Raw genomic sequence first — 288,358 nt, 5'->3', positions numbered from 1 at the left:
TAGATAAATTGTAAGAGATAATTGATGTTGGTTTGCCTTCCCCCTACTCCGGTTTATATCCCCTCTTTTTTTTTAACCTTACTGTTTAATATTATCTTGGGGGGGGTGGGGAGAGGGATTTATTTATTTGTTCTCTACTTAACGATTTTCTCCCCCCATTGTTTTTTTTATTATTTTATATATAATATACATATATATAGGCCAGGGGATCTAGTTAATGTTGGTGGGGGGAGGTGGTTACCTTATTCTATTTTACCTACGTCTCTAGGAGTGGGGTTGTTTTCCCTTGTTATTTTGTATTATTATATTTAATTATTACTTGTTGAGGTTGTAATTTTATAGTTATATATGGTTATACATGCTATTAACATTACCAAATATATCCAGGTGTTGGTGTGGGTGGGATGGGGGGATGGGGGTAGGGTGCTCACTGTTAACTCTAGCTCTGTAGTATATTTGAATTTTCCTCATCCTATTGAGGAGCGCCTGGTTCAAGGGTGGGGCACTGGTTAGGAGAGGATACGATGGACCTTTGGAAAGGAAGTGAACAAGGGGGAAAATCTCCATTTAAATATGTTTTATATATTTTGTATTTAGAAATAGTTTTTTATTATAATATTGTGAGTGTATTAGAGAGCCTTTATTTTTGTGAATTTTATATGCTCTATGCTCAGAATGCTCTGGATAGAGTTTCCCCTCCTGAGGGGTCTCGGATTTGCCCGGACGATTATGGTTGATCAGTCGGTTAAGTGGTGCACCTGGAATGTCAAGGGGAGTGATTCGCCAGTCAAAAGGAAGAAAATATTATCAAATCTCAAGAAAGAAAGAGTTGATATAGCTCTCCTACAGGAGACACACTTGTTGGATAAAGAACACTTGAAATTACGACAAGGTGGATTTGATCAGGCCTTTTTTTCTTCTTTTAGCTCAAAAAGCAGGGGAGTTGTTATTCTTATTCAGAAGAATTTCCCTTTCAAAATTCTAAATCAGATAAAAGACAAATCTGGACAATATATTCTGATTAAAGCCCTTATAAATGGAGAGGAATATGGGATTTTAAATTTGTATTGCCCCCTGGCACATCCATTTAAATTTATAATGGAAGCCTTCTCAAAATTGATGGCTCTCAGTGCCCGTCTTACAATTATAGGGGGAGACTTTAATTGTATTATGGATCTGGAAATAGATAGGATTCCCAAGAGTACTGCAGGAGTATCTCCCAGATCTAGACAATTGGTGGATCTGAACAAAGAATTAGGATTAGTAGATGTATGGAGATGTCTTCATCCACAGGGCAGAGATTTTTCTTTTTACTCCAATCCACATAAATGTCATACCAGAATTGATATGTTTTTTGCCCCCACGATTTTTAAAAATTCCATACCATCCTGTAAAATAGGTAGTATAGCAATTTCCGATCATGCTGCTGTATATATGGAAATCAAGGCGAGGAACAATGAGACATCCCCTCGGCATTGGCGTATGGACCCTTTCCTGATGAAAGATAGTAAATTTGTAAGGCACTTCTCTCAAGAATTTAAACTTTTTTAGAAATTAATTTAGGTACGGCTAGCAACCCATCAATGATGTGGGAGACCATCAAAGCTTACGCGTGAGGTTTGATCATCTCATACTCAGCGATCCAGAAAAAATTAAAGGGAGAACAACAGCGTCTGCTCGAAGCTCGCTTAAAAGCGGCTGAAACAGCATACGCTGACAGACCTTCTAATGTCAAATTGCAAAGGATTACAGCCCTTAGGACAGCTCTAAACACCACACTTACCCAAACGGCTAAGAGGGAAATATTATTTGCAAAACAAAGGTTATATGAATTTGGCGATAAACCGGGTAGATACTTAACATTTCTTGCAAAGAAAAAAAGGCCCCTCAAACTATCATGTCTATCAAGGAAAGTACGGGTATTTTGACTCATGATCATAAAAGGATTAATGCAATCTTTCGAAAATTTTATTCTGATTTATATAAATCGCAGGATTGTGAAGACAGGACTAGGAGGATGCAATCATTTTTTAAAAATTTGACCTTTCCGGACCTAACTCCGGAACAGGTATCGGTCTTGAATGCTCCCCTAACAATCCAAGAAATACTTGACGCAATCAGGCAACCTCAGAGCGGTAAGGCACCTGGCCCAGATGGTTTTCAAGCTGAATTCTATAAAGAATTTATAGGAATATTGGCTGGTCCACTTATGGACATATATAACTACGCATACAGTCAGGGCTGTCTCCCGCCTTCGCTGAAAGAGGCAAATATCTCTCTTATCCTTAAAAAAGATTGCGTGTCATACAGACCAATATCCTTGTTAAATGTAGATTTTAAAATCCTCTCTAACGTTAGCATTGAGGCTAGAAAGGGTACTGCTACATATCATAAAGGAGGATCTGACGGGGTTTATTAAGGGCTGTAGATCATCCAATAATATTAGAAGGGTTTTGAATATGATTCAAGCCTGCCATCAGGGAAAGATACCAGGAGTAGAAGTCTCATTAGACGCGGAAAAGGCATCCGACAGGGTTGAATGGTCATATTTGTTTTATACATTGGAAAGGTTTGGCGTTGGAAATGTGTTTACCAAATGGGTCTCAACATTGTATAGTGATCCCAAAGCAGTTGTGGTTACCAATGGATTAGGTTCGGATAGCTTCAGTGTGGGTAGGGGCTGCCGTCAGGGATGTTCTCTCTCGCATTGTTAATTATGCTAATAATTGAGCCACTAGCAGAACCTATACTGGCTGATCCTAATATAACGGCCTCAAGGACTGGTACAGGTAAACATAAAATTACCCTTTAGGCAGATGATGTTCTTCTATTCCTCAGTAATCCTCTGATGTCCGTACCTCTCTTAATCCAAGTTATTAATACATTTAGTGCATTCTCAGGCTATAAAATTAATTTCTCAAAATCGGAGGCTATGCCAATGGGTGGCCTTGCTATGATACCCCACTTAGTGGATGGATCCCACTTTCCCTTTCGGTGGTCCCTGGAGGGTTTCTTATATTTAGGCATTTTTATTACTCCAGTATTTGGTCAGTTATACAAGGCTAACTTTGTGCATTTACTGGAAAGGATATGGCAGGACCTCCAGCGATGGGGAGACCTTCCAATTTCCTGGCTGGGTAGAATAGCACTAATTAAAATGAATGTCCTGCCCCGTCTCCTATACCCTATGAGAATGCTTCTGAGGATAGCACTACGTAGATTATATGGCTGGTTGGGTTCCTTTATCTGGAATCATAGACGGCCCCTCATTAAGTTGAAGAAGCTACAGCTTCCACAGGCAAGGGGAGGATTGGACTTCCCAGATTTTAGGAAATATCAGTTAAGTTCCCTATTAAGTTACATAGCTGATTGGGTCTTGTCTGACCTGCAATCAATCTGGCTGGACATCGAGGCTTCTCAAGTAAAATGCCCACTTATTAACCTTTTATTTTCAGACAAGAGGAAAATCATTACAGATCACTGTAAAAACCCGATAATACTCAACACAATTAAAGCTTGGAATTAATGCGGCAAAATGAGGGCAACTCACATAAACATCCCCCTATGCTCCGATAGTGGGAGCATGGGGATTTCAACCGGGGTTTACAGATGCCACTTTTAAATTCTGGAGATCCAGGGGTATCTCATGTCTAGGGGACCTATTTAAAGATGGGGTCCTGATGTCTTTTGAACCGCTGTGTCAGAAATTCGGATTACCTACTGGAAACCTCTTTCGATACTTCCAAATTTGAGATTATATACAGAAGAAGACTATGTTATTAGATAGTCTTTATAAATCAGATAGAGAATGTGGAGTGCTACGGCCAATGGGGGTATCTTCTGTCAGTACTATTTATCATTTACTACATGATGAAGTATAGGTAGATATGGACAAGCTGCTTAAAACATGGGATCAGGATTTGGGACTAGAAATCTCTATAGAAACATGGAATAACATTTGGGAAAACGCCAGAAGAATCACCATCTGCAACAGAACTCAGGCTATCCAGCTGAAGATACTTCATAGGGCCCATATAGCACCGGATCGATTGGCAAAATTTAAGGCAGGTACATCTCCAATGTGTCCCAAATGTAAAATAGAGGTGGGCACTCTTGTACATTGCCTATGGACCTGTCATAAGATCCGTAGATATTGGACTAAAGTAGCAAGTGCTCTGACAGAAATTTTAGGAATGGAAATTAAAGTGGACCCTTTTGGGCTTTTCAAACTTACCCTCCCTGGATATGCACAGGAAGAGATTATTTTCTATTCTCTCTTTCTGTGCAAGGAAAAATATTTTGGCAAACTGGGTAGCTGAGGGCCCCCCCGGACTTTCAAATTGGCACAGATTAATTATGGAATTTATTCCCCTTGACTTCCTTACAAATATGGTGCACCGAAAGACCGAAGTATTTCATAAAATATGCCAGCCCCTCTTGAATTATATAAATACAGATATTTTGGCTATCCTAACAAGGGCTTTTATTTAATTGAGGTTGCGAATCTAGCTGGTCCGGGGCCCTTGGAAGAGGAATCCCGCACAAATACGGGTTTTGTTACATTTGATGTTAACACATTCCAAGCATGTATCTCACGACCCAATTTCTGTGTTATCCATTGGTTTTTTTTCTCTTTCTCTTATTTGAATAATGTAAGAGACTTAATTATACACTCTAGTTAGTTGTAGGTTAGATTAGTAGTTAGTTGAGATTTTTTTTCCTCGGTGTTTTTCTTTTGTTAAATTTTGGTTATTATTTATTTAAGATTTAATTGTATATCAACTTTTGTACTTGAGATTTTTTTTATTTTTGTAAACTTGTAACAATTGTTAAATTTTCAATAAAAATATCTATTAAACATGTGCTCATGACCGAGTCTAAGTTGCCAGGTATTTTCTAAGTCACTGCAAAAATAAATTGGAGATAATCTCTTCTTGAAGACAATGATGACAATTCATTGGGAATTCCTCCAGTTATTGTTTTAGGTCAGATCCTTTATGAAAGTAAATACTGATGACAACTTTTCTCCAAAGAATCTCTCATCAGTGGCACAAAGGAACCTTTTGTTCCTTTATCCCTTGTGATATGTTGTGATGTCACTGGACTAGTACTCCAAAGGACCAGTCTGGAGACTTAGGTTCAATTAGTGGAATATAAATTCAATTAAATAAGCTCTTGAATTAAATGCTAATCAATAATGGTGACCATGAAATCATCACTGATTGCCACAAAAAAAACCCCATCTGGCCTGCTGGGAAAGAAATCAGCCATCCTGACCTGGTCTGGTCTGCTTGTGACACCAAACCACACCAGTGATTTGATTGCCCTCTGAAATGACCTAACAAGCCACACTGTTAAAGGGATGTTAGGGACAGGCAACAAATGCTGGTCTTGCCAGTCACACCCACAGGAGGAAAGCAAACAAAGAACACCATGTCCATGATATCCAATGTGAAACTCTTGATTTCCTCACTTGTTGTTAACCTATTCCTGCTCAAACCTAAGACTGATCTCGCCAACCTTCTCCTCAGCTTTTCAATTACAAAAGCACAGAAGGACTCTTCCTCACAATATTGTCACTGATTTTCAAACATGTCTCATTTATTCATGGACATGGTCTTCAATTTATTAGCCTGATCACAGCAGGACAACATTCACCAAATTAATGGTCTGTTTCAGTGACATGATCTCAAGATTGATGGAGATGCAAAATACAATTTGGCCCTTCTTTATGCAATAATCTAATCTTCAACACAGCATAAGGCTCCTCAAATCTCTGGTAAGTGATTTTTGTCCTATGTATTACACTACCTAGACATCCATAGAATATATTAATCACATGTTGTATGAAGAAGTACTCCCTAAGAGGAGTGTTGTAGAAGCTTGGCACTCCCTTCTGCAAATGGCAATTGATGTTCGATCGATTGTTGATTTTAATACTCAGTGACAGATTTTTATTAGCCAAACATATCAATGGACATAGAGTTAATTGGGTACATGAGATTAGTAATGGGTCAAACATGATTTTATTGAATAAAAACAAAATATTGCAGATGTTGGAAACCTGCAAAAAACAAGAAAACAGAATGCTGGAGAAACTCAACAAGTCTGACAGTATTTAGAGTCATAGAGATGCACAGCATGGAAACAGACCCTTTGGTCCAACCCGTCCATGCCGACCAGATATCCCAACCCAATCTAGTCCCACTTGCCAGCACCCGGTCCATATCCCTCCAAACCCTTTCTTTTCATATATCCATCCAAATGTTGCAATTGTACCAGTCTCCACCACTTCCTCTGGCAGCTTATTCCAAACACATACCACTCTCTGCATGAAAATGTTGCCCCTTAGGTCCCTTTTATATCTTTCGCTTCTCACCCTAAACCTATGCCCTCTAGTTCTGGACTCCCCCACCCCAGGAAAAAGACTTTGTCTATTTATCCCATCCACGCCCCTCGTAATTTTGTAACCCTGTATAAGGTCACCCCTCAGCCTCAGACGCTCCAGGGAAAACAACCCTAGCCTGTTCAACCTCTCCGCATAGCTCAAATCTTCCAACCCTGGGAACATCCTTGTAAATCTTTTCTGAACCTTTTCAAGTTTCACAACATCCTTCTGATAGGAAGGAGACCAGAATTGCATGCAATGTTCCAACAGTGGCCTAACCAATGACCTGTACAGCTGCAACATGATGTCCCAACTCCTATACTCAATACTCTGACCAATAAAAGAAAGCATACCAAACGCCTTCTTCACTATTCTATCTACCTGTGATTCTACTTTCAAGGAACTATGAACCTGCACTCTGAGGTCTCTTTGTTCAGCAATACTCCCTAGGACCTTACCATTAAGTGTATAAGTCCTGCTAAGATTTGCTTTCCCAAAATACGGCACCTCGCATTTATCTGAATTAAACTCCATCTGCCACTTCTCGGCCCATTAGCCTATCTGATCAAGATCCCGTTGAAATCAGATGTAACCTTCTTTGCTGTCCACTACACCTCCAATTTTGGTGTCATCTGAAAACTTACTAACTGTACCTCTTATGCTCTCATCCAAACCATTTATGTAAATGACAAAAAGTAGAGGACCCAGCACCGATCCTTGTGGCACTCCACTGGTCACAGGCCTCCAGTCTGAAAAACAATCCTCCACCACCACCCTCTGTCTTCTAACTTTGAGCCAATTCTGTATCCAAGTGGCTAGTTCTCCCTTTATTCCATGAGATCTAACCTTGCTAATCAGTCTCCCATGGGGAACCTTGTTGAACGCCTTACTGAAGTCCATATAGATCACATCTACTGCTCTGCCCTCATCAATCCTCTTTGTTACTTCTTCAGAAAACTCAATCAAGTTTGTGAGACATGATATCCCATGCACACAGCCATGTTGACTATCCCTAATCAGTTCTTGCCTTTCCAAATACATGTACATCCTGTCCCTCAGGATTCCCTCCAACAACTTGCCCAACACCAATGTCAGGCTCACTGGTCTATAGTTCCCTGGCTTGGCTTTACCACCCTTCTTGAACAGTGGCATCACGTTAGCCAACCTCCAGTCTTCCGGTACCTCACCTGTGACTATCGATGATACAAATATCTCAGCAAGAGATGAAGAAGGGCTGATGCCCGAAACGTCGATTCTCCTGTTCCTTGGATGCTGCCTGACCTGCTGCGCTTTTTCAGCAATACATTTTCAGCTCTGATCTACAGCATCTGCAGTCCTCACTTTCTCCTATCTCAGCAAGAGGCCCAGCAATCACTTCTCTAGCTTCTAGAGTTCTAGGGTACACCTGATCAGGTCCTGGGGATTTATTCACCTTTATGCATTTCAAGATGTCCAGCACTTCCTCCTCTGTAAAATGGACATTTTGCAAGGGGTCATCATCTATTCCCTATTTTGTATGTCTTCCATATCCTTTTCCACAGTAAATACTGATGCAAATACTTGTTTAGTATCTCCCCCATTTTTTGCGGTTCCACACAAAGGCCACCTTGCTGATCTTTGAGGGACCCTATTCTCTCCCTATTTACTCTTTTGTCCTTAATATATTTGTAAAAACCCTTTGGGTTCTCCTTAATTCTACTTGCCAAAGCTATTTCATGTCCCCTTTTTGCCCTCTTGATTTCCCTCTAAAGTGTACACTTACTGCCTTTATACTCTTCTAAGGATTCACTTGATCTATCCTGTCTAAACCTTACATATGCTTCCTTCTTTTTCTTAACCAAACCCTCAATTTCTTTAGTCACCCAGCATTCCCTATACCTACCAGCCTTTCCTTTCACCCGAACAGGAATATACTTTCTCTGAATTATTGTTATCTCATTTCTGAAGGCTTCCCATTTTCCAGCCGTCGCTTTACCTGCAAACGTCTGCCCCCAATCAACTTTTGAAAGTTCTTGCTTAATACTGTCAAAATTGGCCTTTCTCCAATTTAGAACTTCAACTTTTAGTTCTGGTCTATCCTTTTCAGTCACTATTTTAAATCTAACAGAATTGTAGAGAAAGAAGCAGAGTTAACTCTTCAAGTCCAATATAACTCTTCTGAAGAACTTCTTTAGATTTTTCAGACTCTTAATTTTTCAGATTTTATTGAATGAAGAACAGGCTCAAGGGTATTTGTCCTATCACCGATCCAATGTTTCTTTGTTGCTACATAATGTACATTTCAGCAGGGATTCTGTGTCCCTTTTACTTTAAATTAAACCAAGTTAGTAATGTATCAGATTTGAATTTTTTATATTATTTACTATTGTCTATAACTCTAAAATTACCTTATTCCAATTTTTTTCTCATCACTCAACCTTCTGACCCTTTCATATCAATCTTATGGTTTCAGATGCATGGATACTTGGTATGGTGGCTACTGATAACCCAGTTGTTCTGTAGCAAATCAACAAATATTGGGTGTGGACAGTGAGCCTGTCAGTTTTGGTGCAGTGTCTGTGTAGGTTGGCTTTAAGTTGAGTTTCAATTCACATGGCTTCGATTCACCTTTTTTAGTACATTTGTTGCAAACTTATCTGCTCACGGTTGAATTTCACTGCCAATGCTTTGCAAAGGAATTGCATTTACAATTTTATTTGATGAAATATTCTATTTTGAAATCTAAACTAGGTCTTCTCCCTTTCTCATAAAACAAGATCCTTAAAAATAAGATTCCTGCTGTATTTGTCCTGATCTTTAAAAAGATATGTAACAGAATCAGACACAAAGGCCAGCAAGGACTATTTCACCATTGCTCCATTTTTCATCCTTTTGACAAGTGACACAGCAAGTGTCTCACCAGCTGGTTGTCAATTAAAGGGATTATAACTTGTTAAACACCTTGTTGATGGCCCAACCCACCTGATAATATTCAGCTTCCTATCTTACCTAAAGCACCAAACAAGCTGAATGTCTGGAAAATGTGGCATGCAAACCAGAGTGGGTACGCGATGCCTTCAGTTCATTGTTTAGTCTCTCCATGTCGTATACAACTAAACAGCATCAGTTGGTCTCCATGGGCACCAGCTGCACTCAGCCCTCATCCATAAAAATTGCCATCTGACATTTGCCACCACACATGACCATCATGGGACTTTTCTGATACATCTGCGGGTCACTCTAGAGGCACAGACTTGCATTGCAGGGCACACCGGCAACGAGCTTTGGAAGGCTGTAGCAGTGAAAGGGACCCAGTTCATGAAATGGAGTGGGGTACGTCTCAGGGCTGGTTGCTTAACCTCCTCACGTAGGGCCTACCTGCATGGTTGGAGAAATCCTGCTCAATGGTGCTCAGTGGACATTTTACTGTACTATAGTGTGCCACATCAATCTCACATCTACACCTTGCGTCTGCAGCTTAAACACACTGCACATGCACTGAGCAAGCAGCCATTCCATCGTTTGTCCTCACTAATGACACTGGAGGCACTAATGGGCACCTGGCATAGTCAGTCAAGGACCTTGTCCCAAATCAGTCCGGGCATTCAGTTGGAAAAATCTCAGAGAGGGTTTTGGATTCTGTGCCTCTGAAGACTGGTGAGTGGTCACAGTTAGTCCTCAGGCTCCATAGTAGCCAGTCCAGCAGATAGAGCTAACACAGTAGGAGAGAAATAGAGCACCAGTCAGGGATCTTGCCTGACCTGCTGTGTTTTTCCAACACCATTCTAATCTAGATTCTGGTTTCCAGCATCTGCAGTCCTTGTTTTTACTTCAGAATCTTGGTGTTGTCTCATTTCCCCCCTCAGTTGAAGCAAACCTTTCAGAGACACAGAGTGGTTTTACCTCCTCATCTTTATTCCAGGCCCTGGAGAGAGAGAGAACAATCACAGAGACATGAGTTCATGGTCTTCTTTCGAACAACAGCTTCTTAATAAACTATATAGCCATTTTACAGGGAGGAGCATCCAGGTAAGACAACATACATATTAATTAGGGGACCGTTACAATCAACGAGTATTGTTAGCAGAGGCCAAGCCTTTTACTGTTCTACAATGGGTGTTCTTAACTTTGTTAACTGGACTTATACAATGGATACTTTTCACTTTGTTATTTGGCCTGGCATACTGAATCCTTCCAATATTGTTAAATGGCTCCACATGATGAATGTTTTTCCACTTTGTTAACCCATTACCCTTGCCTCCAGCACCCCATTGTTAACTGTAAGTTCTTATCTGATCTGAATCATGCTCAGCCGAACCTCTTGTTTCACAAAACTCAGAACTTAACTCTTTTCCTGCCTATTTTTATCCTGTACATATTCTCATTGGCACTTCCATCTGGGGTTGTCTGGTTAGGTCAGTCCAGGGAGTGGGCTACATTCAGCCCTTTAGGTCTATCCACAGAATCTAAGGGGGTTGGGGTGGGAGGGGGAGGTCAGAGGGGCCAATGTCACACCGAGGAAACTCCGCAAGTTATTCTTCAGGACTGGAGACTGCTGTGCAGGAGGGGAAGGTCGGATGGCAATTGTGAAGGGGACAATATTATCTTGGGGTATAAGTTAAAGCCTGGATAGGAATGGGATCAGGCAAGAGGGGTGTTGTCCTTGGTCATGGTTGCCATTGTCTTTAAATGATGGGCAGTGTATGACCACACCTGGCACAGTTACCCACATACCAGGGGCTGGGTAGGGGGGAAAGCTGGGCAGAAGCAGGGTCATGTAAATGGTCAGGTAAGGATCTGCGGAGGTGTGAAACTTAAGAGGTTTATGGGAAGAACAATGGAGAAGGCATTTTGGGAACATGTAAAAGCTGGTAGTTGGAAGCTACTGGCTGAGGAGTGCTCACTGTTGCCTTTCATTGTGCTGGAAATCCAAAGTGCTCAACAGGGGTGAAAATCACTGTCATCGCACTTGGAATGAGTGGGGCAAGTGACTTGATTTATAGGGAGAGAGTTGCATGATCCACTAATGTGAGGGCCATTAAGAAGGAAGGAATATTACACCCTGATCCAGGACTATACAGGATACTGACCCTTGACCATCTTCATGCATTGACTCCCTGTTTGTTTTACACCTCCCTGTCCAAAATAGTGCTGACTACCTCATTGACTTTTGGACCCATAAGCTGAGAAAGAATAGGGATGTTGCTGAATGAGCCAATAGTATCAGCAGCACCATTGCTTTCTATCCACCTTATTCCTTTTGCTTTCAGGCGGTGCAGCAGGTTCTCACCACAGACATTGAGTATTGAAACATCATGAAGGGCTATGAAGTTATGCATCATGGTGGAGTGACGACAATGGGGGATACACAGAGAAAGAGAGACAAATAACCAGATGCAAGGTGAAAGCAGGGATATTTATAAAAGAAGGGCACAATCATGAAGAGTGCATTGTCACCTGTCCCAAAATGCCGTCAATAGGTGTTTTTCTTCCTCCTTGCACTATGTCTTTGTGTACTCTCTGGTTCTGCAGCTGGAATATTGGGAGTCTGCTTAGCAGGGGAGCCTGTTGGGCTTGGAGGGTACTTGTATCTGGATGGGCCAGGCATGTTGAAGGTCTCATTGCCAGTTGCAAGTAGACCCTTCTCAATGTGATGTTTCAGTGATTGCAGAGGGGCAGGCGGAATGGAGAGCCCAGCTATCTCTGGAATGTCCTGAGAAGAAACTTCTGAGGATGCTGTGAGATTTCTCCTCTGACTGGGTGCCTCCTGACACAGCTCAGTCTCCTGATGGGGAAGGAGCAGCCAGAGTGTGCACCAGATTCCCTGTACCCTCTGTCACTATGCCTTTGGTTCTGACAATGGAACCTCTCCAGCAGACCCTGAGGCTGCTAGGCCTGGGTCTTCATGGCAATCAACATCTTATCCCTGGGGATGAACTAGATAATCACATGACTTGTTGCACTGCTGCAGCTTCTGGGCAATGAGGACCATTGCTTCCTATATCCCTGTCTGGGACTCCTGCTACTCCCTATGCATTGCATGTGGATGAACTCCCTGATTGCTCCTCTCCTGCTTGGTCCTGAGCAGGTATCTGGTCTCTGACATTCATCCAAGTGCCAGTGGTCCGGACAGTTTCTTCATCGGCCAGCTGTGGTACTGTCACAGTGAGGTGCTCACCAGATTGTGCTCCCACATTTCCTAAGCCTGACATTTACGGTATCCGAATCAGAGCTAGTGACAAATGCAGGGGGCAGCCTCGTTGATGCTTCTTCTGAGGCCTTGGTGCTGTTGTCCTTAGAGATTGAGGTGGCGACCTCTCCATGGTGAAGGTGGCAATGGTTCCTGCAAGAGACAGAGAAGGCCTGTGGTTAGATGTAGTTTGCAATGAATGAGACTGACAGCGGTGCAGTGGAATCAAGAGTAGTAGTTGGTTAGTGGAACATGGATGCTTATGACTTTAATTAGTATTTTAATTCAATTTCCATTTACAAATGACAAACTGACTCGAGAGATGAAACAGCAGACATAGTGGGAGAATTAAAAGGCAAATATATTTGGAAATATGGATAACTTACATCTTATAGTACTAATTAGGCATTACTCTCATGTATTAACCCCAGATGTGACAACATCATAATGGAAGTAAATGCAACTAGCAGGAAATGAACATCAAACGCAAACTTATGATTTTATAGGGATAAACTTTGGAGTACATGTTATGGGGTAGCTACCTTGTCCACTGCAATCCACATTGGAAAAGACCAAACATACTGTTTACAATTTCCCACAGAATGTCAAATCAGAAAATAGATCCAACAGACATTGAGGGAAAATGTGCCTCTCAAAATACCCCAGAAACTCCTGCATTGCTGCTCCACCATCTTCCCTGCTTGGTTCTCCTTCCACTCAACTTGGGCCAGATCCTCCCTCATGTCTTTGTAGCAACCTTTATTCATTTGTAATACTGTTCCATCTGATTCCAGCTTTCCCCTCTCAAACTGCAGGGTGAACTGGATCATATTATGGTCACTAGCTCTTTGAGATTCCCTCAATTTAGCTCCCTTATGAAGTCTGTTTCATTGCACATCATTAAATCCAGAGTTTCCTGTTCCTGATTGGGCTCTTCTGCAAGGTGCTGAAAAACAGATCTCATAGACATTCCATGGATTCCTTTTCTTGGGATTCACTACTTACGATTTTATAGGGATTATGATTTTATAGGGATAAATTTTGGAGTACATTCTATGGGGTGGCAACCTTGTCCACTGCAATCCACATTGGAAAAGACCAAACATACTGTTCACAATTTCCCACAGAATGTCAAATTAGAAAATAGGTCCAACAGACATTGTGGGAAAATGTACCTCTCAAAATACCCCAGAAACTCCTGCATTGCTGCTCCACTATTTTCCCTGCTAGGCTCCCCTTACACTCAATTCGGGCCAGCTCCTCCCTCATGTCTTCCATATATTCCTTTTCTTGGGATCCGCTATAAACCTGACTTTCCCCGTTCACCTGCATATTGATGTCCCCCATGATTATTGTGATAGTGCCTTTCTAATATGCCTTTTCTACCTCCTGATCTTTTCTCCCAACATCTTGACTAGACAGAGTCTTTCCCTGGGGTGGGGGAGTCCAGAACTAGAGGGCATATGTTTAGGGTGAGAGGGGAAAGATATAAAAGAGACCTAAGGGGCAACTTTTTCACACAGAGGGTAGTGCATGTATGGCATGAGTTGCCAGAGGAAGTGGTGGAGGCTGGTACATTTAAAAGGCATTTGGATAGGTATATGAATAGGAAGGTTTTAGAGGAACATGGGCCAAGTGCTGGCAAATGGATCTAGATTAATTTAGGATATCTGGTTGACATGGACCCGTTGGACCAAATGTCTGTTTCCGTGTTCTATGACTCTACTGCTAGGAGGCCCGTACATAATCCTCAGCAGAGTCTATTTTTCCTGTATGGTTCCTCAACTATACCCACACAGATTCTATGCCACTTCGAGACCACTTATTGCTGTGGATTTAGTTTAATTTCTTACTAACAAGGCGACCCTTCCTCCTTTGCCTCTCCCTTCAGATGATATAAATTCTTGATATTTAACTCCCAACTCTGAATCTCTTGCAGCCATGTCTCTGTGATACCCACAACATCATAGCTGCCAATTCCAATCTGCTCTGCAAGCTCATTTACCTTGTTTCATGTACTGCATTAATTTAAAATCAACACCCTCAACCCTGAATTGGCTGCCCCCCTTCTCATTGTCATCCCCTTATCTGCTGTGGCTGAAGTTGGATCCCAAAGCCTTTTTAATTTATCTTGTTCTGGAAACTTTTAAAAATCCTGCTGAGCCCTCCACCTTACATTAACTTTTTCCATGCCCTTCCCCCCACTCTGAATGGCACAGTGCTTTGATTGTTGACATGGGTTCCATATGCTGTATTTGAAAAGAATAATTGATTTGGATTTTGCATTGAGTGGACAATGCACTGTTCCTTATGCTGACTCCAATTAGACCTTTTGTGTGGTTTCGCCCAGTGATATGACACGGCAGTAAAACCTTTCTGTTAATTGAACCAAACCCCCAGAAAAGCTCACCTCGCCTCATTATCTGTTAAAATATGAGTGACAGAGAACTCCCAAATTCCACTATATAAAGAAAATAACATCAATTTATTTTTTAAATTAAAAAGTGAACATTAAACAACTATTCATAACTCTAAGCCCCTCTTTCTCTTAATTACTGATTATCTGCCTCAACTCTATAACAATATAACATTACAATAAAACACTTGTTCAATTACATCAACTTAACTTCAAAACCATACAGCAGCTGTTGTCTGCAGTATCTGTCTTCTTCCTGGTGAAGATTTCCCTGGGTCGTCATCTTTCTTTTCACTGTGAGTTTTCATGTGAAAAAGTACTTTTGATAAAGAGTGTTTCTTAATTTTTTGGATCTGTATTGATGGCAGTTGCTCTGTCGAATTTTCAAAATGCCTGCCTTTTTTTATATCCCCAACATTGGATCGTTTCATTGCTTCTATTTTGGCAAAACAATAAATTCAAACTCAACTGGGTTTTATCATCCTGGGGCATAATTTAAATTAGTTGGTTAAATTTGAATTGTTGTCAAAACAGCCACGAACTCAGGTATCTATTTCACAGTCAAATGTTACATATTTTCAATTTTCCAATATACACTGAGACTGCTATCTATTCATATACATAGGTCCCTGTAAGGTCTCAATGCAGAACAACATTCACTCTCTCTTAAAGGTACAATATATGCCTTCAACTTCATCACATCTTCCCTGTTAAGAAAAAAAATGAACCATCACAATAAAAAGATGGCTTCATTTTTTTTCTAATTCTTAATCCCATTACAATGAAATACATAGATATTTTAATGGCAAACAATATGAATGAGATATATTTATCCCAATCATTCAGGTAATCTCTAAACATAATCTGCAGGGTCTGATGCCACCTTTCCATAGCTTCCTGGGATTCAGGATGACATGCACTTAATTTAAAGTGCTATATCCCTAAGCTATCCATAACCTCTTTAAACAGCCTAGCAGAAAAATTAGACCCTTGGTCTGACTGAATCTCTCTGGGTAGCCCATACTATGTGAAGCAAGTTCTAACTCCTCTACTACCCTTTTTGCCTTAAGGCACCAGATTTCTGGAATTGCCTCCGGAAATCTGGTAGACACATCCATTATGGTTAACAAGTACTGGTTCCCACTTTTAGTTTTAGGAAGGGGACCTACACAATCAATCATAATTTGCGTGAAAGGTTCTTTGAGTGCGGAATTGGCAACAAAGGTGTTGGTTTTATTACTGCCTGTGGCTTACCTACCATTTGGCATGTATGACATATGGCAAAATTTAACCACATCCTTGTGCATTCCAGGCCAATCGAAGTGCTTTTATACCTTAGCCTGAATCTTCCTCACATCTAGGTGACTTCCTACTGGTAATTCATGTGCTTCCCATAACACTTCTGGTCTGTATGCTACTGGCAACATAATCTGGTGCACTTCCGAACATTTCTCCTCTGTGCTAACCTGTCATGGTCTCCATTTTCATCTTAGGATTCTATCTTTGAGATAATAACCCTCAGGAATACATTCTGATTCCTTTCCTGAGTATGCATCAATATATATATCTCTTATAATGTCGTCTTTCTGTTGTAAGTCCATTGGCCTTTCAGGACTGAACACTTCTGCCTGACCCTCTGCCTGATCAGGATTTTTCTGCACCATTGCTAACTGAACCTCAACTCCTTCATCTTTCTCTTTAGTTTTTGCTTCTTGCTGTGACTTATGATAGTGGGATCTTGTTACTACACAGTCTGTAAAAATTCCAGGGTATTTTTCTTTTAACTCTTCAGTTCCCTGGTCTTCCTTTGGCTTCTCTACAACTAGGGGTGTCACTCCCACCTTGGATCCTGCTAAATCGTTCCCAAGAACAAACTGCATTTCTAGAACTGACACTCTGTCAATCACCCCCACTGTTACTTCCCCAGTCTTGATTTGGCTCTCCAACCTGATCTTGCACAGGGGAATGCTAAAAACTTTCTATCTATCTATCCCACAAATTACCACTCTCTCGGGTAACATGTTAGAAAGAGTGCAAATACGGTCATCTCTTACTATTAGAGACTGGTTAGATCCTGTATCTCTCAAAATTATAACTTCTTTCCCTTCTCCCCTTGTTCTTCCTGAGTAAACTTTACCCTCAGAGGCAAAGTCTTTATACAGATCAGGTACTAACTCCATACCCAGCCCCTACCTAGGCTGTGCACACTCCTGCATCTCCTCGACGTTTCTTGGGGTTTCCTTTATGACTTTCACTAATGCCACTTGTTTAGCCGCCTTGACTACATCTTTTCCCACACAGTGCCTTTCTTCAACAACCAGCACCTTGACTTTACATGTCCCACCTGGCAGTGAAAACACTTTTTCCAATGCCTTTCTGAAACCACCGGCTCTGTAATTTTCTGTGTCCCACTCCTTTACAGTGAAAACACCGAAGGCCTTTTACCTCCTTTCCATCCTCTTGGGGCTTCTTTCTCTACCTGTGGCAAACTGTTACCAGTGTACTCTACTCTTTGTTTCGTAATGTAGGATCTCTCCTTCACCCAGTTTCTATCCCTCACAGGATGAAATTCTTGCTGGAAGCTAAATTTTGCCTTATGCACCAATGCATATTCATCTGCCATCTTTACCGGTCTTCTTGCGTCTTGAACTTTCTATTCATCCACATGAACTCATATCATCTCGGGAAGTGAGTTTTTAAACTCCTCCAGCAGAATTCTCTCTCTTAGGGCCTCATAAGTCTTATGTAGTTTCAGGCCCACACCAATCTATCTAAATTACTATGTTCAATTCTTTCAAACTCAACTTAAGTCTGACCTTATGTTTCTGAACTGCTGTCTACATTCTTCTAATACTGGTTCATAAGCATTCAAAATAGCCTGTTTGACATCTGTATAATCTCTTGACCCTTTATCTGACAGCACTGCAAATATCTCACCAGCTCTGCCTACCAGCTTAGTCTGAACTAGCATTACCCACAAGTTCTCTGACCACTCCATCTGCCCACCCAATTTTCAAATGAAATAAATAAGGCTTTGACATCTTTCTCATCAAAATGTGGCAATGTTTTAACATATTTTCATACATTTCTCTCTTCATTTCCATCCTGTTAACTTGACTTTCTTGACTAATACACAACTTTTGAAGTTCAAATTCTCTCTCTTTTTGCTCAGCTAAGAATGCTCTCTCTCCTTCTTTTTCCTCTCTCTCTCTTTCTTTATCTTCTAACTCCATCTGCCTCAATTGCAATTTAGGGTTTTCTAATTCTACTGCACTTATCTGTTTCTCTGGTACACCTCAGTGCTTGACTAACCCTATTATAATTTCAGCTTTCATTTTGTCCCGAGTTAAACCCAATTGTAACTTCCTCCATCTTTCTAAACTTTCTTGGCAAATTTGGGAAGCACCTTCAAACTCCAGAACCTTTTTAGTAATGTTAGGAGCCATTTCCCTCACTTTTAACTTAACCAACCACAAGTAACCAAAATTAAACAAACTATCTCACCTACATTTTCTTTAAAGATCTAGGACACTAATCAGCAAGTGTTTAAATCTGCTGGGAACTGTCATACCCCAATTCTGTGCAAATCTGTCCAAATCTCAGACTGGATCTGTCTAAACCTGTCCAAATCTCAGATCCAAGCCCCCAAACTGTTTCAACATGGTGGTGAACTATTCTGTTAATTCAACCAAACACCCAGAAAAACTCACCTCACCTCATGATCTGTTAAAATATGAGTGACAGAGAACTCCCAAATTCCAGTATTTAAAGAAAATAACATCAATTTATTTCTTAACTCTAAAAGTGAACATTAAACAATAATTCATAACTCTAAGCCCCCTTTTCTCTTAACTGCTGATTATCTGCCTCCAACTCTATAACAATATACTGTTCCAACAAAATACTTGATAAAATTACATTGACTTAATTTCAAAACCATACAGCTGCTGTCATCTTCAGTTCTGTCTTCTTCTGGCTGAAGATCTCCCTAGGTCATCTTCTTTCTTTTTGCTGCGAATATTTTTCATATGAAAAGGTACCTTTGATAGAGAGAGTTTCCTAATTTTTTTTGGATCTGTGTTTAATGCAGTTGCTCTGTCTGATTTTCAAAATACCTGTTTTTTTTATATATCCCTAACATTGGATCATCTCTTTGGTTTGATATTGGTAAAACAGTAAATTCAAATGCAATTGAGTTTTAGTATCCTGGGGCATAATTTAAACTGATTGTCAAACAAGCCACCAACTCGTGTATCTATTTCATAGCCAAATGTTACATATTTTCAATTTTCCAGTACACTCTGAGACTGCTATCTATTTACAGGTCCCTGTAAGCTTTCAGTGCAGAACAGCATTTACTCTCTCTTAAAAGTATAGTATACACCTTCAACTTCATCACACCAGCAACACAATCATGAAGAGTCTGTTATAGAGTGGCATCTTTGGGCCTTGGGCAACTGTCTGTGTGGAATCCCTTCTGGATTGGTGAGCTTCTCAATAAAATGATAACAGACTTCTATCTCAATGCCATCTACTTGCATTCACTTCCTTGATACCAGCAGTTTATCGACCTTGGTCTTAAATCTATTCAAAAATACATCTTTGTAGTAAGAGAATTCCAAAGGATCACATCCCTTTGAGTCCTAAATGGTCAAATTCTTATTCTGATGCGATAACAACTATTTCTAGTCGAATAAGGGCAAGTATATTCCTAACACTTACCCTGTTGAGTCTTCCAGCCTCGGGTTTGCACATTCTCCCTGTATCTCCATGGGTTTCCTCTCGGTCATCCAGTTTCCTCCCATCATCCAAAGATGTGCAAGTTACGTAATTTGGCCATGCTAAATTGCCTATAGTGTTCAAGGATGTGTGGGTTATGTGTATTAGTCAGGGGTAAATGTAGAGTAATAGGGTAGGGAAATGGGTCTGGGTGAGATACTCTTAGGAGGATTGGTGTGGACTTGTTGGGCCTAATGGCCTGCTTCCACAATAGGGATTCTATGATTCTATAGTATTGTAGGCATGCAACAATAGGATTCTTCAACCATGCAGGTTGCAGAATTCTTAATGAACTCATGGATTCAAAGCTAGGAAATGTGAATTAATTTGATGCAAACTTACATACAGAGGGTGAAGTATGGCGAGGGAAAGAATTATGGGATTAGTAGAAAAAGATCAAAGTAAAAATAAATATTTTAACATTTAAATCTCCAAAAATAACTAAAAAGCTAAGAAGACTCCGCATTTGTATTGTGTCACAGATGTTGCTTGATAATTAACATTTCTCGCATCATTAAAATCCCAAACATTTCAGAAGCATAGGAAACAAGAGAAAGTCTCAGCAATTTTGCATTTTTGAATTGGTGAACCTGCCAATAAAATTATAATAGACTTCCATCTCAATGCCATCTTCTTGCATTCACTTCCTTGATTCCCACAGTTTATCGATCTTGGTCTTGAATATATTCAAAAACAGATTTTTGTCGTAAGAAAATTCCAAAGGATCACAACCCTTTGAGTCCTAAATGGTCAAACTCTTACTCTAATGCCATGACATCTATTTCTCGTCAAGTAAGGGCAAGTATTTTCCTAACACTTACCCTGTTGTGTCTGTCAGAACTTTTCTGTGACATTTTATCGATTTAGCAAAGAAGAAAATTAGCAGTATTTACTAGGTTAGTGCCATATGTATGAAATCTCATTTGTTATGTCCAAAATATAAATGGATTATTTCTGTCTCTCTCTTCAAAGGGTAAATCTCATTAGTTTAATCTACGACAAACCTGGAGAATCTACACCCCAATCCTTTCTTTGCCCTCTTATGATGGATCAGAAGTGCTCAGATCTTATGGGCATATCAAACTTATAATTTTGTATGTGGTTTTTAAAATGAGGACCAATATTGTTAAAAGTTGCCTGAACCTTATAAATTCATTAACTGTCTGTTGGAGGCTTGTGTAGTGCCATGGAATGTTACACTGGTACAGAGTCAGTGAAACTTCAAAAGGAAAGACTAAAAAGTAACAGATATTGAAAGGCTGACAATCCTACACCCTTTCAGCCAGGAGTATCTTCTACAAACATGTTTGAGTTTTGCTGTTCTGGGGATACACAGAAAATGGGATTATTAGCTAGCTTCAAGTGGTCTGTCTGTGTTAGTGGCCTGATGTCCTAATGTGCACTCTGAAGCTCACAGTGTGAGAACAGTTCGTAAACACCTTTGCATTGCAGGAAAAGAAAGAGTTAGAGTCTGTGTGAGAGGAAAGAGAAAGATAAATGGGAAAGAGCAAGGAGTGAAGAGATTCTGGAAAAACAGGGGTTTGAACTAAGGCAGATTGAGCTAAGGGGTAGGAATCCAACTGTGTCCCTTGAAGACAGACAGGCTCTGGGTTAAGGGTGAAAGCAACACTGTTTGCTCAGATCCTAAGTTTGATAAAGAAGAGTTAGAAGTCTCATTTATCCCGTTCAAGCAGGTAACACAACAGTTAAAGTGGCCAGTCCAACAATGGTCCTTATTACTGCAAAATAAGCTTTCAGGGCAAGCTTTCCCTCTTTCCTGAGGAAAGTGCCATTGGTCATGAGGCTTCAAAAAAAGATTATTCTTAAGTGTCCAGTTAATGCTGGAGACACCATCAAAAATTCCGTATTCTCAGAAAATGGCCTGACCAGATGTACTTGGAATTTAGAAAGCTTTTGAGGAGTGAGTACATGCACTTTAAAACTGAAGCCTCTCATAAAGATTCCATGAAATAATTCTCCTAAGGGACTTTAAAAACTCCGTATCCTTCCAATAGGATAGGGTGCCTGGAGTAGCAGAGAGTGACTAGGTCCAGGCAGACGATTACATTGGCTGATGATTCTGAGCAGATCCACAACTCTTGCTACCTCCCCTTATCCCCCCAACCTCTGGAAAGGATAGACATGAGGAAACTGAGCACACATGGGAAAGAGGAATTGCTGGAACCTCTCAGGATTGAAATGGTGGTGGCAGAGATGAAAAATAAGGTCAAGATGAACGTGTCTATTTTAACTGCTGAAGGGTAGGTTCATCCATCCTCACCTGGAGGTGTAACAATCTGGGATCCCCAGCTGGAACCACAACAACTTGGGGAATCTTACCAGGGACTCTTATAACATCCTATCACGCTGCTTGCAAAGACACTTGTTATTATTTTCATTCCTGTCAATTATTTAACAGGTAAAAAGGTTGAGATATCAAAGTTCAATTGTTGTAGTATTGAGACTTCATTAATAAAAATACCTTTGTAAACCTTTTACAAAACTGACTGGTTTGTTCTATATTAAAGCACTCCTAAAACGATAAATGTTAGAACTTACTGAAACTAACTTTGTAAGAAATAGATATTGCCTTAATGTCCTACTTCCTTAGAAGATGTAAATCAGAGAAGAGAATTAGTACAGAAGGCAACAATCCTTCACTTCATTTTGTGAAAATTTACAACATTTTTGCATCAAACATGTTTCTATTTAACAAATTTAAATTTTGTGCTTGACAGCAGAGAACTAAATATCGAATGTATTAATAAGCAAGTGAAGTTTCTATAGTCCCACAGGGCCTTGAGAGCGAGTGAGATGGTGATTTAGACTAGATTAGATTCCCTACAATGTAGAAACAGGCCCTTCGGTCCAACAACTCCAAACCGACCCTCTGAAGAGTAACCCATCCAGACCCATTTCCCTCTGACTAATGCACCTAACACTTTGGGCGATTTAACATGGCCAGTTCAACTGACCTGCACATCTTTGGACTGTTGGAGGAAACTGGAGCACTCGGAAGAAACCCACACAGACATGGGGAGAATGTGCAAACTCCACATAGACCGAGCCTGGAATTGAGTTTAGCCTGAGGGTCACCACACCGCAGGTGAGTAAAGAGGTTGAGAAGGGAGGGCCTTCATGGTGTCGGCATTACTCTGCATTGCAAACCAGCTCTCCACCCAATGGAGCTATATCCCATTGTAAACAAAATAGTATTTCCAATTACAGGGAATCTCAATTCCATTGTTTAATGTTTAAACAAGTTTCGTACTTTCTATTGTTAAGCACTGTTTTGTCATGCTATCACGATTGTAAAGCATCAAACAGAATGCTAGAAATCTGGAATAAAACAGGAATGTTGGAGAACCTCTGCAGGTCCTAACGCATCCACAGAATGAGAAACAGAGTTAACATTGGAAATGTGAAGTTGTTCATTTTGAAATGGAGAACAATAGAACTGAGTATTACTTAAATGGTGAAAAACTGCAAGAGGTTTCAACACAAGAGGGCTTGAGAGGACCTGTGTATGAAATACAGAAAGCTAACAATCAGGTGCAGCAGGTAATCTGGAAGGCTAATGGAATGTTAGCTCTTACTTCAAGGGGATTAGAGTATAACAGTAGGAAAGTATTATTGCAGCTGTATAAGGGGCTGGTGAGGTACCATTTCATCGGAGGCAGTTCAGAAAAGGTTCACTAGGAAGATCCCTGGTAAAGAGGGATTGTCTTATGACTGAAGGCTAAACAGATTGCAACTCTACTCACTGGACTTTAGAAGAATGAGAGGTGATCTCATTAAAACATATTGGATGTTTAAGGCTTAAATAGATGGATCCTTTATCCGTAGGGAAATCAAGGATTATGGTGAAAGGACAGAAAAGTGGACATCAGGAATGTTGAATCAGTTATGATCCTACTAAATGGCACAGCAGGCACAAGGGGCCACACAGCCTGCTCCTGGCAGTCTTATGGTTTTGACCTTTCCCCAAAATAGCTGGGAATGCATTGCACTTATGATGATGGTGGATTGGCAATTGGGAGCAGCAAATAATGTATACGGAGACAGTACCCAGAGACAGGCAAGAAATTACTGATAAAGGTGGTAAAAACAAGGACTGCAAATGCTGGAAACCAGAGTCTAGATTAGTCTGGAAAAGCACAGCAGGTCAGGCAACATCCGAGGAGCAGGAAAATCGATGTTTCAAGAAGTGTTCACTTTCTGTAATTATTAATCTGAATGTTGTGTCCTGAAGGCTGTAAGGTACCCAGGCAGAAGATGAGCTCTTCCAGCTTGCGTTGAGGTCCTCTGAGCACTGCAGCAAACCTGTGATAGAAATGTTGGCCAGGGAATACGGTGGTGTGTTGAAATGGCAGGCAACTGGAAGCTTGGGGTTGCTTTTGTGGTATTTGGCAAAGCGATCTGTTATAGACCAGACTAAGCCCACTCAAAATATCTTCAGAAGATAACCCAACTTTTTCTTATTTTTAAAGGCAAGTGTAGGCTTGTGATCTGGATGCAATTCAATTGGTCAAACTACAAGGCTTGAAGCAAAACACTTTATTCTTACACTACAGTTAAAATACAAACAAAATAAAGAAGAATTGGAATAACTGAGCTCTGTTGGAAAACTGAACAGAATAATAGATTATTTAAGTACTAACAGCGATTTTTCCAATATATTAACATCCTATTAACACAGCCTTGGCAAAGGCAAGTTGTGTAGAATAGATTGTCTCACATGCAATACTCCAGTCCAGGAGGAAAGAATATTGAGAGAGAGACAGAGAGAGAGAGAGAGAGACTCCAACAATGACTGAAAGTTAAACTAAAATCCTGATTCTGTGGGAGCTTGACCCCACTCTTCCATGCTGTTTCTATTGTTCCAATGTCAAAAAAAGACCAAGGCCTCATAAGCTGTTTACTTTATTGGGACTGGAACAAACCATTGAGCACCTCTGTCTCAACCTCTATCTGAACAAAAACTAGGACCAAATACAGCTCTAAAAGCCATAGTATTGTCACAGGTCACTCAGTCTATGTTTTGTCTTTCCAGTTTACAGGGGATGACAATGTGAAGAGTAAATACAGTCAAGTAGATTGAATGAAGTGCAGGTAAATTACAACTTCACCTGGAAGGTGTGACTGGGACTTGGATAGTGGGGAGAAAGGACGTAAGTGGGCAAGTGTTGCACCATCTGTAATTATCATGCAACCTCCTGTTTGCTCATCAGGCCAACTTGGAACAGGAATAATAAATTGGTCTGCTCCACCAATCTCCACTAATTCTATCTGATCAAATGTAAAAACAAGAAGTCTTCCTTTACATTAGAATACACTGTAAAATATCCAAAATTGTACATTTTAGAATTCACCATATTTCTTTTCGGTGGGGGTGGGGGTGGGGGGTAGAGCGTTAATTGTTTTCATACTTATTGTTATTTCCCGGCAATTTTGCTCCTGCTGTCATAGAAAGAGTTGGTTGTGGTTGAAAGTACCTCCCTTCTGTCCTTCGACTGTAAAGGAAGGAAACAGTTACTCCCTCTTATTAAGAATTTTTTTTTTGTGATGACTAGACATATATTGGAGACCTCAACCAAAACACAATGTATTACAACCCCTTTCATAACCACACATTCCAATCTATTTTTTGTTCAATTCAAACAAAAAGCAAAAAAACCCTGCATTTATACAATGCTTTAAACATGGCTTACATTGCAAGTGTCATCACAGTTGTTCTGTGTTGGCAGATGTAGCAGCCAATTTATACACAGTTAGATCTCACAAGAAGTAAATGAGAAGACTAAACATTTGATCTGTTTTTGGTATTGCTGACTGAGGGAGTACACCTAATTCTCTGACTATTCTATGTACAGACTGAATATGATTGGTCGCAGTATACAGTTTTGTGTTAGTTCTCTCTTCACGTGAAACTATCTGATTGTTCATTTTCTACTCAAGTGCTTGTTATTTGGTCCCACTATAAAGTCATCATAGCCTGACAGTTAGATTGAGAGAGATATGACCAGTGGTGTTTTAAGCTGAGGGTCACCACACCTCAAGCAAGGGGAGAAGTTCAGAACAAGGAACCTTCATAGTAATCTCAGTATATGGGAGGAAATAAACTCCGATTATTGGAATCACTCTTCATTGCAAATCAGCTGTCAAGCCAAATTAATCCCCTGGGCCCACTATTGGCTATTGATGAATCTCACACCTTCATTGTCAATGTCACATTGCAGCAACATATCTATTAACTCTTGATGATAAAGATATTGTTTAGTCAATTAAGCATGTGTAAATATTCTGCTTTATTTCTACATATTCATTGATGGTAGCCATGATGTGGAGGAGCTGGTGTTGGACTGGGGTGGACATAGTTAAAAATCACACAACACCAGGTTACAGTTCAACAGGTTTATTTGGAAGCACTAGATTTTGGAGCGCTGCTCCTTCATCTGGGTGTTGTGTGATTTATAACTATATTTATTGAAGATTGTTCATCAAACATTAAAATATTTTAAATAGGTTAAAACTTCTCTCTTTTGTTCCTACTCCTGGTTTAAATTTAGTCTATGTTTTATCAATTTCTACATCAAATATGTTATTATTTCTTCCTTTTCTGATTTTCAAGATAATAAGGTATATATGGTAGTGGCAATTAGTCTGATCTTGACTATCTCGTTAAGCTAACCAAACACTTTCCCCACTTGTATCTATGTTTTTTCTGTGTTACTCTTTTATGAACTAGACTGAAATCTTCTGCCATGCACTTTATATTGTTAAGTGCTGGGAAGTATGTCCTGGCTTTTCTATGATTTTCAACATCTCTATTTTACTCACTGCTAACATTTTAATGTAATTTGCCACAACTGGTTCACACCAATTTTTTAACTTGCAAAAATTAAAGAGAAATTACTTTGAAGATGTCTACTTGAAGAAAGTGTACCTTTTTGAAAATGCTAAGTCCTGCAGTACCACACGAAACTCACACAATGGAGTATTTGAACATTGAACAATACTATAACATAGATGATACTGAATTAGTGGCCCATTATACAACTTGACCATTTTTTCTTTTTGTTGAAGTGAACAGAAGGGAAATGTAAATTGATTGCCTTGAAATTCTGAGGAAACAGTTAGAAGACACTTTGTGAAAAAAGAGAATATTGGGAAATTATGCAATACCCTTTATTGGAATGATGCACTAATATATTAAAATTATTTTATATTTCTTGGTGTGAACTTACAACTAATCCAAGCTACAATTAAATCATTTTAAGTAGACTATCAAATAGAAATATGCAAAATAGAGTTGCTTGTTTCAACCAGAGCAAAGAAACTACAATAAAATTGGGTTTTACCATGAATTCTTGAATTCAGAAACTTGTTTTCTTACTTACATTGGCAACACAGAAATACACCATTTTACATTCTCATAATGCACTTCACTGACCACTTAGAAATAATATGCAGGACACTTATGAAAAGTGAAATCTTCAATTAACATCCTGAAGAAGAGACACAAGGTGCAATGGAATAATGTTATGCCCTGCATTATCTGGAACACACTTGGTTAACTGACGTAAGCAGAATTATGAAGGGGTTCCTTGCAAGTACATTGAGTTCACAGACATTTACTGCACACTTGCTACATTCAGGGATCTATGGGCATCAATGTCCCTCTGATTTTCAATATGTTCCAGGGTCCTACCATTCATAGTGTATGCCATTGTCTGTTACCCTTCCCAATCTCATGCTTTTTCAATTTGAATTTCCATTTGTCACTGCTCTGCGCACCTGACCAGTCCGCATATATCCTCTTGCAGTTTACAACTATCTTCCTCACTATTTACCACCTTCTTCATTTCATGTCATCTGCGAACCTCTTCATAATACTGCCTACGTTTAAATCCAAATCATTAAGAACATAAGAACTAGAAGCAGAAGTCAGTAATTCAGCCCCTCAAGGCTACTTTGCTATTTAATACATTCATAGCTGATCTCATCTCAGCCTTAATTGCACTTTGTCTGCTTCCTGTAACCCTTTAATCCCATTATCAATTAAACATCAGTCTATTTCCTCCTTAAATTCATTCAGTGTCTATGCATCCACCACACTCTGAGGTAGCAAATTCCACTGATTCATGAGCCTTTAAAAGAAGTAGTTCCTCCTTATCTCGGTTTTAAATCTGCCGCCTCTTCGCCTATGACTCTCTTATTCTACATTGCCTCACAAGGGGAAACACCTCCTCTATATCTACTTTGTCAATTCTCTTTAGTATTTAATATATGTCATATAGATTTCTTTTCATCTTTCTAAACTCTAGTGAGTATAGTTCTAAACTGCTCAATCTCTCCACAGAAGACAAGACTTTCATCTCTGAAATTAATCTCATGAACCTTCTTTGAACTACCCTCCATTCAATTATAACCTTCCTCCAGTTTCCACCATAACAACAATGGCCCCAAGAACTGAGCCCTTCATCGAGGATGGAACCATGTTTTCCAGGTCCACATACATTTTACCTCTCTAGTCGTGAAGGGACCTTTCTCATCCCTTGTTCTTCTCTTGCTCTTTAAATGTTTTTTGAGTTTTTGTTTAATTTACAAATACTTCCTCATGCACTCTCTTAGCTTTCCTAACCTGGTTTTTAAGTGCCCCCACTCTCCACTTCTTATAGTCTTCTAGAGACTCTACCATATTGAGCCCTCAGTATCTGCCTAAGCTTCTCTTATTTTCTTAATCATAACCTTTATGTCCCTTCACATCCTGGGTTGTCTCATCTAGTCTTGGTCTTCACATGTTTGTCCTGTATTCTTGCCATTGTCTCCTTGGCTGACTCCCACTGATTTGACACAGTTGTTTCTGCAAGTAGCTACCCCCAGTCTCCTTCGGCCCAATCATGTCTTAACTTAGCAAAATTAACCCTTCTTCAGTTTAGAACTTTTACTCCTGCCCATCCTTATCCTGTCCATAGCTATCCTCAATCTAGTTGAGATTGAAGTTGCTTTATACTGCAACCTAAGTTTGAGGAAGTAAGCTAACAGTTCTCCTATGCTTATCTGTCCAATCTGAAACAGGAATTCCTGTAAAACGGTTACACTGACAAGGCTCACCATTCTATACCTTATAGACTGGCTGTCTGATATGATCTGCTGATTTTTGGGATGCGTGACCTACAAAACTGGCACTACACCAGGACTTAAATTCCTATGCCATATAATCAGCCTCTCGGATGTACCCTGAACAGTCACATGATCGAGACAGACTCGTACTCCTCACTGCCCAAGAGAAACACAAGAGGTTCAATTTCATGCTTGATGTCAATACCCCTCCACTGACTATAATTTCCAAATATTCGCCAGGTATAGATTTATGTGGAAATCTTGAAGCTGTCATTTGTCATTCATAAGTTATGCAGGGCCCTCTCCCCAGCCAGCAGTCATGAAATCAGCAAAGATTTCAATTTTCTCACTGCCATATGCCCTTTTAGAGGGGAAAGAATCTCTCTGAACAATATTCTATATTTTGTAATGAATTGATACCCCAAGTGGAGGATATAAAGACAATGATATGTCATTGTTGGGCTATCTTTAGTACGTTTCCACCAGAAAGATTATTGCAGAAGCTTAAAGGATCTTACAGGGAAAATGTGTTATTGGAGAAGGAAACAGCTGGAAGACAGTAAGCACTTAGTACTAGGTTGGTGACTGATGTTGAGCTAGTGAAAATCACTAAATGAAATGCCCAGGAATTGGTGCTGGATGCTCTTCCATTTCTGATCAACAAAAACATCCTGGATTCCAAACACAGGGGTTGATCCTCATGTGGAAAAGGCACCTGAGTATGGTTAGGGGTATGAAAAAAGGTGCCAAACACAGAAGATGGTAGACCTTGGGCAAATGTCCACTTTCAACAAGATTCCCTTATTTTCACTTTGCTTCTTCATTTTATCTTTCTCATGAGTAGGCCTGATGTATACTCAGTACAATGTAATGCTATCTTGACTCTTTAAAAAGATTCCATGCAATGATGGAATGAGGAGGAGTTCAGAGCGGTGTAGGAAAAGGTGAAAAGTTTAGAGCTGGAGTCACAAAGGGCAAATGTTGAGCTCTAATTTAATAAGGCATTGATTATTCTAATTCTGGATGCCATGGGGGCAGAAAAGAGGTGCTGTTCTTCAGCTTAGGCAAGAAAAGTCATGCTTCTTTGACCAAAGATCATCAAAAACTGTAGTGTTCCATACCTGATTCCAGTACAGTACAGGAAACAGTTCAATCACTCACTCTTGAGGGTCCTTGTGGCACAGTGGTAGTGTCGTGACCGAGAGACCTGGGTTGAAGATCAGCAGTGTGTAATAACATCTCAGCACAAGTTGATTTCGAAAAATTAGGTGAATAATTTAAAAAAAAAATCACACTCTTGAGGTTGAGTTCAGAACTAGGAGCACTGATGGGACAGAGACAAGATTGTTTTTCTTCCCCTCGTAGATGGCTGAGAGACTTAGGAACACTGCCTCAGGTGGTGGTGGAAACAAGGCCATTGAATATTTTTAAGGCAGTGGTTGATAGATTCTTGTTAGGCAAAGGAATCACAGGTTATCCTGGGTAGACGGGAATGTGAAACTTAAAATACGAATAGATCAGCCATGTTCACATTGAATGGTGGAGCAACAATGGGTTGGGAGAGAGGTTTGCCTACTTCTGCTATTTCATATGGTTATCTAAGCTAAGCAGGTGAGGAAAGTTGACCGCCCTTGTTGAGTCACCTACTGCTATCTTTTCCCTTTTCTTCCTTATGTGAATATGTCAGATGTAGCTCAATTAGTAACACTCTCACCTCTGAATCACAATGCTCGGGGTTCAAATTCCACTCCAAGCTGTGAGCACAAAACACCAATCTGACACCAAGTACTGAGTGTGCACTGCATTGTCAGAGGTGCTGCCTTTCAGATAAGATATTAAACTGAAGTCCCACCTCCTGCTTGGCTGGATGGGAAAAATCACGTGGCACTATTTTTCAGAATGAGGGGAATTATCCTGAGAGTCCTGGCCAATTTTTATCCCTCAATCAACATCACAAAAAACAGATTAACCTGCCAGACTTTGGTTGTGACACTTTGCTGAGCACATTTACAACCAAACAACAGTTATGACATTTCAAAAATGTTTCATTGGCTGCAAAGTACTTTGGGACATCCAGTGTTCACGAAACACACTATATACATGTAAATCTTTCTTTACTTTTATTGTTACACAATCCTGCACATCCAATTAAATTTTAGCAGCAGCCCTTATCGTGTTGTAATGCGTTCCTTCACACCTGCTTTCTTTACACCTACTGTTAATAATCCCAATTCTCAGATAATTTGATACCACTTGATGCAACTCAACACACACTTCCTTAAGTGGCACTGCCAATCCATTCTCAAATGCATACCAGTGCCACTTAGCTTCTGCATAAATCACTCTCTCCTAATACCCAGCCTCTGTCAGGTGCAGTCATGCCTTTCAATGCCTCAATAGCTTATTGTGTTCTATTGAGAAAAAGGAACAAAATGAAAGGGAGAGAGGGCAAAGACTGGATTTGGCTCAACAATTGACATCAGCACAGAAAGAAGTCACAGAGGTTATCAGGACAACAGCCTTTTCAAAGACAGTCAGACTCAAAATCTGCTGCTGAGAAATAACAACATTAAATATCTATGATGCAAAAAGATTAATCTCAAAAAGATTAATGATGAAATTGTATTGAAATAATTGCATCACTTGCACTATTGAAATTTTAGTTGACCAAATCAAGTCAGAAGCAGAGTCCATTTTTACTGCTCCCAAATCCTCCCCACCAATCTCACATTGCTAGTTTAAATGTTCTGACCTAGAGTCTTAAGATTAACTCCTCTGTCATGTAATTTACATTAAAAATAGTGGGACACTTATTACTTTTTTCAATTATATGACCCCACTAATTATATGTAACAATTTGCTGAATACTTTTTGTGCAGTATAATAGTTAAACATCTGTTTATGCAAAGGAATTGGTGTGGTCTTGGTCCCCACATGTGAAATCAATTCATGGCAATTAATTCCATAAATTAATGACTTCTGTGAAAACAAAATTTCACAGCAAACACTTAGATTAAAATCACAGTTGGGACATGATTGATTGCATGCCATATAATTCTTTTGTAAGGAAAATAATCATGCATTAGGAATGTCTTAGTCTTGTAACAGCCACATATAGGATCCACAAGCATCCTTTTCATAATCACAACCATGTTAAACAACAAAATTTCAACTGTTTCGTCATATCATAACATAGGTGCAGCCTCTGTAACTTTAGTTTTACTATTTTTACATCGGAAAATGCTGTCCTCTCCTTTGCAAATCCCAATGACTAGAATAATGTGAAATGGCTCACTCCCCCTTACAAGAAGTTAATCATCAGTAATTACTAAATTTACAGAAGAAAGACAAAAATAAAGATAAATGCCCCTTAGATTTTGCAAGTTCATTTTGAAATTTATTTCAATGTAGCACTTAAATGTTCCTCACTTACCCAAAGCTTCCAGTGAGCTAATGGTCATTATGATCACATTCCACGATTATCATGGCACAGCAACAATTTTGACATGGACAAGCAGAGAAAGGATTATACTTCATCCAAGAGCAAACTCACAAGAGTCTTTGCTCTCTTCACCTTCCCACAGGATAATGTCACAATTGGGTTATTATGTTCCAGTTATTTCAGGAATATTGAAATTTTGTGAATAAATTAGAATCCCTGCTGTGTGGAAATACACCCTTCAGCCCAACAAGTCCACACTGACTCTCTGAAGCATATCGCACCCAGAATGATTCCCCTACATTTATCCCGATTCATGCGCCTAACCTATACATCCCTGAACACAGTGGGCAATTTAGCACGTCCAATTCACCTAACCTGCACATCTTTGAAACATGGGAGGGAAACCAGAGCATCTGGAAGTAACCCACACAGATATGGGGAGAATGTGCAAACTCCATACAGACAGTTGCCCAAGGCTAGAACTGAATCCAGGTCCCTAGTGCTGTGAGGCAGCAGTGCTAACCACACTGTGCCACCCATATTTGAAAAAGAGCTCATTCTAACTGTAACAGGGCAAGAAGTGAAAAACATGGCTGTTGCAACCTGACAAGAGCATGGCCAGTTTCACATGGAATCCCGAAAGATATCCTGAGATGTGTGCAATCCTTTGTTTCCTTGATGACTCAGTGTGCGAGTATAAATTGGGCATTGATCAGAAGCACAGATGAGTGGATATGCTATCTCTGAAATGCCAATGTGCAATCTGGAACATGATTTAATAATTTGCATTGGCCACCCAATGACAGTGGCCAGTTTAATTTATCAACTCAGTGTGATTCAAAAGGGCAACCCAGAAAGAAAAAGAGAAATTCTATTTTGACAATAAAAAAAATTCAACTGTCTGAGAGAAATCTAACCAAAGGTTATGAAGCAACTCATTTAAGTTGCCAACTAAATATTTAAGTATCAAAATTTGTCCAGAATTAATGTACAAAAGATTTAAAAAGTCAAATTTTCAAAGTAATTAATTTTAGAATCATCTCATTAACAGTTTAAACATGTACTTTTCTTAAATTATTGTGTTGATAGCAATTTGACTTCCAAGATATTTTGAATTGGTTACCTTTGCATCTCCTACAAGTCCTTTGCCAAAAACATTTAAATTCTAATCAGCAATTTAGTAGCACAGTGCAAAATTATTCTAATGGGCTTAGTAGTGATCAGCATCTACAATTCTCCAAGCTGTGACTTGGCTGAGATATCAAGAAATGATCTGAATTTATGTAACCCTTTTCACAACCACTAGACAGCTCCAAGTACTTTTATAACAAATTAAGTGCTGCTGTAATGCAGAAACTTAGCAGTCAATTTTTGAACAGTAAAACCCCACAAACAGAAATGTGCCAGTCACCAGTTCTCTTGTATTTATTCATGGATAAACAATGGTTAGAAAAACCCATAGCTTCTCTGTTCTTTTGGAATCACTTACAAGACCCAAGGCAGCAGATTTATCTTTCCATCTGAAAGATGGAAACACAATTCTCTAAAATATTGTGCTACAGTGGTCAGCTTTGATTTTTGTCTGCAGGTCCTCGAGTGCGACCTGAGCCCAAAAACCTTATGATGCAGAGGCTATGCAGTGAACAACAGCAAGCTCTAAATCAGGGAAACACCAAAGGGTTGTTTGTAAAGATATATTGTCACACGTCACTCTGTGTGGTTTCTGGACGATGAATTTAGTAGCGAGAGATGAGTCAAGCCTAAAATCAAAATTGTGACTGCCTCAGTCATCCTACTTCTCATAATCAAATCTCACATCAAAATCCAGTGCATATAAGAGATTATGATTCACTTTAGCATTCTTTGATGATTGTGAATATTTTGTTCACACATTTAATTGTTCATGGTAGAAGAACACTTCCATGGAGGACTTAGAATGATAGATAGCACAAGGGAGAGAAATCAATACACTGCGGATGAGCAACAACCTTTATTTGTAACCTGCATAAGACCATAAGACACAGGAACAGTAACAGGCCTCTCAGTCCATCAAGACTGCTCTACCATTCAATGAGAACAGAGCTGATCTGATAAATCTAAACTCCACTTTCTGCATTTTCCTCATAACCCGTAATACCCTTACTGATTAAAAACCTGTGTATCTCAGCTTTGAATATACTTGAAGACCCAGCCTCGACAACCACAGTAAAGAATTCCACAGACACTCTATCCTCAGAGAAAAATAATTCTCCTCATCTTTGTCTTAAACGGGTAAATTCTCACACGAAAATTATGCCCTCTGGTTCTAGACTCTCCCGGAAGGGGAGACAACCTCTCTACACCTGCTCTGTCAAGTCTCCTAAGAATCTTATATATTTCAATAAGTTCCTCATATTCTAACTCCAATGAGCACAAGCCCAACCTATTCAATCTCTCCTAAGAAAACCCCTCCATACCTAGAATCAACCTGGGAAACCTTCTCTGGATTGTCTCCAAATCCACTACGTTTCCCTAGATAAAGGATGCAAAACTTCAGCGTATTCTGGCTGCGATCTGATTAGGGCCTGATATAATTTTATCAAGACCTCCCTAATTTTATGTTCCATTCCCTTTGAAATAAAGGCCAATAGTTCATTTGTCTTGCCTAATACCTGCTGCATTCGGTTACTAGCTTTTTGTGATTAGAAGAATAGGTGAATAGAACTCCCAAATCACTATATCAGCAGTCTTTCCCTATTTAAATAATATTCTTCTATTCTTCCTAGCAAAGTGCATATCTTCTCAATTTTTCACATTATATTCTAACTGCCAAGTTTTGCCTACTCCCTTCATCTATCTCAAACTTTACTTAAAGGACTCGACTGTATGATCCATCAAATAGTTCATTTTATCTAACTGCCATTTTTTTTCAGTGAGCAACTCATCAAAATGTATTTAACTGCTTGATTTTTATCTGATGGGGAAAACCTTAATTTCAATTCTGATTTTATCAATGTTGGCAGTTTTTTTTATTAAGGCAAAACTAGCAGAATCAGAAACAGACTGTTGCTATTGGTGGGGGTTACAAATAAATGATTTCCTTTATTTGATGTTTCAGCATGGTATCCAGAAAGCTCCTTGCCATTTTGAAAAAAACAAAAATGTTTACTCTCGAGCAGAGATTGATTGGATCATTGCAGCTCTACCAGTTTGCTTTAGTAGAACCATGCTAAAATTAATTGCACGACCCTGCACCCTTCCGCAGGTATCTGGTCTGCTTCACACGTTCACCCACTTTCCTCCTCAAAGTGCTATGTTGAGTAGCAAATTATTCTTTGTTCAAATGATGACATGTGTGAAGATTTTTCTCGTAACCACTCCCCACATTCTCTTAATGACAATTTAATATTGATAAAAATTCATCTGTCTTCCCAACAAAAGGGAACACATGACAAATTCACACAATTAAAGCCCTTAATTAAATTAAAAACATTATTGTATTTCCTGCTAATTATCTCTGTTTCAGAGTGAATAATCCAAGCAGGTCAAACAATATTTTCTCATGCTATTATCATCCTAGTGAAGCAATGCTTTTTGCATTCTGTGGCTTTAATCCTGTTTGTAAATGGAAGTCCCAAAACTGTCTGTACTACTTTAATTGGGCCTCTCCACTGCTTTTGCTCTTGCACTGTATGCCCTACTTAAATAACCAAAATAGCTTTTTTAATGAAAATAATTCCCAAGGTGTCTGTTCAGTTACATCCATTGCCATCTTGACATGTCTTGATTTTCTTGAATTCGATTCAGGACTTCTCATTTTGCATTAAACTTCATCAGTTTCCAGTGTGCTTGTTCTGCTAAGCTGTCCATACTTTTCTCCATTCTTTCTGGTAGTTCTTATCATTGCTTGCCAGAACCCCTTCATTTGTGCCATCAGCCAAACTCAATATTGCACTGTTTTCCCACATCCTAAAAATCTATGCGTCAGTCCAAAACATCAGTTTCTGTGGAACATGTCAATTGTTGGGGAAAACAAACCAATAGCTACACCCAGTAACACCCAGTTCCTTTTTTCCTAACCACATGAACGTAAGAGTCAATTAAGATAGCACTAGTTTTCCTTCAGGCAAAATTAATTATGTCCTTTTGAATTTGATAGCTCAGGATGGCACCGTGTGACTGCAATATTTGGGTCCCTGATAATAATAGTGTAACACAGGAACAGTGATAATGCAGAAGAATAACCACATAATTTCTTAACCTCTTGCATCCTGGTGACATTAGAACTTTCGAATTCCAGTGTATCACAATGACATAGCTGTGTTTGCCTTGCTTGGTTCTTGAATAGCTGAAATCTTTATTGCCTGGTATCAGAGTGCCCTATCTGCAAAAATCTGGATACATGGATAAACACAGTTCTTTCCCATTGGATAGAAATGAAAATACTTCACAGACTTGTTTTAAAAAAAAATCCATGCCCTCTAAACATTTAAATAAAACCCAGTAGGTATGGGAGGTCCAACAAATGATCTGAACATTTTATAAACCGCTTTTTACCATTTATTAATGTCAGTACAAAGTAGTGTAAGGCTCTCATCTCCAGGAAAAGTTTTATCCTACTTCACTTGGCAATCATTTATGCTGTATTCTGGTTTTAAATGCAAGTTTGGTACCTGTGGCAAACGACAGAGCAACTAAAACTTACGTTACAAATACACTTGAATGGGAAGAAGTAATATTTGATAGCTGTTTATTTGGTTCACATTTGTTCCCTTACAGGTACAAGGCTAGCATGATCAGACAATTTACGTATCATTAAGATTATTCAGTAATTCTTTTGTCTTGCCACATTTCCCTTAACCAATCATTTGTCTTGTCTTCCCGTTGAAAGAAATTATGCTGGACACAAATATTGGAACATTTACTGCATAGGAAAGCAATTCAAGTGGAATCCCTGATTTGATTGAATATTACACAAACATTATATGCATTTAGCAGAAAAGAATTCTTAGGTGTTAAAATACGAAGGGAATGAAGACAATAAAACAATGAAAACATTTATGAGAATGATAAAGACCACTTTTTTGGGATAAAACCAAAAAATGATTTTTTTCTAAGTCTTTAGTATAGTTTCATATCTGAGCTACTGAATTTGATGATCTAAAACTATCTTGCAAATGAAAAGCTAATCTTTTCAAAGTGATGATCCAACATATTTTCAGTCAAAATATAGAGTAGGTTTATGTGTGATATGAACAATGAGTAAGTATTAAAGTAACAAAAGGAATAAAAGAGTAAAATTCAATAACTGGCAAGATTTACAAGTTATTGTTACAGAAAACCCACTGTGGAGCCATTTTAATCTTAACTGTAACATATTTCAAAGTATTTGCTCACAGTTGTTCTTGGGATAGGAGCATCAATGACAGTGCCACCATTTACACCCCAGCCTAATTGTCCTTGAGAAGGTGTTTGGCTCATGTGCTGTTTTCAAGGAAGCCTCAGGTTTTTGATCCAGTGACTATGAAGGGTCAGAGATACAGTTCTAAGTCAGGATAATGTGTAGTAGAGGAGGGGAACTTGCAAACAATGGCATTCCTACATATTTGCTGCCCTTGATAGCTGTATGGATTTCAATTTTGCAAGGTGCTTTACTTGAGTTGAACAAACTTGAGTTCCTGCAGTGCATCTTGTAAATCATACACACTGCTGCTGATGCTTGAGAGAATGAATAAAGTGGTGAATGGGGTGCTGAGCAAGTAGCTTTTTGATTTGAATGTTATTGTGGTTTTTCAGTGTTGCTGAAGTTGCATTTATCTAGTTTGTCTTATTCTGAAATATTTCGCTATAACATTTTGGTAACTCAGAAACAAGGATGTTGGGATCACACACAAACAAGTGACAGAGGATGAAAAATCTGGCGAAGTACTTGACGCTTGGAACTCAGTTAAATGAAAGTTTGTGATTCAAAGCAAATCTTAAAAAAAATTTCACTTTTTCTTGTTTGATTTGGCTCTATGATGTATATGTTCTGACAAGCAGAAAACCACAAATATTCATCTTTAACATTCAACATTGAAACTAAAGAACCACACACTTAAGTCAAGCAGATTTTAAAAAAATATATAGAACAGTGATTCAAGTGGAATAAGCATGCATCTTTTAATTCCTTCTACTTCAATTTTCAAAACCAAAGATGACCTTACAAGGAAAAATGTGACACGGTCTTGTGACTACCCTGTTCACCACAATATGTTGGAACAACATTTCCAAAATTTGTAATAGAAATTGACCTAGTATGCAGAGGCCACAGTTCAGACATTCACCATGACTGGGTAGAGTTTCACCTTTACGACCTGGGCCGAGCATCACCTCATGGAGTATGGAGGGGAAATTCACATGGGGAGGACTGAACACCTGGTCCATTCATTTCATTAGATGCTAAAAATTGCACGGATCAATGGTTCCTCCTTGGCAACTTTTTTTTTGTCACTGTACATTTTAAAATGAAATAGTGCTTGACTTGGCTTTTAAAGTTAGACAACTTTTTTAGTTACATGATGACTTGATAGCATTAAACGATTTGTATTTCAACCCTGAACAAATTCACTTTTTGAAGAAAAGACACTGACCTGAAAAGGTAACTCTGTTTTTCTCTCCATACATGCTGATTATTGACATTATTTTCTGTTTTTATTTTGCTTTCTTTTTACCAATTAAAAATCATGGAATGACATTTATTCTTTCTGCTTTAAGATCTGCAACTTTCTTGATATATTTGTTCAGTGTGTGACAAAGAAAATATCCAATGACTTCAAGATTGATAATAGTTTTTTCTTTATAAATATCACTTTGTTTTAATAAACCTGTTCTGTTTCTTTTCAAATTTATCAAACATATTTCAGGAATACTTCAAAATTGATAAAAAGCAAGTTCTTTTTTTTAAACACAACCATTCTCTGCAAATTTATTTTCTACAACACAATTTTTGAATGTTTTAATAATGACTCATAACTATCTACATTGGGTTCACATAGGTGGTTCTTAGGATGTGAAATAAATTGGGTTTGTTTCCAATCCCTGATATTCAAATAAAACCTCAAGAAGATCTGACTACAGGACAGCTTAAAATAACTTAGTTTGAGTTACAGTGACAAGATGTAAAGATTTGTCTTGATGCAGCATAATATATTTCCTGTTCCCCAAAAGCCAAATTTAAATATATGGATTTACAGAAAATATAGAAACAGCCCACTTTGTCTAACTAATACATGGTGTCCTTCAAACTTTGCTTGAACCACCTCCCATTTTGCTTATCTTACTCTATCAGCATGACCCTGCATTTCCTCCTTCAAAGACAAATCAAGCTTTAGCTTCAATGTAGTTGCCTTTCCGCTTTCTGTGGTAAGGTGTTCCACATTCCCATCACTCTCGGTGTAAAGACATTTCTTCTCAATTTGCTTTTTGATTTCTTGCCGACAGTTGTCTTGATGGCTTCAACTTCCACTCTTCCATACGAGTGGAAATGCTCTTACTTCTGTGTCCATTTCATTAAAACCTTATGACCTTGACCAGGTCAACTCTCAGTTCTCCTCCTTCTGAGAGAAAAGAGACATTATGTAAAAGAAGGGGCTGTGCAATGATATTTGACAATATTGACTGTGAAAAGTGAATTGTAATTTTTATATAGTAGGAATCAATAGCAAGTACAGGTACAAAACTGAACATGAAACATATTTAAAAGAAATATTTTAACAAAGAAACACAATAATAGTGCAGCTGGTCTTTTATTTTCTTACAATTACTCTTGAAGGGAAAATCCCTTTGTTCAGTAGGCAATCAATCGCACTGATGTGAACCAGTAAATCTGCATTCATGTTCAAAGTACAACTTTACATATTTACTTATAATAAGAGATTGTTTACACAGGTTCAGGTTACCTGTGTTCTTGAAAGCAGATTGCATGGATCCTATCTATTTTTTAAAAAAAGCTTAAAATTGTCAAAGTCTTAGTATTAAGCCAATATCATCAAATGTACAGCATGATTCTACAATCAGTGAATTACTGAAGTCAGTCTGCAAAGGAATGCTGTATACAATGTCCTTTGGAACAAATGTTAATTTGCTTCCCTTCCAGTAAATTTTAACTGGGTTTGAATACTCAAAAAATCCTGAAGTAGTATTACAAGAAGTCTTTAAGAAGTTTTATATTTTTTCTTTTGAAAAGAATTCTCAGATGCACAGCCAGTTTATCATTTTGCATCCTGCTTTGATCACTTGCTGATCGTACAGTATGATGTCTGATTGGGAAATGCATTTGAATTACAACATTATAATTATATCAACACAATTTTCTGTGTAGAACTTAGCCTATTTGACCTGCTCCACAATTCTAGCTCATGACCAATCTGCTGCCTCAAACAATTGTCCTGTGCTGTCTCCATGTTCCTTGATATTATTAGCACCGAGAAATCCACCAATCTCTATCTTGAACGTGCTCAATGATTGAGGCTCCACAGTTATCTGGGGTATGAGTTCCACGATTCATCACTCTGTGAGTAAAGAAATTCCTTTGCATCTCATTGCAAAACAACTTGTCTCTTATTCTGACAGTCTGTCTATTGTTCTTAAACCCATCCTCTAGTCTACTCAATTTCTACTCATAGGCCAGTTCTACCTTGCGGAGACTTTGGTGAACCTCTGCTGCACTCGGTCTGTGGAAAGAATATCCTTCCTTAGATAAGGGGATCAAAACTAAACATAATTCTTCAGATACGGTCTCACCAAGGCTCCATACATTGCAATAAGGAGACTTGATTCCTCTTCCCAAATCCTCATGCATTAAGATAAATATATCAGTTTCTTTCTAAATGGTCGCTGCAGATTTCAGTGATTTACAAAGGAGCACACCTTTAGATATCAACATTCCCAATCTTTCAACACTTAAGAAATACTTTATCTCTGTTCCTCCTATCACACAGGCTAATGTCACACTTACACTACATTCAATCTGCCATGCAGGAAATGCACAGATAGACACAGGAAAAAATGGCAAGTTTGTCAGAGGCATTCTGTCAGTTGGATTAAAGGGTGGCAGGATCCGTCAAGATCATCAATATTACGCTGGCTCCACTTTACCTGTGACTGTATTTCGTTCATGGGCAGGTTGGTAACCGCTGCAGAGAGCCAAAAAAACCTACACAAAACGCTGCCTCTTGTCAGTTCAATACTGTCTTAGAGGATGTCCAAGTATCTCAGCGCAATGTTGCAACCTATGAGCACTCTGAAAGAGTGAAGGATGCTGGAAGGGTCAAAAAAGATTTCTCAGTCCTCTCAACCAGCTGGCTATCAGGAGATACTTCACTGCAGAACATTATGATAGCCTGACTGCAACCTGCAATCTTACCTTTGTACCATATGAAGTCAGTGCACTGTCTCACCAACTTCAGTCTATCCCCTAATAGTCTGTCAGATGCACAATGTTTAGAAACTTGGAAGTGGGATCATCTGAAGATATCAAGCATACAATCATATGGATAAAGAGACATTTATTTGACAACACAAAGTCAAAGTCTGCAAAAATAACAAGGTCCACCTGCCCTTTATCCTACGTTGGGGCTGCTTGCTATACAAACAACAGATGACCTAAAGATCACATTGTTTTGTTTTTCTGTATTGTTGATTTGGACTGAAATGGGAAAACTTTTGCTTCGATAACCAAGAATTGTGTAAGGGTTGCTTCACTTGTAAAAAGCAAGTAACCTGACACTCGTAAGTACTATTTAGACAGCCGCTTGTTCAAGCAACAATGGAAGCCTGCAGACCACCTGGAGCCGAAAAGTGTGTACAAATGAAATTTTGGTTGGCAACAGGTAGCTGATTGGTTTAATGGCCAGTTCTTGATGACAAAGTTCTTCTACTTGCCAATAACTATTTGATTGGCTCTGGAGGTGCCGAACAGTTTGGGGCGTGAAGATTTTGGCAGAAACTAGCAGGCCTGTGGAAGGAGAAGAACTGGTTTTGCTCTGCAGTAAAATGCAATTCAGGCTTCAAGATAGCCAGGATGTTTTTCTCACAGCAGCTGCTGTAAACTATGGTTTTTAACCAGTAAGCCAGAGACTAAGTATGAACCAACCACCCTGTTACTTCTACAAATAAATGACTCTATCTGGAGCATGAGAATCAAGGAGTGGCATATTCTTACTAAGAAAAAGAAGCATCTGAGTGAACTCTGTGAACTGGGATCATTGAACTGCCTTCTTTTCTTCTTTGGGTTTGGAAAGTCCTGTTTAAGTACCTTTGGTGAATTTCTGCAATGCATCTTGTAGTATGTACTGAGCGTCAGTGGTGGAGGGGGTGAATGTTGGTGGATGTAGTACTAATCAAATAGGCTGTTTTTTTAATTGGATGGTGTCAAGCTTCTTGAGTGTTATTGGAGCTGTACCCATCCAGGCAAATGGGGAACATTGCATCACACCTCCGACAATGGCAGGCTTCGGGAATCAGGAGGGGAGTTACTCGCCACAGCATTCTTAGCCACTGACCCACTTTTGTGGTGAATCCAGTCGCATTTCTGGTCAATGGTAACCCCAAGGTGACATTTGTGGGGGATTCAGTGATGATAATACTGTTGAGTGTCAAGGGGTAAAGGTATGATTGTCTCTTATTGGTGATAGTCATTGCCTGCCATTTGTGTGGCATGAATGTCATTTGCCACTTGTCAACCTAAGCCTGGGTTGTCCCAGATCTTGTTGCATTTGAACACAGTCTGCTTCAGTATCTGAGGAGTTGCGAATTGTGTTGAATATTGTGCAGTGATGGTTGACCATCCCTATTACTGACATGATTTAGTACAGAAGGTCATTGATGACGTTGCTCAAGATAGTTAGCCCTACCCTGAGAAACTCTTGCAGTGATGTCCTGAAGCTGAGATAACACTGATCTCCATCAACCACATCATCTTCATATGTGCCAGGTATGGCTCCAAACAGTAGAGCATTTACCCCACCCCTCCACACCCCACAATACCTATGGATTCCAGTTTTGCTAGGAAGCCTTGATGCCACACTTGGTTGAATACAGCCTTGATGTCAAGGCTGTCACTCTCGCTTCATCTCTGGAATACAGCTGTTTTGTCCATGTTTGAAACAAGGCTATAATGAGGTCAGGAGCTCAGTAGCCCTGGCTATGCAGGTTGGATTTGTCTCAGTTGTGTACAGTACATTCCTGGGCAATTTTCCACATTGTTGGATAGATACCAGTGTTGTAATTGTACTTGGACAGCTTGACTTGGGAGTAGCAAGCTCTGGAGCTTAACTCTTTAGTACAATTGCTGGAATGTTGTCAGCGCCCATTGCCTTTGCAGTATCCATTGCTTCCAACCGTTCCTTGGTATCATGTGGAGTGAATCAAAATGGCTGCAGACTGAGGATGCTGGGGATGCTGAGATGAATCATCCACTTGGTACTTCTGGCTGATGATTGCTGTCAATGCTTCAGCCTTATCTTATGCACTGAAGTGCGAGTCTTCTCCATCAGTGAGGATGGGGATATTTATGGAGCCTCCTCCTCCAGTAGTTTAACTATCCATCACCATTCACAACTGGATGTGGCAGAACTGCAGAGCATAGATCTGATCCACTGATTGTGGGATCACTTAGATCTAAGAGAAAGTGAGGACTGCAGATGTTGGAGATCAGAGTCGAAATGTGCGGAAAAGCACAGCAGGTCAGGCAGCATCCGAGGAGCAGGAGAAACAACATTTCAGGCATAAGCCTTTCATCAGGAATGTTGGATGGGGGTCAAGGGGGCTGAGAGATGAATAGGAAGGGGCAATGGGGCTGAGGGGAACGTAGCTTGTAAGACAATAGGTGGATGAAGGTGGGGGGTGAAGATGAGTCGTTCTTCTTCCAGGTATCGGGTGGCTCAAATTTGGCGGTGGAGGAGGCACCAGGACTTACATGTTAATGCCGAGAGGAAGTTGAAGCTGTCAGCCACAGGACTGTGGGTTGTTTCGTACGTGTGTCCTGCAGATGTTCTCAGACATGTTCTGCAAGTTGGCATCCTGTCTCCTCAATGTAGAGGAGACCACATTGAGACCAATGGACACAGTGGATGAGGTGTTTGGATGTGGAAGGGCTCTCTGTGAGTCAATCGCCAGAAATGGAGATGGAGAGGTGCAGGAAGAGGAGGGAGGTGTCCAAGATGGTCCAGGTGAACTTGAGGTCAGTATGGAAGGTATTCACGAAGTTGATGAACTGTTCAACCTCCTTGTGGGAGCATAAGGTGATGCTGATACAGTCATCAATGTAGCGGAGGAAAAGGTGGAGAATGGTGCTGGTGCAACTTTGGAAGATGGACTGTTCTACATAGCCGACATAGCTGGGGCCCACACGGGTGCCCTTTGGTCTGAAAGAAGTGGTAGGATTTGAAGAAGTTGTTGAGAGTGAGAATTAGTTCAGCCAATCAAATGAGTGTCAGTGGAGGAGTACTGGTTGGATCGGCAGGAGAGGAAGAAAAGAAGGACTTGGAGACCTTTGTCATGGCGGATGGATGTGTACAGGAACTGGATGTCCAAAGTGAAGATGAGGCATTGAGGATCAGGGAGCAGAAAGTCACGAAGGAGGTGGAGGGTGTGAGTCTTGTCCCAAATATATGTGGGGAGTTCCTGGACCAATGGGGACAGGACAGTGTCAAGGTATGAGGAGATAAGATCAGTGGATCACTTAGGTCTATCTATTACTTGCTACTTTTGCTGTTTGGCATACAAATAATCCTGTTTGGTGGCATCACCAGGCTGACACCTCATTATTAGATACACCTGGTGCTGTTCCTGGCCTGTCTTCCTACACTTTCTATTTTGGACCAGGGTTGATCCCCTGGCTTGATGGTAATGGTTATGTGGTGGGTATGATGGGCCACGAGGTTACAGATTGTTCATCCTCAGAAGATTGCTGTCAAACCCCTCCATTCAGGATAGCCCCCCTCCATTGGCTTCACATTTGAAGGGCACATCACGTCACGATGAAGAAGTACTCTCAATTTTGGCTAGAATGCAAGGCCATATTGGAGCAGTGGACATCAAAACCTCCTCTTCAGAAGATCTGTTGCACTATGGCCCTAATGCAAACGTGAGCAGTATTGTATCTTTATTCTGTATCAATTTGAGAGTTTTGTAAACGTTATCATGAGCCATTCTTGGAGAAGGTCATTCATGAAATTATTAATAGCTGATCATTTTCTGTCTGGGGCTGAGTGGATGTCTGGTTACTGATAGTCTTCACATTGACAGAAACCAGGGGCATTTTTTCCTCTACCGGCTCCTAAGACATGTTAGTGAACTGCTCAATCAATTGCTTTTGCGAGTGGAATCTAGATAGAATACTCAACAGAGTGGACACCTCTGAACTGCTGGATGGTGCAGGGGAGCATTGTATCAGTGCATTCTTGGAGGATTCAGTGGTTTAACCTTGTCAGAGGTGCAGATGGAACCGGGGGGTGTATGTGGTATCGACCAAAGGTGTGCTGGCTACCACTCGTGCCTGCACACAGCAGAGGGAATTTGCTGTCTGAGATGGATAAAAGCTTGCGCAGCTTAAAGGGTTCACAGCAAAAGCTAATGTCACAGCAGTGCAGCACATCACAAGAAAGCTTTTGGAGCGCGTTGGTCATGGAGGTCTCCATGTTTCCACATGAGTGATCATACTCTTATCTAGTATGATCTTGTATTTTTTTTTCATCATAAGCAGCGAGGTGCCTGAAGTTCACCACCCACTGACCTGCCTTGAGCCGCTGTTTAAACCAATATGAGAAAGGGGGTTTCTGGGGTGAGAATGGAGATTTATTCTGTTTGGGAGAGTTTTACGAGAAGACAGAGCAAACATTAAGGAGCATCAGCTTGATTTCTGATTCGAAGGATTAGGATTTTTTTTGCCTGGGGGAGAACAATTATAGCTTGGAAAACTTTTGTTTGTCAGGTGCAGATGTCCTCGTGGAAGTTAGAAGAATGCAATGATTTCTCCAAGAGAACATATTTTAGAACTGTTGGAAAATAGGTTGCCTCAGTAAGGGCTTTTAGTTTGAAAGTTCCAGACCAGTAGTGTTCAGTCAGAACCATGAAGGGGTTATTTGAAGCTGAGAAAGTCTAAATTCAGTTGTATAACTAATCAAGGAAGAGGCTACCAAACTCTCAAGAAACCAGGAATTGAATGACTTGGTTAAATTAAACCTACAGATGTGATAGAAAAGTGAACTCTCTCTGGTATTTGAGTACTGTAATGTGATGGCATTGGGAAAAATGGGATTGTATTCTTACTGCTAATTTCAAATTTTGCAAATGGTGTTACATTTAAATGACTTAATTTATTCTTTTGCAGAATCTTAGACTCCCTACAGTGCAGAAAGTAGCCATTTGGCCCATCAAGTCTGCATCAACCCTCCATCGAGCATCACATCCCATCCCCGTTACCTTTTATGGCTAACTCACCTAACCTGAATATTCCTGTACATTACAGAGCAATATTTTTTATTCATAGCCAATGCACCGAACCTGCACATCTTTGGACTGGGGGAGGAAACTGAAGCACCCAGTGGAAAACCACATAGATATGGGGGTTTGCTCCATTTGAGTAATAGACTTCTGTTTTATAGTTGATGCCAAATCATGCAACATTTTGTACTTGTGTTTCAGTGATAGACAACTTCATTAAATAAAAAACAAAGATGAGCAATCAATCCAGAATTCAATCTGGGATCTAACCGGTCCAGTAATAAAATCAGTTAGGATCATAACAGTAGAATGAATGCATTTTTGGATGAGGTGATAAGATGCCTGCAGTGAGTGATTGGGAAGCACAAAGGGGAAGAATAGGTTGTAGTTTGGGAGGATAAGGTGGGCGAGAGCTGCTGAATGGATATGATGCATTGTGAGAATTGTAGTCCATGTATGCGCAGCATCAGACTTAAAGAGAGTTGTGGCCCTGGGACAGTGTGAAGTTGGTGGCACTTCTATTGCAGAGCACAGAGGATCTTTAACATCCTTCCCATCCTCTCACCTGAAAAATGGGCCCCCTGCTTCACCCAGCACAGAGCACTGACCTGGATCGCAATTTGAGTCCTTGCTGGCTTCGTCTAGAGGCTGGCCCTCTTTTGGCAGTCTATGGGAGAAAAGACTGCTCTCCTCTCCACCACCCTGTCCACTAACACATCCAGGTCCCTGTTCACAAAGTTGGGAGCAAGTGACCCCTTTCCTCTGGATCCTCAGTAGTAACAGTTCATCACTACAGACTGAGGGACAGCCCAGGCCCACACTGGGTTTTAACTATAATGCTAGTGGCACAGATGTCATAAGGTCCCAGAAGCAGTGAGCTTTCCTGCATCTCCTGCTGCATAATTCCTGAGAAGTGTGTTCTAAACCCCCAGTTGGTTAATTAATGAGGTGAAGAGCAGACACTTGTGTGAGGGTGTTGTTCCAAGTAAAGGTGGACTGGGCACTATGAATCACACTTGAGAAAACTCTTCAATTGAAAACTGGAAAGTTTAAATTATTTAAAAAGAGACAGAGAAAGATGGGAAGGCAAGCAGTGAGGATGAAAATAAGAATCTCCAGGAAGATTACAGACAGGTTACAGGAGTGGCAAAAACCTATCAGATGTTTTGTACTGTGGGAGAATTTGAGCTGATGCATTGTATTGCATTTTGGTACAACAAACAAGGGTAGGGCTGATACAATTAATGGTAGGGCCTTGGGTAGTGTTGTAGAACACTAGTGTTGTAGGGGTTCAGGTACATAATTCTTTGCAGTATGCATCACATATAGACAGAGTGGTTAAGAGGCATTTGGCATGCTTGCCTTCATTGCAGAGACCTTTGAGTAGAGAAGTTGGGACATTATGTTGAGGTTATAACGGGCATTGATGAGGCCTGTTCTGGAATACTGTGTCCCATTCTGGTCACCCAGTTATAGGAAAGGCATTACAGAGGAACGTTGATTTACCCGGCATTCAGATTTCTGAATTTCGGATTATCAGAACAAGATCGCAAGATCTTGGTGCTTGGTTGAACTGTGTTATCCGGCATTCAATTATCCAAACAAAATACTCCCTGCTCATGTCGTTCAGATAATCGAGGTTCCTCCGTATTAAGCTTGAGAGGGTTCAGAAGAGATTTACCAGGATGTTGCTGCTTATGGAGGGTTTGAGTTATACAGAAAGGTTGGATTAGCTGGGATTATTTTCATGTGACTGTAGGAGGTTGAGAGGTGACTTGTAGAAGTTTATAAAATAATGAGAGGCATAGATAGAGTTAATGGTAGGTGTCTTTTCCCTAGGATGTGAGATTTCTAGCCGAGTGAGTACATTTTTCAGGTGAGAAGAGAGAAATTTAAAACAAGACATGATGGGCAATTTTCTTTTTTACACAGAGGTGGTTCGTGTATGGAATGAACTTCCTGAGGAAATGGTGGATATGGTGAATGTTTAAAAGACATTTGATTAAGGAGATGAATAGGAAAGGTTTGGAGGGATATGGGCCAGGAGCAGGCAGGTGGGACTAGTTTAGTTTGAGATGACGTTTAGCATGGACTGGTTGGACCAAAGCGTCTGTTTCTGTGCTATATGACTATGACAGGAAGATTAAAAGAGATGAATATTATTTAAATAGAAAAACATTGCAGAAAGCTACAGAACAGATGGATTTAGGAGTCTTCATGCGTGAATCACGAAAAAGAACATGCGTTAAAGTTATGAGGGGCATGGATAGGGTAAATAGGCAAAGTCTTTCCCTGGGATTGGGGAGTCCAGAACTAGAGGGCATAGGTTTAGGGTGAGGGGGAAATATATAAAAGAGATCTAAGGGGCAACTGTGTCACACAGAGGGTGGTACGTGTATGGAATGAGCTGCCAGAGGAAGTGGTGGAGGCTGGTACAATTGCAACATTTAAAAGGCATCTGGATGGGTATATGAATAGGAAGGGTTTGGAGGGATATGGGTCTGGTGCTGGCGGGTGGGACTAGATTGGGTTGGGATATCTGGTTGGCATGGATGGGGTGGACTGATGGGTCTGGTTGCATACTGTACTCTAGACTCTATAAGTTGTGGGTAATAAGGGAGACCAACAGAATGCTGGCCCTTCTGTCAAAGGGAATGGAGTATAAAAATAGGGAGGTTTTGCTAAACTATACAAAGCACCAGTAAGACCACAGCTGGAATACTGTGAACAGCTCTAGGCACCTTATCTAAGGAAACAGTCTACAGAAGGTTCATTAGGGTGATACTAGGTATGAGAGACTAGCTTTTGAGCAAAAATTGATCAGACTCTGTTTGTACTCAATGGAATTTTAGAGAATGAGAGAGGCAAGCTTATTTAAACATAAGATTATTAGGGGACTTGAGAGGGTGGATGTGGAAAGACTGTTTTCCCTTGTGGGAGAATCCAGGACCAGAGAGCATCATCTCAGAAAAAGCAGTTGCGTATTTAAGACTGAGACAGTGAGGAATTTCTTCTTCCAGAGGGAAGTGAAACTATGGAATTCTGTCCTGCAGAGGACTGTTGTGGCGGAGTCATTTAAGTACATTCAAAGCTGAGATAGACAAATTTTCCAAGCAGTAAAGGAATCAAGGGTAATCAGATCGGCCATGACATTATTGAATGGTGGAGTAGAATTAATGGATTGATTGGTTTATTTCTATATCATGATCTTATCAAACAGTCACATAAATGCAGGTATAAATGTTTAAAAGAAGACGGTACCAGGTCTTCTGGTATCAGAAGACGTACCAGAAGACGATCAAGAATGCACAGTTTAGAAAAGTTCTAAGAGTCCTTGAGTTGTTAGATTTTAACCTGAGATTCTAACTGTTAATGGATGTCTTGGATTCTTAGCAGTAGCAAAAAGATGCTTCTCTCATTTAGTTTATCCCTGGGTGCTGTTTTCTTTTGAGAGGCAAACAGGCATAGAGAGAAGGAAATTTTTACATTTCTGTTGTTACAAATCCATTTTTCTTCTGCGCTTTGACCAAAAGTTATTTACCTAAAATGTAGTTCACTTGTTTATTCACATGTTTGGCATCATTGTATTTTCAATATGGATAACCTGCAAGTGACTTTCATCTAATATGTAAAACTTCCAGAAAAGCATAAATCAAAAATAAGAGACAAGACTCTCAAGCACTGACTGAGATTCAATGTAATCTCATAAAATTAATTTTGACTTTGTTATCTCACATTTGCTTCTTCAGCGTGCCTCAACTTGGTTAGGTGACCAATAGAGCCATCTCAGTCAGTGCTTTTTTTCATTTCTTTCAAACCATTTTATTCCAATCAGATGTTGGAAGTTGAACAAAAAAAACTGTCCATATTTTAACATATCATAGAATACCTTTAAGGAACATAACTTTGAGAATTGGAACATTTCAATTCAAGTTACAAGGTAAATAAAGCTAAGGCAATTAGTATTCAAAATGTTGGGCCATGCTGACTTCAGACACCAGAACAAGAATGACATCATAAACAGAGGGAAACTCATTCTTGGCTTAAGAATGGTGCCAGTAATCTTGTTTTTAATTAATTTATAAGAAGAGGGCATCACTGGTTCGCCGACATTTATTGCCCATCCTTAATTGCCGAGAGGGCAGATTAAGAATCATCCACATTGCTGTTGGTCTGGAGTCACATGCACACAAAATCAGGTAAGGTCTTTCTTTCCCTAAACAGTGAACCAGATCGTTTTTTTCGGACAATTGACACTTGGTCATCATTAGACTCTTAATTCCAGGTTTTCATTGACTTCAAGTTCCACACTGGATTGCTAGGACATTACCTAAATCTCTGGATTAAGAGACTAGCGACAATATCACATACATCACCTCCCCAGCTCTGGGGGACACTGTCCTATCTTTGTTAGAAGTATAAGTTACTCATACGGCACCACGGAATTGAGGAAATTATGGAAGTAAAAAGTCATTAATTTCCACTTTTAACTGGAAGTATGCCCAGTGCATTACATTGCCAAAAGAAAAATAGTGATTCAGTATGCAGCTTGTTATTTAATTCTTTTGTTGCATTTATCTGTCTGTGTTTGTTAGCAGAAGCAAGCAGTTCACTTTAGGAACAGATCAAGGTAGTTGTAGCTTTGTTTTGTTGTAGACCATATCTTACTGGATTGTGAGAGCAAACAGGACATGATTGTCAGCTGAGCCTGCACTTTAAGCAGAGAAAAGGCATACTTTATTGCTCACTACCATGGAATACTCACGTGCTCAAGCTCAGTTTGGATTTCCTGTTAGGAGATTTACCATGTTTTAAGCTGGTGGAAAAAATATACAGCGGTATTGAAAGAGCCTTATGTAAAGAATCCCTATAGTGTGGAAGCAGGCAATTCAGCCCAAGTCCATACCAACTCTCCAATGAGCATCCCACCCATACTCATCCCCCTACCCAATGAATGCATTTCCCATGGCTAACCTAAACAATCCTAAACAGTATGGATAATTTAACATGACAAATCCACCTAAGCTGCACATCTTTGGACTCAGAGGAAACTCATGCAGACAAGGGGAGAACATGCAGACTCCACACAGACAGATGACCAAGGATGAAATTGAACCTAGGTCCCTGGTGCTGTGAGGCAGCAGTGCTAGCCACTGAGCCATCATGTTGCCTCATAGCAGAAAGCAGTCAACAAATTTTAGCTTCAAATAGTGGAAAAGCTGGTGGATATTTGCAAGAAACCAGTCTCGGGGATGAGGCACCATCAAATGTGTGGTCTGAAAAGAAAAGGTGGAGAGTCATATTGCCAAAAATCTAATGAAAAGACCCCTGTAGAATCTTACCTTAAATGATAGTTCTAATACTGAAGGAGATCAGAGAAAATCCTGAAGGCTTGTTCCATAACTTTGGATTGGTACCAGAAAAAAGAAACAAACTTTTAAGATTTCATGAGGCAAGGGATCTCCTTGGGGGAGGATGAAGGTGAAAGTTGAAAAATAGAATGGAGTTCCATAGTTGCAAACTAGGGTGCTAATTGTGCTTGCTACACTTTGTTTAATTCTTTTTGATAAATAATAAAGGTTGTTTTTGATGAAAAATGTGAAATCTTGTGGCTTAGCTCTGTCAGTTCATTGCTAGGCATTTGGATTTCTTCTGTCAATGTTGGTGGTCCTCAAAGGATTATAACAATGAGAGAACACAGGAACAGTTTGATAGCTGTGAAATTCAAAACATTGTTATGGAGTTATTGGCCTTACAGTTGCATATTTAAAACATAACTTTTCAGGTTACAACCATTATGCTATTGAAATACATGCTATGTCAGCATGAGCAGAACCCCTGTGAAACTTGACAAATGAAAGGAAACCACTGAGACTTTCCAGATAGACATAAGTGGGAATTTGATTAGTCTGAAGTCCGAAGATATTCTTCAATTAAGTCTAAGTTCTCCTTGAAGTCTGATAAAAAATGTTGCAGCTTCTCTTGTCCTGTATTTGATATCACCTCCCTCCTATTAAGGCTACCACAATCACCCCCAGTTCCTGTCATCCCACCTTTAATTGGATGTTGTTGGAGCTCAAGTTATCCCATCTTCGCCAGTTTTTCTCTGGCCTCTTCATGCCTGTTTTGAATGTGGCCTGAAGATGAAAATTGGAGAGCCCATCTGTTCTGTGTCAGAAACTTGCTCTGAGTTAAAATTCATGCATGGTGCAATATCTTATTGTATACAACAATGAAATTATGACAAATGATCTCTAGCCTAGATCTTATGATCATCAGACTTATTTTACTGTTTCACATTATTGGTTAAGTCACATTCAATAAAACTACAAGTGAAATACACAAATAAGGAAACACAGTTGAATTAAACAGCAAACTATTATGTTCAATGATCTCTGAGTTATTACTTGAACAACAATAACGCTTTCATATTGTACCTGTCAAGTAATAAAACTTTATTTATTCACTATATCGGGGCATTATCTTTTGTTTGCCCTGAGGAATCTCATGTAGTTGCATTTTGTGAAGAGTACAGATTTTAAACAATTACTGCCATCAGCAATTTCATTGGTCATCACAAAATAAACATGAAAACATATCTTCCCAAAAGGTTCAATGCCAGACAGGGACTCACCAAAATGAAAAAAATCCCAAACAACTATCAATTGGAAAGTAATAGCACCAAAGAGTGACAAATCGCCACAACCAAATGGTTTTTACCTGAGGGTTTTAAAGAAAATAGGCGAGAACATTGAAAGATTATACTGGAGTTCAATTCAGGAACTGTTCTCTTGAATTGGAAAAGTGGATTTCACTCCCTTACTTAAGGGATGTGACAGAGAGAAATCAAAGAATTAGAGAGCAGTTTGCCAAACATCTGTTGTAAGGAAATTACTGAAGTCTATAAATTGGAATAAGCTGACTACAAGTCCTTCAAAATTTCCATCTGATCAGAATGAGCCAGCACAGATTAGTTAAGGGCTGGTCATGCCTGACAAAACTGATTGAACTTTTTTGAAGAGGTGACTCTTGTAGTGGACACAGCAACAGCTGTGAATTTTCTAAGGACTTCCAGAAAGCTTTTCATATAGTTCCTCAAAGGCAGTTGCCATCTAAAGTTGAAATGCACAAAATTAAAGATAACTTATTGACTTGGTTAGCAAATAGGTCAAGTGGCAACAGACAAGTAGGGGTAATGAGCAAGTACTCCAGCAGAATGTTACAAGTTGGGTCTCGACTGTTCCTCATATGCATTAATCAGTGGGTAAGGGGATCGAAAACCACACATGGACATTCGCTAATAACTCCAAGATGGGTCTAATTTTAAGCAATGTCGATAAAAGCAGCAAGTTACAGAAATGTTAATATTGTGTGTAAATTGGCAAAACTGTAGCAAATGGATTTCAATGTTGGCAAATATAAGGTAATCCACTTTGGGGATAAAAGATATTGAACAAAGTAATTTCGAAAATGTAGAAAGATCCACAGAAATCTGGTTAGCCAGGCGGGGATCAGAGGTGTTATCCGGGTATAATGATCACTAAAATAACATGAACAATAAAATAAGCAAAAAAATTCAATTAAAACCTGGTCTTTGTATAAATAGAGAGCAAGAAGATACCGGCATAGACATCATGCTTCAGTAATGCAAAACCCTGTTTAGATCACAGCTTAAGTAATGCAAGAAGTTGTTGGCACAACACATGAAGAAGAATGTATCTGCTTTGGAAAAAGTGCAACATAGATTTACCATAATGATAACAGTACTAAAAAGGCTAACTTCTAATGAAGAGGTCCCCAAATTTTACTTGTTGTTTACCTGTTTCCAGATCTATCAAATGGCTGCATATCCCTACCACAGATAGCCCTTTAAATGCTGAAACATTGTACAAAATGTAATAACTGGAAAATACTTGTAAAATATCTTAGTCACATTACTCACTATTAATGTGAATGATAAAGTAGTTTGTTTGAGAATCTTGAAGATAGGCTCATAACTTTTAGAGTGACAGTGACAGAAACGATAAAATTCCACTTTTACACAATAAAGTTGCCACAGTATCAAAATCTTGACAGCCCTGCCTGACAAGACAGGGAATTGATCACAGTTGGACGAAAAACGCAGGTAACTGTGTTTTGCTGGTACTCAAACTTGAGTCCACCATCAGTTGATATGTCCAGGAAATCCTCCCATTCGTTTTATGAACATATCTTGTGGCTTGGGTGCTACAGAAGAATTTGCAAAGGTGTACAGGACCCAGCAGTTCACATTTAACAAGTTACAGGTTTGGGCTCTCCTACAAATTTTACTGAAATCTAACAAGACTGACTCATTAGTTTAATGTAAACTTGCTGTTACTAATTAAGGCACGATTCTAATTGTGGTCATTCATTCCTGTTTGATATTTTCCAGAAATATTTTTACATTATGCAAAATTCAAGGACATAGAGTACATGGAAGCAAACTGACCCACATCCTGGCTGAGATAAAAACCATCTTAACATGGTCTTCTATTTTGTTTTCCAACTACGATACAACAACTTATCCACTTATTAAGTGAACTTTTCCTCCAAATGCATTACTTTTAATGTATCTGACTGTATTTATATACCACATCTAAAAGCAGGATTGCTCAGAGATCCTTCCAATATTTTGTTTAAACACTTCATATTTTAAATACCCTTTTTGGTCAAGTTATGTGTTTTAGACTTAAATCAGGATTGTGCACACAACATAAATCATGAATATTACGAAGAGGCCAGGTTAGTCAACATGTGAATTTGGTGAAACTAAGTCCAGATTTTCAAAGTAAAATGATCGGTTTCACAGCTTAAAATAATCTAAATTTTTTCCAACAGAAAAAGTGTATAATAATCAAAACTAGCACATTTAAAAACAAGGATTAAGGACACTGAAAAGGAGAAAATCTTGGACAATGTCAAAGGTAAAGTTAGTTATAATAAGTATTGCTTTTAATTTTAAACACTCTTAAAGCATGTAACAGTTCACATATCAAAAAATTTAAACACAATCAAATGATACTAGCAAACACCAAATTTAACTGTCCACAGAGTTGTGAATACCAGTGAATGAGATTCTGCAGCTCTTAAATTTAATGCAAATTTTAACAGGTTATGGTAAAATGGGAGATAACAAGCAAGGGAGCAAACAAGACTACATACAAGTGAAGTGTCAGTGTCTGAAGATTCACCATTAGACAATCTGTCCTTTGTACCATCAGGGATATACGTATGGAGTTTGGGAACTGCTGACTTTCCACTCATTTTGACTGATCTAAAATAGCTCAAATGCCAAGTAGGTTTTAATTCTGGAGGGAAAGAATAAAAATAGTTATATTGGGTGAATGGAAACTTCCAAAAGAAAAATGAATTGAGATCAAGTTTGCCAACTTTTTTTTCCGTCTAAACTTTTGACACATTTCAAGTTATGGTTGCAATTGTTTTAAACTGCCATCTTTACATATCTAGCAAATATCTTGCTATTTTTGTTAGATCTTGCTATTTTTAATTCTGACATTTTCATATCCATCAATAATATGTTAAAGGAATTGCGAAAAGTGTCTGCTCCAGGTCAGTGCCATGTTTGGTTGTAATATCAATTTTCTTGTTATACATTCTCTCTAAAATACTTCAGAGCAATGCCTTTGGAAAGCTGCTAGTAGCACATACAAATATATTAGGTATCCTAGCAGCTCTGACACTGGACTTACAACTCAAATGGCATGAGTTATAATTTCATTATGACATTGTGACACTCTCAAGTAAATCTGATAAATTGTTGGCTAGTAACAGAAAAATAATAGTATCACTGGATTGTCATAAAAACCCAAATGGTTCAGACAGTTAGTTCCTGAAAAGATTAACTGACATCATATGATAAGTCTGCTCATCATGTTATGAATGAGATCAAACCTCCTCAAAATATGTTAGAGATAACCTATACCCTAACTTTTTCTTATTTAAAAGCAAGTTCCAGATGCAATTCAACTGGTCAAACTACAGGGCTGTAGGCAAAACATACTTCATTCTTACACTGCAGTTAAATACAGTCAAAACAAAAATGCAAAAAAAATGCCTTAACTGTAATTCTATCGAAATGGTTAACTCAATAAATATATTAAATACTACTGATTAGATGTTCCAATATAGCCATCTCCTATAAACACCATTGATAAAGACAAATAGAAAGGAAAATATGAAAACAGAAACCCAGCAGTAGTGAGAGAACATAAGCTTTTACAGGGAGAGTACTGTGACTTCTTCCAAAATGCAAACTTCAACAACTGAAAGCAAACCCTGCAAACTCTGGGTCTGTGTGAGCTCTACCCACTCATGTTTCTTTTGTCCACTTGGGAAAAAATACCAACGCTAGTTACACTGCTAGGCAAAGAGCAGGCAGCTCATCTCCAGGTTTACAAACTTGCCTTCAAGAGAAACAGAACAGAACATAAAGGCATATCTCATCACAATCATAAAAACTGTTAATAAGAAGAACAGATGAGCAGAATTCATGCATCCTCTAATTTCTGCATATGTTAATCAGAGTGTGTCTCGTGGTTCAGTGAGTGCTTTTAGTGTAAGCATCATGTAACTCACGTTGTTGTGTACTTAATCTTAATTTGAGCTTGTGTGACATGTAACAAGCCATGAAGTAATGTGCGACAAAACTATGATTTTAATAACAGAATGACTTCATCAGGAGTGTTTATGTAGGTATCTTTCCCCACGTGGCACTCATAATTGAGACTGATACCAGCAAGAAAGATTGGTGGCCATGAATCCACCCAAGGCATCCCAGGTTGTTCCAGACGTAACCAAAATTCACAAGAAATAGTAATGGCTACAACCCGTATTTTAAAATACGCTGGCAGCAATATCCTGAAAAATAACCTATTCTCCTACAAAAGCCATAGCTATTCAAGGTCAGCAAAGTGTGTATCTTTAAATATTCAGCAGCTTAAGATCACACAAAGCCATCAGTCTTATTGAATACAGCAACCCAAATGGATTGTAGAAGGAATAGAAGTACTAAGCTTGCTCCTAAAAACTTAAAACAATGAGAAATAGTTTTAAAAAATTGAAACTTTAACGTAGACCATGGGCAGTCGCACTAAAGCTTCAAGGGGAAAAATTCTGAATCATTGTCCCAAAGATGGAGCAGGAAATAGTAGACACTCGCAGTATGTCAAGCACCTTTGAGGTCGGGTGAAAATATTTACATTTGAGAAAAAAAACTTTTTGGAAAAGCCAACACAAGGCTTAAGTCACTAAGTTAGTGTAATGTTGTCAAAAACTTGAAAATTATTGAGAAAAATCGTGGACAAAGTATTGACCAAACATAACGCTTGTTAATAAAAATTATTAAAACTGCGGTCTAACTTGATTAATTAAAGTGAAAAAATTAAGAGTCAGAGGTCTGTTGGCAAAAAATTATTGTTTTGAAGGAAATAAATTGTTCAAGTGAAATAAATGCGTTGAGACATGAGATCAGCATGACATAAATTTTTCATTATAAAATGGTGTGAAACATTCAGAGAAGAAACCTAGGGAAGAATAAGTGAACAAATGTATTTATCCTGTAGGTCCAATAGCAAATCATATCTTAAGAAAAAAGAATGAGAAAGACTGAATCCTTTAGCAATATTGCAAGAGCATTCAACAATTAAGCCCAATTGTGTAATCGAAAGAGAAAGGATACAGCTTCCGGGAAAATCTGTTGACAACTTTATCAATGATATTTATTTATTTTTAGAATTTTGTGATCCTGTTGATTTACAACCACAACCAACTGATCTGGAATTTCTGAACCATCTATGTTACAAATGCAAGAGGATCTCACAATGAAAACAATGATCCAGACAGAGGTAGAAGCTGTAACAAAAAACAGGACAGGACAATGATGACAATGGAATGTCAACCCAGTTCTAGATGCTCACGAGATGTCATCAATTTTCTTTGGCAAAAAACATCAAATGTCACATGATAGACCAACTCAGAGTATTTTAAATCTATTGAATTCAGAAGTTTCTGTTCTAGATGTGGAGTTGAAAAAAAAAGAAGCAATGTTCGGTTTTATTTTGCGAATCAAACCTTTGAAAGAAAATGGGACATTTACAGACAATGTGCAAATGTCAAACCACATAACCAACGATGTTTCCTTGCACAAAGATGTTAATATCTTAAAGTGAAGATCTTTGGAAGAATATACATAGTACCAAGACATAACTTCATTAGTATACATTACCATATAACAACGACTCCTTTAGAAGTTTTAAGTCAGCCTTTTCAGGATGTAATAGGCGACTCATCTGAACCAGTTATGATCTACTTTCCCCGTAAGTTTTCCTGTCACTATAGGACCAATGTGATCCAGATGCAGCAGTGATTTCCAATGAGTTGGCATGCTGATTGACTGCAGGAACCTCCAAGCAGCTGCACAGCCATGTAGTTTAGTGGGAATATTGGCTCTGACACAGATCATACAGGTTAATGGCCATTCAACCAATTTCAAACCTGACAACACAGGAGGAGTACTATTGTATTAGCTGAGAAAAGTCCTTCATTGAGAATGAAACTCCAGTGTTCTGATAGAGAACTGTAGAGTGTCAGCCGAACATTATTCAAAATGAGCAGTTCAGTCATAATTCCTTCACAGCAATTAGAAACAGGCAGTAACCGCTGCAGTGAGAGTGTTACTCACACCCTCAGAACAAAAGGGAACAGAACATTGATTGTTCGTATTTCCTGGAAGCATCTCAGCATTTGCGAACCAATATCAAAATTATGCCACAGATAAAATTGCCAATGAAATGCAGTGTTCATGTCCAGTAGCTGCATGTTCAGAGACAATAACGAACTTGAAATGCAGTTTACATACAGTGCAAAGAAGATAGAAATGGAGAGGATTAAGGACTATAATGCTGTGTGGTTTTAAAAAAAGCTGTGGGACTGAAATGCTTTCTGGGCAGCAGCACAACATCGATGACAGCAAATCTGTTCAAGATTTCATCCGTTTATTTCCAAGATTGCTGATTTGCATTGTGCCAGTGCTATTACATGTCTGTGAGTGTTTCAAGTTTGTCAGTTCTGACTTCAATACTTTAATGATTATGCTTCTTTAGTGAGATACAGGGAAATGCAAAAGAAAGAAGCAGGAAACCATAAATGAGAAACATGAAAGTAGCAGAGGGAAGTGCAAAAAAGAAGCAAAAAAGGGAAACCAATGTGTAAAGGAAATAATGAACCAGAAATGGATAGAGAATAGACTGAAAAAAAATGTACAATTTTGTGAGGACAGATTAGAAAAGAAAAGGGAGATTCAAGAAGGAGTTGGTAAACACACGGACATAAGGAAAAGAGGAAAGAGCATACAGCAATATATGTAAAAACATAGATTCACAAATAAAAAGGGAGGCAACAGATATAAAGGAGAGAAGGACATCGAGTCACAGAAGATAAAGTGAGAGAACAGGAACAGAGAGGAGCAGGGGTGGAAGGAGTTTGAAATCAAAGGAAATGAGAAAAGAAGCAAAGAATGAAAAAAGCTGCATTTATCGATTGTTTTCTGCGATCTCAGAATCTCCTCAAGCAATTTACAGTTGATAGATTATTTTCAAGTGTAATTGTGGTTCCAATACAGAATAACAGGGATAAAAATGCTGGATAGAAGGAGGAGAATATAAAGCAATACATCAATCGAAGACTTTCATTTACCCATCTTATTTTGTTTCTAGGCATCATTTTTACATTAGCAAAGTCAATTCTCAATTTTTTATCTGTCATACCCTTTGTCAAATGTATGTTATCTCACAGGAGACAATTATCTATATAACATTTAACAAAAAGTTATTCTAGAACATCACTTTGTACAGAACTTCCCCCAAAATATTTGAGAAGTAAATTTCCATATCCACTACTTCTGTAACAGCCAGTATTGCTGCAGGTGAATTACTGTAAATTATCTTTTGGTTTTCTTAGTATTCCAGCTCAAAGGACAACTGTTTCATTTTTTTCTATATTGTTAAAGTAGCTGGACTTGAATATCCATCCTCCATGAACACCTTCCAACCTGCAACTTCTAACACCTGGAAGGATAAGACAGTAGAAGCATGGGACCACTACCTACAAATTCCCCTTCAAGTTACTCACCATCCTAACTTGAAATTACATTGCTACACCTTCAAGGTTGCAAACTTGAAATTCTTGAACTCTCTTCCAAACAATGCTATGGGTGTACACCCATGAGAAAATGATGGTAAGCTGTCTTTTTGACCACTATAGTCTTTCGGGTTTCTCATTGGGCAATTAAGGGATGGATACAAATGCCGGTCTAGCACATCCAATGAATAAATAAAAAATAAATTAACAAATCTATTCCACACATTGTCAAAGTGCAACCACTATCAAAAATCTAACAAATAAATTATTGCATAACAATCATATTTATTACCAGACTAAGAACTATCCAATTTCCTCAGATTGATCATTATTATTTTCAACATCTGAATTCTGTGGAACCCTCCTATTGGATATTTTATTGTGTACAGATGTTTTGAATGACATCTAAAGCATCTGTTAACTGTTGCAAAAGTTCATTAATTTATTATTGCTACTCCAATCCGGTTTGTCCGCTAGATCTGCGAAAAATGTCTTTGTATTTGATCCTTCTGTCTGTAGTGATGTCTGTCCACCATAACTGAATAATTTCAAAATGTGGAGTCTTCTATTTTATATGATACCACATAGTATCCTATTTGCAGTGTCAAATCTGCTGGAAATGACTACTTCTGAAGTTTTCTGTTTATATAAGCAGCAGACAATTAATGCAAATGATATTTTTGTTGGAGAACAGGAGTGTTTCCACATTCAACACCTTAGCATAATCCAATACTTTAAATGTGACTAAAATAGAAAGTGCTGGAAATACCCAGCCAGTCCATCAGTAATTATAGTGGGAAAAGAGTCATATTTGACTCAAAACCTCAACTTTAGTTCTCTCTCCATGGATGCTGCCATCCCTGCTTAGTATTTCTAGCACTTGTTTGTTTTAGCTCAGACTTTTGGCATCTATGTATTTAGCTTTTAGCTTGAATGTGAGCACTGAGTAAGGAAGTGCTAAGGTGAATGTTTGTAATGTTTTCTATAGTCTGTTCAAGTTTATGATATATTCCTCGATGAAATATATTGCTCGTCTTTCAAAACATATAATCCTTCTCAAATTTTATCCATGAAATTTGATAGATGATTTAAGCTTGCATCAGACTCCAATTTGGTGGGCATTCAGTTCACGATGTACCTGACATTTCATTTGGGGGTGACATGGCAAGACCTTCCCTTTTTTTCTCTTAGGTAAGGAGGTAACCCATGTCTGCATATCGACTACATTTACTTACAGATTATACTGTTCAGCTTCCGAGAACATCAGCGAACAATCGTACCTTCACAACTTACACCTCTTTCAGCCATTCTTTACTCGTAACTCAGATTGCAATAATCTGTCTGAAAAGAAATTTTTAGTTTCCGATCTTTAATTTGAGGCAACCATTCTCTGTGGCTATGTTCATTCATTCTCAAGTCAGAATATAAATTTGGAAACCAGATCCCAAACTTAATATCAGATTTATTTGCTGGTTGTAACATCTCATAAGTCTGCCTCCTCTCGAAGTCAGAGTGTCCTCAAAGTTTCTCTTTATATATGCTGAAGGTTCTTCAGTAATGTCTTTCAGGTGTGTATTCTTGACCTCAATAATACAATTAATGTATCAGAGGTCTCAATGGAAACATCTGAGGAGTGATGTTAAAGATGCATACAGGATTGTAAACATTGTAAAAAGAAATAAACCTGTTAATAAATTAAATCATGAGGAAAGATTAAAGGGTTACTGGTCCAAATATGCAAAGGCAAATGCAGCACTCTTATGTGGACTTTCTTTCTCAAACAGAGAGATCAATATGAGAAATAGATGCTTGGAAAGACTTGTGGATGCATCATTCTGGAGTCATTTAGGAATACAATAGGAAATCTATGAATGGATCAACTAGGGAAAGCTGGAGTTATCCTTTTCTCATCATTATTTCTTGTGTTCTTATGAAGTCTGTATTGCATGTGATTCTTTTGAAATAAGGAGATACTCTGTCTGAGAAAGAAACAGGTGGAGATCTACCTCCAACATGACAAACAACACCAATAAGACAATTGTTGCAACTTTTTTTTGATCTTTGAGGTGCACATGAAGTATTAATTTTCCTTGGTCAAACAGTCAAATTATGCAGCAGAAACTGTTGACACATATCCGTGTAGATCCTCTAAAAGTTTACATTTTGTAATTATTTTGTTTTAGAAGACATGTTCAACCAGAACGGGGATATAAAGAGGCTTATTAATTATATTAATTGTTGTTTGTTGAGTAAAGAATGATCGAATCTGTGTCAGGAAATTAATGCTTTTTATGCTTTGATAGCAAGGTTTTACTCCTACAAAATAATTCAGAAATCTTCGAGACAAAGCCTCACTGGACAAATACACTGAGTGTAAGTAATCCCTCGAGCTGGATCCAACAGATCCTGCTTGTACTGTCCAGATGTCATTTTCCAGAAAAAGGATTACTCTAACTCAGCTCCTTAAAGGGTTTCCCTGAAACAGAAGGGATGACACACTTGGTTCCTGCTGTTTTTCTGGTAAGATCTAAGAGTCTCTTGCGAGAATTATGGTAGGAGGTTGGCAGAGTGAAATTCCATCGAATTTCAGGGTAAACATATTCTATGTACTGAATATTTCAAATACTGTTTTCATTGCTATTATGTAATCTATACATTGCATTCTTGTACTCTTGCATATGTCATTGAGTAATTTTGCATGATATAATTTTACATTTTCAGTATTTTACATCTTTACACTTTGGTTGTTTAAACTGATTTTGTATTTTGACCTAACCAGCATTGTTACATATTCACTGTGAGATACTTTGAAGTTCTAACTACTTTTGCGAGCTGTTATTTTTATAAAAATTTTATGCACTAAATTAAAAGAAACAAAATCCTTTATTTAAAATTGTATTTTACATCCTGAAGGTTTTTTGATATTTTTAATTTGATGTTTCTTAGACAGTTTCTTAGACTTTTACGACCCATTATTTTAGCGGTATTTTTATATAATTGTCATTTTGATATATTGAATATTTTCATATATTGGGCATTTACCTAAAACAAGTAAATTTTATTTTTTTAACATAATAGGATTTTTACATATATAAAATTTTAAAATATCTATTTTTACACCATACTTTGTTTTTTATAGCTTTAGTGTTTCTATATCTTTTTCAAAGATATTTGTTAATTGTTATCATTCAATCCTTGTCATCTTTATATATACATTTACTTTACATTTTACTTTTTACAAAATATTTTTCACAACTCACATTTTAATATGATTTCTTGTATGTTCTTATATGAGTTAACTGGCTGGTATTTATGTTTCTTCTATACTTGTTTCTTTTAAGACTTTTTTCATATGCAGTATTTTACATGTACATTACTTTTACAGCATCTATGTCTTTCCAAATCCAGGGATTTTCACATCCAATTTTCTTACATATTTTGCATTTTTAGATCACTATCTCTTTTGCATATTTAGTTTGTTTTTTTGTTTGTTAGCTTTAATATTTAATATATTTATAATATCCCAAACAAATGGGGTGAGATAAATGAACGAAAACATCATTTACTTACATGTAAATGTGTGAAGTGTCTTTATGAATATGGCATGAACTGGTGAACTAGTTGTAACTGCCTGAGGGAATTGAACAGGAATTTTCTAGTGTACGTTTTCCCATCACTGGCCTTTTATTTCTCTTTTTATTTTGTCTCTCCCTGAAGATTTTATGACTGCTGAAGAAGATGGGTGAAGTAGTGTTTAGCCACATGATCTGGCCCTTCTGGAAGACTTGACAAACTGGCTGTTCTTTTCTTGCCTGTCAAAACTGTATGCTCACCTCGCATATCAGCTGTTTTGTTCAGGTGTGTGACTAGTTTCGGAAAGAACAGCTAGAAAACCTGAAAAGATGTTTTCCCCTTAAGGTCTGAAGAACAACACATCATTTCAAGAGATGGTTCTCTGGCTTGTTGTGTACTGTAACACATACATAAACAATAACTGGGTTGCATAAAATAATTTGTTATTTTGTGGAGAAATACATACTGTGCCCGAGCTGGATCAGAGTATTACGAGACATACACTGTGTTGATGTTGAGATACGTTCCTTATGATAAAATTCAAATTACCACTGGTGCTGTAAAAACTAAAGACAATTTTGTCCAGTTGGAAATGCAGTTCAGTCTTTATTTACATTTTACAGAAGGTTATTGATCTGAAATAGTAAATTTTGTTCCTCATTCCATCGATTCTGCTGTCTATTTCCAGCATTTTTAGTTTGTTTCCTCAGATGGCCGGCATGTAGCATTTTGTCTTTGTATGGGTATTTGGTATTTTGTTCTAATTCTGTTAAGGGTAGTCAGTATAGCACTTTAATTATGTTATGGTTATGTGCAACAACATTCCAATTCTGTTCTGGATATTTGCTCCTATTTTCTTAATTTGTCATGGGAGGTCCACTTAATGTTTTGATTCTGTTCTGATAAGTTATTGAAATGTTGACATTTTTCTAGGTATTGATCTACTCTAGCTATGAGTGGTCAGCATTACAATTCAACAGTGAGTATTTAGTACTGTGTTTCCAATTTGCCTTGAGCATGCTGTATCGTACTCATGTATTGTCAGTATTTTGCGGCATATTAGGGGTATGTTGTTTTTATGAGTATATTTTAATTCTGTGTGGGCAGTTCGTTCTGCATTCCAATTGTACTGTTGACATTTCCTATTTAAAAAAAATGTTTTGCCCACATAGAAAATTTTGTGTGTTTTGAACATATAGGATTTGTGTGTCTTTGCCACAATATTTTACTTGTATTCTTGATATTGAATACGATGCTTATACTTTTTTCTAGGTATTTGCACTTTATATTCCAATTCAGTTTATATTTATGTCATACATGCTTCTAGTCCTGCTGGGGTTGCTCTGTGTTCTGACTCTGTTTTGTTCCAATATTGGTATCGCAATCCACTTCTAGCTTCTAATCCCTTATCCTGGTGCTGCTGTGGTGATTTGGTAATGCAATGGCTATTTCATATAACTTTCTATGTGATATCTATGTGCATGTGATATCATATTCTGATTGCTTGTGAATGGTTTGCTTTTTCAAAAAAACGTGTTCTAATTTACCTCTTGTATTGACTAGATTCTGTTACTATTGTGGGTATTGGTATGTTCTTGTTCTGGTTAGATTTTTTTTGTTATATTTCCATTTTATTTGAAGCATTGAGCTATACTTTCTCATTCTCCCAAACATTTTCGTACTGTGTTTTAATTCTGTGGTGGCTACTTGGCACATTTTTTTGATCCATTTGCGAGTATTTGTTGCCATGTATTTTTCAAACAAACAATCTCCTATTACTATTGTGGGAATTTGATATAATCTTCGATCTCTTATGAATTTATGTGCCACAAAGCACAATTTGCTATTTAGGATAAGAGCTTAATTTGAATGTGGCAATTTAGTATCATTATTCTGAAACTGATTTAAAAAAAAAATTGTACTTGATGCTGCTGGTGTTCTACTTTAATTGTGTTGGAGATCCTTGGTAGTTCGTTGCATATTTTGATTGTGTTCAAATTCTGCTGTTACTATTTGGCTCTGGCTCCCATTTTCTGTGGCATTTCTTTTTAAAGACATTTTGGTTCTATTTTGAATAGCTGGTATTTTTGTTTTACAAAAAAAACCCAACAAAATAATAACCTAATACCAAACATCAATACATCTCAAAAATGTAGACATACCAAAATCTGAAAATTATATGAAGTGCTCACTACGAAATTAGAACACAGTGGCCACTTAAAACAAAAAATTCTGCACTTTATACCCGATTGTCATAATTGGATTAAGATATCATGGTACATATTTATGCAAGGGAGAATCTAATGCTCTGATTAACGTTCTGGTTCTGGGAGGTGTACTTGCTATATTTTGAAATATACCTTGATTCTAATGGTTATTTGTTATCATTTTATACTTTCTCCTTTAATAGCTTGTTCTAATGATCCATTGTCATTTGTTGACATATTCCAATTGTACCCTTTGTCAGTAAACAAAATAATTTTCCTGTGGATGTCTGATGATAAATCTTGATTCTGTGCAGGGTATTTTGTACCATGTTCTAATTTTTTTGTGGTATGTAGTATCATATTGTGAGGCATTATCATATTTCTGCAGTCTGTTCTAGTTATGTTTACAAAAAAGCATGATGGACAAATTCTATACTGATACCGGTTGCAATGTTTTAATTTTGCAATGATAGTTTTGGCTATTTTCTGATTCTACCGAGGTAGTGGTAACATATTCTGATTGAATGATGAGTATTTAGTTTTTTTTTGATTATCTTTGAATTCTGTTCTGGGATTTGCTACCATTGTCAACTTTATTCTGCGTAATGAGTATCATTGGCGAATTCTTTTGTGTATACTTGGTACATTGTACTAAGTTGCCACAGATGATAAGAAACAATGTTTTAAATCTGTTTCTATCTGGGTATTTAGAACATACTTGAAAAATGTGTTGCTAGAAAAGCGCAGCAGGTCAGTCAGCATCCAAGGAGCAGGAGAATCGACGTTTCGGGCATAAGCCCTTCTTCAGGATTCCTGGAACGTCGATTCTCCTGCTCCTTGGATGCTGCCTGACCTGCTGCGCTTTTCCAGCAACACATTTTTCAGCTCTGATCTCCAGCATCTGCAGTCCCATTTAGAACATACTTCAATTGTGTCGTTAATGTGATACTATTCTGCCTAATTACTATCAGATCCTTTTCTTACCATTTGGGACTGTACTAAGTCGATTATAATATTTTGTATTTGATGTAGAATTCTGCTGTGAATATTGAAATTCTGTCACTAGCATTTAATAATGTATTCTAAGTCTGTGAAATGTGAGAGTATATTTGGTTCTGCTGTGGCTAACTGGTAATCTGCTCTGATTCTTTTTGTGCATTTGCATAGAATACAATTTGTTAGGCATAAATTAAATTTTCTGGGACATACATATTGCTTATTTTTACATATTCCAACTTGTGGATGATCTCTGAGTATTTGGTACATTTTTTGTACATGGAAGCTTCTAACAATATTCAATAGAAAGTGATTAAATGTACTTATAATCTGGTTACTTCAATTGTTGCAAGTTAAAGCTCATTCAGTCATATGATGCTAAGGCAATTCAATTGCAGAGCTCCAAGAATTTCTTCAATTGTGACATGTTTTAATATGTTTAAATGAACAAAAAAAAATGGCAAAACCTTTTGTTTGCTTTTCAAGAGATAGAAATAAAACAACACTATTTCGTTGAAATGCAACGATAGGAACTATTGAGTATCCATCTGATTATCAGTTTTTGACCATTATACTGTTTCTATTGTCCAACCATTAACAGGGAGATAGTAGTTTGAGTCAAGTATTTGTACATTATTGAAATGATTCAGGTACATTTTTCAGACTTAAAGTATTATTTTCTAACTTCTGGAGACCCAACCGAAATCAGTTACTGTTACCCGAGCACTGCTAACATAAATTTACTATTCCTTAAGTATTTCTTCAAATTAGTTCTCCAAAAAATTAATGATTTGCCTTAATAACAGCTGTCCTTCAATCATTTAAAAGCAAAAGGATACGTGATGCAATGTTAAACCCAAGGAAAGGAGCAAAATCTACTTACATCCCCTGTTTAATGTAAAGTTCTAAATTAATACATGCAAAGTAGAAATGTGTCCTAACTCATTTGTCTCAACAGCCCCTAAGACAACAGAGTTATAGATGAATGAGATATTAAACCTTATAACCATCTCATTAAGTTTTAAGATATTCACTTCACTATTTCCATTGACTGACATACCTTAGTTGCGGACATGAAAATATTCCAGCTATTGTCAGGCAAATAATTATGTCTGCACATCTATGGCATCAATGGAACAAAGAATCTATTGCTAATATGCTGAGTAGAGCTGAATCATCATCTTGCTATTATGCATGTGCCTCCATTATTTATACAACATGATCAGCAGTCAAGGAAATATGAAATCAATGAACTAATCCTCAGCAAATTTGTACTTAATATTGTTGTTCAGAATTCATGTGCTTGCCAATGATTCAACAATTGTCAAGAAAATAAGATCAATATTAAAGTCAAATAGATATAAATCATTTACCAGCAATTTGAATGACAAACGCTATTCCTTTATGTAAAGGCTAGCAATGGCTCATCTTCACATGGTCTCAACACATTTCAAATTGCCATCAACTCAGCCAATTAAAAGAAACTACCAGCACCGATTTAAAAAAATAAATCTGAGACTGGTGATCACAAGTGAGACAATTTGCAACGGAACCAGGCTGTATTGACTTTCAAAAACGACATCCAACAAAATTTTATATTTGTCAACCAGTAAGAAAAAATGTCAATTCCAATGAGTGAAATTGCAAAATTATATTCATATAGCAATTTTAGAAACGAATCGACCATCATTTTGCCTTGAAACGTAATGTATTCCACGATAGAATTGCATTATTGCAGTTCCTACCTATGTTCTCCTTGCCTATTATCGATTATATTAACGAGGTAGCATCCAGGGATCATTCCAGGGAATATCATCTGCTTCACAAACTTCCACTTTTGTGCAGAGCCATATCCAACTGTTGGCGCTAAAACCATTCCCAATTCAGCGCTGGATCTCACTTCAGGTCCAGCCAACGAAGCGAACGAAAGGCTGCAAGACTAGCTCTGAACCCATTCAATTGAATGGCAAGTCCATGCTCCCCGCCAGCTTGGAGCTCTGGTCAAGTTCCAAGCATCTCTCTGTACTGATGCCAGGCTCTTTCTGACCACTTTGCAACGGAAAAAAAAGGCAAGAAGGGGAATGAGGTGATCTCCCATGAAAAGGGGCAGCAGTGGGCGGTGGGGTTTGTTGGAGGCAATGGGCTGGCTGGATGGATGTTGACCCACCACCACCTCCTATCTCCTGGACTCCAGAAACTGTAACAGCCTGCAATGTTGCGAAACCCCCTGACGTCACTCCCAGCATCCTTCGCACAATGGCTTCTGAAAAGAAGCTGGGGAAAGAATTTTTTTTAGGCCGTGAAAAATAGAGAAAAATAATTTCCAAAATTTGGAAAGTGGAGATCGCGTGCAAAAACTTATCGGAAAGAGATGCCGAGTCAACGGCGGTGAGTTTGCGCCCATTGCTGGAACGAATAATGCGGTTTGTGGGGATGAAATTGACTAGTGAAGTGCTGGGAAGTTTCGCTGGGCAAGTTTGTATGTGTGTGTGTTTGTGTGTTGTGACTGACTGACTGACTGAGTGAGTCAGTTCGCCTTTCTATTACAAACTCCAAGTTTCTTTTTTTTTCCCGCGGGGGGCTAACAATTCAGGTCACCCCTCCCCTCATTCTGTTTCAACGCTGTCCAAAATCCCACTTGTTGCAATCGTTTTAATTTGCCAGGGATTCTCTTCTTCACCAACCCCCCCCCCCCCCATCCCATCCCATCCCCCTTGCCAGATCTTCATTTTTTGGTGACTTTTTTTTAATTACGTGATCCAAAAAAAAAGTCTTTCGGGGAGTCAGTTTCGTGTTTCCCGAACTTTACCCTGTTGTGGTTCACGCCGCGCTGTTGAACTACGGTGCGTTTTTTATTGCGGGGAGGGTTTTTTAGTGAAGTGAACTTTGCAACGATTCTGAATTGGAAAGTTTTAAACTTTTGAATTTCGTTTGAGGGTCGGTGTGGAGGAGTCGGTAAATATTTCGGGATCGGATGTTTCCCGAATTCTTTGCGCTTCAGGGTTTTATACCCCCTCCACTTCTAAAAGTGGCACGTTATGAAGTTGGTTAACATTAACTAGTTTTTTTGTGTGGCTCATATTACGGTTTTGTTGCTGTGAGTCAGGAGCTGGGAGGTGGTCACGCTGCTGGACTGTGACAAAATACATGTAGATAACTAAAATCTTTCAGAAAAGAAAGTCTCGTTTTGTTTTAAAATGGATAACTATTGCACTTGTTTACTGTCGAGATGTTGGCGCTGGTTGCATTTCATCGACCATTGCACTGAAGAGATAGAATATTGTCCTGTGTTGTGTGAAAAACTGTTTCGTCGTTACTCCAGCGTGTGTAGTAACACGTGAGGTCGTTTAGTTGTAAGGGCAACCAAAGAGAAATGGGGGCTTTTAAAGATAGTATTTCTTAAGTCGTTTGTCTGTTAAAAGTTAAATATTTAGTTTTCAGCTATTGCAAATATTGATGAAACGCAGTGGAACCCGCGTTGTGCTTGTTTGAAGCTTAAAGCTTAGAAATAAGCACTTTAATCTGTTCCTTGAAATAATGTTGATAATTATTCTTACAAGATGAGCGCTTTTGTAACGACTGGGTTCAGTTCAGTATTGTAATTTCAAGAATTTGAGTAATAGGAGTCACTTACTTTTCTTTTGTGTAAGTCATCTTAGTTATGTGTCTAATATTATCAGAACTAGTTGTGTTTAAACGTTTTTCTGAAGGGACAAGTTAATTTTCCCACTTACATAATTAAAGATATTCCTGAGGCACACCTGGAAGAATGAATATGTACCATGTTGACATGGCAATCTGAACATTTGCATCTCTTGTAGCAACCAACACGTTGGACTAAATGTGTCTGCCCTTTGACAAAAAGAGTGATGGCAAGCTATCTCTTGTTAAACGTTATCAGTTTATTTGTATCAGATCTTTGCTATTTGCATAGGATATAACATGCTAGATTGTGTTATTTATTAAAGCAAAACAATGCATTAGCCTTGGAAGAGACATGAAATACAAATTATTATATCAAGTGTTGAAAGTTAGAAATGCATGCATTAATTTATATTAGATTTTTACAACTTAAATATTCTAATGTTAATGCTAACCTCTATTAATTCAATAGTTGAAGTAGTGAAGTTTTTTTATATATATATAACATAAAGACAGTACATGATAGCTTGAAAGTTGAGAATTGCAATACAAAGTTCAGTTGAAAACTACTTCAGCAGTTAGTGCAAAATATTTGCAAACATCAGAGAAGGTGATGTTCCACATCATAGTTTCAGTTTAACTTAACCAAAGTTTCAGTTCAAGAATCTAGAAATGAGTTGTTTGTAGTATGCCGAGATAAAGCTGGAGGTTTGCATTAACTCAAAGCAATGATGAAAACATAAAATGAAGCAGACAGTTAATGTATGCTGCATTCAAAAGAGAAATAGTTGTCAAGGTATCTGCAAAAAACTAAAAATTGTAAGTCGAAAATCTGATGTGACTATTAGAAATATTAAAATTGTACCAACAGATGTACTATTTGATTTCTTCAGTATTTTAGGACATTGAGTTGTGTTAAATTATTTTATTTGTAGTTCTTAAATTACTAAAAGTTGGAACTTGTAACAAGTTTCTTTTTGCTGCAGAGTTGACAATGGTGTGTTTTTTTTGTTGAGTTTCACCTGTTTCAGAATAATTCTATGTGCTCTTTTATCTTTAAAGTATTATGGAGTGTAAAACAATTTGTTTAGACTACTACTTACCATTTACAAAGAAAAATCTGACAATTAAATACCCTTCAAAAATAATTAATCCTGTACCTCCATTGATAAGATAACTTATTAAGTTGTAAAATTTGGTTTGATGTTTCGATTTAAATGAATCTTATTAAAATACTTGGACAATTTCTTCAGTGAAAGTTGTAGAGAAACTATCCAGTCCTTTAAAATATGAAAGATTAGGTTTTAATTGGAACAAATCTACTGAAGAAATGTGAGTATGTGTGAGGGTCAAATTGAATAAAAATTTGATTAACTTTGAACTGTGAAGACACTGTTATGAAATTTTGATGCTTTTCTAGCACGATGTTAATGTTATGGTAATAACTCAATTTTCTGTTTAAAAAAAATCAATTTTAGATTAAATTCTATATTTAGTAATTGCAAGAATAAAGGCAAACATTTTATAAATTTGAATAAAGCACCATAGTCTATTTTAAATTACCCATTACTTGTATTGTAATTATTTCTTAGAAAAGCTTTTAACGGAATTTTCATTTTTGTGTGTAATTATTTTCAGTTCATATATGCCTGGCTGTTAGGGTGTTATTGTATAAACTATGTTACATAAAAACAAACTATGGAATCTCAGTATATTTTCAAACTTTTTACAAAATTATTGTTGAAAGTGAGTTTGTGATGGTGAAACAGATTTTGAGCTGCTTTTCTAACACAATTACAGCAATGAAAGATGCAAAGTGATTTCTCTGTAAATATGGTTTCATGTTTCACAAACAAAGTTAAGAATCATTAATTGGTACCCTGTACTTATTTTCCTGTTAGTAAATTTGAAAAACTGTTGGTGCAGCACATGTTTGTGAGGTGTAACTTTTATTGAAATTGACTTTTTGCAATCAGGAGAGAGCTGACAATGTCAAGTATTTTGAATTTTTTAAAAAGAATCTTTGTATATAACAAGCACTTGAACATTTCTTAGTCATTTTTGGTAGGTAGAAAATATGAAGCATTCTCAAAAGCGTGGAAATAATTGTGGAAGTGTATTTTAAGATGAACAAAAGTAATTTGCTCATCTTGTGACAATGAGAGGATAGGGTCACAGAAGGAATTAGTGCTAGATATTTATCTTTTAACATATTTGACTCGTTTCTTCATTTGCTTCTTCATTTTATTTTTGAGATTTTCTCTTTTTGTTTCTGGTGTTTGGATACATCTGTGAATGAAAACTCACTAGAGTTGTGGAAATAGATCCAAATGTTTGATTTAAATTTTAAAGTTCACCATTTTAAAAAAGATGTATTTTTTTAGGGAAAAATGCTGTTTGTATCAAGCAGATGTCTCTTAAATGCAGTTTTGTAAAAATAGGATTATCTTGGATTTTATTCTCCATTGAAATAAGTCAAAAATTAGCGAAAGAGTTTAAGTATTATTTCTGTATTGAATTGAAAACAGTTCATTCTTCAATTTGCCATATGTAGTATAAAATAAATAAAAATATATTTTTTGTAACTATATGCTTTATATATCTTGCATGTTAACTGTTGAATTGAAAATAATTGTCTGAAATGTTATTTCTAAACACACCTGCCTAGGTGTGTAAATTGGAATTGGAATCATTGTTAAAGTTACAGGGAATTTGGCTGAACTTGACCATTGAAGTTCAATATTGAGATTCTTGAAAATGTGTTTCGAAATTTCTTTTAGAACTTCTGCTACAGGTAGAACTGAAGAGGTTACTATTTAGCTTCCAGAATTTCTTAATTTGAAACTTGTATTCAAACAAATTAATCTATAGTTTTGTTGATATGATGCAGGATATGACACACTCACAACAATTTTTAAAATAATGTTTTAAGATAGAATGTAGCAAATTCTATATCCAATTTCTGTTCCAGCACCTTTACATCATCTGAAATTACCTTAGACAGTGAAAGAGACTTATCTATAAATTGATTACTGACAATCCAAGCTATCAAGACTTGTAAGAGGAAGATTGTGTCTTTAGCTAGATACCAGCAATTATCTTCAAATGCACAAAAGATTAGTTAAGCTCTGTAATGCATGTTATCAGGCAGATTAGTATTCCAGATCCCTGAAAATGTGTTTTGCTGTGAATCACTTTGCTGGAAATTGACTAAGATCATGTGTGTTGAGATTGGAGACTTGTGTTGTAAGAAGAGGATGTGTTGAGTCTGATTGCTGGGAGAAAATTAAGTAGATTGTGGATGCTTCTTTCAGTTTGAATTAGTTGACATTGTGTCACGAAGAAAATATGCATGATCATAAAACAAATGCGATTGAAATGGTGTTTCTTTAGATTGTCTACTATGACGATATTTTGGGGAGAGTTTTTGCTCTCCAAATTAGGCAGTTTGTTTAAAGCTTTCAGTCAATATAGGAATAATTATGCAACCTAGGAAAATATCCAGTAGCCTGTAGGTAACTTCACATTGATCATTTTCCAATTGAAGTTGTAAAAAGGTGATTAGTTATTAAGTTGTGCCACTTGGTGAGTACATTTCACAGGAATTCAAGTTTTCAACAGATATAGGCAACAATACAGCAAAGTATTTTTAAACTGCATTTTTAGCGATTCAAGAAACAATTGGACGCATTAAAATTTAATATAATCTTATTTCCATGGTGTAATTCATTCTTTGTGAATGCCTTTGATCTTTTTGAACGAACGAATGCAATGCTTTCTAACTGCACATTTGTTTGTCCATTCAGTCAATCATACTATAGTGCAATCTGACTTTTATGTAGCCCTGCTTTGTATTTCTGTACATAATTTTTTTTCTAATACTTTGACTTTTTCATGGATCTAGCTGGAGCTTTAGTGAAACTAAGCTTCAAATTTTCAATCTGCAACTCAGCAATGAGATTGAGATCACTTGGAGAAGGTTTTTTTTAATTTCAGAAGGCTATTTGTACACCTTTTAACATAAAAATTCATTAGTTTTATTAGCAAAGATTATTAAGGAGCGAGAAGTACATCTTCTGTACGTTAAAGAAACATTAATGCTGTTCTTGGATTTTGTAATATTTGAAGATTTTGAAAATTGTAGAGGGACGTTATTATTAAATTGAAAGGAAACATTCACACATTTATAGCAAATAAACTGCCCAAACCTTTAAGTCAATGCCACCTAAAATCTTTTGATATTTGTCACTTCTAAAATGTAAGTGATTTGTTGTTGACTTGACATAATGAAATAAACAGACCTATACTTAAAGCACTTTTAGTATAAAGGACATTTTAGCCTGAAATGATGGGAGGATTTGAAGAATTTTCCATAATTGCTATTGTTTGTTTGATGAGACCCTCGATAAAGTGGTAATTTTTCAGGAAGACCTCCAGAAAAACTTAAAATACTGTTGAGATGTTACATTTTGGAACAAGCTACGGTAAAAGCATTTTGGAAATTGTACCCTTGCATTACCTACATGTATAGTTTTGGTGTCAAAACTTCCCAAATGTTTCAGGATTCTTTTTAAGAGGCTTTCTTATTTAGTCACATTTGAAACTGTTGATTCTTGCTTCCCTTAAAATTTGCTACAAGGTTGCTTCTTCAACATTTGTTTCCTTCAACATTTTCCCCCTGTCCACCCCTCCACAAAATACTCTTACAAAATTAGCAATTTGTATTTGTAACAGTTTTGCAATGAAGCAACACCTTTTTGAACAGCTTGCTTCTCTCCATATCTGTCCAATCACATTGTCTGATTCTTTTCTGCCTCCCACACTGAGTTGTATAATTACCATTTTTAATTTTCAAAAAAAATTGGTAGCTAGTGTCATTACTGGATGTCATATTAATTATTTTTGCACAGAAATGATTCTGCCTTCATTAATTTGTGTGGCATTTTTATGATCGGTTAGCCAGCATAGATATATTTAGCTTTAATTTGACAAAGTTGAGAGCTGGAAGAAGAGGTATAGCATCATGTTGTACATTACTCCCATTTGAGTTAATATGGTTCAGATCACTTTCTGATGGGAATAAATGCAACTTGCACTGTAGTCTAACATTGATTAGTTTTCTACCTCCACTTTCCAAAGCTGTAGACCAGAAGAAATTGTTCTCATCCCTAGCTTCTTTCAAAGGTCAAAGCAGCTCCCAAGTCCACAGAAGACCATTAAAGTGAAGCTAAGAAAAGCATTTTGAAATGCCTTTTTTGCTTGACTTCCTGGTTCTTCTTCTGTAAGACCCAGTATTCTAAAAGGGAGAGAGGGTGGATATCCTATTAAATGCCATTTGAAGAAATGGCACTTGTTCTTAAAAGGGCAGGGACTCTCATCAACATCAGTGCCAGAGAATGGTTCATCTGGCCAGTGTGTACTGTTTCCTGTGGTATAACATTGTAAAATGGAACTTCCACATGGCATGAGACTAATTTTCTGAAAACCATTGTTCAACAAATTAATTTCTGTATGTCCAAAACAAGATTCAGGACGTTTGCAAGCTGCAGTTACAATGATAGTGGATTGTATGAATAATTCATCTAACTTGTTATTTACATTTAAGGTCAAGTACAGCACGTGAGTGTGACTTGATTTTATAGAATCAGTAGAAATTGCAGTAGTAAGGAACTATTTGGTCCATCATGCCAGTGTAGACTGTAGCTCTTTGGTACATTACCTACTAATCCCATTTGTTTGTTTCTTTTTAGAGTCATCCAATTCATTAACTGATTTCCTTTTAAATGATAAGTAATTTTAAAAAATCTTATATTTGATCTATAACTGTTGGTAAAGAGAAAAGGTAGCAGAATCTTTTTGGTGAAAACCCTATCCTGAACTGTCTGCCTTGTCTCTGTGCAGATGCTGATAGACCCAATGTTTCTCTTTTATGATTTTCCTTTCTAAATTAAATGATTGTCTCTGCCTCTTTCTTAAAAGCCAGTGCGAAAGCATTCCATATTTTCAGGTTCCTTTGCATTGAAAAAGAGGATTTGTGCTACTTTGTTCTTTTGTTCTGAGTAATTGTGTCATTGTCTTCTTGCAACCAACTTGTGAATAAGTGAAACTATATCTTTTTAATTATAAACTTCCTGAAAACTTTTTTTTTTGTTGAGCATCTTATTTAGATTTCTGACTTTATTCATGCTTCAGTGGAATAAGTGGTGCAAACTTCATCACAACTAAAATTGTTAAATACTAGAAATATTCTAACAAATCTTTTACCCATAATATTCAAATAACTGGGTTACACTCAATATAGATATAATGTTTTGCTTCAATTCATGTATGAGCCTTGGGTATGGGTCTGTGGATCATTTCATCTCTTAAATACTGGTTTTTATGATAAATTGTGAGAAAATATAATTAAATTTATGTAATTTTATATTTTAACTTAATGTCAAAATACTTCAGCTTTTATTGTGTTAAGGGATTCTACTTAAACCTGTTCTGTTTCCAAGAAAACAATTTCTGGGATACACCCTTTAGATTTGTTTCTCTAATTGTAAACATATTGATATGGATGTTATTTGTGTGTTACATGTAGATGTGGATATGTAGAATCAAACCTTCCAACACTTAATTTTGCATGATTCCAGGATATTTCCTCAAGTATGCTCCCAAGAATATTGCATTTGATCTTAACCAGAAAGCAGCAAGGCTATTTGGTGATGGAGATTGGAGAGTAGTTACAGTAGTTGAACTTGTTTGTGAAAGACTCAAGCACTTGAGTATCATTAGACACACACAGAAAGAACTGTATTTGTGGAATTTATAGATGTGAAAATAGTTGAATTTTGTGGTGAAAAGTTTCATTGAAAACTTCCCACAGAAACTGTTAATCAAAATTGCCTCTAGATTGCAATTTTAAAGGCAACCTGATGATCAGTTACCAATAAGATACTCAGCTTCCCAAAACTTATCGGAGCTAGAACTTGACTAGATTTCTAGCATGTGTTAAACAATTATCAAACTGAAACAGTCCACATGTTATGACTGGTAATATTCACAGACAAATGTTTAATATGTTCTCTATTTTATCAGAACAATTCAACTTATTTCAAAAAGCGTTCACATCAGGAATTTGGGAAATCACATAATACTTCTGCTTGGTGTGGTTTTTCAACTTGGAAACTATTTTAAAAACTTAGAAACATTTTTTTAAAAAATTGTGTTTTGCTTGGCAAATGAGAGAGTGACAAGACAAAGCATCACGGATGCATGTTCCAGAAAAATGCTTCGTTCTAATAGTTTCTCATTTTCTTATTTCTCATCATTCTTGCTAGTAAAATGCATGAAAACATTAGATGCTATGTTAGATACAAGATGCCTTAATTTCTAAACTTGTAATTTTTTTTAACGGGATATGGACATCACTGGCTAGATTAGCATTTGCTGCTCCATTCCTTGCTGTCCTTGAGTAGATGCTGGTGAACTGCCTTCATAAACTGCATTTTGTGTAGGTAGACCCACAATGTTCTGAGGGAGGATATTCCATGATTTTCTTCCAGTCACACTGAGGTAATGGCATGATTTGGAGATGCCGGTGTTGGGCTGGGGTGTACAAAGTTAAAAATCACACAACGCCAGGTTATAGTCCAACAGGTTTAATTGGAAGCACACTAGCTTTCGGAGCGACGCTCCTTCATTAGGTGATTGTGGAGGGCTCGATCGTAACCCAGAATCTATAGCAAAAATTTGCAGTGTGATGTAACTGAAATTATACATTCAAAAATTGATTGTCTGTTAAGCCTTTCATCTGTTAGAATACAGTGATAGTTTCACCATGAAAGAAGTGAAACTATCACTGTATTCTAACAGATGAAAGGCTTAACAGACAATCAATTTTTGAATGTATAATTTCAGTTACATCACACTGCAAATTTTTGCTATAGATTCTGTGTTACGATCGAGCCCTCCACAATCACCTGATGAAGGAGCGTCGCTCCGAAAGCTAGTGTGCTTCCAATTAAACCTGTTGGACTATAACCTGGTGTTATGTGATTTTTAACTTTTGAAGTAATGGCAATATACTTTCAAGTCAAGATGGTGTGTGGCTTGGAGGGGAGCTTGCAAGTGCTGGTATTTCCATCTATTTGCTGTGATAGTGTTTGTGGGTGGAAATGGTAATTAGTTTGGGAGATGCTATCTGGTTAATCTTTAGTGAATTTCTGCTGTGCATCTTGCAGATGGTACACATTCCACTACCAATGCTCAGTAGTGGCATGTTTGTGAAGATTTGTGCAGTGTTCACCAGAACAAGCTTTTAGTCATAAATACACCTTTTTAAAGCTTCTGTGTAGTGCATCAATTGTGTGTTTGGCATGCCCACGCTCACTTTCAGTAAGCTGCTATGGATTCCTGATGTCAAGCTTCCAGGCTGGCTTGCAATTTGACTGCTTTAAACTGAAGCTGCATTATCTTTAAAATATATAGGTTGGGAAGATACCCCAACACTTGAAAGGACATGGGAAATAAAATTAGGTTAATATGTCTGCCAGTACTATTGTATCAGTAATTATTTATCATTATAAACTTTAAAGGCAGTTTTACAAATGAGGTTTCATCATAGACCATTTTGCAGCTCTATAGTTGTAATGTGAACACTGCCTCAATCTGGGGTGTTGGTTCAGTCAACAATGGGAATGGAACAGCAGGAAAGTTTCACCATTTTTAAATGCTGGATATTGTTCCAATTTTCACATTGCATTTGTAGAATGCAAAACTGCTTCAGAGAAATGCTGAATTTGGTCCATCCTGAAATAGTTCACCTAAGGAGATTTTACAGATCTCTAGAGTTCTAATCTTTGACAGAGCATATGGAATTTAGACAAAGTTGTCTTCTATACAGTGTGGCTAGAAGATGGAATTCTCTGACAGATTGTTAACAAAATCCATTAATTCGTAAAAGGGTTGGAGAAAAGGAATATTGTAGGGTGTGAGCACCAAATAGAAGAAGCCTAGGATTAGACAAAGCAGTTCACATGGAAAATATACTAGCTCAAGCCAGGGGGAACAAATGGTTTACTTTTTTTTTGCTGTTAGATTCTGTAATAAGGTATTTGTCATTCTTTTTGGTCATTAAAATGAGGAATGCAGCATTAATCACAAGTCACAAATAACTAGTTCGAAGCGGGGTCAAACTGTTACTGCTATTGTCCTTTTATCAATATTTTTGAAGCATGAGCAGTTTTTATGCAATCTGTTCATCTTGTTCACTTAAAAGAAAATGAGTGGTTAGATTTTGGCTAAATTAATTTCAGATTTAAATGTCACCTCTAATAAAATTTAAATCTTGATCTGAAAAGTAAAAGAATAGTGCTTGACCCACTGCTGCTACTCAGCCCTTCAGTCATTGTTTTCACCAGAATCAATTGTTTGTGAATGTATTTGATTATACAAAGTTTGAAATATTTTGTTGAAGATGCCAAAAACATCATTTATGCACCATATAGTTAGAAACAGCATGCTGTATGACAGTATGTAAGACATAATTCATTATAACAAAAGATAAGTGATCAATGAAAGTTGACAGTATTTGGTACAATTTCTAATTGTCTCTGTAAGAGTTTCAGACTTAAACATCCAATATCTCATCTGCAGGTTGAGAGACAATAGTTGGGCTTGAAAGGAGTGTGTAGTGATGAGTTTGAAGAAATTTCTTTTGGGGTATTCGGTGTTTCTGCACTATTGTTGATGGTTGATCATCAGTCACTATGCTCTTAGTCTCTGGAATTCCTTGCCTACATCCTATTGTCTAACCCATCACCTTTTTCTACCTTAATGAATAAACTCAAAAGTTTTATCTTTCCTGTGTCTTTGGTCCTTTTGAATCTTCTGCAATCCTTTTTCACATTCTGTTGAGAGATCACTACTTTGTGCTTTATAATTTGAGATGGTCATTTTAAAACATGTAGTCAGATTAAAGCATTTAACCTATCCATAAAGTGATCATTAATGGAAAAGAATTGTGGATTACAAACGGTTGAAATGCATGCATTTATTCAAAAATGCTATTCAGTGCATTGCATCTCACAACCTTATTTTTACAGTAATATATTAGACTGCATTTTGTGACAATAATGACAGAAAATGGTCTGTTTTCAGCAGCATTATTCCTTTTTGGTGTGAACTAACAGAAACTTCTGGAGTTGCCAAATGTGCATTTAAATGTGGATGTTCAGAACTGTTACCAAGAATTTATGCATTTTCCTATAGAGAGTTCTGTTTATGTTTTTGCCCCCACCCGAGATTGTGATCAATTAGAAATGATCAAATTTACATGAGTCTCTACTCTTTGATATCTGGCATTTTAATGCTGTATTATGTTTTTGTATATGTATATTGTGAATTATCCTCACTGGAGCTGAAAGTGTAGTTTTATGTTTTAGTGATAAACTTTCTCCTTCATAGTAAATTGCATGTTTAAAAATATTTGGGTTTGTTTTGCTTGTGCTGTTATCCAATCCCATATGTAATCCCAGTCAATTAAAAAAAAAATTCCATTTTAATTTTTTAAAGTTTTGGACTCTGATCTCCAGTATCTGCAGTCCTCACTTTCTCTCTGTTTTTATTATCTGTTTGCTATTTGAACACCCTGCTTGATCTTACTGTTGCTGGACATCTGTAGACCACTTGACTTGGTATTGGATCTAAAGTCACATCAAAGGATGTGGCTTACTAGATCTTTGAAAAGCTTTCTTCGACATCATTGGCAAGTGTTGTTTGGCTGTTGACTGCCACTGTCTAACCTGTTATTTCTTGCTCCCTAATTAACAGAAATCTTACGCTTGACTCTAATTATAGACTATATCATTTTAAGGATTCTACAGGTGATTTGCATCAGATAAGGTTTCATTTTACCGAAGGAAGAGGGCTATTATGGTGTAGTGATAGTGTCCCTACCTCTGAATCAGGAGGCCTGGCTTCAAGTTCCATCTGATCTAGAAGTGTGTTATAACATCACTGAACAGGTTGATTTAGGAAGTAGCTTTTACTTAAGCAGGGTAAAAGTGATACATCCTTGGCTTGTTTATTTGTTTTTGTTTTCTGAACAATAATTTTGTATTTTTTTATTATTTCACATGGAAACCAGATTGGTTGTCCTTGAGTTACAGACAGGGATAACTTGCACAACAGCCCTGAGCTCACCTCTCACTTATGTCTCTCCTTCGTGTTTCTTTATGAGTTCATCTTTTTCATAAGACCCATGTTTTTTCTTTTGACTGTATTCTCATGAAACTGGTAACCACTTGACTTTCTCTCCTGGCCTCCATATTAGATGATATGGATTCTCTTTGTTTAGGCATTGTCACTTGATTTTCTTTAATCATGTCCCCTCCCTTCTCAAAGAAACAGACCTTGACACACTGTACTGGCAAATCATCACCACTTAGTTAACTTACTACCCTTCCCCACGTCCTTTAGAACCTGCTGTTGCCTTCTAAATCCAGACCCATCTTTCCTGGAACTTCATGATTCAGACACTTCAATCAGGTTTCAAACCCTGTCGCAGTACCAAATTGTTGCTCAGGTCTGTTCGAATTTGGAAAGATGACTGTGTGACAAAATTAAACTTGCCTGAATTCTTTGACATGATTGATCATACAGTTCTCTGCAAAGATTTTCAGCTGGGTTGGACTGCTTCTTCCTGGTTGTGTTCTTATCCTCTAATCGTAGTCTAAAAAACTTATTTTCAATGGCTTCTCTTCCTGGTCCTGCATTGTTAATTCAGTGGCTTCACAATGATTTGTCATTGGACTACTCCTATTTGTCATCTCTATAGGACTTCTTGCTATGCTCATTTTTGCCATCCATTAATAGCACCCAACTTTATCTCACCACCACCTTTCTTGCTAAATTTTGTTCGACCGCTTATTGAATATCCAATAGAAGATGATGTGAAATTTCCTCCAGTTAGATATTTGACAGACTGAGTAATTGTGGTCAATGCTGCTTTAAACTTTGATCAGTAATTACCAGTGACAGGTTTTTTTTAAGGTTAAATAAGATTGTTCGCAACCTTCGTGTAATATATGACCTCAGGATGATCTTTTGATCGCGTTCCACTTATTTATAGTGTTACAGAAATTCACCCTGTACCAGCTCTGCTTCTGCTAAAGTACTCTTCTTTCACTTCATTAGTTTTCTACTTATTTTGAGTTTGAAGTTTGGAGATAATTTCGTATGTTAAGCTGTGTCATTGCAATGGATGCCTTAAATCTACCCAGTTCTCTTCTCTCCACTAACTTGATAGATTGTTGTTGTTGTTGTTCTTCTTCTTCTTCTTCCATCCCCTGCACAGAAAAAAAGTGACCTCTTATTTTGCAGCCAAGTATACAGCAGAGTAGTAATATTACAATAATAAGTTTAAATGCAAATTAATGGCAGTCACTATCAAAAGTCTGTCAATTTACATTCTTGTTGAAAGATCATTAATGTTAAGAAGAAAAATAGTGTGAAATACTTCAACGAAGACTGAGGTGAGGAAAGCCATTCAAGACTATTGAAGCATGATGTTGACTCACTGAATGCAGGGCAGCAAATCATGCAAGAAAAATCCTTTTGATCTGATTGGAAGGATTCATCCAACAAGAGGGAGTGATGTTTTTGGCAGAGACACCGGTGAAACTGTGTAAAAAGTTGAAAAACAGTCCAGCAAGTACATGGAACAATGAAGGGTCTAAAATTGGTGGACAGTGTGTTGGGGCGAAATGACATTGCTGGTGAGAATAACAAGGTATTCCAGACTGTTGAAAGTTCAGAATTCCACCTGCTTTTCTTCTTTAAGATGCGTAAATGGCAATTTTTTTTTACTTGTTTGGTTCAGTTTGTGACACGGTTTGGCGTTGACAGCATTTCTGCTCCAAATTCCACATCACACTCGTCTGTTTCTAATATTTTTTAAAAAAAACTTATTTTAAAGGTAGTGGAGCTGGTGTATAGGATGAACTCTGCAAAACCGCAAATGATAGATGGGCATATTGGGCAACTATTTCAAAAAAACTTCTTTTTTTAAAATTGCGCTACTGAAGGTTCGTTCTGCTCCATTTACATCCCCATTATCTTTTCTGCTAACGGTGTTGACTCAGCTGGAGCCCACGGTCACAGATAGCAGCAACAACCTTCTTAGGCTCAATGGCCATTCTTCCTTTGACAGACCTACACAATGAATGTGAGCAGATTGTTTGAGCATAAGGATTACCTTACTAGGTCCAATTTTGTCCTTATCTAGAATTTATAACACTGAGCACTTTCTATTGTGGGTGATTACATTGTTGTCAAAACAGGAACTATAGTTGGTTTCTCCCTTCCTGAGACTAGGTGCACTGAAGCCAGTTAGAGAAAACGTGTGTTAAGAGAAAATCAGGTACACTGATTTCTATGCAGATATATTAATTATTTCACATTGACAATTTATCATCTCAATTGCTTTTCACAATGTTATCTCATGCTGTAGTTGAATTATATAAAATACTTGGACCATTATTCAAATAGGGTATTTTCCTAAGTTCAAGTCTTTTGATTCAAATATGTTGTGTCTTGAATTATAACTTCCTTTTATTGCCTAAATTTAGTGTGAAAAACGGGTGAAGAGATTGGTATCTGTTGTAATTTTCCTTAATTTGCTTTGAGAATCAGTTGTAGCTCCATCATGATCAGCTTATAGTCCATGAAGAGCCATAGAGGATGTTGCTCATTAATGAGTTTTGTAACTTGAGGGGGTCATTCCATATTCAGTATGAGGCAAGGCCTTCATGAAGAACCATGTGGTGCAAGGATTGAACCAACATTGTTGGTGTTCAAGTATTCTGCACCACATGGTAGTCATTGGGCTAACTCAATTTAAATTGTCTTAAACCAGTCTGAGTTGAATTTCTTTTGTGATAGTTTTGCTTCCCCATGTCAAGAATTGGATTAAATAAGAGGTGGAGCTGGGGTAAGGGGAAGGGTGGGGGAGAGAGAGAGAGAGAGCTCTTTACCTCCCATTGATCTAAACCTGTTTGCTTGAATTGTCCAAAGAAATGACAAGTTAAATTTTCCACCTGCTAAACTGTGAATGCGAATCAAGGCTTCTTAATTCAAAGTGTACAAAGTTAAATTTCACACAACACCAGGTTAGAGTCCAACCAGTTTATTTGGAAGCAGTAGCTTTTGGAGCGCTGCTCCTTCATTCAGTGGTTAAGGAGCAGCGCTCCAAAAGCTATTGCTTCCACATAAACTGGTTGGACTATAACCTGGTGTTATGTGATTTTTAATTTTGTAAACCCCAGTCCAACACCGGCATCGCCAAATCCTAATTCAAATTGTGGCTTTAGGTAATTTAGTCAGAAATGCTAGGGGCATGCTCACAAACTCTTAATATTTGCCTGCATGTGTGTTTTTGTTTTTGCCACTGTTTGCTTATTATTTACTTAACTATGCTACTTAATTCTGTGGTCTGCCTGTATTGCTCGCAAGACCAAACTTTTCAATGTGCCTTGGTACACGTGACAATAAGTTTAATTCAGTTCAATTCACGCGTTTTGAAGACAAAAAGGATGTGGGGTGTATACTTATGGTGTAAGCAAATTTTCAGAATTAAACAATTTTTAATCCATGTTACATTAGATATAACATCTGCAACAGTTTGTCAGTCAAAGTTTAACGTACTAGTCATTCAACTGATTTTGGTGTGTACTGTTGATACCAGCGGTCACTCAAAACTCAAAGTCCCCAACAAAATGATTACTTTAGATATAAAGCTGGGGATGCTTTTAGTTATTCACTTGAATATTTCACTAATCACTCCTATCTCAACAAACAGATGCACACAAGTTAACAATATAATTACATTCCTTTTTGATTTGAAAGAAGTTATCCGGATCTGAGGAAAGCTGTTGTTTGATTCTGATCACACAATGCATGTGTTTGTTGTTTCTTGACCTGTATGCATTGGTCATACTTTTTGGTTGCATTGCATTTTGACTTTTTTAAAAAAATTACATGATCTGCTGCTTTCAAGAAAGAAATGATTAAAATTGTATGATTAGTTTGTTTCTCAAAATTCTACAATAGAAACAGAATATGAAGATTCATATTTATATTAACTGTACAAAGTTAAAAATCACACAGCATTAAGTGGCAATTATCCAAAGATGGAAAGGGATGCTCTCCCTGGGCTGAGTGATTATAATAAAGCAGAAATTTAAATAATTTAAGGGAAGATCAGATTTTATTTACAGAATATGGTTACGTTGGACTTGTCTATGGCAAATTGTTATTGAGTACTTTTGAAGGGCAATCATATGGTTGTTTGAATGAAGCAGAATATGAAAACAAAGAAATGTAGATGGTCTGTATATCATCAACACAGGCTTGATGAGCTATTAAAAGGTAACAACATAGAAACATTCTCTGATTCTGTAAATGACTTGGAAATTTTAGAGACTCCCAAAGGATATTGGGAATCTTGACAGTGCAAGGAGTGCAAAATAAATGTTTTTTTTTAATGTTTTGCTGATCATACAAACTGCTTGACTGAATTTGATATACACTATTGTCACAGAGTAATGATTAGGTAAATGTAAATCAAAGAAAACTAAGATAATTAGTTTAGAGTTTCCATTTGGATGTTTTAACAAATGTAAGGCAAAATGGAAAGAGTCCAGTAATCTTTTGAGGACTGGTTAGAGATTGTCATAATAAAGCTTCTGCCCATTTATTTCTTTTTAAGTGATGAACATGAATGACATCCGTGATTGTTGGGGAATTCGGAAGCGAAGTGTGAGTTACTGACCCAAGTAATTTGGTGGAATTGATGATTAATGAAGGAAGTTGAATGGCCACAGACAAAAGTTAGAAATTTCTGTTGGCAATATTACAAGGCACTTGTATCCTTTTTAAAAGGTGGTCAACCATTTACATTGAGTAGTTTAACATCCCTGAAAAGAATGGACAGAGGAATTTGATCCATTTACATTTAGCACTTGTAGTATCAAATAGTAGTTTCAGGGCTGTAGTCATCAATCTGGGAGGTATATCAATGACAGAGATTAAAGATACCTTCAACTAGAAACATCCATCTGTCATAAAATGAAATAAGGCTACTTTGTGTAAAGGATTTTTAAAAAAACTGTTGCTTAAATTTGTTTTGCAAGTTATTTAGCACCTTTACAATGTTGGGATCAGTTACTTCCTCCGAGACACTTGTCTGAAAGGGTGCTTTGATATTGCATGAGTGAAGTAGGACTGGTATCACTAACTCCATCAAATATAAGGCATCAGCATTTGCGAAGTCCAGCATCTGGTCCTCCCTGATACCTAATTGAAGCAGCTCCTAGTGCTTTTGTATTTGACTTTGAGCTGATAACTGTTCTTCACTTGGGAAATCTGAGAGTACTAAAATTTGTCTCTGGAAGTTTTGAGTCACTGATCTTCAAATGCACAAACTGTGAGGCTGCTGTGTGGCACACAGGGTCAGGTACTGAATCCATTCATGGGAGATTCTGTGCTCTCTATTTTAGCAAAGGCAGTTAACTTGTATTTTAATCCAGCTGTATTTAAAAGATTACTTAGTAACATCACTTCAAGTCTATAATGTCTGGTGCTGCTGAAACAAAAGCTGGAGATTTAATTGTCATTTTTAGCAACTCCGATGTGACAGTGGTACTCACAAGTATATTCTGGAAGAAGTGAAAATGTTACATTGGGTTAGGGTGGATAAAAGAAAGATAAGACCGACTGTTGAATCACAGTCCAGTGTATTGCAAGTTTGATGAAATACTACGCACTATTACCGTTTGAAGATTTTGGCGTTTCACTTCTAGTTTGTTAGCACTATTGAACTTCTCTGCCAAGTATGAGGGCTGTTTATGTTGCTTTGTCCTCAACTGCACGTGTCTTGAGTCCAGCGTGACCTGATTGTAGATCTTATTGTAGTTAAAGCATTCTTTGAGATTCAAAGGTTTATTCAGAACTTCATTGAAGCTTATCAGGCACTCATATCTGTACATTTTATTAAAATGCACATCTTCATTCCAAGTGTGCATGGTATAGCTGTTATTTTCCAGGCCCCTTTCCTGCTGAAGTATGTACAGTACGTTGAGCTGACAAACAAAACACAAAGGGTAGAGTGATTAAATTGAATGAATAAAACTCCTCAACTAAAAAGCAATGAGATTTGCTATAATAGACAAACACTCCTATATCCCTCTCGAGGAGCAAAACAGCTGCCAAACATTTGCAAACAGTACTCTTTTGCTGCAAGACAAAGCTCGAGTGACAACTATGAACCGCTTTTGAGGTATGGTGTTGGTAAGGTTTGCAGTCTGATTGAAGGCTCTTTTCTGCTGAGCTTGGTGTGAACACAGACTTAATTGAATGATAAGTGCACTAAGAGAGAAGATGAATAATAGCTAACAATACTGACCCTGTGTGTGGTAGTGGCATCTTGGTCTGTGTCCAATGGTTGCTGCCCTTCTCCAAGAGACTTCTATTATTTTTCACTCTGCCAGACGGTCAGATGGCCTGAACACACCAATAAGCTGCAAGACAGTGATACAAGTTAGCAGTCCCATGTGTTTTTGAATGGCTTCAGTTTTGTCAACCTCATTTTGCTGTCCTCAAATAATTTTGCAACTAGCAAGTAGCAACACAGCATTTTTCTAGTTTGAGTGGTTTTATGCCATTTGATTACTAGCTTTTGCTCTTGCCTGAAGAAGGCTTCATTATCCACTATTGATACAGAGCTGACTCCCTTGGAGGAGTGCCTATTGGCAGTGTGCCTGAAGCTGTACAATCACTGCTGGAGCACATCTGTCGTTGTGTTGCCCTTCTGAGGAGGGTTCCCCAGTTTACTGCTGCAGATTAGCAAACTGAGTTATTGTATCCTGTTTAGAAGAGGAAATGGATTTGTTCTGGGGATGAATTTTAATTAACGTTTTTTTATTCAATATGGTTTTGCTCAACATGAACCAAACCTGATGAACAATGAAAAGAAATGGAATTCAGGAAATAACATTGAATTTCTAAATGAATATCTCCATAATTCAATGGAGAACAGGGGAGCGCTTCTCCTCCAATTGCACATGTACTTGTTGATGCCAGCCAGTGAGTATTTGGAAATGTTTGTATGGATTAATACGTGCGAGATACTGTGTGACCTTTATTAATTGCCCCTGCCCTGTATATAAACTAATATCCAGAATCCAAGCTTCTTTCTATCTACAGTTCCAGCCTGACTAGGGCACTAACTTTTGATGAACTCCTCATACTTTCTTTTCAGTAGTGTAGTTAGGAATGGAAAGTTGGCTGGACCCCAACGTCGAGTGGATAGTGATGATTAAATAATTCAAGTTGCTGCCTTTCTTTCTCCCAATCACTTGAATAGACGTAGTTTTAAAACAGAAATGCAACTTAGATGTTTACCCAAATCTGCTCATATTATCCCAATCTTGCTATGACTCTGTTTGCTTTTTTTTGATAGTTGATCTCTTTCAGAGCATGTACTTTAGTGTTGGATTTCCCAACACTGGGTCTGCCAGCTAATTTGCTCCACTTCTCCGTGCTGTTGTGTCTCGCCTGAATGGCAGCAAGATTTGGATGGACCTGGCTAGCAATCGGGAGGACGATATTTTCACCCTTTTTCTATATATCTAAAGTGTTTCTCACCAGTGTTATCTGTGCTTGCAGAACTCTGCACCAATTTCCTTTGCCTTTTCTGTCAATAAGGGTCAGTATGGACTTGACAAGCCAAATGGCCTGCTTTCGCACTGTAGCAGTTCCAAGATTCCACTACACCGAATCAGTATGGTTGGAGACAGGAATAACATTGGTCAGAAAATACTGGCAGGATTAACCTCTCTAACAATAGTTACGCAGCTGGATAGAGCACTAGTAATAAAAATTTTGGAGCTAGGAACAGAAACTAACGTAGTAATTGTCAGGGACTTCAGTCTTCAGATGCAGGCTCGAAGGGCAGAATGGCCTACTCCTGCATCTATTGTCTATTCATAGAACAGACCAATCAACTTGAAGGCGATCTCAAAGTTAAGTTTGTAGAATGAACTTGACTTTGCTTTGGAGCAATATGTGAAACCGATTGGGGATGAAGTTATTTTACGTAGAGTATTGTATAGGGAGGCTGCTTATATTAATAAGTTAGTAGTAAATGGTTGCTGGGAAATGTTGATCATAATGCAATTGAATTCCATATCAAGTTTGAAAGTGCCTTTCCAATCAAATCTTATCAAATAAAATCTTAAACCTAAAGTCAGTAACATAGAATTGTGGGGAGAGCTGGCTAAGTTTGATTGGGTAATTAGACTAAAAGCTACACGAACAGAAAGAAATGATTCAGAGTGATCATGCATAATACAATCCATTGCAGAAACACCTCCATGGTTTACAAAGGAGCTTAAGAATGATATTGGTTTAAAAATAAGCAGTTTGTGATAGTTTGAAAAAAAAAGTAAATCTCAAGATTTGGCTGGGTTTTGGAATAAGCAAAGGGCTACCAGCAATTTGATTAAAAACAGGGAAAAAGTAGAATGAGTTAATGATCTAGAAATTCAAAAACAAAGCTTTGTATTAATAAGAAAAGGAGGAGAATCATTCAAGTAAACAACTCTTCCTTTCGGAGGAAAGAAAGGAGAATTGTGGCAGAATGAGACAATTGCAGAGATGTGTCAGTCATCACAGATGACATTGGTTTACTTATGAGTAATAGCAGGTAATATCTAGAGTATGACAATTAAGGAAATTAAAATCAGCAGGGTTCAAGTACTGGAGAAACTTGAAGGATTACAATCTACCAAATCCCTAGCTCCTAGAGATCCCTTGGTCTGAAAAAAAGATAGCTGCACAGATTACAGATGGTGAATTCTGGATTAGTTGTGCTGGAAGAGCACAGCAGTTCAGGCAGCATCCAAGGAGCAAATTTTGCCCAAAACGTCGATTTTGCTGCTCCTTGGATGCTGCCTGAACTGCTGTGCTCTTCCAGCACCATTAATCCAGAATCTGGTTTCCAGCATCTGCAGTCATTGTTTTCACTAGATTGCAGTTAGTGACAGCTCTGATTTTTCAAAATTCCCTAAATTCTGGAATGGATCCAATAGATTGGCAGTAGACAAAGTAACTCCATTATTGAAGAAGGAAGGGAAAGAACAAACAGGAAGCTGTAGGCCAGTTAGCATGGTTATGGCAAAGTTCGGAAATCTATGAGAGGAAGTCTTACAATACACAGAGAATCATTAAATGGTCAGACTGTCAGCATGGTTTTATGAAAAAGAAATCATGTTTAATAAAATTGACAGATTATTTGAGGATATATTGCTAATATCATTGATAAAGAGGAACCAACAAATATGGGTGTATTTAAACTTTGAAAAGGCATTCCGTAATGTGCCTTGGAAAAGGTAGTTGCACAAGATGAGCGTCCATGGAGTTAGGTGTGATACAAAAGCATAGATGGAGCATTGGTTCGTAGGAAGCAGAGTGGGCAGAAATGGGACATTTTCAAGTTGTGAAGCTATAACTGTTGAGGTGTCATGAAGATCAGTGTTGAGGTCTCCATTATTTGCAATTTTAATAGTTTAAATGAAGGGACAGGCAATGCTATGTCAACGTTTGCTAGTTTTGAGTGCAAATTGTGAGGAGAGCACTGGCTGTAAAGAGGTGCAGGCAGATTCGGTGCGTAGCAAAAAGACAGCAGATGAGTATGTTGTGATATGACATAGATGTACCTTTCAAGCAAGTGTATCGTAAGCTTCTGTCAGTCATTATCATCTCAACGTATCAAGTGCAGTGTTTAGTCCAGTGGCGCTCAACTTAGCCTAGAACAGCTGCTTGTGGATGTCAGATATGTAAATACAGCCTCCCAGTTAACATTGTAGCATTCTATTCAACTAAAGAACCCATATTATTGTGTGCCTGGTATGGCGATGTGAATAGAAGAATGTAATGTGGAGGCAGCATGGTTTTTGAAGGTTTGACAAAAATATCAAACTATGACCCTGTCTCAGAACAATTGGGGTAGCTGCAAGGTACTAACTCAGAAAGTTAGTGATTCCACAGAACTGCAGCAATACTACACTGTACCAAAATTTGGAATATTGCACCTCTGGAGTCGGCAGGTCCAAATAAGATTGTACAAATTCAAAATAACTTCATTACTGCAGCACAGACTTTGGAAAACAGAGGAGAACCACCTATACAACGAATTTGAGAAGAACGGATACTCCAAAAATACAGTCCCCAGATTCCTCAAGAACAAACCACGACAAGCAGACCAAACACAGCCAGAAACCCGAACCACCTTACCATACATCAAAGAAGTTTCAGAAATGACAGCCAGACTACTAAGACCCCTCGGAATCCCAGTAGCACACGAACCCACGAACACTCTCAAACAAAAACTACCAAACTGAAAAGACCCAGTACAACCCATGGACAAAACCAACGTCATCTACAAAACTCCATGCAAGGACTGCCACAAACACTACGTAGGACAAACAGGAAAAAGTTAGCCACCAGGATACACGAATGCCAGCTAGCCACAAAAAGACACGACCCTCTCTCCCTCGTAGCCCTACACACGGATGAAAAAAACTACCAATTCGACTGGGACAACACATCTATCCTGGGACAGGCTAAGCAAAGACATGCCAGAGAATTCCGAGAAGCCTGGCACTCCAACCACAACGCCATAAACAAACACATTGATCGAGATACCATCTATCAACCCCTCCGAAAACTAACAGGAAATGACATCACCACAAACCCCAGGAACCCCATCCAGGGCAAACATATAAATAGAAAGCAGGAGACAACAGCTTCGCTTCACTTGGAGATCACCACTGATGATGTTACCTAGCCAGGTAATGAAATGTCTGGATATCAAACCTACAGCTCAGTGAGCAAACCTACACCCTAAACTTCATTACTTTACATCTTTCTACTGTGAAGTTGATTCAGGAGCATGGTTTGTCTAGGTAACTTGGAAGCAGAACTCTATTGCATAAGAGATTTCTTTGCTGTTAAGAAGTTTGGAGGAAATGAAATGCTGCACACTGGCTGAGGGAAGAATAAAAGTCTGTCCCGTAATGATCCGAACAAAAGAGCTACTTTCACTGTTTAATTTTTTTTCCCGAAACCTCAGGTTTCTTGTCATGCCTGAGTCAGTACTTTCTTATAGAGTCATAGCGATGTACAGCAGGGAAACAGACCCTCTGGTCCAACCTGTCCATGCCGACCAGATAGTCCAACCCAATCTAGTCCCACCTGCCAGCACCTGGCCCACATCCCTCCAAATCCTTCGTATTCATGGATGTAGGTTTGCTCACTGAGGTGGAAGGTTGATATCCAGATGTTTCGTCACCCTACTAGGTAACCTCTTCAATGGGCCTCTAGGCGAATCACTGTTGATAAATTCCTGCTTTCTATTTATATGTTTAGGTTTCTTTGGGTAAGAAACCCAAACACATAAACAGAAAGCAGGAATTTATCAACAGTGCTTCGCCCAGAGGCCCACCGAAGATGTTACCCAGTAGGGTGATGAAACATCTGGAAATGAACTTTCCAGCTCAGCGAGCAAACCTACATCCAGAACCTCAGCCTGAGCTACAAATTTTCTCAAAACTCATCTTCCTATTCATATACCCATCCAGATGTCTTTTAAATGTACCAGCCTCCACCACTTTCTCTGGCAACTCATTCCATACAAGTACCACACTCTCTGCATGAAAAGGTTGCTCCTTAGGTCACTTTTATATCTTTCCCCCCTCACCCTCTAGTTCTAGACTCTCCCACCTCATGGAAACGGCTTTGTCTATTTATCCTATTCACGTCCCTCATGATTTTATAAACCCCTATAAGGTCATCTCTCAGCCTCTGATGCTTCATCGAAAACAGCCCCAGCCTTTTCAGCCCCTCCCTATAGCTCAAATCCTCCAACCCTGGCAATATCCTTATAAATCTTTTCTGAACCCTTTCAAGTTTCACAACATCTTTCCGATAGGAAGGAGACCAGAATTGCTTATTAACTATGCTTACATCCAAATCATTTATATAAATGATTTGGATGTGAGCATAGTTAATAAGCAATTCTTGTGGCACTCCACAGATCCTTGTGGCACTCCACTGGTCACAGGCCTCCAGCCTGAAAAACAACCAGGTAAAAACAATGACTGCAGATGCTGGAAACCAGAGTCTCGATTAGAGTGGTGCTGGAGAAGCACAGCAGTTCAGGCAGCATCCAAGGCGCAGTAAAATCGACGTTTTGGGCAAAAGCTCTTCATCAGGAATACAGGTAGAGAGCCTGAAGGGTGGAGAGATAAGTGAGAGGAGGGAGGGGGTGGGGAGAAAGTAGCATAGAGTACAATAGGTGAGTGGGGGAGGGGATGAAGGTGATAGGTTGGGGGGGTGGGGGGGAGGGTGGAGTGGATAGGTGGAAAAGAAGATAGACAGGTAGGACAAGTCATGGGGAAATGGTTGGGAGTTGCAGTGGGAGAGGGACTCCCTGAGATTCTTGTAGAGAGAGGAGGAAAACTTCTTCAAGGCAGGTATCCTTGCAAGAGGATTCGCTGTAGGGTTAAAATCAACTAGGTAAAAACAATGACTGCAGATGCTGGAATCCAGAGTCTAAATTTGAATGTTGCTCAACCCTCCACCACCACTTTTGAGCCAGTTCTGTAACCAAATGGCTAGTTCTCCCTATATTCCATGAGATCAAACCTTGCTAACCAGTCTTCAAATGGGGAACCTTGTCGAACGCTTCAGTAAGTACAACTTCTGTCAGTGTAGAACAAAGCCCAGTGAGTTCAACAGCACCACCTATCACAACAACCTATGTTTAACTAAAGCAGTGGCTGCTTAAGGTAATTGTTATTGGAACCAAACAGCCTCAGTAGTTGTTCCTGTTTCGCATTGGTCAAAGTAATCCTGCTTTAAAAACCAAAAGGCGGTCATAATTTCCAGCATTTTATTGGAAAGCATCAGATCCAAGTGTGCTTCATTCTGATACGTATGTTCTGATATATGCAGAGGTGTATCTACTCAATGTCAATATTTAAGAACCAGGTCAATGTGCTATAAAGAACAATATTGCTAAAGATTGAAGATTTCAGGTTTGTTGGGGTGATTTTGTTTTGAAAAATTGGATGAAATATGGTCCACATTCAAAAATGTTTTAGTATGTTATCCAGCATTTATGTCCTTTAGCATTAACCAATGGATACTACTGATTAATTCATAAATAGATGCGACACCAGAGGCATTATTATGCTTTCACTGGGCAAAGCTGCACCATATCAAGTTTATGATCCCAGTAGATTATCCTAAGGGTTAAACTATGGCACTAATTATAAAGTGGATACAAGGGCAAAGCCATTCTGTTACATGGATGGAGTCTATAAGCAGTGCATTATTTGTCCATCAAGTTAGTTGATCCAGGCAAACGCATTTTGCAATGCCTTAGGGTGTGGTCTCCTATATGCACCCTGAAACTGCCTAGCTTGTGATATTCTACATTAGGCTTGTGCCATTAAAGGATATTGGATTGACAAACAAACTGCTGATACTTTTCAGATCTTGGAAATGTATTTCTTTGTATAGTGTATCTAGGCATGACATTACTTGTTTTTCTTCCATGTAAGTAATTTGTAGGTAAACATGTAGGTAAACCTTGAATTTAGCCAAAAAGAGGTGTTGTGATATGATCTACTTGTTCCTTGAAGGGGGTATCTTAACATGTTAGCAGTCATTACCACTTCTGTAGAATGTGACGTTTGAGTCCCACGACTCTGGACTTTTGTTTACAACTGCAACTTGTGTACGTACAGTCACCCAATAAATTTTTATTGTATCAATCCTTGTGCTATTGTAAAGTTCAGGAGTAAATTAGAAGAGTATTTAAGACAATAAAATGGAGAAGTGAGAGTTTGTTCACTTTTTCACACAGAAGGTAGTACGACTTTGGAATGAGCTGCCAGAGGAAGTGGTGAAGGCTGGTACAATTGCAACATTTAAAGAGGCATTTGGATGGGTATATGAATAGGAAGGGCTTGGAGGGATATGGGCCGAGTACAGGTGACTAAATTGGGTTGGGATATTTGGTCGTCATGGATGGGTTGGACCGAAGGGTCTGTTTCCATGCTGTACATCTCTACAACTCTAATTGCAAAGCAGAATATAAGTCAAAACTAAATGTTGATCTTTTATTTGTCCAAAAAACATAAAGCAAACATGAAGGTACAGCAAGCTGTTGGGAAGGTGAACAGCATGTTGGCCTTCAGACATTCAAATCGACATTGTTGAAGAATTTGGTGCAAACAACCAAAATATTGGTGCTGTTTTGGACTCCTTGATCTTGTCCCACTAGTGACCTGATGAGGGAGCAGTGCTTTGAAAGCTTGTACTTCCAAATAAACCTGTTGGATTATAATCTGATGTTGAATTATTTTTGACTGAGATAAGGGCAACCTTCTCACTCAAAGCATTAGGAATTTTTGGCATTGATGGCTGAGGATACTCCAATGTTTTAATATATTAAAGACTGTGATGACAGATCCTTGGTCTCGAGACTAGGCGTATGTAGATCAGATTGGTACGTAAAGTTCAACAATTTTAGAAGCTGAATATTGTCCTTCATCTGATCCTTGTTCACGTTTTGTAAGGTTTGCTCTCAGCAGAGCTCACATATTTTCTCTGTTGAAACCCACCATTAACATTTACTTTATCTCTTGATTGTTCATCTGGTATGATGAGCACTCCCATTGTCTATTGCTCTGAGCACCCTCACTATCTGTTCCTTCACCTTTGTCAACAATTTAAAAATTTTCATTTTCCATCGCCTTCATTTCCAAAAAGTTGTCTTGGAACTCTCAACTTTAATTCTGTTCCTCAATCCACAGGTTCTGCCAAACCACAGAATTTTACCAGAATTTTCTTTTGTTATCTTGTTTGATTTTCAAATTTCCAGCATCCACAGTACTTTGTTTTTACCTAAATGTGTATAAGGAGATTTTGGACAGATGTGTTAAGGAGAACTGAACTAGCAAGTGTCCGTGTGTAATGTCAAGGTTAACTCCTTTTCTAAACGACCTGATACACTATATTCAAACAGAATAAACCAGTAACAAAAGCATATGGGCACACTTAGAAACACTGTTAGCTGGGCAAAGGGGCCAGGATTGTTGAATGGCAAATAGGCTGACATTTAGACACGTGAATGACTTGACTGTAATCTGTTCTTTTTATGTTCTTTGGCTTTCCCATGTGTTTAACTTCTGTCTGAAACATTTCATTATTTGCCACTATTTTTTTAATGTGTGCCAGCTTGGATTCATTGTTAGCAAAATTGCACCCTAAGCAGAAGATTAAAAGTCTATGACGCCACTCCAGGCCTTGAGCATGTTATCTAGAGTGGTATTTCAGGATCGTGCTGAAGGGTCGATCCATTATTGGAAGGTACACCTTCGAAGGGAAATACTGTTCTGCTTATTGAGATGGATGTTTCTCTCCTTGCACTATCTAAAGGGGAGTAAGGCAGTTACTCAAGTGTGTCTGAACAATCTTCAGAAAACACCAAAAATAAATTAACCTATTGATCAATTTTTGCTACATTTGTGATAATACCTGCTCTTTAAATTAAAGTCATGGTTTCAGATTTTTCACTGGCCAGTCATTACTGCAGCATAGTTTGGAGTTGTGCATCGGAACCCTGCAGAATTCCAGTTGGCATATTCTGAACGAATTGTTTGGGAAATTGAATTCTTCACTCTGTAGTTTGTCTGTACCTCTGAAAGTATCCATTTTAAATTGAATTTTAAGTGAATTAAAACAGTTATTCTGGAAAAATTGACTATATATTCTAACTTATGAGTAACTATTTAAACTGATGCCATACTTAACTCCAGCGGTCTCAAGTACACCTCTCTAGTTGTCTTTTGACCACCTTCAGAGCCGAACTGACTTTCCCCTCAACCCACTGGATACAGTTTCTTTCACAACCCAATCCACACTAATGCATCATTTATTTGTACTCTGGCACCTTTTTTTTCTACATGGCATCCAACCTAACTGGGCACCTTACTACCCCATCCCATAACCATAAATCTGACATCATGCCTTGGCACCTTTCCCCCTCTCCTGCTGGTACCAAACTAAATTGTCAACTTTCCCTACATATCTAGCAGCCTACCCTCTTCCCATCTGCTATCCCTCAACTGCCACCCTAGTTATCTGACACCTTAAAGTCCCTTGCCCATAGGGGAGTCAATGGCTTAGTGGTATTATAAATGGGTTATTAATCCAGAAATCCAGGTAGTGTCCTGGGGATCTGGGTTTGAATCTCACTATGACAGATGGTTGAATTTGCATTCAATAAAAATCTGGAATGAAGAGTCTACTGATAACCATGAATCTATTGTCAATTGTCGGAAAAATCCATTTGGTTCACAATATCTTTAACCTGGGCTGGCCGACATGTGACTCCAGACCCATTGCAATGTGGTTGATTTGGGCTGGGCAACAAATGCTGGCCTAGCTCGAGAGGCCACATTCCTTGAATGAATATACGAAAAAGAATTCGATCCTTTAACCTCCCAATGCCTAACATTATACTTCCCTTTTGTAGCTGTTAGTATCTTTACATTTCAGAAAATAGTAACTAACTGCTGTGAAATTGGGTTATGATTTACCTCCTTATGGTGCTTCTCAAGAACTGTCCGAATGAAAGTACAGTTCTGCGTTTTTGAGGAGCCCCTAACCGGAATCTCTTCTCGCAAATGTGGAGCTCCCTTATTCCTTTCCAAAACAAAAAATGAAGGGCCAGAGTAGCAATTTACACAAAGATCCACCCCATGATGGTATATGAAGCAGTGTAAAATGCTGATTTCAACAGTGCAGATTGCTGTTGAGTTGAGAGTTGTAATGGTGTTGTATGAGACTTGGCTTGTTTGGTTTGTAATGGAAACAACTTTTTGTCATCAAATTTCATACCATCAGAGGAATAAATCTTGTCGTAGGGAATGTCTTCTCCATAATTCCTGAACTGTGCTAAATGAGATCATGATGTGTGACTTACTTCTCCCTGGTCTTTAGTAATGGCTAAACGATTGGAAATACAAGGTTCTGGTTACGTAGTATTCCAAAGGTAGTATAAAACTTGGCACCAGAAATTAATATGAAAACAGTTGCATGCAGAAATGCATTAATAAGTTTGGTGTTCATTCAGTTAGAAAATTAGAGAAGGCGTGTAGAAAAGCTAAGAAGAAAAATCACTGACAAAGTTGCTTTTTCTTGAGAATCCAGGACCAGAGGCAGAGGTTACCCAGTTAGAACAGAAAATGAGGAGGAATTTCTTCTCCCAGACAGTAGTGAATCTGTAGACCACTTGACTGCTGAGGGTGGTCAAGGCTAGGTTGTTAAGTATGTTTAAAGCTGATACAGATTGATTTCTAACCAGTGAGGGAATCTAGGGTTAGGGGGAAACACAGGAAAGTGGTCTTGAGAATTATCAGATCAGCCATGATCTCATTGAATAGTCCCAAATGGTCTATTTCTGCTGTGTCCGTGTTCTGAGTAGGGCACTGTAATGTAGAGTCAGAATGCCAACAGAAATGGGGAATCTAGAGTTCAACTACTCACTCTTCCCACTGAAGCTGAGATGGCATCATCAGTGGTTGGAGCTGAAAGTAGCCTCCAACATTAACCCTTTAGGAGGCTTACACAAGATATGGTGCTGCCTAAACAACAAACTGTGTCCAGTTCCTCTCTTATTTTAGTTCTGGCATTAACTAATTTTTTTTGTTCAAATGCAAATTCATTCAAATGAAGGAAATGGGAAATTGATTGATTTATGTATTGGCATTAGATTGTGTGTGAAATCGGTTTTTGACATTTACCTTCATTTATCTTTGCCGGTAATGTGGCACAGTGGTTAGCACTGCTGCCTCACAGCGCCAGAGACCCGGGTTCAATTCCTGCCTCAGGCAACTGTCTGTGTGAAGTTTGCACATTCTCCCCGTGTCTGCGTGGGTTTCCTCCGGATGCTCCAGTTTCCTCCCACAGACCAAAGATGTGCAGGTTAGGTGAATGGGCCATGCTAAATTGCCCGTAGTGTTAGGTGAAGGGGTAAACGTAGGGGAATGGGTCTGGGCGGGTTGCTCTTCGGAGGGTCGGTGTGGACTTGTTGGGCCGATGGGCCTGTTTCCACACTGTAAGTAATCTAATCTAAACTAATTAAATACTTAAGACTTTTCACGTTAATATTTCTTGGACTTATTTTCAAGCAGTTTTTACATTTTTTAAAACTTTTTTCTGCATATCTGGTAAATGTGAGGAAGGTTAATGCCATGGAATATAGCTGTTCCCACTTAGGTAGTTTGAGATCTGCATTCCTTGGTTTAGGAAAGCATAGATAAGTATCCAAATGATTTGTTAAATCGATCCATCGAGTTTCTCTTATTTAAATGTAAAATGGCCAGATCTTTGGTGAAATTAGTCCCCCAATTTGTTACAGTTTCACATGGGATGCCACAATAGTTGAACTTACTCCCATTTTCCTACCCATAGCGACCTTCTCTTGTGGATTCTCTCTACCAGACCTGACATAGTTGTGCTTTGTAAAGGAGCCAATTTAGCTAGGTTTTCTTGTATTAATAAAGAGTGAGTTTATTACTTAGTCAGCAGGAGAAAAATTAGTAACACGAAACAAATATTCACAGATTGGAAATAGGAGGTGAGTTCAAGAAAGTTAAAAGTAAAAAAATCTTATTCAGATCAATCTCTGATCTGGACATAAGAATGGATAAGGTGACTTTGCGGTCATTATAACATTGACATTGGCAGTTGAATAGAATTTATTTTTGCAATCTTTTCATTTTGTAAGCTGATGGAAGTTCCGTTGTTTTGTATTTTTCTAAACACGCTGATGCAGGTATGCATGAGTGTTCAGTCTCACCAGTTCACTCCTCCAGTATAGTTGAACCTGGCTTTTTTGCATCTGTCCGTGGGTATTCTTCAAAGGGAAAAAGGCAATGTGTCTGCAGTTTCTGCAGGTCTCATTGGTGCCATGTACAATTGCAACAACACTTTATCTACTTTTTATATTCCATTCCTTGATCAATAAATAACAAAATTCCAGTTGCAGCCTTCATTCTCTGCTGTACCTACAGCTAAGTTGCCTTTTTAGTCATTATGACCAAAATGGACATCCATGTTAAAGTCCATCTCCTATATTTGGCTTGTTCACTTAACCTATCCATAATCTGTTTCTAAAAATCCTATTAATTATTAAAGCGGAGAATCAACAGAGCAAAATCTTAACTCTCTTTGGAAGTTGCACTATAACTCTGAGTTATCCTTTGAGCAGCTGAGCCATACAATCCTTCTAAGTCTTCAGATCCAGTCTTTGGTCTATGCTTAGTCAGAGCTGTACGTTTGAAAATGGGAAAATGACAGTGAGAAAATTGCTCTAGATTCTTGCTGTGTTTGTTACCCACTAACCCCAAGTAGAAGTGAATTGCTGCTGACAGAATCAGGCTCTACTGCCATTGCCCATCATAAGGATAGGCTGAAAGCTCTTGTGATTGAAACTCTGATGAAGGTTTGCAAACCCTGTAGATCAGTAAATCTGCAAGACACCAGCACTTCCAGAAGAAGTGGGAGAAAATGGGCAAACACTTCATTCAATTTTATTAGAATTTTATTCTAATTTACAAACAAATATTATTACTCTTCCTTAAAGTTAAGTCTAGTTCCATTTGCTGGTATAAAACATATACATCAAGGGATGCCAAAGGTTACTGTTAAGACTGATGCTCTTCTCATGGTCTATTCTGTATGATATTCCATTTCAACTTTCCGGTGAAGACACTTTCAGAGTATTGTACGATTCTTGTTACCCTTCTATAGGAAGGATGTTGTTAAACTTAAGAGGGTGCAGAAAAGATTCACAAGGATGTCGTTGGGATGTGAGAGGCTGAAAAGGCTGGGGCTTTTTTCCCCCTGGAGCATCAGAGGCTGAGGGGTGATCTTTAGAGAGGTTTATAAAATTATGAGAGACGTGGATTGGGTCATTAGCTAAGGCCTTTTTCTGAGGTAGGGAAGTCCAAAACTAGACTAGGGCAGCATGGTGCCTCAGTGGTTAGCACTGCTGCCTCACAGCGCCAGGGTCCCAGGTTCAATTCCAGCCTCGGGTGACTGTCTGTGTGGAGTTTGCACGTTCTCCCCATTTCTGCGTGGGTTTCCTCTGGGTGCTCTGATTTCCTCCCACAGTCCAAAGATGTGCAGGTCAGGTGAATTGACCATGCTAAATTGCTCATAGTGTTAGGTGCATTAGTCAAAGGGAAATGGGTCTGGGTGGGTTACTGTTTGGAGGGTTGGTGTGGACTGGTTGGGCCGAAAGGCCTGTTTCCTTACTGTAGGGAATCCTAATCTAATCTAAATGGCATAGATTTAAAGTGAAAGGGTGAGGTGCTGGAGGCTGGTACCATTGCAACATTTAAAAGGCATCTGGATGGGTATATGAATCCAGAGTTTAGAGGGATATGGGCGAAATGCTGGTAAATGGGACTAGAGTACTGGAGAATCTGAGCGATACTGGAGAATCTTGACGAGTTGGACTGAAGAGTCTGTTTCCATGCTGTACATCTCTACGACTCGATGAACTTCAGTGGCCTAGGCCTTTTTTTCATCCTTAGAAGCAGTGAATCAAATGCATTTACTTGGGTTAAGTGATTCCTGAAAGAAATTGCTCCTTGAAACAGTAAGAATTTACCACAATATTTTCATTGCTGCCAGAATCAGAACACTGTCTCCCAAATGCAGTTCATCATCATCTTATCAATTTCAGTTGTTTGTGGAATTGGCAAAAAGAAATGACCAATTCTGTATGGAACAGATGCTCTTCAATAAATACAGAAATTGCAGGAAAAGCTCAGCTGGTCTGGCAGCATCTGTGGAGAGAAATCAGAGTTAACATTTTCAGTCAAGTGACCCTTCCTCAACGCAGTTGATCTGAAAAGTTAACTCTGATTTCTCTTTACAGGTGCTGCTAGACCTGCTGAGCTTTTCTGGCAATTTCTGTTTTTGTTTCTGATTTGCAGCATCCACAGTTCTTCCTGTTTCTCTTCAGTAAATAGTTGTGCAGAATTTAAAGTGTTATTCTTTTTCAGTGAACCAACAGGGTTTTATAGCACTTAAGAAGGTGCCATTCACAAAATTTACAATTTACACCATTGTACTATTTTGCCGTACTGCTGTTTCTAGCTAATATACAACAAACCATGTTTTAGATTACTTAAGATGTTACATCTTGACTTAGGCTATTATTAGACTGTGAAGTCATCAATTTCACTTCTCTAAATGGGAGTCTGTATGACCAAAATCAAGTGTCCCTCATCTACTGCTAATAGATATTTATAAATTTTGAGAACTACAGCCAAAACTCCAAAATGGAAGGTATTAATTACAATTAGAATGTGACGAATCATTTTCATTTACTTCATGCATTAATTCCAATAGTTCCGTTTAGAAAATTCCCATATTGCTTTGCGAACTTTGTAGTCTCTTAAAATATCATTAGCTGTGTCATCATCACTATCCATTGTTTTACTGGTTGCTTTTTTTAACCTTTTATGATTGAGTTTGCCTTTTAAAGAGCTTTTAGTTAAGATATGTTAAAAGGGTGTGTTTTATTTGTTTTCAGAATGTGGTTTTCACAATGAAGGCCAACATTTATTGCTCATCATTCATTGCCCTTAAGAATGTAGTGGTTAACATTAAAGCAACAATGCTGCGTCTGGTAGTTGCTGCAACGATCTGAAGGACCTGAATTAACATGCACAATTTGAAGTAACAAGATCACTTTTGCTCTACATTAATCAGTTGCCAAAATCTGTATTAGCCTCTGTGCATCCTTCAAACCAATTTCACACAAACAGGTTACAAGGTTTTTTTTAAAAGAAAAACACATCACTTTTTTTTGTATTTTCTCAATTTGTGCTTAGAAAGAGATTGAATATGCAGACCAGGTATTACATTAAATTTTCATAAGATTTATATACTTGTGCTGTACATTCCTTCATGTAGAGAAATGGCATTGGTGTGGGTGAGGTAATCACAAATTTAATGGTAGTTTTTAGATGAACAAGGCCAAGATGGGTTATTACATTTCTTTATCTTGTCATAGAATGTGTTCCTTGTTATTGCCTGTGATCAGTATTTTACATACGTGAGGTATGTTTTCTTCTGCTCCGAGAATGAGTTTTCAAATAAATAGAGCCTGCACAAGCTTTTTGCAAGAATTAAAGTAAAAAATATTTATTCTTACCCTACCTCATTCCAAAATGATGCAACCTTTTCTGCTTGTCTCCCTCTCCCACTGCTCATAAACACTTAGGTAGAAGTAAAAATTATTACAGCTTATAATTGTCTTTCTCTTTCATGGAAGGCCTACAGTTCTTTGGATGAAGTTCATACTTTGATTGATTGAAATCAAGGTCTCTGTAAGCTGTATGGTTTCTTGTGTTCAGTTGGCTGGACTGCTGGTTTGTGATGCAGCATAACTCAATCGATTTCAATTCCCACACTGACTGCGTTAGTATAGAAGGACTCTCCTTCTCAAGCTCTGCCCTCACCTGGGGTGTGGTTCACTCACTGCTGGTTATCTCTTTCTTTCTTTCTTCTTTTCTTCTCTCTCTCTCTCCTTTCTTTCTCTCCTTCTTTCTCTCTTTCTTTCTCTCTTTCTCTCCTTTCTTTCTTTCTTCCTTTCTTTCTTTCTTTCTTTCTTTCTTTCTTTCTTTTTTTTCTTTTTCTCTTTCTTTTTTCTTTCTTTCTCTCCTTTCTTTCTTTCTCTCCTTTCTTTCTTTCTCTCCTTTCTTTCTTTCTCTCTTTCTTTCTTTCTTTCTTTTTTTCTTTCTTTTTCTCTTTCTTTTTTCTTTCTTTCTCTCCTTTCTTTCTTTCTCTCCTTTCTTTCTCTCCTTTCTTTCTTTCTGTCTTTCTGTCTTTCTGTCTTTCTTTCTTTCTCTCTTTCTCTCTTTCTTTCTTTCTTTCTTTCTTTCTTTCTTTCTCTCTTTCTCTCTTTCTCTCTTTCTCTCCTTTCTTTCTTTCTCTCCTTTCTTTCTTTCTCTCCTTTCTTTCTCTCCTTTCTTTCTTTCTCTCCTTTCTTTCTTTCTCTCCTTTCTGTCTTTCTCTCCTTTCTGTCTTTCTCTCCTTTCTGTCTTTCTCTCCTTTCTGTCTTTCTCTCCTTTCTGTCTTTCTCTCCTTTCTGTCTTTCTCTCCTTTCTGTCTTTCTCTCCTTTCTGTCTTTCTCTCCTTTCTGTCTTTCTCTCCTTCTGTCTTTCTCTCCTTCTGTCTTTCTCTCCTTCTGTCTTTCTCTCCTTCTGTCTTTCTCTCAGAGAGCAGCTTTGTTGGTTATCCAGCACCATGGCATCTTTACCTCTTTACCTTTTTCAGTCACATTTCCAGACCAGTTCTCAGGCGAACTCAGAGTTAGAACTGACTGGGGTGAATTCTTCTGTGTTAGGATTTTCCACGTTCATGGTGTTATTTGTGTATAACCTTGACTGCTTGGATAACTTGCAGCAAGATTGGTGTTTTATATGGAACTCTTCCTGCAAACTCTGCCTGATTTACATAAAGTAACAAAATGACTTCGTTATTATATGGCTTTTACAAATTCAAACAAAGGGTAGTGTGTTGATTTACATATTGATCTCTTGTTTAATACCTTGAGAGTTTGAAGCAGCTATGGTATTTCAATGAGGGACTATTGTAGTACATGGAAGATTGAATTTGTATTTGCCATATATATTGAATTTTGTTCCCTTTTGTTAGGATGAAAATGGAGAGATTGCTTTGCTTAAAGAATGCTCAATACAAAATAATTTCCAAATTCCCAACAGAAAATGTGAACTCTCCAGGTCAGTCTCGATATACTTTGTTAGTTGGGTATTCACATGAACTTAGCACTGCCAGAAACTCAGAATGCTAAAGATCATGATTTACCACAGTTATTATAGTAGTTTGTCCAATTTTAAAATGATTAGTTGAAGGTTCACAATACACTGGGATATGGCAATATGAACATGTCAAGGAGAACAAGCTTGCACTTGTCAGGTTGGAGAAAGTGAAAAGTGCAGATGCTGAAGATCTGAGTCGAGAATGTGGCACTGGAAAAGCACAGCAGGTCAGGTAGCATCCGAGAAGCAGGAGAGTCAATGTTTCGGGCATGAGCCCTTCATCCGGAATGAAGTGCTTATGCCCAAAATGTCTACTTGCCTGTTCCTCCAGCACTACACTGTTTGACTCTTGCACTTTTTTTTTTAGATTAGATTCCCTACAGTATGGAAACAGGCCCTTTGGCCCAACAAGTCCATACCGACCCTCTGAAGAGTAACCCACCCAGATCCATTCCCCTGTCCTATATTTACCCCTGACTAATGCACCTAACCCTCTGGACAATTTAGCATGGTCGATTCACGCAGACACTGGGAGAATGTCTGTGTGGAGTTTGCACAATCACCCGAGATGGAAATTGAACCTGGGTCCCTGCCGTTGTGAGACAGCAATGCTAACCACTGAGCCACTGTGCCGCTCATTTACAATTGGCACATAAGGCAGCAGTGGGGTTCGAACCCAAGCTTCCGTGGAGGCTGGAACATTAATCCAATGGCTAAGACCACTTGGTCACTTGTGTCTCACATTTCCATTTCTTCAGAAGTGTTCACAGATTTTCAGTGACAGTGCATTACCAGGTATAAGTGAGAATGTGTAGAAGATGGGACAACATAGCTAGCACCGTTTTCTTGTTGTTCATTCCCAGCAAGGTGCCACAAACAGCAACTAAGATGAGTGACCAGTAAATCTGTTTTGGTGTTGATTTAAAGAAAGTAATATTATATGGGTGCTGGGAAGTCCTGACGCTTTTTTTTTTGCATTTTTGATGTCTAACATGGAGTAAACCATTCAACCTCTTATTTTAATAATAATCTGTCATTATAGATCAAGGCCATTGACCTGCATGGATGCAATTTTCCTCATGTTAACAAGAACATTAGGAATGGGATGACATCAACCTGAAGCTTTGAATTAACTTGCATTGTAGAGCAGCTTTAGTCAGCAATACAATTGTCAGTATAAGTTGTCTATTCAAGTCGTATGCATAGAGCTTGAACACAAAATGATTGGAGCCAACCAGGTTGATAATTTTTAAGAATTTGAAAACAGTTTATGTTGCATGCCACTATTAGGTTAAATTTAATACACACAATCTGTAACCCAATTGTCGATTTTGTGGTTCTGTGAATTTGCATATTGCTTTGTTGTCCAGTAGAGTGAGTAAGTTGTGGCCAGTTTGTTCAGTTGTGCCCGTCAGATGTTTAAGAATGTTCGATTCACTGCTAACTTAAACACATCATTCAAGCTGATATTTTAGTGTTGTAGTGGATGAGTGTTCCATTTTAAAAAGGCTCTATTTTGAATTTGAGCCTGGGTCCGTTCTGCTCAAGTGCATCCCATGCCACTTATTTATCACAGTTAGGGGAGTTCTGTTCTAACTGATGGACTTCCCTTAAGTTCGAGAGGCTGCAGAGCACCTAACTGAGTCAATTTACTAAATTATTGTTGATTATATCTTAGCCTATATTAATGGTTACAAATCTACCGCGGTCTGTAAAAAAAAAACTGTTGTTTTAAATATTTCATTAATTATTAATTCAAAGAATTTGTCGATAAGACAATTAAAAAAAAAAGCTGCCAAATTTAAAAAGTGACCCAGTCTAACCAGGAATTAGTAGTGACATAAGCATTGTTGCTGTTCAATCAGAAGGTGGTGGTACATACGTTGCACTGCAGTTTATTCAGAAAGTAATAATTCCTTTCCAGTTCTTTTCCTCCTTCCAGAAATTAGAGCATCGTACATATATTATGTGTTGCTTTGAAGAAACATGTCACAAGGATAACATTATCATTAAATTTAACCATGTGCAGTTTGAAATTTCTTGTGATTCTGCAAATAAATAAGACTTGAATCAGCCAGAGCCCAAGCAGCTCATCTCATAGATGTTAAAGAAGCATTCTGGAATCCTACATCTCTTAAAACCATCAGATCTTGCTCTGTCCATCACTGGGTTTCTGCATTTGTTGACGATAATCATTTGGAGTTGTGGTACTTCCTGTAGTTGTGTACTTGGATTTTAAAGAAAAGATTTCTGATTGCAGTAATTTCCATTGCAGTATGAGCACTGTCTTTTGGAAGTTAGTAATCAGTATCTGTTCTTGCAGAGTATAACCCACTGGAATGTTTTAGAATTTTAAATGAACTTTTAAAGTGATACGGTGATATTTTGTTTAATTTGCATTAAAATATCCAGCAGTGATTAAGAAATTCAGCTTGCAAATCATAAACCAAATGAGTTATGCAAGAAGTTTGATGCACGAATTGCATCCACAATTAATTCAGTATTTATTGAAAGTTTGATTTCAAAATAATGAAAATTAATTGTTGATCATTCACATGTTGAAGTTGATTTTTCTGCTGTAACTACAGTACTGTTATTTCTAGTATCCTTTTTGTAGGAATTCCGAAGTGGATTGAGAAGAAGCCTCCATACCCTAAGTCTGAAGAGAAAAAGAATAGTTTGGGGTTGGTATCCAGTCCATGCAGATTTACTCAGAGCAACAGTAGGGGGCTGTAGCACCCTTATGTTTCAAAAGAGAAAGCATTGCCATTTCCAGTTGCTAGGGACCTCTGACTGCTAGTTGTACAGTGTAAATTAACCTTGTATATCCTCTTCTCTAACCATGGTTTGAATGATTTTTACCTTTAATAATCTCCATGTTACATGTTTGGCAATGAGGCAAGGTTTTCAAGTTCTTTGTTGCAGTCTCTGAGCATCTTCTTAGAAATAAAAATCAGCATGTTCTTTTTGTTTTGTACATTTGAACAAAACCATAAACTATTAGAGATATTGATTAATGCAGCAGGTTAGTTTGCAATGAAGACATTGAAAGCATGAATTTCAAACAGTCTAGTCTGACAGAAAATGAAAGGGCTTGTTCATGCATCAATACTAGTGAGAAAGTGCTACTTCGAAAGCTTTTCATGAGATACAAAAGGAGCAGTGGAGGGGTTAAATTAAGATTCAGGAAGTCGAGTGGCGACGATTAATGGAGGAAAACCTGCAGTGCAGCTGCAAATAGCTTTTTTATTTAACTGTAGATTTTACCATAAAAATGTCGATGGGAGCTATGCAACATGACAGGATTGAAAGTTCCTTAAGTCGGGCTAAATCTGGCTCTCTACATTCAACAGGGTCTGTTGAACTTGCAACTGCCAGAAGTTGGTTCCTTCTTTGGATTTTATACTTGTAGGTTCCCCGTGGCATTGCTCCTGTTGAATGAGCATTTTCTGGCAAGCAGAGATTGCTACAATGGATATAATAAAAGGGTGAAGTTAAGATTCAGGAAGTTAAGTGGCTATGATTAATGTAGGGGTACTAAATGGTAGTCTGGAGTTGGGTGTCTTGTTGTGAGCCTTAGCTGCTTTGTTTGACATGGTCTGTCTCATTGAGTGTACTTGCTTTGCAGAAAAGATGTAACTATGTTCTTGAGGTGTTTTAGTGGCTATTTCATGGGGAAATTTTGTTTGATTGGTAACTGCTTGTGAATCCTTGGCTCTCGATCTGAAAAATAGCAAATGATATTGATATTGAAGTTATACACTAAATTTACAGCATCTTGGCTGCGAATAAACAAATCTCCACTACATTTTCAGTTTCATCATCTGTACATTGATACCAAATTTTCTTTTTACTCCATTTTTTTAACTTTCCTTTCCTTTTGGATTTTTTTCTAACTGTTGTACATAAACTTATTTTTATTTTCTAATGATATTTGCTGAGTGGCTCTTCCCAAGAAAATAAAATCGGAGTGGTTGTACACCACATAGAACGGAGTGCTGTGCTAGTTGGTGAGCAATGCACTTTACATACTGTAGTTATTATACGAGTCAAAACTTGAAATTCACTCTCATCGGTTGGTTCTGTGGTTAAGTCTTGCACAGAAGCAAATGGGTTAGGAATGTTCCAGGGAAGGTGGTAGCAAAGTTGTAATGATGCTGGATTTATTATCCAGAGTCCCAGGATTAAAAGGACTTAAAAAGATAAAGTGAGAGAAAATAAATTGCAGACAAACTAATGTGAAGTATAAAAACTGTCAAGAGCTTCTTTCTATAGAAAGGAAGAAAGAGGTCAAGTTGAACATGGGTCCCTTAGAAAATGAATCTGTGGAGATAGGTGCTGAGGAAGAAAGAAATAGCAGAGAAGTCAAGCAGATAGTTTGCATCAGTACTTACAATGGAAGGTACTTCGAACATCCCATTTATACTAAGGAATACTAGGGAAGAATGAAGTACGTTGCCATTACTAGAAAAGTAATATTAGAGAAACTAATAGAGTAAAGGAAGATAAATTCCCTGGCCATGATAGCTTGCTTCTTAGAATCCTAAAAGAAGTAGCAACAGAGATAGTAGATGCAATGGTTGTAATTTTCTGAAGATATACCATGAGTTGGAAAACTGCTGAAAACACCCCTATTCAAAAAGGGGGGGAAGCAAAAGGTGAGTAACTGTAGGCTGATTAGCCTAACATCTGCAGTTGGAAAAATGTTGAAATTAATTATTAAGTAAGTAGTAACAGCATGTTTGAAATATCGTAATCTTATCAAACAGAGTCAACGTGGCTTCATTGGGGGAAATCGTGTCTGATTAATTGATTAGTTTTCTTTTTGAGAAAGTCTCAACCGATATGTTGTATTTAGACTTTGAGAAGGTATTCAACAAGATACCTCACCAAAGTCATAAGAGCCCATGGTATTGGATGTCCCATATTGACATGGGTAGAGAATCGATTAATGGGCAGAAAACTATAAGTGGAGATAAGGAGTTCTTTTTCAGGTTGGCAACCTGCAAACAGTGGTCTTCCACAGAGGCCAGTGCTGGGACTGCAACTGTTTATGTGCTGCTGCTGCGGCTTTAAAGATTGTTTACTCTTTTTTTTAAAAAGTGAGAGATTGGCATGTGGGTGCTGAGCAATCTGAGAAAATAAGCAACTTGTGAAGCCTTGGATGTTTTATTTAAAAGCTGGAACAATAGAAGCAGCCTGAGTGGGTGCAGTCAAGCTCTCATCTACAGAACCAGGGATTTTTAGTTTTCAGCAGGAGTTGCAGTTGGGGTCTTGAAGTGGAAGCCGTTTTTTCTCTCTCTCTCGATTTATAGTCAAAAGTTGGAGGTTCTCTTCCTGGGCTGCTGGATTGTGTAAAAAACCGTCTGTTTGCTGAATTTGTCTTTTTGCCCAAGGGTGTTTTTAAAGGATGTTACTATATTTGAACTGTTAATCAGTCATGATAACTGTATCTATTATTCTGTTTTTTTTAATCCAATGAATTAAGTTATTCTAAGTTATTCTTTCCTTTGTTGTATTTTAACTTGTGTTTGAATAAGTTGTGTTTTTCTTAATGCCAAGTAGTTTTACCAGTCGAATTGCATCTTGAACACAGCACCTGACATTTGCCTTCCTCCTTAGTGTATTTTGAGGGGGGCTTGGTCCATAACATTCATTATGATATATATCAATGACTTGGAGGAAGGAAGTGGAATGTACTATCATAATATTTGCAGACAATTCAAACATAAGTAATCAGGCCAGTTGCGAGAAGCTTACAGCGTGATATTGACATTAAGAAAGTTGGCAAATGGAGTATAATATGGGAAAATGTAAAGTTCATTTTGGAAGGGAGAACATTGGAACAGAGTATGATGTAAAACGAGAAAACCTACAGAAAACTGCAACACAAAAGGACTTTGGGGGTCTTGTGCAAGCAACAAAGAAAGCTAGTCCACAGGTGCAGCAGGTAATCCAGAAGGCTAATGGAATGTTGGCCCTTATTTCAAAGGGTTGGAATAAAGAGTAGGAAAGTCTTCCTTCAACTGTACAAGGTGCTGCAGAGACCACTACTGGTCACTTTATTAAAAGAAAGATATCATTTCATTGGAGGCAGTTAAGAGAAGATTCACTTGGATAATCCCTGTTAGGGAAGAATTATCTGATGAGCAAATGCTGAACAGTTTGCGACTTATTCTTCTAAACTCCAGTGAATAGAGGTGAGAAGCACAGAGGATTTTTCAGGGGCTGGACAAGGCAAATGCTGAAAAGCTGGGAGTGTTCAGGGCCAGAGGGTATAGTCTTAGAATAACAGTGTGTTAATTTAAAACTAAGATGAAGAATTTCTTTGAGCGTTTTTGGAACTCCTTTCCTCAGAGAGCTGTGGAGGCAGACATCTTGTGCAAAGTTGAGGTTGATTCTTGATCGGTTGGGGAATTGAAGGGGAATCTTCGGAAAGTGGACGTAAGGAATGTTTGGTCATCCATGATCCTATTGAATGGCAGAACAGGCTCGATGGGCCAAACCGCCTACTCCTGTTCCTATATCATATGGCAATATTCTGGAGAAATGAGTTCAAATTGCACAAAGGCAAATGTTGAATTTTTTAATGCAATAAAATCTGGAGTTTAAAAATAATAAATAGTAGCAATGTAGTCATTGTTAATTGCTGTGAACCCTCATGTGGGTCTCTACTCTCCATTAGGGAGGTAAATCTGTCATTCACTCGTCTGGTCTACATGTAGTTTTCGGCTGAGAGAGGGGAAAGATCTAAAAGGGACCTAAGGGGCAACTTTTTCATACAGAGGGTGGTGCATATATGGAATGAACTGTCAGAGGAAGTGGTGGAGGCCATTGCAATTACAACATTTAAAAAGCATCTGGATGGGTATATGAATAGGAAGGGTTTAGAGGGATATGGGCCAAGTGCTGGCAAGTGAGACTAGATTTATTTAGAATATCTGGTCAGCATGGGCGAATTGGATTGAAGGGTCTTTTTTCATGCTGTATATCTCGGAGTCTGTGACTTTATCCCACAAGTATGTAATTGGTTCTCAAGGCCATTTCAGAGGCTGTTAAGAGTCAAACTGTTAAAACTAAGAATGGGCCATGAATGCTATCTTGCCTGTCATATCCATATCCCATGCCGCAATAAGGACTTTCAAATGAGGCTTACAGCATTGTGGTTAATCAGCTGTGATGGTGGAGAATATAAATGAATTATTGTATTACAATGCTGTAATTACCACTTTGATGTAGGAAGGACTTGGGACACATATTGGAATTGCATGAACAGTTGAAGTGATGGGAGGGAGGAGAAAGAAGTCCAACAACTAATCTAGATTCATGACTATTGACAATTTCATTCCAGCAGTTGAATGGTCAGTCACTTCTTCACGAGTTGGATATAAATGAATGAGCCAGCGGTCTTGTGATTCTTTTAAAGTAAAAAGTACTTTTAACTGTCGCTAGTGGATTGTGAAATTCTGAAGTGTCTGATTTTGGGTTTTATATTTTGATTCTGGAAATGTCCAGGGAGAAACTTAAACTCTGGAGAGTGCTTTGAGAGAAGTCATTCAATTCTGAGATGTGACAGAAAAAACTTTAAAGGTTTTCATTACTTCATGTTATGGAACAAATTGCTGCAAATGAATAATTGAATAATCCAGTTATAAGTTTAGAACCTGTGCAACCAGATGCTGGCTGACCATTCTATGATCTTTGCTTCTTGCCCACTATAACAATTTAACCAATCATGTTGTGAACAAATGACATTTTTCATGTGAGCTGTTTGGGTCTCTCTGCACTGCCTCCCCCTTCCTTTTCCCACCATCACCACCACCCCCCCCCCCCCCGCCCCCCCAAAACCCCTCCTCATCTGTTTGAATCTCTTTCTAGAATTATAATGATTGGTGCATGACATTCCCTTTCAAAATTCGTTAAAACCTACTGAATCAAACTCTGCAAGTTTTCAGGATTCCATTTAAAAGTACTTGTGTCAATAGGACCATTCCACATGTAGGTGGCATTGTAGTTGGGCTTTTGCTCTACGAAGTGGTGATATATTATTTGTCCAGAAACTAGACGTTGCTTTTGTTATATTGCAAAATGCAACAGTTACCAGTATTGTACCCAAACCACTAGGTGGCTACACAACAGAATTACCACTTTTTTGCTTTTGTCTTTTTGAAGTGAGAGGAAAATCTTTTGGAATGAGTTGTCAAATGTAGTTATAAACTGAGTAAACATTGAAATGATCTGTAGAGAGTTTGTGTAGCCTCAGCAGAATTCTATGTTTCTTTCCTTTTTCTTGCTGATACATAAGAATTCCCAAGAAGTCTCTGTTCAATTTCTTTCACCTGTTTTGCTGTGTACACAATCCCAGTTCACCCCCCTTGTCACTAAAATCTTGGCAGCTTTGTCTGTTGAGTTGCATTTTAAATTAGTGATGCTACCATTCCCACCCTCACCCAAGAGTGTAGTTAACTGGGATTTGTGATCTCTGAAATGCCATACCTACCTCTAAATACACCCCACCTGAAATAACAAGAAATAATGTACTGTATTGGGAGAAACTGATGAGAAATTCCACGGAATCTTCAGAAGGGCAATGGTTTGATCCTTCGTAAGATCATAAGAATTAGGAGCAAGAGTCCATCAAGTCTGCTTCGCCATTTCTTAAAACCAAGATTGGTAGCCTTAACTCTATTTTCCCGCCTATTCCATGAGTCCCCTGTTGATCAGCATTCCTGCTTAATTCAGTCCATGACCCAGTCTCCACTGTTTGCTGTGGAAGAGAATTGTCAAAACAAATAACCTTCCTAAGAGGAGAAATTCCTCCTCCTGTTTGTTTTAAATGAGAGCCCCATTATATTTAAACTGTGCCCCCAGTTCTAAATTTTCCAAGTTCCTGAGCAGAGCCCCTTCAATCTTTTAACTGTCAATGAGATCACCATTCAAGCCATCCAGAAGCTCAACTGATGTCTCCACATAAACAAACACAGCGGCTACTAGAGCAGGTCAGAAGCTCGGAATACTGCAGCGAGTGTATCATCTCTTGACTTCCCACACTATCCACAAGGCACAAGTCAGGAGTGGGATGGAAAAGTCCTCATTTGATTGGATGGGTGCAGCTCCAACAACATTCAAGAAGCTTGACGCCATCCACGACAAAGCAGTCGACTTGGTTGGCACCCTTTCCACCACAATTAGGAGCAACAGTGTATACTTTTGACAAGTTGCATTGCAAAAATTCACCAAAGATCCTCAGACAGGACTTTCCAAACCCATGGCCACTTCCATTTAGAAGCACAAGGGCAGCAGATATATGAGAATGCCACAACCTTCAAGTTGCCCTGCAAGCTACTCACCATCCTGACTTGGAAATATAGTACCTTTACTTCTGTCGTTGGGTCAAAATCCCGGAAGTCTCTCCTTAATGGCATTGTGGGCCAATCCACAGCAGGTGAACTGCAGCGGTTCAAGAAAGTAGCTCACCAGTACCTTTTCAAGGGCAACTAGGGACCAGCAATAAATGCTGACGCAGCCAGTGATGCTCACATTGCACAAATAAATAAAGAACGAAGTAAACTCCAGAGAGTATAGGTGCATCTTGGTCAACGTTGTTTCATAACACAGCGCATTCATCCTAAGACAATATATTTGTTCCAGGTCTGATGAAGAATCCTGGAGGAAGAGCGCCTCATCTTCCGCCTAGGAACCCTCCAATCACACGGGATGAATGTAGATTTCTCCAGCTTCCTCATTCTCCACACACCCCCCCCCCCCCCTCCCCCCGGCCACCTTATCTCAGTCCCAACCCCCGGATTCAGCACCGCCCTCTTGACATGCAATCTTCTTCCCAACCTCTCTAGCCTATCACCCTCACCCTCACTTTCTTCCACCTATCGTATTTCCAGCACCCCTCCCCCCTACCCTTTATTTCAGCCCGCTTGGCACACCAGCTTCATTCCTGAAGAAGGGCTTATGCCTGTAACGTTGATTCTCCTTAATGGCATCATTAATTGGTGCGTTCACCTTGGCATGATGTTGACCAATTAGCTCTCTCCCCTCTAACAGTCTAGTTGTAGTTACCCCTTTACTTTGCTATTTTCTTGTGAATTATCCTAATTAGGAGATTATCCTAATATCCCAAGAAGGAAAATTTTGACAAAATGGCTTCAGTTTTAGAAGACTGAAATGATGGGTATAAATTTCATGATTTTTATTTTGTGCTGAAACACATGCAACCCAGGGGAAACTGAGCTGGCTGTACGGAGCACATGGATTGCTGCAAAAAGCAGAATGCTTTGTTTGTTCTTGGAGCATTGCAGTCGCATTTATTTTTATGTTTGAACAAGGTAATAATGTTAGTTGATAGCTTGTATGGAAATTGCATGAGGCATCAGAAGATAAAAGGATAAATGAGCAGGGTGATTGACATTGTTTAGGTTGGCATTGTGCATAAAGGAAATTTCTAAGTGCTGCAATTAAAGTTTTACGCGCCAGCAATCGCCAAACATTGTGGGATTTCCCACTTCACAGATGCTTGCGCCACCACAAGTCTGTGTTCTCACTGATGTGGAGTGTGTAATTCACAATCCTGAAAAGAAGAGCTGTAGTGTACTCCTCACACCCAAGATAATGATAACTACTGCTCAGTTAGAGTTAATTAAGGGGAAAACAAAATCCTTCTCCAGGGAAACAGAAGTCTTTCTTCCCTATCGCTGAGATCAAGCGCTATGACTGTGGAGAAGATTGTAGTGTTGGATTGGATCCAATCAGTGACAAATGTCTAAATCTGCAAACCAGTACCCGGCATGTAATCATCAACCAGCTGCACATAGCACTAACAATACCATGATGATCAAAAATAAAAGCTGTTATAGTGCCTGCCAAAGTATTTGGCCAGCATGCTCCAGCAGAAAAAAATTGTATCTGTCAAAAGAGGTTTTAAGACCAGAGATGGGTTCAGCTAGCTATTGCAAGGTGTGGTATGTTACCTTTAAACATTTCGCACATTGTTCTCTCGCTCTAAGTGTTTTATGGTTAGTGGAAATTGGTTCAGCACAACTCTTTCCCCAGTGATTTAGATAGTCATTTACTGCTGATACTTTTAAACACTTCAGCAGTCTTAACCGTATAACTGCTGAACTCCCTGTAGAACATTTAAACATTTCCACTGTTTGATATCCATACAACATATAATCCATATATCCAGCTCTGTTCTGACATATCCATATAATGATTTTTGGGTGCTGTTGGCCTTTTTATGGACAAATGTTAAATGTAGGAAATGCATTTCAGCAGATTTGCAACGTATGTGGTTGAACCACATGTCGTCTCCCCTCTCCATCTTCCTACCCTTTGTAATTGTGTCTCTGAAAGCATATAGATGCGTCTTTGTCCTTTTACGAGTGACTTACTTTGTTAATATAAACTACTTTTTTATCTTGTTAGCACGAGTTTTCAAAGTTACACATGCAACGATGGCTTCAGAATTGAGAATTTATTGTTTTTCTCAGGAGACGATTTGACTAATGTTACAACTCTGGTAGAAAAGATTAACTGAACATCGTGCCCTATTATACCCCAAGACATATCAAAAGTGCAAATGTCTTATTAATACAGAGAAAAGAATTGACAGTTAACAGGAGCAAACTGTATTTTTCAAAAAAAACCTCAAAAGTAATGCATTTATTACAGGCAAACCTGTTCCTCAAACAAGTGTCAAACTTCAACTGAGCACCTGTATCAGGGATGGGCATCCAGCAGCCAAATCCAAAACCAAAACCAAAATAGTTGATATGCAAGTGAACCAGAATTATGGTGACCCATGTAACTTGAAAGGTAAAAGCTTCAATAGAAATCAAGGAAATGCAATTGTTACTAATAAATCTAATAGGAGAAATCTCTTTACACTTTATGGTTGGAATGTTCTATTTGCAGGAAGTGGTTGGAGTAAGCTTAGATTCTTTTTTAAAAGGAGTTTGGATGTATACATGAGAGCCTCCCCCTCTTCTGAACTCCACTGAATACAATCCTAACTGATTTCTATCTCACCTGCACTCTGAATCAGTCTGGTAAACTTTCACTGCACTCCTTGTTTAGTAAGAACATTCTTCCTCTGACAAGGGAACCAAAACTGGATGCAATACTCTAGATGGGGTCTCACCAAGTCCCTGTATAATTGCAGCAAGACATCCTTGCTACTCTGAAGGCCAACCACACCATTTGCCACCTTGAATACCAGAGACACCTTTCTTTTTGCCTTCAGCAACCAGGGCACCCAAATCTTGTTGCCTCTTTTCCCCCCTTCACCCTCAATTTATAGCTTTTTGGATAATAATCTGACTTTCTGTATTGCTGTCATAGGTAGATAACCCCATATTCATTTTGTCCCTCATCTGCCATGCATTTCCCCACTCACTCAATGTGTCCAAATCACACAGAAGTATCTCTGCATCCTCCTCACAGCTCACCCTCCCACCCAGCTTTGTGTCATCCTGCAAATTTGGAAACAGTAGGTTTAGTTCCTGCATTTAAATCATTAAATTATATTTTGGAAATAGCTGCAGTACCAGCACGGATCCCTGTGATAAGCTGTTAGTCCTTGCTTGCCATTTGGATGAAGATCTGTTTAGTCTGACTCTTCATTTCCTGGCTACTGACCAGTTTCATCCCAACCATCTGAATACACGACCCCCAATCCCACATGCTTTACTTTTGCACACTCATTTCTTATGTGGGATGTTGCCATACTCCTACTGCAAGTCTGAGTAAACTGCAGCCACTGGCACCCCCTCCTCAGCTCTATTTGTTACTTCCTGAAGGAATTCCTGTAGAATTGTTGAGCATGATTTTCTCCCTCCTATCTCCATACTGTCCAATCCTGTCACCATTTTCCAAGTGCTTAGCTATCAAATCTTTTATCATGGACTCTAACATTTTCCCCTTTCCTGACATCAGTCTGACTGGTCAAGTAATGCCTAATTTCTCACTCTGCCCTTTTTTAAATAATGGAGTTACATTAGCTACCCTCCGATCTTTAGGAATCATTCCAGAGTCCATAGGATCTTGGAAAATGACCACAAGTATATCCACTGTTTCTCAGGCCACTTCCTTAGTTACTCTGAGGAGGAGAATTTCAGGCCCTGAGGATTTCTTAGTTTTTGATCCAGTCAATTTCCCTAACACCATTTCCTTGTTTCTTCTGATTTCCTTCAATTCCTCTCTGTCAGTAAACCCTGTGTTCCCCAGCATTTCTGATACTGAATGTTATTGCTTCCAGGTTCAAAAAGGAGGACACAAAAATATGTATTTATTTAGTCAGCCATTTCTTTGTTCCCCATTGTAAATTATGCTGTTTCTGATTGTTTGCACCCAGAGAAATAAGGAACTACGGGGGAGTGGAATAGAAGAGCATAAATTAACTGTATCTGTTGTATATTCTATGCAATCAATTTAATTTTATAATCATGATAATGCTTTCAAGACTTTTTAAAAATGTCCTGAGTATTAACAAGGAAGATGTGGAGACACTGCTTTCCTTTTGTGGCTTTTTGAATTTTGAAACCTGAGACATCGGTTAAAGAATCCAGCTATAAACATCGTCTGCAATAAACTTGCCAAAAAGACGACCTTCTCATACATTGCATTGCTGTGCTGAGCAAAGGGCGCATTCTCATTTCAATGTGCTTTGTTTCTGAAGCAAGTCTAGTTTGTTCTTCCTCCAATTTTTCTTTCTGATTTCCCCCCCCTCCCCCCTCCCCCCCCCCCCCCCCCCACTTAACTTCCTGTCCTGAAAGTAGAATTGACTTATCATCACTTAATGTGCCTCTGATGCCTTAATAATTGATCTCTCTTGAAGGGCAGTGATAGTTGAGAGGTTGCTCAGTTGTCAAGAGTCATCACATTAGAACTTGATCCTGTCAAATGTCGCTAACTACCTACAGAAGTCCTTGGATAGCAGTGAGGAACTCTGTTACTCTCTTATCCCTCCTCTTTACTTTGAAATTCTGAAGCCATTTGTATTGTTCCCATCATAATTTCAATTACTGTTCTCGCCAGAAATGAGGGTTGAAACCTTGGACTTGACCTTGTCTTTGTTTAACTTCTCCTCCTTAGATCTCATTTTATGATTGTGAGTTTGAAAGTTTTTTTTAAAACTTGCCATTCAAACTTCAGTTTAACCTTTGCTGAGTGGGCCTATTACAGAAACCTTTACCTCATAAGTGTGTTTCACAAAATTGTTTTTGCTAGGAGTAGGAATTCTAGCATGACTATGTCATTAGGATTTGTGCACCTCCTAAATGCAGATCTAACTGCATGCCTATAGTGAACGCCTCCAGGTTAAAAACCTCCTGTTTCACTTGTGACCATGCAAAGTATTATCCAGTATTTGCTCCTAATCTCCTCAGTGACAAGTCAAAAATCATATTTTTCAGACTCATATATTTTGGAGAACATTAACTCTGCTGAAATAACAATGAAGATGGTACTTGGCTTGTACGTGCACGTTAAGATATTCAATATAATTGGCTTGGAGATTATTAATGTCTCATTTGTATTTGTATTACATTTGACACCTTTTATATTTGTCATTTTGTCTAATCAAATAATCCATTTATTTTGTTATCTTAAATGAATGTAGAAATTTGGCCGATGCTTTCATTTTTTAAGTGAGACTTCTGAATACAAATGCGTGATTCAAAATATCTGAAATGTGGACCCCCTTTCTTGTCATGCCAATAAAACTGTCTTTGGATGACCTTCCATTTGACAACTAGTCACATTTAGGATCACCACCTTTTTTCCTTTATCTCTTGCTCTGCTTCTTCTACGTCATCTCCCTCCCTTAATTCCTCCTTATTATTCTCCCTCCTCTTCCCTCCTCCCTCCTCCTTTTTCCTTTTGTCTCTTGCTTGTGTGCTCTCCCTTTTTTTTTCAAAACGCTATACCTATAAACTGTTGAAAATTGTTAATATTTTAATCATGTACTATGTTTAATTTATTTTAATAAGTGCTGTTTTGTCAAATAACACAAAGAAAACAAGGGAAACTTATTTTCCAATTTAATTTGAGTTTTGAATAGATCTTCACAAACTGTTACTAACTTCCATTCTTGCTTATTTATTACTTATTTTGTGAGCTGTCAGCTTTTTCAGTTTCTTCACTGACACTGCATTAGCTTTTTGTTACTTCTAATGAATGTATGCTTGCTTCAGGTGGATATTTTCCTATAGATATGTAATAGATTATGTGAGGCACAGGGAAGCTGACCTCATTGTCTGTCACTCTGCAACTTTGTCCCACCTAAGACTGACACTAATTTTCTCTTGAACCTGCTTTAATACATCTCTATAAATCTATTAAACTGCAAAGAATAAGCAGGTTCATTTGAATTCTGTTAGACACTTGGACTTTATAAAGTGGAGGTGCTGGTGTTGGAATTGGGTGGACAAAGTTAAAAGTCTCACAACATCAGGTTAGAATCCATCAGCAATGAATGAGCAGTGGTACGAAAGTTTGTACTTCCAAATATACGTGTTGAACTATAACCTGGTGTTGTCTGATTTTTTTTTTAACTTGGACTCCATAAAGTTCGTCACGGAGAATCAAAGTTATGGTTTTTGTTTCCATGGCATCGCATGTGAATATTGGATGGTCCTTTAAATTGAGCAGTGTGCAAATATTGAACTGTCTGGTCTGGCAGGGGAAGAATGGTTTAAGCGCTGTGCATGCCAATATGGTTCATCACTTGTAGGAAGGAAGGATATTGTGGGTGTTTTGGGGGAGTGGAAAATAAAGTGAATACCAGTCCCATCTGGTCAACAATTATGTTCTATCTCAGTCAGCAGGAAGCAAGATTGTGTGCCCAAAACACACTGGCTCAAAAAAATATCAAAATAAATAAAATATCAGTGTGATGAATCAGTTTTGTTTTCTTTAGCTGTAGTAAAATATACTGATGTGGTTACTTCCTGAATATCAAACATTTTATTAGTGTGTCATTAGTCACAGCGGATCTCTGCATTCAGTGGGTAGTGCTGATTCATAAAGAATTTATGCCAGGAAATTTATTCTTAGCATCAGTGTACTTTAAGCCTTTGAAAATTTAAGAAATGAAGGAATCTAAGAAATAGAGTGTGGAAGTTGTCCTTTGTAATAGGAATATCTTCAATCTTTGAGTCTGACAATGTATCTTGTCTGCTAACCCAATTATCTCTGAGTCAGACAGTTTACATTTGATAAATGTATTTGATAAGAGTGAAAATGTTAAATTGTACTTCCTTCTAGTTTTATACCAAGCAGTGTCTGAATCATCATCATCATGCTTATGGCATGACTCACTTCATTGATACACAGCATAGTGTAAACGCTGTCAGAATGAAAAAATGAATCTGTTCCTGCTTTATCTTTAGTTTTACCAACAGAAAACAATTCATTATTTTTATAACCTCTTCCACTTGATATTAAAGTACAATTATTTTATCCTCCAAATACTTTGTTTACTATAGATCTTTCCAAAGCTGCTTTGACCAAATACCTGAGTGTATGCAATGAGATAAATTTCAAGGGATTAACTCAATTTTAAGGTCAATTAGGGAGTTCAGTGAACATTGGAAAGTAGTTTACTTTTTCACTTCATGCTTCCTAGCAAAATTGTTGGAGCACCTATTCAATATGAACTCGTCCTAGAAGCTGAATCACTGTCACCTTCTGAAAGAAAAGTCAGGATAAACCATAATTAGCTGAACCAGTGATGTCTGCATTCTGTGCAGGAATAATTAAAATATGTCCTTTGGCAATTGTTTAAGACAGCTCTTCTTCATTCTGTTTCAGGATTAAGATATCATTTGTGATCTGCACTCGAAGCATGCCCTATTGAATCAGTTGAGTACAGAGACACAACATATTGGAAGTCAAACTATAAAAACAATTTTTTTCTTTTAACAAAAAAGATGTGGGTAGGTTCAGCAATGGCAACTGTGGTGACCAGTTTACTGCTTGGTTTCTTTCCTTTGACATGACCCGAGCCATCGCCCAAGTGAACCAGTCCTGTGATCCATTTCTCGAAGACAAAGTGGGCACTTTGCATTTGACCCTATTGTACTGGTTGCCTTGAGTTAACTGGTTAGCTTTTGTTGTTTTTTTGGTCACCATATCAACGATTTCACTGTTGGAAGGGGCAATCTTATATTTAGCCATGGCCATCATTCAATTATGAATTGGATTCTAGAACTGAGATACTTCAAGTTATGAAACAGAGGTCTTGACAAAATAGTTTCTTCTCCCAATGGAACACGTGTAACACTTCTTCAAAGTCTTTCTTTGTGATCAAAGATTAATCATTAATTTTGTGTTTTGGCTATCTCTATTTCTGAAGACTTGTCTAAACCTAAGACTTATCTATTTTTGTTGCATGGCATAATTGTTCACAGCACTTTGATAATCTTTATAAACACTCTCTCAGTTGTAATAGTTATGTGGATTGATTCAGAATGTATTTAGTGAAGAAGTTAGAATGAACTCCATTGGTAGTCTATAGTTAATTAACCTCTTCTTCTGACAAAGAGTCAAAATTCCACTCTTGTATGATTTAGTTGTTAGAAAAGAAAATAACTTCTTGGGGACTCCTTTAGGAATCTCCTTTTTGTATCTATGATGATCTGCCTTTTTATGCTGGCAAAATAGTAAATTTCATGTTGCTGTTACACTTGGATTTACTGCAATTTTACAATAGTGTCATGAATTCAGCATCTAAGTCCTTTGTCAGAATAGATTAGATTACCTACAGTGTGGAAACCGGCCCTTCAGCCCAACCAGTCCACACCGACCCTCCGAAGAGTAACCCACCCAAACCCATTTCCCTCTCTCTGACGCACCTAGCACTGTGGGCAATTTAGCATAGCCAATTCACCTGACCTGCACATCTTTGGACTATGGGAGGAAACTGGAGCACCCAGAGGAAACCCACGCAGACAGGTGCAAATTCCACACAGTTGACCAAGGTTGGAATTGAATCTGGGACCCTGGTGCTGTGAGGCAGCAGTGCTAACTACTGAGCTAGTGTGCTGCTTGAAGAAAATTCTGATCCATCTAATTTGTCTTTGACCTAAACTAACATGTTAATTTGTGATGAGATGTGAACCTTATTTCAAATGGTTTGAGGGATTAAAAGAAACTACAGAACTCTTGTCGGAAGATTCGGTGATAGTGAGGACTGCAGATACTGGGGATCAGAGTCAAAAAGTGCAGTATTGGAAAAACACAGCCGGTCAGGCAGCATCCGTGGAGCAGGAGAGTCAATGTTTCGAGCATAAGCTATTCATCTTCCTGACTAACTGTGTTTTTCCAGCACTGCACTTTTTGACTGTCAGAAGACTCAGGAGCTCTCCTGGTTTTTATGGTTACCATTCCTCCCTAAATTAATCCTGTACAGTGTTGATCGTCTGCTTATTCACCCTGTTGCTGAACAATCTTGTATGTGAATCCACTAACTGCATTGTTTGCCAAACTGTGTTTGCATTTCAAACTTAACCATTTTACAGAAACTTAACAATTATCTCTTGTAGAAATGCAAGTTTGATCATTTTTAACTTCAGGATGTGAAGGGTATTCCTAAATATGTTTTAGGTCGTTAGACTGGATACATGTAATCCGACTGTCTTGGTGTGATGTTGTGTCTGCATATGTCATTTGAGCTTGAATGAATTACAGTTCAATTTAATAACAAATATTATGTTGCTAGTGTGAATGAAGTAGCTTTGTGTATTGTATCACAATTATTCTATGATCCTGTCAGTATTTTGTTTTTATAACAAAGTATTTGGAGTTCTGATTGGAATGAATCTACAGTAAGAACTTAAGTTCCATATTGTGCAGGTGTTGGACTGGGATGGACAAAGTTTAAAAATCACACAAAGTCAGGTTATAGTGCAGCAGGTTAATTTGAAAGTATAAGCTTTCGGTGCACTGCTTCTTCGTTAGGTAGTTAGTGGGGCAGAATCATAGGACACAATTTATAATAAAAGATCGAAGTGTCATACAGCTGATGCGAAGTATTGAATAGACCTAGATTGCTGTTAAGTCTTTAATCACTTAGAATGGGAATGCAGGTTTTGAGTGATTAATATGTATATTCCAGAACAACTTTCAAGTCACATTCCTGAGATAATGTAAGGTTTTATAATTTTAAAAAAACTGACCTCTCCGCTCAGACGATTCATTAAAGGTGTGAAGTTAGAGTCTGTCTATATCCCAATTTGAGTCCGATCGGTCCTATATCCAAAGTAGGAATTTATACAATGTCACGTGAACTGACTGCTTACAGATTGTGTGCTTTTTGAAAAAAATAAAATGTATCTGCAAATGTAAATTTACCCCATAGACTTATGTGTGCGCGCATGCTTGACTGTGTGCACGAGTGTGACAGAATAGATGGCTGTCAGAGGATGTGTGTGTGTGTACATGACTGTATAGTGTGGTGGAGTCTCCTGTAGTGTGACATGAGTCCAAGATCCTGATTGACCTGTCCTCATGGGCACAGAACTTGGCTATGGGAATGTTACTTCCCAGTTGGGGAACACTCCAACGGTCAAGGACCGTTAGGCCTTGGATTTTCTGGTGGCCATCCTCTAAGGTGGACTTTGGGTTACGCAACAATGTAGAGTTGCCGAGCAGAGGCTGATAGCCAAGTTGTGAATACCCATGAGAATGGCATTAACCTGGACCTTGGGTTCATGCCACTGTGCACACTCTCTCGGGCATTTACTCAGTCACATTCGTGTGCATGCACACTATCAAGCATACATGCACCTGTTCACATACCGACACATGCATTTCCCTGCCACCCCTACTCTCACGTGTACAAGTCTATGGGGTGCATTTTCATTTGCAGATACGTTATATCTTGTTCAAACAAAAATACAATCTGTTAGCAGTCAGTCTATTTGACATTTTATAAATTCCTACTTTGTCTGACCCAAGATTGGAATACAGACAGACTCTAACCTCACACCTTTTACTGTATTGTCTGAGCTGAGATGTCCCCCTCTTCTTTTTATTATAAAACCTTATGTTCTCTCGGGAATGTGAATTGAAAGGAGTTCTGGGATTTACATATTAATGACTTGAAACCTGCAACCCTATTCTAAGTGATTAAAGACTTAATAGCAATCTAGGTTTGTTCAATACATCACATCAATTGTATGACACTTTGATCTTTTACCATGAATTCTGTGGTCCTATGATCTTGCTCCACTAGCTATCTGACGAAGGAGTAGTGCTCTGAAAACTTGTCATTCCAAATAAACCTGTTGGATTCTCACCTGGTGTTGTGTGATTTTTAGCTTAATCTTTTCCTGCAATGACTATGAAACTTATCATGGTGCAAAATGTACTGGGCATCTAATTTATGTCTCAATTTAACCAATTGTCTTTGCAAATTGCTGATAATGACACTACAAGTGCGTTTAGCTTCTGAAGTGTTGCAAACTCCAATCAATTGCTAATCAACAGTAAAAAAAACAATAATGCAAAGAAGGAATGGTGGGGTAAAATCTTGTCTCAAGGGCAACTTCCTTTTTAAAGCTTATAAGGTGACTGTTTTTGTTATTTGACCACGATAACTGCAGCTCATGTTTAAAAATGCATTTCACAAAATAGTTGTTGAGTGTCCATGTAAAATCAGTCTGCCACTTCCTATCTTGAGGCTATGGGCAAAATCTGTAAGGCTTACTAGCTTAGTGTTGGAAGCCAAAATGTCTAGTAAACAACAACAGGCAAAAGGAAATGATTCAAGGCTTTAACGTAATCTTGTGGTTCAAATAACATTTATAAACTACTAGAAACTTGTTCTCATGGTTGATGTTACTATCTGATGACAGCCCTGTAATCATTCTGTGTTATCTATTATTCTACTAGTATTTGGATATTAATACCTTTTTAAGCTACGTCCTATCTTTTACCTCGAAATAAAAACATTAGTTTTCAACTATGAATCCAGAAATTTAAGAAGGCTCTTACAGAGTCCAATGCATAATTGTGAGAATCACAAGGTGGCAAGTAGTTCAAACCACAACTGTATGAATATGATTTGTGTGGTTAATGTGTTATCTTGACCATTGAAATCTCAGTATGACATGTAATTGTTGTATAGAGATACAGTTTCTAATCATATTGATGGTCTGAATGGCCCACTCCTGTATGTAAATCTTCAGGCTGTGATTTAATTTTCTTAAATCTGAGTGCTTCTGTCACCTTTTGCCATTTCAAGAATAATGCACAAAATAGTACCTAAGTAAAATTGCATTTATCATCGAGCATCTAAAATTGTATTTAATCCCTAAATATGTCCAGCTGTGCAATTTGTTTTCTTTTGTTATATTGTAATTCACTACCTTGTAGAGTAAGTGGGGACCACATAGTGTCAGTAAAGGATTAACTAGTTGATGTCACCTTGTATTACTCATGGGCATCACTGGTACAAGAATTTTATTTCAGATGTTAGCTCACATTGTCGATTTTATGACCTCTGGTTTTTGATGCAGTTGCCAGCGGGGATAGCTTTTCCTCTATCTATTCAAAACCTTTCACCATCCTGTAACCCTCAATGTATCTCTTATCCCTCTCTCTTAATAACCTTTCTCCATCCGAGTCAAATTCTTCTTTCCAATACATGTATAAAGGAGGGTTTTGTTAGTGGTTCTGTTTCTAAAACTAAAATGGATTGCAGTCCGCATTCCCTTTTAAATTTCTTGCCGGCTGTGTGGGCCTCCAAGATCTGTATGCTACAGTGACTTCTGGAACCAGAAGTCAATGCCACTGTTAGTGTGCCAACACTGAATGCTATGCGCAGAACCTTAGAGTGGTTGCATACAGCTTTAAAGGAACATTGTGTTTAGGTTACAGTTTCCGTAGAGAGAGAAAACACTTTTTTTTTCAAAAGGATATATATTTACTGGTGACTGGTGACTGGTACAAAAGGATTTGCGCAAGATTTCTCATAAAGCTTTTAACAAGCATTCTGAATATTGGCTAAACATCATTTGATAGGTAACTAATACACTAAAACTAGATTAAAGATATGTATTATTAATTACTAACTTGTTGATACATTGTAATGGACTTGTAGCAGAATCGGTTATAAAATTGTGAGTTGGTCCTAAGTGTAACAAGACTTTTTTTTCTCCCTGGCTGAACGGAATAAATCTTCCTCTTCCTTATAAGTGAAGGCTCATCTCTGAATCAGCTTAGCATATTTGAATGGACCTCAGTAACAAGCTATCTTCTGTGTCTCCTTGATCTTTACCTTTTGAATAAGTTTAATTTCTTCAAACCATGAATCCATTCTCACCAGTATTCTGCCTGGGTGGTTAATTAAAATCAATCCTTTCCCTCTACTTGGATAGCAGCACTTGTTGTGGGTCATCTTCCCCACATCTCTGTCTGACTAACTCCTGAGAATTGTTAAGCCTGGTCACAGCATGACCAATTGCCTGCTTTTTTGCAATTGGATATTAAAACCTGCATCTTACTTTTCAATGAGTTTTGACATGGACCTCTGTTCCGATGGTATAAGAGAGGCCCATGAATTTTGATCGAGTGACTGTGAAACAGTGAAGTGTGCTATTCGTTGGGGGACTTGCAGCTGGTGATGTTTGCTACTCCTGAGCTTCTCAGTGAGCCAGATCATGAATGGATCATGTCAAGGGTGTTGATGAGTGCTGCAGTACATCTTCTAGCTGGTCTGCATTTCAGTTCATATACACAGGTTGAAATTAAGTAGTGGAATGTTTCAGGTGATTGATGGCGTGCTGATGGAGTCAGTGCATCTACAATAGGCTGAATGACTTCCTGCAGCGTAACTGTTGTGAAATTGTTGAATTCACTGAATCCTATAGGAAATGCATCCATCTAGGCAAGTATTCTGTTTTGTACTAATCATTTTTTGCTCGATACAGACGATTATTGTCCACCACCTGTGTGGCATAAATGTTACTTGCCACTTATCACCCCAACCCTGAATATTGTCTTGATGCACGTGTTAACTGAGGTTGCAAATGATATTGAACAACCAAACAACTTCATTTCTGTTTTATTTAGAATTAATGCTCACTGGATCCCATGTTGTGGCACACTCAGTGCAACAAAAGGGGGGATTGTACAGTCTGTGGTATAATCTGTTCACCAAATTGAACCATGTTTTAAGGCTGTAAATAGCCAAAAGCTTGAGGTTGTTTAGCATTTCAGTTGCTGTTGACAAGGAGGTTTTCAGGGGCAAGTGGACTTCTGGATTCAGTTCAGACTGCAAACAGCTGAAGCCACAGAAAAAGGTCCGTTCTGTTTTTTCAGCTCAGGAGGAGATTATTGTATTTTGGCTTTAATATTTTTGAGCTGAAAAATGTGTTGCTGGAAAAGCGCAGCAGATCAGGCAGCATCAAAGGAGCAGGAGAATCAACGTTTCGGGCATAAGCCCTTCTTCGGGAATATTAATATTTCTTCTTCAGGAATTTAATATTTTTGAACCTTTTGAAATGTAATATTCACTATGTATTGTTGACTTGTAAACCACTGAAGCACAACATTATAAAGAATTGGGAGTGTTGTCTTTAAGATCTTTTGTGAGGCTTTAGAAGTATTGTTTTTTGATGTCACAGTGCTGCATATCTGTGTAAATAGCACACTGTGAGCAGAGTTGCCTCATCCAACTCCTACATCAGAGTCTGGTATATCTATGACTGCCATGGAAGACAGTATTTTATATTAATGTGTAATAAGTAGTTTACTTTGACAAATTTGCAACATAGCTCATGACTTTGGCTTCTCCTTGACCAGTCTGTCTTGAACCCAAAAGCATACTGAAGCATCCAACTATAGCATTAAAGATGGTACCAATGCCGGGAGACTTTGCCTAGAAAGTTGCACCAGCAGTGAAGGTCAAGAAACAGACGTGAGATTATCAGGGGAGAGAGAAATTCAAAAAATCTATTATTTTGAAGAAATGATCAGCTCCACTTTAAGACCAAAGTTTTCTAAGTCACAGAGTTGAACATCGAGCTGCTTTGAAAGAACTGAAAACTGTAAGTGCTGGAGAACTCTGTTCTGGCAGCATCTGTGACAGAGAAACTGAGTTAATGTTTCAAGTCCGCTATGACACTTCCTCAGAACTCTGAAGCATAAACTCTGTTGCTTTGTTCATGCTGCTAGAACCTGTTCAATTTCTCCAGCACTTTGTTTATGTTTCAGATATCTAGCATCTGCAGTATTTTGCTTTTATTTGCGGTTACTGAAACATTACTGAATGGAAACTTCTCCAGAGAAACCAACTGAATGATGTAGGTCGAGAAGTGCCTTTCACGGGCATTAATAGGGGAAAGAAGCTTTAAAGGAGCTGAGAGAAGTTAAGATTCTTAAGGTACATCCTAAAAAGTCATTGTTTTTCTTTTTTGGTCAAAGAATGAGAATCGTTACTGAAATTTAAAAAAAATCAAGGCCCTAATACTGAAATATTTATTATTTTTTAGTTTTATTAAACAATTAAGATTTTTTTCAATTTTACTCATTCAGAATACAAAAAAACCATGAAGAAAATTGTGAGCATGATTGTCCTGTAAAATTCTGCACAAAAATATCGTGGGTGCAGAAGAACTCAAAGAGACATCTTTGCAGTCAAAAAATAATTGAGTCTTTAATGCAGCCATTTGAGAAAGTTCTGCCCACAGGTATTTGGAAATCTTGCAGTTATCTTGGGCAAATAATGTCTTTATTCAATGATATGCAAGTGCCCTATAGGTGAAAGGACAACCATCTGATGAAGGAGCAGTGCTCTGAAAGCTAGTGCTTCCAAATAAACCTGTTGAACTATAAGCTGGTATTGTGTGATTTTTAACTTGGTGAAAGAAAGCCAAATTTTACTTTGAAAACAGAATTTAGAATGGCAAGAGCTTTCAATCACAATGATCATTAAAGCAACCAGAACTAAACAACGTACTTAAGAACGACAATATTTTTTGAAATCAAGATAATTTTTAGGAATATAACAATGGAATAAAATTTGCCGGTACCAGTCTTACTGCCACAAAAACTTGAAGGTTTGAGATCCATTTGATTGATCAGCAAATTAGCTGAAGTGGAGAGCACAAATCCTAAGATTTCAAACAGCTTCAGTTTAGGACAGTAAAGAGCAGGTTAACACACTTCTCTATCAAGTAGGAACAAAATATACATTCATGCTTTGGAAGAGAACTTCGAAGAACGCATCAATCCTGCAAGAGAAAATAAAAATATAAGACGTAGGAGCAGGAATAGGCCATCTGTTCCCTCAATACTGGATTAGTGGTGCTGGAAGAGCACAGCAGTTCAGGCAGCATCCAACGAGCAGCGAAATCGACGTTTCGGGCAAAAGCCCTTCCTGATGAAGGGCTTTTGCCCGAAACGTCGATTTCGCTGCTCGTTGGATGCTGCCTGAACTGCTGTGCTCTTCCAGCACCACTAATCCAGTATTTGGTTTTCAGCATCTGCAGTCATTGTTTTTACCATCTGTTCCCTCAAGCCTGTCCGTCATTCAGTAAGATCATGGCTGATCATTCCACGGACTGAACTCCACTTACCTGACTGCTCATCATAACCGTAAAGTTCTTTACTGTTCAAAAAGCTATCTCGCTTTACCTTAAAAAAAATATTTAATGAGGCAGCCTCACTGCGCAAGGAATTCCACAGATTTCCAACCCTTCAGGAGGAGAAGTTCCTAAACTCAGTCCTACATCAGCTCCCCCTTGTTTTTGAGTCCATGCCCCCTAGTTGTAGTTTGACCCACCAAAAGTTGCTGTTCTTAGACACCTGCTTTGTGTTGAAGGACAATAACACATGGAGAGACTATTTTGTTTTTTCCTTGAGTGAGTAACAACAATATCTGACACTATAATCAAACAAAAGATGTATAATCACCTTGTAATTCTCATGTACTTATACAGTTACATCGCCACACATTCCTTCAATCAGATTGATTCAAATTTCTGATTTAGTGGTTGCCGATCGAGAAAATGCAAGAACACCAACTTTTTATGTATTGTTTCTTTATCAGAATTTTCCTGATCTACACATTGAATCAAGTCAAAGACTTGGGGAGAAGAGATGAGAAAATATTATGTAAAATTGTTAAAATATGTAATCTAGGTAGCTCAGTAGATTGAGAATGTAAATAACCTTGGGTGAAATCTTTTCGATGGAGGGAAAAAAATGTTTGTTTGGACAGAGTGCTGTGCAAGAGTTTCAGGATCCTGGAGCAACCTTCTGATGTAGAGGATCGACAAGTAAATGATGTGGTGTGGTCAGAGTTAAAATGTGCTTTAGAAGAATAAATCCTGCCACTACACTGACCTAGAACTGCAGGTAGTCTTAAAAGCACGTGGATGTGAACGTGTGAATATAAGATAGGTTAGCATTTAATGTAAATGCCGGATCAGAACCTGTATGTGTATATGATTACAATGTATAACATGATTTAGTACGAGCGTATTATGCAATGCCTTACATCAAATTTAAAGGCAGAAGGCACTTGAATTCTTCTTGACCAGTTTGTTTTGACCCCAAATTCATTATGTTGCTTCAAACCACATGGTAAAAGGAGCATCAGCAGGCAGAAAAAAAGGATTATTTGTGAAGTACATTGTTGCAGCATAATAAAATACAGACGTGCATTGTCTTGGCTGATGTCTGATTATTAGTATTTTGTATTTGGGAAGGTATCTGGTATTTGTTGGTATCTTCTGAGGGTTGATTTGGAGAGAGAATTACCAGTGGGCTCCTTGTGCATGCTAAATGTTTGCTGGCCATAGAATGGGAGCAGGTCACTCAGTGAGTCTCTCAGCTGCTTGTGTTTGAATTTTTAAGAATGCGGTACCTGTTTTTTTTCCAATCTTGAATTTAAAATTGAAGCACAGCTTGCATATGTTTTGCAAAGTTGGAGAAAATAGCAATTGCATTAATGTTAACAGAGCGAGTAGAATTTGCATTCCTTGAGTGTGGGAAAAACCACTTTACCTTCTAGATAATTGCCTAAGCTACTCATTTATTGCATATTATCAATAACTTGGGGATAAGTTTCAAGTACCAAGCAACATATGGGCTTCAGACAGTGCCCTGATTAGAACCTCTGGTCATCAAGTAAACTTACCACCTCGAAGGAAGGTAGCTCGATCAAACTTGAGTAGAGATATTTTGCTGAAGAAGTGCTCTTCAAGGACACCAGGGACTGATCTGCTTCCAATGTTCCCCTTTTTGTGGCTGTACTTGGCAGGGTTTCAACAAATGGAAGTTATGAAGGGTGAAGGACCTAAGACGACAGAGAGATCATTGCCACTATTGAGACAGCAGAATGCATATGTACAGATTTTCCAGTGTTGTGGCAGGCCATATGACAGTGTGTGGAAGTAAACAATCTTGTCATGAATTCCAATATGATCAATGGTCTGATTATAGCCATTCTTCAGCAGTAGAGGTTTTGTCGTGTGTCGGTGAAAAAGTGTTTTGAGACATTTGAGATTTGGATCTTGGGCAGGCAGTCTGACTCTCCATTACACAATAATTTTGTTCAGTTACAATTCTGAAACCAAGACTTTTTTCAAGTTTCTTTTCCACGTGACAAATCTTCAGTTGCAACATGTTACAGGAAGTTACAAATAGTGCAGAAGTTACTGATTACAGCAGAGTCTGTGTGCCAACTTTTAAGAATGGCTGAGATAGATGTTAGGGAATCAGGACAAGCACGTGGGATTAGGACTGCTGTTTGTGTGGAGAATTGGTATCAATATGAGCTGCTTAGGCTTGATGGCCAATTGAAATTTCAGTTTATTTCTTTGCAAGGCATCATTCCAAGTGCACCTGAACGCTGTTAACCAGCAGAATTGATTAGAAACAATATTTATAAATACGTGGCAAAATTCCAACTTAAATTGAATGTGATCACCTACTAAACATTTTAAATCCAATTAACCTACATATATAATTGTGTGCTAAATGTTTTTAATTCACTCGGTGGTACATGTTTGTGGGGACAGAAGTGACTTGAACCCAGGCCTTCTGCCTCACCGTACCACTGTGCTGCAAGAGCCTGCTAGGTAACTCTACAAATTAGCAAATTAATCAGGATTTATCAATACTAAAGCAAGTGTTGTAGGTTCTGGAACCCTGAAATAAGTGTTGAAACATTCCAGAGGTCAGGAAGCATCATTAGAGAGAAACAGAGTTAATGTTTCATCTCAATAACCTTTTTATCAGGATGTATGTAATGTACACTTTTTTTTGTATATAACACCTCAGGATCTGCTGAAAATGTTATGTCTGAGCTGGCATTAAAACTTGCTCAATAATGTCAAAGGTTATCATTTGTTTTAATGTTCATGGTAAATAATTTTGAACATTCTTCATTTATGTCCTTTTGGCTTTTAGCTGCATCTAAACTGCTCTAGATCTTTTATCAATATAAGTTCACTTTTTTCCATTGATAAGAAAGTGTTTGAATTTCTCCATTTGTGTTTGAAATAATACAATTGTTTTAATGTTAAAATATATTTAATAGAAAAATTATCCTCCATTTATTTCCTCATCAAAGCCAGTTTGTTAGGCCTTAGGCAAAATGTAAAGAGAACATGCAACATCAGAATTTTGTAGTCTTTTAAATGACATGCTATTCAATTAAATTTTGATGCATTTAAAGGGCTATTTATTGAGGCTCTCCATGTTATAATGCTCCCCTGCTGTGAAGAAATGGCTGATTTAGCATGAGCAATGCCACAGAAGATATGCAGGTATATTAATTAAATTGTTGGGACTGAGCATGATTTGTTAACCTTGCTTCTTTACTTGGCTGAAATTAAAAATAGCAAAAAAAAGAAGCATCTCCCAAAAGGAAATATGTTTGCATTTCAAACATTGACTTAACTTTTGGATTTGACTGAATGAAGTTATTTTTGCAAACTTTTAGCCATCATTTGTCTTTTATTTAAAAAATTATGCAAATAATGTAAGTTTTATCTGACAGCACATCATCTAGTTTTGTTAGAAAATTGACTGATTTGCATTTGAATACCATCATTTAACTTTTTAACTTCAAAACCTTGATCTGTCTTCAAAGCCTAGGCATAAAGTTGGTCTTTTTCCCAGAGACGGCATTTTGGCCATTTCAAGAAATTCCTGGAACACAATAGTAATGTCAAGTGCAATTGGTACAATTGGTTTTAGAATTAGAATGTAGAATGCAAGAGCACAAATGGTAATTTTTGTATGTGCCAGAGCTGAAGCGTATCATTTTGCAGTTTGGGCACACCTTTATAGGAAGACTATTGAAAACTATTCTGAGCATGCATTGTGGATTTGCCAAGCAGTGTCATCAAGGATTACTCTACTTGGAGAAAAAAAAACAACCTGAAGTATGGCGACTTGCCCTGTTGGATCAGAGAGGTAAAAATCCAAGAAATTGAAGCAGAGGCTCTTCAAATTTGTGGTGCCATCCTCTATGACCATGGTTGATCTGATTGTAGCCTCAACTGCACTTTCCTACCTTAGCCTCTTTTTATCTTTTGACTTGTAGATAAAACATCTGCATAACTCAACACTGAATTATTCATTGATCTGTCTTGCACTGCTGTCTGAGCTAAAGATTTCCAAGAATAAACAACCCTCTGAGAACAAAATTCCTCTTCACCTACACCTTAAATGAGCGACCTTTTTATATTTGAGCTGTGCCTTCCAGTTTTAGATTTTTCCAGAAGAAGAAACATTATTTCAGTCTACACCCTTTTTGAGACTCCTCTTTTTTTTTGTGTTTCCAGGATATTATTTCCCATTCTTTTAAACTCCATTGAATATGGGGCCAATTTACCGATCCTTTCTTCATAAGACAATTCCTTCATCTCACGAATCAAGTTTGTGAATCTTCTTTAAATTGCCTCCTTAAATAAAGGTCACATTTGTACACTGAACGTTCTATATAGTCTCACCAATGTCCTGTACATGTGTAGCAAATTCCACTGAGCATAAAGCCAACATCCTCTTGGTTTTCTAAATCCCTTGTCTGTTTGCTAATTTTTAGTCATTGGGATATCTTATGGCACAGTGGCCATGTCCCTGTCTCTAGACCAGGAGGTCTGGCTTCAGGTTTCACCTGCTATGCAGCTGTGTCATAACATGTCTAAGCAAATCCTATTTTTCAAAAGGTTCTTTTTCAGTTTCTGTACCAGGACACCCAATCTTTCTCCTGCAATATTCTGCATTCTCTCTCCATTTGAATACTATTTTTGCCTTTTTAACCCTTTTACCAAGTGAATGAGCTTAGTTTGTCACACCTATACTTCTATTATTCACTTCACCTCCCTGTCCCATTTAAGATTTCTTCTCATGCTTTCTGACTTCTCCATGCCTCATTAAAAGTCTAGGATGATATACTCTGTCCCATCACTGTTGATCATAAATAGTTGAGGACCCAACATTGGTGACTGTGACATTTAATAGTTAGCTTGGCAAATTGAAAATTTGACCCATTTACCCCCAGTCTCTGTTTTCTGTTAGACATGCAATCCTTTATCAGTTTTGAAATATTGCCCAAAACACCACAAACTCTTATGCAGTAGCTTTTTTTTTAATGTTGCATGTTATCCAATGCCTTTTGGAAATTCAAATACAATACATCCACCTTTATCCAGTATGTTTGTCACTTAGGGACATAGACTGAATGGTTTATTCCCATTCTGCTGAGCCTCCTCCACCATTCACTTTTTTAAAAAATGTTTCTGTACTTTTAGTTATGGACTGAAAGGGAAAAGGACTGTTTTAAAAAACCAAGGTCTGTGGAAAGAATTACTACACCTCTTTTGAAAAGTAAGTTAGGTGATGTTCATTTTAAGTGCTGTTTACACTGTGATTTGTTCTAGCAGTGGGACAGATGAGCTGAAGCCAGGAAACATTTATGAATGGAGATTTGTTGGCAATGGGTGGCTGATTGATAATGCATTGTTGATGATTGATATCGGCCGCCTGCCTGCCAAAAAATGTGATTGGCTTCCCAGCTTCTGGGTGCAGATGTTTGGATAAAAGCCACCAGACCTCCAACAAAAAAAAACTGTCCTTTTTCTCTGCAGTAAAAGACATCTGAAGCCTGATTCTAAAGTAAGTTTATTTCCCTCACCAGTTGCTGTAAACAGTAGCTCTTAACCAATAAGTCAGACCCTTTATAAGAGTGAGCCATTCACTCTGTGCCCCACAAAAGTAGGTAGAAAGTACTTAACGAAAGAAGATTGAGGAACAACAGGTAAGCGAAAAGGATCATCTCTGTGAATCTTGTAGACCGGGACTGTTGAACTGCCTTCCCAGTCTTTCCTTCTGCCCATGACCCCAATTTTCATTTTGTCTGTCTGTGTCTCTGTTTAGGATGGGTTTCATAAGGGGGTTAGAGACTTAACTAATAGTTTTATATGTCAACAGCCTATCATATTTATTTGTAGTGATAGTATTTATTTGTAATAAAACATAGAACCTTACAGGACAGTATAGACCCTTCGGTCCTCGATGCTGCATCGACCTGTGGAACCACTCTGAAGCCCATCTACCAACACTATTCAATTCTCATCCAGATATCTATCAAATGACCATTTAAATGCCCTTAAAGTTGGCAATTCTACTACTGTTGCAGGTGGTGCGTTCCATACCCCTACTACTCTCTCTGATTTAAGAAACTACTTCTGATATCTGTCCTATGTCTATAACCCCTCAATTTGAAGCTATTTCCCCTCCTGCTAGCCTTTGCCATCCGAGGGAAAAATGCTCTCATTGTCCATCCTATCTAACTCTCTGATTATCTTATGCCTCAATTAAGTCACCTGTCAACCTTATTCTCTCTAATGAAAACAGCCTCAAGCCCCTCAGCCTTTCCTCGTAAGACCTTCCCTCCATACCAGATAACATCCTAGTAAGCCTCCTCTGAACCCTTTCCAAAGCTTCTCCATCCTTCCTATAATGCGGTGACCAGAACTGAACACAATTCTCCAAATGTGGCCGCACTAGAGTTTTGTACGGCTGCAGCATGATCTCATGGTTCCGAAATTCAATCCCTCCACCAATAAAAGCTAACACACCGTATGCCGCCTTAACAACCTTATCAACTTGGATGGCAACTTTAAGGGATCTGTGTACCTGGACACACAGATCTCACTGCTCACCTAATCTCATACTCTGCATTTCTGTTACTCCTTCCAAAGTGAATCATCTCACATTTTGCTGCATTAAACTCCATTTGGCATTCTCAGCCCAGCTCTGCAGCTTATGTCTCTCTCATAACCTACAACATCCTTTGTCACTATCCACAACTCTACTGACCTTCCTGTCATCTGCAAATTTACTAACCCAGCCTTCCATGCCCTCATCAAGGGCGATTATTAAAAATGACAAATAGCAGTGAACCCAAAACAGATCTTTGCGGTACACCATGAGTAACTGAACTCCAGGCTGAATATTTCCCATAAACCACTGCCCTCTGTCTTCTTTCAGCTACTAGCCAATTTCTGATCCAAATCGCTAAATCACCCCTCAATCTCATGCCTCCATGTTTTGTGCAATAGCCTACTGTGGGAACCTTATCAAACACCTTCCTGAAGTCCATATACACCACATCAACTGCTTTAGCCTCTCAAAGAACTCAATAAGGTTTGTGAGGCACGACAAAGCCGTGTTGACTATCCCTAATCAACTTCTTCCTTTCTGGATGATTATAAATCCTATCTCTTATAACCCTTTCCAACGCCTTACTCACAACCGAAGTAAGGCTCACAGGTCTATAATTTCCAGGGTTGTGTCTACTCCCCTCCTTGAACAAGGGAGCAACATTTGCTATCCTCCAGTCTTCTGGCACTATTCCTGTAGACATTGATGACATAAAGAGCAATGCTAAAGGCTCGGCAATCTCCTCACTGGCTTCCCAGAGAATCCACGGATAAATCCCATCAGGCCCAGGGGACTTATCGACTTTTACACTTGCCAGAGTTACTAACACCTTCTCCTTATGCACCTCAATCCCACCTAGTTGAGTAGCCTGGATCACCGTATTCTCCATGACCACATTGTCTTTGTCTTTTTCTAGTATTAATTTAGTGCTTCCCCTATCTCCTCTGACTCCACACACAACTTCCCACTACTATGCTTGATTGGCCATAATCTTACTCTAGTCATTCTTCTATTTCTGATATATGTATAGAAAGCCTTTGGGTTTTCTTTGATCGTATCCACCACTGACTTCTCATGTCCCCTCCTGGTTGTTCTTAGCCAGGAAAGACCTAAAGAGAGAGCTAACTTGTAACTGTTAAGTGCCTTAACTGAGCCATCACATCTCATCGGCACATAAGCCGCCTTCTTCCTCTTGACAAAAGATTCAACTTCCTTAGTAAACCACGGCTACTGCGATGGGCTGCTTCCTTCCTGCCAAACCAGTAGCTGGTCCTTGAATAAGCTCCTCATTTCAACTGTGTCCATCCCCTGCAGTTTCCTTCCGTATCCCATGCATCCTAAACCTTGCCTATTCTCATCGTAATTGCCTTTTCCCCCAATAATAACTACTGCCCTGCAGTAGTTACCTATCCCTTTCCATCACAAAAGTAAACACAATGGAATTGTGGTCACTATCACCAAAGTGCTCACCTACCTCCACATCTAACATCTGGCCGGGTACATGGGGAGATATTCTTTTTAAAAGTGGCAACCTGCTTTTGTCAACCTGGGTCAAAAAGACAGTTAAATTGGGGATTTTTGTGCACTTTTATGAAATCATTAACTTTTGGAAAGCATTCCTGGAGTTATTACAATGTGCTACCCCAGTGAAGTATAACATCAACAGGTTCAATATCTTTTCCCACTCCGAATCCAGTATCCCTTTCCATCATTAATTAATCTTTACTTGAAACCTAATCAGTGATGGAGCTTCTACAGGCAGTTGAATATGGAATTTCTAATATTCGCAACTCTTGAAGTACAAGAAATTTCTCCTCACCTCAATCCTAATTGGCTTCTTGGCATTCTATTAAATTTGTGAAACACGGTTCTGCTTTCATACTATAAAGCAGATTCAGTGTTTTTTTTCATGTATTTGTTAATATCCTGTAATACACTCTCGTGGATTCTAGCGTTTTGCAATGACAAACGTTAGGCTAACCGGTTTATAGTTTCCTGCTTTTTGTCTCTCTGCTTTAGAGAATAGTAGCTTATATTTGCAGTAAGAAGATGTTTTGCAGCAAAATTTAAAATAATGATGAGTTTGCTCGAGTGAATCAAGAAACCCTTCCTTTCAGGTAAGGTCATTGGAGATGAGGGGTCACCAATTTAAAATTATGAAGTGAATGAATGAATTGAATGAATGTGGCTGAGGAGATTTTTTTTTAACTTTGTTAAAGATAGACAATATTTTGCCACCGGCAATAGTTGTAGCAGAGAATGGGATCATTTTAAAGGAAGATAAGCAGTAGAAGATGGAGTGAAGAAAGGAAAACTGTGATTAGTTGTAGACTATTGGATTGGACGTGCCAAATATTCTTCCACTGAGTTGCAGTGTTCTTCTGTTTGCTAAGAACAACCAAATAAAGATGATCAATCAGCCAAATATCCCTTCAAAATTCTTTCACTTCATTATGGGCCAGACCAAAGTTTCTCAAAACATATTAAGATAATCTAGAATCTAACCTTTTCCATTTTCTTAAGGGAGGTGTTATGATCTTGATGCAATTTGATCAGTCAAACTACCAGGCTCAAAATAAAATACACCTTATTCATACACTATAATTAAAATGCAGGCAAAATAAAATAGAAAACTTGAATAACTTTATCAAAATATTGAAATAATATGTGTTAACTACAACTACTAATTAACTGTTCCAATATAGTAACATTCCATCAACACCCTTGGCAAAGGCAAATTCAGTAAAACAGATTATCTCTCATACAATTCCAGCATTAGGAAGGGAACCCCAGCTTTTAGCTGCACCAGAGAGAGGAATATGCAATTTCAAAATCCCAGTAACTAATCCTGAAGGCAAAAACAAAAAAAAATCATTTTTATTTGGGAATTTGGCCCCACCCATTCAAGCTGCTTCTATTGTTCCAACTTTTAATAAAAGAAAACCCAAGGCCACAAAAGCTGTTTATGTTATTGGCTTTGGAGCTGACTGCATAACGCCTCTGTCTCAACCTTTCTTCATTTATATAAAAAAAAGGTAAAATTGTTAAGACACAGGGTAAATCCTCCTGCTAAATTTAAAACCAGCAACACAGAAAAGATTTATCCTGTGCAGCAATCTGCAAAAACTTAAGTGGCCAAGAGCTATTTAAAGTAAAAATTAATAACTTTATTTCTTAAAGTATAACAGAGAATAATTAATGAACAACTATTTACCATTCCTTACTCTAACCTATCTGTTACCTTCCCTTCTATAATACTAGTCTGATAAAACTCCCAATTAAGATTTACAAAACAACACTTTTTATCTCAAAACCAGGCAGCTTTTGGTTCTTGTCTTCAGATCTTCCTGTGTCGTTTTTTGGTTAGGAATTTCTGCTGTACGGTTACTGATCGAAAAGGTGCCTTTTTAAAAGAGCTTTTTTTTCAGGCAGTCTGTTTACATGCTAGGTTGTAGCAGTTCTCCTCTCAGCAGTTCAATTTTCCCTGGTCTTATAAACATTGTGTCATTGGCCCTCAAGATTGAATCGAGTATATTGTCAATCTTGATTAGTGTTTGATCTGTTTCGGGTATAATTTTAAACCGATTGGCCAAATTCAAATTATTTTTGTCTCCAGCCAACGAACTAATTGAGTTGTTTGACCCAGTGTTACATTGTTACCTTTTTGAGAACACTGTCTCCGGTAGTTCTGCTGCTTTTAACTCTCTTGAAGGTATACCCACCCCTTCGTAACAAAATACACTTCTTAAAGTCATAGTATTGTCACAACTTTCTTTTGGGTTCATATGAGATTGTAAAATATAATATATATTGTTTAATAAAAATAAAAAAAATGCTTCAACAAAATGCCATAAAAGTTACCCAGTCCCTTTTCGAAATACTTCGCTTGTTTTTTGTCCTCTTGTGATGTGACTTTTTTTTTCCTCCAGGTCCTAGGTTTCCAGTTCAGCCCCAAACTGTCCTCTTTTGTATTGAATTTGCTAATCTTACCTACCGCAGGCAAAACTGATCCCAGTGCTCTTCTTGCAAGTCAGGGTCATTTTCAATTTAGTCATTTTCCAAGTGATCTGATGCTTGTTTGTATTGTATTTATAGACCAAGGAATTGTGAATGGAGTGAAAAGGTCAAGCGAACTAGTGAGAATGGATTCTGGCCAGGACTATTTATCAAGGCTGGGTCTAGCAATAATTCTTGGCTGTCTACCCACCTTGCTATGGAAACTTGTGTTTTTCTTTGTCCACTGATTCAATGGCGTGGACCTTCCTCCACAATCCTGTAATTCCTCTATTAATACAGAAATTTGTGGACAGGTAGATTTTCCCAGATATCGGAAGTTTGCAAGTGGCGAGGATGATCTAAATTTTCCTTTTTACGCTGCTTCCTCCTCAAGTTGTACTTGAATCATGACCTTAAAGGGATAGATCAGGTTGACCGCTAAATAGCATGATTGCACTGCAGAACTGATTAATCTATATGCATTACACACAGATCTTGTTTATTGGAACAGTTTATAAATGGTTTATATCACCTGAAGTTAAGAACAGTGTAAATATAATATATAACTCATTTCAAAGGATCCAGTGTGGCACAGATGAAATGTCTTTACCTCTGGGCCAGAAGGTTTGTGTTTAAGTCCCACTTGCTCTGGAGGTATGCCATAGCATTACTGAGTAGGTTTATTAGAAATTAACCATGTTACTCATTTTAAATGTTTGAGGTTGTTAACATTACCTTCTCAAGCTGGTCCAGCTCTTAAAACTAAGGCATGTATAAGATTACATGGGCTGTCAGTAAATGTTTTGTAAATTACAGGGTGCACTTGGATATTGTGGAGAAATATCATTGCAAAAAAGAAAGCAACTGTTTTTTAATTACATTATGCATGGTTCATGTGATTAGTAGCAATAGATTAGAGCAGGTACTGCTGGAAAGAGTAAATGCATGTTTATGGCATTCTGTCATTTCCTCAGAAGATCCCACAGTGCTCTAATGACTAATTAATTACTTCTGAAGTCAAGTCATTATGGTTTTAGAAAATGCATATGAAACTCCATAATCTCCACATGTATAACACGACCGAGATGTCTTGGTGAGTGAATGTGCTCTAAGCAGTGATGCCAGGTCTTCGCAACCTTGCAGAGAAAATGACTGTGCAGTGTGATGTCATGGCTCGCGTGCTCCTGTCGCTACCGACGTCACTGCTCCGAATTGTTGTTCCAAAGAAGGCTAATACAAGTTGGGAAAGGTTAATAGATTTTCTACGCTACTATCTTTTTAGCAAAAGAAATTCAAAAATTTTGCCATGTGTCACAATTGCCAGCATGCTCAGTGTAAAATTCGGTGTCCATTTTCCTCGGCTGAACTAAGGGCAAATCCTCTCTCTGTTTGTTGAAAGTTTGGTGAGTGTTTGTGCATTGGCTATACCCAGATTTTGAAATTGGTTTGAAGTCTTTTGATGATCTTGCATCAAGACATCATCTTACCGCTTCAGAGATTTACTCTGTGGGAGACATATTGTGATCAGCGCGTTTTGTTCTCAACCACATTCAAAGCATGTATAAGAGAGTGTGGTGCTGGAAACGCACAGCCGGTCAGGCAGCGTCCAAGGAGCAGAAGAATCGATGTTTTGGGCAAGATCCTTTCATCAAAGGATTTCCCGAAACATCGATTTTCCTGTTTCTTGGATGCTGCCTGACCTGCTGTGCTTTTCCAGCCCCACACTTTCGACTCTGATCTCCAGTATCTGCAGTCCTCACTTTCTCCTAGCATATTTGAGAATCAGTTCTTAAGAGAAATTTTCTAAAGTAGAAAATCTTAGAAATACTAAGATCAGTAGAATCTGTGAAGAAAGAAATTCTAAATGTTTCACATTCATGACCTTTCACCAGAACAGGCAAAAGGTTATAGGCATAAAATGAAAGCTGCTCTTTTTTTTCTCCATTGCAGCCGCGTGATCTATCTGGTATTTTTAGCATTTTCTGCTTGTGTTTTAGACTTCCAACATCTGCAGTATTTTGCTTTTGAGGCAGTTCTGAAGACATGTTCTTCTGCTGGCGATCACAGCTGCAAATTGTGGCAAAATTAGTTCTGTTTTTGTCATACATCCAAGCCTACTCTGGAATTGAAACTTGGTATCGAGGTAAATATATCTTTTCAATGTTTTCCTACCATTAAAGCCCTTTCAACACGCTGCCGCAAGCTATTTAAACCAAAAGCAAGATAACTACTTCTGTGAGGCATGGAACAAAGAACATCTACAAAGCTTTCACTGAGCAGCAGAAATCATTTACAGTGAATTTGCAAAATGTGTGTAGAACTAAAAGCCATTTGGAGGCAAATAGTAGAATTTGCATTTGAACAGGCTGCCAAAGTAGGAACCTCCACATCATTTCATGAGGTCAGTAAAGCTCTCTCTTACTTTAAATAGAGTAATTAAAGTACAAATTTTAACCCGTGCACTAATAGTTACTGAAAGGAGCAATATTTGTCATAGAATGTGGAGAACTGTTTCCCACTTGTATTTTCCCGGCAACTAACATGGCCAAAAGTGGTCACTCTGGTCATTTATAGTTTGAAAGTCCTTTTGTGCAAATTAGCTGTTTCATTTATCCACGTAACAGCTAAAGATTTGGCCTGTGAAGCCCTTCATGATATACAAACCCGAGATATGAAGTGAAACAGCACAAGTTTGGGTTCTTCTTTAAGTATTAATTTTAAATGCAGTTTTGAGAATGACGCATTGCTGGAAGAAATATGAAACCGGGCTTAATACTCAATGTGCTAATTGTGGGGGGCTTTAGTCTTATAGATTGGACAAAGGTAGTCCAGAAGATGAGTTTTTGCAATGTTTTTGCTACTTTCTGTCATAATACAATCTAGAACCAGAGGGAATAAATCTTATTTTGAATAGAGTCATTAAATCATAGAAACAGACCCTTTTGGTCCGACTTATTCGCACCAACTAGACATCCCAATCTGACCTAGTCCCATTAGCCAGCATTTCACCCGTATCCCTCTTAAGTGCTTCCAATTCATATACCTATCCAGATACCTTTTTAAATGTTGTAATTGTTCTCTCCTTCACCAACTCCTCTGTCAGCTCATTCAAGCAATGCACCTCTGCATGAAAAAGTTACCCCTTTGACATTTGTTACATTTTTCTCTTCTCCCCTTAAACCTATGCCCTCAAGTTTTGGAATCCCTCACCCTATCCATGGTCCTCATGTTCTTAAAAACCTCTATAAGGTCACCCCTCAGCCTTCGATTATCTGGGGGTCAAATGTCCCAGCTGCTTCAGCGTCTCCCTGTAACTGAAATCCTCCAGTCCTGGCAGCATTCTTGCAAATTATTTCTGCACCCTCTCAAGTTTGACCAGATCTAGTATTATGCAAAGAGACAGGTTTAATTAGTAATCTCACACCAAAGGTCTTCTGGGGAAAAGTGATCACAATGTAACAAAATTCCATATGAGTTTGGAAGCAATGTATTCCAGTGCCAATTGAGAATTGTAAATCTAAACAAATTAACTGCTTTGGTATAATGGGAAAGCTGGCTGTTGTTGATGGCATAGACTGAAAGGTTTGTTTGTTTCATAACTTCTTGCATGTTGCTTTTCTTTTGGGAATAGTGGGACATAATTGGAAGGATTAGCAGGTTGGTTATCAAGAATTCTGATGTTTTGAAAGCTGCTTCTGAGGGTAGAAAGTCTGGAAGTGGGACCTGAACCTAATGTTTCTGGCTCAGAGGCACAGTTCTAACCCAATGAATTCTGGAGAGTTAAATGGTAAATAAGCAGTGGGAAATGTTTAAAGAAGTGATTTTTTAAAAATTGCTTAAAATGCCTTCCATGACAGATGTGGGGAACAAAAGCTAAGCAATAAATGGCTCTCCCTGGCTTAGTCAAGAATTTAAGGATACTATCAAAATAAAAGACAAGATTTGTCATATGAAGAATAGTAGTAAGCCTGATTGGGTATGTTTTAGAAATCGGCATTAGGCAACTTAAAAGTTGATGATGATAAATAACAAGTCAACAAATCCCCTTGATCTGATGGCCTACATCTTAAGGTTTCAAAAGGAAGGTAACTGAAGAGATAGGGATAGTATGATGATAATTTTCCAAATTTTCCTAGATTTTAAATCAGTCTTTGAGGATTGGAAGTCAACAAGTTAAGAACTAGTATTCAAGTGAGGAGAGAAGAAATATCAGGACCTATAAGCAAGCTAATATGATATTGTGATGATCATGTTTTGAAAAGATTTGTAGCTCAGGTTGGGGTTCTGGATGCAGGTTTGCTCGCTGAGCTGGAAAGTTTGTTTTCATTGTGATAATCTTTGTCTGATAGTGCTGCTAAAGCATAAATTTACACAATCTGCAGAGGTAATAAAAAGAATTCTAAATGGATGTCTCAGTGTGACTGCAGAAGGGTGAAAGACTGTTTAATATTGCATCATGTCCTGTGATGATGGTATTTGTGACTGTTTCATGAGCATATCACAGGGTAAGACTTCTTATCCTACAGAAACAGTCATCACAAAAATACTGGAATCTACTAATAAAGTCAGCAGAGTACATTGAGCAAATCATTCTATGATCATAGTTAGCATGGTTTTGTGAATGGGAAATCAAATTTGACAAATTCATTGGAGTTTGTTTTTTGAGAATGTGACTTGTCGGATCAATAAAGAGCCAATCGATGTTATACAATAAGATTCTGAAAAGTATTCAAGTGTTGTTTTACAAAAGACTAGTCGACAGGAAATGAGTGTATTAAGTGGAGCTGCAATGGGATGGTTGGTTAATATGTGCAGGAGGCATAGAGTCGGAATTTATGTGGCAGTTTTAACTTGGTAGCTGTGATAAATGGAGTGCTACAAGGATCAGTGCTCCTGTTGGTTATTTATAAGCTATATTATTAACTTAAAGAAACTGCCAACAATGTTTCCAAATTTGCTGATAAAGTTGAGTGGAAATGCAAGCTAAGAAGAGGGCACCAGGAAATTGTAGAGAAATATGGTGAGATGAGTGGGGAACAAGGTGACGGGTGAAAAATAATATGGGGAAGTGGGAAGTTTTTCATTAGGATAAGCAGAGCAAGAAAGTGAATATTTTTGCATGGTATGGAACTTGTAAATACTCATGATCAGACAGACTTGAGTGTACTCTTACAAAGAACACTAAATCAGCATGCAGATACAGTCAACAAATAGCACATGTCAATTTTTTTTTTACTTGGGAGGAATTTGGGGACATCTTGCTACAATTATGCAGGGCTTTGATGACACCAATGCTGGAGTACTGTGTCCAATGTACATAGAGAATTAGATACTTGCATTGGAGGCTGTATAGCCAAGATACTGTAGCTTAGTTCTTGGAATGAGAAACTTCTATGTATGTTGAGAGGCAGAGTAAATTGGTCTTGTGCACTTTGGAGCTTAGAAAATTGAGATGTGATCCCAATAAAACGTGTAACCTATTCCAATGGGGTATGACAGGGTAGACATTAAGATGTTATTTTCTTTGGATGTGGAAGCAGGAAAATAGGCACAGCCTCAGGAGTTAATGTTAGTTAATTGGGCTGAGGTTGGGAAAAACATCATCATAGAGAGTTGTGAATCTTGGGGCTCGTCTACACCAAAAGGCTGTGAAAGCTGCATTACTGAGTATATTTATTTGAATACAATCCTGAAAGGACTTGAAGAGTGAATCCTGAAAGGATGTTTCCTGTTGTAGAGACCAGAACTAGAGGACATAATTTAAGAGCAAGAGATTTTGCTTTTAGGGTGGATAGGAGGGGAAGTTTTGTTTTGGGAGGGGTGGGGGTAGCTTTAATTGGCAGAAATCCCTTCCCCAGCAAACCATAATGTCCAAGTCATTGATATGGTGTAATCAGATTAGCCTTGGTTTATAGTGGAGCAGGCTCAAGATAATGAGTGACCAACTCCTCATTTTTTCTGTGTTCATTTGTTTGTGTAAGATGGAATTGCAGTCCTCTTATAATGATAACTCAAAATGTTCATTATAGTAGAGTCCAAGGATGTGCAGACTTGGTGGATTAACCATAGTAAGTACAGGATTACGGGGATAGTTTCAGGGGCTGGTGCTGGGTAGGACGCTGTTCAGAGGGTTCAATGGACAAATTCAGTGGGCCAGCTCCCCTCCTTCCTTACCACTGGGATTCTCCGATTCTGATTGGAATTTCTAATTTCATTGTGGAAGGGTTTTCTTTGTACCAGATTTTGTGGATAGAATTAGTGCGTATTCTTGGTATTTTTAATCCAAAGGAATACTGGCTATCGATGACCTGGATCATCGCTACCTCCTCCAACCATTTGCAGCCGCATGCAAGAACACCAATCAGGAGCAGGAATAGAACATTTGGGTCCTTGTATCTACTCTGCCATTCAATAAGATTGTGGCAAGCTGATTGTAACTTCAAATCCTCATGGCCTGACAACGTTTAAATCTCTTGCTTATCAAAAATCGTTTCACCTCTGCCTGAATAATGTTCATGGACTCTTACTTCTACGACCTTTTTCAGGAAGAATGTTCCAAACACTCACTCATGTTGCCAAAGGAGACAAAAATCACCAAATGTTTGTTTTAACTTGGTTTCCCCTGATTTTCAAACAGACAGGCCTATTCTTGATTCTGTCATAACAGAGTACATGTGAGCGGATGTCTTCTCTTGAGAACCCTCAAGATTTTATCTGTTCCATTGAAGTTGCCTCTTACGACTCGAAACTCCACTGGATTCAATCCTAGCATGTCCAGCCTTCCCAAAAGACAACCAATCCATTCCAGGTATTAATCTAGTAAAGGTCAAGTCACCATAGATCTGTAAGCTGCTCTCTAATGAGAGAGGGAGGTAGAACTGGTGGTGGTTTAACATGCCTCAGGGAAGGGGAGAGGTTACAAAGGAGGATCCGTCATGATAACCTCACCTGAACCCACACTTGGTGTCAATCTGCATTGCCATCCAGCCAACTGAGCTAACCAGTAAATGTTCTCTGAGTTACCTGGCTCTAATTCCTCATCCCACCCACCCATTGAGCAGATTATCAGCATGTTTGGCTTCTCCTGTTGCCTTCCTCCCCTTGACTGAGCATGGGGTGATTGTATATCATGTTCCCAGTGTTCACTGATAGGCTTAACCAAAACTAACCCCTTATTTCCTTAGCTGCCAGAGAGTTTTTTTGCTGGGTCAAATGCATTTTGTTAATGTTCAATAGTTTATCATTTGGTGTGGTCAACAGTAGTTTAGATCTGTAGTTGTGACGTCATGTTGCCTGTACATGACGTTGATGAGGCCATTTTTGGAGTAGTGCATACAACTTTTATTGCCCTGCTATAGGAAGGATGTTATTAAACTGAAAATCCTGCAGAAAAAATTTACAACCATGTAACTGAGACTGGAAGGTTTGACTTGGAGGAAGAGACTGGGACCTTTTTTCCCTGGAGCATGGGAGCCTAAGGAGTGACCTTTATAGAGGTTCATAAAACCATGAGGTGAATAGCCAAGGTATTTATCCCAGAACAGGAGAGTTCTAACACTAGAGGGCATAGGTTAAAGGTGAAAGGGGAAAGATTTAGAAGGGACCTGAAGGACACCTTTTTCACAGAGGGTGGTGCAAGTATTGGAATACACTGCCAGAGGAAGTGATGGAGGCTGGTACAATTGCAACATTTAAGAGATTTGGACAGATACGTGGATTAATGTTTAGAGGGATATGGGCCAAATGTAGACAAATGGGAATAGCTCAGTTTAGGAAACCTGTATGGCATGGATTTGGGCTGAAAGGTCTCTTTCTGTGCTGTATGAGTCTGTGCCTCCTCCTTTGTTATTCTCGAACCTCAGTCATAGGAGTCACGCAGGTTAAATCCAGATCCCGGTGGGAAAACGTAATGTCTAAAATGCTGAGAGCCATCTAATACAGAAGCTAGCCATTCACCTCATCATGCTAGCCTCCGTGCTCTGAAAGAACTTCGAATAGTTCCACTCTCCTGAAGGCAGTTAGTTATATTTTCTTGGTCTTCTGAACAAAACCTGTCTTGATTTCCTTCTTGTACATGTCCTGATTTTTGAACTGTTGGGTGTTAACTCTTTTTTTTCACTATAACCCATTTTTGTGCTTGTTGATACTTTTTCTGTGGTTTGTGCACCTAGTTCTGGATTCTTTCAAGGTCACATTTCTAATTGCCCAAACACTGGCTGGGCAATTGTAACATTGTATCATCTGAAATTGTTAACTTTTTTTTTGTTGGATTCTTATGTAGCAGATACCTATTTGTCCATGGCCAGGCAGAACCGAAATTAAATAAACATACTTTTAAAAATTCATTTGTCGGTTTTGGGTGTCACTGGCTATGTCACCACTTATGTCGCCCATTCCTAATGACCCTTGATAAGGTGGTGGTGAGCTGTCTTGTTGAATCATTACAGTCCAAATGCAGATACACCCACAATATTGTCAGTTCGTGAGTTTCGGGACTTTGACCCAATTTTGACTCCTTTGTTAAAGCACAATGACTTTACATTGCTCCCATGTAGGGCACCTATTTAGTCCTTGCTTTAACTTCAGTCTTGTTGCCCACCAAATTTAGCAAGATCAACAAATACAGAATTCCAATGTATACTGTCGTCCAATTTCCCCCCTTAGTCAAAGCAAAACGCTCAGAGATGCAGTATAGTTTTACCTCCTCTATCTTTATTCCAGGCCCTGGAGGAAGAGAGAACGATCACCCGTGTGCACAGAGACATGAGTTCTCAGTCTTCTCTCTCGAACAGCGGTTTCTTAATGAATTATATAGTCATTTTACAGGGAGGAGCATCCAGATAAGGCAACACACATATTGATTGAGTGACCACTTACAATCAGCGAGCATCAACAGTAAAGATTAAGCCATACGTTACACAATGAATGTTCACTTAATGAATACTTTTCACCTTGTTAAACTGACCTTACATACTTAATGCTTCCAATATTGTTAAATGGCTCTACATAATGAATGCTTTTCCACCTTGTTAACCTATTACCCTTGCCTCCAGCACCCCATTGTTAACTGCTAGTTCTCATCTGATCTGAGTCATGCTCAGCTGAACCTCTTGTTCCACAAAACTCAGAACTTAACTTTTTCCCTATACACATTCTCATTCCCACCTTTTATCATTCCATGACAACCACCTAGATGACACTACCAGCTGTCAAGATTCTCATAGTCAGTATTTAAGTTATTGATACACAACATACAATGATTGTACCAAAAATTATTAGTCCATTACATAAATAGAGTTTGAAGAAAGCTCTGATGTGGAAAAGTTGATTAGTAAAGTTCTTAAACCCCCAGTGATTGGTGTCCATTCCATCGCCTCCAAGATGACTGGAAACGAGCCAATTCTTCAAAACCACCTTCAGTAAAGTCCAACCTGAAAACAAAACTCAGTCTGTCCTTCTGCCTCACTCCACAGAGAAATCTGAATTCTTGGATAAGGGCAGTTAAATACTTCGCAAAACTGACGAGACTTCCAACCTTGTAGATGTGCTTCACTTGGAGGATATGTGCACATCTGATTGTGCAGTGCAGCAGTTGCAACTGCAGCAGCAGGCTAGGTGAATGCAGCATTCTTTGCTGCTTCTGCTCCCACTCTGCTGTTTAAATGTAAAAAAAGCCAACTGGCTGTTTTGATCTTAGCTTGATCAGTGAGCCTTCATATCCCTTAAATGATTGAAAGACAAGGTAGAGCTCACGTGGTTTAATGTCCATGGGAAGGCCACTGACAAAAAGCACACCGACCTCCCCTTCATTTTATTAGCTTCTTTACTTTTTATGCTCCTGATTGAGGAGCTGATGGAATCTGTTGAACCAGGTTGTGGAGGGATGGGTGGTGGTTCGAAGGCATGCCTCACCTGTGAATGGAGAAACGCCAGTGATGATATTAGCTGCTGAAAGTATCTTTGCATTTCTTCTCTCATTCCTTCCTTGCCAAGGTGTTTATCAGTATGAAGATAGTCACACACTTAACTACACTAAATTGTCTGCCTAGTTCAACAATCTTTGAATCCTTGAAGTCTGTTACTCTGTTCACTATTTATGACAATATCAAGTTTTACACAATCCATAAACTTTTAAATTGTACTGCCTAAACAATTCAGTCAATTATAAACAACAATCATTGGTCCTGAAATCCAATCCTTGGGGGATCCCATTCAGGTTATTCACAAATTATTTTCCTTGAACAAATTGAGACTTTGCTAATGTGAAAGTTAACTAGGAAAAAGTGAGGACTGCAGATGCTGGAGGTCAGAGTTAAAAAATGTGTTGCTGGAAAAGCACAACAGGTCAGGCAGCATCAAAGGAGCAGGAGAATCGACGTTTCAGGCATAAGCCCTTCAGGAATGAGGAGGGTGTGTCAAGCAGGCTAAGATAAAAGGTAGGGAGGAGGGACTTTGGGGGGGGGGGGTCACTGGCATATTGGGAATGTGATAGGTGGAAGGAGGTTAAGGTGAGGCTAATAGGCCAGAGAGGGGGAGGGTTCCTAGGCGGAAGATGAGGCGCTCTTCCTCCAGGTGTCATGTTGCCATGGTCTGGCAATTGTAGGAGGCCAAGGTCCTGCATGTTCTTGGCAGAGTGGGAGGGGGAGTTAGTGTTCAGCCATCTGGGTTGGTCGGTATTGGAATTGGTTCTCCTGGGAGCAGATGCGGCGGAGGCGAAGGAATTAGGAATATGGAATGGCGTTTTTACAAGGGGCATGGTGGGAGGAGGTGTAATCTAAGTAGCTGTGGGAGTCGGTCGATTTATAGTAAACGTCCGTATTGAGTCGGTCGTCCGAGATAGAAATGGAGAGGTCTAGGAAGGGGAGGGAGGAATCTTAGACGGTCCAGGTAAATTTGAGGTCGGGGTGGAAGGTGTTGGTAAAGTGGATGAACTGTTCAACCTCCTCGTGGGAGCATGAGGTAGCACCGATACAGTCATCGATGTAGCGGAGGAAAAGGTGGGGGGTGGTGCCAGTGTAGCTGTGGAAGATGGACTATTCCACATATCCTACGAAGAGGCAGGCATAGCTGGGGTCCATGTGGGTGCCCATGGCTACTCCTTTGGTTTGGAGGAAGTGGGAGGATTGGAAAGAGAAGTTGTTCAGAGTGCGGACCAGTTCAGTCAGTCGAAGGAGGGTGTCAGTGGAAGGGTACTGGTTGGTTCGGCGGGAAAGGAAGAAGCAGAGGGCTTTCAGGCCTTTGTGATGGGGGATGGAGGTGTATTGGGACTGGATGTCCATGGTGAAGATAAGGCGTTGGTGGCTGGGGAAGCGAAAATCATGGAGGAGTTGGAGGGCGTGGGTGGTGTCCCGACCATAGGTAGGGAGTTCTTGGACTAAGGGGGACAGGACCGTGTCAAGGTATGCAGAGATGGGTTTGGTGGGGCAGGAGCAGGCTATTCCAATACCGAACAGCCCAGATGGCCTCCTCCTTCAAAGACCGCAATTTCCCCTCAGACGTGGTTGATGCTCTCCACCGCATCTTCTCCACTTCCCGCTCCTCTGCCCTTGAACCCTGTCCCTCCAATCGCCACCAGGACAGAACCCCACTGGTCCTCACCTACCGCCCCACCAATATAGTATCATCCATTGTCATTTCCGCCTCCTCCAAACAGACCCCAACACCAAGGATATATTTCCCTCCCCTCCCCTATCAGCATTCGGAAAGACCACTCCCTTCGCGACTCCCTCATCAGGTCCACCCCCCCAACTGTGCTTTATTAAACAGGCATTGTCAAATTTCAAACAATTCAGAGGCTCAAGGTCCTCAATCAATTTGTTTTAAGGTTACAAGTTTGATAATTTTAAAAAAGGGTATAATTTTGTATGCTTTCAAGGTAAAAACAAAATCTGGCCCATTCCATAGCCCACAAAACGCATTGAATTGAGATCCTGATTCAAACAAGGCAAAGCAGTTTACTTAAAAGGATTTTCTGAACCAGTGTTTTAACAAACTAAAATTTTTAAATGCCAAACACTCTCAGCATGGCACAATTTCCATTGAATTTTCCTTTTTCAACTCAAGTATTAGTATAACCTTAATTTCAGCATTTCTTGTTTTTTTTTGGAATCCTCTAACTGAAATTACACTCATAAAAAGAGAAAGCCCTCGCAGTGGACCATATGGCTCCACAATCCAAGCCACTCTCTTTCCCCCAGAACAAAGATTCGCAGAGCCTCAAATTTTGCCATGAGGGAACTTTAACCCCTTTCTCTCTGTACTCCTCATGGGGCTCGAGCCGCAATTAAACACAGAAAAATTTCGAACTTCACTTAAACACAGAAAACTCAAACCTCACTTAAACACGCAGAGCTCGAATTTCAATTAAAAACAGAAAACTCAAACCTCAATTAAACACAGAAAGCTTGAGCCTCACTTAAACATGAAGAGCTCAAAATTCACTTAAACACAGAGCTCGAACCTCAGCACAAGGTGGAGGACATGAACCTCAAATCAACCCGCCCAGTCGACTCGACCCCCAGTACCGTGCAGAGGACTCAAACCTCAATTATGCCCCCCTCTCCATTTAATGCAGCACAGAGCACTGGAACCTCTGTCAGCGTACTTACGAAACTGTGTCTCTTGACTGAAGTAATTACCTTTCAAGGAATCTGTAGAATAGAGAGCGATCGAGTGACTGGAGCATCTCGGGCACACAGGAATATTGAAAGGTACCAAGGTTTAAAATAATAGCTTGTGGGTCCATCTGTCTCGAGACACCGATGTTCCGGGTGATCACTAACACCGTCTGATTGTAACTATTCTTTTTGATCCTGCTGATTGAGGATGTGTGTCGGGAAAGAGTTAAGTGTTGCGTTTTGTGGAAGAAGAGGTTCAGCTGAGCATGACTCAAATCAGATAAGAACTTGCATTAAAAAATGGGGTGCTGCAAGCAAGGGTAATGGGTTAACAAGATGGAAAAGCAGTCATTTTGTAGAGCCGTTTAACAATATGGGAAGAATTCAGTATGTGAAGTTAGTTGAACAAGGTGAAAAGTATTCATTATGTGAAGCCAATTTTAAGTTAGTTAGATGAGAATGTGTATAGGGTATAAGCAGACAAGGAAAGATTTGCATTTTGTGAAATAGGAGGTTTAGCTGAGCATGACTCAGATCAGATAAGAACTTATAGTTAACAATGGGGTGCTGGAATAATAAAGTGGAAAAGCATTTATTATGTAGAACCATTTAACAATATTGCAAGCATTCAGTATGTGAGGTCACACAAGGTGAAAAGTATTCATTATATGAAGCCAGTTATTGTGTAACAGCAGATGGCTTAATCTTTACTGTTGATGCTCGCTGATTGTAATGGTCACCAATCAGTGTGTATGTAACCTTATCAAGATGCTCCTCCATGTAAAATGACTATGTAATTCATTAAGAAACTGCTGTTCGAGAGAGAAGACCGAGAACCCATGTTTCTGTGTGCACGGTTGATTGTTCTCTCTCCCTCCAGGGCCTGGAATAAAGATGAAGGAGGTCAAGCTGCTCTGTGTCTCTGAGCAATTTGCTTCCACTGAGGGGGGAAATGGGACGACAATATACGTTGCCTTTGAAGTTATACGCATTTCCCACTGGATTGGCATTCTTGTGAATTCCATCATAATGACATGCATATCTGAACTGATGATGGGAAATGTTACAAATTTCTTGGATTTCTTTCCTTGTATATAATGATGTTAAGTAGTGGTTTCATGTTTGGTACAAACTTAGTGCTCTAGTTGAATTTAGATATCGATAGGTGTTTGTATTTCACAAACACTGTTTAGATCTAAGGATGCATTTCGTATCGCAAACTATCTGTGAGCTCACATTGAGATTTTGTACTGAGTTGAAGCTACTTCCCAACAGAACTGAATGAAAACGCTGTTTCTATTTTGTAGCTTTGGCCATAGGATTTTGTTCAGTTTCACATCACTTCAAATGGTTACAGACCTTGTTGCTGGAGACCAGCTCATCATTTGTTCCCCATTGATGTTCCTGTTTAAAGTCAGTTCCTTAAAGCCTTGGAAGTATATTTGATTGCTCACAGGAAGTGCTGCTTTTTTTTTTGCTGCTGCCTAAGGGGGTCTTCATTTCTATTAGGTCACTGCTTCCTGCTCATCTAACCTCATCTGTGATTCTGGTGAAACATGAAGTCAAAGCAGTAAGAACAGTGGCGTTGTGTTGAAATATCGGTGCAGATGCCTTTAGACAGATAACTGTCCAGTAACTACGTTGTGTTACTCCGATACTATAAATAGCAATTCATAAATTAACTTAAATCATATAAAATAGTAAAAACTTCCAGTATAAACATTCTGACAGTTTTTAAATACTGTTTCATACTGACTGTTCCATATTGCTTGTTTAAATAGTTCTTCAAACCAAAATTGCCCTGTCTTTTGTTTTGATATGTTTTGCCAGTGTACAATGTGTACTGTTTTGGTTCAACAGCTTGTCATTAAGAAATATTGCATTGAAAAACTGGTCTTGTAATATTTCAAACATCTTTTGTTCGTATCAATTCCGAGCTCAGAAACTCTATCTTTGTACTGCAATGTTCCATATTAGCTCACATTTCAGCATCTACGAGGATGTAGAACTATAGCATATCATAAAGTGTGTCATAAATTTATTTTTATGTTTAATATCATTGGTAACAGTTCAGAAGAAACTTTTTGGGTTCCCATTATATGTCAGAAAATACTAATGACTTACAACAAAGAATAAAACTGAGAAAATGGAAGGAGCTCTTGAGTAAGAAAAAGGTCGTTCTCTGCTCCAGAGAGCTGCTTAGACCATATTCTGGATTCTAGTTCCTCTTATGTTGTTAGTGGCACAGCTACTATAGTGAACAGTAAGGTGGATGTTCAGGAGAGATTTGAATGAGACGTGGTTGATGTGTGGTCAGTTTCTGCAACTATTAAACAACTGGGTAAGTAGTGCTTCTGACTTAGTCATGAGCGAAGCCTTTAGTAAAGAAACTGTGGTCACAAAATGGGATTATTCTGCAAGTTTTTAAAATTCTAATTAAGCACTGTGGTAACTCAGCAAATATAAAAGTAGAACTTAGTGCAGTGTGTGACGTGCTACGGTTTTACTGTCCCATATAGGTGCCAGAGCAGTTGTGAATGTAGAATATTATGGTGTTAAGATTGTTCAGTTTTTTTAACTTTAAATTAGTCATGGGAGCAAAAAGAAATTATTTGAATGTTAAAAATTAATCTTCATGATCTGTTAAACGAATAGATAAAAGTAATTGTGTAAAGTAGTTTTCAGAATATTTTCCCAAGCTTTTGAACTGTAATGATCTGTAGGTAAGCACACACTCACTAATTCCTGCACTGTCAGATTCCAGTGAATGAATGAATGACTAGCTCATCTTTTCAGTTCAGGAGGGAACGTGGGCCAGAATGTCATGAATATGCTCGGACCTTCTCGGGCCAATTCCAGCCTCAGATGATGGTCTGTGTGGAGTTTGCACATTCTCCCTCATGTCTGATCATCATAAAGACGTGGTTGTTAGATAGCCAAGGCTGGCACTTGAGTATTCATAGGTTCGTTTCAGAAGGATAGGTCGCTGGGGAAAGGTTGCCAAACATTAGATGGAATTCCATTATTATTCACCATTTGCTAAATAATCCTCAGTGTGAAGGGCATTACACTGACAATCAAATTATGATCATCAGATTGTGTTGCAGCTCGAAGTTCAGGACGACCTCCCACAAACACTTGATTCAGTTTGGTAGGGATGCAAAATATCAAAAAATGATATGTCACTTGTCAGAGTAGTATGTTCGTCCTTGTGACTTTCTAACAATCCTTCTAGCAGTAACTGCACTGTCGAATGGATGGTGCAAGAAGAAGAGACCTCTTGTTGATGGCTTTATCAAGCTTTTCATGGAAGCTTGATGCTCAAATAAGGCATATCAAAGCCATCTTTGGGGATAATGTATAACTTAATTAGATCATTTGTTGCTGTACTTTGTGCACACTCATAAGCAGATCCAAAACTGTAACCTTTGGTTCTGGAAAGTGTTGAACCTACCTTGGATTAACTTGGAAAAGTAAAGTATCTCAAAAGTTTAAGCAACAGCTAACTGTTTCTTGCTGATACAAGACAACAGCAACATGGGAGTGTTCACAACCAACAGGATGCTGCCATCAAGTCACAAGCAGAGTCTATTCATTTCACTAATGAATAACGTAGTGTATGGATTTCAATGCTGCTGTTATTACTAGATATGTAGACATCTCTTTTTTTTTGATACAATCCACCAGATTTTTTTAATCAACATATCCCTCCTGTTAGAGTCATAGAGATGTACAGCATGGAAACAGACCTTTCTGTCCAACCCGTCTATGGTGACCAAATATCCCAACCCAATCTAGTCCCACTTGCCAGCACTCAGCCCATAACCCTCCAAACCCTTCCTATTCATATACCCATCCAAATGCCTTTTAAATGTTGCAATTGTACCAGCCTCCACCACTTCCTCTGGCAGCTCATTCCATACACGTACCACCCTCTGTGTGAAAAAGTTGCCCCTCAGGTCTCTTTTATATCTTGCCCCTCACCCTAAACCTATGCCCTCTAGTTCTGGACTCCCCCACCCCAGGGAAAAAGACTTTGTCTGTTTACCCTCTACATTCCCCTCATAATTTTGTAAACCTCTATAAAGGTCACCCCTCAGCCTCTAATGCTCCAGAGTAAACAGCCCCAGCCTGTTTAGCCTCTCCCTATAACTCAAATCCTTCAACTCTAGCAACATCCTTGTAAATCCTTTCTGAACCCTTTCAAGTTTCATAACATCCTTCCGATAGGAAGGAGACCAGAATTGCACGCAGTATTCAGACAGTGGCCTAACCAATGTCTTGTCTTGTACAGTTGGGAGGTCTTGTACATGACCTCCCAACTCCTGTACTCAATACTCTGACCGATAAAGGAAAGTATACCAACACCTTCTTCATTATCCTATCCACCTGCGATTCCACTTTCAAGGAGCTATGAACCTGTACTCCAAGGTCTCTTTGTTCAGCAACACTCCCTAGGACCTTATCATGCAGCACCTTGCATTTATCTGAATTAAACTCCATCTGCCACTTCTCAGCCTGTTGGCCCATCTGATCAAGAGAGTGTTGTAATCTGAGGTAACCCTCTTTGCTGTCCACTACACCTCCAATTTTTCTGTCATCAGCAAACTTACTATACCTGTTATGCTCCCATCTAAATCGTTTATATAAATGATGAAAAGTAGAGGACCCAGCATCGATCCTTGTGGCACTCCACTGGTCACAGGCCTCCAGTCTTTCTGTTGTTTGGAACAGGCAAGGTACTGACCATTCCCAACCAGCCTGCAACTGCAAAACTCAAAACAATACCCAATATTAGATGGAATTCCATGTTATTCACCATTTGCTAAATAATCCTCAGTATGAGGGGAATAACACGAACAATCAAGTTATGACCATCAGTCAGACTTGCATTGTAGCACATTTGTGTATTGTGGAAGCAATATGTATTAACATACAGAGCCTTGGTCTCCGCAGATGGAACATGTACACGCTATGCCTGTTTCAATTGAACAACGTAGGTGAAAGCCATCCTACGGTTTACTTCTCAGTGCAATGACTTGACCTATTGGATTCAACCTGTCTGGCTTAAAGTGTAATACTTGATACTTCATCTAAATGATGCAATCTCCACGGCAATGCCTGTACCAATTGGAGTACACTTGCCAACTAATTAACATTTTTACTCATAAAATGTAAGTGCTATTTTGCAAGTATGTGCAAATGTGAGTGAATGTCATAAAGATATATGGGAGATGTAGTTATGAAGAGGAAGTTGCAAAGGGAGATAAAATAAGTTAAATGAGTTGTCAAAGATCTGACAATGTGGAAAGATACAAACTTGTTAGGATGAATAGAAAAGCAGTATACAACTTATATGGGACAGAAATACAGAACTGTGGGATCTGGATGCACTGCTATGTGAATCACAAGCATTAATATTCAGGTGCAGTAAATGATGAGGATGGTAAATGGAATGTTGTTTATTGCAAGGGGAAATGGATCATAGGGGAAATTTGCTATCATTGTAAATGCTGTTGATGAGACCACATCTGAAGTATCATGTACAGTTTGGGACTCCTTACTTAAGAATATTATAGTTGCTATTGATGCAATTCAAAGACGATTCCTTGCCTCTTTACTGGATGAAGGAATTGCCTTTATTGGAAAAGGTTGGGGAGGCTGGTTCTGTGTCCTTGACAGGGTGAATACTGAAATATTGCTTCCCCGGATGTTAAGTTCTTTTTTCCTGAGTTCCTTATACACTTGACACAACTGCAATATGCCAACTTCTGTGAACAAGCAAAATTTTATTAAGCAGAGTACAGTACAAGCTTTGCAGAAACCCTGAACATTCTTCGCCATGCTTGCGAAACATGTCCAGGGAAACTCTATGAACAAAGGAAATAGTCCTTCCTTTATACAAAATATTTGCATCACAGTCAGTGCTCCCAAGACAACCCCCAGCCACTCCCTCACAGTCACCTGCCATTCAAGACACAATGCAGTGATCACATCACCTCCAGAAATAATATAATGCAAATCATCCCTTAGTGGCCAGATCTGGTGTGAATTTTTTTCTTAACTACAGGGAGTAGTCTGAATTCCAAGTATAATGTTCTTATTGATTTCTGAATAGGAGATGATGACAATGTGCATGGTTCTGAATGGTGAGGAAATGACCTTGTAAATGGCTCTGAATAATAGGAGATGATTATGTAAATTTCTTACAATCTATCTGTAAGTTCGAGTCATCCCAGCCTTGCCTCAGCACATCCAATTTCCTGCAGGTCAGCAGAGCAAGTTATCTCTTTAATATCACATTCCCTCCTTTTATCATTCCACGGTAACCACCGAGGTGGGACTACCAGCTTTCATAAGACTCTGAGAGCCAGTATTTAGGCAAGTTATTGACATGCAGCATAAATGATTATAACAAAAATTACTAGTCCATGCAGTGGATAGGATCTGCAGGATCCTCCCACGTGGCAAAAAATTCACCAGTAAAGTTCTTTTATTCACAGTCCTTGGTGACCAGTCCAACCCTCCAAACCGAGTGGAAATGAGCCAGTTATCCAAAATCTCCTTGAGTAAAGTTCTACCTGAAAACAAAATTCAGTCTGTCCAAAGCACACCACTCCACAGAGAAATCTGAATTCTTGGATGAGGGCTGTTTAATACATAACAAAACTGACGAGACTTCCATCCTCTCGGAGGTGCTTCAGATGGACGATACCAGCACATCTGGGCATGAAATGCAGCAGCAACAGTAGGGTAGATGAATGCAGCACGCTTTGCTGCTTCTGCTCCTGCTCTGCTGTCAAATGTAACAAAACCAACTGGCTGTTTTGATGTTAGCTTGATCAGTGACTGTCGTATCCCTTAACTGATTGGAAGAGAAGGTAAAATTCACGTGGTTTAATGTCCATAGGAAGGCCACTGACAAACGAGCGTATGGACCTCCTCTTCACTGTTGTTAGCTTCATCACTTTTCATGCTCATGACTGTGGAGTTGATTGAATCCATTGGATCAGGTTGTGGAGGGGTGGTGGTGGTCCAAAGCCATGCTTAGCCTTTGAATGGAGAAACTCCAGTGATGATGTTAGTTCTGAAAGTATCTCTGCATTTCCTCTCTCATTCCTTCCTTGTCAAGGTGGTTATCAGTATGAAGACAGTCATACATTAAACTACACTAAATTGTGTCTGTCTAGTTCAACATTCTCAGTCATCTTGAACTCTGTTACTCTTGGTCACAATTTATGACATTATCAAGATTTATATGATCTGTAAAGTTCTTTGGGATTTTTTTTGCTGTGCTCCTGAAACCATGCCTTTGGCACCGTCAGGGAGGGGATTTACCTCGCACTGGATCAGATGGAAGGCTTTTCAACTTGGCCCGCCTTAGAGCCAAGACAAAAGTACATGTGGCACTCATCAGGGGCATGCTGTTTGCCGCTGATGCTGCAGTTGCAACATACACTCAGTGATAGATCGCCTCTCCTACACTTGCCAAGGATTTCAAGCTGACTATCAGTCTGGAAAAGATGAGTGTCCTGGGACAGGACACAGAGGCACCGCCAGTCATCACCATCGATGACTATGAACTCCGTGTTATCCATCAGTTTACGTACCTTGGTTCTACCATCACTGACAACCTCTCCTTTGACACAGAGATCAACAAGAGGATCGGGAAAGCAGCCTTAACTCTTGCTCTCCTCATGACTCGCGTATGCACAAATCCCAAGCTGACAAAATGTCAGTCTACAATGCCTGCATCATAACCACACTGCTGTCCGGCAGTGAAATGTGGACTACATACGCCAAACAGGAGAGAATACTGAACACCTTCCACTTGAGTATCTGCTGTATCCTGGGCATATCCTGGCAAGACAGAGTGTCCAATGTAGCGGTGCGATGTTGCTGCTGGCCTTCCCAGCATGTAAACTCCACTCAGGCAGTGAAGACTGTGCTGGCTGGGCCATGTCCTCCACAAAGATAACCTCTATGGAGAGCTCGCATCCAGGAAGAGATCCACAGCATGTTCCCAGCTGCGCTACAAGGACGTCTGCATGAGGGACATGAGGGCACTTGATATCATTCTGGAGTCCTGGGAAAGGTTTGCAGCTGACTGCACCTTGAACCAACACCTCAAAACAGAGGAAAAGAAGCTGATGAACGCTGCAGCAGGCAAGTGGGCACACAGGAAGGAGTGTAGCAGCTCTTGCAGGTCAACAACCACATCCAGATGTAACCTCTGTAATCGGGACTGTCACTCCAGCATTGGTGTCTCCAGTTCCAAGTTCAGGGAAGCAAAAAGCTAGAAAAGTGAGCATGCAGCCCATGGTCAGCCATGATCAAAAGGAGCCTCAACATAACGTTCTAAATTGCACTGCCTAAACAATTCAGTTGTTTATAAACAACAATCAATAGTCCTAAAATCAAACCCTCGGGGGATCCCATTCAGGTTATTCAAAAATTAATGTCTTTTCACTAATACATTGCTTAATGTGAAAGCTGTCAGGAAAAGTATTTCAAAAATCTGGAACAGCAAGAAAACAACAAAATGTTTCATGTGCTTTAGGTATTTAAGAGGCAGTTTCAGTTCAGATTTAAATCTCATATTCATCGGAAACAAATACAGAATATGTTAAAATATTTTCCGCAAATGAAATTTCCCAAATAAAACAGCCTGAATTCCAATGTTTACAGACCAGGAACTGTATGTCTTTGGTCGAGATCAACTTTCTTTGAATTTGAAATATGCAGGGGGCCAATGAAGTCTTAACAATAATTCACAGAACTGAAACAACTCCGCTTCTAATATTCTCTAAAATCTTAACAAAACATTAAAGTTAAAATGCACTCTTCTTTACGTGGGCACTCTGCATTTTAAAAAAAAAGCAAAGGTATTTTAATACAATCCTCTCATGTGGCTAAAGCATGACTACTGACCCAGTTGATTTTTTTAAACAGGCATTGTAGAATTTCAAACAATCGGGGACTGAAGGCCCTTGGTCAATTTGTTTTAAGGTTACATGTTTGACAATTTAAAAACTGACCTAATATTGCATAATATTAAGGTAAAAACAAAACCTGCCCTAAAGCATAACCCACAAAACACACTGAATTGAGATCCTAATTCCAATAATGCAAAACAGTTACTTCAATATTTTCTGAACCAGTATTTTAACAAACCAAAATATTTAAATATCAAACACTTTTAGTATGGCAAAATTATATTGAAACTTCCTTTCTCAATCCAAGTATTAGTGCAACTTTAATTTCAATGTTTCTCATTTTTTAAGCATCCTGTTGATTAAATTACTTGTAAAAAGAGAAAACACTTGTAGCGGACCACACAGCACCCAATCCATGCCATTCCCCTACCCCAGAAGAAGGACTCGCAGAGTTGAGTCCACAGCACAGAACCTGAGACTCTCACAACAAAAGCCCGAACAAAGCTTCCCTGGCAGTCAATGCACTTCACTGTTGGGATCTGAGCGGACTGGCTCAACTTTCTCCCCCTTTTCCCGATGACACCATGTTGTCTTAAAAGTGCGTCTAAGGGGAGGTATTGGGGATAAAGGCGATAACTTTAAGTACCAAATTTTGTTTAGATGTTTTTCTTTGAAGTTCCTGATTTCTAACTTTTTAAAAAATGTTCTGGCACCTCATATTGTATTTGTCTTCTCCACACCCACTTCAAAGTGCTAACCTTTGTATGGGGGATTTCCCCTCTTAACAACCAATCCAAGGCAGGGTGTTAGAGACAGACACAGGAGGTATATCCTCTATCTTTTCTTTACTTACATTTTATGCTCCAGAGCCTCAAACCTCACCGCTAAGGGAATTTAACCCCCTTTTATCTAGGGGACTTTAACCATCTTTTCCCGGGGGACTTTAACCTCTGAATTCCCAGTAACTCATGATTCTAAAGGCGAGCTCATTGGTGTGCAAGTGCCGAAGTTAACTTTCGAGATTCTGTCAGCACAGAGTCCTAGGTGATGAGGGGTTGACTGAGTGGTAGGTTAAGGAAAAGGATCAAGGTAAATCTTACCTCGTGGGCACATCCATCTCATGCAACCGGCACTCAGATGATCACTTATTCAGTCCACCTGGAAGCTCTATGTTTGTTGGAATCTCACCACTGCCACCAAATGTGAAGTTCTTTTCTCCTGAGTTCCTTGCACACTTAATGTAACTGCAACATGTCAACTTGTGTGAACAAACAAAATTTTATTAAGCAGAGTATAGTATCAACTTTGGAGAAACCCTGAACACTCTTCGCCATGCTTGCAAAGCATTTCCAGGGAAGCTCTCTCTGAACAAAGGAAACAGTCCTTCCTTTATACAAAATCTTTACATCACAGTCAGTAATGCTCACGAGGCAACCCCCAGTCACTCCCTCACAGTCGCATGCCACTTAAGACACAATGCAGTGATCACATCACCTCCAGAAACAATGTAATGCAAATCATCCCTTGTTTTTAACTACAGGGAGTAGTCCAATTTCCAACTATAATGTTCTTATTGCTTTCTGAATAGGAGATGATGACACTGTACATGGTTCTGAATTGCAAGGAAATAACGTTGTAAATGGCTCTGAATAGTATGAGATGCTTATGTAAATTTCTTATAATCTGTCTGTAAGTCAGAGGCATCTCCACCCTCTCCTTGGGACTGCCAATTTCCTGCAGGTCAGCAGAGCAAGTCAACTCTTTAATATCACACTGACAGGAAAGGTTATAACCTGGGAACATTGTTTAAAAATTCCAATCTCCCATTTAAGACCGATATGAGGAGAATTTCTTTCTCTTGAATTGTTGTTGATCTGATTAAATTTTTTAAGGCTGAGGTAGATAGCTGTTTGACAAAGGTGTCAAAGGTTCTGGAGGGACCAGAGAGTAGAATTGAGGGCATAACAATGATCTTGTCAAGTAACAGAACAGGCTGCATGCTGACTTCAGCTCCTAATTTGTGTGTTCCCAAAAGCAGTTTACAGAGCAACCTCAGTTATCTGAACATCAATTATCTGAACAAGATCTCAAGGTCCCATAAAAACGTTATCAGTTATCCGAATAATCAGTCATCTGATCAAAATACTTTCCTCCAGTCTTGTTTGGATAAGTGAGGTTGTTCTGTGCAACCTTGCCTTTCTTTTGGTGCCTGATATAGTATTTTAATTCGTAAAAGACTGCAGATACTGAGAATCTGAAATCGGGACAGAACATGTTGTTGATGCTGTTCAGGTCAGACCGCTACAGAGAAGAGAGAAACAGACCATTTCAGGCCATTAGGCTTTCATTGGAACCGGAAACCATTTGTTTCATGATTATAAGGAAATAACGGCCTCGGGAATAAAGTAGCAATGAGGTTGTGTGAAAGCATGGACTGACCAGGATTGTTAAATCATGGATATAATGATGTGGAAGGCCAAACTGAGGGGTTACAGCGTGATAAAGCAATGAAAGAGAAATACAAAATAGAGGCAAATATTTATAGCTGATCCATCACAAAAACATGCTAAAACAAATATTGTTAATTGTTATAATTTGCACGTCTATATTCTAACTTGCATTCAAGTTTTTTTAAAATAGCTGAAACTAATCAGAAAAGAAAACAAAAAGCAAAGCATTCAGGTTAAATGTATGCAAGCCAAGTATTAGAATGTAAGCAGTGACTATTTATTTGTTAACTGGATTTAATGCAAAAATGGTCCTGTCATGGTTTGCAATTGGAAATTTGTAAAGGACATACACAGAGGCACCAAGAAGAGTGGCTGAGGAGATGTTTAACAAGGTATTGAGAAGATCTTTAAGAGGAGAGGGAGGTTTAGAGCCAGAATACTTTCAGGTGTTAGAGAAAGTAGTCTCACGAAGGCCACATGCTTTGTAACCAAGAGAAGGAAGAAGAAAAGTAGCAAAGATTGTGCATTTCTTAAAATTGGGACTGGAAATTTAGGCAATGTTAATGACCTATCTGTACCAATCATGAAGAAAAGAATACAAACTGCACCAGAGTCATGCACTTTCAATTTAAAACTGTACCTATCAGTTAGTGCTGAGTTTAAAGTGAGTTATTTTTACTTTGATCCTCTTGGGTTGTTTAGCTGTAATTTCCTTTGTCCTTTTGAGTCAGGCTATGGAATTAAGCCATTAGTACTTGGGTGATGAGTAAGAAGATGGAGCAGGGATGAAGGCTGTTTGGTTCATCTCGTTTGATTCCAGAATGCAGTAAAGGTAGATTGTTTTATCACAGAAATAGATGTCTTTCAAGCAAACTATTATGCTGTTCTGATATCTGTTATTTGTAAGAAAAAACAAATATTCAAAGAGCATAGAGTTGTTCCACTGTTCACTCTTGTCTACATAACAAAAGTAACATAACACTTAAGAAATAATTGCTTGTGGGGCGCTCAGTGTCGCTCCGCAAATGATCATGATATGGTGCTTCATAAATGTATCACTTGCTCTTCCCTTCTGCAACAAGTATTAGCTTTGCCAATGTATACTGTCAAACGCTTCTTGTGAGTCTTTGATAATGCAGGAGAGTAATTTGGGTGATAAAATATTGTGTTGATCTTTAACCAGATGTCATCTTTATTTTAGGAAACCAATGATGTGTGCATTTTTACGATGGCTTATTTTGTCAGTTCCGATAAATTTTAATCTTCAAAGTGTATGGGATCAGTCCTCATTTTTACAGATACTGCTGTGAGCTGCTAATAGTTTGTTTTTCAGGAGTCATGATCTTGTTGTTGTTTTATTTTATGCAAATTTGCGCAAAGCACAGAAAGTTCACATTGGATCTTCCCAAATATATTCCCCTGCTTTGACATCCATGAGATGCCAGAGATGGTGTTCGTTTTTGAGGCTCCTGACCTCCTATGAATTTCATGATTGTGAAGTAAGAAGGACTGTTGAATGATTTAAGTGTATGTGAACATCTATAATTCATAGAACCAAAATTTACGAAAACATAAAAGCACAGTGTGCATTTGGTATGTCTATGGATTACAGCAAGCGATGAGGGTTATGCAGGAGATTTATTTTCAAGCAAGGTATGCCCTCCTATTTAATTTTGTGTTTTACACAGTTCTGCAAATTTCAATGATTACTGAAAACTTGTCCTTTTGTGTAAATGACAAAAAAACAAAATCCTGGAAGGATTGTAGATACTTGGAAAATAAAATTATCTATTTCATTGAAATTCTAATTCCACATAGACTGTGCCAATTGTGAATGAAGCCTGTTTTGCAAACCTGTAATAATTGCAGTGTTACATTATTGCTGACACAAACCAGAATGATTTCATTATTGCATACATCCTTTTTCTGGACCCCATAGCAGTTCAAAAGCAATTGGGGAATGACTTTGACAGTCCTGATGAAAGATTCTGACTGGAAACGGTGACTTTCCTGCTCATCTGCTGTCTGACTTACTGTGCTTTTTTCAGCTCCACACTTTATCAACTTTGACAGAATACTGAATAAATAATTTAAATTTTTAGCAAGTTCCAGGATGAGATGAGATGGATCAAAATCCAAGAATAATACAGGACAGGAACAGGCCCTTTGGCCTACCAAGCTTGCCTCGATTCCATTCCTTAATTAGACCTGCTACTTATTGCCCGTGCTCAGTCTCCCTCTCGTTCATGTGTCTATCGAGATACACCTTAAGCATTGTTAAAATGCTCGCTTCTACCACCTCCACTGGCAGTGCATGCACCCACCAATCTGTGTTAAAACACTTCTCTCTACTGCTCCCCTAAACTTTTCTCCTCTCACCTTGAATCTGTACTATCTTGTAGTTGACCTTTCCACTCGGACTATCCGCCCCATCAGTGTTTTTCAATTTGTAGACTTCTATCAGGTCGCCCCTCAGCCTCTGTCTTTTCAGTGACAACAGTCTGAGTTTACCCAACCTTTCCTCATACCTAAAACCCTCCAGACCAGACAACAGCCTGGTAAACCACCTGTGCATCCTCTCCAAATCATTCACTTCTCCTGGTAGTGTGGCGACCAGAACCACATGCAATGTTCTAAATGTGGTCTACTTAGAGTTTTATACAGCTATAACATAATTCATCAATGTTTATGTTTGATGCCCTGGCTGATGAAAGCAAGCATGCTGTGTGCCTTCTTGACGACCTTATCCACCTGTGTTGCTACTTTCAGCGACTTGTGCACCCAGATCCCTCTGAATGTCAGAGTTCCTCAGTGATGGGTCATTTATTCTATAATTTGCACCTGAATTTGATCTTCCAAAATGCATCACCTCCCATTTGTCTGTATTAAACTACATCTGCCATTTCTGCGCACAAACCTGCGATCTATCTATATCCTGCTGTATCCTTTAACAGTCCTCATCACTATCTGCAACTTTGCCAATTTGATGTCATCTGCAAACATACTCATCAGATCACCTACATTTTCCTCTAGATTATTTTTATTGATGTATATGACAGTCTGTTCTGGCATAACGTGATAGTTCTGTTCCTGTATGAATCCCGTGTTATAAGAAAATCACCTAATAACAGCACCAGTTAAACAAATCACATTATAGCCAATACAGGTAAGGAAAGTTTGCATTCTGCAAATAATGGTCTAAATACTTCAATCTTGTTATACTCCATTTGCATTGAAGAAACATGCGTTATAGCAGAACAGACTGTACAAACAACTAAGGTCCCAGCACTCATCCCTGCTGGACACTAGCAGTTACTGGTCTCCATTCTGAAAAGCATCTTCCACTGCTACTCTGTCTTCTACGGCCGAGCCAGTTTAGTATCCGTCGAGGTAGCACACTTTGGATCCCACGAGTCTGTGTACTTTTTGTACCAGCCTGCCATGTTCGTATAGACACCATCCACTGCTATTGCTTCATCAATTATTCTTGTCACCTCTTCAAAAATCTCGATCAAGTTGGTCAGACGTGACCTTCCCTGCACAAGCCCATGCTGCCTATCACTAACAAGTCCATTCGCTTCCAGGTGTGAATAAATCCACCACTGCTGTCTGGCTCACCAACCTGTAATTACCTGGTCATAAATCGCACAACACCAGGTTATAGTCCAACAGGTTTAACTGGAAGCACACTAGCTTTTGGAGCGATGCTCCTTCATCAGGTGGTTGTCAAACACCAGCATCTCCAAATCATTACCTGGATTGCCTGTTTCCCTTCTCAAACAAAGGAACAACACTATACATTTTCTAGATCCAAATTTTTCAATTCTCCAAATCCTTGAAACAAAATCTTGAAAAATTGAGCATGAGCCTGTTCTTTTCTGTCTGGTTTCATGTATTTCAAACATTTGATTTTAAAAGCTTAGAACAGCTTATGTATTGCTGTTATAATACTAGATAATGAACATGTGAATGATGTTTTGTTTTAACTGAAACATTGACCCTGTTTAAAACAAGCCATTTAAAATAAATGTCTTATAATTCATTAAAGGCTCAATGGATCTTTTCACTAAAGCAGTTTCTAGTTTACATAGCTCTCTTGGCTCTTCTACTAGAAATAAACAAATATGGTTACATTCTGCAATAACAGCCCAAGGTACCTCATAGAGAGTAATCAAACAAATATTGACATCAAGTCCAAGAAACAGACATTGAGACGGTGACGAAAAGATCAGACAGTAGTAAATTTAAGGGAGCTGCTGTAAAGAGAAGCAAGTTGTGGAGGTTCTGGGAGGGAATTCTTTATATTATTCATATTTCTATTTAAGGTTTTGATCTTGGGTTAGACTCCAACAATTTTCTATTTAAAAGAATTCCTTTTATGAGAAATTGCTATGCTCTTTAACTAGGTCACCTCAGTAGGCAATAAATGTCAAACAGTTAGCTCCTTCCGCAAAGGGCATTAATGATCCATTTGGTTTTGTATCAATGAGTTTTATTACTCCTGTAAGTGAATACATTTTACACAAATTCATGGTGAGATTTGAACTTGTTCTCCTGATTTGCTGGACTAATAACGTAACAACCTTAACCGTATGTTAAGCATTTATACTTCTAGCTGATTTGGTCTCCATCAGCACTTTCTTTTTGAAGGTTGGGAAGAGCTATTTTCTACAGTCTTTCTTGTAACTTAATCCTGTGGCGTAAGTGGTAAACTAGGTTTCCCAAAAGTCATGTATATACCTCTTTTTTCAACTTGCCTTTTTGTGCCACTGATAGTGGCAGAGAATGAATTTGGCTGGTTAGCTTTCAGTCTGTCTGTCTTTCTACCTACCACTTAGCTTATCCTCTGACCAATATAGTTAGCTCTCTCACCCCTCCAGAATTCCTGTGGCCCTCCTGAAAAAAATCTCGTTGGCTCTCTGACAGCTTTATTATACCTTCAAACTGATTATATTACAGCCTTCATTGGAAAATAGTATTGATGCATTTTCTGGAACTGTTGGTTCTAATTCATGAAATATTGTACTTGTGTGTTTGTGAACTAACTTCATTGAATACAGTATTGTTAATATGGAGCCAAGTTATAGAACATTTATACATATAAAGGATGGCTTTAAGAAAAGTCAACTTGATCATCTGTTTAGATTTAAATCAGAACTTGAGAAATGTTTGTTATCCAAAAGTTTTAAAAGATAAAAGGTAATCAGAGGGTTAGGAATTTAGATTACAGGTCAACCATGACGTTATAGTACTGTTAGGTTCTTTTTCTTGAGATTCTTAAACACTGGATGCAACTGCAATACACCAACTTCTGTGAACAACTGAAATTTATTAAGCAAGTACAAGCTTTTGGAGGATCCCTTAACACTCTTTGCAATGCTTATGGAACCATGTCAAGAGATCTCTGTCTTAATAATGGGGCCAGTTCTTCCTCCTTAGAAGAGTTTCACATTACAGTCAGTAATGCCCACAAAACAATACCCAGCTACTCCCCCATAGTCAGTCATGCCACTCATGACATGAAATAGTGATTTGATTATTTCTGGAAACAATGCGATGTCGATCATTCTTTAATGGCAATATCTGGTGTAAATCTTTTTTTTAACTGCAGAGTGTAGTCAGAATTTTAACCGCAATGTTCTTATTGATTCTAAATAGCAGGAGATGACAATGTAAATTTTTTTTTACATTGTACCTGCAAGACGGAGAAACATAACACCGTACCCCCAAGGCATCCAATTTCTTGAAGGCCAGCAGAACAAAGTAACCCCTTAATATCTCCGTATGGTGTGGAACAGGCTCAAGGGGCTAACTCCTACTCCTGTTCCGATCTTTGTTACGTAATGTGTTAGTGAGCCGTCAAATGTATTGCAAGAGAAAGAAGTTGCAACACAGAATCTCGTGTCCATTTATTGGGTTTTGGAATCCTGTATCGTGGACTTGACAATTCAGTATAGACACACTTTTCTTTCGTGCTTCTCTTCTATATTCAAGTACAAAGTTTACATTTTAATGAACATGTATTTGTACTGATCCTGATAAAGTAAGAAGCCCACTCTCCTTCCAGAGAAACTGCACATTCTCCTTCCTGTCACCTTTAAGGCAGTATTATTCCAGTACGTTAACCGTGCATTGCTAATTGGGAATCCCAATGTCATTAACTATTTTTCTCATCAGTAAATAAAAATGAGGATTGGACACTCTTTGGACATACCATCTCCTATTAGTTAAGTATGTTTGTGTGCTTAACATTTTTCATGTTCGTTATGTTAAGTTCTTTTTCCTGAGATCCTTACGCACTTGATGCAACTGCAAGATATCAACTTCGGTGAACAACCAGCCAAATGTATTAAACACAATACAGCACAAGCTTCAGAGAAACTCTGAATGCTCCTTGCCATGCTTGCAAGGTGTGTCCAGGGGTGTCTCTTTCTGGACGAACCTTTAACACGCAGGGCTTATGGGGTCGTGGCAAAGCTCTCTCTGAACAAAGGAAACAGTCCTTCCTTTATACAAAATCTTTACATCATAGTAATGCACACAAAACAAACCCCAGTCGCACCCTCACAGTCATATGTCACTCGAGATACAATGCAGTTACCACCTCCCCTCCAGAGACAGTGTGGTGCAAAGCATCCCTTTAACAATCAAATCTGTTGCAAATCATTTTTTTAACTATAGGGGAGTAGTCAAATTCCAACTGTAATGTTTTTATTGATTTCTGGATGAATTTGTAAATCGTCCCTGAATGGCAAGGAAATGGCTGTCTAAAACCTCCCCATTCCACCCAGAAGACAAAGATACACCACTTTACCCCCAGGGCATTCAATTTCTTGCACGTCAGTAGAGCAAATTAACTCTTTAATATCTCAGTTGGTGAAATGGTCAAACAGAACTGTTGGTATATTTTGGTCATTGTTCACTAATTATGTGAAAATACTCAATCATACATACTAAAGTTAATTAAAAAGCATAAATCTAGGACACTTCATCCACTCAAAATATTGGTAAAGGTGCCTTGTACCAAAGTGTTTACATGTTTTGAATAGCTTTTGCCCATGGCCACACCCATAACTTACCAGTACTTTCTGTTGAAGAATTGATATGACCAGGTGATGGGAGCAAACTGGCTGCCTTCCTTAACCCATTGATTGTCAGCAACAAGGGTTTCTAAATCTTTGAGCAGCTGCATCATACCTACATTAAAAAGAGTGAATTACAAGGTTTCCTTGTGTGCAAGAAAGAGGTTTGTTATCACTAATCCTGGAAAAAATCATAACACAATATCCAGCAAACAGGCATAACGTTAAAATTGAGGACAGTGTCTTCTACAAAAATGAAGATCAAGGGTAGGCCATTTTTATATATACAGGTCATTATTGTATAACGCATATTTTGTCAACTCAAATTGGCTATGACATGATTGGCGAACTGTGGACACTTTGAATAATGTAGACTTTCTACTGAATGAGTATAGTATTTTACTGTAGCGATCTTCACCAATGAAATTTTCAAAAGCATGAGGTTGCAGGGGAATGTAACCATCGCATTGTACCAGAATGCAGTGTATAATTAATAAAAAAAAACTTCCTAGGGTCTTTGAGATGATAGGTTTTGTCCTGAGATCTTGGTTGTTTATTTGATGTTGTATATCCTTAGCAGAGGCAAAATCTGTGTGCGTCTTTTGAGTTCTCTATGAAATGGATGTTTCTCCAACTTACTTTAGCACTTGGTGTTTTTGTTTGTTTTTTGTGCAAAACTGAAAGAAAATGGGACAGAGAGAGCAAGATAAAGCCTTTCAGCTCTGCTCCTTTTAACTTGAGGCAAATCAGAATCTTCTACATGTGGGCTGGTGGTCATTGTAAATCTCTGCTCAGAGATAGATGACTGCCTCAGTCTGGTTCTCCTAGGGAATGAAACCCGACCAGGGATCTTTAGAAAATAAGTGCCTGTTCTCACACCTTGACTCAAAAAAGAAATGCTATTGCTTTTTGAACACATCCACAAAGGGATCATGGTTAAAGCAGTTACTGCTGTGAGGATCAGGAGGAAGAAGGTACTTGTATTAGCAACTAAGCAGGATGCTTAGTAGAGAATTGAACAGCTGACTTCTGGAGATTTAAGTAACAGCAAGTCACTAAGAGAGGACTCTGAATGAAAGTACATTCAGGAGTACTCGGCTGAGCGGAATAGTATTCTACAGACGGAGACTGCTCTTGGTGTAGTAGGCAGAAGTGAGCCTGTTCAGATGATGTGGGTAATTTAGGACTTAACCTTGTATTGCCTATCAAATCCCCACCAAAATTACTGTCAACAATTAGAGGTTTCTTGGTTACATTAGTTAATGTGAAAGTACCGTTTCCCTTAGTTTGATTCACCACTGCTTGTTCAGTCGTGTTTGATCTATAATTGATATTATTTTGTTGCAGTAAAAATTCTGAAATGTAAATTTTGGCCTTCAGTTATTTCTTGTTGCAAAAGTCATCACTTATGAAATTGCTGGTCTCTATGGGGATGCTTACGATGATTTTAATGATAAACGATCTTAAGTAGTACAATACAAATGAATGCTTAAACACCCATCCTAGTTATAGAATCACCATACAAAGATGTATTTGCAAGAAAATAAACAATCTTAAAACAATATGTACTGTTGTGCAATATGTACAATATATTGTACTCTGTAACGTGCGGTACTTAATTCCACCGACTAGTCCACGACAATTACAATGAACAGTGCATCAAGTGGATTTATGCTCTGAGCTAGGGGACGGAAAGATATGGTCGAGTCAAAAAGTGTGCTGCTGGAAAAGCACAGCTGATCAGGCAGCATCCGAGAAGGATTCCTGAAGAACAGCTTGTGCTCAAAACGTCGACTCTCCTGCTCCTTGGATGCTGCCTGACCGGCTGTGCTTTTCCAGCTGCACATTTTTAGACTCTGATCTCCAGCATCTGCGGTCCTCATTTACTCCTGGAAAGAAATTATTGCCAGTTTCGACTAATATCACAAAGATAGATCGGAAAATAAGGTTTGGGGAGAATATAGTAAGAGGGTCACAAAAAGATATAGGTTAAGTGAACAGGCAGCAATGTGGCAAGTGGAGCATAACCTGGTAAAGTCTGAAATTGGTCACCCACAAACACACAAACAACATCCTTACTGGTATAAGTTTCACCAAAGAGGCAGAGAACAACAACAGACTCCCCTTCCTAGACATCACAGTAGAACGAACAGCGAATGGAGAGCTACAGGCCAGTGTCTACAAGAAAGCGACGCACAAAGACCAGTTACTCAACTACAGGAGCAATCATCCCAACACCCACAAATCGAGCTGCATCAGGACATTATTTAAACAAGCTACAATGAATGCAGCACCCAGGAACTATGAGATGTCGAAGATAAACACCGATACAACATACTCGAGAGCAAGGGGCACCTGATAAGCGCAGTCCACCGATTCTTACACAACAAATCTAAGCAAGAAGACACAGCACACCCAGGTACTCCAGCCACCCTGCCATACATTAAAGACGTCTCTGAGATGACCACCAGACTAGTCCGGCACCTTTGCATCATGGTAGCCCACAAACCTACCAACACACTGAAACAGCTCGTGATGAATCTGAAGGACCAATGACCAGCAGAATGAACGTCATAAACAAAATACCCTGCAAAAACTGCAACAAACATTATATTGGACAAACTGGCAGGAAACTAGCCCCCAGGGTACATGAGCACCAACTAGCCACCAAAAGCCATGACTAACTATCACAAGTATTATTATACACAGACAATGAGGGACACCAGTTCGACTGGGGCAATACATCCATTCTGGCAAATGCATGGGAATTCTTAGAGGCCTGGCATTCAAACTGGAACTCCATCACCAAACATATCGATTTGGACCCCATTTACCAACCTCTCAGAAAAAGAACCGGAAATGATATCACCCACCACAACAGACCAAGACACACAAGGAGAAAGTGGGGCAGAACACCAGTGCTTCATCAGAGGCTCACTGTTGTCACTTAGCATGGTGACCAAATGTCTGAGAATAAATGTAATAGCTCAGCAAGCAAACTTACAACCTGAGCTACAAATTGTCGCAAAAATCGCGTTGGTCATTTTGGCTATAAAAGAAGTATCCAACTAAATGATGACGGATTGCAAACCTTTGCAGTGCAGAAGGTTCTGGGTGCCATCATGCATGAGTCACAACAGCTTAGTGTACAGGTACAACAGGCAATTGCGAAAGCTTGTAGAATGTTTATTGTTTACTACAAGGTAAAAGTAGGGAGATTATGCTTCAACTAAACAGGGAACTGGTGAGACCACATCTGGAGTACTGTGCCAGTTATTTAATCATCTTATTTGTGGAAGGATGTTAATGCCTTGGAGGCAGTTCAGAAGACACACAATGAAAGTGAGTGGGTTGGCAGCTCGGAAGAGTAAGATGCATCTTATTTGAAAATAAAAACTCTTGAGGGGTTTTGATAGGGTAGATGTAGAAAAGAGGTTTCATGTTATGCGAGAACCCAGATCTAATGATCATTGTTTAAATGGGCAACCCTTGATGTTTAAAGCAGAAATGAGGCAAAAATAATTCTCTGAAGGTTGAGTGTCTTTGGAACATTATTCTTAAGGAGTGTGTGAAAGCTGTGTATCGATGGTTTCAACAGTGACTTCAAGAAAGAAAGGGACATGGAGATTCAGAGGGCCCCTTTATTACTGAGTGTAACCTCTGATTCATCCTGCCAAGCCTGATTCGCATCGTCCACTACACTCCTGCGAATCACAAATGTGCAATGGAAGTGGACAGTGTCTGCAACTGTGCCCACAGTGGGTGAAGCAAGTTTTTCTTTGTCTGAATGCGCAGGCTCAACCTGTGAGCAGTATGAGGCCCTTCAAGGGCACTAGCATTAATCTTGAACTTTCAAAGTACAGGTTGAAGTCATCTGTAATCATAGCACCCTGTGAAATGCCTGCTATGTCCAATGGTGTGAGCTAAAAATCCTAGTTATAAGTAATTTTGACTGTCCATGTGAAGCTGAAGTAGTCACAGATAAGTGCCACCCATAGGCCACAATTGTCAAAGACAGTCGAAGATCCCATAGGCTGATCAAGGATGTGTAACTGATTTCCTCTCACTTTGAACAATAAGTATTTGCCAAAATGCTCCAATAAGCAATGTTGCTTAATGAGTGCTAGGGGTGGGAGAGCAAGGTGTCAGTGATCTTACAGACTTATAATCACCAGTTGAATTTCCCTGATGTGATTTGTGTTGCATTCATTGACATGGGCTCCTTGTAGAGGCATTTCATGGCGTTGCTTGTTAGAGTCCTCCATGTCTTTCTCAATGCAGCTCTGTGCTAAGTCATCATTTGTGTGATGTGAATGCTGATGGCTCAGGATTTGTTCCATTACCGATATTCTCCACACAGGTTCATTGTAACCCTGATCAACTGTCACTGTTGTTCTGGTGCAATGAAAGCACAGAGAATTTGAAGAGGGACATTTGTACTGACAAGTCCGGGATCAGTGGCAACCAAACAATGTCCACGTGAGGTAGTTGCATCTGATTGTTCCATCAGAATGAGGATAAGGTACAGAAGGCCCAAAGTCTATTGTTCTTGGTGCTATTTCCTTCACAGGAGGGAGGGGCAGTGTCACCACAGACTCGAAGGTGTCCTGGGGACACCATCATTGAGCGATACCAACTGCTGGAGTGGGTGGCCATTCTATCCAAATGGTCATCTTAGTGACAGCTGCATCAAACCTTCATGCAACTGACTGCTTCTAAGGATCCACTGAGACTTTTTGTGGGAACTCTCAAACTCCTATCTGGAAAATGTATTGAAGCTGTTATTAATGCAGTTTGTGTTGGATTACACCGATTTATCTGATTTGCCTGTGACGAGATCAATGCTGTAGCCCAGGCAGTGGGCTTTGGAAGTGTGGCTGGATTCCCTCAGGTACAGGGCTGTATAGGCTCTGCACCTGTCACGGTTAAGGCATCATAACACTGTTGACTTCAACAGAAAAGGATTTAATTCAAACAATGTACAAAATATGTGATCACTAGTGCCACTCCAAGCTTGCAGCAGGTACATGGGAAATGCCATCATGCCTTGAGAACTCTCATGTTTCTGTTATGTTTCAGGGCTGGATACCTTTCAAGTACATTTTACTGAGAGATGAGGATTGCCCTTTATCACCATGATTGATAGCTCCATTATGTAATGCCCTGACTGAGACATACTTTCAGCATGGCTGTTATGGAATAGATGACAGGCCTGATAAAAATGAGGTTCTGCTGTTTGAATCCATAGGCGTTGGACAGTGTGTACTGCATAATCCTTGAATGCTGAGTCCAGCACAACTGGAGCGAATAATGAAGGGATGTGATGAACTCTGAAGAGCTGGTAGAGCATCAGCACTCTTCTGAGGAGGAAGATGACGACATTGAGTAGGTGAAACATTACTTTCTGCTTGATAGAGTGCAGCAGCATCGGATATAACAAGCCAGGTAGGGCTTAATGGAGAAGCATTTCCAATAGACATGAGCTTGGTGCAGTGATCATTCTTTGATGGTAAATTTGTTGTTTTGAAAGGCAATTAGTTCACATCTACTCCTGGAAGCCAATGCAGCTTTTCTTTGTTTACAATTATGCACTTGGATTTGCAATGATGTGTTGGCCATGCCACCTATGCCCCCAGAGGCATTCGTTTTAAAAATTGTGCATGACTAGAGTTTAAAAATGGTTCTGTTAATCCCACAAGGTCCTGGCAGAAGTGAGTCTTTCCATAGAGAAACTTCACCGGGGTCAGTAAGAGAAACCCTCGGTGAATGTCATTGAATCAACACTTAGCTAATTTCAGCCCTTGGTAATGATGGAGGAACTGAGTAAGCTAATGGTGAGTTAGATCTTGATGTTGACAATGTGAGTATGTTAAAAAACTAGCTGTTTCCAGATGTCACCAAAGAGCAGCATGGAGGTGAGAAATAGGAAGAAGCAACTATGCAATGTGCAAAATATATATGTTACCACTACACCCAAAACCCAGGTTTAAAATATCCCTATCCCTGGACTGACAGGCCTGGGTTCAAGTGCTGCCTACTCCAGAGGTGTATAATAACTTCTCTGAACAGGTTGATTAGAAAAATAGATAAAATAAAATACACAAACTTCACCGCAAAAGCTGTGTCCGTACAGCATTTGATGAAACTGCATAGATATTGCTAAATATATTGCAATATACTACATATACCCCACAGCTACCACAATATAACATTGAAGAGAGAGTTTACAATGACTAAATATACTGTACAAAACAGAATTTTGGGTATCTATGTACAACTGTACATAATAGCAAGTTTGCAATCGTATAGCATTTGCAACAAAAATGAGAAGAGAAAGATTTAAATAGGATCTGGAGGGCAACCTTTTCACACACAGTGGTGTGTGTATGGAATGTGTTGGACTATAACCTAGTGTTACAACATTTAAAAGGCATCTGGATGGTTTTATGAATAGGAAGGGTTTAGAGGGGTAGAGGCAGAATGTTGGAAATTGGGACTCGGTCAGATTGGGATATCTGGTTTGCGTGGATGAGTTGGACCAAAGGGTCTGTTTCTGTGTTGTATGACTGTGTTGCTCCTGTGTTCTAAGATGTTTCACTGAGATTTATTTCAACCAGGTTTGACATTGAGCCATGTGAGAGTTTGGAACTGGTGACCGAATGCTTAATCAGAAGTAGGTTTCAAGCAGCATCTTAACGGTAAAGCAATTGCTGGAAAGGGTACGGGAGGGAATTCCAGTGGTTCGGGCTTTGGCAGCTGAAGACATGGTTCCAATTGTGGAGTGATGACATTGGGAATGTTAAAGAGATCAGACACGCTCACACTTGCCAAGTGATGAATGTATATTTTGAATTTGAGTTCATTTTACATATGATTAACAACTGTCTTGACTCTGTGTGGTTTCTGCGACAGTTCAGCTGAGATCAATAGTGAAATGATTACATTTTATTTGCTCAGTGCTTCTCCTACCACCTAGTGGGGACAATGTGCTATTAACAGAAACCGGAAATATATTCAGCGTACTTGGCACAACTTTCGGAAATGTCTTGTTAAGATTTTTAAAAGTTTCGTGCCAAATGTGCCAGTGAAATACTTATAAATTATGGCTGGAAGATAGGAAACGTTGTGGTTTGTACACAGAATTATGAAAAAAATATATAAATCCTTCACTGATTAAAACAAGCTGAACTTCTAGCAAGTCTTTATATCCCAAAATAAAATTGATATGGAGGTGCCGGTGTTGGACTGGGGTGGACAAAGTCAAAAATCATTCAACACCAGGTTATAGTCCAATACATTTATTTGAAAACACATGCACCTGGAGGAGGAGTGAGGCTCCAAAAGCTTGTGTTTTCAAATACATCTGTTGGACTACAACCCGGTGTTGTGTGATTTTGACCAAAATAAAATTGTCAGCAGTTAATTGTCATGATGGATGATTTCTTCAGGCTTTGACCCATTTCATGCAAAACAGCATCATCACACTGAGAAGCACATTACAATTGAATCTTAATGAATCAAAACTCCATATGGGCAAATGCCCATCCTGTTTATATTTGGTTAGTGTTGAAAGAAACTCCTGATGAAGGCACTGATTACTAACGGTTCATTTTCAGTATTTATGAAAATGAACTTTGAAATTAATTTAAATTTTGATTCAAATGCAGCTTGAGTGTTCATACAATGTCACCAACATACCTGATGGTTACCAAGTGTCCATTAGGTTTTTCCCAAAAGTTTTGAAACAACAAACGTCTTATGAAATTTAGCAACCTGACTTCAACTGATGACTGAGATTCAATATAATTTAATTTGCATATTATCATTTGCAAACGGGGAACTGCTTTACTCCTCTTGAGACAAATTATCAACATTAGTTACAAAGCCTGGATATGGGTCACTGGCTATTATTTTTGTGATTAAAGAAAGTTGAGTGAATGACATTGGACATCACAATCCCTAATGTCTATTAGGGATCATATTTGAATCAAAATTCCTTGGTCTTCAGGATAGGAGTACAGATTTCCTTGTTAAAACCAAGATCGTTTGAAAAGTTTATTACAACGTTTTCACATCAGAAATATTACTTACTGAGGACGGGAAGAGTCCAAATTAATTTAGAATTGAAGATATGTTGTCAGGGTGATCAGCACTGTAACTGAGAGGTGTTCAAAAATGAAGTAAAGACATGTCCAGGACAGTGCTATATTATGAAAAGGGATTTTGTTCACTAAACAGTGCTGCTTACTAAAAAAGTGATTCAACATTGCTAATTAATGGAATTTTATTCCTGTGTAGGTCAGTGAAAAAGATGTGCAGCAACACTTCCTGGTGTCCTCCAACAAGAATTGTTGGAACTGGCTGAAGGAGATTATTGTACATGTGGAGCAAGTCATGCCAAAGGTAAATTCCTCAGTTATAATTAATTACTTACTTACTTGTATTTAACAAATATACGAGAATGTCCCTGAAATAACCTGTTTAATTTTCAGTTTAAGTAGTTTTAGTTTGTGCTACATTTAACTCTGAAGATCTGTTGAAATGAGGAGTCTCTTCACTCCCAGGAATTGGGAAATGGATGCTTCATCATTGAATATGTTCAAGGCTATGATTGATACTTTTTGAATTCTGAAGGAATTGAGGGAATGGGCAGAAATATCGAACTGAGGCAGAGGATTGAATGACAGCAGACTCAAGGGTATCCTCTTGCTTTTTCTGTTCTTGTGTTCTTAATGCTTTGATATCCAAGAATTCAGGTATCTTGTTGGTTCTTGAAACTTTGTGACAGTATAGATTTGCTAATAAGGATGTCACCAGCTGTAAGATGTTTTAAAGTGTATGGTTGCTTCTTCTGGCTATCTGGTTGTCCTGGATAAACTCCTTGACTGTAATATTGGCACCACAGAAACAAATCATAAACTCTTCAGAAATCCCTGTCATCCAGGCACTATGTCCAGTCCTCAGTGATTGTTTTTCTTTTGATTAACTTTATTAAAGGTTCTTGCTGCATTTTGAGCATGTGGTATATTTCTTTCATTCATTTTGAAGCAACTGAAAATCAGAAACCTAGAGAAGCTGGTTACGAAGCATTAGATAGTTGCTTTGCATGGGACAGATTGAAATCTCCTGTGTTTTTCCCTATGCAGATCTCGTTGGGCTATGCACCTCCTGTGACTGAGAGAGAAGGCGTGCAATTGTCTCCCAGGCCTCCGCTGTTTCCAGTTAATAAGTGGTTATTCAGAAGTGTAGAGCAGTGGCCTGGCAACATACTCTACCTCATTTGGTAGATGCCAAGTTCAGATCAGATACTTGACACAGAGTTATGACTGATCGGGATAATTGTGCAGGGGTGAATTTCAACCTGAGTCCCTCCACTTCATGACGCCTCCACTGCACTGTAAGTTTGATCATTATCCTCTCACCACATTTAATGATTTCAAACAGTGTCTTGTTAAATTAAGCACACGTTCACTTATACTGAAGCTATGCGTTTTCGTTGATAAAGACACAGATTCATTGACAGTGATTTTTGCCAGCCATGGAAAAGTTGGCAGTGTAGAACCACCAGGAATTACCTGGAATCTGTACTTTCCAGAGCATTAATCTGCAGCATATTCTGAGATGAATACTCCAGGGTATAAAGTTCTATCTTTGTAGCCGATCCCAAAAGGTAAGGCAACTGGAGACTGCTATGAAATGTTTGTTGGGAACTGCAACAGCATTCACTCACAAGGTGGCCATACATGTTGTACCTATGTTTAAAGGTTCTCAAAGGAGAGAATGGACCAAATTCCAAAATTTAAAAAGGAAAAATATGGAATGACATTAATTTTGCAATCACTAGTTTTGGAAATCATGAAATTTAAGAAACTAAATAACAAATTTGCACACAGCATGGCCAACGAATAGCAATGTGATTGTGATTGGATCATTTGTTTTAGTGATGTTGGTTGAAAAATGCATCTTGACTGAGATACTAAGGAAAGCTCTTGCTTTTTTAAATAATGCCATAGGATGTCTTACACCTCCTCAAGCTGAAAGTACTGACTTGTGTGTAACAACTTAGTTTAAAGACAGATACTTCAGTAGTAGATTGTTGTCTCTGTTTTGTTTTGGAGTGTCATCCTGGGTTTTGGTGTTCAACTTTCTGGTGGAATATGGGCATTCTGACTTAGATGAGAGAGTAAGCCAATGCATCGATGGCCAATATGTCAATGGAATTTGTAATGGAATCCAAAGAACTGAACATAGTTGTCTATCTGCCATTGAACTAGATCATGAAATATTGTTGTGCCTAACAGGAGGATACATTGGTCTGTAATTTTTATTTGGGAATTGTTATTCACAAATAATTGACATTAGAATGCAATAAACACAATTTACAGTTTGTTCAAATGATGTATAAAGAGTGAGGTAGTTGTAGGATTCTGGTTTTATTTTGGGAAAATGAATTACACAACACCACAAAATTATACGTTGTCTCCCAGCGCACCAGAGTGCATAGGCAGTGAGTTAATTTCAATGCTCGCCAGCCTAATCAAATATGATTTAATGTATGCTACACAAAGTTGGAAAGAAACAAATCATCCTAATTCCTTGTATTTTATAGGTTACTGACCTATTGACCCCTTAGCTCTTTCTTTGCTCAATTTCCACTTGCTGTTTTCCTCACTGAGAAGAGGAAGTGGCTGAACTGATTGTGGATTTCCACCTTTGGCTGTCACTGACAGAGGGTGGATTCGATTACTGAGAGGAATTGGTGCTTCCTCTGGATTCCCTCCAAAATCTTCCTGTCTCCAAAAACGTTAACCCTACCCTCTCTCCCATTTTCAGACTTATCACTGGGAAGATCATGCACTGTGGCGTTGTTTAAATTGGGGCATGCATCATGTTGAGCATTTGGCCACCTCTTCTCCTTTTTAAGTTGCATTGAAGATTTAATGAACCTCAGTTCATGTGCTAAGTTTTGTTGTGTGCATCATTACCTTGTTGCAACAACCTTTCTGTCGCACATTGTCTGCCACTTCCTGTAGTGAAACTTCAGACCACTGTTCAGTCACAAGTGATCACAGTTGGAGTTTCATCTAAACCAGGCAGATTCATTCTACCACTCTGAACGGAGTCATTTTTCTCATCGACTCATGCCTGAGGTTAACTTCCTTTAGCACCGGCAGACCACAAACGACTAATTCAAAACAACAACTTTGCACTTTTACATTGCACCTTTAACATAATGTGCTTCATCGAAGGCAAAAGAAGTTTGTTTAAAGAGAGAAGATTTGAAGGAAGTAGGAGGTCGAGAGGCTCTGCAGGCCAGGGTCTAGGCAGGTTAAAGCAAGTCTGCTCTTGGCAGAATTAAATTTGGGTAATTGTACAAGGCTAGAGTTGGAGGAGCACAAGGCCTTTTGGAGGATGGTCTCGTTAAATAAGGTTAAAAGCACTGTTCTTCCTTGTTCTGTCTAACAGTGTGTGGATCATTTATTTAAGTACGCAACCAGTTTGAATTTGTTATGTGGCAGTGCACGTGCCATGACTTTGAGGGGCTGAATTGTACACAGACTGCACAGGGGTTTTCAGTTAGTGGCCAAGCATTGTACAGGGCCTGTAGGTAACAGGGATCAGAGTTGGTAAGGCAGTGAAGTGAGTAAAAATAAGGAATGAGAAATTTAAAATGCAAGGGTCACTAGACCAGGAGTGAGTAAGAACAGGGTGAAAAGGTGAACAGAACTCGAGCAGTGAGGTTTGGATGAGTTCAAGTTCATGTTTAAGGTGGGTGTGGTTCCAAACAAGTGGATTGTGTTGTCCTGGCAGTGTCAAGCTTTGAATGTATAAGGAGTTGCTCTCATTCAGGCCAAGGGAGAGTATTTCATCACACTTGTGATACTACCTTACAGATGCGTGCATAAGCCCTGGGGAGTTAGTAAGTGAAATACCCACCTCAGATTCCCAACTTGTGACATGCTCCAGTTGAGTTTTGAGTTGCTGTTGCTCAGGGCAGATTGACTGCTGGTCTTCCTGTCAAAGATTGTTCCTTGGCAGTTGTGTGGCTTATTGCTTGAGGTCTTCCTCAACAAGTTTGTACCAAAAAGCCTTAGTCACTTCCAGTTAATCTCATTGAATTAGAAAACTTGAGCTACTGGATTCCCAACAAGGATTATCGAGTTTGAAAGGAGCTGGTCAGATTAACTACTGAATATCAGAGTTATACTCCAGATTACTTATGCACAATATCACAGCAGATCTGCTGATTGTTTATTACAGCATTGTAATGGCAGCTACCTGTGACACCATTCTTTATACACTATGAAACCGCTGCAATGCTTCAATCATCAGTCCACAGATTATGGATGTTCTGATGTTTTTCTAAGGCATGGTACACCTGCTAGGAAATCTTTGAGGCAGATAATCAAGGAAAACAGATGTATAAGAGGTATTGAATGGAGAGTAGTTGTCCACTGATAAACTATTAGGATTTATATTGTGATCTAGAATCCTATCTGCATGGGTTATTTCCCCTCCCATATTGATCAGTTAAAAAAACAAAGTCACCATTGTCCTAATGAGGCTGCGCTCTCGTTAGAGAGAGGCACAACTGTTGGTTGTTTAACCTGAGGGTCACCGTACCATTGGAAAGGGGTGTGTTTGAGAAGGTGGGACCTTTATGGTAACCTCAGCCAGTTCTTTTATAATAATGTTGATGCTGCTCCTGTAACAGATTTACTGTCACTTAGAGTCATAGAGTCATACAGCATGGAAACAGACCCATCAGTCCAATTCATCCATGCTGACCAGACATTCCAATCCCATTTGCCATCATTTGGCCCATAACCCTCTAAATGCTTCCTATTCACGTACTCATCCCAGGTGAGTAATAAATGTTGTATTAGTATCCATCTCTACCACTTCCTCTGGCAGCTCATTCCATACGTGCACCATCCTCTGCCTTTTGGGTCCTTTTTAATGCTTTCCCCTCTCACCTTAAATCTATGCCCTCTAGTTTTGACTCCTCCACCCAGGAAAGGACCTTGGATGTTCACCCTATGCATGCCCCTCATGATTTTATAAATCTCTGTAAATTCACCCCTCAGCCTCCGAAGCTCCGGGGGAAAAATGCCCAAGCCTATTCAACCTGTCCCTCTAGCTCAAGTTCCGGCAACATCCTTTTAAATCTTCTGTGCGCTCTCTCACATTTATCAACATGTTTCCTATATCAGAACAACCAGAATTGTACAGTACTCTAAGCGTGGACTTGCCAATGTCCGGTACAGTCGCAACTGACATCCTAACTTGTGTATATTAAATGTTCTGAATGCTGTCTTCACCGCTCTGTCTAACAATCCACTTTCAAGGAAGTATGCCTCTGCATCCCAGGTCCCTGTGTTTGTTTGGCAACACTCCCCAGGGCTCTACCATTAATTTAAAAGTCCTGTCCTGGTTTGCCTTCGCAAAATACAACATCTCGTATTTATGCAAAAACATGTTGGCGAGTTAAAGTGTAGCAGTACAAAAGGATTCATTTTCTCTTTTTGTTTAAAAAAAAATCTTTCGAAGCTTTAAACCAGCAGTGAAATTGCTAGAGTCCGACAGCTCATGTGGCTAGAGCATGACATAAACGCACATTTTGGTGAGTCTGTAATTCTAGAAATGGCATGAGGTCCATTATTCTAGTGATTATAATTAACAGTTTGGATCAAAAAAATGTTTAACTTTGACGCACAGTGGAATTCACTTTTCAGCACCCTATTCGAAGTAAGCTAAGTTCGTAAATTTCTGTTCAGACTTTAAGGGAAAAATGCAATTCTTCAACATGATATATTTCAAACATCTTAAAATGCTTTCTTTGCATTCAATGCTTATTGCACTTCAAAGGGGTAGTGTAAGTAAGCACAGTAGCCACTTAGTGCATGGTATATGCCATGAACAGTAACAAGATGAATGACCAGTTGACTTGTTTTGGTCATGGTGTTTGAGGGACGAATGCTGTTCCGACTACCTGGAGAAATTTCTGCTGTTTGAATAGTGGCATGGCATTTAAACTATTTGTGTCATCAGTGCCTTATGCCTCATTTGAAAGGTGGCATTTTTTGAAAATGAGCTCTTCTTCAAGTTCTGGCATGTTTGTATGGATTGTTGGCCTAAGATTTTTGTTAGTGGACAGGTGTTCCGTGCATGTCATTCATTGTTTTGCATCAGCAGTGTTTTTTCACCTTCAAAAAATAATACTGAAAGAAAACATTCAATTTATTAACTATTCAAAGAACTGGATATTTTGTTTCTCAAAATTAGAATATAGGCTTCTTTTGTGGAGATTTCCTGTATACACTTAGGTTCTTATATTTTTGTTCTTTAATGTTCTTTTTATTTAGGTAGTTTCCATGTTTTATTTTCAAATTTTCAAATCAACGTGTATACTGATGGAAATCTATAATCAAGCTTTTGCTGATGTCACTACGTTAATTAAACTATCTGAAATGTAGAAAGGGCTGCCTAAGTTGACTTGTTTTCCTTGTCTCAAGCTTTAATTACCCCTCCTGGGGAGACACCAAGCTGTCCTCTTCCTCCTGTTTTGGTGTGGATTTACCCATTGCATGCGAGGAAGATCATTTCCTATGACTTCTGGGCGCAGTATGTTGGTTCTCAAAGCAGTGTGCCATGAATTCAACCTTTACTGTATGTTCCTGATGAATTGAATGAAAGTAAACTACATGTAGATAGCTTTTATGAAATGTGCTGTGTATGTTTTAAGGGCTAATATTGTATGGTTTTCAATCAATTATGTATATTAAATTGTCTTTGGTAGAAGATATGTTTGATTGTGAAAATAAACTGGAAGCCTGAATATCTTGTGTAGTCAGTCAATAATGATTAATGATTGAAGGTTCACAGACATCATGATTTTCATGTTGAGAAATGTTAATCTTTGTATTTAATTTGACTTTTAGGCATAAGATTTCTCTACTCCTCCCAAATTGCTGAAGCAACCTTAAACTCTGGATGCAACAGGTATCTATCAACTGGAAGTGATCATAATACACAGACTGAAAACACAGGAAATACACTTGGTAGCGAGAAGGTGGGTAAAGCCCCATTTTTCTAGGGACTTGGCCTGTAAGGCTGCAATGGCAGCTGTTGCCACTGATGACCTAAGTCAAATCACAATTACAAAACAGAAGGAAGATACGCAGAAGGTTTTAGAAGCCAAATGGAAAGGGAAGGAGTCAAAGCCAAGGAGAACCCTTGAGTGCCTGATCTGCGGAGCATTCTTCAGCAGTGTTGACAAACTTAAAGTCCATTCATACTCTCACACAGGAGAGAGGCCCTACACGTGCTCACACCCGGAGTGCACTAAAGCCTTTGTGTCCAAGTATAAACTTCTCAGGTATGGGAAGCTGAATGGAAATAGTGCCCTAAAAACCTGTTTATCAAATGTATTTAATCCTTTGAGGACGCAGCTTTCAATAATAACTTGTAACACGTATACCTACTTGAGCATTAAAAATGGTTTTGGAACAAACATTATAACAAATTACAAAAATTAACTGCAATCATACCAAGTTAAAAACAGTGTGAACTATATTTTATAAGTAACTAAAACCTATTTTTAATAACTTTGCAGTAATGTCACTGCAGTCCTCAAAGGGTTAAGTTAAGTAACTACACCTCCTTCAGGCTTAATGAGGATTCTTGCAAGCCATCTGCTAAAGACCACTTCTGACCATTGCCTGCTCCAGTAATTTCCTGCATAAAGTGATGTCACACAATAAAGCAGGGTTATAATATGCTGTTTGGCTATCATTACAAATGAGATGTCCAGTTGTTTCCGGGCATCCACTGATTAAAAGAAAATCTTCAAGTGTGTGTATGTGTCTCAAATTGTACATACAACATTGGCTGGGAACCTTAAAATGATTCCAAAAGAAAGCCAAAGCAAATCATCAGCTGCTTGTCATATTACAAAAATTGGGCTTTATTTAGATCAATATTTTGCATTTTCATTTCTTACCTTGTACCTGTTAGCCACATAGCATATGCACTGAACATATTCAAACCAGAATGGCGATTTACTGCCATTTGTTTATTGCTTCTGCTTTCATACCAGGTGATACTGGGATGCAAAATTCACAGCGGTTTTATTTCTAAGAGTGGCGTAGGTGAAGGAGAGGACAATGTATCAGTGAGCAATAATTAAAAGAAGATAACATTGCTACTACTGAACATTACACTGACGTTATGACAGTGAGGAAAAAAACTGCACAACAGAGAGCCAATATATGGCAGTGTAATGTTGGGAGTCAAACCTAGAAGTGGTAGGCTGTGCAGTGTCTTTTTATCTTTTATAAGACAGAAATAAAAGTCTAGAGCTAAAAGATAGTAATGCACACTTCTGTTTCAGAACAATCCTGTTGTTTATATAAATATTCATCGCTGACCATGCTGGCAAATCAAATAGTGGGAGCTATGGAAGGTAGCTTATTGTTAGGACCTGTTTTATCAAACCCTGAGCAAATGCTTCTGTTGCTGACATTTGAAAATGGGGTGTTAATCTTCTGGTGTTAATCTTAAAAACATTACTTCTATTACAGAGTGTAGCTGATAACTGATTTGCCAGACAATTCCATTCTCTGCCAGGAAATATCTTCCTTAAATGCAGATAATGGGGAATAGAACTGGAGTCTTAAACACTCAAATAAGAATTTAGTTACACAGGCATGCATTACAAAATTGTGCTTCATAATCCGACAGGCAATGTTTCAGTCTATCATATTTATTGGAGCACAGCTAATGTTGATCAGCAACATATAATTTAAAACCATTACCAGGTTCTTATTCTCTTTGTAAATAAAAACTGGTTAATATGTTCAATCCAGATTTTTAAATTAATTGCATCAAAGCCTCCATATTTTATAGAAGACATTATCTTGCAAGACACCCTATCCCAAAGAATGCTAACACTTTCTTCACATACATACCTTTTCGTTAAAAAAACAACAGATGATTTGCATTCAACTGTGTAATTTCAGATGCTTTCTTTTGCCAGCAGTTGTTTCAAATCCAACAAGGTCATTCTGTAACACTGCCTCACTTACATATTTGTAGTGTTCATTAGCTTCCAAGGAACAATTAAACACTTATCTGATAGACTATCCTCAGTATACTTTCAACTCAAAGAACATTAATCTAGTCACTTTTTCAATGCTTCATACACTCCTCTTAATAGATGTTATGGTGCAGTTGATTTCATGATAATTCTGGTGGGTAAAAATGGAAAATGTTTCCTGTTTCGGAGCCTGAGGGAAAAAGGTGTTGAAAATACTCTTGATTGTTCAAACATTGGTACTGGTAGAGGTGGCAGTGGATATTTATTAAATAATTGAAGTGGAATTCTGGAACTGAGTAGAAGTTGGTTTCATCCATAATCTGTGCAAAATTAATGGTGTTCAGTTGAGAAGAATAAACTAAAGCTAGAGTTTACAATTAGTTTATGAAATAGAAAGGTGGAGAATGAGCCCAGTTTTCAGTGTTGTATAACAAGGCTAGGGGTAGGCAGTTCAGTAGTGAAAAAGCCAAATCTAAGCCTATTACAAGGCAGATTGTAAGTTTGCTCACTGAGCTGGTAGATTTGTTCTCGGATGTTTCGTCACCATGCTAGGTAACATCATCAGTGAGCCTGCGATAAAGCACTGGTTTTCTGTCCTGCTTACTATTTATCTGTCTTCGTCTGTTGTGGTGGGTGATATCACTTCCGGTTCTTTTTCTGAGAGGTTGGTAAATGGGGTCCAAATCGATGTGTTTGTTAATGGAATTCCAGTTTGAGTGCAAGGCCTCTAGGAATTCCCATTAGTATCTTTGTTTAGCCTGTCTCAGGATGGATGTATTGTCCCAGTCGAGCTGGTGTCCCTTCTACATCTGTGTGTGTGGATACTAGTGATAGTTGGTCATGTCTTTTGGTGGCTAGTTTCCTGCCAGTCTGTCCAATGTAATGTTTGTTGCAGTCCTTGCAGAGTATTTTATATATGACGTTCGTTTTGCTGGTTGTTGGCATGGGGTCCTTTCAATTCATCTACCTAGATGCCTAGGGCCAGGGTAGTCTGTTTGTAATCTCCGAGATGGCAGGGTGGCTATTGGTGGACTGTGCTTATCGTGTACCCATTGTTCCTGAATACATTGTTTGTGTTTTTCCTTGGCTTCTCATAGTTCCTGGGTGTTGCAGTGTGTTGTGGCTCATTTAAATAATGTCCTGACGCAGCTTTGTTTGTGGGTGTTGGGATGATTGCTCCTGTAGTTGAGTGTCTGATCAGTGTCTGTGGCTCTCCTGTAAATGCTGGTCTGTAGCTCTCCATTGGCTTTGCATTCTGCCGTGCATTCCAGGAAAGGGGAGTCTGTCATCATTCTCTTTCTCTTCGGTAAAAATGTTGTTTGTATTTGTGAGTTTCTTCTAATTTGTTTTTCGTGATGACAAAGGTGTCATCCACATAGCAGACACAAAGCTTGGGCTGGATCTTGGGAAGGGCTGCTTGTTCTAATCTCTGCACAACTGTTTCTGCTAAGAGTCCTGGTATTGGTGATCCCATAGGCGTCCCATTGATTTGTTTGTAGGTCTTGTTATTGAAAGTGAAGTTAGTTGTGAGGCACAGGAGTATTAGTTTGAGGAAGCTGTCCTTGCTGATGGAGTTTGTGCTGTCAGGTGTTTGTGTCCTTGGTTTGTCTAGCAGTGAGACCAGTGTTTCTTTGGTCAGTGATGTTTATTGATATGAATAGGGCTGTCATGTTGAAGGAAACCATGACCTCGTCGTCCTCTACTTTGATGTCTTTGATGTTCAGGAATTCCTGGGTGGAAAGGCATGAGTCTTCTAATAGGTGTTTCCGTTTGTGTTGCAGTTCCTTTGCTGCTTTGTATGTCAGTGTACCGGGAAGTGAGACTGTAGGTCTGGGGGGTTGGGAGGGGGGGGGAGGAGGGGTGTGGCCCTTGTTAATGTACCTGTTGGTAATTGTTGACTTGCATGACATTCTGAAGGTCACTTCATTTCTCATCCTCACTTGTTCTTGCATTATGAGTGAGATGAATGAAAACCAGCTCTAGCTGGGCGAAGTTAATCGGTGAACACCACATTTATCTTTTTGACAAGTTGCACAGGTTATTTGCACAGCCTTGGGCAAGTTGTTTACAGGGAACCACAAAACAAATTACTGAGTTAAAAGATTGCAGAGATTTCTGTTTGGCAAATCAAAGCTCAATTTTTACTGGATTTTTGAGCATGAGTGAATGGATACTAACTTTTGCTTTAGACCATGCATTTCAAGTAGGATCATACTGAGGTTTGTGCCAGATAAAATTTATAAGTTTCTATCATATACTTTTAAAAAATTGTTCCTTCATTTATTTAAGGTGCTAGTCTAAGAACATTCCTTTTTCCTGATGGCATTATTTCATTGCCAACTGTTTGACCCCTTTCACATTCAATCCTCCCACCTCAACTGTGACTGATCAGGTGCAGATTTTCAGGTTTCATTTGGTGAGTGTGATTTTCTCTATATCAGACTGTCAGACCCATTCATCAATGATGGCAGAATAAGGAGAAATTTGACACAGTCAGTGGGAATTCAGAATTTGCTTAACTCAGTACTGAAGTTGATCACTTTGATCTGAAACCCATTCATAAATTTCAATTTTCTATATCTGCTCTGAGTATTCATGAAAGCCACAAAATGTGACGAATGATTGAACCGTCAACTGCATAGCTGTGTGTAGTTGCAAAAGCCAAGCAAAATCTCAACACAAAGCATATCTTGTTTACAATATTCCATAATTCCAATCAGGAGACATTTGTTGGTAGAAAGCTACAAACCTGCGGCTAATTGTTGGAATCGTGTGGTTCAATAGAACCAAAGTTCTTCGTTGACCAGCACAATTCACAGCATTCATCACAAATGGTTAAGCATAGTTGGGAAGCATCAGAATTGAACTCACACAGAATATCACAAAAGTAAAATACCATACATGTTGGAAATCAGAAGTAAGAACAGAAAGTGCTAGTGGTATAGCACGTTACTGTTTAATTCCGCAATACTCCATGCTTCTAGAAATTTAAATTCTAACTTGAAATCTAAATTTTTTTTGATTAATAGATGTAGGAATTTGGGATATGAAAATAAATGTAATAGGGAAAGCCTACTTGACTCATCACCCCACTGCCTTGTTTCTGGATTAGTGGTGCTGGAAGAGCACAGCAGTTCAGGCAGCATCCAAGGAGCTTCGAAATCGACGTTTCGGGCAAAAGCCCTTCATCAGGAATAAAGGCAGTGAGCCTGAAGCATGGAGAGATAAGCTAGAGGAGGGTGGGGGTGGGGAGAAAGTAGCATAGAGTACAATGGGTGAGTGGGCGAGGAGATGAAGGTGATAGGTCAAGGAGGAGAGGGTGGAGTGAATAGGTGGAAAAGGAGTTAGGCAGGTAGGACAAGTCTGGACAAGTCATGGGGACAGTGCTGAGCTGGGAGTTTGGAACTAGGGTGAGGTGGGGGAAGGGGAAATGAGGAAGCTGTTGAAGTCCACATTGATGCCCTGGGGTTGAAGTGTTCCGAGGCGTTCTTCCTCCAGGCGTCGGGTGGTGAGGGAGCGGTGGTGAAGGAGGCCCAGGATCTCCATGTCCTCAGCAGAGTGGGAGGGGGAGTTGAAATGTTGGGCCACAGGGCAGTGTGGTTGCTTGGTGCGGGTGTCCCGGAGATGTTCCCTAAAGCGCTCTGCTAGGAGGTGCCCAGTCTCCCCAATGTAGAGGAGACCGCATCGGGAGCAACGGATATAATAAATGATATTAGTGGATGTGAAAGTAAAACTTTGGATGTGGAAGGTTCCTTTAGGGCCTTGGATAGAGGTGAGGGAGGAGGTGTGGGCGCATTTTTTACAGTTCCTGCGGTGGCAGGGGAAAGTGCCAGGATGGGAGGGTGGGTTGTAGGGGGGGGGGGGGGGGGCGTGGACCTGACCAGGTAGTCACGGAGGGAACGGTCTTTGCGGAAGGCGGAAAGGGGTGGGGAGGGAAATATATCCCTGGTGGTGGAGTCTGTTTGGAGGTGGCGGAAATGTCGGTGGATGATTTGGTTTATGTGAAGGTTGGTAGGGTGGAAGGTGAGCACCAGTGGAGTTCTGTCCTTATTACGGTTGGAGGGGTAGAGTCTGAGGGTGGAGGTGCGGGATATAGACGAGATGCGTTGGAGGGCATCTTTAACCACGTGGGAAGGAAAGTTGCAGCCTCTAAAGGAGGCGGCCATCTGGTGTGTTCTGTGGTGGAACTGGTCCTCCTGGGAGCAGATCTGGCGGAGGCGGACGAATTGGGAATACGGGATGGCATTTTTGTAAGAGGTAAGGTGGGAAGAGGTGTAATCCAGGTAGCTGTGGGAGTCGGTAGGTTTGTAAAAAGAATGTCTGTGACAAGTCTGTCGTCATTAATGGAGATGGAGAGGTCCAGGAACTCATCTCTACCTACCTCGATACTGTCCTATCCCCCTAGTCCAGGAACTCCCCACATACGTTCGAGACACCACCCACACCCTCCACCTCCTCCAAGACTTCCGTTTCCCCGGCCCCCAACGCCTCATCTTCACCATGTATATCTAATCCCTCTACACCTCCATCCGCCATGACCAGGGCCTCCAAGCCCTCAGTTTTTTCCTCTCCCGACGTCCCCAACAGTACCCTTCCACCAACACACTCATTCGTTTGGCCGAACTGGTCCTCACCCTTAACAATTTCTCCTTTGAATCCTCCCACTTCCTCCAGACCAAAGGGGTAGCCATGGTCACATGTATGGGCCCCAGCTATGCCTGTCTCTTTGATTAGATTACTTACAGTGTGGAAACAGGCCCTTCGGCCCAACAAGTCCACACAGCCCCGCCGAAGCGCAACCCACCCTTCCCCTACATCTACCCCTTACCTAACACTACAGGCAATTTAGCATGGCCAATTCACCTGACCTGCACATCTTTGGACTGTGGGAGGAAACCGGAGCACCCGGAGGAAACCTATGTGTTGGCTACGTAGAGCAGTTGATCTTCCGTAATTTCACTGGCACCACTCCCCACCTTTTCCTCCGCTACATTGATGACTGCATTGGCGCCACCTCGTGCTCCCGCGAGGAGGTTGAGCAATTCATCAACTTCACCAACACATTCCACCCTGACCTTAAATTTACCTGGACTATCTCTGACACCTCCCTCCCCTTCCTGGACCTCTCCATCTCCATTAATGATGACCAACTTGACACTGACATTTTTTACAAACCCACCGACTCCCACAGCCACCTGGATTACACCTCTTCCCACCCTACCTCTTGCAAAAATGCCATCCCGTATTCCCAATTCGTCCGCCTCCGCCAGATCTGCTCCCAGGAGGACCTGTTCCACCACAGAACACACCAGATGGCCTCCTTCTTTAGAGACCGCAATTTCCCTTCCCACATGGTTAAAGATGCCCTCCAACGCATCTCGTCTACATCCCGCACCTCCGCCCTCAGACCCCATCCCTCCAACCGTAACAAGGACAGACCGCCCTTGGTGCTCACCTTCCACCCTACCAACCTTCGCATAAACCAAATCATCCGCCGACATTTCCGCCACCTCCAAACAGACCCCACCACCAGGGATATATTTCCCTCCCCACCCCTTTCCGCCTTCCGCAAAGACCATTCCCTCAGTGACTACCTGGTCAGGTCCACGCCCCCCCTACAACCCACCCTCCCATCCTGGCACTTGCCCCTGCCACCGCAGGAACTGTAAAACCTGCGCCCACACCTCCTCCCTCACCTCTATCCAAGGCCCTAAAGGAACCTTCCACATCTATCAAAGCTTTGCACATCCACTAATATCATTTATTGTATCTGTTGCTCCCGATGCGGTCTCCTCTACATTGGGGAGACTGGGTGCCTCCTAGCAGAGCGCTTTAGGGAACATCTCCGGGACACCCGCACCAAGCAACCACACTGCCCCGTGGCCCAACATTTCAACTCCCCCTCCCACTCTGCCAAGGACATGGAGGTCCTGGGCCTCCTTCACCGCCGCTCCCTCACCACCAGACACCTGGAGGAAGAATGTCTCATCTTCCGCCTCGGAATACTTCAACCCCAAGGCATCAATGTGGACTTCAACAGATTCCTCATTTTCCCCTTTCCCCACCTCACCCTAGTTCTAAACTTCCAGCTTGGCACTGTCCCCATGACTTGTCTGGACTTGTCCTACCTGCCTATCTCCTTTTCCACCTATCCACTCCACCCTTTCCTCCTTGACCTATCACCTTCATCCCCTCCCCCACACACCCGTTCTACTCTATGCTACTTTCTCCCCACCCCACCCTCCTCTAGCTTATCTCTCCACGCTTCAGGCTCACTGCCTTTATCCCTGATGAAGGGCTTTTGCCCGAAACGTCGATTTCGAAGCTCCTTGGATGCTGCCTGAACTGCTGTGCTCTTCCAGCACCACTAATCCAGAATCTGGTTTCCAGCATCTGCAGTCATTGTTTTTACCCCACTGCCTTGTTCCAGCCACAAAAAGCCTAACCTATAATGGACTCTCTCTGACCTAGGTAACTGTCTGCAGTTATCTTTTTTAAATAAATACGAAGATTTGAGAAGCAGGGAGTGTTTGTTTTTAAACCATCTACACATCTTCGCCTTCAACTCTGACCTGATTTTATTGGAGATGGTACATTCCTTTTGACCCAGTAGAATGAGAACATTGTGTCTCATGGATAACTTAATTATCTTGGGTTTGTTCCCATTGTTTTCAGCTCCGCTCCTAATAAGACCGTAAATAGGAGTTGGAGTTGACTCATTGAGACTGCTTCTCATTTGATAAGAATGATCAGTTTGTAGCCTTAACTTTCTCGCTGGAAACCAATATCCTGAGCCTTCTTTGACATGTTCCCAATGTAAGTATATTTCACCTTCAGTAAGATGATGAAAACTGTGTGCTGTACTCTTAAGTACAGACTCTCAATTCCCAGCATAGTTGGAGTGAGGCTTCCCTACTTTTATCCTCCATTCCCTTGCAATAAAGACCAACGTTCCATTTGGAGGAAGACCATCCTTAGGACTGAGAGTTGGAGTAAAGGGAAGACGTGCTCTGATTCTAACAGTGATGGAAACCTCTAAAGGATGTGCAGACCACAGCGCAGGAAGTCATAACAAACAACGGTTGCGGTGGACTTCATAACATAACGTGGAAAAAATGTTTAGGGACTGATCCAATGATACTCCACTATTTATAGTTTGCCCATTTGGACAATGACTTGTTTTTCCTGGCTCTGTTTCCAATTAACCCAAGCCTCCACCTAGGCTGTCATCACCACATTACCATGACACCTTTTGCAGTTTTTTTTTCTTCAAAAGTGGCACTTTATTGAATGCCTTATGGAAATACAAATGCACCACATGAACTGGTTTCCCTTTACACATCCTGCCTGATACATCCTTAAACAATTCCAACAAGCTGACAAAATTTCTCTTTAACAGATACATGTTGACTTGGTTGAATTGTAGTGTATTTTCTAAATGTATTTCTACCACCTTAGTAATAGATTTTAGCAGTTTCTGGGCAATAGATTCCTGGGTTTTTTTGTCTCACTTCTTTCCTAATAGTTGTATTACATTTGCCGATTACCATTCTGCTGGGACCTTTCCAAAATCTCGGGTACGTTGGAGCATTGTAGTTCACACAAGCTCTGTCTCTGTAGCCACTTTCAGGATTTTAGGATGCAGGGCTAGGGTACCTATGAGCCATTAGTCCCATTAGTTTTCTCAGAGTTTTTTCTTGAGTGATTGTGGTGGCTTTAAGCTCTTCTATCCTTTTGGCTCGTCACTTTGTGCTATTTTGGAGTGCTTTTGTACAGCTAGAAGTCAGTCTCGCTAAGGAACCACTGCTTAACTTAGCTGCTGTCTTCATTTTGATGAATGCACCAGAAGATTTTATTATCTTCTTTCATATTTCTTTCTCGTTTTCTCTTGTACTTGAGTTTCTTCGTCAAACTTTACAGGTTTCTAATATTTTTCTGAATTGTTGCTTGTTTGACACGTATAGTTATAAATTAATGCAATTTTTATCTGCTCGTGCCAATATAAGCTTATTCCAATATTTGAAGGATAAAATATTAAAAGCTCACCAAAGAATTGCGTCCCCATTAAGCTAGTTGAGGCCATTACTGCTCACCAGTTTCTACAGGCTTTTTAAAAAAAATGATAAAAAGCAGCACCTCCTTCCATCCGTGCCCAGAATGCCCATCCTAACAGTTGTACCTCATTGTACTTGGGCCTTCACCCACTCTACAATAGCAAAATCTATTTAGAGAAAATTGATGGCTCAGACCCAACAGTCACAACTGCGAAATCAGCTCTCTACTGCAGTGATTTAACACCTTCTTGACACTTAACACCTTCAACACTTTTTCAAATGTATCACTTATTTATAAATAAATGCCACTGTCAAGCAGTTTCAACTAGCTAAGCTCCCTAACTTTTTGTAGCTTAAACTTCCAAGTTGGGGTGCTAATCTAAATTATAATTTGACCAAGAACTTGCACCTGCAGCACATTTCTCAAGTTTGCAATTGTACCTCATGGCATCCTCACCTCTTTCAAGTAAGGCATCAGTACATATGTATTTATTTGGCCACTTTTCTTCTCTGCCACATACTTTCAGATAGCGATAAGTATACGAATATAAAAGGAGGAGGAGTAAGCTATTCAGCCCCTCAGACCTACACCACCATTCAACAAGATCATGGCTGATCTGCCCAGGCCTCAACTCCTCTTTTGTGTCAAATGTTCAATCTCCTGATCATTCAGAAGTCTGTCTACACAGATCTAGCCTCCATGACACTCAAGGGTAGAGCTTTTCAGATATTCATCACCCTCCTGCGACTTTGGTTCAGTCAGCATTTATTGCTCATCCCTAATAGTGACACTAGTAATAGCAGTCGAGAGTCAACTAAGTTGTTGGTAGATCTGGAGTCACAATAAGGGCAGACCAGGTAAAGGATGTACCTTACCTTAGCTAAGGGATTTTAATAAATGAGGTGGGTCTTTCTGACAATTGACAGTGAGCTCATGGTCATAGTTAGACCCTTCATTTCAGAGTTTTAGTGAGATTAGATTTTGCCATCTGCCATGGCAGGATTTGAACTCGTGTTCCTAGGATATTAGCTGGGTCTCTTATTAGTGCAGTGCCAACACCACATCACCTCCCCCTATTTCCCTTTTTTCTCATTTTATCTTTCCTCATTGTACTTGACCTCTTCTAACCTTGCATTTCCATCAAGTTTGGTGTTATCAGCAAACTTGCAAATTTTACACTTGGTCCCACGTCAACATTGTGAATAGTTGTGATCTTAGCAGTAACCCTTGTGGTATCTCCATAATGACAGCTTGTCATTATTCAAATAATCTGCTTATTCCTACCATGTCCTTTCTGTCTCTTAAACAATTCTTGATCCATACCAATATATTGACCCAATCCCAGGTACTCTGATTTCATTTCCTAACTTCCTGTGTGCATGCAGGGATATGGATTCAAACTAGGTAGGTAGATTTGGAGCCAATTCAGTTAAATGGCAAATAAGCTTGAGATGTGTAGGCAAAAGTGAGGACTGCACATGCTGGAAATCAGAGTCTAGGTTAGAGTGGTGCTGGAAAAGCACACCGGTCAGGCAGCATCCAAGGAGCAGGAAAATCGATATTTCGGGCAAAAGCCTGTATAGTCAATTCTGGTTACAATTTAAGGTTGAACAGGACACTTGGCCATGCCTGTGTCACCTTCAGGCTCAGCCATCTCAATGCTGCCCTAGCCAACTTGTTATCATCTATATTAAACCTCAGTTGTTTTTGATCTCAGTTGATGATACTAGTGCTCAGATCAGATCTCGATGAAGTCTGACCTGGTCAATCATTTATTTTGAAATTGTAGTTAATGTGGTAATCACTCACTGAACCACAGTCAGGCTGCAGAACACCATAACACTTTTTTAAACCCAAAAGACAAAGTAGAACACTGCTCAAACTTCTCATCTTGCAATCGTCAGGATATTTCTCAAGAATACTAATTCAAATGTAGAAGCGACATTTATAATGCATCAGAGGAGAATATTGATTGGTTAGCATGTGTACAGTAAAGGCATTGTCCATTGAGAGTTTTTTTATTCATTGACTGGATGAGGGCATTTCTGGCAAGACCACCATTCATTGCCCATCCCTAATTGCCCAGAGGGCAGCAAGGAGTCAATCACATTGGTCTGGGTCTGGAGTCACATATAGGCCAGATCAGGTATAGATGATAGATTTCCTTCCTCTAAAGGACATTAGTGAACCAAAGAGGTTTTTCTTACAGTTGACAATTAATTCCTGGTCATCATTAGACTTTTAATTCCAGATTTTGTTTGGAATTATTGATTTCAAATTCCACCATCTCCCTTGGTGGGATTCAAACAGAGGTCCCCGGAACATTACCTGGATCTCTGGATTAACAGTCCAGTGATAATACCACTAAGCCATCACCTCTCCGCTAAGGATCTGTTAATACTGATTAACAGTTTACTAACAGATTTTGTTTAAATTTTAAACCAGGCAAGTTAATTGGTCAGGGTACCGCCTTAGAAATTATTCGGCAAAAGACTGTGACCTATTTTGTTGAGTTGAAAACAGGTGTGTTGTGTTTCCTTGTTATTTCTGTCTGCCATGCACAGAGACCTGTACATTAATGTATCTAGTTTTCAGTAAGCTTTATGTGTGCTATGCTGTGGGCCCAACTGACAATCTGAACTTGGTTGTTAGCACAATTCCTTGCACATTAGTGTTTGTCCAGCAAATGTTGTCCAATTGTAGAATCATACCTAATGTTAGACCCCGTATGCATGCCCCGCTTTCTCAGCCTTGTCCCTCGTGGTGAACCTCAGGTTAACCCACCATCAGTTTTGTCTCCCCCTCTCGTGAGAGACAGCTGCTCCAGAACCACACGTGTGTGTGCATGCATGCAAGCACACAAGTTAGCCTAGCGTCTTCAATGTCCATCAAAACTGGTTAACTTCTAAAAGGGCATAGCTATTGGACTGAGTGTGCAGCAGGTGTTGAAGGAAACACCTACTTGACCTCCATCATCTTCAATCTACCTGCTGCCAATGCATTTGTCTGTGGTATGAGTGACCATGTTACAGTTCTCGCTGAGGCATTGAGAATACGTTGGGTAGATTTCAAATGGATCCAAAACTGGCCATCCTTGAGGCAATGTGGCCATTAGCAGTAGTAGAATTGAACACTCAGGTATAAACTGCAACCTTGGCATATGCCTCCTCTCCACTTTTACCGTTAAGACAAAGGAACCATGATACAATGAAGACCGTGGGAGCGCATGCCTTGAACAACATCTGGCATTCCTGTAAATAAGGTGCCACCCTTGTAACATTGAAGCTCAGTGTTGCCTACATGACAAAAACAAACAATAGGTAAACAATTCTACAACCAATAAATCTGATCTAAAACAAAAACAGAAATTGCTGGAACAACTTAGCAGGTCTGGCAGGATTTGTGGAAAGAGCAACAGTGCTAACACTTCAGATCCAATGACTCTTCTTCAGAACACTAAGATCTGAGATCTGCCATGTACATTTGTGAATGGTGCTATACTGATAAGCAACTCATTGGAGGAGACGACTTCACAATTATCCCCATCCTCAGTGATGGGGGAGCTTAGTGCAGCAGTGCACAAGATAAGGCCAAAACATTTGAAACAATCTTTAGTGAGTAGAGATCCATCTCTGCCTTCTCCAGAGTTCTCAAAAATGCCAGAATTCAACCAAATTGAGTGATTCCACGTAATATCAAGAATCAGCTGAAGGTACTGGATATTGGCTAAAGTAATATACCAACATATTAGTACTGAAGATGTAAGCTTTAGAACTTGGCACACTCCTATCCAAGTTGTTCCAATACAATTATAAAACTGGCAACTACCTGACAATGTGAAAAATTACTTTATCAAAATCGAAAGAACTGCAGATGTTGGGGCTGCACCCATCCAGCCAAGTGGGGAGTATTCCATCATACTCCTGACTTGTGCCTTGTAGATGGCGAACAGGTGTCTGGGAGCTAGGAGGTGAGTTACACACTGCAGAAATCAAACAAAAATAGAAGTTGCTGGAAAAACTCAACAGGTCAGGCAGCGTCTGTGAAGAGAAATCGAAGCTAACAGTTGAGGAAGGATCACTGGACCCGAAACGTTAATCTTGATTTCTCTACCCGATGCTGCCAGACTTGCTGAGCTTTTCCAGCAACTTCTGTTTTGGTTTTTGGAAAACTATCCAGCCATGTCCTTTGCACAGAAAGAATAACACATCCAACCAGGCCAGTTACCATGCTATCAGTCTACTCTTATTCAGCAGTAAAGTGATGGAAAGGGTCTGCTCAGCAATGACCTGCCGAATGATGCCCAGTTTGAATTACACCACAACGATTCAGTTCCTGACCTGATAACAGCCTTGGTTCCAACATCAGCAAAAGAGCTGAATTCTCGAGGTGAGGTGAGAGTGACAGCCCTTAATGTAAAAATAGCATTTGACTGAGTGTCGCATCAAGGAGTTTTAGCTTTAGTATAAAGGGGATAGCTCTCCACTTGTTGGAGTTATAGCTAGCACATAGTTGTAGTTGAAGGTCAAGATTAGGGTGGTGCTGGAAATGCACAGTAGGTCAAGCAGCATCCGAGGAGCAGGCAAATCGACATTTCGGGCAAAAGCCCTTCATCAGGAATGAAGAAAATTCCTGTTGAAGGGCTTTTGCCTGAAACATTGATTTTCCTGCTCATTGGATGCTGCCTGACCTGCTGTGCTTTTCCAGCATCACTCTAATCTTGACTCTAGTCTCCAGCATCTGCTGTACTCACTTCTGCCCTGTGGTTGGAGGTCAATCAGTTCTAAGTAATTTTTTTCAGGTGTTCCTCAGGGTAGTGTCCTAGGCCCAGCTACATCAATGACTTTCCCTCCATCAAAAGGTCAGAAGTGGGGATGTTTGCTGATTGTGCAATGGGCAGCTCTGTTCTCAACTCATCAGATACTGAAGAATTGCTGAATCCTTCAGTGTAATTTTTTTTTAAACTGTTACTCAGAACTGAACTGGACTCGGCCTGCAGATGCTGTGGCTAGTTGGGCAGGTCAGTGATTAAGAATACTACAGTGTGCAACTCACGTTCTGACTCCCCGACACCTGTCCACCATCTACAAGGCACAAGTCAGAAGTGTGATGGAATACTCCCCACTTGCCTGGATGGGTGCAGCCCCAACAACACTCAAGAAGCTGTACACCTTCCAGAACAAAACAGCCTGCTTGAGTGGAACTACATCCGCATACATTCATTCCCAAGACCTTCAGTGTTGCGTCTGTGCACTCATTCCAAACTCTTGACCACAACCACTTGAAAAGACTTGGGTCACAGGTACATGGGAACCCAACCGGTTATAAGTTCCCTCCAAGTTATTCTCCATCCTGACTTGGAAATATATTGCAAATCCTTCACTGCCACTGGGTCAATGTCTTAGAATTGTCTCCCTAAAAGCTTTGTGGATGTGCTTGCACCAAATGGACTGCAGTGGTTCAAGAAGACAGCTCACTAACATCATCTTAATTGTAATTAGGAATGAGCAATAAACAGCCAGTTTAGTTCCTTGAATGAATTTCAAGAAGAACTCTTACCAATATCTGTCCTGTGAACTGTGGAGTCACCTTACATAAATACTCCATTAGGAGGCTACCCTCTCTCAGCTTCTAGTTTTTTGTAGATTTTTAACCAAACATTCTTAGGCTTGAAGTTGCACAACCTAACCTCTTATACTGAGGTAGCACATTCCCTGAACTGCTCTGAAAAAGCTTTTTCTGAGGAGAGACACTCTGCGTCCATCATATCTCAGTCAGAACTTTTGAACTGTGGAAGTTTCTAGGTTTTCTAAATTCAACTCAATCCTTGATTCTCCTGAACTGAGAACAAGCTAAACGCCTTCAATGTTTGTTCCATTTATCATTAAACCACTGCAGCATGAATGATTTTGCATGATCACTGTACTTGGTTACAATCACCTGCTCTCTGACACCAACTTACGTCACTGTTCTGGAAGGGTTGTCTAACCTGGTTTCTTCACAAAAATTCCTTCACAATGTCGTCATCATCCGCACACCACTACTTGGAAATTGAAGCTCTGAAAATGTTCATTAATATTACACAGCTTTCATCACAACAGGCAGATTTGCTACATAAATAACAAATTGGCTTGAGATTTGAAGGCGACTCTGGTCTTGTTTCCTGGCCACATTTTAAGGATGGTCACAATGTTTGCCACCTTGGCAAACCAAGCTGACCATATGATTTCCTATCACAACCGTCACATAGGCTGCTTACTCCTTTGTAACATTGCCTACCCCTCCCCGTGCTTTAGGCCTGATATTCAAGTTCTTTACCAGTTCACCTTCATGCCCTGCAGTTTCAGTGCTATCCTGGCTAGCTTTCCATCCTCTATGGTGTGTAAACTCCATCTCATCCATAACAAAGGTGCCGATTTATCTTCTGTTCTTCAGGCAGTCCTGACTCTGTGTTGTGAAATTCTCTGCTTAAACCCCTCTAACTTTCAACCTCCTCAATCTGATGGCCCATCCTTGATCACCCCACCTCCTGAGTTTCAGCAACTGATTTTGTCTGCTATTTCTTGGACAGTGTTGTTGACTGGAAATTTCTAATTAGCCACAGGCTGGTTACAGTTACATACATTGATTTTAGATAGAAACTGCCTGGGACACACAATAGGTAAGAGTATTTTAACATCTATTTACTAATAGGTAGTGGCAGATGTTATGGTCTCCCATTCACCAAAGTTTGGAATTTTGGCCTAAATTTACCAAGCAAAACACAGAATGTAACTTCAAAGTTTATGACGAGCAGTTAGTGACTTGCATAGCAGAATCTAGTTGAAGCTGCATGTCCTTTTGCCATGATGTGTTGTATAGAGTCACTTGTTTTTGCCTGGGTTTATCTCCTGACCAGGAGCGTTATTCATTTTGGCTGAACTGACTGTGGTGACATCTCCTGTTCTCAAACAATATTGCTGGTGTTTCTTATGTGCTGAAGTCTGCCTTTTCTTTTTAACCTTTCTGCTTCATGTTTATTATTTACTAAAGTGCAAAAAACAATAGAGGAGGGTTTTGCATATTCTATTTACTGAATTGACATTTTGCCATCAAATACACCTGTAAAAAGCAGTGTTGAGATTACGTGCCCATTAAACATGTGGCCAGATCCTGGGTATTATACTGCTCATTTATTGTTTTCTTGTAACTGATTTTCTGTATCATAAGGCAGTTCTGAAATTGCTCAGTTTATAAGATTAGGACATTTAAGAGAAAAACTTTAGATAAGCGAAGTTAGCATGCTAACTATTAGTGAATTTTAACTCTCTTTTTGCGGAGGTATAGTATGTTCATTGATTTGAATGGATATGTGGTAAATAGTGTAAAGCCTGTTACATGTGTGCATACTGAGATTGTAATGTGGTATGTTAAGCTTTTTGAGAGTGTACTCTGCTAATCAGAACATTTATTACGTTAGAATTAGACTGGGAAGTAATTGCATAAGGGGTATTAACATCAGAAAATATGTTAGGAAATCGTGAACATTTGAAATTCATATGTGTTTAAAGAAACTATTCAGCATTAAGAAAGCACTGCGAATTTTGCTTAACAAAATCACCTGGACACTGATCAATAATGTGCCTTTCACTTGGAATATTATTTGAAAATTGCGACTGATTAGATTACAGTCCAGGAAAATCTTTGAGACCCCTCCCCCCTCCCTGTCAAATTGGGCTATTTTATGCCTAAATAAATGTGTAATGCATAAACGCATTCTTTAGAAATTGTTTTATTAATTTGTTATACAAAATATACAGAGGAAATTGTGCCACTGTTTCCATGTATTGTGTGAAACACTATTATTGTTTTCATCAGCAACATCATTATAAATGATTTGCTGACATTAAAATGCTTTTTATATCAACCTGATCCTCTGTTCTGCAGAAAGCTGATGAATGTTAAAAGCTGATTCTGCTGCCCTCCCTTTCTCACTTTGGGGATTGTGATGATGCAATAATGATGAATAATCAATATGCCACAATAATTCACCAAACTATGGCACTTATTCAAAGCACTTCTGTGGTATGACCAGAACTGTCTGCTAATGTTGGAGTTTGGGCTCCATTGTTGTAGATTTCCTATTAGATGTAACTTCTTCTGAATCAAAACTGACCTCTTCAAGGTGTCAAAGTATCTCAGCATGCAAAGATAATGTCTTTAATTTATTAGTCCTTTTAGTGATAACCTGACACAAATTATAAATGGCAGTTTTTTTTTAGCCGTGTGTTCTTAATAATGTGGCATGACAAATATCTATCTGCTAGTTTAAAAAATCTGGTTAATCTTGTTGCTAAAGTTGCACACAGAGGAATGACATGCAAACTTGTTGAGTCTTGATCTACTACTTCCTATGCTCACCCAGTGTACATCTGCATCAGGAAACTAGACATCTGCTGGGACTTCTGTACTCATTTAAAAACCAATGTGAATTATGTTAAGTGGCAGTGGAACAATTTCACAACTTCACAATAAGCATATTTAACCAGCAGGGTGACATTGAAGCTAGGATATTCTATTAGAGTAGATTTTAGAAAGATCATATGGTCTGCTTCACTAACATTTACAACTGAAGAAATGATCTGAAAGTCAAACTTTAAGCTGCTTCCAAATATACTTTGTGAGCGAGTCTTACAAGTTTGTCAGACAAGCAGATGGCTCATCTCAGAATTACATAATGTTATCATTAACAAGGCAGTGATTAAAAAGTACATAATGACCTGAACTTCACATGAATTTTCTTCCAAGTTTTCAAATATTCCAACCTTTCCGCCATGTTGGCTGCACAATGTACTGAATTTCAGTAATTTGTTTCCTCTTTACCTGCCTTAAAAACAGGTTTTCTTTATAAAAGTGAATTCACTTTGCGGTGATGGGGCAGTTTCATCACTCATGCCAATTCAATGTGAACCTGTCCGTACTCCCAGTAGAGAAATCCTGTTAAATGCTATGACACAAGAAGATCAATTTATTGGTTCTGATTGAACACAGTTCAAGGTTCTTACTTTGCTCAGATCTATTTCTGTTTCATTGCTTGCTAGGATCTTGGTAGAGATTGACTATTTTTTAAAAACAGATTCAAACTTCCAACATGACAGGATTTCACAATTTGAAACTTTGACAATAACAAGTAACTTAAATGAGTACTTTTAACTAAGTCCTACTTTCTTTTTGTGGGCAACTTGTGTTTAACTCTCAGAATTGAATGCTCCTTTTTTTAAATTTTTGTACAGTCGATGAAACAGTCTCCATGTATATACTTCATGTCCCTTTCTGCAGACTTTTAATTTTTTCCAAAATTGATCCAAAGTGATTCTTAGTTCCCAAGTTAAACACTAAACAAAAAAAAACAAAGAACTGCAGATGCTGGAAATCAGAAACAAAATCCTAAATTAATGGAGAAACTCAGCAGGTCAGGGAGCATCTGTGGAAGGAATGCATTCTCTCCACAGATGCTACCTGACCTGCTGAGTTTTTCCAGCTATTTATGGTTTTATTTCTTAGTTACTGACTCTTTACTCCTGTTCTTTTCTCAGCCTGACAATTCGCAATCTAATAATTGTCTTTTACCATGAGGTATTGTTTCCCACAACTAGGTAATTTCTAACTTCGCACTAATTTGATCTTTTCTATCTGAATGTAGGCTCCTGCCTGCATTTCTGCTTAGTGAACTAAAATAACTTCTTTAATTTATAGCTTCACCCTCTGTCCAGGATCTGGAAATGTCAGAAAAGGTCACATGATCCCTTATTCTAAACTTAAAAATGCAGTCTCAAATCATCATCTTTTAAATCCTGTAAATATAGTAATATTAATATCTTGTTGACCTGCTTTCATTTTGTGATTCAGTAGGCATTGAAAGAGCTGTTCTGATCAGTGTTGCCTCATGGAAAGACAAATTCCAATTGAGACTGGTTTGTATTAACATCTTAACATGTCTGCAGGTTAATAGGAATATGATTTGAAACCCTGAAAATCCATTGTATGAAATTGTGACGTAGAAACACTTTTCACAATGTCAGTCGAAAGAGCCAAGCACCATTCCTGAGTTGGTGTCTTTGTCTTGCTATGAGATGCATCTGAATGTAGAAACTGTTCAGTCTTTTCTTCTGCCTTGTGTTTGTTGTGTAGGTCTGCGAAAGAGAACACTGAGGACATAGACTTAGTAGGCTCAAAAGGTTTGGTATTGTCAGTCAGATTGCTGTTCTTCTGCACTCTCTTATACAGCTTTTAATGATACCTGTGTGGATTTCGGCAGCAAGTGACTGGTCATTGTGGAGTTTCAATGTGTGAGTAACCTCCAGTGTCTCGCTGTCAACGCTGATGGGGTGACAGTATTACTTAAAAAAACAACAAAAAAAAGCAGCCACAGCAAAATAAAACCTGCAATGTCAAATAACGGTTATCTACAACAGCAGACAAATCTGGTTGATATTTGGGGCTAGTTTGGAAATCCAGCTTGACAACCTAAAAACCCTGACATGTCACAAAGCTTAATCTATAGGCAAATTATTCAATGATCCAAAGAGTCCTAACTCTGTATCTAATGATCCCTGTCTACACTTCCTTTGCTATCTTCAGTATTACAGGCACCCTCTGCCTAGCTCTGCATGGCTACCTTCTCTTGTGTTTTTTAAATTGCAGTTGTATTGAAAATAGGCATATAAGTTCTAGTTTTGTGATATATGCAGCTGTTAAAAACATTAAAATTATTTTGCTTTGTTGAGTTGCCATTAAATTGACAAAAAAATTCAGCTGTTTTGCTTTTTGATCTTTTTAGTTTATAACATTTCCATTTCCTCCAGGGACAAAATATAGTTAACAAAAGCCTTTGATTTAAGAGATGGAAAGTATGCAATGCTGCTTTCTGTTTTAATTTCAAAATATTGAACACTTGGTCGAGTCTTTGCATTTTCTTGTAATAATTCAAAAATTGTCTCATACTTTTGGTCAATTTGGCAAAATTACACTGAATTGTGTCTTACATTTGTGTCATGGATCAGTAAGAATATAATTGATGATCATCGCTTGAACTGATTATCTTCAATAAGTATTAGAAAACCACTTGGAAAAATTATGGAGCTTGCATTTTTTTGTAATCAGCATTAAATCTTTCTAAGTTAATTTGATGCCACTATATTTTAAAGTAGCATGGGAAATGTGTGTAGTCCTGATTATTTTCACTATTATTTTGTTTAGGCACATGGCCACGCATTCACCACAAAAAACACATAAGTGCACCTACTGTGAAAAAATGTTCCACCGAAAAGACCACCTGAAGAACCACCTTCAGACACACGATCCAAATAAAGAGGCATTCAAGTGTGAAGAATGTGGCAAGAACTACAATACCAAGTTGGGCTACAAACGTCACCTGGCGCTGCATGCTGCCACTAGTGGTGACCTGACCTGCAAAGTATGCCTTCAGACATTTGAGAGTACAGAGGTTCTGCTTGAGCACCTGAAAACCCATTCAGGCAAGTCATCAAGTGGAGTTAAGGAGAAGAAGCACCAGTGTGACCACTGTGATCGACGGTTCTACACTCGCAAAGATGTTCGGAGACACATGGTAGTCCATACGGGCAGAAAAGACTTCCTCTGTCAGTATTGTGCTCAGAGATTTGGCAGAAAGGACCACTTGACAAGACATATGAAGAAGAGTCATTCGCAGGAATTATTGAAAATTAAGACTGAACCATCTGAAATGATGGGTCTGCTTCACTCCAGTCCACCCATAACAGTAAAGGAAGAACTTAGTCCAATGATGTGCATGGCGTCGAAGGAGGCAGTAGGAAAGCCATTTACTAGTTTACCAATGAGCATGTACAGTCCACACATTCAAGCCATGACAAATTCTGGATCGTCACACAGTCTGGTTGCAAGTTCTCTTGCCATGGGAATGGGTTGCCAAATGGAGTCTCCATCGTCAATTCATTCAGCGCCCCCTCAACCCCCTTCTAAATATCAGCTTGGATCTACCTCATATGCCACTGGCTTGTCTGAGAAGCCAACAGAAAGTTACTTAATGGACTTGCACAGCAGTTTGCCACTTTCAACCCATGAATCTCCGTCTTCACCAGCTAAAGTAGGCTTAGATTCACAAACTGGGCCTCTGGATGACATTTCTGGTGAACATTTGCTTTCCAAAAGCCCTGCTATAATTACGGAATCCCTCTGTACAGCAAACATGGACTTCTCGCATTTACTGAGCTTCTTACCACTGAACCACCCTACGTACAACCCACCTGTTTCAACGGGGGGGCTGGTAATGGGCTATGCTCAAAGTGAACCTCAGTCCTTGCTTACTGCTCTTCAGCCTCAACTCCAGGACTCCCAAGGATCTGGAAATGGTCTGAACTTTGGGCCTCTTCACCCATTGTCTCCAGTCTTTACCACCAGCCTGAGCACAACAACATTGCCACGATTCCACCAGGCTTTCCAGTGAACTACTGTTGAATCTTTTATTCAATAATCTGTGCTTGGAGTGGAAATTAATGAAGCGCACAAAGCTTTCTAGAACTCAAAGGAAGCTAAAGCTTTGAAGAAGCTTTTATAAGGCAATTTCCGTTATTCAGTTTAATCCATAATATGGAGGGTTATTTTTTTAAAAATCTATTAGCAACTGATGAGGCCTATACAAACAATGAGCCTTTTGCTTTCTACACTCTACTATGGATAGAAATCCACAGGAGGGCTGATCATATCAGAATTCTGAAGTGGATGAGTTTTAATGTGAAAATTACTCCCCAGATAGCTAACATTTCATATGTTTTTAACATACATGGAGACCTGTTACAACTGAGAAGTTAATTCATGAGCTAAAAGTCTGAAATAGAATTACAGGGAAAGATTAGTGAAGGATGGGAATATAATATAGTTAATATAGCATTGTGCAACATGTATTAATCTCTGCTTTGTCCAAATTGTGTTTTTAAAACAATTTTTGTCGCATGCAAAGGTCGCCTCATGAAACAAACGTTGCTCTTTGAAATAGTTAAATTGTGCTCGCCATGTGAGTTGTGCCCAGTCAACTGTCCTCTTAAAAAAATATATAGAATTGGTTTGTTTATTCTTTAAACACCTTTCAGTTCCTAAAAATGTAGATATGTGCCAGGAAGTGTTGACCATGAATAATTATTTGAAGAGCAGGGCCTAGAAATTACTGTTTATAATGGTGCTAGGGAAATGCTTAGCATATTCATATGACCTTTTGTTATTTTAATGGTGGTATTACCCATTTTAAGTAAACTGGTCAATACCTGTTAAAACAGCAAGCAAATCTAATGGACACTTCAAGTTGTGAGTGTTGGCAACAATAATTTCTAGCCTTGCATTTCTTTCTGTATAGCTAAATTTGTCATACTCTGGTGTATGAAAGTTTTCATCTTGCCAGATTGGTCCCTATTTACTACTATGATTGCAAAGCAGCTGCTTCATTTTCCTCAGGAAATAATATTTTTCATGAGGATAGATGTCACCTCGTTATGTTCAATTATTTCAATCCATTGTCTCACATTAAGCTATTATACTGTGGTGTGCAGAGCCTACATAGCTTATGCATATGCAGGTTATGAACATTAATATTAACTCACTTACAGCAAAGTTTATATGTTGCATCCTATGTAATAAAATTAGCAGTTTAAATTTTGCTGCTGATGTTTCTAGGGTACTGATTCAGCACCTCAGTGATTTTGTTCAGTACTAGGCTCAGGAGCACCCTCATTGTGTTCTGTGTAGTACTGTAAAAGTATTTCAGACCTTAAGAAATATTGGTTAAACATCTCTGAAAAAGGAATAGCCTAAAGCAAGGTAGACTTGAATGTTAGTTTGTAACAAAGGTACATAATTGCACAAAAAATAATCACAGCCAATCGATCAAAGTTAGCTTGATGCACATTTTTACCGGAGTCTGGCTCTATTTTTTCTAAACCATTGAAGAATCCTTCTTTGCGTCCAGATTTGTGGCACACTCAAAACTTAACATTTTGAATAAAATTAATTATCATAATAGCCACTATCTAAATGTGTGATGCAGTTTTCCTTCCAACACTAATTTTGCTTTTTAAAAAATAAGCTTTAAAAACAAAACACTGAACACACTCAATTCTCAGCTTACTGGGGAGATATTGTGGCTTAATTATAATGCAGTTGCTTCTTATATTTTAATCATCTGCCTTTTACATCTGAGTAATAATCCTAAATTTTGCTTTGTGCATTCATTTAAACCCCAAACGTATCCTCAAGAGAAGGAAAGACATTATGATATACATCTGTGTATAATACTAAAGTGCATATATTAGAAGATTTAGTTCCAAATTAAGTAGTTAAAACACATCAAGCTAATTAAATTCTTAACCATCGTCTGCAAGAGGTGCATTGTTGGCTTGTAGGCATAGTAATCTTAAAATCCATCAAGTATCACTAGACTTTTATTGTAGTGAATAATTACTTTGAAAATATTGTACCTTTCCTTGTATTTAGGAGTTGTGAGATCTACAAAGGATACAGAAAAGGGTGTTTGGTTTAAGAATACCCTGATTATATGTCAGGGTCTCATCAAGAAAGATTTTTATGTTATGCTTGTGTTTAATGTAAAGATTTTAATTCTGTTACTGTTTTGCCTCTCCTGACAGTGCCTTATTCTGGCCACCAGAGGCTTTGAGCTATTTTGAATCCTTATTTCACAGTTCTCTGAGCAGGACCTCACAAAGACACAACGCATCACCTCATGCATGCTTCTTGCTATAAGCCTAGGAGAAAACCAAATCTGCCTTACAGTGAATGTGGACCTCTGTTACTGAATCAACATCAGAAAAAACCTGCTGTTGATTTGCAATAAGCTGATTAAAAATGATTAAACTCCTTTTGCAAATCAACAATATCTGTATTTTAATATATAAATTATTATTTTTATGAAAATAATATCACTGCCAAATTACTATAATGGCAGAAGTCCAGTGTCATTTCTGTCATAGCCTAGAGTGGTTTATCTTATAAACCAGTAAACTGTTGCAGCAATATGTATAGTGTGGCTTTACTCAACTTAAATATCTTAATGGATTTCCTCAGTTCACTTTTTCAGGAGGAGATTAACATATAGACTGTTGTGGTACCAATTGGAAAATTACCTGCATGTTCCATTCTACCCCACAAAAAAAGAATTGTTTATATCATGGATGATTTGGATGCAGATGAGTGACAACAACTCTGTTACCTGTGGACAGATTTTGAGTTGATCTTAATATTGTTTGGTGAACAGCCAAAGTAACAATATCAACTTTATTCACATTGGTGAACAACTGTATAGTGATCGAGTACACCTTTCTTAATGAACATTTAATTCCTGTATTCATTGTAAGGCTAATAGTTCCTCTTATGGCTGGTTAACTCACTATGTTCTAGCACTTTCATAAATCTATATAGGAGAGTATCTCTTCAGCACCATAAACTGGTAATGAATCTTTTATAAAATTTAAGTGCCATTAGAATTTTGTTACATGTATTTAGTGTTACTTACGATAAGAGCATTACAGTGTTTTGTATTACTACCATTCAGCTGCTCTGTTTTGTACTTTAATACGTAGGATGTCTGATGTATAAATCAACTTGATGTAAAAACCACAAATACTCTCAAATCTTTTTTCTTTCTTGTTTAATTCTGTGTGCCAGGATTTCAAATTGTTAGCATTCAAAGATGTACAGACTGTATTTTGCATTGTACATGTTGCATCTCTCTTCGCTGTATATTAACCAATGTTTACCAATGATTTATACATCAGATGGCCCATAGTCAGTGTGCTTCCATAGTTGCACAATTTCTCTATTTTGTAAAGTTCTTTACAATTAAAAGTGTCATGTTCTATATTTGTACTGATATTTTAGGACTGAATGAAAGCAGATTCAAGGTAAAGTAATTTGCCTGTTATATTTTTTTCAAAAATATACATGCGTACTCCTAAAGAAAGTTCATAGACTTGGCATGGAGGCATAATCAACATTGTGTGTTTGCTGGATTGTTCCACAGTGGATGACAGAAGACTGAAAACAGTTTTGCTTCCTCACAAATCACTAAATACCGTTAAGATGGTTTTCCCCTCTCAAACTTCCATGTGCCAAGCTTCGTCCAGGACTAAACTGAATGTGTAAAACACTTAAGGCATAAAGTCCACATAAAGTGTCAATAGATTACTAGTAATAGATAGTAAAAAGTTATTGCAGTTGGAAAAAAAATGCAGGCAACTTCTGTCCTTTATATGTGTAGTAAATAGTATTTTTTCCTGCGTTTTGTTTTAAATACTGCATTCTGCCACAACAGGATGCTTATTGCATATGGTAATCATTATTTTTATATAGCATTTTATTTACATACTACTGGTATTTGTACAAAATGTATTTCAGGTAAAGAGCAACATAATCACATATTTTTACACGAGTGTTTTATCAGGTTTCATTAGCAATCTGTTGCTGCAGTTGAATTTGTTGGACATTTGTATTGGTAGATCCAAAGAAGTATTTCGGCAAACGTATTTACTTTATTGTACATTATACTTTGACTGCTACCATGTTATCTTTGAGCAATTAAAATATGGAGCTTGAATTGCTAAATGTTCCTTATTTACATTCATTCTGATTCCAACACATTTTGAAAAGAAGATTTAATGAGAAAAAAATACTGCATGATATATCAATGTGGAAACTTATTGTTTTGCAATTTTAGTAAAGGCTGGAAATCATCCAGTAAGATTAACAAAACAACCTTTTAAAATTTCCAGCTTCACTTCTGAGTCTGTTTACACAGGCATGTTTGCCAGCCTTTCATTCACCTGTTTGATGTGAAACCCCATTTAATTGCATTCAGAAAAATCCAACATGTATTTGTGGATTATTGTAAGAATTGAGGCAGATGTCTGTTTTTGATCAACTTCCCACGCTATCCATTAATTCAAACTGCCTTGATTTGTTTACTGATACATTCTTTTCATGTAGAAATTGACAAATGAAAGTTGGATCTAATATTTAACTTGGAAAGAATTGAGGTAAGGGCCCAGACCTTTTGATTCCTGTCAGAACCTTATCCAACCAATTATAATTATATTATTACTTGTCAGTGATTTGCATAGGAGACTTAAGAGTGTGACCTGTTCTGGATGCCTCCCTTATAGAAAACTGACTAGGAATTCACAAAGTGCTGAATTAGCATTAGAAGCCAAGCCAAGCCACGGCCCTTTTTTAAACAACATAAAAGGGGTTTAAAGGTCCAAAACGTACTTTGAAATATGGAGCGAAAGTAAGTGTGTAAGGTAAGTAGTTGGGCAGCCTGTCAGTTGGTGGGATCATAAACTAGATTGGTTTGGAGGGATGCAGGATGGACTGGTGTGGCTCAGAGTGGAGGTTGTGTGGTAGCGTCAAGTCTAGTTGGGTCAGGAAACCAGTGACTTATCAATGGGGAGATTGGGAATTTTGGGCTTGTGGGTGGAAAATGTCAGGGTTTAGAATTTGGTCGTGGGGCGTATTGGAGACTAGGAAGGTCAGTGGGGAGTGTCATTGTTAGTGATTAGAGACAAATTTATTGCTACTCAGGAGTTAAAGAAGTTTTCAGTCACTAAGTCAAAAATGTCAAAACCTCTGACTCTCTAACCTGAAGTTTGGAAACTCTTCTGGAAGGCTCCAGATGTTGGATAATTTCCTATTGCACGTTTAAACTTTCCAGGCAGTCATAGAGTCATCGAGATGCACAGCACAGAAACAAACCCTTCAATCCAACTCGTCAACACTGACCAGATGTTGTAAATTGATCCAATCCCATTTGCCAGCACTTGGCCCATATCCGCCTTAACCCTCATGTACCCATCCAGGTGCTTTTTAAATGTTGTAATTGTACCGGAGTCCACTACTTCCTCTGGCAGCTCATTCCATACATGCGTCACCCTCTGCGTGAAAAAGTTGTCCCTTAGGTCCCTTTTAAATCTTTCCCCTCTCAACCTAAACCTATGCCCTCTACTTCTGGACACACCCATGCCAGGGAAAAGACCCTGTCTATTTACCCTATCCAAAGCCCTCATGATTTTATATATCTCCATAAGGTCACCCCTCAGCCTCCGATGCTCCAGGGAAAACAGCCCCAGCCTATTCAGCCTCTGGCTATAACTCAAATTCACCCACTTTAGCAACATACTTATAAATCTGTTCGGAACCCTTCAACTTTGGCAATATCCTTCTTTTAGGAGGCAGACCAGATTTGCACACAATATTCTACAAATGGCCTAACCAATGTTCTGTACCACTGCAACATGAAGTCCCAACTCCTATACTCAATGTTCTGACCAATATCTTCACTATCCTATCTACCTGACGCTCCACTTTCAAAGAGCTATGAACTTGCACTCTTCAGCCAAATGGCCCATCTGATCACAATCCAGTTGTACTCTGAGGTAATCTTCTTTGCTGTCCACTACACCTCCAATTTTGGGGGTGCCATCTGCAAACTTACTATATTCACATGCTATTCATATGCTATGTTCACATGAAAATTATTTATGTAAATGATGAAAGCAGTGGACCCAGCAATGATTCTTGTGACACACCACTGGTCATAGGCCTTCAGTCTGAAAAGCAACTCTCCACCACCACCTTCGAGCCAGTTCTGTGTCCAAATGGCTCGTTCTCCTGTATTGCATGTGATCTAACCTTGCTAACCAGTTTATCAGAGGAACCTTGTTGTACGCCATACAGATCACATCTATTGCTCTGCCTTCATCAATCCTTTTTCAAAAAACTCAAGCAAGTTAGTGAGACATGATTTCCCATGTTGAAAGCCGTGCTGACTATCCCTAACCAGCTTTTGTCTAGTCAAATATATGTAAATCCTGTCCCCCAGGATTCCCTCCGTCAATTTGCCCACCATCAATGTCAGGCTCACTAATTTATAATTCCCTGGCTTTTCCTTATTGACTTTCTTAAATAGTGGCATGTTAGCCAACCTCCAGTTCACCAGTACCTCACCTGTGACTATCAATGATCCAAATATCTCAGCAAGAGGCCCAATAATCATTTCCCTAGCTTCCCACGGATATCCAGAGTACACCTGATCAGGTCTTGGAGATTTATTCACCTTTTAAGACATCCTGTGTTTTAAGACATCCTGTTCCTCCTCTCTAACATGAACATTTTTCAAGATCTCACCCTCTATTTCTCCACATTCTGTGCCTTCCATGTCTTTCCCTACAATAAACACTAGTGCAAAATACTTGTTTATTATCTCTCCCACTTCCTGCGGCTCCACACAAAGGCTGCCTTGCTGATCTTTGAAGGGCCCTATTCTCTCACTAGTTACCTTTTTCTCCTTAATGTATTTGTAAAAACCCTTTGTATTCTCCTTAACCCTATTTGCCAAAGCTATCTCATGTCCCCTTTTTGCCCTCCTGATTTTCTCTTAAGTATACTCCTGCCTTTATATTCTTCTAAGGATTTACTCAATCTGTCTACACCTGACATATGCTTCCTTCTTTTTCTTGACCAAACCCTCAATTTCTCTAGTCATCCAGCATTCCCTACACCTACCAGCTTTTCCTTTCACCCTAATACTGTCTCTGGATTCTTGTTAGCTCATTTTGAAGGCTTCCTATTTTTCAGCCATCCCTTTAACTGCAAACATCCACACTAATCAACATTTGAAAGTTCTTGCTTAATACCATCAAAATTGGCCTTGCTCCAATTTAAGAGCTTCAACTTTTAGGTCCAGTCTATTCTTTTCCATCACTATTTTAAGACTAATAGAATTATGGTCGCTGGCCCCAAAGTGCTCCCCCACTGACACCTCCGTCACCTGCCCTTCCTTATTTCCCAAAATTGGGTCAAGCTTTGCACCTTCTTCCGTAGGAACATCCACATACTGAATCAGAAAATTTTCTTGTATATACTTAACAAATTCCACTCCATCCAAACCCACTATGGCTGTCCCAGTCTATGTTTGGAAAGTTAAAATCCCCTACCGAAACCACCCTATTTTCTACAGATAACAGATCTCCTCAAAAATTTGTTTCTCAATTTTCCGCTGACTATTAGGGGCTCTATAAGGTGATCATCCCTTTCTTCTTTCTCAGTTCCACCCAAATAGCTTCCCTCGAGGTACTCCCAGGAATATCCTCCCTCAGTACAGCTGTAATGTTATCACTTATCAAAAACGCCACTCCGCCTCCTGTCTTGCCCCACACCCCCCTTCTGTCCTTCCTGTAGCATTTGTGTCCTGGAAAATTAAGCTGCCACTCTTGTCCATCCCTGAACCATGTTTCTGTAACTGCTATCATATCCCAGTGTTATGTTCCTTACCATGCCCTGAGTTCATCTGCATCCCATATTTGACCTCTTGCATTGAATGTAGTTGTAGTTTAATTTACCTTGTTCTCTGCTTTGTTCCTGACTGCTTGACTGGCTGTTTTTCCCAACTATACCAGTTTCAGAGTCATGTCTTTCCTCATTATCTCCCTAGGTTCTTGCCCCACCCCCCACCTTACTAGTTTAAATCGCCCTAAGCAGCTCCAGCAAATCTCCCTGCCAGTGTATTAGTTTTCTTCCAATTTCAGTGCATTCTGTCCTCCGTATGCAGGTCACTTAGTTCCGACAGTCACCTGCGTCTGGACCTCTGGTCCCATGCACAATTCCAGTGTACACTTCAGCAACAATCAACTTCCAATTAGAATATCTGGCCAGTGTTTATGTAGCACTCTTGATCTGTATTTATCCAGAATGTCAGTGCAGATCATTAAAGAGACTTGAGCTACTCAACACCTTCAGTCCTCTGGCACCACTCCCAAAACATAAGCAACTGCGTGTGAACCAACAAAAACATTTACGCAGATTCAGTGGTTAGAATAAATCTGGAGAATGAATTCAGCTTTACAGTGCATAAAAAGCATTTACACAAGAGCCAGTAACCTTCAGTCACCTTTCTATGCCTTATTTTAATTGACACAGCAACATTGTACTTTCCAATTTAGATTTTGCAAAAATGATTAGTGCAACACTATCGTGAGACAGTTTGGTGGGGAATTTCCCTTTTCATATGCTGGCTTCTGTTTAGTGACTTTTTTTTCATTCACATTTTGCACTTAGAGCAAACAGCTGTTTGTAAGGGTTTGGCAAGTTTTCTGTTTTTCAATCTTCAAACATATTTTGTATTTTGATGTTCATGGGAATTGGGGGGAAAAAGCCTGAATAAGTTATGCTCCTTCCATTTCACCTTTGAGCCTTGTCAGGAATTGTTCTTATTTTGCAGTGGTTTGATTCCAGGGTTCTTTAGAATATTGTTACTTGTGTTGCTGAGAAAGGACAGGCAGCACCACCAGTAATGAGGTGATCCTCTTGGTTTTACCAAATATACTACTTGCAATTTTCTTTTTTGTTTCTTTATTAATTTTAATCTAAATATCAAGACAATGTGGCATTAACAGTCAAACCTTTTGGAATTCTCTACTCAAGAGTCGTGGATGAGCCATCATCAAGTATATCTAAGGATTTTTAGTGTCTAAAGGAATCTGGAGATATGGAGAGTAGGTGGGAAAGTGAAATTGAGCAAGATCTGCTGCAATCAAATGAAGTATGGAGAGGCTGAATAGGCTGGGGCTGTTTTCCATGGTGTGTCTGAGGCTGAGGGGTGACCATAGACGTTGATAAAATCATGAGCGTGGATCGGGTAAATAGACAACGTATTTTCTCTGGGGTAGAGTAGTCCAGAACTAGAGAACATAGGATGAGAGGGGAAAGGTTTAAAAGGGACCTAATGAAAGCCAGGATATCGGCCAGGTTTGATGGATTCTGGCTTTAGGTTTTGGGAGGCTAAAGGAGTCTCTGTTTGGGAGACTTGCTTGAGGGGGAGTTCCTGATGTCTTTCGATCAGCTGAGCCAGAAATTGTCCAGTAGGGACCTCCTTTCATTATTTTCAGATTAAAAGGACTTTATACAGAAAAAGACTACATATTGGTTAATCCCTACAAGTCTGACATGGAGAGGAGAGTACTTCGGTCCACAGGTACTCTCTCGATCAGTACCCTCTATCATTTACCAGGAGATAGTGTCTCGAAGGACATTGAACGGCTGTGTGGAATCTGGACTCAAGAATTGGGGGTGGAGATCTCGTCAGAGGCATGGGAGGATAGTTGGGAGAATTGTGAGGAAGATTTCAATCTGTAATAGGATGCAGGCTATGCAACTGAAGGTTCTCTGTAAGGTCTATTTGGCTCTGGAGCAGCTTGCGAAATTTAAAAAATGAACGCCCTCAATGTGTCCCAAATATAAAACAAATATTGGTACTGTTCCTCATTGCATGTGGTCATAACACAAGCTTCGTAGTTATTGGGGCGCTATAGCAAGTGTTCTGGAAGGGGTCTTGGGAACTGAGGTCAGGGTAGATCCAGTATCCCCTCTCATGGGTCTGCCAAATCTGCCCGCTTTAGATGCGCAAAGGAAGAAAGTGCTTAATATTCTTTCATGTTGTGCACGGAAGAACATTCTAATGAGCTGGACATCGGAAAATCCTCCAGGACTTTTGGGATGGCGTAGGTTAGTTATGGAACATATCCCCCTAGATTTCCTTACAAGTATGGTGCACCAGAAAAGGGAACTTTTTAATAGGACGTGACGACCCTTTCTGAATTTTATGGATGTAGATTTGTGGGCTATATTGATGAGGGCCTTTGTGCAGCCGCGAGGGCTATGTCTGGCGGTCCAGGGGCCCCTGAGAGGTAGAATCCTGAATAAATACGGATATGCCAACTGACGCTTCTGGAGATGGGGAGCTTTGTTGGGGTTGCGCTGAGTGCTGTCATTTAACTTAGTTCAATCTAATTTAATTTTGTTTCATTATTTATTGCATTGTAGATGGGTAGATTTTTTTCCTCTAATTTGTGGAGGAGAGTAGTAGTTCATTTATTGTTATACTATAAAATTGTTATACTAGTTCATAGTAATTTTATAATTTTGTAAAAAATTCAAAATCTTATTCAATAAGAAAAAGGAAGGGACCTTAGGAGCAACTTTTTCATGCAGAGAAAGGTGTGTGTCTGGAATGAACTGCCAGAGGAAGTGGTGGAGGCTGGTACAGTCACAACATGAAAAGGCACTGGATGGGGAAAAGAATAGGAAGGGTTTAGAGCGATATGGACAAAGTGCTGGCAAACGGGACTCGGATTAATGTAGGATATCTGGTTGCCATGAACCAAGTTGGACCAAAGGGTCTGTTTCTGTGCTGTACACCTCTATGACGCTACTGGAGTAGGCTGTTAATATATACCTGAGTTATACTGAACATTGATAGCTTTCGATAGTATAAAATATTAATTTGATATAAAATAGTATTGTAGAACCCATTGTATTAAACTTTAAAGACTAATATATGCATTTTGTTTTCCTTCAAATTTTGTAAAATGTTAATATTAGTGAGTGAGCAGTTAGTGATTCACCCTTGCACAACTGGCTAGTTTAAATTTCCTGTCTAATTACTAATGCATACTTACCTGTTTTGAAGTGTGTGTGTGTTAGGGGTGGCAGGTGGCAACAACAACATCTTCATATATCCCCATAGCTGGAGCACATCATGTTGAAGAAAGGAAACCAAGCTTGAAATTTGAGAGATTTGGCACTGAAAGCATGCCAATTTTATTTTCATAGATGTACTTCCAACTTGATTGAAATTTTCATTAGTTATCTTTGACAGAAGTGTTTCAATGGCATCTCTTTCTGAAGTTAAGCAAATTTCATTTTGTATGCTTATTGTACCTCAGACACAGTTTTCTAAATTTATAAGTTCAACTTCATTGACATCATTGCTTACAGGTCAAAGGAGCAGGAACTTGCAAACCCTGTGTTTGGAAAGTGGTAATATGCATTATCACATTGAATTTCACCATTTGAAAGTAATTTGAAACTGAGAAAGTAAAATATGTACTTAAAGAACAATCTTGGAGTTGATCTGTAAATGTTGACAAATATCAGAAATGTATCAAACGTGAATGGCTTCATTAAGCCCTTCCCAATTCCCATAAAATACAAGAGTTTATCTCTTTCTTAGAGTCACTACTTCAAAAATAAAACCTGTATGTTATTGCTATCCCTTCACCCATGCCCCAACTCCAATAATATATTGATTGGACATTGGGTCATAAGTGTGACAGAATGGATACAGCTCCAACAACCTTGACACCGTCCAGGTCAAAGCAGCCCTCTTGATTGGCACTAGATCCATAACCAGTGACGCTCAGTATCAGCAGTGTTTACAAGATGCACTGCAGAAATTCACTGAAGATCCTTAGACAGCAGACCCATGATCACTTCCATCTAGAAGGATAACAGCAGCCTCCAAGTCACTCACCATCCTGACTTGGAAATATATCACCATTCCTTCACTGTTGCTGGGTCAAAATCCTGGAATCCCCTTCCTAAGAGTATTGTGCATCAACGCACAGCAGGTGGACTACAGCGGTTTAAGAAGGGAGCTCACGGATTTAGGACCATTTGGCACAAGCGATTTGGTGCAGCCTGTTTGGCACGGCCTATTTTGCCGCAGACCCATTTAGGTGCAGAACTATTTTGGCGCAGATATACAGTAGTCATCAATGAAAATCAACATAATAGAATCGTTAAATGGGTAGTTTCCAGTAGTTTGTAGTTATTATTAAAATAACTAGTCATCAAAGAAAAACAACTGTATAGGGAACTTGACAAGTGATTAACGAGTGCCTAGAATATTTGTCGGAAGCTTGCCAAGGAACAATGTCTAACAACAGAGCGCTGAAGAAAATGATTCGTAGGATAAGGAAAGAAATTGGTGCTTCCCCAGTAAATCCAGGAAATTTAGAAGAACTTGTAATTCCGGATAGCTTTTAAACATATTCTGTTAATGAATATAATGAAGAACCAGCCGACAGCGGTAGCACCACCTGCAGAATTCTTCTATTTTGGAAGAAAAAGGAATGCCGAGTTTCTGAAACAATCAAAAAAGTTGTATGTTGATGGAACATTCAAAATTTCCCCACCTCTATTTTCACAAAAGTTTGTTATTTTAGGGGAAATACATTAAGATGTGTTCCCACTGTTGTATGCTTTACTCCCAAATAAGTTACAAACAAAATACGATAAATTATTTGAAATGGTTCTGGAAACACAGCCTGAATGCCGCCCTGACATTATCAACTGTGACTTTGAACTTGTACATCTCGTATCAGGGCATGATATTCCATCGAAATACTTTTTTGTTAGAAATTTTGAGGAACCACAGTTAGGAGTGGACTAATCACAGACTAAATGCAGTTGATGCAAATACAACTACAACCCACTGGAAACTACCCATTTAATAATTCTACTATTATGTTGTTTTTCTTTGATGACTACTGTATATCTGCGCCAAAATAGTTCTGTGCCTAAATGGCTCTGTGGCAAAATAGGCTGCACCAGACCGGTTGCGCCAAAATGGCTGCGCCGAATGATCTCACTCTGGGAGCTCACCACCACCTTCTCGAGGTCATGGGACGGGTAGTAAATAATGGCCCAGCCAGCAACACCCACATCCCACAAATGAATAACAAAAAGACAATTGCAGTGAGGTAGTGTTGTGATTGCTACGTTATGGTTATATTCCATGCACTTCCCTTCAGTTTTTTTTGCTTGCGATACATAGGTTTAGGTGAAAACAAACCAAATAGCATATTGTAATTTCAAATAGTAATACTAATAGTAATAGTAAAATCCAAGCTATTATAAATTAGTCATAATGCACTAGTACCTGGGGACAGTCAGTTATTTGGGCTGATTTCTCAGTTCTATGTTTTTTTGGATTGCGATTATTGGGGGAAAAAAATCCTTTGTGCCTCGCTTATTAATGATATGCTTTTGATTCAATTGTACAAAAGAAGTTCAAGACTGACGTGTACTCTGAGCTAAATTAGTTGCTGTTAGCCAAATGTACCTAAAGAGCAGTTCAGCACAGGATGCTGCTCTTTGCTCGAGTCGCCAAATTAATACCACTCCTCAGCTTTAGCTTTTTCCTATAGCTGCCACTTCTTCCACCTCCACCTCCCCCCCCCCCCCCCCACCACACACTTCAAGTGTTAACTTAATTCTCTTCTGAAATACACCACCCTTTCAAGTAGTCCATTTAAGTTCATCATACACTCTTGTGAAAGTACTCCTCTTCATGTTGCTTTTCATATGCCAATTTGCCCTGTTGTTGCCTATGCTTCTATGTGGAAAGAGCCATTCCTCCTTTTGTTAAATCTCCATTTAATCTCTGCTCGAATGATTATGCCAGTTTGTGTAATTAAAGCCTTTCGTATCTCCAACACCATTTTAGCAAATCTCCTCTGCTCACCTTCTAAGGCCTTGCCATCTTGTTTGTGTATTCAATCCAATTCCAGACACCATAGGCTCAACAATATTTTAATATCTTCCTCACTTTTTGCACCCTATATCTCTATTTATAAAAATAAGGATTTCATTTTAACAGATAGCAGTGAGCCATTATTGTAATTTGCACAGTGAGAGTAATGCCATCAACTAACCACTATCAGTGGAACTGTGTATGAAGAGAAGAATCAAGTGCATAGCTCAAAGTGCTGTTTGACACATATCATTAAATATCTAAGACTCCATTTCAAACTGTTTACTAATCCACTGAGGATGAAAGGAATGGGGATTCAGAGCCAGAATGCATGCTGTCTGAGATTGAGGAGCCCTAATGTGAGCAAAGAATCTACCCAAGTCATGAGGATGTTACATGTTGAGTTGAAATTAAATTTTCTGAAATACTATGTAAAGTTAAGGGAGGAATTTGGGTCAGTGTTTCAAGTATTGCATAACTGCTAAACACATTGCCAAGACCATGAAGCCTATAGCTCACCCTGAATGCAGAAACCTTTTCATTTGTGGGGTGAAATTGAGACAATGATCAGGGAACTAATCAACTATCCCTGAGCCACTGGGGACCTACACTGTGGGTGAGCCCTGTTGTATGATTGTGCTTAAAATCTGATGTCACCATTTGGTTTATTTTGATGTGTGACACTGGATGAAGTTTTTCAAGAGTTGGCAGGCACAGTGGTTTCTAGATTAGACTTTGATGTGGGATTCCACCGGATGAAGCATCATACCAGTTCAAGAGAGGTGACAGCTTCTGTCACTCCTGTATTGGCAAAGACCTCAAGACATTCCTCTTTGGCATCAATGTAACAGCAGAGATAAATAAACATGAAGTCCTTGGTGATAAAGAATCTTAATGATAGCCAATATCTCAGATGACATCATTACTCATGGAGTCAATAGAAAGGAACATAATGAAATGCTGAGATTATTAGACACTGCAGTCAGCAGGAACTTAATGGTAAATGCAGACAAGTGTTTGTTGAATGTAATAGAGCCAACATTAATGGGCAGAAATTCACAAGTGGCAGAATCGATCCATCCAAAGATAGCTCATGTTTTTATGCTAATTTTCAGTCTGAGGATAATTAAGTTGCCCAGTGTATGGATCTTTCTGTAATTTGGTTTTCTGTCTCCTGTTCGTAGTCCTATTTTGTATGTCAAGCAATTAACACAGTAGCTGCTCGCTCTGGAACAAAAAAAGTGCTAGAGAAACTGATGTCTGATAGTATCTGTGGAGAGGAAACAGTTAACTGTTCGTGTTATTTTCCCTGGAGTGTGAGAGGTTGAAGTGACCTTGTAGAGGCTTATACCATCATGAGGGGCATGGTTAGGGCGAATAGTCAAGGTCTTAATTTTAACCAAATCTATTTTTGAATGTGACGAGGAGATGAACCCTCTTAATTAAATTAAACCCCCAGAATAGTTCACTTTGCCTTATAATCTGTTAAAATATGAGTGACAGAGAACTCCCAACTTCCACTAAAAATGAATATTAAACAACTGTTTACAACTCTAAGTACCCTTTCTCTTGGCTGCTTAATACCTGCCTTAAACTCTTAACAAAATGCTGTTCCAATAAGACACTTATTCAAATTACATCAACTTCATTTCAAAACCACATAGCCATTGTCATATTCTGTGCTTTACTACTTCCAGCTGAAGATCTCTCTGGGTAGTTGCCATTCTTTTTACTGCAAAAAGGCTTCATATGAAAAGAGAGCAAGAGGTTAGATCTCCAGGCTTATCTGTCTTGACGGCAGTTGCTCTCTCATTTTCAAAATTCCCACATTTCTTATTCCCAACATCAGATCGCCTCATTGGGTCAATTTTGACAAAACAATAAATTCAAATTCTATTGGGTTTTAGTATCTGGGGTATAATTTAAACACTTTTAAATTCAAATTGTTGTCAAAATAGCAACCAAAGCTCAAGGAGCCATTTCACAGCCAAATGTTACATACTTTCAATTTTCCAGTAAACTCTGGGACTGCCATCTAGTCACAAACACAGGCGCCTGTAACCTCTCAGTTCAGAACAGCATTCATGCTCATTTAAAGGTACAGTACCCGCCTTCAACTTCATCACACATGTTCATTATCCCTTTCTTGTCCTGTAGTGGTAGCTTGAACAATACTGTCACCTCTCCATTTTACATTTCTTAAACTCATTGCAAGCAGGAAATTACATGCTTATCAAAGCATATTTTAAACCAAGTCTTCATGATGATCTCTATTTACCCATGTTGCTTCTTGTGCTGCACTTTACCAACCAGCCTGTGCTGTGTATCTATCCATATAAGCCCATCTTGGGTTTGCACTCATGTTTTCTTGGCTGATCCCTTTTAAAAAAAACTGTTCCTTCTTGCTCTGTATTTTTCTCTTATGATATTTTGTGGTTTCAGGTGGACAATTTAATTAAATTAGGTATAATTTATAAACAGTATGCATATTTTTGATAGCCAGCAAAATAAATAGGAATTATGTATACAAAACTAGTACAGAATGCAAGTCTTCATTTAATTTAAAGGGATGAAATAAATGCTTATTTATTGTTGCCCTGGCTTCAAATTATGTAAATTTACAATAGTCTGTTCAGTCTACTCTCATAAATAGCATTGTTAGTGTATTAAAATTTAGATTTAGTCGGGTTCTGCTATAACATAATAGTTCTGTTCATGATTTCATGTGAGAAGAAAATCACGCAATAGCTACACCATTTAAACTAATGGGATTGGAATTGCTACTACAGGTTGGGAAAGTTTGCATCCTACAAATAAGTGTAAATTCTTCAATCGCGTTCAAGATAATTTGTATTGAAGAAACTCGTAGGAGAAGTGACTAAGGATAATACTCCTCACCGTCAACCAGTTTGATTTACTGGAAAGTATGGACACTGTAAAGATAACAGGATTAACTCATGCCCTAAATAAAATAGCAAATCCTCACCTGAAGAATGGCCACTCGGGCAAGGTTGTTGGAAATCATAGTGCTGGCTTATTCTATTGTAATATACAGACACTCTTGAATAACGTGCTTAACTATCCATTATATGTAGGAAGGTTTAAGGGGAGTTCTTTGCATGGGACTTGTACAGTATTTATCACAGCTTTTTAGAAAGAATATACAAATAGATGTGCACACACAAGTATCTACATTATTAGTTCCAAGGTACCTGCTGTTTTTCAGCCATTTGGATCATTTCAGCATGGGAGTAATAAAGGATAGTTTGCAGTATGTTCATAAAGATAACCAATTCCGAGATATACTGGGTTGGTTACCAAGGTCTTAACAACAAAGAGACTAACAAAAGCTAATCAATTTTGGATTAGGGTTCTGCTATAAGTTCATTGAAACTGTAATACCCCAGCTCCAAACACCTCTGTCCCAGTAATACAAAGATCTGCCTGGATCAAAGTTCAGCAATTACTAAATAACTAAATCAATTTGAAATACACTGTTTGTAGATTTCAATCAATAAACTATGATTTAGTGTTTTAGATACAACCACTATATTCCCACTGATGCCACCTTGTTCATGATGTTTGTAAATTAGTAATTGATGTGAAACGTAATAGGTTCTGAAATGTCCAGCTTTAGTAATTATGAAGTTAATACACTATTGAAAACAGTTGTAGATCATTCTAGATGCAACACTGAAAGGTTGCTACAGAAAGTTTAACAAGTCAGTCAATTCAATTATTACCCATTGCTTGCAGTCTGCAAGTGCCTCTGGAATTGCTGATAATAATGCAGAAAATCAAGGAAGTTACTCTGTACATGTGCAAATTTCTGAAGTTACAGTTCAATTCAATGGCACAATGAAGCTGAATGCTGACAATTATGCTAGTATTACTAGTGCAGAGTTCTGGCTCACTTAAATCCATGAAAGAAAGCAAAGGGTGTTTTTTTTAGGATGAAGCATTGGTAGAGGGTCTGCAGAAATGCTATACACAAAGTTACTTTTACCAAGTGGTTCATCCAAAGTACAGAATTATAATCCCCTATGAAGTTTCAATGAGATTTGCTGACGCACAGCAGGAAATCTGTATGATTCAATGTATTTTGCATGGAATGATGGACCATAGCTTGTTACCCATATTTACCTCATGTTAAATCTGGGATGTTAGAATATTTCATTTCCATCTTTGTTTCAGGTGTTCATTACAAATAATCTTTGATTTAAGAAAAAGCTGGCTGATATTTGTAATACTATACCAGATCTAGTCTAAAACCTACATAAACAGTAAATACCAACCTGGTTAAATTTGAAATTTGTTTTAACCTTGAAGCAGTATCATGGGATAGGACTTCTCAGTCCTGGACTTTTACAAAAAATATTATACAAGCTGAAAGTGAGGAAGTTATGATGAACCAGTATTAAACCCTCCTTCAATATCAACTGCAATACTTTGTCCATTACTGGGTGCCATGCTTTAAGTAGATCACAAAACTATTAGAGACTGCTGAATTAGATTAGATTCGATTCCCTAGTGTGGAAACAGGCCCTTTGGCTCAACAAGTGGTTAGCACTGCTGCCTCACAGCGCCAGAGATCCGGGTTCAATTCCCGCCTCAGGCGACTCTCTGTGTGGAGTTTGCACATTCTCCCCGTGTCTGCGTGGGTTTCCTCCGGGTGCTCTGGTTTCCTCCCACACTCCAAAGATGTGCAGGTCTGGTGAATTGGCCATGCTAAATTGCCCGTAGTCTTAGGTAAGAGGTAGATGTAGGGGTATGGGTGGGTTGCGCTTCGGCGGGGCGGTGTGGACTTGTTGGGCCGAAGGGCCTGTTTCCACACTGTAAGTAATCTAATCTAATCTAATCTAATCTAAAGTCCACACCAACCCTCCGAAGAGTAACCTACCCATAACCATTCCCCTACTCATGCACTACGGGCAATTTAGCATGGCCAATTCACCTAACCTGCACAATTTTGGAATGTGGGAGGAAACCCACGCTGACACAGGGAGAATGTGCAAACTCCACAGTTGCCAGAGGCTGGAATTGAACCCGGGTCCCTGGTGCTGTGAGGCAGCAGTGCTAACCACTGAGCCATCATGCTGCCAAGTTGGTTACGGAGATGAATACCTTCAGCTATCTGGAAAGATTAAAGAAACTGGGTGTGTTCTTCCTGCAGAACATAAAGTTAAAAGGTGAGGTTTTCATTGCAGGAAGAGCACTCTAAGAAGCAGCAGTGCCATGAAAAAAAAATCAAGATTTCTGCTCATAGTCACTGGTGTTATAAAGTTGCACACACTAATAATCCTGTTTTTTCCCCAAATTTTCTTTTCATTTAGTTGGTGACCTGTTGGAGTCTCCCTCCACTTGTTGCAAGCCTTCCATTCTTGGCATCAGTCTTAGTTGCCTGCTGTGTACTCCTTCAGTAACTCAAACTTCCTCATGTGATGGCTAAACTACACTTTTTATACGTTGAACCAGATTTTTAAATCCTCAAGGAGTTGTACAGCATAGATAGGAGTTGCACATTGGGACTGTGCAGAATTCCCACCACAGTAGACTCCAAGAATGGCCAGAAAATTGAAAATGCATCTGGAACACTCCACTTTAGATTAGATTAGATTAGATTAGATTGCAGTGTGGAAACAGGCCCTTCGGCCCAACAAGTCCACACTGACCCACCGAAGCGCAACCCATGCCCCTACATTTACCCCTTCACCTAACACTACGGGCAATTTAGCATGGCCAATTTACCTGACCTGCACATCTTTGGACTGTGAGAGGAAACCAGAGCACTCGAGGAAACCCACGCAGACACTGGGAGAACGTGCAAACTCCACACAGTCAGTTGCCTGTGAACCCGGGTCTTTGGCACTGTGAGGCAACAGTGCTAACCACCGTGCCACCCACTTAAATCAGAGGATTCTGTACACTTATGTCAGTAGCTTCATAGAAAGTTTAGTGTAACTCAAGGGTACCTATTGAATGGAATTGTTCTCTTCCCCTCCCCAACTCACCATTCCTTTGAACCAGAGCCCTTTACTCAACAAACCCCATCTCCTTGCCAGACACACACTTCTGCCAATCTGATACCTCCATGCACCTTGATCTGTGCTAATGTCCTGGCACCCTAACCCCTATACTTTCATACTTATCCTTCCTCCCCCGCACCAAGCATCTGTAAATTATGGACAGCCTGACAAATGGATCACATTCTGGTTGTTCACTTTCCTGCCCTGGATTTTAAAAACTACATTTCAGACCTTACTGACAGGCACAATTGCAATGTTTTGATGGATAGATAGAACTCAGAAAAGAGAGTTCTGGGTTGAAGCTAAACTTATTTGGGGAATGAAGAAATTACAGCTTGTGGACTTAATGCACTCTTGCTCAAAACTACACTGAATTATTCATCGCACATGCCTTCTTCCAAGCTCCTGACTGTTCATGACTTTTCCTGAGCCAGTGGATTCTCAGTCATTTCAGCAACACAGCTTAAAGGTCATTTTGGTATAACTTGTGTCATTAACATGCATTAGTGATAAACACTATTGACAAACCGTGGACACTGGATAACGCAAACTTTCTACTAAACGGGTATAGCGATTTTCTATAGTGCAGGGTTGCAGGGGAATGCAATTGTCATATTATGACAGAACAACTTTAAATTTTTCCTTCAAGGAATGTTCCTCAGTCTCAAACTGTTTTCTTCGACTAACTTGAAATCCCATAACTACTCTTCAATAAAATATTGCAACAACCTTGTCAAATGTAGCAATCCCTTGAAACCTTGTGAGTACAAAGTGCACAAATACATGCGAATAAAATACATGTGCATGCTGAAATAATTTTAATATACATCCTCTCCCTCATCAGGTTCCTCTGCTCCTCACATCCATTTTAGAATTGTTACTCTCATATTGCCTATTCGGTTTTCCTGCCATTGGTCTACCTCACCAGTAAGTTCTCTTAAAGTATATGTACAGCTCACAATATTTCCAAATTTTTCATTTGCAAATTTTAAAATTGTCCCCCCAACACCACTAGGTCATAAATATAGATCTCTATACAAACAAAATTACTGTTCACTATAGTTTCCAGGTGACAATTATTCCTTTTAGTTAATGGGCTTCAAGAAGCTTTTCTTAATATTTCAAAAACATTCATCAAATTTCTTTAAAAGATAGAGGCAAAGGGCAGCAAAATGTGATCTGAGAAGGAACTGCAGTTGAAGAGCTGCACAATCGGCTGACTGTCTTAAAGATTGCTTAGCTCCTCCCTGAGGAGGATATTGATTCAGAAAGATGTTCATCTACATTCCAGATGAAATTTTAGAACATGACTATACATTCTCATTGTTTCCAGTTTCATTAGTTTTCAAAGTGATACACTTAATTGCATGCCAAAAATAAACCAAACTCTCCCATTTAAACAATGCCCTTGTGGGTCTCAGACTACCAATATTTTGAGTATTAAACTGTTCTATCTAGTACTGCACAATAACTATGTCTGAAAAATAGTTTTAAAATATTGACCAATATTTGCCAGAAATGTGTTCCTGGAAGACAAAGGGTTACATTCATAGGCAAGAAACTATTTTGTGAAGTTCTTTGCATAAACATATCAAAACATTTTACTCAATGATTAGATTAAAGTTTCATACAACACTGCTATGAAATTGCCTTACACGAAAAAGCTTAAATCACACCACTACAAAATGTATAAAGGAAAGTTTACACACTTTATTTTATACTGGACATTATATAAAGAGTAACATGCCTTTTGAAACAATTACATAATCAGTCCATACAGTGCCTATGACCAAAAAGCAAAAGTACAAAATTGCATTTATTTACACCATTGCATGAAAGTCTCTCAAAATTAAATGGATTCCATGAAAACAGATGAAATAAAGAATCTAATGCAGGTTTTCAAAAAGAGTATTTAAATATTTAGAAATATACAAAACTTAAAAGCTGAATCACAGTAAACTTCATATCATCTCTATCCCTGCCCACCCTCCACTTTTCCAGGACTATATTACCACTAATTGTACAGAAGAGTAAATCAAAAGGTTTATAATATGTTTAACAGCCAAAGACTCAAATGTGCCTGTACTGAATGAAGTCAGTGTTGTATTGTTTTTAATACTCCATCAGTGATTTAGTAAATAGAATCATACTGGCAGCCACTAAGGTAATTATTCCATTTCTTTTCCAGTTTTCATTTTGTTACTATCTTGATCATAGGTCCAGATACAAATAGACATTAAAGTGTCTACTACTCTTACATTTCTAAAGAAAATGGATATTTGATCTTCAATGAAAGTTGGGCTCAAGGGAAAAAATAGATAATGCAAAATACCAGTTATAGGTTATGGATCTATTTAGTATTTAAAATAAAGAACAAACTGCTGTATCTGTACACATGCACTGCATACAGATCACAAAGTGCGACATGTTCTGGATGCAGCTCGTCAGTGCTTTAATTATGAGACATTCACAAAAAGCATCAAGGAAGTGACAAAACAATATAAATTTGGTCAGGCCTTTGGTAATACTTTCATACTTCTACTCAATCTTTGTAGCTATGCTATTTATACATATTTAAATCTAAAAATGCACATCAGCCTCAGTAAATTGAGGTCCAAACCAAAACACTTCATAGTACAGGCAATTTCAAATTTTTAGTAAACCACATTTTTGCATTTTATAACTCCCATGTCAACCGCAATTTTGAATTTGCACCAGTAGTGATTTAAAGACTTCCATTTTAAGGTCTTGTTTACATGGTTTTTATTTAATTACTTCAAAAAGAAACATTTAAAAACAAAAAAAAAGCTTTATTTACATCTGAACAGAAGTGTAATCAGTTTTTTTTGGTGTGTAGTCCACTTCAGTTGTTTGCCCAACTATAATTATCGTAACAAATATATTCAGATAAGGTAGGCTTCAACTGACTGCAAACATAAAAAATGAATGGGAAATCTATCAACCAAAATCCACAACCAAGTTCATATTCCCATAGCATTCCTCTCCATGAGCAAGTCAGCTTTCTTCAAAGTACTCAAATAGAATGGGCATTGTCTGTTTACAAATATGCTTGGGTAAAGTAGATCATTGCACTGCTTCTTGAGCTACCAGCATTCTACATATCTTGTTAAAAAGATCATTTTCTTCCCAGTTAGTGGAGCTGCATAGAAAGTACAAGTAATGAACTTCTCTGATTAATGGCACTCAGACATTCTATGGACCTCTTTTCAAATTGGCTCTGTCTCAAAATGTGCTGTATTTGTACATAAATATTTCCACATCAGGCTTAATTGCAAATGGTTGAATTTTTAAGATATAACTGCTTAAGAGGCAACAAATATTTCCAGCAAGATTTTTTTTAAAGTGTCCAGCACAATAACAAAGTGATCAAGTCGGTAAAAGTTGGTTTAATTCTTTTATGTAGAATGTTCACAATGACATATTGGAACAAATTGGGAATGGATACCAATAATTTTAAATATAATTAATGAATGTCAAAAACATACTAAATATCCTGTTCTTTGAAAAGGGCATATTTTCAAAACAAAACTAGCATATAAAAACTTCCTTTTAAGAATTCCAATATTGTTGCCTTATCGCTCCAAAAGTGAACACTGTGCAATTATACCTAAATTGAAGGAATTCTTCAAAATTAAATTCTTCAGAATCAAAAATTGCTTGCCAGCATGTCCATGAAGATCTATGCTTGGAAGGTCCATCATAACCATAAATTCCTTGTGTGGCTGGTGTTATCAGTCTATTTTTACAGCAGCGTAGATTTTTCTTATGAACATGTACGCAGCATAGAATCCAATAGTTCCAGTTAGCAGCCAGAAAGAAAGCACCATCAGAGTTGTGTACCCAAAATACAACAATGATGGGATGAACTCCACAATATCCAGCTAGAAAAGAAGATTTTGTTTTTAAAAAGTTTAGAATTGCAGTGCAAAACAAATTAACAAGTTTCTGAACATATACCCTGCTGCTGTGAATTAGCAAACCTATAATGTGTCAACAAATTGAAGTAAGTTTGTTTTCTGTCATTCATACCTTATTAACGAAATAAAATATGGCATAAACAAGCACATAAAATGCTGATCCGCCAGACACCAAGAACGTTCTCCACCACCATCTATAATCCTGAAACGTTAAAAGAAAAGTCAGTTAATATTTTGATTAGAATTAAAACAAAAAAGCTTCCTTCAGTCAGTACTAAACAATGTTCATCCTAAAATTCCAAACTTGATATTTCAAAATAGGTCAATACATTTCAGAAGTATTCTACTAATTTTGAGTTTGGGATAAAAGAAATGACAGCCAAATAGGACTGCAAATTCCCCTATGCATTTCCGCCACTTCCTGCACCCCCACCTTTGAACCCCACCCCTCCAACTGAAACAAAGATAGAATCCACTCTGGTCCTCACCTTCCACCCCACTAATCTCCAGATAAAGTGCTTCATTCTCTGCCATTTCCGCCACCTACAATCAGATCACACCACCAGAGATATATTTCCCTCCCCAATAATATCAGGATTTCTCAGAGACCTTTCCCTCCATGACTCCCTTGTTATGCCCACACTCCCCCACTAACCCATCCTCCACGCCTGGTGCCGTGCCTTGCCTTGCTGCCGCAAGAGATGCAAAACCTGCGCCCACACCTCCCCCCTCAGCTGCAAAGGATCCTTCCACAGTCAGCAAAGATTTTCCTGCACATCCAAATACCTCATCTACTGTGTCCAATGCTCTCAATGTTCTCCCCTCTGCACTGGGGAGACAGAACGCCAACTCACGGAACATCTCTGGGGTTCACGCATCAAACAACCTCACTGCCCTGTAGCTGACCACTTCAACTCCCCCCATCTGCGCTGCGAAGGACATGCAAGTCCTGGGCCGTCTCCATTACCAAATCCTAGCCAACTGATACCTGGAGGAAGAATGCCTCATCTTCTGCCATGGGACCCTCCAACTACACTGCATCAACTTAGACTTCACCAGTTTCCCAACTCATCCGAGATCCAACCCTCTAACTCGGCACCACCTGTCCATCTTCCTTCCCACCTATCCGTTTCACCCTATCACCTTCCCAGCTACCTCACCCCACCCTCCTATTTATCTTTCAGCCCCTTTCATTCCCCCCCACATTCCTGAAGGACTTATCAACATTTTGGGCATTCTCCTGCTCCTCGAATGCTGCCTGCCCTGCTGCGCTTTTCCAGCGCCACACTTCTTGACTCTGATCTCAAGTCCTCACTTTCTGATGGTCATTTCTGGCAACTTATCGTTCATTTTCAGCGTTAGCAAAGTCCTTTCCCATTAGGAATCATCCAAAGTGTGTTTTAAAAAAATCTTTGCCTTAATTCCTCATTTTAAATATACTCCATGGGTTAAAAATGTCTCACATTTGATCCCAATGTAGTTTGTAGAATCAGACCGCAATAAAGGTATTATTGGCCTTAGCCTCTGCATTGGTGGTGTGGGGAGACAAGGGATATATAAGCAAATACAGATGTGACTTCTGTATAGTCATATATAATATACACACACACATATATACATTTTGGATGCAACTCCTACACTACAGCCTGCCAATACCAACTGCCTCAGTTACACAAAGGCAAAGGTCACTTAGGCAAACAACTAGGTTTACAAGCAGAAACAATGCTTTTAAAACATAAGTCATCAAATAATATAATAATCAAATTGCTTTAACTGGTTCCTGCTTTCAGCCTGAATAGATAAATTCTTATGCAGAAGAGTAAGGAAGCTTTTGGAAGGTGATGACTATTATGAAAATGAAGGATTTGCTTTCACGTACTTTAAAAATGGATAGGATTACAAATTATCTATGTCTTAGAGATTAAGACATTCAATGGTCAAGGCCAATTTGGATTCCAAGCAGACCGGGTAGAGTTAACATTAGCAGAGTTATTTGTATGTTTCTAAGTCTGTCTACAAAGGAAATGGGTACTCACATATATATGATTATGAATGAATGAATCACATACAATTAAATGTACACTGAGCTCCCAATAGCCGAGTTTATTTCCTATGTAATGAGCCATACAGACCACTAAGTTTTCAGATTTGTTAGATCTGATCTAGGACAAGGTAAACTTTGGCTAACTTTAGCATTCTCAGGTTAGGGATTATCTAAGATCACTAGCCCCAACTACAGGACCACTGTTAAAAGTAAACATTAACGACATAATCGTAGACAGATTAGTACTTAAGTACGACAGTTTATACATAAATAATGACCACTTCGTTTCTGTATTGAAGGTAGTACTATGGACTCTGCAAGAACCAAAAATCTTTAAGCGTCAATAAAAACAGAAATTCTTTTAATTTTGCAGTTTTCCTTGCCCAGTGATAGGATCTCTTAACTTCCTTATTTAAAACTACTTCTTTTAAAATTACAAAATAAAAATGACGGTAGCCATATAAAATAAAATGCATATCTGATCATACCTCTGCACAGAGTTGGAAGTAAACCATGACAATGCTGATTTGAGAACATGACACAACCAGAATAATAAATACCAAAAATAGGAATCCAAAGAGGTAATAAAACTGGTTCTCCCAAATTGCCTGCAAACAAAAAATGGTTTTAATTCAATTCAAATCAAATGACAGTTGAATAATGACAGTTATTCTTTCATTTAGAATCAAACTAAGTACTAATTAAAAAAAAAGGCACCAGCTTCTGGTTACAATCACGAATATATTTTCCAAATTAACCGGGTAAATTAAGACTCTATTTGCACGTACTGAGGGAAACCTAGTTGAGACTCAAAATTATGAATGGTTTTAGGATCAATTAAAAATAATTTCTATGGGTTAATGAATAATTAACCTGTCAATAGGCAAGAGAAATCAGTATTTTTATCAAAGTTATCAGAACAGTGAATATTAATACATATAAATCAGAAAAGGAAACTAGCTAAATATTCTTAAAAAACAAATATAAAAGAACAGGTGGAAAAAGTAGGAAATGGTATAAGTAGATTATACCAAAAAAACTTATTTCAATAAAATAATACAATAGATTTACTTACAGTAAAAATAAAGAACAGCTCTATAAACATGGCACCAAATGGCAGGATACCAGCCATAAGAATTCTGCAAAAATATTTAGTAAAATTAGGCAATGATACAGAAACACAAATACAACAATTTAATTTAATTGTTAAGGATTTTGACAAAGTAAGTAATGATAGACTGTTTGCACATTTGGCAAGACATAAACATGGGAACACAAAACTTAAAATAACCACAAATTAAAGTGAAGGCTACAACTTTCCTCAAAGGAGCAAGTGGTTATAATGTGTCATAAATGAATTGTCATAAATCAGTGCTGAAGCAAAGCTTATAAATCTTTTAAAACAGAATTAGATAGCTGAAAAAGAGCCTGGGGATTAAGCAGGGAATTGGGATTAGACTAGTCAAATTAATGTGGAGAAAAACACCGACCTAATATTTGCCGGGGTGAAATTCCTGTTTGTATCTTAACATTCTATGATTGAAACATATGCATCAGTATTACTATTGTAACTAGAAGCAAAAATAAGAACTGCAGGAATTTGAAATCTATAACAAAATGGGAGAAAAGTGCTGGAAACAGTAAGTCACCATCTGTGAAGAGAACATACAAATTAAAAAGATTAAGAAATATACTTGGTAAATGCAACAGTTCTTTATCTGGAGTTGAGCTGCATGGATCCTGTGACCACTTGCACTGCAATCTCTCCTTCTAGAGTAAATCTACCTCAACATCAATCTAAGTTTGAATTATATACCATAGCATGTTTTGGAGCACTCTCTTTAAAATGTTATAAAGCCAGAATGTTCCAAAGGGGTGTAAGACCAGTTTAAGGGAGTGGTCAAAACTGGCAGATGTCAATCAACACATGGAAGTATGAACCTGGAAGCTACAAAGGGATTTAAATGTCCATAGGTTCAAACAAAAGCCAAAAGGTAATGAAAAATTTACCTTTATCTCAAAACAGCGGATAAGAAAGTGAAACAACAGTTGTATAGTACCTTGGTTAGGCACCCATCAGATATTCAGTTTCTCGGCACCAAAGTTTATGGAAGTAGTACAGATCTTGGAGGTAAAACACTGGTTTATCAGGATGTTACCAGGTCTTTAAAAAGATATAAACTGAGAAGAAGGTAGGTCTTACAAAATCTGTATTCCATTGAGTTTGGAAGTTAGGGGTGTAATTAATCCAAATTAATAAAATGATAGAGACATTCAACTGCATAAATAATTAAAGAAGCTTAATATAGTCTAAAAACAGCCACGATTAACTTAAAATTGGTTGTGGACCATTTAGAAATAAAATGAGGAAATACTTTTTCACACAAAGGGTTAGAGGAATCCTTAAACCTTCTCCTTCAAAAAATCTCTGAGAATTAGTACAATTATATTTTCAAGACTAAAACTTATCAGCTTTCATTAGGTCAGAACATCAAGGAATATGGAGCAAAGGCAAGTAAAAGGAGTGGAAATGCAGATCAGCCACAGAATGATGGAAAAAGTGGACTAAAAGGTCTACTGTTGTTCCAATGAAATGGAGAGTTAATATCTGCAATTAAGGTTTTGTTTTCTTTTAGCCTTGTTAGGATGACATGCAAGTAAGGCTTTATTTGTGCTTTCATTTCACATAAAAGTTTGAAACAATCCTAACCAAAACACACATGGACACTCAATACTATCTGCCATAAAAGCATTACATTTGTAAGCCTTGTGCAAGGATAGAATGCAATCTCATTCAAAATAAATTTTGTCCATAAAATTGAATCATAAAAACCAGGTAAATAATTTCCAATGGTAGGAAGTTAAGGGAGATAAATTGTAATAGAATTTCACAATATCTCAAAATTTACACTGATAATCTACAACTTACCCAACAAATTTGTTCATGTACCATCTCTGTTCAGGGACCTGCCTAGGTATTTGATTGGTCCTCACTGGGTTGTCATATGGTTGCTTTCGAAAGCCAAAATAATAGCCAAGATATACTAATGGGAAGGAGATACCAAACCACATACAGAGAAGGGCCAACATCGTAGGAAAGGGAACCTTGAAAAGAAATACAAAAAAAAGTTACATTTGGCTGGAATGTTAATAAAGAACTGGCCCATGGAAATGATTTTAAGAGATCAGAGCGCAAAAGCTTAACCTTGAGAAACTAATACGTCAGCCCTGTTAATGAAGTCAGTAAAATAGCACAACTTCAATGTTCAACAGGAAACTGAAAATTCAAAGACAATTCCATTGCTTTCTAATAAGTCAAAACTCATGGCACAGATTCTAAAAATATGGTACACCAATCTGAATATATCCCAAGCAAAGCAAGCATTTTTTTAACAATGTATTTCAGACATTGGTTACTCATGTAGTCAAGAAAAATCCCATTACACTAATGTTCAAGAAATCCAGAGTTTGACGCTTTATTAGAATAACAAATTGGTGTACAGATAGTAAGAATTTCTCTTATTTTTACTTTCAGAAAATGATGGTAGTTAATGTTAAAAATTATATTGATTAGCATTGATTCAGTGGTTACAATCTCATCGCGAAGAATGTCTGAGACACACAAACCGTAAATTATTGGCAGCATTGAAGTGTAGTACTCTTGGACAATGACATTGTCAATACTACTGCATTCCAATGAGAAAATTTACATGAATTTCCAATTGACCTTGGGTGTGCCCAAAATCTTATATTACAATTGGAGGCATGGCGAATATCGCTTGTCTTGGCCAACATTTATTCTTCTAACAGAAAACCATTTAAATGCTATTTGTGGGATGATCCGATGCACAATTGGCTGCTGTATGTCCTCATGTTGCAACATACGTTGCACATAACACTTCACTGATTGGAACAGAGGTTCCTTCTGCTTGGTAGCATATTTTGAGATAATCACAAAAACAATTAAAGTTAAAGAAAATGCCTTGAAATAGTGAGATCAAAATGTGATATTTTCTGCCACAGCCTATTAGCTTATGCATTTACCTTAAACACTGTAAAATTGACAAACATAGCTGTTTCAAAGAGGAGAGTACAAAAGGATTTGGGAATGGAGTATATGGTTCAGTTGGTTGAGGGGGACAGGGAGGGGAGTCACCATTGCAGGCCCATTATTTATTGTTTTACAAACAAACAAATTAGAAGTAGGCTATTTGGCCCTTCAAGCCTACTTCACCATTCTCTAAAACCATGGCTGATCTGACTGTGAACTCAACTTCACATTTTGCCCATCTTCAATAACCTCTGACGCCCTTGTTACTCAAATAGAAGGGAAATTTACACAGTTATGCAGCCTGTATGCCTTGGCATTAAAATGGCTGGAACTACTACTCTAGAGAGTAAGGCACCACGTAAAATGTTACTGCACAAGATAGGAGCTTACAGTATCGGGGGCAACAAATGAGTATTGACTGCCGATTGGTCAGTATGCAGAAGATAGAATAGGGTTAATGGGTCTTTTTCAGATCAGAACGGCATGACTAGTGGAGTGCTGCAAGATTCAGGCTCAGTGCCTTAATTATTTACTAAATATCTTATTGACTGAAGAGGGGGCAGAGTGTAATATATTCAAATTTGTTGACGATTTAAAGAAAGAGAGATGGGAAGATGTTATGAAAACACAAGGAATCTGCAAAGGGATAGGTTGAGCGAGTCGTCAAAAACTTGATGGATAGTGTTTAATGACAAATTCTGGATTTCTGTAGAAAGAATCAAAAGACAGACTATTATTTAAACGTACAGAGACTGAAAGTGCTACACAAAAGGACCAAGGTGTTATTGTGGATGAAAAGCAAAATGCTTGCTTGCAGATGCAGCAAGTAATAAAGGCAGCAAATTAAATTCTGTGTTTCATTGCTGGGTTTGGAATTTAAATATAGGGAAGTCTTGTTTCAGTTGTACAGCGGTGGGGGGGGGGGGAAGAGACAGGGAGTTAGGGGTGATTGCACCTGATATAATGTATACAGTTTTGGTTTCTGTATTTAAAAAAGGATATATTAGTACTGGAGGATGTTCAAGAGAGATTCATGACACGGATTCCTGAGATGAAGGGGATGGCTTCTCAAGAATGGCTAAACAGGTCAATCCTTTACTCAGAATTTCAGAGAGGGATCAGCTATGGAAACAAAAGATTGTGTGAGTGAGCTTGACAAGGTAGATGTTGAGATGATGATTCCAGAAGTAGGGAATCTCAAACTAGGGGAGATTGTTACAAAATAAGAAAAGGTTACTAGGGGACACAGCTTTAAATTAAGGGGTGGTAGGTATAGGACAGATGTTAGGGGTAGGTTTTTTACTCAGCAGGTTGAGAGTTCATGGAATGCCCTGCCAGTAGCAGTGGTGGACTCTCCCTCTTTATGGTCATTTAAGCAGGCATTGGAGGTTATTGGGCTAGTGTAGGTTAGGTCGGCTTCGGTCGGCGCAACATCGAGGGCCGAAGGGCCTGTACTACGCTGTATTTTTCTATATTTTCTATATAATTCTATATAAAACAATTATTTGAAACTGAATTGTGAAGGAATTTCTTCTCTGAGGAGTAGCGAATGTTTGAAACACTCTACCCAGTGAATTGTAGAGGCTAAATCACAATGCATTTTAAGAGGAGGTAGATATCTGAACAATCAGGGAGTTGAGGGCCATGATGAACTGGCACGATAGAGGAGCTGAAGCCTGGGCAGATCAACCATGAACTTGCTGAATGATGGTTCAGGTTTAAAAATGTATTTTTAAAAAAAATGTACTTATTGTGCACAATACTCCAGATGTGGCGCCTCTAATGCTGTAAAGTTGCCATAGTCGGGTGAGGCTGCTTTCTCATTAGAGAGAGACATGATTGGAGGTGGTTTAATCCAACAGTTACCATGCCTTAGGCAAGATGAGAGGTTAGGGAAGAGTGTCCTTCATGGTAACTTCAGCCAGTGAGGGAATTGAATCTGCGCTGTTGGCATCACTCTGCATTGCAAACCAGCCATCCAACCAACTGAGCTCAACTAAATACAGGGACTTTTGAAAGATTAAAAACAATACAAATCACTATCTCAGCAACCCTTTACTTTAAAATCCAAGGATGAAGTCCAACAGGACTTGGGGACTTGTCAATTTTTAGTTCTAATAATTTTCCCCACTATCTTTTTTGCAGATTAATGTAATTATATAAAATTCAGCATCACCGACACCCTGTACAGTTGCAACAAGACTTACTTATTTTAAAACTCCAACGCCCTACCAATAAAGCCCAAAGATTTCTTTGCCTTCGTAATTATTTGCTGAAACTGCATGCTAACGTTTTGTAATTCATGCACAAGAACAATCTGCACTATACTTTTATTGGAACCTCTTCCTTTCACTTCCGATTCATAATTATTTCAACGACATAACTGATAGATGCAAAATCTCTGTATAATTCATCTACCATTTCTTTATTCTCCATTATTAATTTCCTACAATCTTGTTCTCTCTCGGACTAAAGTGTACTTATTCCTGAGCGTTTTAAAAAACGTATAGAAATCATGTTTTTAAATTATTGGGTAACTTTCCCTCCACCCTAATTTCTCTCTTCTTTGTAATATTTTAATCATTCTTTGCTTTTTTTTAAAAAAAAATCTGACTTGTCACACATCTTCATGGAATTATATCCTTTTTTCTCTTTCAATTTGATACTTTAAAAAGCTTGCCAAGGAAGTACCATCCATCCTTGGTGTCTTTCGTATCGCAATATACCTCGACTGAGGATTCTGACATAGCTGTCACTGTGCCTCCACTGATTGCTCATAACCGAATGTCCTAGCTGTCTTACGTGCTCATAATTACCTTAAAGTTTAAAACTGGTTTTAGATCCATTCTTTTCTCCCTCAATGTGTTATTCAATCATATTATGATCATGCTACCCAGGAGTGACTTCACTGTGAGGCCATCAATTAATCCTGTCTCATTGACATTACTAGATTCTGCATTCCCTTCTCCCTGCTTTGGCTACAAAAAATGCTACTAAGAAACTGTCATAAACAGCATAATTTTATCATTCATGTTATCTTTACTAATCTCATTCAGGCAATCCACATGTAGATTAAAATCACCCATAATTATCACCTTAATTTTCTTAAATCCTCATTAGGACAACGTATGTGGGTAGAACTAAAGTGTGATTATTGTTTGGAAGCCTACAGTAACCCACCTTTGGTATTTCTCTTCCCAATCCAAACTGGTTCTGCATCTTGATCTCCAGGATTAAATCTTATCTTTTCCATTATACCACTGTCATACTTTAGTATGAGAGCTATAGCTCCTCCTTTTCCTGTCCTGCTATCCTACCTACATTATGTATTCTTGAATATTCAGATTTCTGTTTTCGTCATTTAACAGTCAAATCTCTGAAATCTAAGAAATAAATATATTCCTTCCAATGTGATATATTTCCCTCTGCTATCAGCGTTCCAAAAAGACCACTCCCTCTGTGTCTCCCTTGTCAGGTCCACACCCCCCACCAACCCAACCTCCACTCCCGGCACCTTCCCCTGCAACCGCAAGAAATGCAAAACTTGCGCCCACACCTCCCCCCTTACTTCCCTCCAAAGGTCCCAAGGGATCCTTCCATATCTGCCACAAATTCACCTGCACCTCCACGTACATCATTTATTGCATCATTTATTTGTGGCCTCATCTATATTGGGGAGACAGGCCACCTACTTGCGGAACGTTTCAGAGAACACCTCTGGGACACCCGGACCAACCAACCCAACCACTCTGTGGCTCAACACTTCAACTCCCCCTCCCACTCCACCAAGGACATGCAGGTCCTTGGACTCCTCCATCGCCAGACCATAGCAACACGACGGCTGGAGGAAGAGCACCTCATCTTCCACCTAGGAACCCTCCAACCACAAGGGATGAACTTAGATTTCTCCAGTTTCGTCATTTCCCCTCCCTCCACCTTGTCTCAGTCCCAAACCTAGAACTCAGCACCACCTTCCTAACCTGCAATCTTCTTCCTGACCTTTCCGCCCCCACCACCACTCCGGCCTATACCTCACCTTAACCTCCTTCCACCTATCGCATTTCCAACACCCTTCCCTCAAGTCCCTCCTCCCTACCTTTTATCTTAGCCTAATTGGCACATTTTCCTCATTCTTAGATTCTCAACCCTTGTTTCCATGCTCTGATCATATTCCTAATTGCTACACTGATTTGCCTTGCCTTCTTTATTCAATTTATCATATCTTCCCAAACTTGAACCCTTGCCCCAACTATTTAATTTAAAAAGTCTCTGTACCTTCCTAGTTTTACATCTTGTCTGAATAGTGGGTTGCAACTGAAGATCATTTCACTTGACCCAGCATTAATACCAGAGCTTCATGAATTTAAACCTACTTCTCCTAGACTAAACTTCTTCCGCACCAAATAAGCATTTAACTATCGTATTTATCTGACACTAATTTGCTTATAGTTCAGGTAGTAATTCTGACATTAATTTTTGCCATTCTGCTTTCTAATTTAGGAATGTTGGGAAATTCTAAATATTGCTTTTCAACAAAAACTGAACTCCATTATAAATATCTGAACATAAAATTAATAACTGATACTTAGTTTAAACAAATAAAATGAACCCTTCAAAATTCAAACTTCTTTCGATTTTAAAAACAATCCAACCTTTCTGCAATCAATGCAGCACCTAAGCCAAGCTGACAACTCAGCAATAGCTCAAATTTGAAGGCCTATTTGAATGCAAATTGTAGTCCTACTAAGAATTTCTATTACCCTTTCCTCCAACTACCAGCTTTGTGCCTTTTGTCCCCAACATAGAAATAAACACAAAACAAACATTTTTGCACTCATTTAAACTAAATTGTGATTAGTTATTTTGCTTTTAGATTGGATTCCCTACAGTATGGAAACAAGCTCTTCAGCCCAACAGGTCCACACTGACCCGCCGAAGAGTAACCCACCCAGACCTATTCCCCTATCCTATATTTACCCCTGACTAATGCACCTAACACTATGGGCAATTTAATATGGCCAATTCATCGGGCCTGCACATCGTTGGATTGTGGAAGGAAACTGGAGTACCTGGAGTAAACCCAAGCAGACACAGAGAATGTGCAAAGTCCACACAGACAGTTGCCCGAGGCGGGAATCGAACCCGGGACACTGGCACTGTGAGGCAGCAGTGCTAACCACTGAGCCGCTGTGCTGCCCATTTTAATTTTAGAATACCAATAGCAGACAATATTTGGTGCATAGTGAGGAGGTAAAGCATAATTGCCAGGTAGGATAGTGAAATAAAACAAGACAGAACACTTAATATTGTTTATATATGTGTTAAGGTAATCCACAAGATAAACAGCTTTTCATAAGCAATGTTTGTCAAATCTCAAATCTGGGCTGCAGCAGTGACCCAGAGTCAGAGGATGTACAGCACAGAGACCCTTCAGTCCAACTTGTCCATGTGACCAGATATCCTAAAATAATCTAGTCGCATTTGCCAGCATTTGGCTCATATCCCTCTGAACCCTTCCTATTCATATACTCATTCAGATACTTTTAAAAATGTTGTTATTGTACTCAAACGGTTGCACAAATAAATAATTATAATTACTAACAACTTATGTTTATATTCATACTTACAGCTCCTGATGAATGCTTTCCCCAAATGAAACAATTTAGGACAAAACACAATCCAAATACAATGCTGGGATAGAGAGTAGCCGTCTATAAATGAGAAAAACAGACCAATGTTGAGGAGCAAAATACAAATAGAGTAAATTCTGTGAACCCCATTATTTATTTGAGGCAGTTTAGCACAGAACAACACTAGCGGTGGAACACATTACCCAGTTCACTAAGTTAAATGACCAAAGCCTGCGTCAGTGGACTGTTCTTCTAAAAGTCTATTAGATTTTATGCATTAATCTTCCCCTGAGAAGCAGGGTAAATAAAAGATTGTATAATAGTGGTATATGTAATTTCTTACTAAGTACCTAGAGACATTCGAGATCCAATAATAACCACGTGCTGATACCAGATTATGGATTTTGAGTCACACAAGGCAATATTTAACCGAGTTGACCACAAAGACACAAACCATCTCATGAGACAGAAAGGTGCTAAAATCTCTGGCTGATTAGCTAAATCTGATGAGTCAAAGTTGCTAAACATTTTTCTGTAGACCACTGTGCAAAAATATTACAATATTGCTCAAAAATAGCTTATTTACATTGCAGGCTTACATTTACGAATCTAAACACTTGAATAACTCTCAAAAGTAAACTCTGTCCAAATAATTTCAGTTATTTTAGATTCCATTGGAGTAAGCAATGACAAACAACTCAAGTAATTTGGGATATTTCTGATGAAAGTCTTCATGGAAAAGGATTTTGAGGTTTAATGTTACCTTTAACTGTGTGGCGATAAAGGCAATGTAGCTCTGATACATTATTTTAAAAAGTACCAAGACAAAAAAAGTGGTTAAAATGCTAGTAAGCTTAAAGGAGTGACCTAAAGTCAAAACTCAACCTTATAAGCAGAATTCATCATTTAAAACTTTGCAATGCATCAGTTTCATTCTGAAATTCTCTATAGTCAACATGCCAAATGCATCTCTGACCACAGGGTTTCATCCATCTAAAGAGTCAATTATAGGGACACCCTCCACACATTTGCCAAATGGCCATGCCCATTGCATATTATGAAAACTGGTTCAAAATCTCAAAAGATGTGAGATAACATTAACTAAAATTTTGAGAGACTGAGTTAACAGCAGAACACAGACTACAATACTGTATCCGGACGTACTGCTGAACTCATGAAAAGCAGCAATGCTCAGAGGCAACACACATATCTATCCCCTAATTGTTACAGTGGCTTTGAAGGATACACTGAATTAGGACTGAATGATGGCTAAAAAAGGATATCCCTTTCAAATTAAATTTTGATGAAATAAGCCAATATTTACTTGGTTTACAAGATTACTTACACAAAAAGCACCTTTCCTCCATCGGTGGCCTTTGAGAGTACGGTACAGACGGCCTGCAAAATAACCACCAAACAGCCTGAAAAACAAAAAAAATTTCCGTAAGATTGACTGAGTAAAAGGAGTGTTGGACTAAATATCTTCTAAATACAGTCTCACAACCTGAAAAAAACTGAGTCTTACTGTGCATGAATATTAGAATTTTGTTGTCTCTAGAGATATCATTTAAAGCCATTCCTTGAAAGAATGGAGTTTGCCATGGTGATCTGGAGTTTTGAAATAATTGAATCACAACGTCATGTTCCAAAACTTGGTCCTTCAACTCTGTCAATACTTTTCCTTTTATGAATCACCAACTTAATTCCAGTATTCTTTAATATTACCAATTTTCAAGTTTGCAACATCTCCAATCCAGAAAATGCTCAGTCAGAAACGTTAATTATACCTGAAAATGCTTTGAACAGACCCACCTCATTGCTCAACATTAGTAGTGTGTTTTGGGAGTGAAAACATGGAGGGATATAGCTGAATAAGTAAAATAATTTGTATTGCTGCTTTATAATAATTTTACCATTCAGGTTAATATTTATATCCATAATGTTTTCAGATTCACATACTTGTGGTTAGACATTCCAATGCCACCCCATGTGATAATCCAGAAAATTCCAAAACCGAGAAACTACTTAGTCCCAAGCATTCTTGAACAGAAAGATTAGCAGCTCAGAGACTTTCAAATTTACAAGAAGACCATTATGAATGCATGGAGAGAGAGCTGGCTAAAGTGAACTTGCAAATTAGCTTAAATGATAGGTCAATATAGGTCTGCAGCGGCAGACACGTTAAGTGGATATTTTAGAATGTGCAGAATGGATACATTTCAATCAGTAAGATGAACACAAAGGGATGGACGCACCATATCTGGTTAACTAGAAGTGAAGATAGGTCAGTGGACAGATCAGAAGATTGGACAGAATATAAAAAGCAGCAAAGAATGACCAAAAAATTAAAAGGAGTGAAAAATAAAAAAAAAATAGAAATATAAAGATAGTAGGAGCTTCTATTAAATATGAAATATGTTTGGGATACAAGAAACATTTCAAAAGCAGTAATCAATTAGATAATGGAAGGGAGGGTGGAACTTAGAAAAACCACAATTACCAAAGTGGACTGGAATAAATTGTTGAAGTTGCAGGCTGACAACTACCTGGGTGCTGATGAATTTCAACCTGAGAGCTTAGAAGAAGGGGCTAGTAATATAGTTGATGCATTGATTTTAATTCTCCAAAAATCACGATCTTGGGATGGATCCATTAGGAAGATAGAGAAGTTAACTCCTTTATTCATAAAAGGAGGACAGATAGGAGGAAAGTACAGGACAGCTGAACATCTGTCACAGGAAAATGTTGGAAGCCAGTGAAAAAAAGAAGTTACAGCAAGACTTTTGGGCAAGTTCAAAGTAATAAGGCAAAGTTACGATGGTTTAGTGAAAAGGAAGTCATGCTTGCCCATTCTAATAGTGTTCTTTCCAGAGGCAACATATTTCAGCTCAAAGGAGAATCAGCGGATGTACTTCAATTTCTACAGAGCATCCGAAAAGGTGACACTTCAATAGGTGCCCGTGGAAAATAAAAACTGTGTAGAGACAGAAAAGATTGGTTGTCTAACAGGAATAAACGGTAGGTGTAAATGAACTGTTTTTTTAATTGGCAAGATGTAACAAATGGTGTGCCAAACAAATTGTGCGGGGGCCGCAACTGTTTACAATTTATACAAATGATTTCAATAAAAGGCACAAAACGCATGGTTGCCTAAGTTGCCGATGACGAAAACAAAACAATGCAGGAAAGTAAGTTATGAAGAGGACACAGGAGTAGCAAAAGGATTATGTGGCGGCAAATGGAATGTACTTTGAGAAAATGTGAAATAGTCCATTTTGTCAGGAAAAGTTTAGTATATGATCTAAGTGATGAGAGATTGCAAAGCTGAGTTGCAGAAGGATTGGGTTGCCCTTCTGCATGAATTACAAAGGTTAATATGCCAGTGCAGCAAGTAATTAAGCAAGTTAATACATGTTAGCATTTATCATGAGGGGAATTGAACACAAAAGTAGTGAGGTTATGCTTCAACTGGTGAGAAAGCAAATAGAGAACTGTGCACAGTATTGGTCAGCTTATTTAAGATAGTTTGTAAATGATTTGGAAACAGTTAATACCTGGAAGGGGCAGGTTGTCTTATGAGGAAGGGATGATCAGGCGAGCCTTGTACACGATGGAGTTTAGAAGAGTAGGAGGCGACTTGACAGGGACATATAAAATCCTGAGAGGTTTTGACAGGATAGATGCAGAGAGAATGTTTCTTCTTATGGGAGAATCTAGAACTAGGGTTCATTTACAACTGGAGATTAGGTGGTTGTTTTTTTTTGCTGAGGATTGAGTGTCTTTGGAACTTTTTTTCCTGAAAAGAGATGGAAGCACAGTCCTTGAATTTTTTTTTAAGCAGGAGTAGACTACTGTTAAAACAATGGGTTGACAAGTTATTGGGTAGCTGGAAATGTGGATTTGAAGATCACCATAATCTTATTGAATGGCTGGTTTCTGTTTTGTATGTTCATATGTATTTTTTTAACAGCGAATTCCAACTGCTATATAATTTTACCATTCACTTAATTTGGTTTTCTCCTTTAGAGTGTCCCGTACCCATCTACACAATATTGTTCCTGTCAAGTCAACTTGTAAATCCACATGCAATACCCTCAATTCCTTCATTCAAGTCATTATTATTTATATCAAGAAGTCGAGACCCTAGTCCAAATCTACGGGTACACTACATCCAGAAGGCGTCAAAACTCACTGTTGTACAACCAGTTGTCAACTGATAGCCTAAGCAATTTGTTTGCATGGCATCATATTACATGTCTCTAGGGGTTCACATTGCCAAATTCCAGGCACACGCCTTGTCAATCTTGATAGTAACATCAAAGAATTCAACGAAATTAATCAAACAATATGAAATGTAACTCAACTAGAGTGGTCTTAAATTTTCCTTTAAACCTGACCTTGAACCATGCTTATTTAACAAATCACAAACCTAGGTCCCTTCAATGGAGGCCAAGAGCATTATATATTTGAAGAAGTTATTCACAATGAGCTTTATGATGGCACATGCTGCTATTAAACTCAGCTAAGGTCATGTAATTCCAATAATTGAATAAAATGCAGGTTCGCCTCATGAGTATCAGTAACAAAAGGACTCACGGCAAGCTGATTTTTTTCAAGCTGGTAGCCCATTTAACAATCAAATTTGAAGACAACCTTAATTAAACATCAATCTAAACCAGTCAACTGTCAACATGAAAATGATTGAACATGTTCAGAGTCTGAACCCTGCGTCAATAGTTTTCTCCCACTGTATTGGTAGTAGAACTGTTAAAGATGGGAGAAAAAGTTTTGATCTACTTTTGGAGCAAAACGTGACATATGTATAAGTCAATGGAATGGGCGAAGTGAAAAAAAGAAGAGCGAACACAATTGTCTGGTGTTCATATGATGCCAATGACTGATCCAATGATTGAGGCCATCTTTGAATGATAATCTATTAATTTTGTAGGTGGAGTATGAGCAAATGGAAAACATCCTCACCCTTGAATTTCACACATTTAAAAAAAAATCAATTAACATACCCCATGAACATGAACAGGAAACAAGCAGTTGTCATCAGTGCTCCTCTACTAGATGGTGACAGCATTCCTAACATGGCAACAACTGAAAATAAAATCATATGTAACATTAGAAAAGGATCTAAAAAAAAACAGGTATCATATTTTAAGGAAGAAATATGATGGCAAATACTCACTGATTACAATGAGGATCATGCAAAACAACTGGATCCCAGATCCTAAGAGAGAGCTGAGAATCATAGGATACTGAGGTGGCCTGAACACATCACCATGGACAAGTTTCCAACCAGATTCTTCCATCGTGTCTTCCTACAAGCATTAAATTTACAAATCTATGATGATTGAGCTTCAACAAAAAATGTCACTTTGCCCATTACTTTCATATTCTTCGTTACTACCCAGTGCTGAAGACAAGCTTTTCAAGAAAGCAAACAGGCCAGTTTCCCTGTTTCCTCATTAAGAGTCAGCTCAGCAACATTTATGAATTTCTATTTAAATTTTAAAATGAATTTTTAAAATATGCCATTGCATTTATCATTTCCCTTTTAGGCTCAGTTTCTACTAGGGCTACTAAGTTTTTGACCTCAACTCAGCCTTCTTCAAACAACAGAAGTCATCTCCTGAGGGTACACAGAGAGTGACCAACTTGACTTCAAGGCCACATTCCTCAGAGTATGACATCAAAGAGTTTTAGAAGTCCAATTAAACTAGGGTTAATAAAAAAATCAGGGAAGACACTGTTGGTCAGTGTTGTATCTAACACAAAAGATAAACGGTTGTGGTTGTTGGAGGCTAACAATCTTAACTTAAAGACATCGCTAAAGAGTTTGAGAGTAAGTCATTTTAGTTGACTTTCAGATGTGTAATGACATAGCTCTGGAGCAGATGGGATATGAACCTGGGCATTCGGACTTACACGCAGGACAGTGTCACCATGTCACAAGTGTCCTAGTTCCTCAGGGTAGTATACAAGGCACAAACATCTTCAGCTGCTTCATCAATGACCTACCATCTATCCTAAGAGTATCTATTGCAATGTCAAAAGCAGAGATATTCATGGCTGATTGCACACCATTCGACACTATTTTTAACTCCTCAGATAATGATGCAGCCCATGTCTAAACACAGTAAGACCTGGACGATATCAAGGCTCAAGTTGACAAGTGGCAAATGGCATTCACGCCACAGAAATATCAGGCAATGACCATATTGAAAAAGAAAGAATCCAACTGATATCCTTGACATTTAGTGACATGGGCATAATTGAATTCCCACTATCAAAAGTCTGGAGGTTACTACTGTTGAGAACTGAACTAACCATTTAAATACTGTGGCCACTGTATTCGGTCAGAGACTCTCAATCCTCCTGACACTTCGAGATCTGTCCATAATCTACAAGTCAATCTCAGGAGTGTGATGGAATACTTGTCTGGATTAGTGGAATGCCAAAAACACTTAAGCAGCTTGACACCATCCAGGACAAAGCAGCCTGCATGATTGGCACTACATCCATTCCTTCCATCACTGCATAAATTAAGTATTATGTATATTTTACAAGGTTAACAGCAATAATTCACCAGGAGTCCTCAGACAGCACCTTCCAAACCTACGGCTACTATCAGCTAAAAAGACAATGGACAATGGCAGCAGATACATGGGAACACCACCACCTGCAAGTTCCCCTGTAAGCCTCACCATCCTGACTTGGAAATACACCGCATTCCTACTGTGTCACTGAGTCAAAATCCTGGATCTCCTTCCTTAACAACATTAGGAGTATACCTAAATAAAATGCACAACAGCGGTTCAAGGCAGCAACTCACTCCCACCTTCTCAACAACGTGGGATTAGCAATAAAGGCTAGACCAGCCATCGAAGCCCACAGTCCACTTTTTTTTTAATGGGATAGGTTTGATGAGTCAAAAGGCCTTTTCTGTACTGCAAGGTTCTATGAATGAATTAAAAATGCAAAATCCATGTCTTTGATGATCATTTTGAACTCAGTGTAAAGTGGTGAGAAGATACAACTTTCACTTTCGTTATCAAGCATTTAGTCATTGTATCAAGATGGATAGTGACTATTCTCTTTATTCAGAGGTACTTTTATTCCAACACTGGGGCTATCAGAATGTGCCATGCACTCACTCGTGCTTTCTCACTCTTTCCACATATCAGCTACGTCCACTAAATGTCTTTCACATAAAGGAACAATAAGACCAAATGAAATCTGCGATCCATGTGCCTCAACAAGGTACAAATAAAGTCAGGGTCAGAGATGTACAACACAGAAACAGACCCTTTGGTCCAATTTGTCCACACTGACCAGATATCCCAACCCAAACTAGTCCCACCTGCCAGCACCCAGCCCATATCCCTCCAACCCTTCCTATTCATATACCCATCCAGATGCCTCTTAAATGTTGCAACTGTACCAGCCTCCACCACTTCCTCTTGCAGCTCATTCCATACACGTACCACCCTCTGCATGAAAACGTTGCCCCTTAGGTCTTTTATATCTTTCCACACTCACCCTAAACAGATGCCCTCTAGTCCTGGACTCCTCCATCCCAGGGAAAATACTTTGTTTATCTTATCCATGCCCCTCATGATTTTATAAACCTCTATAAGGCCACCCCTCAGCCTGTGACACTCCAGGGAAAACAGCCCTAGCCTATTCAACCTCTCCCTATAGCTCAAATCCTCCAACCCTGGCAACATCTTTTCTGAACCCATTCAAGTTTCACAACATCTTTCAGATAGGAAGGAGACCAGAATTGCATGCAATATTTCAAGAGTTCCCCCAACCAATGTCCTGTACAGTGTAGGCCCTAAAAGTGAACGATGACTGAGTGAACATTTCAAATACAGATTCTTGATTTCCTCTTTACAGCATAAATGGAATAAGTGACAACTTGAGATAGACTGAACTTAAAAGGACATTGACAATGGAAAGCAAGAGAAACAAAAGCACTAAAAAAAAAATCACTGAAAGAGACAAAACAGCTCAAGGGTCTAAATAAACTACAAATTATATTGAATCACCTAATTAAGAGAAAATACCTTAGTTGCTACAACTTTGAAGTATGAGAGAATGCAATTCATTGCGTTTGGAAATCTAACCTTGGACCATAAAGTCCTTTCCCTGAACTTCAATTCTTAGTAAGAGCAAATCCACCAAAAAATTCAAACTAACATTTGTTTTAACAAGTTAAAGTTAAATTCATAGGAGTAAAGCAAGTTGATATCCTGAGACATTGCTCAGAAATAGTTGAGAGCTGGAAGGGTAATTCATTATTTATGGTGCAATGGTACACCATAAACATCTTGCAGGTGCTTCTTAGCAGATTAGTTAGATGGTGAGTAAATCTCAAATGCAATAGGTAATTGGATTTGCCTTTTTTAAAAAAATATTAAGCAGTATCATGATGTTCTAGTCTAGAATTTTAAATGCTTCTCACAAGAAAATTAAACTAAATTTACCATTGCCACTACCCTCTGTAAAGAAAAGTTACACCAATGAGGAAATGAATATGTAAATAAATCACAGCACTCAAAGCTGTCAAAGCAACTTTCCCCATTCAGAACTGTAGATTACAACATGGCTACCAAAGTTCCTCAACTGATGGGTGCACAGAAACCTGGAAATGTAATGGGCACAATTAGCAGACTATATACACAACACAGAAAAACTAAAGGCAACACAGAAACAGATTAAAAGTCAGGAAATACACAGCCCATTCCAAAGCACAGTAGGACAACCAGGGCTTATGAAGTCAGACGTCACATCACACCAGGTTGTAGTCCAACAGGTTTATTTGAAATCACAAGCTTTCAGAGTTGCTCCTTTGTCACTTCACCTGATGAAGGAACAGTGCTCTGAAATCTTGTGATTTCAAATAAGCCTTTTGGACTATAACCTGGTGTCCTGTGACTTCTGACTTCATCCACCCCAGTCCAACACCGGCACTTCCACATCAGGGTTTACATATACAGTCCAGTTAACTTGCAAGTTGACCCCAAAAATATTAGGACCAAAGACAAAAATAAATAAATGGGAGCTTAAGAGTAAAGAGCAAAACAGAGTTATTTTAGCTGTTAGAAAACAGGATTGATGACTTGCTTGGTTTTATTTTCAAAACTAAATATGCCATAATGTGGATATTTGTTATAAAGTTGACCTGTGCAATTGTTAGTGGGGAGGTGGTGTTTGAGGAACAACATGGATACCGAAATAACTTTCAACAACTATAGTAGGAGGTGAAGTGCCTAGTTATGTTTATTAATTGTCTAAGCAAAGTATGTTAATGAGAATATTTTGAACCTTAGATTTTTTTTGCTTCAGTTGCAGCATATCAGGTGAAAAACTTTCATACAGGTGAATAAGTTATTTGGTTCTTCCCCCACCCTGCCACTCCAAGGGCATAACTGAAAAGTTAATCACGTTGTCCAGGAAGAAATAAATGTCCCATAAATTGCCAACAGCTCATGTGTTAAATACCCTTATTCCCAAGTCACTTTAATTCACAGTCAAACATACATACAATGTCATCTTCTCTGTTATAGTTTGCAATGTCCTTCCTGAGAGTTCGAATGATTATCATGCTAAGAATTCCTGAGAGAAAAAAAGAAGTTTCAAAATTAGGTTTTCAAAACTGAAAGGTGAAGAATGTCATCATTTTCAAATTGTTAAGCTATAACTTCTAAATTTAACTCAGCCACCATCTCAAGGCATCGACTAAAGGACGAAAAATGTTTGCCCTTAAGAATATGTAAAACATTATGCCTAAATAACAGCAAAACTAGCTTTCAGAAATATTCCTTTAAGTATTATCCCAGTACAGGAGAAAACAACATAACTGAGCATGAAACAGATCACTTAATTTTGATGCTGAAATCAAGGATTCAAAACACTGGTACACCACTGGAACCAGGTCTGACTGTGCCTCCTTTCTCACTAGATTGAAAAACTACTGCTGTGAAGTATTGTCCTTAACATACTCTAGAAACTCCTACCCTCCTCTATCCTTCAGCCTACTATTATCCTTAGTCTACACTTCAATTACTGAAGTCACCTATTAAAATAATTTTATAATTCCTGCACTCCTCTGTCCTTTCCTTGCAAATTTTCCCTTTCCAATTTTCCTATCAGTCAACAATTTAATTGTATCACTTTTTGTTTTTTAACTTAAGCCAAATCCATTCTGTCAGTGGCCTCTCTGGTATTTTGTCTCTTCAGCACTGCAACACACTCTTTAAATAATGCAGGTACCCTTCCTCCTTCTAGCATCTTGCATCCAGAAGTTTTTGATACTCACATCTTGCTTTTCTTTGAAAAAGGTCTCAGTTACAACCATAACATATTATTGCCACATAGCTACTAGGGTCTGCAATACATCTACATTCACAGCTATCTGCCACTCTGCATATTCGCCGACATGCATGACAACTCAAATAGTCTTTATTCCTTGCCACCTAACTCTGAACCCATCTAAATAACTTAATATTTCCTACTCCGGTGCAGATTCTCTAATACTCAGAGCACTTGGACATTCCCCTCTAATATTCCTGCCAGTTTGGATTACTCTGTTAAGTTAATTTGAGCCCTCCTCTGTAGGACTAGGAAATACCCCCTCAAAAGAGATTATGCCAGTTCTATTTTGTTGCACCAATCCAGCCTGGGATAGGTCCCATTTCATAAGGTTGGCCCCAATGTCCTCCTTTCTGCACTGTGCCATCTTTCCATCTGCTTTATTTCCTTTCTCCATACTTATTACACACAATATCAGGAGTAATCCAGAGTCGTCTACTTTTGAGGTGCTGCTTATTAGTTTTCGATGTAATTCCCTAATTTCTCAGTTACTGATTGTCTGCAGCTACAGAAGTGCCTGTCTGTCCTCCTAACTACCAAATATCCTATTGCTATTCCTCTAATCTTCTTTGTGCTGTCTGTACAGATGAGGAAACTATGGTGCTGTTGATCTAACTTTGGCTGTACTCCCAAGATGAACATCACTCTAATCAACATTCAGAACTGAAATAAAAACAGTAAGTGCTGGGGAAATTCAACAGGTCTGGCAGCATCTGTGGAGACAGAGACAGACAGTTATAATGTTTTACATCCAATCGGACTCTTTTTTTTAAGAATGAAGGCTGCTGCCTTCTCTAAATACTGGTTTCAGAATGAAATGCTCTCAGAAAACTCCTGAACTGACTGCCTATTTCTTCCAGATTGCCTGGTATAGGCAGTTATTGGTCGTCTCAAATGTTGATATCTGAGCCTGTCAGTCAATTACTGTGTGTCATTTGGAAACCATGGAAGTTTGTTGGCACTGGTACAATGATTTTCCTGGTAAGGTTGACCAGCTGAAAACAGAAAGACTCTAATGATTGAGAAATGTGGGACTTATCTGGTAAGTCACTACATTTGTTTGCCTATTAGGTATTTAGTTTCCCAGGAATTAATGAACTCAGTGAATGCTTTTATAAAATGCAGAAAAGATATATTAAAAAGGATTTATTTGAACTGCTGTATGGATATCCTGTTCACACTGTATATTCTATTAGAAGTGCAGCACTGAAACAGGGCACTCATCACATCATGACCCACCTCCCACTCATCATCATCTATTGTTATTCTTCTCTCCATTGCGTTTGTCTTGCTTTCTTTGAACTGCATCTTTGCTCGTGAACTCAACTTTCTAGCTGTAGTGATTTACATATCGTTCTATTTTCTAGACATTGTAACCCATTTTGAGATAAACTTATCTCCATATTAAAGTATTACTGAGTAGATTATACTTATGGCCCCTAGTTTTGATCACCTCCACAAGTGATCATATTTAACATGTTAAACCCTTTTCATAATCTTAAACAACCATGAAATAGTTCTACGAAAATGAAAAGCATAACAATAATAATCAACTCACCAGACAGAAAGAAAACTACAACGACTGAATTCACAATTGAGAACCAGTGAATCTGTACATCACTCATTGTTAAGTACGTGTCCCAGCGAGATGCCCATTTAATAACACTTGCCTAGGAATACAAAGTACAGAAAGGTATAAATGATTTGATATTAACTTGACACTTTACATTTTTATATGCTATCCAAGTTTAATTACACAGTCTGCACAAAGTTTTACGATAACCTGACGCCAGATCAGCAGTATAAACCTTCAGGTCATTTTGACATACTGGGTGCTCATATGCACAAACAAAAGCACATGCTGTTTTCTGGTTCACAATACAAAGAAAATGGTGAACTATTATTGCATAGCTTTGTGGTTCAGTAATTCACATCTTATTCCACAAATTCTCCAAAAAATTGAGTTTAAAAGGACATAGTTAGCAAAATCAGATGCTTGGATTTGACTAATGTAGGGCTCTGTATTGGTATGTTCATTGCCTACACAATGCTTACCTCCCAACGGACTGAGTAAGTAAAAAGCACGTCATTTTCTTTATTGGGATCAATCTCCTGGGGAAGAGACCCTGCAGCCTCAGGCAGGATGCAATTTCCTTGCTCATCAGCTTTTAGATCTGGAGTAAAAAAAGAATTAAATAGATACAACAGCTCAATATTTAATGGGCTTGAATTTTTTTTTGAAATACTTACTCATTAAGTAATGAGACAAATATTTCTTCCATTCACAAAAAACCAAACAATGATAAACAATGATTTATAATGCTAGCAACTCTCTTAAGCCACCTTTAATTTTGCATTTGATCAAATTCAGTAAAAGTATATTGTCTTTTGTTTTCTACTTTAACTTCCCTCAGAAAATTTTGAAATTGAAAATGCTTGCTTACATTTGTCATGAAAAAGGAAAAAAATTCACCTGAACGTTATTATGTTGGGAGTGGATAAATAAGTCAAACTGAACTCTGTACATAAAAGCAAAAATTGAAGCAATAGAAGTAAAATGAGAAGTTGCAAATATTATCCCAAATTTTTCCGTCAGCATCACAAATGCTGCACTGACATTGACCAGTCAGAAAACTGCACACTTACTATGTTGCATTTAAAAAAGTTTTGACTTCTGATCCAAAATGCTCAAAAACAGGAATTCATGTGGAGACCTATAAAGAGAACAGCAGAGAAGAAATGCTCCATTCTATGGCACTAAGTTGACATATAGTAATTTTAAAGGTCCAGCCTGAATGTTTGTGAATGAGTGATGCGGTTAAGTGGATGAGTAAATGGATAGTGGAGTAGGTTGGTATGTTTGTGAAGTAGGGTGTGAAAGGTAGAGAGTGTGATTGGGATATGGTAGGTGCACAAGGTGTGCAAACGGTCAGTGAATTAGTGGGTGGAGGTAAATATGAGTAAACAGGCAGGTGGGTGAGAACAGGTAAGCAGATTAGGTGATTCGTGCGTCAGATTGAGAGTAGAGAAATCAAGTTGGAGGGGCAATTGGTCCAAGGGTTTGCAGGTGTTTTTTTTTGGTGGGGCTGCAATTACAGGGGGTAGTTGTGATGCTACATATTATGAGACAAGATTTTAACTGGAATACTATTGCTGTACCTACTCCGGAACTAGAGAGCGCTAGGCTACAGGGATTCATCCCACTGGAAGTTGAAGTTATCCCAGTCCTGTGAACCATTAGCACTGTCATGGCTGATATTGCAGAAACCTACTATGCCTAATGCAATTGGCAAATAGATAATTATTGCTGGACTAGTTGCTTTTTCTGTAAATATAAAAGGCTTACATATGGATTTATGAAGACCCAAAGTCCACTTCCCCCCACATTATAAAGATTGTCTGCCTTGACATAACTGTACAACTAACGTAACAATATAGATAGGGTTGACCTGAACTCTCGTTAGCGCTAAATTAATGCAAGGACCAATTGCATTCGCTCACACTGGCAGGGAATTAGTATAAAACATACAAAAATACTGTTACCAATTTATACAAGAACTGTTAGTCTCCTAATTTTGCTCAAAATCAAAACATCAAAAGCCTATCAAGAAAAGGCATAAATCCAACTAAGCATAGCACCAGAAATATGAACTAGCTGTTTTTCAAAGCTCAACACCATTGGTTGTATGTCATTTTGAATGTGCGGTCATGTTGCTAAAAAGTAAAGTGTGCCAATGATATTACTACTCCCTGTAGCATTAGTATATGAAGAATATTCTACAAGACATTTAACCATAGTTAATTGCTTACCATGAATCTACACGCATATGTAGCAAAACCAGAGCAGTGCTGATTATACATTTGTTGCATTTAAATGTTCACTTAAATATTATACAATTATTGTTTTGCCTTTGTAGTTATAATTCTACAACATGCAAGTATGCTCAAATTATATCCAGAAATAATACTATTACCTTCATACTTAACACTCTGTGGTATCACTTCAAAACGCACAACTCTATATGTAGGTTCCTGCTCTTTCTCTATTTCTTCCTTGTGATAATAGACAATGAAGGAAAGATGGTTGTGGAGGTAGAACTGGAAAGTAAGAACATGTGAATTTGGTTGTATTTGCAAGAAAAGTGAGTGTGGGAGACAGAATACTAGGTATGCCTGATCTCCCATCAAACACTACACTTACACCACACGCAAAAAATAAAACAAACAATTGTAAAAACAATGGGCTCACAATGTAGATATTACAGCTTGAAATTATGAAGTTTAGTTTGTGGCATAGTTTTTATTCTGGATTAAGTCTTAAATACATAGTGAAAGCCACATTTTCCACTCTCAGAGAAACATTGGGGAATAATAAGTTATTCTGTTACAGTAATACAGATGGCATCATTATTTTTGCTTTGTAAGTCAGATGGTATGGAAGTACAGTGGATAATGCTATTGTCTAAACACAAACACTATAATAATGATGAATTTTACATAAAGGAGTAGACTATTCATCACCTGCTCTGCCATTCATTAAGATCAAGGCATATTTAATAGACAGAACACAATGCTGCAGAAAGAAAATTGAAACTTGCATTTAAACATTAAATAAAATTACTAAATTTCTAGACTTAAATCTTTGCAAACTTCTGTTCAACACATATCAGCATTTATTAAAGATTCAGAAGTGGAGCACTTGAATGATCTATTGTAATATCAAAAATATTTAATTACAATGGAATGTGATCTATAAAGGCAATTCTAGAAGTATGGGGCATTTCTAGAATAAAGCAGCCTTCAACAAATTGTGCTTACTTTATTGTGTATTTTTTAGTATTTTGAATAGAACACATGTAACAAACTCAGGAGGTCTTGACAACATTTGTAGACAGAGAAACAGTTATTGTTCAGTCCAACATGATCTTTCTTTATATCTGAAGGCAGCTAGAAATATGATGGGGTTTTGGCTGTTGAAAATGAGGGGAGCAGCAAGTGGAACAAAAAGGAAAAGTTACGAAATGGTAAAAGGGAGGGAGATTAGAGATCAAAAACGTGTCTGAGAACAAAAGGCAAAGGGAGTGGTAATGATTGTAGAAAATGCACAATACATACATGCAGTGTAGAATATAATCAGCTTTGAAAGCAGAAACATGTGACCAAGAATCAGACACACGGAAGGAAGAAAAAGTATAGCAAAACGGAGGTCAGAGCTCATGATCTGAAGCTGTTGAACTCAAAGTTTAGTTCAGACGGCTATAAAGTGCCTAAGCCTCCAGCTTACATTGGGCTTCAATGGAAAATTGCAACAGTACCAATACAGAAACATGAACATGGAACACGATGAAGGACTGAAATGGCAATTGCCCAGAAGGTTTGCAAAGAGTGTGGAGGTATTCCACAAAGTGGCTACCGAGCCTGCTTTTGGTCTCCGTGGTGTAAAGAATGTTGCATCAAATAACTTAGACTGAAAGAAATACAAGACATTGCAGCCTCGCATGGAAGGAATGTTTGGGGCCTTGGATAGAGCGGAGGTAGAAGGCAAAGGACAAGTGTTACATATCCTGTAAACGCGTGGGAAGATGCTGAGATAAATGGATGACATTTTAGAACTGAGAGCAGTGGATCAGAGTGTTTTAGTAGGAATGCTTACTGACCAGGTGAGGAGAGGGATAGGTATGTTTGGTGGTGGAAAGGACAGAGGATTATCCTTCTTGTATGAAGACTGGTAAGGTGGAAAGTGAAGAAAAGGGGAAACCTCTCATGGCTCTGGATGGGGTTGAAGGAGCGAGAACAGAAATGCAGCACCTGAGTCATACACAGTTGAATTTCCTGTAAAAAAGAGGAAGGCATATCAGGAATGCCAATGTGGAAGGTAGTAACCCTGGAAGAGATGTGACAGACAGTAAAATTGAGAGATCAGAATGAAGTCGTTACAGGACTGGGCGGCACGGTGGCACAGTGGTTAGCACTGCTGCCTCACAGCGCCAGAGACCCAGGTTCAATTCCTGCCTCAGGCGACTGACTGTATGGAGTTTGCACGTTCTCCCCGTGTCTGCGTGGGTTTCCTCCGGGTGCTCCGGTTTCCTCCCACAGTGCAAAGATGCGCAGGTCAGGTGAATTGGCCATGCTAAATTGCCCATAGTGTTAGGTAAGGGGTAAATGTAGGGGTATGGGTGGGTTGCGCTTCAGCGGGTCAGTGTGGACTTGTTGGGCCGAAAAACCTATTTCCACACTTAGTAATTTAATCTAATCTAATCTAATCTAGGATGCATTGTTTGAGTAAGTGTAGTCAAGGTAGGTGTGGAAGCAAGTGGGTTTGCAATGAATATTAGTTAACAATCACATACTCAAATGGAGCCAGAGACATCAAGGAAGAGACAGAAGAGTCAGAAATTGACCAGGCCAGTTCTAGAGTAGCAAGAAACAGCACAAATGTTTCTCACACTCCACAAAATGATAAACATAACTAGTCTCCATGCAGGACGTCATGACTGCAGATTATAACACAAGATCACCTGCTGACATATCAAACTTTAACTGCAATATGTTTTTTTTAAGAAAAGGAAAAAGGACACAAAGCCAAAGGTTTACTATATAGGTTAATTTATTTGGATTTGGGAGAAAACCATCCACAAAGGAAGGGATCCTTTTTCAATTGTACTTGCTGCAGCAAAAGAGGGAGCAGGTGATTAACTAAGGGAAGTCAGTTCATCCCCTCACCTGTTTCAGCGTTTGAGGTGTTGCATCTGAAAAGATATTAAACTGGGGAACCTCACCCAGTATTTGTTCATAACAGGGTACCAAACAGGCAGATCTTTCATTTAGAAGAGGTGTGACAAGTTAATAGAATATTGTTCAATGAGATAAAAAGCTCAGCCAGGTAGAATAGGATAGTGGTAAATGGAGACTGTTCAAGTCACTGGTCAAGGAAGAAATAGAGAGCCTTCAGACCAACCTAGAAGTTTACAAGGCTTTAGAGAGATTGGACATCCATCGTGAAGCAGCTGCCATTAGGGCCAGGAAATTAAATTGCTGGAATGACACAAGGCCTCAGAAAAGTCAGGCTGTAGACAAGAGGAGACAGGATGAGGGGGAAGAGTGTCAAGGATAGGAAAAAAGATTCGCTGGAACAAGAGCAGTCTAAAATGATGAGTCTGCCAGGGCAGTTGTGCTTGGGAATTTGGGAAGGAGGTAGAAACAGGCTGTTCATGGTTGTGGAACTATAAAGATGTGAAGCTATGGATTCAGACAAGAGGTCACCAACAGCCTTGTAAATGACTTTCACTGGTGGGGGTCATGGTCCAAGGAGAGATAGGAAGAATTAATTGAGCACTGGCACTTATCTCTAGACGTAAGATGTTGGTATACCAGATGATATCTGCTCATAAAAGTGATGCTGCTATGATGATACAGTTAGGATTAGACTCAGAGTCCGGACCACGTTCAGAGGGAGACACGTGAGAGTGGGTGAAAAGAGCAGAAAAATTAAGGCAGCTGATTTCACTGAAAACTGACTGGATGGTAAGAACAAAGGCAAGAGATCAAAAGGAAGGATACAGGTCAAGGGAGGGTCTTGGAAATAATTCAACATGTCCTTTGAACAGGGAGAGAATTGTGATAGCAGGACTGGAGGTGAAGGCAACAGAAGAATTCATTGTTGTACCTTGCCCATAATTTGTGTTTATTGCGTTTATATGCTTTAATCTGCAAGACAAAGCAGCTTGACTACATTACAAACTAGCAGGAATTTTCAGAAATAGCACTATTACTTTTCTCATATATTAAATTCCCATTAAGAAATTAGAAGATTAGAATCCTTACAGTGTGGAAACAGGCCCTTCAGCCCAACAGGTCCACCTCGACCCTCCAAAGAGTAACCCACCCAGACTCATTTCCCTATACTTCCCTCTGACTAATGCACCTAACACTATGGTACAATTTAACGTGGCCAATTCACCTGACCTGCATACCTTTTGGAATGTGGGAGGAAACCGGAGCACACCCATGCAGACACAGGGAGGATGTGCAAATCTACACAGACAGCTTGAGGCTGGAATCGAACCCGGGTCACTGGCACTGTGAGACAGCAGTGCTAACCACTGAACCCCTTTAAGGCTGACAAAAGATAAGATCCAAATGTCTGCACACAAATCAAAGCTTTTTGTATTGAAGTAATTATTCTAACAGCTTAACTTTCTGTTTACTAATGGCTCAAATATCTAATTTCATTTCTAAGGATAGATTTCCTGTTTAGTGCAGCAAGTCTGTCCAGTTAGTTTTACCTTGTTGTTGTCGATAAATCCCAATCTATAACCATGCTCAAACTGTACTTCCTTCTCTTTCTTTTTGTCATTGTCATCATGGTTTGGGTAAAATTCCAATCGTGTTGCGACAGGCAGGTTATCTGCAATTCTAGAACAGACAATTACCATTCATAAATGGAGGTGAAAAAAAACGAATACCTCAAACTTTACATTAAAAGATCCAAAGTAACATGCAAAATATTCAGTGTTCTAATTACCTTTGTAAAAATATCGCTGAGTTCCCCTGTGTAATTCTCATCATAATCCTGAATCTATATCACCTAATCACAAAGTCTTTCATCTGTTCTAAACGTTTGAGTTTTGAAAACCTCTTGTCCTGCTCAGTTTGAGTGACAAAAGCCTTAATTTCATAAGTTTTTTTTTTAAAAAGACCATAGCTAATTTCTGATATGCTTCATGGAACTTTTGCTACGTCATGACAGTATGCCATTGTGTATTCAACTCTTGTACCCTTCAAGCACAAATGCTGCTGGCAGCTTAGGGTTGACAAATTTACCCTGAAGTTTCAACTTAAAGTCTCCTTGATCATGCATAGAAAACACTCTGCTCTACCCCAATAGTGCATTAAACTGCCACCTTAGGAGGGTCTCCATGAGTCTGCCAACTCAGTGTTCAAGTGCAGGTTATTTTAGAATGATTCTGAGGCACTACTAGGAACTTGACAGTGTAAACACACTTCAGGTACAGCTAATAGAAGACTGATATACTTAATGTATCACCTCAGCTTTGGATGAAGCATTTACTAGCAGATTACAGAGTTTTGTTAATGTTATCAAATTCAGAAGGTAGTATTGTATCCCATTGGTTTTATTTAATACTTTAAGGCCTACAAAAGATAAGATCCAAAACCAAATAAAATCATTTCACAGGTACTTATTCTATATACTTTTGTAACTGGCAGTTATGGTTTTAATATCAAACTAACTATTGGCCAGACCAATATTTAATCAGCAATAAAATAAATTATCTGGTTCAAATCACATTGTTGCTTGTGGGAGTTTGATAGCAAAATTAATTTCCATTTTTCCCAAATTTCAACAGTGATTACTATTCAAAAGTATTGGCCGTAAGATCAATTTGGGACATCCTTCGATCAGTGCAATATTAATACATTTATTTTTAATTTGCAAAAGTAAACCTAACTATGCAACTGTAAATGCATTACAACAAGCAAAACCACCAATAACAGTTCTCAGACTTTAATTCTCAATAATTTTCACCAAAGTCCCCTAATGATAGTAAAGTGTATCTTCAAGATAAATAGAAAACAATTATCCTTCCCTTCAGAATACCAATGCAAACAGCACAAGGAACCATTTAGAAATCCACTAATGAAGGTAGCATAAACTGGAGGATAAAGTCTCCAAATTGACAAAAAATTCAAAGGCACCAGAAAAACTCCAATTACCCAGTCTGATTTGTACCTGCCTGCTTATTTTTGAAAAAGGACAGTTGGGTTCAAAACTAGGATCTGAATCATTGAAGTGCTGTTTCTAATCCCTGGTTTATTCCAATGAAGAGTAAAGAATTAATCTCACCCCCCAAGCCAACTTCACAACTGACCAATTAGGATTCACATATTCCCGGGCTTTCCAGTTTTCCATGCAAACAAAAGGGACAATTGCTGGGAACCTCTCCATGAATTAAGAACTGACAATTGCAACACACTTAGGTTTACTTTTGCAAATTAAAAATAAATGTATTAATATTGCTCTGTTCATGATCTAAGGATGTCCCAATTTTTGGGACAATACTTTTGAATAGTAATCACTGTTGAAATTTGGGAAAAATGGAAATTAATTTTGCTATCAAATTCTCACAAACATGTTCCACACTCCCGATATAAACTTGAGGTGAACTAAAACTCTGCTACTCTCAGTCAAACTTGTACCAAGTCATGTCCACCCAACATGTTTCAAGCAAGCCATTGAGAAGGTTTCTCAAAATCAGCATAGTATACCAGCTAAAATACGTACAAATGAACATAATATTCTTCCCGAATCCTTTCTACGACCAATTTACTTTCTGTTATTTTAAACCTGACAGGTTTGTTTGGCTTGTCACAGAGCACTTCACATTTCTTTTCAACGTTCATATGCAAGTTGTATGGTGTATTCACAATCCGATCACCCCTTAACACCTCACCTGTAAAACAAGAATAAATTTTGTAAGTTAATCCTTCGTTTTCTTTCCCCCCTATTTTGAATATGTAAGATTATTAGTGGTATTGTTATAGGAAACAAAAACCGCTTTAAACAATTTACTACGTATTCCTAGGATAATACAGATTTAGTGGAGTGTGGGGTGCTGGAAAAGCACAGCCAGTCAGCCTTCCTTTGAGGAGAATCCTGCTTCATCAGGATGAAGAGCTTATGCTCAAAATATTGATTCTCCTGCTCCTCAGATGCTGCCTGATGAGTTGCGCTTTTCCAGTGCCACACTCAACTCTGATCACTTTCGCCTGATATAAATTTAGTTCAAGTCTCATGATTGAAGTCCGATGTAATAGCTAATAATTAAATTCTCTACACTTCAACAGATAATTCAGTTGTTAAAACACCATCAGATGAAAAATCCATGACATTGTTCTGCTGGCAATTAATTATCGGTTGACTAAGGATTTAAATTAAGAAGAAAAAACAAGATTTCCTTTGAATTAGAGACATTTCAAAAGGTGACCATGTTGTATTTAGGATCCTATTATTAATAACATTAAAACACAAACATTTCCTGAGGTTGGAAAGAGAAACCATTACTGAAAGGTGTTCCCAGATCAGGAACATCACATCAGTTAACTCAATACCAGAGTCAGTAACCTCTTTTATTTGGGATAGCCTGACAGATGAACAAACTGCACCTTCAACAGTATTCCTAAACACTAATATAGCTGGAATTTCTTATCAACATTTACGATCCTCCTGAAATTTAATCAAAATATGTAATACGATATTCAGGCAAGTATTTCAACTCTTCTTTAATTCTGCCTTTGGATTTAATATACTAGCCATTCGCTTAATCTCTGAAATCAGACCATTTGATTGGTAGCACGAAAGACAACTGGCAATTTGTTTTTAGACCATAACACATAAGAGCAGAAGTAGGTCATTCAGCCCATTCATTGAGATCATGGCTCATCTCAGAATCCTCAAACTTCCTGCCTTTTCCAATTTACCCTTGGTTCCTTACTGATTTAAAGATACATATCTCAGCCTTGAATATACTAAATGATCCAGCTTTGACAGCTGTCTGTGGTAAAGAATTTCACAGCTTTGTTACTCTCAGAAGAAATTCCTCCTATCTCATTTTAAAGGGGGCATAGGTTTAACAGCTATGTGTAAGCTAAGCTTATTTTAAAATATAGAGGGTGGGTAGGTAGTAAAAGCCGATACAGATATAATGCAACTCCGCATTATAGAAAAATCGCTCTTTAGAAACAGAACTTAAAGTGTTGACGAGGCAATCGCATTACAGCCAACAACACTTTTTGAAAGTTCACGCTTTAGAAACAGTACCCCCAATTCGTCAATTGCATTACAGGAATATCGTGTTAACGAAATACACATTATTGCAGAATGACCTGTACAGTAGCAATGGTTGAGGCATTCAGACAGACACATGAACAGGCAAGGTATAACAGGGTATGGATTGTGGGATTAGTTAAAAATGGGATCATTGTCAATGCAGACATACTGAGCCAAAGGCCTGTTCCTGTACTAGAACATAGAACATAGAAGAATACAGCGCAGTACAGGCCCTTCAGCCCTCGATCTTGCGCCGATCAAAGCCCACCTAACCTACACTAACCCACTATCCTCCATATACCTATCCAATGCCCGCTTAAATACCCATAAAGAGGGAGAGTCCACTCCTGCTACTGGCAGGGCATTCCATGAACTTACGACTCGCTGAGTGAAGAACCTACCCCTAACATCAGTCCTATATCTACCACCCCTTAATTTAAAGCTATGCCCCCTTGTAATAGCTGACTCCATACGTGGAAAAAGGTTCTCACTGTCAACCCTATCTAACCCCCTAATCATCTTGTACACCTCTATCAAATCACCCCTAAACCTTCTTTTCTCCAATGAAAACAACCCCAAGTGCCTCAGCCTTTCCTCATAGGATTTTCCTACCATACCAGGCAACATCCTGGTAAACTTCCTCTGCACCCGTTCCAGTGCCTCCACATCCTTCCTATAGTATGGCGACCAAAACTGCACACAATATTCCAGATGCGGCCGCACCAGAGTCTTATACAACTGCAGCATGACCTCAGGACTCCGGAACTCAATTCCTCTACCAATAAAAGCCAGTACGCCATATGCCTTCTTCACTGCACTATTTACCTGGGTGGCAACTTTCAGAGATCTGTGTACATGGACACCAAGATCCCTCTGCTCTTCCACACTACCAAGTAGTCTACCATTAGCCCAGTAATCCATCTTTTTATTACTCTTACCAAAGTGAATCACTTCACACTTAGCTACATTGAACTCCATTTGCCACCTTTCTGCCCAGCTCTGCAGCTTCTCTATATCCCGCTGTAACCTGCCATATCCTTCCTCACTGTCTACAACTCCTCCGACTTTCGTATCATCCGCAAACTTGCTCACCCAACCTTCTCACCCTTCCTCCAGGTCATTTATAAAAATGACAAACAGCAATGGTCCCAAAACAGATCCTTGCGGAACACCGCTAGTGACGGCACTCCAAGATGAACCTTTGCCATCAACTACTACCCTCTGTCTTCTTCCAGAGAGCCAATTCCTAATCCAAACCTCCAACTCACCCTCAATGCCGTATCTCTGTATTTTCTGCAGTAGCCTACCATGGGGGACCTTATCAAACACCTTACTAAAATCCATATATACCACATCTACCGCTTTCCCCTCATCTACCTCCTTAGTCACCTTCTCAAAGAATTCTGGTCCAAATCTGTCCTAAATGTGCAAGACCTATTATGATATTAAACCCACTGGTTCTAAACACTCCCAGGAGAGGTAAAGCTTTTACACATCTACTTTGTCAAATCCCCTAAGAATTTTGCGTATTTCAAAATAGTCACCTTTCAACCTTCGAAATTCCAATGTGTACAGGCACACATACTCAACCTCTTCTAATAAGAGAGTCCCACCAAACCCATAATCAGCCTAATGAACCTTCTCTAGATTGCCTTCAATGCCAATATATATTAGATTAGAGACTCAAGATTATTCACAGTATTCCAGCTCTTGTCTGACTGACAGTTTCAGAGAAACCTCTCTACTTTTATACTCCATTCCCTTCGAAATCCTATTTGCGATCCCTATTATCCACTGGACATGGATGTTACCTTTTCATGATTCATGCACAACGATTCCTAAATCCTTCTGTTTTGTAGCTTTCCACAGTCTTTCTCCATTTAAATAACATTCAGCTTCTCTATTCTTCCTGACAAAGTGCAGAACTTCACATTTTCTCATATTATATTCTATCTGCCAATTTTTTGCCCACTTGAATATCCCTCTGCAAACTTTTTGCGTCATCTTCACATCTTATCTTCCCACCATTTTTGTGCCTTCTGCAAATGTGGCATAGTTGCATTCACTTGTATACAAGTCTTTATGTAAATAACTGTGTTCCTAGCACTGATCCCCATGGCACTCTACTAGGTACAAGTTGCCATCCTGAAAATGCCTCCTTCATTCTAACTTTGTCTTCTATTAGTTAGCCAATCCTCTATCCATGCTAATGTACTACCTCAAACATCATCGACCCTTATGTTACTAAGTTGCCTAATGTATGTTACCTAATGAAACACCTTCTGAAAATGCAAATACATTATATCCACTGTTGTCCCTTTATCCATCTTGTTTACCACTTCCTCAAAAAGAATTCTAACAACATTGACAAGCACGATTTCCCCTTCATGAAGCTACGCTTGCACTGCTTCATCATATTATGCATTTGTAAATGCACTGTTATTATTTCCTTTGTAGTAGATTTCAATTTTCCCAATGATAGACATTAAGCTATTTGGCCTATAGTTACCGGTTTTTGTCTCCTTCCCTTTTCAAAATAAACAAGCTACATGGGCAGTTTTCTGATCCTCTGAGACTTCGAAAGTCTAAGGAGTGCTCGAAGATTATTACCAGCACATCCACTATCGCTGCTGCTAATCCTTTAGTTCCATGGGACACAGGCCATCAGGTCCAGGGGAATTAATGGTCCTTAGCTTCCCTAGGACTTTTTTTTCCTCGAGTGATATTGTACTTATTTCCTCTTCTGCTTTTGCCACCTGAATATTTAATAATTTTGGGATGTTATTCTGTCTTCTATTGTGAAGACTGATGCAAAGTATTTATTCAATGTCTCTGCCATTCCCTGGTTCCCTATTATTTTCCAAGCCTTATTCTCGGAAAGGGATCCAAGTTACTTTTATTCTCTCTTTCTTGCTTGCATGTTTAAAGCAGCTCTTGGCTTGATATTATTTGCAAGTTACCTCAGTTTATTTTCTCCTTCTTTATAAACTTTTGGATTGTCTTTTATGTTTTAAACCTTTCCAAACCTTTGACTTACCTCTAATGTTTGAACATTGCATGTTTCTCCTTTCAACTCAATGCTATCCTTAAATTCTTTGGCTATGATAGGATTCTAGAATCCTTCTTCCTCACTGGAATATATCTTTGCAGAGAAACAAACCATTTTCTTACTATCTTGGTCCTTAACCATCTTTGCTGCTAAACTCCTTTCACAGTCTACTCCAAGTTTCTACTACTCCCGATTCCTTTGCCTTTATCCTTAAGCTGAGCACAGTTGTTTCTGACCCAGATTCCTCTCTCTCTTTAATGGAATGCTAAATTCTATCATATTACGGTCACTGTTTCCTAGAAAATCTTTTACTTTGCCTCATTATATAACCATCAGATCCAAAATAGCCCGATTCCTCTTTAGATTCACCAAATATTGATTTAGGAAAATGTCCCAATTACTCTTCTTCATTTCTTCCTTTGCGAATCTGACTACCCCAATCCGCAAGAGCAAATTCACACATGATTAATGTACTGCCTTTGTGGCATGCCCTCATTCTCTCCTGATACATTGTCTGAATCATCACAGAGTTACAGTTAGGGAACCTATAGACAATACTTACGGTGACTTCTTTCTCGTTTTACTTATTTCTAATCATATAAATTCAATGTCTTCTGATTAGAGATCATTTCTTCCTCAGTTCTTATTTCACCCTACATCAAATAATGCTACTCCATCACTCTTTCCTTCCTGTCTGTCCTTTGCACATATACTGAATATTTTAGTCCCCAGTATTGACCATGTAACAACGTTTCCGTAATGGCTATAAAATCATATATTTTAACCTGTACTTGTGTCATTAATTCATCTGCTGTGGTCTGAATACTACATACAAAATACTTTAAAATTTAAAACAAACTTACCGAGATTTTCTGCCTTGTATTCAATTTTTTCTGGACGACAAAAAGGGAGAGAATAATATTCATATGGAAGCTGCGTCCGTGAGCTCGTCAATTTCACTGCCTGAAATATGAAGAATTAAAAGCTAGTTATTTTTTCACATTGGCATTTTATGCAGTTATATTTATTTTAATAAAAGTAATTATGCCTTCTTGAGTCTCTGCTTCAAAAGACAGCACAGAAACATCCAAGCTACCATTCAGCCTTTGATCCAGTTAACAAACAGCAATAATGAGACAAAAACAAAATGTTTTGGGAATACTCAGCTCAAGCAGCCTCTAGGGAGGCAGAAATAGAAGTAATGTTTTAGGTCATTGACTTTACCTCCGAACTGAAAAACGATGTAACGTGTTTTAAACAGAGACAGAGAGGGAGGCGAGTGAAGTTATGAACAACAAGGTTTGAAGGCAATAAATATTGAATGACAAAAGGAATTGTGATGCAAGGCGGAAGGGGATTGAAAATGGTATAATTAAGAAATAAAAAAAATTGGTCTGGATAACATGCTATTTCCTGTCGGATTAAAAAAGGGAACAGTGGTTATGATATGAAATTGCTAAAATCAACATTGAGTCTTAAAGACTATAAACAGCCAAATTATGAACATATGAAGAATAAATAGGCAAGTTAGCTCGTTAAGCTGGAAGGTTCATTTTCAGACATTTCGTCACTCTACTAGGTAACATGAAAAATAAGCCACTTGGTACTTCAAGCCTGTTCAAATTAAAACCTGAAGTGGTATTCCTCAAGCATCTGTTTAGTTTCATTCAAAAACTGTAGGTATAAAAGGATCGAGAAGTCGGAGTGAGATTGGGGTGAAGGATTAAAATTAAGGTTAAACAAGGAGCTCAAAATCAAGCTGGAGAACAGAACAGAGACATTTCACACACAGTTGTCAGTTTCGTTTGGCTTCACCAAGGTACCGAAGACCACACAATGAATTATTAATAATGTATGACAATTTGAAAATGTTCAATATTTATGAATCTCCGTTTAGAGTCAGATGTACAGCACGGAAACAGACCCCTTGGTCCAACTCGTCCATGCTAACCAGATATTCTCAATTCATCTAGTCCCATTTGCCAGCACTTGGCCAATTTCCCTCTGAACCCTTCTTATTCATATACCAATCCAAATGCCTTTTAAATATTGTAATTGTATCAGTCTCCACCACTTCCTCTAGCAGCTCATTCCATAGATGTACCACCCCCTGTGTGAAAAGTAGCCCCTTAGATCCCTTTTAAATCTTTCCCCTCTCACCCTATGTTCTCTGGTTCTGGACTCTTTCCTTCCCCCCCCCAGGAACAATACCTTGGCTATCTACTCTATCCATGCCCCTCACCAGCCACCTTACTGGTGACACCCAAATCTCAAGAATGAATGATAAATAAATTACATGCATACCTTAATTTCTACAGGATGATTTCGATGAAAGTCCATTGGAGCCACACCTGGTACGTAAAAAGAATATGATGGATGCAAGACTAAGAGAAATGGTGATAGCCAGATTAATATTACCTGAAAAATAAGGGATTAAAACTTGTTAGTATACAAATTCTAACAAGGTTATCAAAATTTGCATAATTATTACCTGAAGCAAAATGAGGCTTTTGATAAACATGGAATGACACATATGGCAAATACTACAATGACTTACTTAGGTGCTTATATGTATATAATGCTCCAAATGAGCTATATATGAGTAAAAGAGCTCTGTCTCGCTGAGGGACTCCATTCTCTTTGCAGAAATTGCTGTTTGCTTCAGGTAAAATTCAAATACACCTGGTTTGAAATAAAACTTCCTTGGGGCATGGGTGCGAACATTACTAGTAAGGCCAATTTATTGCCAATTCCCCAGTTGGCCTGGAGAAAGGTGGTAATGTGTCAATTTCTTGAACTGCTGCAGTGCAAGTGTTTTTGGGAATGGGAATGTGAATTCCAAAATTTGATTCAGCAAGTGAAGGAACAGTGAATCAGTTCCATATCAGGTAGAGACATGCAGGTTGCAGCTTTCCTTTCTCCCAGCCATGCTTATTCCTCGAGGTGAAAGAGGTCTAATTTTTGATGGCGCTGATGAAGGAACCTTGTCAAGTTATTTCAGTGCATCTTGTAGAAGATGCAAACAGCAGCTCTGCACATTATTGAAGGGAGAACATGTTTAAGATGACGAATGAGATGCCAAATAAGCAGGCTTTATTCTGGATGGTCACAGATTCAGAGTGTCATTCAGCATAAAAACAAGCCTCTCAACCCACCATGTCTTTACTAACCAAACACATACCAACTACACATCCCATTTATCTACATTTGGTTCACAACCTACTATGTCCTGGCATTTAAAATTCTCATCCACGAGAGTGGATGCCTCCAACATTGCTAGAATGATAATTTATTGCCAATTCCCCAGTTGGCCTGGAGAAAGGTGGATATGAACTGCTGCAGTGCATGTGCTTTCGGGAATGGGAATTTCAAAATTTGATTCAGCTAGTGAAGGAACAGTGAATCAGCTCCAAGTCAGAAGGCAGCACATTCCATATAACTACCATGTTATGGGTTAAAAAAAAAACTTCAGATCCCCTCAAAACCACTTCCTCTTCACCTTAAACATGTGCCCTCTGGTCTGAGAAATGTCTATCATGTGGAAAATATTCTCATAATCTACTGTGTCTCAAATAACTTTGTGTACCTCAATCAGATCTCCACCCCCATCCCCTCCTTGTTGCACTCATCCAGACAAGGAGAATATTCTATCACACTCAGCAGCCAAGTAGATAGGAATGTGGAAATCAAAACATACACAGATCAGCCATAATACAAGTATATGGCAGAGTATGCTCAAGGGAATGACTGGTCTACTTTTGTTCCTTTTTCATATGTAAACTTATCCTCCACTCTATTTCAATTTTAGTTTTCCCAATCTGCATGAAGATTAAAGTACCCCCCACAATTAAGATATAAACTTGTATTACTGGTATCCAAAAGCCCTTAAGTCATCATTTACTTTTTGTAAAGGATTTTCATCAAATGTCCTTGGAACTTGATACAGAATCATTTGATTGGGTTGCATTTTCTTACTGTAATTTACTTATAGTATTGTTTTACACTGGACTGAAGCCCAATTTTAAATGTAATAATAATAATAATTCAACTTTAATAACTTTTTGTATCAAGGCGATGGAATAAAACAAGAAATTCTCTCAGTCACCTAAAATTAATGCACTTATATCAAATATGGTGTAGTTAATATATTAAAATCTTTTCACTGTGTTTCAACAATTTACCTTAACTCTAAGCACTACACAGCTGTTAATTTCCCATACTGATCAATTTAGTGTAACAAGCAGTTTTGTATCATGGATTGCACTCATTGGGAATTGGGTGAGACTGCTGCAACTCATTCTACAACTAACAGACAAAATTAACAACTTCACTCCATTCGTTAGGTTGGATTTTAGCTCAGTGTGAAAGGCTTGTCTAACATGCACTGCAGCACCAGTTCCCCAGGCTCCTAGGATTTTCTAATAAATGAAATATACATGATAAGTGTAATTTTAGAGACAAATAAGAAAGGGAACATGTTTTGAAACCAAAGACTATGGAAGGAATTACAACACTTAAAAACAGCTCATTGGAATACATTTTAAGTTGTGTCTCCACTGTTACTTTGTTAGCAGTGGGAAGGTGAGGTAAGATGGCATAGCACTAGGGTGAGTGCAGAGACTTTTTCAGCTGGTAACAGATAGATTGCTTGGTGTAAATGTGACCAGTTGTGGATGCCAGAGGTCATAAGCCTGATAATTGTCGTTGGTTCTTCAGTGGCTGAACAGCTTTCATGTGTACAAACTATATAGTGGCACAAGATTTTCCACCCTGGGAAAACAAAAAGAGTTGTTTCCAAATTTTTGTGCAGCAAATGACTGAAGCCTGGAGAAGAGTTATTTTTTTTCCCCCCATCATTTGCTGTAAGCTCTACATTTAAACAACAAACTAAACAATTGTTATGTAAAATCACCAGTGTATTTAGCAAAGAACTGAGTCTCTGGAGGACAGACTTGGGACAACAGAAGGTCTTGGGAAGCTTAAGGAACACCTAATATAAACCTGTCAACTGGTGTTATTGAAATGTGATTTCTTAATAACCTTTTATCCAACCATACAGCTATTTGCATGTAGGGATTTTCCAAGGAGTTAGAGTTTCAACCAGTGGAGCCACATATTGATAGTTCATAGCAGTTTGCTATTTATTACAAATAAGAATCACAAGTAGTCTTTGTTAAGTACAGGAATCCACTAAGACAGTTCCAGAATCAGAGGAATTTTGGAAGATTACAAACCAATCAACTATCTCTATAGCTATTCCCTCTTAAGAATCTAGAATGCAGGCAATCTTGTCCGAGGATCAGTTGAGAGATCCTGGAAAACGTGAACAATTTTCCATATCTCAAGAGTCTCCTCTCAACTAAGGCAGATATGTATGACAAAATTCATAACTGTCTCAAAATAATTCAGCCCAGCCTTCAGCTGAGGAAAACAGCACTGAGGGTCAAAAATACAAATGCAAAACTAAGTTTATGGTCACTGGGCAACATGTGCCTGAAACTTAGAAAATCTGCAGTGCTTTCACAAGATCCTCTAGTTATGATGACAAAAGATCACCCAACAGCATCTTAAATTAGTATCAGGGTGCAAATTACTCAAAACCAAGTTACCTGGGCACATGCCACTCACGAGCCTGACACCAGACCCCCAAAGTAACTGCTCTACTTGGAAGTCAGTCCCAGCTAGACACTGTCAATAGAACAGCTGAAGTGCTTTATGGAGAGCTTCAAAGCATCCCTTGGAGATCAAACTCAGACTCACGGAAGTTGTGATCTCGTACCATCCAAATTGAAAGCAATTAAATTTATTTAAAAGCTCTCAGCACATTGCTCATTTCCTACTAAGTACCCCTAAGTTACAAGGTTGGAAAGTGTGTACAAAACTCCAAATAACATTTATCTTACCCTGCAGCCATCTCAGAAACAATCAAACCAGAGAGGAAGCAAGTCATCCTCAATGAGGGACTTCCTTAGAGGATGTATTTGGGAAGATATAATTAGAGGCACCAGTTTTTGTGGATTACATAAGCAAGAATAGACCAGCCAGACAGAATGGCCTATTTGTCTGCTGTAAAACCATCCATGTAAAAACAAACAAATAGTCAGACCAGGAACAATATATTTAAAAGCATTCAAACGCACATGCAATCTTGATGTAATATGGGGCAAAGTAGTTAAACAACAAGATAAAAGTTCCCTAGATGAAAAAGAAAGTAAATCTAAACAAATCTAAAATAACAAGGCAGACCTGATTAGTTGAATGACCTTTGTGCAGATATTTAAATCCAAAGATTAACCATTTTATCACTTATGTTAAATTAAATTAAGTGTTGATACAAAATTCACAACAAACAGAAGATTTGAGCAATATTTTTAAAATATTTCCTAAAAAGAATTAGTATGTTCTGTTCCACCAGTACTCCAGTAATTTTACTTATGTTTGTACTTGGAACAGGCAGATGCTCCTACCTTGTTAATTCCATCATTAATGTATTTTGCACTGAGTAACAATGTTCTCTATAAATTTTAGACTAATGCACAAGTGATATCATGTTAGCAGCAGCACACTGTTCTACCATCTCTTGGCCATGGGTTTGAACTCTGCCTCATTATGGGTCAAAACCTCTTTCATGCTCCCAATGTTTTGGATTATCTCAATTTTGTTCCTTGCAAGCATGGCTCCAGATCCACGTGATATCACAAAATAATAACTTATGCTAGTTCACATTTCAAGTAGCATTGCAATTCTGGCAGATTTACAATTTGATTACTTGAAGCACTCTATATCTGGAGTTTGATAACTTTGCATATAATTTGAGTACATAAAGGATTTGGTTTAAATGCCCAAGATCTAACAAATATAAGCATTGCCTCATTGTTTTAGCACTGCACATTTTCAGCAACTTGAACATTGTACATTAGCAGAAAGGAAAATTGAACAATTACATTATATTCTTTTTCCCTATTGTGGCAGTAAAAAAAATCAAGATCAGTTTTCTACAGTAACAGTGTTTTCTAGGGCCTTCAATCTGTGGAACCCCATTCCATTCACTGGTTGTAAAGCACCCACGACAGGTAGTAGCTGAAAGCAAGGTCTTCTTTTCTTTAGCTCACCAGTTCTCTTGACATCTACACGTGGTTGGTATAACCTGATCTCCTTTTATTCTCATTGACCTCAAAATCATCAAACTACTTTACAACTCTGATACAGTCAGTCTTGCCAACAGAAACCTCCCCTTAAAATGTTCCATGCTCCCCTTTTAAAAAAAATCCAAATCCCAACTGGAATCAAAGTAGTCTAATAAGCATAGCATAATGGAAATCAACTTAATACCTACAGGAGGCTTGGAAACAGAACTAGGAGTTGCTAACAGTATCAGCTGGAATGACTTCAACTGTTGCACTTCTTGAATCTGCATGCAATTTGTCAGAAATCAACCTTCAATTAAGAAGAGAAAAACTGTTCCAGGAAAGTCCTGAAAGTCAACCATCATCACTGTAACATTTGTTTTTATAAAAGGCATCCTCCTGCAACATCAGACTGACGTTAAGAATTTCAACCACATGAATCAATTTTCAGGTACAATAGAGGGAAAAGTCTTGGAAACATTCAATAAGCAACTTGATGCTAATGATTGCTTTGAATTTAAATCAAAAGAATCTTCCACATCAGCATTGCTTTTCTGACTATTTGGCTTTATGCTCAAACATTAAACATCAAATACATACACATGACAATTACCGATAGGGCATCTTCAAGAACATTTTTCCTAAAGTGGATCCAAAGATCAAATCAACCCTGGAGGATTTTACTGAAGATACAAATGCTAGTAATTTAACATAAAAACAGAAAATGCTGGAAATACTCAGGTCAAGCAGCATCTGTAAGGAGAGAAATAAAATTAATATTTCAGGTCCGTATCCTTTTGTTAGCTCTCCTGTGCTGAAGCAAGGACACTGATTTGAAGCATTAACAAGAGAATTTTGTTCTAGATTCAGAATGGTTAAACAGTATGAACAATTATAATAATCTTGTATTGGTTCTACACTTACAATAAACAGGAACAACATTTGAGAATGATGAGCTGCCCTGTTTTAAACAAATCTTTAATATTCACCATCCTATGAAGTTTTTTGCAAGAAAATATGCATTCATCTTTATACTATAAGTTTAAAAGCTACAGTTTACATTAAAGCACAAATTTACATATTAAGTACTTATCATACCAATGAAGCTTAGTTTTCACAAGTACTTCTTTGAAAATGGTGACATAATCCAAAATATGCAAACTCTAACACTGCCAAGAACCTCTGCACAAATTACCTGGACACCCTACTATCACTACAAAACAAAATTGACACGACCTCAACAACCACCTTTCACATATTTTTCTCTGGGGGAGTCCAGGACTAGAGGGCATGCAGTGGTTTAGAGTGAGAGGGGAAAAGACATAAAAGAGACCTAAAGGGCAACTTTTTCACAGAGGGTGGTGTGTGTATGCAATGAGTTGCCAGAGGAAGTGGTGGAGACTGGAACAATTGGAACATTTAAAAGGCATCTGGATGGATATATGATTGGGAAGGGTTTAGAGGGATATAGGCCAAGTGCTGGCAAATGGGACTAGATTAGGTTAGGGCATCTGGTCAGCATGGACGAATTGGACTGAAGGGTGTGTGTTTCCGTGCTGTATATCTCTGCAACTCTCTCGGAAAAAAAAGTCAAATCACTTGCAAAAATGTTTACGAATTCCTAAAAATTCCTGTGGGAGAAAACCCTGACAATCCCATCAAATTAAAACTCTGATGTAGTCCTTTCCTACACACAACCTACATATTGTCTACCAACTTGAAATAACTTTTTTAATTTCCAGCCACGGCAAACCCAACAATCCGAACGTTTAACATAACCACGTTTGAAATACAACTCCAACTGAATCGCTCAATAGCTGAACGTGCAAAATGTAACGATGCCATGGAGTGCATTTGAGTTGGGTTACAGGACAAGGGCGAGCTGGTCCCGCGTTTCTAAAGTTAAAGATTGACCTGTACGAAACAAGCTGAGGGATGGTTTGTTGAGCTGAGGGCAGGGATCGTGGGGAGGTTTGGGGATACGGCAACGCCTGTAAACCAGTCGAGCTGGAACCCACTGAGTTACTGCTGCTTCCTTTATTGTTCAATGCAAAAGCAAATTGCTCTGAAGCAGCCGAGAGAGAGCCGGTCTCTTAGGCCATTGCGGGCTAACGGGACCGGGCGAGGGGGATCCGCACAACGCCGCCTGAATCCTGGGGGGTCCGGCGGTCACTAACAACCCCCTTCTCCCGCAAAACTGACAGCGAACACAAAGAGGTTATAACTGGTTTGGGGGAGGAGGGGGGGGATGGGGAGGGAAAGGCTTTCCTCTTACCCTCATGAGCGCCATCTTGGAATCCACGTGTCATCAGTGATGCAACCGGAAGTGAGGTCATTCGCTCCCACCCATTGGCTGACCGCCAGGAGTGACGTTTCAATCCTTTTAAATTGAACCTGAGCGGCTGCGAATTCAGTGACTGTCTGTCATTTGGGTTTCTTCATCATGTTTTAATCGTTGTTTACCTGACTGCTCCCTGTGGTTGTGATGCCCAATTGTTTGACCAACCTTACACCCACTTTTTGCACATCACTTTAGAGATCCTACACACACACACACACACACACACCTTCAGCTGGAGAACAGGCACAACTTGAGCAACACATTTTTGGATCACAGAATGCAACAGGACAGGAGGAAGCATTTCGAACCAGCATCTACGTGTCTGCCCTCTAAAACAACTATGGACGAGCAAATTAGTGCAGGTGCTGGAATCCGCGCTGAAAACAACAAATGCTGGAGATCTCAGGGGTCAGGCAAGCTCCCTCCATGGATGCTGCCTGACCCACTGTGCATTTGTTGTTTTCAGTATTTATTTAGCTGGACCGGAACAAGGCATGTTCCACATACTCCACAAAGAGCAAGGCGTAGCTGATACTCTTGCCGTTCTTAGAGAAAAGGATTCGACAGACGCTGGAACAGTCCCTGCAGATTTGGAGGTTGGCTAATGTCGCTCCCACCTTCAAAAAAGGCGGTAGAGAGAAAATAGGGAATTAGTGATCAGTTACCTTAACATTGGCAGTGAGGAAAATTATCAAATCGGATATCACGGACTTAATAGTAGAGCATTTAGAAAGCAGTAGTAGGATCAGACAGAGTCAACATGGACTTATGAAGGAGAAACTGTTGGAACTCTATGAAGATGTAACAAGTAGAGTTAACAAGGGGGAGTCAATCAATGTGGATATTTGGACTTGCAGAAAGTGTTTGACAAAGTCCCGCATAAGAGATTATTGTCCAAGATTAAAGTGCATGGGATGGGGAAAGTGTATTAAGATGGATAGAAAACTGGTTGGTAGGGAGGAAACAAAGATTATGAATTAATTGGTCCTTTTCAAATTGGCAGGCAGTAACTAGTGGGGTGCCACAGGGATTGGCGATGGGACCCCAGCTATTCACAATATATATTAATGATTTGGATCAGGGAACAAAATGTAACATCTCAAAGTTTGCAAATGATACCAAATTGGGTGGGAGGGTGAACTGTCATAAGGATGCAGAATTATCTGGACAGGTTGGGTGAGTGGGCAAATTAGTGGCAGATGCAGTATAATTTGGATAAATGTGAGATTATTCACCTTGGAAGCAAAACCAAGAAGACAAATTACTACCTGCACACCTGTAAATTGGGAGAGGGGAGTGTGTACCGGGACCTGAGGGTCCTTTACACCAGTCACTGAAGGTAAGCATACAGATGCAGCAAGCAGTAAAAAAGACAAATGATAATCTGGCCTCCATTGCGATAGATTTCAAGTACAGGAGCAGGGGTGTGTTGTTGCAGTTATACTGGGCCCTGGTGATGCCATACCTAGAATATTGTGTGCAGTTTTGGTATCCTTTTCTGAGAAAGGATGCTCTTGCTCTTGAGGGAGTGCAGTAAAGGTTTACCAGGCTGATTCCGGGAATGGCAGGACTGACATATGAGAAGAGATTGACTAGGTTAGGATTGTTTTTGCTGGAGTTCAGATGAATGAGGGGAGGGGGAATCTCATAGAAACTTATAAAATTCTAACAGGACGAGACAGGGTAGATGCAGGGAGGATGTTCCTGATGCTGGGTGTGTCCCGAACCAGGAGCCACAGTCTGAGTATTTGAGGTAGACCATTTAAGACGGAGATGAGGAGATATTTCTTCACCCAAAGAGTGGTGAGCCTGTAGAATTCATTAACATAGGAAGCAGTTGATGCCAAAACATTGAATGTAATCAAGAGGCAGCTAGATATAGCACTTGGGGCGAACGGTTATGAGGAGAAAGCAGGATTAGGTTATTGAGTTGGATGATCAGCCATGATCATGATGATTGGTGGAGCAGGCTTGAAGGGCCGAATGACAACTTGCTGCTCTTCTATGTTTCTACATAAATGTCGTACTAAACTCAAAGATTTATCGTGCCACAGATGTGCCAGACATGCTGAACATTTTCAACGATTATTTCAGATTTTAAGCATTCTTTGTATTTTGCTTTTGAATAATTATTATGTTCTCTCAACCATCCTTTATCCATAGTCCAGGATCATTTACCTTTTCAAATATTCATTACAAAATGGTTATGGAATTTGCTTCCACCTCCTTCAGGCAGTAAATTCCAGATCTTATCAATTTGATGCATAAAAGATTTATTTCCTTATATCACCTGTGATTCCTTTTCCTCCGATCTTAAGTCTGTGCCCCAGACTGACATTTCTAACACTGTAAACAGTCACTTTCTCTTAGTCATATTTCACTTCATTACGTTGTGTTATTTATGCACACATCAGCACCACTGAAATGTTGAAACCAACTTGTGCAGTTATTAAATGTATGGTCATTACCACCCCCTACAATACTGTCCTTAGTGTTCCAGTTGTGGACAATTAAATGCATCAAAATATTTATTGGCAAATCTACTGTACAGTTTCATCACTTCTAATTATGCTTAATATTTGTATGACATAGGAATGCTTAACCATTGTTGCATAATGTAAAAGTTCTGACGAAATTTGTGTTATTGTTACATTGCATGGTGTCACATACAATTTGTTAGTGGAGATGGCGAGTTCTACAATAGCATTGTAGGGAGTAGCTGTAATGGTAAAGTCACTACAATCTCTGCAGACCATAGAGCTGTTTGCTCTTTTGAGAGAGACGACTGCTGTTCATTTAACATGAGGATCACTACACCTCAGGCAAGGGCATGGATAGGGTAAATAGGCAAACTCTTTTCCCTGGGGTCGGGGAGTCCAGAACTAGAGGGCACAGGTTTAGGATGAGAGGAGAAAGATATAAAAGAGACCTATGGGGCAACTTTTTCACACAGAGGGTGGTACTTGTATGGAATGAGCTGCCAGAGGAAGTGGTGGAGGCTGGTACACTTGCAACATTTAAGAGGCTAGTGGATGGGTATATGAATAGGAAGGGTTTGGAGGGATATGGGCCGGGTGCTGGCAGGTGGGACAAGATTGGGTTGGGATATCTAGTTGGCATGGATGGGTTGGACCAAAGGGTCTGTTTCCATGCTGTACATCTCTATGACTCTATGACTGTATGACATGGCAGAACCGACATGATGTAGGATTTGAACCTGCACTGTTGGTATCACTCTGCATTACAAACCGGCCATTCAGCCAATTGAGTTAACCAACCCCCAACAGGTATATTCAGAACAGCTCTCAAGAGCATTAACATTGTGGGTAAATCACCACAAGTCACTTTTAATTTAGCTACTTATTAAAATAACTCACAATCAAATACTGAAATAATGGTTAAAACTTAATTGCATGCTGCAACCAAAATAAGACCCCTCAAATAAGCAGGTTAAGCCTCACAACCCAACATGGCTATTACCCGATTAATAGTAAAACTTGGCCACGATTCCACCAACAGGGGCCTGTCTTTGGAAGTGTCCAGGGTTCAATCATTATGCAAAGTTATTCTGTTGAGGGGGCAGTTCTCATGTTTGATTCGTATACAATTTTTTGCTCTTCAGATCATTATTGATGATTCTTTAAATTCTTTCATCCAAATTACTGCATGTCTGCCTTCTTATCAGAAGTAGCTTCCTTGCTCCTTATTACATTTGACCTTAACTATCTGTTCAAAGACATAAGTTGGGGGTTGATCAACTCCTTAAATTCTTCTGCAGGACAGTCCTTGTCCTCTGTGGCAATAAAGCATCCAGTTTATCAAGCAGCTGCCCAAGCAGTTTGGTCATGTAGCCTCCACTCCTTCTTTTGCCAGAAACAGATAAGTGGATACTTTAAGCATGGCCTTACAGTAAATCTGCAGTAGTAAGTAGAGTGGGGTTCTTTCTTGATTATATGTTTTAATGAGATATGTCTCTTGATTCAACTTAAAATATAAGCCATAAGAATTAACTTAATCTGGAGCAGTGTTTTGTAGAGGAATAAGACAGTGCAATTTTCTGGGTCTGTAGATTGCAAGAAGCAAAAATGGCCTTTAGTAGAGTGATATGCTCTTCTTGTCGGATGTGGGAGTTTAGGGAGAGTTTACGGGTTACTGAGGATTATATCTGCAATAAATGTGAATCCTATCAGATTGAATGGATCAGTTGGAGAGACAGTTAGAGGCAATGAGGAATTTACAAGAGCAAGAGGGTGTGATAGATGACAGTTATAAGAAGGGGGGGAAAGTCGCAGATACAGTCACATAGATGGGTTAACTGCAAGAAAGGTAGGAGAGGGAGGCAGTTAGTGCAGGGGTAGTGGCTACCCCCTTTTCAAACAAGAATGCTGATTTAGAAAATTTAGGGGATGATGGTTTCTCAGGAACGTAGCACAAACAGCCAAGTTTCTGGTATTGAGATGGGCCCTAATGCAATGAGGGGTACGTTGCGTTCCAAGTGATCAATTGTGTTAGGGGACTCTCTAGTCAAAGGTACAGACATATATTTCAGTGGCCAGCAGCGAAAAATCAGAATGGTGTGTTGCTTCCCTGGTGCCAGGATCAAGGATGTCTCAGAGAAGGTGCAGAATGGTTTCAAGGGGGAGAGGGGTCAGCCGGAGGTCATTGTACACATTGGAACCAACGACATAGGAAGGGAAAAGGTTGAGATTCTGAAGGGAGATTACAGAGAGTTAGGCAGGAATTTAAAAAGGAGATCCTCTGGATTACTCCCAGTGCTACAAGCTAGTGAGGGCAGGAATAGGAGGACAGAGCGGATGAATGCATGGTTGAGGAGCTGGTGTATAGGAGAAGGATTAACATTTTTGGATCATTGGAAGCTTTTTGGGGTAGAAATGATCTGTACAAGAAAGACGGATTGCACCTAAATTGGAAGGGGACTAATATACTGGCAGGGAGATTTGCTAGAACTGCTCAGGAGGATTTAAACTAGTAAGGTGGGGGGTGGGACCCAGGGAGATAGTGAAGAAAGAGATCAATCTGAGACTGGTACAATTAAGAACAAAGGCAAGCCAGACAGTCAGGGCAGGCAGGGACAAAGCAGAGAACAAGGTAGGACTGATAAATTAAACTGCATTTATTTCGATGCAAGAGGCTTAACAGAGAAGAAAGATGAAAATAGGACATGGTTAGGTACATATCATAGCAAATACAGAAACATGGCTCAAGGATGGACAGGACTGGCAGCTTAATCTTCCAGGATTCACATGCTGCAGGAAGGATAGAAGGGGAGTGTGGGGCAAGAGAGGAAGGGGAGTGGCTTTTTGATAAGTGATAACATTACAGCTGTACTGAGGGAGGATATTCCTGGGAGTACCTCGAGGGAAGCTATTTGGGTGGAACTGGGAAATTAGAAAGGGATGAACACCTTATTGGGATTGTATTATAGAACCCCTAATAGTCAGCGGAAAATTGAGAAACAACTTTTGAGGAGATCTCAGCTATCTGTCAGAATAATAGGGTGGTTGTGGTAGGGGATTTTAACTTTCCAAACATAGTCTGGGACTGCCATAGTGTTAAGCGTTTAGATGGAGAGGAATTTGTTAAGTGTGTACAAGAAAATTTTCTGATTCAGTATGTGGGTGTACCTACCAGAGAAGGTGCAAAACTTGACCTACTCTTGTGAAATAAGGCAGGTCAGGAGACTGAGGTGTCTGTAGGGGAGCACATTGGGGCCAGTGACCATAATTCTATTAGATTTAAAATAGTGATGGAAAAAGATAGACCAGATCTAAAAGTTGAAGTTATAAATTGGAAAGCGGCTAATTTTGACGGTATTAGGCAAGAACTTTCAAAAGCTGACTGGAGGCATATGTTCATAGGTAAAGGGACAGCTCAAAAATAGGTAGCCTTCAGAAATGAGATAACGAGAGTCTAGAAATAGTATATTCCTGTCAGGGTGAAAGGAAAGGCTGGTAGGTATAGGGAATGCTGGATGACTAGAGAAATTGAGGGTTTGGTTAAGAAAAAAAAGAAAGCATTTGTCAGGTATAGACAGGATAGATCAAGTGAGTCATTAGAAGAGTATAAAGGCAGTATGAGTACACTTAAGAGGGAAATCAGGAGGGCACAAAGGGGACATGAGATAGCTTTGACATATAGAGTTAAAGAGAATCCAAAGGGATTTTTACAAATACATTAAGGGCAAAAGGGTAACCAGGGAGAGAATAGGGCCCCTCAAAGACCAGGCGGCCTTTGTGTGGAACTGTAGGAGGAGGGGGAGATACTAAACGAGTATTTTGCATCTGTATTTACTATGGAAGATATAGAATGTAGGGAAATAGATGGTGACATCTTGAAAAATGTCCATATTACTAGGAGGAAGTGCTAGATGTCTTGAAATGCATCAAGGTGGATAAATCCCCAGGACCTGATCAGGTGTACCCGAGAACTCTGTGGGAAGCTATAGAAGAGATTGCTAGGCCTCTTGTTGAGATATTTGTATCATCGATAGTCACAGGTGAGGTGCTGGCAGACTGGACGTTGGCGAACGGGTTGCCACTATTTAAGAAAGGTGGTAAGGACAAGCCAGGGAACTACAGACCAGTGAGCCTAATGTCGGTGGTGGGCGCGTTGTTGGAGGGAATCCTGAGGGACATGATGTACATGTATTTCGAAAGGCAAGGACTGATTAGGGATAGTCAACGTGCCTGTACA

General features: G+C 38.8%; 2 protein-coding genes across 5 annotated transcripts; one reads left to right on the top strand and one right to left on the bottom strand.

Moving 5' to 3' along the window:
- The first annotated feature begins 69,961 nt into the window (after nt 1-69,961).
- plagl2 (pleiomorphic adenoma gene-like 2) lies at nt 69,962-215,441 on the top strand. 4 transcript variants are annotated; one of them, XM_072556770.1, is made up of 6 exons: nt 69,983-70,128; nt 178,893-179,029; nt 181,943-182,047; nt 182,791-183,041; nt 188,587-188,647; nt 210,036-215,441. In XM_072556770.1, exons 4-6 carry the CDS (start codon nt 183,023-183,025, stop codon nt 211,279-211,281), a joined length of 1,326 nt encoding a protein of 441 aa, XP_072412871.1. In that variant the 5' UTR covers nt 69,983-70,128; nt 178,893-179,029; nt 181,943-182,047; nt 182,791-183,022; the 3' UTR covers nt 211,282-215,441. The 4 variants fall into 4 exon arrangements, with proteins under 4 accessions (XP_072412870.1, XP_072412872.1, XP_072412871.1 ...); XM_072556769.1 differs by lacking the exon at nt 178,893-179,029 and having other exon boundaries at nt 69,962-70,128; XM_072556771.1 differs by lacking the exon at nt 178,893-179,029 and having other exon boundaries at nt 69,963-70,128; nt 188,587-188,717.
- A 17,479-nt stretch (nt 215,442-232,920) lies between these two features.
- On the bottom strand, nt 232,921-281,690 carry tm9sf4 (transmembrane 9 superfamily protein member 4). The gene is made up of 18 exons (XM_072556765.1): nt 281,579-281,690; nt 274,481-274,594; nt 273,040-273,139; nt 267,583-267,751; nt 265,565-265,694; nt 261,254-261,377; nt 259,335-259,453; nt 258,838-258,949; nt 256,453-256,523; nt 252,088-252,220; nt 251,915-251,996; nt 248,239-248,314; nt 246,891-246,974; nt 240,142-240,317; nt 238,288-238,351; nt 237,701-237,820; nt 235,281-235,370; nt 232,921-235,132 (listed from the first exon to the last, which is right to left on the bottom strand). Exons 1-18 carry the CDS (start codon nt 281,591-281,593, stop codon nt 234,983-234,985), a joined length of 1,929 nt encoding a protein of 642 aa, XP_072412866.1. The 5' UTR covers nt 281,594-281,690; the 3' UTR covers nt 232,921-234,982.
- Nucleotides 281,691-288,358: the final 6,668 nt, after the last annotated feature.

Source organism: Chiloscyllium punctatum, chromosome 37 (assembly GCF_047496795.1).
Source record: "Chiloscyllium punctatum isolate Juve2018m chromosome 37, sChiPun1.3, whole genome shotgun sequence".
Taxonomy (NCBI): domain Eukaryota; kingdom Metazoa; phylum Chordata; class Chondrichthyes; order Orectolobiformes; family Hemiscylliidae; genus Chiloscyllium; species Chiloscyllium punctatum.
Note: the sequence above shows the minus strand (reverse complement) of the source record. Positions and strands in the feature narration are given on the sequence as shown.

Excerpts from the sequence above, each read along its gene's own strand:
- plagl2 (XM_072556768.1), top strand. The coding sequence starts at position 188,764 with ATGGCAGCTGTTGCCACTGATGACCTAAGTCAAATCACAATTACAAAA. Across the intron at positions 189,024-210,035 it reads TCCAAGTATAAACTTCTCAG|GCACATGGCCACGCATTCAC; the intron begins GTATGGGAAGCT and ends TATTTTGTTTAG.
- tm9sf4 (XM_072556765.1), bottom strand. Across the intron at positions 251,997-252,087 it reads CATGATCCTCATTGTAATCA|TTGTTGCCATGTTAGGAATG; the intron begins GTGAGTATTTGC and ends TTTTATTTTCAG. Across the intron at positions 238,352-240,141 it reads TACATGAACAAATTTGTTGG|AATTCTTATGGCTGGTATCC; the intron begins GTAAGTTGTAGA and ends ATATTTTTGCAG.